Raw genomic sequence first — 243,091 nt, 5'->3', positions numbered from 1 at the left:
TTGTCATTTTCATTTTTTTTATCACAAAAATATAAATTTCAATGCTTTATTTCCTATTAAATCTAAACAACAAAATTTACATAATTTTCAAGATCATCTACAAAAATAAATTTTAATTAATTATTATTTTTTTTTCCTCAAAAAAAAAATAATTCTTTTTACACAAATGTACACACACATACACATCATATATATACATGTATATTTCCCTACCAACATTATAAATTTCGTCTATTAATCAATAAAAAAAAAATAAATTTCTAACACCACATACATTTTTTTCCATGAGCATCCATTTTTTATATATATATACTTTTCAATCATCCATCAAACAAATCCTTCACACACATATAAACATATCTAAAACCTTAACGGCCCGTTTGGTACATGGTATTAAAGGGCGGTAATGGTAATAAAATTAAGTAATAAAAATTTGGTTGTTTGGATGCCTTCAATGGTAGTGGATGGTAATAAAATAAGGTAATGAAATTACCAAAAAGGGTCATTTTTATTACCTTCAAACAACCTGGTATTAGGCTGTAATGGTAATGAAGTATTACTGTAGTAATAAAATAAGGTAATGTTGTTTCGAGCTGAAGAAAAAAAATAATGAAGAAAAAAAAGGTAATGTATGTAATTATCCAAAAAAATATTATTATTAAAAAATAATCATTAGATAGAATAATTTAGATACAATAATGCTTTTAGATACAAATATACAATAATGAAACTAAGAGTCATTACCATTTTTATTACTAACAACCAAATGCAATCAATGGAATATTATCTTTCATTACCATTCTTTAGTCATGCACACCAAACGAAAGAATTTTCATTACCAATTCTCATATCCATTCCTTCATTACTATTGCCATTACAAAATTTCATTCCCATTACTTTATTACCATCAACCAAACGGGCCGTAAAAACCATACATTAATTTAGATAGAAAAATACATCATACTTTCACACATGAATTTTAAATCATAAACAAATCATAAATTATAAAATAACACACATAAAAATCATAGAAATTTAAATTAAAACTTAAAAATAAAACTAGGTTAAGAATTACTCACAATTGCACAAGAACAAAACACCAAATTGATGATTTAGGCGTGAGGATTAGAGAGCATTTGGGAGTGTTTTTTTTTTCTTCTTGCAAATGTTTTTGAAATGAAAGGATGTAAGGTAAGAAATCAATTAAGGAATTATGAAAGTTAATTATGATAATTGTCTTAACCATCCAATTACCAAAATGGAAGTTACAAATCTTCCCCAAATCCTCCATATGGCCGGCCACCCCTTTTCAAATTCCCTCTTTTTTTTTTTTTGAAATTAAAGATAGGTTAGAAAAAAGGTTTGGGCTTAAAATGGTTTTAATTGCCTTAAAAGTTGAAATCTCATGATCTAACCCACTAACAAAAATTTTCAAAAAAAATATACTCTTCTAAAAAGAATAATAATAATAATAATACTAGTAAATCATTTAATATATCGGAAAAATATCGGGGTGTTACATTCATACTTATAATACACAAAAACAAACTTATATACACAACATTCAAAGTCATAAACTTATATTTACATAACTTATACACAATGGCATTTTAAGTTATAAATGTATACTTATAATCATACTTATATACAACATTCCAAATTATACAAAACATTCAAGTTATACAATTATACTTTGAAATTCATACTTACAATATACAAAAACAAACTTATATACACAACATTCCAAGTTATAAACTTATACTTACATAACTTATACACAATGATATTTTACACAACATTTCAAGTTATAAACTTATACGTTAAAATTCATACTTATATTACACAAAAGTAAACTTATACACAACATTTCCAGTTATACACAACATTCAAGTTACATACTTATATTTTAAAATTCATACTTATACACAAAAACAAACTCATACACATTATATGTTCAAAGGTTGAAGCTTGAATAAACCCTAAAATACCATGAAACTTGAAAAACTAAAAAGTTGAAGAAATTATACCTTAGATTGTTTAAAAACCCCTCATATTGTATGCTTCTAAGAATCACTTCAAATACATTCACATACCAATCTCTAAACACCAATTTGTCAAAATCTAAGTGAGATTCACATAACTTTCATCAAAAAACGAAGACAGCAATATATACCTTAAAAGACAACAACAAATGCCATTACCATCAAAAACCTAAGTGAGATTCACATAACCAGCATACAAAAACTAAGCCCTAAAACACCATGAAGCTTGAAAAACAAAAAAAAAACGAACAAGAACAATAATTTTCATGGGTTTTGAAGAAGAAATTATACCTTAAAAAAACAAAGCCCTAAAACAATTGCGTGGGTTTTGAAGAAGAACAACAACAACAAATTTTGTGGGTTTTGAAGAAGTTAAAGGTTGAAGAAGAAGAAGAAGAAGAAGAAGAAGAAGAAGAAGAGGAAGAACAACAAATTTTCATGGGTTGAAGAAGAAGGTTGAACAAGATGAAGAGAAATGAGCAAATATCGAAGTAAGGAGGGTTTTGAAAACAAAAAATATAATTTCATGAGTTTTGAATCTGCTGTATGAATGAAGGCGGGATTTTATCATAAAAAAATAGGAAAACCGCAGCATATACCCTTTTTTTTGCCTAATTTTTCTACTACTTTTATGGCTCGTTTTTATAAAACCGCAGCATATGTTGCACAGCATATAAGGTTTTTTCCACTAGTGGCATAAAGGTATATACTATCATTCCCAATATATCGTCGCATAGTACAATAGATATAGAAAGATGAGCTTGTGCTCAAGGAGATTGAGAAAATCAAAAACTTCATTTCGAATTAGATGGCTAGGAACTAAACAAAGAAATTGTGAGAGAAAATGATATTTGTTGTAATTTTTACCATTATGCATCATCCCTATTTATAGAGAATGAATGGTTACTAATTTTTTACCATCCTTCGATCAAGCGACATATTAGCTGCCCAAGGCTCTTTTGATCAAGCAACACATCTATTGCCCAAGAAAAGCATGAATTCGCAAAAAACGCGTTAGTTCATTTGTGTTGCTTCGAACATATTTTTTTAAATAGGGTTAACTGGTGATTGAAGACCTTCTCTTTCATCCTTATAATATTAGTTCGATTCTTATCACTTATATAAGGATTAATTTCCTCTTTTCTTGTCAGTTTCAATTCTTTAGCCTTACTCTAAATATAAAAAATAATTATGGTTAAAAAATATAAATCTTGTGATTTGAGAATCAAAATACAAACAATCATTACGTTGTGATTCGTGACTTGTTTTACCCAAGGTTTAATTTAGTTTAGCTAAGATATTTGAACTCTTCTAATTGGAGTTATCGAGAATGGGAGGAAGAGATTAATTCCCGATGAATTCTCTTGGCCAAATTAAGCGAAGGCTATAGGAATCAAACAATTGTCTCCATTGGCATGCAATGAATGACATGTGATTGTGTAGCTTGTGAAGATTAGGCATGGTAGAAAGTGTGTGGAGAATGGAATTTTCCATTTTGGTGTAAATATTGAAAATTAAGTTGGTATATGGCATGAAAAGAAGTGCAACAATTTTTTGACCTTTTGTTGTCATGTATTCCTTGCTCGTCCAATTTCATTACAACATAAAATATATTTTAGTGAAATATACATTTAATTTAAATGTTAGTGCTTTAAATTTCTAATGGTATATATAGTAGTTTTAGTGATATTAGATTTTATAGCAGCAAAATAAAAAATCATACTATAATTTTTTCACGACATAGAATCTAGTAGCATTTCTCATAGACTATAGGATCAATTACATATATCACTAAAGGTCAAATAAAATATCACTAAATCACTTTATATGAAACTTAAAATAAAAAATAATTATTATTATATTAAAAATACAAATCAATAATATTTTTTTAATGTTAAATCTTATATTTCAAAAAGTTAATTTTATTGTAGGGGTTATAAAGCTCAATCCAGCTCGCATGCATACAAGTCTCAAAATGATGTTGCAACCTTCGCTCAATAGAGTTCATCTAGAGCTTGACCGATCAAGCTCCGTATTCATTCTTTGTTTAGCTTACAACTTCTGTAAATGCTTTTGGTTTTTATGCCTCTTGCTCCCCAATATATAAAGGGTGATGTTATTTTTCGTCACCCCTTTTTATTTTATCGCCACCTCCTGTAGAATTACATTTTTGCCCCTGTATTTAAAAAAATTACAAAATTGCCACTATACTTAAAAATTAATTAATAAATGTAAATCACGCTTAATAACACTAATAAGAATTTAATGCGTAAGATTTGTCCATATATATGGAATTCTGAAATGCGTATGAAGTACGAATTCAAACACGGTACTATCTCTCTAAAAACTGGTATTATCTCTCTAAAAAGTGTTAAAGAAGTGGTAACCCGTAATTGGTTAAATATGGCTAACGAAAGCGACTATGAGTCGGATGCGGTACGTAAAGTTGTCGTTGGAAAATTAAAAAAAAAAAAAAAAGGCGCACAAATCTGGGCGGCTGAACCATGGTTCAGGCGCACAAATCTGGGCGCCTGAACCATGGTTCAGGCTAGGCATGGCCACGGGGCAGGTTACCCGGAACCGAACCGGTCCCGAACCGCTTGGAACCGGATCCGGAACCGGAACCGTTTACGAAAGGTTCCGAACCGCCCCGAACCGCGAAACCGCCGGAAAAAAACGTCGTGAACCGGGTAAAAAACCCGCGGTTTGGAACCGAAACCGGTCCGGGAGAACCGGTCCAACGGTTCCATGGAACCGGTCCGGTTGAACCGGCTCAACGGTTCCGTGGAACCGGAACCGGGACCGGTCCGGTTGAACCGGCCCACCGGTTCCATGGAACCGGTTCGCCAAAAGTTACCGTTTATGACCGTTGAACTAGCCGTTGCATTTTTCATTATAAATACTCATCAATTTCAATCATTTTCATTCACAACTCATCTCTTCTCCTACTCTCTCTACTTACTCTCTCTACTTAATTCTTTAATTACGCAATTATTCTCTTAATTAAATAATTAGTCTTTTAATTATTTCTTAATTTAGTTAGTTACATAATTAATTATTTATTTATTTCTTAATTCTATATTTCTATTATTATTTCAATATTATCAATCATGTCTTCATTTTTGAAAAAAGCCACAAAAAAAGTTACTAAAGTGGCAAATCATTGGGAGGTTCCAGTTCGTCCAAAAGAAAGGCCACTTCTACTCCGTCGGTATCAACAACATCTTCCATTAGTAATTATAATTATGAACATAATTATCCGGAAGGGTACGACCGGAGTTACATAATTATGCAGAAAAAGTGGAAAGAGAAATACAAATTGATGAAGAAGAAGAACAAGAAGAAGAACCAACGACCCCAATTGGGATAAATATATCTCGACAGTCATCAACAAGATCACATGAAGAACAAGGAGAACAACAACAACAAAGACAAGCTCGTGGTAAACGAGTCAATTTCCAAACTATCAGTTAGTTTTATAATTTTATTCTTCAAATTAATTAAACTTTAAATTATTTATTTATTTAATTATAGTTTTATAATTTTAAATTATTTATTTAGATGAAGATGAACCAGTAAGACAACCTTTTCCGGCAATGCCACCTCCTAGTGGTAGAGCTGTTTCACATGTGTGGTCGTATTTCACAAAAGAACCAACCGAGAATCCAGATATTTTCTTATGCACTTGTCAAATTTGTGAAAGTCAAGGAGTAAAGCCCTTAGTTTCATACAGTTTCGCCAGAGGTAAATACTTTTTAAGTTTTTTATACATACTGACATACATAATACATTGATACATTATATATTCATATTTTATAAACATTTATTTATTGTGTTTTGTGAATACGTGTTAGGTGGTGGTACGAGATCTTTTAACAAACATTTGGCAAAGAAGCATGGAATCACAAAAGAAACTCATGCAGCAAGCGGCAGCGGGACCACAAGTGGAAGCCGACAGACACAATGGGACATTCCCATCACAGGTATGCCTTTTAGACATAATCGTAATGATATGATTGATGAATTTTCTAGGTATGTAATTTGTGATGAATTGCCTTTTAACCACGGTGAAAGTAGGGCATACGAGCGTCTCAATAGAAAAACTTTGCAACCACAATATAGAGCAATCCCTAGGAGCACTCTTAAAAGACGCACAATTAAATTATACGAATCAATGCGCTATGAATTAGTTGAAATGTTTAAATCGTTTAATGGTAGGGTTAGCATAACAACTGACATTTGGTCTGCTCCCCCACATTTAGAACCTTATATGTGTGTAACAGCACACTGGATAGATCGAAATTGGATTATTCAAAAAAGAATAATTGCTTTTCAGACAATGTCAGAAAGACATACCGGTGAAAACATAAAATATAGATTAGTAGAGATATGTAGAGAATGGAACTTATTAGATAAAATATTTTGTTGTTCAACTGATAATCCAACCGCGAACATTAAATGTATAGAACTTTTGTTTAACGAACCTGCTTTTAGTTTAATCCTTGAGGGTAGCTTATTACACATACGTTGTTGTGCGCATATAATTAACTTATCTTGCCAAGCAGGCATAAAACAATTAAGTGATTTATTAGAACCAATTAGGGATATAGTGAAATGGCTTAGGATTGGAAAGATAAAAAGACGATATAAACAATTATGTGACCAATACCAACTTAAAAAAGTGTATTGGTCATTAGATACTCCTACACGTTGGGGCTCAACCAACGATTTATTAAGAAAGGCGATTGCTTATCGCCCAGTAATAACACAACTATATAGTGAGTGTACAGATAGTTTCATAGCTGATGACACTTGGGAATTAGCTATAGGTGTACATAACATATTAGAAGCGTATGACCACGCGACTAAGATTTTTTCTTATGTTTATGAACCGAACGTTCACTTAGTAATAAGTGAATGTATTACTATTTTTTATCATCTCCTTAAATATACACATGAAGATACTAACCCAAAATTGAGGCCGATTCTTGCAGATATGATGGAAAAATGGCAAGCATATTTTACCAATTTTCCTTATATTTATGGAATCGCAACCATTTTGGACCCACGTTTTAAAACTGAGGTCCTTACTAAAGTAATAGGATTTTATTACCAATCGTTAGATCGCCCGTCTACTGATGTACATAATTATGTAGAAACATGTAAAAAATATTTAGCAGAACTCTATGATTTTTACGCTAGTGTATATAACCCGAAACGCGATATGTCTAGGCGTGCTAGCGTTTCGGCACGTCCCTCTTACTATAATTCGGTAATAGCTAACATAATGACTCAAGATGATAGTTTTGTAGGATCATCTTCTTCTTCCTCGACCTCATATTTAGAACTAGATAGTTATCTTAAACACCACTTTGAAATAGACCAAAGTATCTATAATATTTTGGAGTGGTGGAAAGAAAAATCTGTTAAATTTCCCATTTTATCGAGAATTGCAAAGGATATCCTTGCAATTCACGCGTCAACAATTGCGTCGGAGTCTGCTTTTAGTGCAGGTAGAAGAGTTTTGGACGAAAAGCGATCTCGTCTTGCTCCACATAGTATTCAAATATGTGTTTGCAAGAAAGATTGGGATCAAGCGGAGATTCGAACACAAGGACTAAGGAATGATGATGATCAAGACGACGATGATGATCCATGGATGATGATGGATACATCTGCATCATCGTCAGGAGGAGAGTCAGCGGAAGCATCTAATCAACCACATGATGATGACGAAGACGAATAGGATCAATCCGACAAGTGACAACGATAAATCAACATTCAACAACTATAAATAAAAGGTATGACAAAGAACTACGTGGGCTTTGATTCCTTCGGGATACGTAGGCAGCTTAGTATTCATTTGGGTACTAGGTTCAAGTCCATTTTCTCCCTCTTTTTTTATTAATCATCTTTATCGACATTATCATTGATTCGTTTCTTATTAATTTATTTTTTTCCATTCTTTTTAGTAAATATTCAATAACGATGACAACTTGACATGCAATGAATTTCGCTAATAATCAAGTAATCATCAAAGGTACGTCCGCGATATTATTGTATTTTTTTATTATATAAATATTTAAAGAAAAAATAAAAATGGAACCGATGGTCCGACCCGCCCGTGCCGTGAGTTGGAACCGCCGGAACCGCCTCATGAACTGCCAAGGAACCGTTTGGAACCACCCGGAACCGGAACCGGAACCGTTTGCGACAGGTTCCAAATGGAACCGGAACCGGGTGGAACCGGAACGGAACCGGACCAACCCGGACCGTGGCCATGCATGGTTCAGGCGCACAAATCTGGGCGCCTGAACCATGGTTCAGGCGCATAGATCTGTGCGCCTGTGAATTTTTTTTTTTTCCGTATTAATTTTTTTTTAAATTATTATTATTATTATTGTTAGTACTATTTTTTATTTTCCGTATTAATTTTTATTGTTGATAAATTTAAATTTTTAAGATTTTTTTATTTACGTAATGTATTTAATTTGTTGTTGTTGTTGTCATTATTATTATTATTATTATTGTAGAAGTTTGAAAACTTTGGAGACAACGTAGACTACTCCGGTAGCTTTGTTACGGATAGGGAATTTATCTCCTTAGATGAGTTACATAGTTGGGCCGATGCGATAGCAATAACAATCGGTTTTCAATTTACACGTGCTTCTTATAAAAAGAAAGAAGGACGTTCTAGAGTTAGTGTCTATTTAAGATGTCACCGCTATGGTAATATTAGGGGTGATGTACATAATCTAGATAATATTGCCCGACCTGGTTCTAAAAGTAGAAGTTGCGGGTGTAAATTTATGATTGTAGGAAGTAGTCGTAAACCACCAGAAAGACCTTGGACGGTAAGGGTGTGTCCTGGTGTGTCCTGGGCGCCTCGTTTTGAAATTTTTTTTTTTCTTTTTCATTCAAAACAATATATAAAATTTACTAAAAAATATAAAAATTACACATTACAACATACAAATTTACAATAATAATTCAAAATTTATATTAATTAATCCTAAATACACGAAAAAAAAAAAAAAATTCCAAACCAGGCGCCCAGATCTGGGCGGCTCTACCCCGGTTCAGGCGCCTGATTTTGGGCGCCTGAACCGGGGTAGAGCCGCCCAGATCTGGGCGCCTCGTTTTGAAATTTTTTTATTTTTTTTCTTTTGCAACTAATTAATTTAAAAATAACTTACCTCGATTAATAATTTTGGGGATTGTACTTAATTTTTGCTCCGAGATTTAGCTTTAGTGAGTTGTATTTAGTTATAGTGAGAATAATTTTAGGTGGAGTGTGGTATTTATAGGAATTTCACCCTTATTGGCAATATTGTTAATTTTTTATAAAGTAAGGGTAAAATGGTAATTTACTCAGGGGGGTGGCGATAAAATGAAAAGGGTGGCGGAATATAAGGATTGGGTATATAAAAGGGTCATGATAAGCCTTAGCGTATTCAGATCTTTAAGACATATATAATATACATTGTTGATGAGGTTCTGAACATGTTTAACGTATTCAACCGCATAGGGCTCTAAAAAGTTAGGGGTCTCAATATTAATTTACGTTGTATATTATTAATTGTTTAATGAAACAAAGTTGTTAGAATAATATCTTAACTTTAAAAAATGCACAGGACCTTCATAGAATATATCAATTTTTACTCCGCCCCTGCATATAGCGATTAGAATATTCTCTTTCATTCTATTTCTTCATACTCGAACACTAGTTTTAGTGAGGACGTTGTCTTAATTGTTTGACATCGTATTGTTGTTGTCTGTTTTCCTTTGTTTATTCCACTTTGCATTTTAATTACTGACACAATTATTCTAATTGATTGATTGCATCAACCTCCTCATTCCTCAACGTTTTTGACCTATTTTCTTCCATACCACTCATTTCACTCTATAGAGAATATTAAACCTAAACAACATATATAAGAGATTTAGAGTTGAGTATGGCTAAGTAAACTTCAATTCTAGTAAATATTAATTGACTTGTATGATGTATGAATTGGCAAAGCCGACTAAATGGAAGGCCCTTTTGGTTTATAGGCCCCATCAATTAGCAATAAGTTATAGTTTGTACAAATTTATATTCAGTACATAATGTTAAAAGAGTAAAATCAATTAAAAATTTAGAATGATGGTTGAAGGTCTATGACATTTTATATTTATTATTAGTGGCCTTCACATGAATTGAAAGTGTTTTGGGCAAGAAATGTAGATGCAACTCATACCTTCCTCATACATGGTGCTTAATATTACACATAAAAGAATGATAATAGGTTCAAATCTTATTGATCCCTTATTTAAACTGGTGTATTTAGCACCATGTATAAGGATATCATGTGTTGCATCTAAACTTCTAGCCCAAATAGTTCTCTTTTGAGAGGACATGAGAAAGTATATAGCATATATCGAGTCCTTAACTATCAGCCTAAACTTTAGGTTGAGTTAGCTCTTTGACATGGTATCAGAGCTAACGTAACAAAAAAGGTCACATGTTCGAATCTCATCCAACTTAATATTTCAAGTGAAATATTTAGCACCGTGGAATATTTAGAGTATATAGTATTTCATTGGCCTTCAACTATCGATTTAAGTTTTTGGTTTAGTTGGTCTTTTAACACGATATCAAAAGCCAACATTACAAAAGGGTCACGAGTTCCAATCTCATTCGACCCTCAATTCAAGTGTAGCATTTAGAATTTTTACTGTTCACTTAAGTTTTTAGTTGAGTTGGTCTCTTAACATGGCATCAAAGGCCAATGAGACAGAAGGGTTAGTGTGAATCTCATTCAACCCTTATTACAAGCGAAATATTTAGCATCTTGTATGAGAAGGGCATGAGTTGTGTCGTTTGCATTTTTTACTCGAAGGACTTTCATGTAAGGAACGTGATAGAATATATGATGTATCTTAAACCTTTAACCATCAACTTAAACTTCTAGTTGAGATCCCAAATATCTTAAGAATGTTGCAAACGAACTAATGACATTTGTTAATAAGAATATAATTAATTATAAATAGTAAACTAGAATGTATTTTACCTAATAAAATATAAAATGTAAAATTTATCACCAAATTATGCATTTATGTCAATCCTATCTTTTATCTTGTTCCTAAATTATTCTTTCATGTATATTATTATTATTCTTGTTAACCAATGTGTCTTAACTTTTGTGGTATATTAAATATTCAATCACATAGTTGTGCTACATTGGTAAAGATGTCATCAATCAAATTAGAGATTACAAGATAAACTCCATTTGTGCTTTTTAGATCTATAGTCAAATGAAATTAGGAAAATATCATTTATCCACGTGTAATTAAATTAGAGGTCGGAAGACCTCATTCATAGTTTTTGACACTTCATTTTCTTTGATATGGGTTTGTGCTCCGATTAAATTGAAACACAATTAGTAAAGAGTATTTTTTTGGATTGTCTTAAATTAATTGCTACATTTCTTTACAAAGAAAATCTTATACAATTCAGACTCATATTTATTTAAAATAAATTGGCAAGAATAAATTATAGTAGAATTAAAATGGTAATTGTAAGGTATGTTTTTATGCTAAAAATGTATATAAATTTCCTAATGAGTAAGGCATAGTAATAAGTTTATTAAGTAAAAGGAAATTATTTAATTTGTCAACTCATTGAAATTGTAAAACCAAATCCAAATTTAAATTCAAAAAGTTATACAAGATTATTTGTTAGAATATATAATATTATAATATGGTCTTAACTACTAGCTTAAATTGATTGGTTGAGGCCCATAAATATATTATATACTTTAAAATGATTTTTAGAAATTAAGATTAAAGAAGAATTGTGTTAGTGTTTACATAGAATCCACATTTCTTGTTTAATTTAACACATGTGATCCAAATTGTTAAAAACTTAATGATTGGTTATGTTAAGTCAATTGCCTTTATTTGAATGGAGTACTATAAGCATGTAAAAATGGTAGTAGAAGTACATAGCTATCCTGGGTTTAATTGCGCCTTTTTGGTGGGTATTATTAAAATAGTCTCTTACATGAACAGTATTTTTATTCATACAATTTAGCTTTTACATGTGTTTAAAATAGATCAAATGATTTAATATTTATTTAATTATAAAATTAAATTCGACTTAACCCAACTTTAAAATACATTTAAAATAATATGAAAAATAATATAAACACAAAATCAAATATTAAACTGATCCAAAACATCTAATTCAAAATTAACCAAATAATAACCTAAATGAATACAATACCAATTGAAGATCCGCCGACATCCTGTGCGCGGTGACGATGGGGCCCGTAATCATGCACCGTCACCCTTTGCTGGTTTAATTGGATTATTTTGCCTTATTTTATCACATGATATTCGCGATTTGCATTTCCCTCTATTGATAGGCATGTTGATGTTGAATTTTGGATAACCCTAATAATAACTAAAGATTCATCCTTTTATAACCCTTACGCCCGTTTGGTAGGTGATAATAAACGGTGATAATGAGAATGAAAATTAATGTAATTCTAGTTTAAAAATCTCTTGGCTATCTTGACGACTATAGTTGTCCAACTTCAATCATCTCATTTTCTTCATAAAATTTATTTCAATGCATTACCATTGGGAGATATGGTATTATATGATAATGGAGATTTGTAAACAAAAAGTTCTTTTGTGATCAAAGTTTCAATGCATTACCATGAGAATGACATAGACCTTTTGATGAAAAATTTTACACTATAAATCATTCCTATTACCACTATTTAACATCACTAACCAAACAGGACGTTATTGCAATGTTTTATTTATATGTAATTCTAAATTTGCTAAAAAAAAAATTCTTAATAAGTGAGTTTTTATTGATCACAAATTTTTGTAAGATACAATGTTGGTGTGAGAACTTTTCAAATGGATTAGTCTAACCAATTCAAATCTCTTTGTGCCACTCTTTTGGGTTTCATTCGCGAGTTTTCTAAATATTGATAATTATTTAGGTGATCAAATTCATCAATCATATTATTTTGATGTTTAATTTTATTTTAGAACGTTTTTTAGAGAATAGTAAAAAAGATAGAGTTATTAAAATTATTATAAATAATATTAGAATTTCAATATATAAAGAGTGACAACAATTAGTAAAATCCCAAAAAGCTCAGCAGGTGGAGGGAGTTATGTGAGGCCATTGGGTGTGGAGTCTGTGGACGAAGTTAATTAAAGTATAAACATTAATTTTTTTTAACCTAAATAACCAGTTGCAAGTCACCGTGCAATGATGCAATGTCCTGATAGATTAAACACATTAAGTTAATTTATTTCATAATAAATAATAGGTTGATTTATTTTTAAGGGAGTAAGGGACTCCAAATAATTAGTTTATTAATAATAATTTCATACTTAATTCTTGAATAAGACGGTTTTATGGTCTTATGATGAGACTATTTCTATTGGGCTGATCCATATATATTTTATTTATTAAAATAATTACTTATGATTTTAAAGTGATCAATTAGAAAAATAAGCTAAATAAGACAGTCTCATATAAGACGAGTGGATATGAAAAAATGCAGGAACTCCTCTAAAAATGAATTGAACTTGGCCGGACGAAAAGAGTTTGATTCATATGAGCCATTTTTAACAAGGCACGACCCCACATAGCCCACTTTCATTTGAACCCGCAGGTTGAACAAGTCTACACATGACCTTGAAATTATATCATAAATTTTAGATAAAATTATATTATGTTTGAAAATTATGATTTAATTTGAAAATTTAGATTAAATTTCATCATTGTTTTTTAAGTAGTTAAAGTTGAGAATTAGAAAATGGTTACCTAAACTTTATCTTTGTCAAATTCTTTATTTATGATTTGATAATTGAAATCCATAATTAGAAATGAAATACTGAAAATAAAACTGAATTTCGTACGATTCGCGTCTAATTTAGTCTAATAAAACTGAAAATAAAGAAGATTTTGGACCGTTTAAAATGTTACAAATAAAATTACCCCTTTTAAAAGCGGGTCATCGGGTACCCGCTAAAATTTATATTTGACCCATAACACAACCCATAGTTTTTAAGTTTTTAAAAAGTTTGACCCGACATTTTTGTTGCGGAGTCAGTGGGTCAACAAGTTGGGTCTAAAGGATTGGGTTTTTTTAACAGCCCTGCATGTTCTTAAACACCACATTGAGTAATTTTAAAATTACCCAGCTATATCATTTGAGATACGGTTTGGCCATTTGGATATGAATTGGGAAATCAACTCCTCTCAATCTTGTGATGCTACATTTTGGCACTACAATAACTCACGTGAACTAGGGTTTTGTTGCTTTCTGGCAGTTAGTGAAAAAGATCAATACACAGCCTCATATTGGAGTAAATTAGAAAAACAAAAAAAAGTTCTGTTAAAAAAATTAAATAAAAGGCAGATTTGCCTTTACTCGGCCCTGTAATAAGTTAATAACAATTAATTTAATAAGTTAATCACTAATTACACCAGCCTATTTGATTATCGATAATAAATATAAAAGTAATAGTCTTAGTCTATAATGATTTTATTTCAACAAAAGAAAATATTATAAAAATTTTAACTTCAAATCTACAATGTATAGTGTGATCAATAGTTTTTGAAGTAACGAATGAATACCTTACTTATTAATATTTGATTTTATTTTTAAGATTAACAATATTATAACAAAAAAATAATAGTTTCTTATATTTCACAATTATTTTAAAAAATACTTCACATGACTTTGCATCGCATGGACAATAACCTAGTGCATTACATTTAAAAGTTATGATATTAAGTGGTGATGAAAAATTGTGAAAAAAAAACTTTTTTATGGTTAAAGTTTCATTACATGTGTGTGACACATTTCTTTAAAATTTGCATTGAAAATCATACTCATTATCATAATTTAGTACCGACAATCACCCACACCCTTATACAATGCCGGTTCTGAGCACAAGTCGGATAGCCGACCGCCTAGGACCCCCAGAAATAAGGAACCTTAAATATTAAATGATGCTATTTTTAAGCCGGTTTTGAGCAAGACTTTTTAAGTAATTTATTTGTAAAACTTTTTTATTATATTTAAAGTAATTTTAGAATATAATTTACAATACATTTTATGTTGATTATTTTTAGTGTGTGTCATCCCTTATATAAATCTGGTAGGAGAGTTGAAATACTCCTAATAGCATTCTCTATGCTTTTGTTAAGGTGGTCTTAGTGTTCACTCTTTACCAGTAAATCTCTCCTACAATGGGCAGTTTAGTCAAACCCATTAGTTTGTACTTTGTACACTAAATAAGGATGCAATTGTTTAGTGGAACCACGGGAAGATGATGAGAATTTATTTATTATTAAAAAAACCCTCAACTTCTTGTTTGTTTACATGGAGCAATGGAGGGAATATTGGGAAGTCACTTAGATTTAATTAAATTTCCCAAAAATGTCAAGTAGAACTTTAGTTGTATAGAATTTCAATTAAAAGTTTAACATAACAAATAAAAAGTGGCATTTTTTAAGTATTAAAGACTTATTTCAAGAGGTATATGACAATCAGCTTTTTTCGTTTGTATTTGACTTGACTTGTAACTTTTAGCTATTTAATTGGTTAAACAGTGAAATATTTTATGATAAATAATTTTTAAATTAAAATTAAAAAGCTACTTATAATAGTTTATTTCATTTACTTTTGGCTTTTACCCTAGTTTTCTAAAACACTATCAACTAAGAAGTAACAAATAATTTTATCTAAGGTGTTCATAGCATACTCGATAACTAGAATTTTATCCGATTTTATAATCGAACCCGATTTGACTAGATTTTAGGAATAATTTACAATTATGTAAAAAACAATATGGCCACAAAATTTAATTTAAATCGATCTGAAACACCTAACTTGAAATCAACCCAATAACTCAAATGAACGGATCTAAATTTTTACCTAACATCTCCTAAAAAACTATTTGCCAATATGGTGACTTTAAATATTAATCCTTTGGTTGTTTTTATCTTTTAGTTCACTATTTTGACAATTTTCAAAGCAATTATAGAGATATAATATCTCTAAATATATATACAAAAATTATAAAAATATATAATATTGAAACAAATCTAATAAATTCTCATTTAGATTTATATTATCTACTATCTATTTCTCAAAAACCTTAGTTAAATTTTTCTATTTTTAAAGTAAATATTCTAAATGGAAAAACATTAGCAAACGGATTGCTTTTTATTAAATCTCTATTTATGTCCTAAAATTTCCAAACAATGTAAGTTAATCCAAATCTAAAAATTTGAACTTTAATTAGTCAGGATTTAAAACGAATTCATTCTTTATTTACTCGACTTTGTATAACCAAATTCAACTTCAGAAATAAATTTACAACGATCTAAAACAATTCTCGACATAAATCCTGAATTGGAGATGTAACACCGCCTGAATTTAAACAAATTTGATGACCCGAATGAATAGCTTTAGTTCGGTTTACAGGTGTTTAAAACAGAACCAACAACATGATATTCAACCGACTTGATAACTAAACTCTATGTTAGACTTTAAAATGAAGTTAAAATTATATAAAAATCAATATAGATATAAAATTTAATTTTGAACCGACCTGAATCAACCCGATGATCTATGAACACCATTAGTACTAGTCAAATAATTTAGTCCACTAATAGTGAGCGGCAAATCCGGAAATAGATTGTTAGTGTCAAAACACAGTTTTATGAAATTGGGGGAGTAAAAACGAGTTCTTTCCTTTTAGATTTAGTTATTATAGAGAGATAAAAGCAGAAATTCATGGCTTAGGTTCAAAGAAAACAGAGCTTTTTTAGGCTAATCCCGAGTCATTAAACATAGGAATACTACTCTTTATTCTTAATTAAGACAGAGAAAGATTTCCCATTTTTGCTGTGTAAAAGCTGCACCTGGGTTTCATTTACTGTATGTTTACTGGGAACAGTGACAAAATTTATTTAAAATTCCACATTTTTCTGATCTAGTATGGTAATCTACAATCTGGGTTTCTTAATTCCAGTTAATTAATTACTCTAATTTTTACTTATTTTACTAATAGGTATATTTATTATTATCATCAAGAATTGTTTTTTTTTTTTCGAAATTAAAATGAGTGAAAGTTAGATGAGGATCGAACTCGTGACATCTAATTCTGATGAATTGATTCTTTATTACTTTTTATAGATCCACTCTTCTTTCTCTATCACACCATTATTTTTTTTCTCTTTAGTTTACACCCAAATAAAAAAAATTCTTTCTTTTTTTAGGGATTGTTTGGATAGCGCGTATTATTGAGACTAACATTTTGGGTTTCACACATTATAAGTATTAGAGAGAGAAAGTAAGAGTGGGCAAAAAGAGCTGAAATTATTCATTTATGCAATGAGCATTTAATGCTTAGTAATGGCCAAGATGATGCTAAGAAGCTAAGAAAGAAAGTAGTAATAAAAACCATTTGCATTTTTAATTTTTCTTTGATTTTCTTCAACGAATCAATGAGTATAAGTGTATAACGACTTCATACATCTCTCCTTAAAAAACCCATCTTTTCTTCAGCTAAAGAATCTGTCTTTCTGCAATTCATACTAGAGAGAGAAAGTAGAGAGAGAGTGTGTGATTGTTGTGGCAGAACAAAAAAAAGAAGAAGACAAATCTGCCAGTTAAATCCCAAATTCTCCATCTTTATCTTTTCAATCTTGTGAAAGTTTTTCTGGGGTTCTTTTCATTCTTCATAAGTATCATTGGTTCAATTTTCAGGTACTTTTTCTACCCATTATTATTGTTCTTGAAATTGCTTTATACTAAAAAATGGTGGATCTTGGTTGATTGAATTTAGATTGATAAGTCTAGTTCATGATTCAAATTTTGATTTTTATATTTTGGGTATTTGAATATGAATTAATTAAGTGTTTTTATGTTAATTAAGTGGGTTATTAATAATGGGTCATTGTCAATTAGTTTAAATATGGGGTGTTTATGATGTTTATTGATCTTAATTTGGTTATTGTTCTAGTTTAGAAGTTTGACTATGAGTGAAGTGAAGAATGTTGTGGTTGACTGTGTCGGTGTTGCTTCTTGCTTAAGCTTGTTTAGAGAATTGATTAAGGGTTAATTGTTCCATTTCTAATAAGCATTTGAATCAGAACTCCACTATGTTTTGTCTTTATAAAAGTAATGATTTTGACTTTGGTGATTATAATCTACTTTTTCTTCTATTTATATGATTATTTAGGACTGAAGATGTTTTTCTGGATCTATTATTCCAATATTGTTCCCATACTTTGCTGCTTGTAGTTTAATATAATTAATAAGATGGGTTTTTTTTGCTGGTATTTACTCGTGGGGGCGTCGCCTTTAATGTAGACGACTACTAGAAATGATCTATTGGTTAAACTAGCCGACTTTGATCTGTTGGGATTTGAGGTTTTGACATTGTGGTATTGTTGTTGCTGGGATTTCGAAATTCTAAAAGCTAACATTGTAGGGTTGGAGGTTGTATAAAATGTCGAGGCCGCTACAGAGAGGCGTATCTGGTGATCAACGACGATTTTCAGTTGGTAATCATGGTTCTTGGGATATTGAAGATTCACAAATGAAAGAAAAATCTGAAAAAGATGATACTCGAGCTAGTCGTTCGTTGTCTGATCAAAGCTATTCAGTAAAATTGCCTTTTCGATTGAATTCTTCGGATAATATCCCTTCGAAGTTGGTTGTTAATGAAAATGGGTTTACATCGGAATTATTTAGCGCGGGTAGTCCAAGAAAACGGCACAAGTTAATCTTGCATCTCCTTAGAATAAGTTTAGTGTTTATAGTGATTGTTGCTTTAACCGGGTCGTTTTGGTGGACTATCTCGATTACTACATCTTCAAGAGGTCATATATACCATAGTTATAGAAGACTCCAAGAGCAACTTGTGTCGGATTTTACGACCATTAGTGAGCTTTCTTTAGGGCAGGACAAATCGAGAGAAATAGACTTTTGCTCGGAGGAATATGAAAACTTTGTGCCTTGTTATAATGTTTCGGAAAGTTCTGCTTTAGGATATGCTGACGGCGATGAATATAACCGTCTTTGTGAGCACAGTTTGAAGCAAAATTGCTTGGTTTCACCACCCGTAAATTACAAGATTCCTCTGAGATGGCCTACTGGAAGAGATGTCATTTGGGTAGCTAATGTTAAAATTAGTGCTCAAGAAGTACTTTCATCGGGAAGCTTGATGAAAAGGTGAACCGCTCTAACTCCTTTTAGGTCCGAACTGAGAGTGTATTGGCTGTTTTGTTTGTGTTTCATTGTTAATCGTCTTGACTTTGATTACAGGATGATGATGCTAGACGAAGAGCAGATTTCTTTCCGATCTGACTCGCTTATGTCGGATAACATTGAGGACTATTCACATCAAATTGCGGAAATGATTGGGTTAAGAAGCTCTTCTAGTTTTATTCAAGCTGGGGTATGTTATTTTCACTGTTTTTGTATTCAACTTATGTTTCCCTTCCTGTCGGCCAACATGTTCACTGATAACTATGTCACAAGGTTTGTGTACCGCATTACAAACATTCCATTATCCAATGCTATTAAGAGGGTTCTACCTTAGTGGGGTTTGAGGAGTTGGATCTATGCACTTTAATGTTGTTGTTGATATTGAAGAGGTTGTTTCCGATTGACCCTGGTTGCAAATATCGTTTGCAACTTCACATAAAATAATAAGCCATTTTATTATAGTCCATTATAATTCAAAATCAAAGAACTATAAATATTTGGCCCATCGAAAGAGGTTGTGCAAGGCATTAGCGTTCAATAATTTAGTTCAGCAAAGCATAATTTGATGGAAGTCTCGTCTTTTCCTTTGATTACTTTGGAGATATCTTGGTGAATTCTGTGCGCATTCTGGATTTTGGATACACTTAAAATAGTGTTCAAAGGGGAGTATCCTTAACATCCAACTTTAGTATTTACATATTGTCTTCGGATATTTTTATGACAGGAAAACGGGTTGGAGTGGGGGAGGGTCGTGCAGCTTTACAATCTTAATCGGTATAAGGTTGTTCAGTTACATCTGATTCATATAATCTACAGATATTTAGTCCTTGTTCAGCAAGATAAGATCTTAGTATTGGTATAAGTTGGACAGTAGATTACAAAGTCTTTGTAATCTTCCGTGTCTAATCAAAGGAGGCCCAGTATGAAATCGTCATCACACTCCTTCAGCTGGATTCATACAAATTAGCCATTTTTATTGAATCTTTTGGCTTTATTTGAAATGAATTAATGTATAGTTGTGTACTACGTCTATGGCGGATCTAGTGTGTAGTCATTAAGGTCAGCTTTACATCACTTAAATCCAAAATAAAATCAAGTAGTATATGTTAATATACTCTAGATGAGTTGGTTAGTGATCTTTCACACGAGTGACCAGAGTTTGAAACCCATGAAGTGCATTTTACTATAAAAAAAAATTTGACATCACTTTTGTTTCTTGGATCCGCCACTGAGTCTACGTCAAATCAGATTATAACTCCATGTCTTCAGCAAGCCCAGAGCTCTCGGCTATTATGTGCGTAGTTTTGATTCATTTGTGTTTTTGCAATTGCTTCTCCTCTACCCATAAAGATTATTTTTTTTTTTTTTTCATTTTTGGTATAGGCCTTTTTATATTATCAAGTTCGACACAAAATACAAACCATGAGGCATCTTTTTGTGGTGCAGGTGAGAAATATCCTAGATATAGGATGTGGATATGGTACCTTTGGAGCGCATCTGTTCTCAAAAGAGTTACTGACTATGTGTATTGCGCCCTATGAGGCTTCAGGTAGTCAAGTTCAACTAACACTTGAAAGAGGTCTTCCTGCAATGATCGGTTCTTTGACTACCAAACAGTTGCCATTTTCTTCTCTTTCGTATGACATGGTGCACTGTGCGTGGTGTGGCATTGACTGGGATCTCAAAGGTAGGTTGTAAAAATATATGCATAGTAAATTTCCCCATTTGGAACGATTTGCAAGACTAAATTTCTCTTTTGAAGAGAAAACGAAGGAAGATGATTGTTAGTGAAATGCACTTCATCATGAAGAGCTTTTCAATCACGGTGATCACCATTCATTTTGAGTTTCAAATGACAATTACTTGATAAGGATGTTAATTTTTTCAAGAATGTATTTTTCTATGTTTATACTTTATATTCTCCCTGTCCCACTGAAATAGCATCATTTGACTCCAAAACCTCTCACATAGTTGAGTCAAATGATGCAATGTCATCGGGACGGAGGGAGTAATTGAGACAGGTCTTCCTGCAATGATTGGTTCTTCGACTATGTAGTAAAAACATTTGCTTTGCTAAGTCAACTTAGACACAAATTGTGGCAGCATATTTTAGTTTACAGGCTAAATGTCAACATTTGTTGATATTTGAGACATTCAATTCATGCAGATGGCTTATTCTTGATTGAAGTTGATAGAGTCTTGAGACCCGGTGGATATTTTGTGTGGACTTCACCTCTTACCAATGCGCGTAATAAAGTGAATCAGAAAAGATGGAAGGTTGTTCATGATTTTGCCGAGAATCTTTGTTGGGATTTGCAGTCTCAACAAGATGAAACCGTGGTGTGGAAGAAGACGTCCAAAAGGAGCTGCTATTTCTCTAGGTCGGTATCTAATCTAAAAATAGAAAGAATGCTTTAGAGTTTCCATTTCAGGGTGATAGTAAATGACATGTCATTGTATGAATGCATGAATTTCAGGAAACCCGGTTCAGGCCCGTCTGTATGCAGCAAGGGTCAAGACGTTGAAACTCCGTATTATCACCCACTCCAAATGTGCATTGGAGGTACTCATAGCCGCCTTTGGCTTCCCATCGAGGAGAAGTTAACTTGGCCATCTCGGGCTAAATTGAATGGAAAGGAGCTTCAACATCATGGTATGTTTAATGTTACCTTGATTTTCTTGGCAAGATTAAGACTTTAAGACTTAGCTGAATCATACGAGGATTGTTTTCTGATGTCGGTCTAAAAATTGGTTTACGCGCTCGTGTGATTCCCTAGATCTGCATCCCGAAGACTTGGCTGAGGATAGTTCTTATTGGAATTCTGCAATCCGTAATTACTGGACTCTTCTTTCACCTTTGATTTTCTCCGACCATCCAAAAAGACCCGGTGATGAGGATCCGTCTCCACCTTACAACATGCTTAGAAATGTGTTAGATATGAATGCAAGGTATGGTGGTTTCAACGCGGCGTTACTAGACACTGGAAAATCTGTGTGGGTCATGAATGTTGTACCTACAAGTGGGCCCAACTACTTGCCCTTGATTCAGGACAGGGGATTTGTTGGTGTATTACATGACTGGTAAGTATGAAAAATCTCTAAACACATATGTGTCATCTAGTTGATAAATGTGATTTAAATGTGATTTAAATTTGACTAAAAAATACCCTTTGTTACTTGGACTCGGGTACTGATGTCTAATACGTGCCCAAAAGACGGATACATCTAAATATTTAATTTTATGCCTAAATTGAAGTGTCTAAGTGCCATACTAATGTATGAGCATCAAGGAGTCTGAGTAACATAGAATACACCTATGTCTGCTTGTGTACAAAATGCACAAAGGTATGGATAGGTTTCCATTCCAAACATTCTAATGAATCTATAACCTCGGTTATAATTGGCAAAAGGATCGGACAATGACTAATGAGGGTTGGGTGGAGTGGGGGAGAGAAACAGATCTATGGACATCGATAATGATGATTTGTGCCCGCTGAGCATTAGGGTTCATGCTGTCCCAAAGCGGTTTTTGTTCGACTCATTTACTTTCCGTAATGATCAAAACATAATGAGAAAGCTGTTAGTTTTCCTCATTTGTTCTACTCCTATGCCAAATCTTTACTATTGGGAGCTAAACACCAAGGGACTGGCCTGGTGTCACATGATTCTCTATTCTTCTCACGTATCACAAATTGGAAAAAGCAATTTATGTTCGGTTTTTTGCTATTTTTGGGCCATTTTTGGCTGATCACGAATTCAAAAGCAAATTATTTGCCGAACTATCAGACTTTAATAGTTTGCCATTATACTTAGTATGTGGACATAGCTTCTCGGATCGTATCGTACCACTGTAATAAGGCATCATTTGAAATTGTGCTAAAGAAATTTGATTCCTAATTTTGTAGGTGTGAAGCATTTCCGACATACCCGCGAACTTATGATTTGGTGCATGCTGATGGTCTACTCACTCTAGAAAAACGTTCCGAGGGAATTTGTAATACTTTTGATATATTTGTCGAGATTGATCGAATACTGCGGCCTGAGGTAATTATACATCATCTCCTTTTTATGCTTTCTCGACCAATTTTTTTTCTAAAACGTTGTAGCAAGCGGCTAACACAGTGTTGGCTCAGGGATGGGTAATTTTCCGCGATAAATCTACTTTAATCGAGTCAATGAGACCGCTTGTAGCATATCTAAAATGGGAAGCTCGGGTTATTGAAATTGAGAGCAACAACGACGAGAAGCTTCTCGTTTGCCAGAAGCCTTTCTTCAAGAGGCATGCAAAGTGATCTACAAGCCGAAAGGATAGCTTCCGATTTCATGTGATTATATATTGAATTATTATACCACGACACAAGTCGATACAGAGGTTCAAAGTCTACAGTTTTTTGAAACACGAAGAAATTCAATATACGTTATTTTAGTTTTAGTATATGCCAGTGAAAAAGTCGTATGGAGCCGTAAGGCTGCCATATGACCACTGTAATTACACGATTGAGGCACAGGGACGGTGATTGTCAAGTATAGGGTTGGCGTTCTGTGTTTGGTCTCGTTTCGAAGCTATACGATTATTACCAGAATAAGCAAAAGGACCAGACCGCAGTAGCCATGCTGCGGTCGCAATTTACAGTAATTTTTTTTTTCTATTCATTGTAGAAAACTTAAATGGAAAGGCATTCATTAGTAATGCAACTCTTGTAACACAATACTTTGGGTAATTATTTTGAAAATTTATTATGTCTGGTTATCGTTATGCTGATGTTTTGGCTATATGCCAATTGCCAGACCAAATTTGGCTAGTTTTCTTGAAAGACTAGTACTATAATGTTATGTGATAAGTTAGAGGGTTTCACGGGTTGCAACTTTTTTATTTCCTTTTATAAGGTTTGTTTAGCTTTTATACCTGATAGTTATCAACTTATCATCATATCCGATGTATTCCGTTCATAGTAAACTATGATCAGGATTCGGGGAGGTAAGAAATGCGGCATTCCATACCCATAAAGAAGGATGCGACTTAAGAGTCCCTTGACTCGAGAAAGATCCTCAGAAAACTTCTTGAAAAAAGAGATTTTTGCAGCTAAAAGGACTGATTGAAGTTGAAACCGCAAGCTCGCATCTAACCACGCAAACTTAAACGGGTTTAAGAGACCTTTAACTAGTGGTTTTTTTTTTATTAAATGCCCGCCCCAGTTTTGAAGGGGAACAATAAATCGAGCTCTGATTTGAAATCTATAACAAGTTTAAAGAAGGTTTATTAGTAAAACCAATTGTTAATAGGAGTTACTGTATACTCTTATCTTTCTCACATATGGACAGTAGCAGACACTTCAACAGTTGCCTAATACATATTACATAACTCACTTTAAAGTAATGGATATATTTTCTTTACCTATTAATTATTAATTATAATGGAATCTAATTAATTTATTATTTATCACTGAATGTAAAGTGTGGTTGGAAAATTGTCTGTTTCAAGTCTTTTTCAATCAGATAAACTAAATCAATGCTCCAAACTATAAACAGGTTGCTTTGTTCACTCAGGTGGTACATGTCTGTTGTAATTGTCTCTTTTCTATGAAGTATGCTAACTAGACAACGTGACGTGGCTTTGTTTAAGAAATAAAATTTGCTGTATTTGTAGGACCTATGTACAAGCTTTTAAAGCATACCTATATAGGTAAAGTCGGTAGAGGTGTACATTTAGGTGTTTAATTGCGTTTTGAGTATATATTTAGTGTATTCGGCTCACAAAAATTAGTAATTTTAATTATAAAATTGAGCCAAAAAGTCAATCCCTCATAGAGGTGTTCATTCGGGTAAGATGTTTCGGGTCGATTTGACATCGAATTTTGTGTCCATGTTATTTACACAATTATAAATTCTAAATTATTAATTATATCATTTTTTCTAAGGGATGTTGAATATATGTTTTAATCACCTCTAATTCTCCCATTCTGAAGTCACAGGTTATAGTAAGACTACAAAAATTGTGTTAAGAGAGACGGCGAGAGTGTCCTAATAGCCATAAGGTGGTTGGATATTAAAGGTTGGTGCAACAGTAGTTGTCTTACATTACGGCACAACATAGGATTTATTGTCTGAATTGCCGATTGCGTGTGTATTTGGCCAAACATTAAATATGGCCCAAGTACTTCATATGCTACTTACATGGGTGTTCATAAAAAACCCCATTGGAAATATCCCATGCGATTGTCTGGTTTTCGGTTAAAACATGATAATATATCCACTTTTGAGAAGCAGGCAATTTGGATTGATAAAACGGAACGGAATTAGATCGCATTTTAGGTATCTTGATTGGATATGATCTGATATTCGATATTCGATTTTGAATACCCTACTACTTTATAGCTGAGACTTATATGAATTTAATTTGTATTATTTTAATTTAAATAATTTTAAAAGGTATAAAATAATAATATTTTTACTTGTCAAATACAATCAAATATATACCACTTAATAGCCCACTTTTTAATTTAGTCGGGTACATAGAGTTTTCCACTATAAAGATAATTTTCTTCATGTTTTACATAGACAGTACCAAAAGATTAGAGAATTTTCCTTTTGTTGTAAGGTTGATTTTTTTAATGTACGAGATTATTTTTTAGGAAAAAAAATTGAAGCATTTATATTTTTTTCACGAAAAACCAATCAATTTGTTTGTTTAGTGCATTGGTTGGAGATGTTGACTATTCAACTAGTTTAATTTTAATAATTAATTTGCTAATTGTTAAATCAATTTCATCTTGTACAAAATGATTACATGTCTATACTCTAAAAATATTCATTTGGGAAAAATTTGGTCAAATATTTAAAAGTCAAACAAAAAGATAGTCCTCTCAAAATTTCTAGGTCACGAGTTCGAATCCTGTCTGTCGTGCTTTTTCTTATGTCTTTATTTTTTTTCCTTTTGCGATTTCGGTGCTCTTCCTAAAACCCCCAAACTGAGTCATCTTCCCCAAAAACCCCATGATGGTTTGGCACATTTTCACCACCATAGCCAAAAACTCTCTAAAACCCTATTTTCACAAAACCCTAAACTCTTTTCTTTCTCCTTTATTCCCTCAAAACTCCATTTTCTCTCTCCTCCAAACCTCCCAATTTTCCACCTCTTTTCTCATCACAAAAACCCCTAAAAAATTCAAGAAAAAACGAAAAAAACCCAGTGCTAGAACAACCCTTGTTCAACATCCTTCTTCTCTAATTACCCACTTTGAAAATCTTGTCTATCGAGATAATTCCTTCCGATTTTTAATCCGATCCAAGCAATATCTCACCAAACAACCTGAACATATTCTCCGTTTGGATGATGCTGGAAAACTTTACAGAGAATTGGGTTTCCCCCGTGGAAGAAAAGTTACCAAATATGTTGCCAAACACCCCCTTATCTTTGAAATTTACCGTCATGATAACAATAAAATGTGGTTGGGTTTTACTGAATTCATGGAAAATTTGCTTGAGGAGGAGAAAAAAATCATGGGCTTAATGGAATTGGAAAGGGTAAAAACTGTGAAGAAACTATTAATGATGTCAAAAGATCACAGAATGCCATTAAGCAAGATTTATCATTGTAGATCATTATTTGGAGTTCCTGATGATTTTAGGGATTGGGTTTTGAAATACCCAAATGATTTTCATGTTGTAAATGAAGAAAACGGTAGTAGAATCCTCGAATTGTTGAAATGGGATTCGACATTAGCAGTGAGTGCATTAGAGAAGGAATTTATGGTTGATGAAGAGAAGGTTAAAAGGGCATTCAAATTTCCAATCAAACATGGTAAATCCTTAGGATTAGAAGATGTTGATATGAGGAAGTTGAATTTGTTGAATACATTGCCTTTGATTTCGCCATATTCGGATGGATGGAAGCATGAATTGGGAAATTTAGAGGGGGAGAAGTATAGAGTTGGAGTTATTCATGAGTTCTTGAGCTTGACATTGGAGAAGAAAGCTTGTATACATCATATAGCGGAGTTTAAGGATGAGTTTAGTCTTACTAAACATACTTATCAAATGCTTTTGAAGCAGCCTAGATCATTTTATTTGGCTGGTACTGAGATGAATTGGGTTGTTTTTTTGAAAGATGGGTATGATGAGAATGGGAATTTGACTGAAAAAGATCCTCAAGTTGTTTTTAATGAAAGATTGTATAGGTATGCTCAGATGCAACAACATGATGAATTACCCTAATGCCATTTGTTTGGAAATCAATATGTACGCAACTTTACCCTTGTGATAAATGATGGTGATAAATGATCGTTATTTCATAATCTCGAATTGGTAACAGCTGTCCGTTGTATTGTTGTTTCATTTGCATACTACTGTCTTTTGAATAGTTTTGAACTATTGTCTTTATCTTTCTATTTGCTTATTTGGTCATTCAGAAAAGTACATTTCTTATGTTACTTTTGCTTTGATTTAGTCAAAAATGAGTTTAAATTGGAGATTATTGCTCTGCTTACAAATATGAAAGAGATTCATTGAGAAGGGTGTTTACATAAGTAGAATAAGTATTAATCATGTTAGGTTTATTGATTTGCGAGCTTCTAATGTGGAACGACTTTGTGCAATTACGGAGTTCTATCTCTCAAGTATTGGTTTAGGTTCGTTCTCAATAGAAACGGAGCACCTTACAACACATCGGCATTGAGACATTGGCACAATGCAACAAATAGAGAAGGGATGTATTTAGAAGGGTGTTTGACATAAGTAGAATAAGTATAAATTGATGTGCTGATGTGCGAGCTTCTAATGTGGAACGAGACGGTGCAATTATGGACTTCTATCTCTCGAGTATTGGTTGTAGGTTCGGCCTCAATGCAAAATGGAGCACCTAACAACTCACCGGCTTTGATCTTGCCATTAGGATTTGATTGAGACATTGCACAATGATTCGAACACTTTGTTGTATTCTTCATCTTTGATCTCAATATACAAAGTAATAATCAACACATATTACTATTTTTTGGAATATGATAACTTGAAAGAACACTTCACAATGTTGTATAAAATGGAGTTTTTGTGAAATGTATAATTTTTGATGACATAGTTAGTGACCCTGTTTTAAATACATAGCGATCAGAAAAATATTATCATTCTATTTTTTGAAGCAAAATATTATCATCCTTCTAGTTTTAGGGCTTGTTGGTAAATAATTATTGGTCGAAATTATAGGCTATAGTTGTTGATGACTACCTAAAACTTGTAATGACTGATTTATTAACTGCATAAGTTGACTATAATGAAAAGGTTTGATAAACAGATATTTTTAAGTTGTCTATTGAGAAAAAAGTAAATCAAAAAGTCAAAACTCACTGTAGCTTAAAGCGAGTAGAAGTCAAAGACTAATAGAGATGATTAGTTAAAATTCAAATAATTAACTATTAAATCTAACCAAAAAGCTTATAGAAGTAATTTGCAAACACACCTTAAAACGTCTTATTTTATTTGATCTTAAATCCTTACAAACAAAGGAAGCTTTTATTGAAGAAATAAAACAATAAATAAAATAAAACAAACATCAAACAAGAATTCCAAAAAGATAATTTGTTTTGCTTAGTAGTTCATTTAACTGCTTTCCGTTGTCTTCAATCTCGACTTCTGATTCACCCGCCTTTTCAACTTGCTCCTGCCTCTCTGCGAAACACTTGCACCGCTCCTTGAAGAACTTGACAAACCTCCACTTGCACTTGATCTTTTTACTGATCGCTTACAAGAATTCCAATTGCTGCTTCGAGATGCAGTTTTGGCGACAATATCAGAAGAAACCTCACGGGCTTTCTGCTGATTCACGACTTGCTTGTTTAAGTATGCTAGCTTTGGCAGAAGCCCGCAAACTGCTCTCCTAAGCTGTTCACTGCTTAGGTTGCTGTGAATGGGATTCCCTAATATATTAAGCGCCACTAATGAATTGTAGTTGGCAACAAGCTGTCCTAGAGCCTTGGTTGTGGTTATTTTATTGAAGCTAAGGTCTAGAACTGTAAGCTTTAACAGTCTGTGTAATCCCTCGACTTCGCTTATTTTGTTGCCCGATAAATACAACTCCTTCAGCAGGGTGCAGCTCGATAAACCTGGAAATTGTATTACCCAAATTTAGAAAATCAAAAATTTCATATGATAACCAAGTGTGTAGCTGTGGAAGATGATTATGGTCGTTCATGTCAATTTTCACGTCCATATCGTTTACTCGTACATTCACTCATTTTTAGTTCGGATGATGGGGCGTTTGGCAATTGGCTGTTGGCTTTTTTAGTTGACTTGTTTAACCAGTTGGATATGTTGGCCCTTTTTATTGGCCTTTAAGCTAGCTATAAAAGACAACCGTTTATGGAGATGTTTGGTAAATTTAGGTATTATTAATAAGCCAAAAGCCAACGAAAAAAACTAATTGCAGTAGTTTTTTATTTTGGCTTAAAAGCCATTTACCAAACACTTTCTTAAGCTATTTGATTAATCAATAACCCAAAAGCCAATAAAAAAGCTAAGCAAAAAGCCATGAACCAAACACCCCTGATGTGATTCTACTTATGATTCAAGTTTGATCATGTACTACGGTTAGTCATGTAAGGTCTACCATTTATGTATTTATCAATTCCATAAGTCAGAGTGAAAGATTGAAGATTACCATGGCCAATCCGCGATATCCTATTGTAGTTCAGATACAGTACCCTCAATCGGGTTAACTCCCTTAGTCCTTCAATGGAAGCGATCTTGTTCTTAGATAAGTCGAGGACATGCAGACCCTTTGGAAGTGATCCAGGAGTTATTTGAACTGCAAAATACCCGACCATAACGAAAAAAATTAACATTGTCACATAATTGCATCCTTTTAACTTATGCTTGTTATTCATTGTCTATTATAAAAAGATTAGGGTACGGAGTTTATACCTATTGAATTGTTTGATAAGTTGATGGATCGAAGACTCGAAAAATGTGAGATCATTGGGATGGCTTTTAACCCCATTCCTGAAATATGAGCCACAGTTGAAGAAGAATTCAGGGACTGAATCATGCTATTGGCATGCAGGAGTTCCTCTGACAAATTAATTCTGTTATGTTTCGAGGAATGAACTCGAGCTTTCGCCACTGATTCATCAACCTCAGGAGAAGCTGGAAAGACGATTTGCTCATCGTCATTCTCTTGTTCAATTGCCATTGTTGAAGGCTGATATCCAAGGTCATTCACCCAGTCATCTACTCTCTTTAAAGGCGAAGATGATGACTCTCCTGTGAAAGCAATCCACTGATTCTGAGGCCATAATCCCGAAAAACCATCCTTGAATGCATTGGCTTTATGACTGCTCTTGTTACTACAGAGTTCAGAGAATGACCCTGCTGATTCCACTTTGCTGAGCGGTTTACCTCGACCTGGTTCGAGTGTATCCGATGAATACCCACCTTGCTGATTAACCGAAGCAAGAAGGGAAACTCTTGTTTTTGGAGCACTTGCCGGTTTTGGCAAGTTTCTATGACTCCAAAGGAATAGTTTCCACCACAATCTCTTGCTTCTAGAAGGAAGGATTTGGCTTGAAGAATGCTTTTTCAGCATTACTTTATCAGCACTTCTGTGAGACAAAACAGATGACTGACTGCAAGGAGAACCCATCAAAACATCACCTTTTACTCTATCAGCCAAGTCTTGTAATTCTTCAAATGATTGTGTTTTAGAAGGTGGCAATTGATCAGCAATCTTATTCAGAACTTCCCTTGATTCGAGGTTTGAGCAAGAACGTGTAAGGCTCGGTGATGCCCACTGCTCTTTTCTAGCCAAGCCGGGGTCACTAACATGGCCACTCTGCATCATATCTATGTCTTCATCATCTGCATCTTTGTCAGCTGTCTTATTGTCGAGATCATCGTTTTGAAACGACGGATTACTTGAAACTATGTCTTGAGCTTGCAGGTTAAAATCAGAGTTTTCCCTGCTTATTGGTGACTTGTCATCATGCTCATCTTCGCCTTCATAATCGAGCTCTACAGGCTCATTCTCAACAGGGTTTTCAGGGTTCATCAACTTCACCTTGCACCTTGAAATCGTGGGTGTATCAAATGGCACCGCAACACTGAAAGATGTCGTTACGTTCAGCTCATCATTTTCAGAGGGTTTCACTGGGTGTTCCAGCTTCACTTGCAGAGTTCTGATCCCATTGTTCGGACAATCAGGTGAAGAAACAATTGCAACCTGCAGACAGATCAGCATAAAAGGATATATCACAAATCCTATCAGCAACATTATTATTTGCAAACAATACACAAGTTCAAAGATTTCTAGTTCTTGGGTTACGGATTGTAAAACACTATATTTAAACACAAATTCTTGTGAGAGACGGTCTCTTTAAGAGATCATTCTCTAATTGAGCCGGCCTATAAAGGAAAATGTAGAGTAAATTACTTGACACCAAATAGACATTAAGCTTTAATCGGCTGGCCCGAGAGGCGTCTCTCAGGACACTGACTAATATAGACGCACTAGCCATGTTCACTTCTTATTTATGTGAAGTTACATGTGATGTTTGATGCCAAGGTCAATCAGATGCAAACGCTTTGTTATCACTAACCATTGTAATGTTGTTAATCTAAATCAATGGCATTGGGTTAATAGAACATGTAATACTCTATTTCAAACAAATATGATGCTAATAGAAAGAGTAAGAGTAAAAATAGAGTAGTTAATTACCTTTGCCTTCTTTTTCTTTCCAACTAGTTTGGAGAAGAAATTCAATAATGCCATGATTGATGAATAGTATCAGATTGAGACCGGAAGATGTTGGAAAGAAAGATAAATGAAGAAAAAACTTTGTGTTGGATGTTTCCCTTTGCTGTACTCCAAGTGACTTACAAACAATTGAAGCTTTTCAGATTACATTTCCAATGACTCAATAGAATAAAGCTTAGTTTGATTGAATATTAGCCATAATCAATAGGTAGGCGCCAAACCAATGTTTTGCAAACAAATGAAAAGCAGACTGATGGAACAATCTGAGCACAACACACCCTCCACTGAGGAGAGATCACTATAATCTTGGCCAGAGTGATGATATGCCAATTCAAGCTATCTTCTGAAGGTTCCCCACTGCATCAAAAAGTCCAAAAGGCACAATTAAGAAATCAGAACAGAATAAAACATATCATCATCGTACCCGGTAAATCCTGCTCATCAAAGTTATTGATAGTCAAAATCTAGTGAAGAACAGAAGACCGCGACCATACCCTTATCAAGAATATGCAATAAAGATGAAAGCCCATTAAAATTAAACAAATCACATAATACTCACTACACAAAATTAAAATTTGAGTTCAGAGTTTGGTGCAATAGTTCAGAGTTTGGTGTAATTTTGTGACAGAACAAAATTAATAGCACTGACAAAAGCATGATTTAGAAATCAAAAACAAACCCATTAAAAATCTAAGAAATCTGAGGTCTCAATCAACACAAGGAGCAGCATAAACAGAAGTACAATTTATAAGAGAAGAAATTAGATTGCACTGAAAAAAGCACAATTTAGAAATCAAAAAAGAAACCATTAAAATTCACAGAAATCCCATATTACCTAACTCACAAAATTAAGATGTAAGTTCAGATTTTGGTACAATATTTTACCCAGAAAATTCAATAAGATTAAAAGCACTGAAAAAGCATCCGACAACCAAATAAAGTAGCAAATTTTTTGAGTACAAAATTCAACCCATCATGCCTGCAAACCAATTAACAATCCGCAAGGATAAATTGTCGGGAAAAAGACATCAAAAAGTACCCAAAAAAGGGGTAAATTAAGTGCATCTACCCATCAACAATTTCATACATAAAACTACTATTAATGAATAGTAATGAATTAAGGAAAGATATGTATGTATTTTTTTCATTTTACCTTTGAAAGTGAAGAACAGTACGGTGGAGCGGCGATGAAAAAAAGGAAAGAGTGATAGAAAGAGAAGTGTTATTCGTGAAAACTGAGGAAGATGGTTTAAGTCCAAGTGTAATATAGGAAGGAAAGTACTTGTGAAATAGAGAGTGGATGGATTTTATTGGGTAGGTTGGTTAAGGTTAAAGGAGGATGGATGGTCAGATCGGATGGATGCGCAATTTGTAGGATCATTTGTTCTAGAAACTATTAGCGAATGTATGAATGTGTAAGATACACGTTTTCTACGCGTACTATCTACATTATTCCATGGATTATGAGGAATCTATACTATGATTAAGGATGATCATACATCCAGTATGAGTCCAATACTACTTTAAATTTAAATTATGTATTTCATCCGTTTTCAATTAGTTGCGACATTGAAAAAAGACACTGTTTATTTATTATCTTTTAATTTGATTATTTTATAATTTATGACTTAAAACATAGTCAAGTGGGATTTTGTTTGATTCGTCCCAAAACAAAAATCATTAATATCAAATTTTTAAATTTTTTTATATAAGTGCAAGAGTTAAATTGATACATTAGACTGCATGAAAACTCAAAAATTACAAGTATTTTGGAACGAAGGAAGTAAAATACCCCCTCTGCTCTTTTTTATTTGTCCACTTGACCTTTTACACGCATTTTTTAGCAAATTTTAAGCCTTAATATTTCTAAATACGCATCATAAAAAATTATAAAAATTATATATTAAATACTTTACATCAAGACAAATCTAACAAGATTTCACACGAATATATTTTATCTTCAATTATATATTCAAAAGTCTAATTTGAATTTTTCTCGCTAAAGTAGACAAATTTAAAATGAACAAACAAAAAATAACAGAGGGAGTATAATTTTACAGGGATAGTACCATGTGTCTTAAATATGGGTCATATATATAGTACAAATACTCTAATACTTGAATAAGATGATATAGCTAATAAACTTTTAAATTATAAGCTATAAAATCTAATTTATAATTATTGTTGATATATTAGTTGAATATTAACACTGTTTATTTGTTGAGATGTTCATATATTCAACATTATAGAAATATTTTTAAGTATTTTTGTTATGAAATAAAGAATTGTTATTGATATAGAATGTGAAATATTGTGTGAGACTCGAATTCACAAGCTTATTTAAAAATAGTGACACTTGCTTCAACTTAGGCAAAATTCAATTATCGATTAAAAGTTTATCTTAAGAACATGAACATAATTGAAAAAATAAATTCAATTTTAAAAGTCCGTACTGAAAATTATAAAACAATGAGATTATAAGTTAGTTGAATCAATAAAAGTTCAATCTAACAAAAACAAAAGTTTATTTTTAATAAAAGTAAAATTTCACAAAATTACGATCAATTTAAATAAGACATTATTCATTACAGGTTAAAATTAAGAATTTAAAGTAGAAACTAGAAAGTTGGTATAAAACATTTCCATGATCTTTAGAAGAGTAATCAAATAATTAAGAACTTTTAAATGAATTTTATCCTCGAAATAAAATGAAAAAAATTTTAATTGTGTTGAAGAAAATGCAATTTTTATATAGATTAATAGTAGCTTTGACTTCACCAATGCAAATTTTTAATAGGGATAAGCTGTTATAGACAAAAGAGAGAAAAAATTTATCATTTATGTAGTTGTAGCCAGTAAGTAATGAGAATCGAACTCATAATTAATCTCTACTCCTACATAAGAATCATTCTTCACATTTTTCCAACCCTAAATAAAAAAGAAAATGCCACAAGCCTAACCTAAATTACATGAAGGTGTAGGGTTGATAGAAAACAAAGGAATCCTTGATTTTCAAACATTATAGAATACTAATAGAAGTTAGAGATGAGCTTTTGAATTCATCATTGATTTGCTTATTTTGCAGTTTTTTTTTTTTATAAATTTTTCATCATTTGTCAGTAGCTGGTCGCTAACCATTACTCACCATCATCCATGTGAAATTAACATGATGCTCATACAAGAAAATGCATCAATACTATATTAAACTAACTTCCACAATAATAAAATATTGATTTGGAATAGAAGAAGAGAGAAGGATGAATCTCATTTTACCTTAAATTTTGGCGACAAATTAATGATGAACCAAAATCACATCAAAATTAGCGACGAAACAATGATAACTTAATTCGTCACTAATTGAGGCGAAATTGTGACAAAATTTAATTAATAGATGAAATAGTGATTTCCTGAATTTCTTTGCTAAATAGCCACTATATAGTTAATAATTAATATGATTTGATGAACGAAACAACACAACACAATTTAAAAACTTTCGATACATGACAACACAACACGACATGACCTACTTTTTTAAAACAGCACGGTCGTACTTACATACTATTACATACTATTTGCGTGCAAAGAGAAATGTCGTACGCAAAAGATGTACTATTGAGGCAATTGAAGGGCATCACATGGTCATTTCAGTGTAAATAAAAATTCCCAATCAATAATCGAGATTTGTAAATCATCGTAAAAAGACAAAGATAATAATAATAAAATAAACAAAATCAAAAAAGATAAATAATAAAACCCTTACCCTATCATATCCTACCACATAATGGTGATTTGTTAACCTTACAAATAACCGTTATTTACAAAGACGTTTTCCTATTAGGAAAAGCATCTTCTGAAACATACAGTTTCGTTGTGGCATCTTTTAGGTTGGATTGGCATAATTGATAATGACACCTTCCTATCATTCATACAAGCTTATCATCATTTTCAAGTGGTTCATATGAAAACAAAAATATTCACCTAATCTGCTCTCAATTTAGTGATTGTATTCAATTTGAATTTCTGATTTTTGTGGAGGTTAATAATCCAAATTATTGAATATTAGAGGTCGTTTTGGGATTTGCATGTGCAATTGGACCATCTTATTCTCATAAGATTTTTCAGATCTTCTCACATTGATTAACAAAAGGATGTGGCCTTTTCAATTTCGGAAGACTTTTTTGCAATTGAATAATCCAAGATTTTATACCACTCTAGCAAGCTAGAAGTGTTTATTTGAGTTTTCGGATCGGTTTTAGGTCAATTGCTTCAGATCGATTAAAAATCAGATTTTGTCTTCACATTGATTTTTATATAAATTTAAATTTATTTTAAGTCAGGTCAAACCAGATTTGGTTACAAGGTTGGATAATTTGCTTTGAACACTTTTAACTTTAGCTACTCTCCTCTGTCCCTTAAGATTGCAACATTTTTCATTGCTGTATTTCTACTTTGAATAATAATCTTATCATTTTTTTAAATTTTTATTCACACATTTCTTGTTCTTTTCTCTTATTTTTACAGTGTGTTTGGATAGAGAGAAATAGAGAGAAAGGAAAGAGAAGGATTTGAAAGGACGGAGGATCCTTATTTGTGTAAAAATAAGGGCGGGGAGGGATTTGGAAAAAACGGACAAATTTATTAAGAATACAATCTTTTCTAAAGTAAAAAGAATGGAGGAAAACACTCAATTTTCTTCTTTTTCTTCTAGACAAACAAGGTGCACTATCTCTCCTTACTCCTTAGTTTACTCCTCTCTCTCTTTTCCCCTTTCCTTTCTTTCTTTTCTCTTCTAATTTATTATTCAAACATAATATTAATGTTTTCTATATAATTTATGTAACACCCCTGAATTTCCGACCCCTTAACGAAACCAAAACTGTAAAGAATGGGAGAAAATTCGAATGTTACAATTTAATTATCTCCATTATATTTTAATAAGTGTGTAATATCACATTGTTGTCAGTAAGGTAAGGTCATGATTCATTAGACAGTCGAAAAGGCCAGATTATCCTTTTCTTTAGAGTCTGCCTACACATTCATACTAGTAGATATTTAGCTACTGTTTTTTGTATGGTCTAAATTTATTTTATTTTCTAACTAAAAGCCGAGTCCCCAATAATAATAGAAGTACATAAAAACAAGAATGAGTCGGTTTGCTTTACTAACAAAAATCAGTAATTGTGAAGAATAAACAAAATTAGTAGGTTGACATAAAAAAAAATAGGATAGTTCAATGAAAAATATACTTTATAATAAGATTTAAATTTAGTATATATTCGTTTAATGTCTTTTTTTTTGGTAGGGCTAAAGATTTATAAATATTTATTTAGAATTATATTAATAGACTATATTATAAAAAGACTCATTATATTACGTGAGTCATGTGCGTCTTATTTATATAAAGTTGATGATTATATTTATTACTACTAATGGTCAATTGGAAACAATCTATGTATTATCACAAACAAGTGTACAACAAGAGCACGATTGTTTGTATTTCACCTCCAAACTTCATTTTAGATGGGAGCCAATCAATATATGACACTAGAACGATAAAAAAAAATATTGTAGCAAATAAAAGTTTAGTTGCTAAAAAGAGGAGATGAGTTGTGACTCCAATCCCTTTATTCTGTAATATATTTATTCTCTTTTGTTATTTCATTTTTTTTTACGGATCTCACAGTTTAAAACTCAAAACTTTAAGTGCAATTTTAAAATTTATAAAAAGTTAATTTTTGAAAATATACCACTAATATGTATTTTCATATTTTAAAATAATTCATAGTCAAAGTACAATTTTAAAAATTAACAATATTTCAAATGACCGAGAAGAATAAAAAAGAACGAATGGATTATTTATATCAATTATATACTTCAATTTTGAGGGATTTTCATTTCAATGCATATATTTGACTATTTAATCTTAAAAATTATTTGTCAATTTTATAAAGTTATTAATGTTAATTTAAATACGCAATATTTGTTACTTCATTTAACAAGATTTTCTTAAAGAAGTTTTTCTTTTATACAAATCTAATAAATTGATTCAAATTTTATGAGCTTGGCAAAGTTTGGCCACATAGTGACTCAACGTATAGATACATAAATTAAACCAAATTTTGTATTATGAAATTTTGGAGCATTTTCAATCTCACATGTAAATGTAAAAAATAAAAGTGGCATGAGGCTTCTTGACCCATCATTCCACACTAATTGTCTTTTTTTAAAAACCTAATATCGCATAGGCCTACATTGGAGGGGATCATGCTTAGATACATAATTCATTAAAAGAACAACTAACAATAGTAAACGAAGTCACACATTAGGTTATATGTTAATCATTCTATTAAAAGATTTGAAGGAAATTGGACATATCTTTAGTACTATAAACATAGTGGGACAAAACAAATATTAAAGGCTAATATCCAAGTGCTTTACAGATACAAAGCAAGAACGAAATCAAGCGAAGTAAGCTTAAATCGAGCTGATGCTCGTTCGAGCAATTTCGTGCTTGTTTGTGCATTTTGATTTTCACGAGGCAGAAACTTTCTATAACTTCTGTCAATGATTACGGCATTTGCTCGTTTGAGCACTATATATAGGTGTTTGTTTGAGAAGACCTATACAAACACATATTTTTCGTGAACAAAAATCTTTTTCGAGGATGATATGTACGTTCTTAAGTAAGTATGTATCATTAAATGTAAACTTATATTTTTTAGAAGTTATTTGGGATGATGTGATTGCAATATACTTTTCATGCCTAAGGAATTCCGATTTCTTCTTGTTCTTTTCTCTCTACACTTGAACATATTCAAAACCCTATAAACTTGTTTCGGTTAAAATCGGAAACAATCAAATAATGAGTACCTTCGGGTGGATGTGGTGGTCAAACGGTGGTTGATCGGAACCATTGACTACCTGAAAATAAACACCAACAACCCCAGGGTGGTCCTTCCGAGTGCACGGTGCTAGCAAGATGGATTACTACTTAGGACTTTATCTTGACGTGACGTCTTTGAAGCTATTATGATGTATAGTAGTATTTTTAGAGAGATAAAGTTTTTTGTCCAAGTTGTAAGCAAATACCAATTTTTTCCCAACCTCCTTAACTTACCTCCTAAGAGGTATATATATAGAGACTCTTAGTGGACTTATTTTAGTTGTGGGTTTGGCCCATATCAAAGTGGGATTATATTTTATTCACAAACAATTGCCCCCCAGACTCCAGAGCTATAGTAGATGAATCTATAGTCTACAACTCTATTATATGTATTGCTATCCAATCATTCTCATAATTATAATTAAAAGCATTAATAAATTGCAATGTTATAAATTTACCCAACTTGCCGGGTGTCAATCTGTTGGATGATAAGTGTTAGGTTCTTGCCATTTGAAATCTTCACTTGATTTTGCTTACTGGCTTCTTTTAAGATGATGTTTTCATACTAGATTTAGGATTGCGAAGTATCCTTCCTGAGATCCTGATTTCTTGATCAGTCTCCCTTGGGTTCCTTAGTCATAAAATCAGGGCTTCCCCTTGACTCAGCTGGGCTCCTTAGTCATAAAATCAGGGCTTTCCCACTGGTCACTTTTATATTCTGGATTTAGGATTGTCGGGTATCCTTTCTGAGATCTTAATTTCTTAATCAATCTCCAATGGGTTCCTTAGTCATAAATTTTTTTGGGATCAACAATTTCAGGGAATTCTGGTTTTATGACTAAGGAACCAAAGAGAGACTGATTAAGGTATCCTGATTTTATGACTCCAAAAAAATTATAAACACGTATAGAGAAAAATTATAAAGTGATGAATCCAAAAAAAAATGAAGTAATTGTGTCATGTGTGATAAACATTGCGGAGTTAATTCAAAGTTATTGTATTTGACGTGTTGATGAGTCATGATCATCTTTAATGATAAATTATATAATGTAGTGTTTGGAAACAAGTATTTCATTTCAAATTATAGATTTCAATTATGAAATTATAAATAATTTCAAATTATGGATTTCAATTATGAAATCATAAATAAAAAATTTTAGAATGACAAGGTTTGGGTAGTCATTCTCAAATTTATAACTTTAACTACTTTAAAAACAATGGTGGAATTTAATCCAAATTTAAATTTGAAAATTTTTGTTTTTGCCAAATAATAAATTTGAGCCAATTTCAAATTTTCAAATAAAATCATGGTTTCTAAATATGGCATAAAAGAATTTTAAATTATATAAGCCAAATTAAATAGCTGAGAATGAATTTTAATAAAATCAAGTACATATAAGGGCAACTAAATGAGAGGATTTCAAATTTGGTCTGTGGATGGTACGTAGCAGTACACGCTGCCAATTTAAAGTCATTGTAATCAAACGTTTATGATCACGTGAATTTTGGTAAATGCCAATTGGACCATTTAATTTTGTAATTCACATCATCTTTCCAATAATCTTTCATTTATTACTCTCCCCGTCTCCCGTTAACCATTAGTTGAAAAAAAAATTCTTTTTTTCTAACTCCCTCCGTTTCTTATTAGTTATCACAATAAATGTACATGAAAATAATGAAAAATAGAATCTTATAAATAAAAAATATAAATTATTTTATAGAATAATAAATTTAATGGAGAAAAAGTGGGAAACATAAACATTAACGAATATTAAAATAAGGTTAGTCGAAAAAATATAGAGACAACAACTAATAAAAAAAATATTTTTATAAAGTTAGTGGGAAACATATGGGACCATAAGAAATATAAAAATGTTAAAATGAAGTTAATGGAAGATATATGAGGACTATAATAAACATTGTATTAGAATATTAAAATGGTGATAAAATTGTTATTTTTGTTCAAAATTTGTGATACCATCATCATCATACCAAGTCTATCTCGCTCATAGGAAAACTTATGATATAAAAAGAAATGTTATTTGTGGGTGGCTTGGATACTATTGTTATAGAACAAACACGATAGTTCATCTAAAAGACTAGCCTGGTAGATAAGAAAGTCCATTTGCATATAAACCCACACCAATTATTTACATGATATGAAACAACACTTATAATACCTTACAATGGACCATAACAATGTGATGATGGTTGTCTACCTTAGCATAAGGCAACAAGTAACAAAAACAAATATTTGCCTAATCCTCTTTTACTATAAATTCAAGATATGATTATACATTTTCAAAATTTACAAATCATTTTTACAATACCATATTTTTACTATATTAAACTCAAATATTTTTTAATTGCTAGAAAAATTACATTAATTATATATTTAACATGCATGTCTCCAGATCGCATCATCTACCGTGGATAGATGTCATGTAATGCTAGTTTCGTTAATTGATTTATCAAGTAAAGTAGATGATGTAGGCGATGAGGCAAAGAGGTCATATTTTCCAACATTAATACCACCATCGACATATTTGGCCGGTTTTCACAACATCTTTGTACACACAAAAGGCCTATGTGAATTGCTTTCATCACTTGAGGAACAATGGCTGATTCCTTTATCATTGAATCCAACAACTCCAAGGATCATCATGTATTATATAGCCTCCATGCCTGTTGTTACATATAAATCATCATCATCCCAATGAGTTCCGTTCAAGACAGGGTTAGAGGAGGGTGAGAAAAAAGACAGACTAATATCACGAGGAGTATATTAATTAATTAACCACTATTAATTACACCAAAAACTAGTAGAGCATTGCCAGTTCTAGGGGTATCCCGTATCCCGGATAGTTGCCTGCCTAGGGCCTCCCGAAATAAGGGGCCTCAAATATTAAATGGTGCTATTCAGGTTCGGTTGTAAGTGATTTGATTGTAAACCTTTTTTATATTTGAAGTAATATAATGTTACAATACATTTTGTCTTGAATTATTTTTATAAATTTTTTTTATCTTTTTATATAATAAAGGGCTCTATTTTAAAAGACATCGCAAAAATAAATAAGGCATTCAAAATCTTTGCCCCGCCCCTACTAAAGAGTGATCCAAATGCAAGTATATATCTAGCATGATCTTCTATTAACCAAGACATTCATAAAGAATCTAAAAAGTTTTAAACAAGCTATCCTGAATCCACTAGGAAAGAGGCAATGGACTAAGAAAGCAATAGGGTCTAAATGGATGTTCGAAATAAAAATATAAAGCTGTTATACAAGATTAGGTTAGTAAAAAATGTCTACAACCAAAGATATGGGGTGTGGACTATGATGAGACTTTTTCACCAATGATTAAATAATTGTAGTATTGTACCACTATAAATTGTATACTTGTTGTTGCCATCAGTGAAGGATGGTCTTTAACTCAATTCGATGTAAATAATGCTTTTTTACATGGAGATTTACATGAAGAGGCTTATATACAACTTCCTCAAGGTTATCGTGTTGAAAGAAACAAAGTTTTTAAACTTATCAAGTCTCTATATGGTTTAAAATAAGCTTTAAGGCAATGGTTTGCTAAGCTTACACAAGAAATTCTCAATCAAGTTTTCATCCGTCTAAAATTGTCTTAGTCTTAGCATTTCATTCGTGTATATATAGTCTAGTTGTAATAACTCTTTGTAATACAAAAATAATGAAAATACGAGTTTTAAAAAGAAATAATAATATAGAAAAATCTTACATGTCCTAGAAGATTAAGGCCATGGTAAAGGACCCTAAATTCTCTGTTCTTCATCCCAGTTACTATTTCTAGCACCATGACTCCAAAGCTAAAGACATTAGATTTTATTGAGAAGTCTCCATCAACAGCGTATTCTGGAGCCATGTAACCACTACTCGAAAAATGACAGTACTGATAATCGAATAAACAACATAGATAAAAATTAAAGAAATTATAAGTAAAAGTTATAAAAATGTTCTTACTATGTTCCAACGATCCTATTGGTATTTTCATGATCAGCTTTATTTCCTCCAAAAATTCTAACTAATCTAAAATCTGAAATCTTAGGATTTAAGTTTTGATCAAGTAAGATGTTGCTTGTTTTGAGATCTCAATGTATAATCTTTAGCCTTGAATCATGGTGAAGATAGAGAAGTCCGAGTGCTATTCCTTTGATAATATTAAATCTCTTAGGCCAATCTAGTTGTTTGCTTTTGGTTTTGCCAAAAAATTTAATTGATTGAAAATTCAATGAAAAAAGATTGCAAATTTGTAATTTATAACTAATATTTTTACCTTTTCATTAACTGTCAGTATACAGAGAAAATATTTAAATTGGCGAAAAATATTTTTCTTAAAAAATAGTTTTAATTTTTAAATTTTATCTAACTAAAAAACTAAAGTGAGAAAAATATTTTTATCAAAAATATTTACCCTAAACAAAACACGTTATTGTTATCAAAATAAGAGTTATCAATCACAAAAGACCTATACATTGCAAAATTTTAGGTCTAATGGCATTTCTTTTTGTTTTCTAATAACTAGAAATCCAGTTTGAATTAATGGTGGACCGACATTATGGTTTTAGATGCTCATGCCCTAAAATCATATAAACAGATGGCAGTTTCACAGTATTTTGTCATCTGTATTTTTTACTGGCTAATAGTTTATAGGCAGAGATTGAGTTTTGTCTGTTTTTTATTGGTTACAAATTGAAAGATGATTGTCAATTAAGTTTGCAGTATAAATTTGCAATTTTAAGAAATTGTTGCCACTGACTAAGGAAAATTTGCATTGATTGATAGATAATTGTTCCATTGATTATTTTTTGTGGCAGAGACAAATTTACACTGATTGATTGATGAATGATTAATGACTTGCTATAATTAAAATCACTTCATATATAATATATGAAATAATAAAATAAGTCACAATATAATATCCATAAAAATAAAAAAATATTTTCAGTATTAATTTCTATACACATAAACTGTGATTATGTTAAACAAAATATCAATCAAAAACTTAAGTCGGAGCACGACAACATAAATAAAATGTAATTTTAGCACAAATGAGATAACTAGAGGTACTATAACACTAGAAGAGAAAGAAATCGCTCTAGTTGAATATTTTAAATACCTTGGGTCCATATTTCAGAGTAGTAAGAACATACTTCAAGTAAACTTTTAGAAAGAATTATACTAGAAAGATGGGAGTGACAGAAATGTGAATGCTTCGATGGATGAGTGGCAGAAATGTGAATGTTTCGATAGATGAGTGGCATACTTTGAGGGATAGAATTCGAAACGAAAATATAAAAGAGTTTGAGATTTGCAAATATTGAGGAAAAGATAAAAGAGAATCGTTTAAGTTGGTTTAGACATGTGTAAAAATGATGTATTAGCAAACTGGTTAGAAAGATAGAAAGTTAGAACTCATAAAACTTAAAAACGGGGCGAGAAAGACTAAAGAAGACTTGGAGGACAAGAGTGAAATGCAATGTGAATGACCAAGACTTACAAACTGAGATGGTAAAAAATCATAATGAATAGAGAAGAAGAATATATGTGGGCGACCAATTGAATTGATATATTAATTCATATAGTCAACGCTAATCTTTTGGAATTAAAGACTTTAACATTGTTCTTATTATTGTTGTTAAAATTAAAAATTAACTAAACAAAAGACAATGATATCATCTTTTTGTTTTCAAAAAATGCATATGTGCTACTTTGTAATGAAAAATTTTCCTTTTAAAACATCATGGCAATGTCATCATTATAATAATTATCATATTGTGTATCCTTATTAAATATGGTATAATTACTAATTTAAATTAGTTCTATTTTACCCATGTTGTATGATTCTTTAAAATTAAAAACAATTAATACGCCAATATTTTTTATTTAATTTTTATATGTATTATTGAGAAAAAATTATCATTATTGCATTGTGTATCACATGGGTACTTACCAAGGTATTATTATTTACAATCCAATTTATTTGGTAAAGGGTAGCGCATCTCATGGGTTTTAATATTTATGTAAAAGAATAAAATTTTATAGAAAGGTATACAATGTTTGTCTTCTAAAAACATTTGATTTTACGAGGACTAAATTGTTTGTGCATTAATTTAGATTATTAATAATTAAGGAAATTATAAAGTACTTAATTTATAGTTATTATTTTTGTTTGTGTGATTCATTGATAAATGTTCATTATTTTGTGTTAAAATATTACGATTGTTTTAGATTCAAGAGGTTTATTATAAAATCTTGTAGCGGCGTATTATTGAAATTATACTTTACCTTATTGTTTTGCTGTAATAAACAATTTTATATATGCTTTATTAATGGGAATTAATTATTTACTATAAGTATGTATTAAAATAGATATTTGATTAAGTTATGCAATGTCATCTTTTAGTAGGTCTTAGGTGTATATCTTGTACATACACTATCTTAATTTTTATTATTTTTTGTTAATAAGAATACACTCTTAATTTTATGTAATGAAAATTTTAAGAGATACAGCTCGGACTAGTAAGAATATGGTAAATAAAATATATAAGTATCACATTTTTAAAGTAATAATACGTTCATTATATATACATTATATTACATTATACTCCTACACTATTAAGTGAATTCTATTTAGAATGGGTTTGTGAAGTCGGATGTACGTAATCTTACTCTTATTAGTGATATTTTATTATAATTTATTGTAATTCAAAAACAAAAAAGAATCACAAATCTAATTGGCCCCAATGAAATAAGGGACACTTTTGTATAATAATCCACCACATTTTTTTAATCTTGTTCATATTATTAGTTCTCTTTTAATTTCATCTACACAATTTATTTTATCTTTTTATTTATTACCAAATATCTCATTTTTATCAAAACCACTCAATTTCTCTTAAATGCAAATTCAAAGGACGAAGTAGTAACACTTAATTATAAAGAAGTAGATAATCTTATGTTAGTTTCGGGGTAAGAGTTTTTACCTTTGACCGCTTTGAAAGCCTCTTTACCGCTATTTCTTGTCCATCATTTAATATACCCTACGCATAGCAATTAAATATCAAATTTGGCTCATTTGTTTTGAAGTTTTTATATAAAACTATATTTTGAAGTTAAAACTTTTAAAAATTAAATATATATTTTTTTTTTTATCAAAACACTACTTTTCTTAATGATAGTGGCAAAGAAAGAAAATGTGAAAAAAAACAATATAAACATCAAGATAACTGACCTTGTAAATAAACCCAAATCTTTCTTGTCCTAACTTGTTGTCCAATGAGAAGTTGTTGTCCTAACTTAATCTATATCTTCATCATGGGTTTGAGATCTCACTTTTCCTACAATAGTTAGGTTGTCAAAAGTTAATATTATTTATAAAATGCTTTTATATATATTTCCTCCATACCTTAAAGTTGTTCTTACAAAAAATATTTACATAAAATTAAGAAAAATAAAATTCTAAGATGATGAATATATTATTTTATTGAATGATAAATTTAATGGCGTAAAAAGTGGGGATCATAAGTATTAAAAAATATTATAAAAATAAAGATTGAAAAATATAGGAACTTGTATGTGCTGGAGCACATGACCCCTAATCCTAAGACCCTGAAAGAGGAACACGAATACCTGCAGGATGGTTTACCCTGCAGAACAATAAAGAAGCACAAATACCTGCAGGATGGTTTACCCTGCAGAATGATAAAGAAGCACAAATACTTGCAAGATAGTTAATCATGCAAAATGATAGAAGAACATAAATACCTGCAGGATGGTTAATCTTGCAGAATGATAGCAACGGATATAATGACGTGGGGACGATGGTACAAAGATCAGCAAATCGCCAAATGCCACATAGGCTTACGAGATATTCTATTTCTCTCTCCACCGATCCCTAAAAAGATTCCATTCAAGGTAAAAGTCAAAACTACCATTAGGGTTTTGGGATCCTTTTTTAAGGCCCACTACTATAAATACACGATGCCATGCATCGCCAAGGGTAACATATCTTTTTTATACTGAAATCCGTACAAAATATTCTCTTGAGCTTTAAAGGAAATCTTCTCAGTACCTTTACTGACTTAATCATTGGAGGAGGACCGTCGGAGGACCCCTCTTCGACCCTCGTTCGCAAGCTTGTGTAGGAAGATACGGTGAAACAGCTAGGACGCTACTCAAGCCTCCCCAATAGTTCATATCCACTGTGAACTTTAAAAGACATTCTCTTTATCCTCGTTGAGAGTGTTGATTGTTCTTACTCCAACAGGAACAATTTGGCACTTGAAGGAGGGTCGAGTTCTTTCTAGCTACGTTTCACTTAACTCTCAAACCAATCACAAACTTTCCTTGAAAATGAACAACCAAAAGCAAAATCTTCGATCCAAGTCTGGAGAGCGCCGATGAACTGAAGTTGGGGGAACCTCAAATCCTCAACAAAGCTAGGAACCACGTTTCATTAGTGTCCCAAACCCCTATCATGAGTAAAACTGGAACCAAATCTCCACTCATAACCCACTTGCTGTTATGGGTGCTGAAGAGTCAGAAGATGATGAAGCAACACCCTTTGTGGCGAAGGCACCCCCCACTAGGCTAGGATTTGCCACTCCTCCTAGTGGAGGACCGACATCCGAAGAAATAGCAACACTTGCACATGGACTCACGCAAGCAATCATTGTTGCAAGAAGCAACTCCACCACCAAAGCATGTTATTGTGAGTATCCGTATTCTTTACCCTCCTTACGAGGAGGATAAGACAGAGAAACGACCCTACGCTACTAAACATAGAAAAGCAAGGCACAAAACTTGCAGTGTGAAAGACAGACTAAGACCCAGGATTGTCTCCGCAAAACAAAGATTGGGTTCTCGACAACATATTACTGATTCTCATGCTCAGAATAGAAGCCATACAAAAATCAATTCAGTCCCAAGACAAGAAGCCCAAAGTAGCCTGAAAGGCTACATACCAGGGGAATCAGCTGCATCCTCAAGGTGGAAGAGAGGAATGCAGAATAGACTAGGGCCCAAAAGATCTAACGTCAGGGAAAGGTTGGGCCCACAGAAAGAAGTTATCAAAGAAGACCTTGAACAAAGAATCAGGATGCCATGCCACACTCAAACCTCTTAGTCTGAGGGACATGAAATTAAGGAAGAAAAAGAAGCGATCAAACATGAGAGAAAATTCACTAAAGGCCAGGTCAGGCAGAGAAAGAACAATGAAGAGAAGGCAGTTCATGTGGGAAGGGAAGATTTGCAGATAGAGTTGATCAGGCAGGAGAAGGGCAAAAAAACAGTAACATCCTCTCCTGCCCAAAAGATCAGAATGCCAAGCACTTCACCATTTTCTTCTGAAATAGTGAGCGTGCCTGTTGACCGGGTAAAACTACCTGGATACGTCAGATATGATGGGAGCACAAACCCCACAGAACATCTCAACGCCTATCAAGGACATATGTCTCTTGGAGCTCACAGTGATGCTTCCTGGTGCAAGAATTTTGCCCTAACCATGACAGGGCTGGCGCAAACTTGGTTTCAGTGCCTCCCTGAAGGTTCTATCCCCAATTTTGATGACTTGGCAACGAAATTTATGAGTCAGTATGCGTCGTTTGTTAGGCAACCATAGCAATCCATTGAAATGATGAAATGTAGGCAAAGAAAAGAAGATTCCCTTAATGAATACATAGCAATATTCAGCACGGAATGTTTGACAGTCACCAAACCTGAAAATTCCATCATTCTCCTAGCCTGCAGGTCAGGATTGAGTGATGACAAATCAGACAACAGAAGGTTCAAGGAAGATGATGGGTGGATCAACATCCATAGTATGAACGACGTTAGGCAAAGAGCGGAGAGGTTCACTGCCTTTGAAAATTTTAGATATATTACTGCTAGTCTTAGAGGAGAGAGGCATGAGAAGAAAAGTCATAGCAATAACAACAACAACAGTCACAATAGAGAATCATACCCTGTTCGTTCCCAGAACGATTAGGATAGGATGAGAAAGGGAAAAGGCACTGATGAAAGGAGAAACCACAAGGATGAGGCCACGAGACCTGCACTCCGAACCTTTGCTCAATTCACGCCCCTAAATGCCCCTAGGGCACAAATCTTCCATCTTCATCAGAACTCCAAGTTATGGGAAAGGCCCCCACCGTCTCGCAGGTTAGAAAACAACTCGAACCAGTTCTGTGACTTCCATGGAAATCCAGGACACTCCACTAAATCCCGCAGGACCCTGAAAAATAATCTAGAGGACTTAATCCAGAGGGGTTATTTCAAAATTTTTGTGAAGTGGAACGACGAGCAAAAACGTAAAACTGAAGCTGAAAATAAGAGGAATCCAGGTCCAAGCCAGGACGAAGGAGAAGCCAAGAGGCAAAAGAAAGCCCCAATCTTCGTGATCTTTGAAAAATTCAGAGGCATGACAGATGGAGAAGCACATTTGAGGCCTGTAACTCAACCCACAACCAGGATTTTCGAAGTCCATAAAGAAGCTGAAGCACCGGATTGTCCTAACATGACTTTTACAAGGGAAGATTGTAAGGGAGTCTCTTATCCCCACTTTGATCCCTTAGTCATGGTAGTAGAAATAGCAGAGTAGCCTGTCTATAGAGTTTTGATAGACACAGGGGCAGAAGTGAATGTGATATACAAAGCTGTTGGGACAGTATGGATGCTAGAGGACAACACTTGGTGAGAGTAACAACTCCTATAGTCGGTTTCTCAGGGGAATCAATGAGATCTGAAGGGAAAGTCACCTTGCTCGTAACCATTCAGGACAAGAAAGGAATCACAGTTACTTGCCCACAAGAGTTCTACATCATTGACGCCCCAACAAGGTAAAATTGCATCCTGGGCAGGAAGTTCTTGGGGGACATCACAGGCATCCCTTCCTCTTTCCATCAAACACTCTTGTTTATACGAGAAAATGGAAAGGTGGGGAGAGCCAGAGGCTGTCAGTTGATGGCTAGAACCTGTAGTATGATTAAAGCTATCAGGACCCTCAAACAGAGACACAGAAGAGAAGAAGAAGGAAAGGAGGAGAAAATAAGAGCGTGTGTATAGAAGAAGCAGTGAGGGATTCAGGCACGGTCCTAACTCTCAGAGAAAGGGGGGCAGCAGAGATAGACCCTAGACCCTTGTATGATAATGAGGCAGAAAATAAAATACTTCCCAGGACTTTAGAGCCTGAGGAGACAGAGCTCGAAGAAATACCCCTCATTGAAGGGACAGATTAAAATGATCAAGGTTGGAAAGACCTTATCACCAATAATCAAGGTTGAATTAACAGATCTGATAAAGGAAAATGCATACCTCTTTGCATGGTCTGCAGTAGATATGCCTGGCATTGACCCTGCCACCATCACCCATAAACTAAATGTGATTGAAGGGTCAAAGCCAGTAAAACAGAAAAAGAGGAGCATGGCCCCTGAAAAAGAAAAAGCGGCTGAAGAGAAAGTACAGAAACTTCTGGAGGCAGGGTTCATTGAACCCGCCAGTACCCTGAATGGCTGGCCAATGTTGTGCTGGTATCAAAGGCAACAGGAGGGTGGAGGATGTGCATTGACTTCACTAACCTGAACAAGGCATGTTCTAAAGATTTCTATCCTTTACCTAGAATTAACCAGCTAGTGGATTTTACTGCAGGACATGCTTTGCTCTGTTGTATGGATGCTTTCTCAGGGTACCATCAGATCTTCATGGACCCCTCTGATAAGGAAAAAACTGCATTCATTTGCACAGCGGGAGTCTACAACTATAAAATGATGCCATTTGGCTTAAAAATGTAGGTGCAACATACCAGCGGCTAATGGACCAGATATTTGCCAGCCAGAGGGGAAGGAATTTGGAAGAGTACGTGGACGATTCAATCGTCAGAAGCAAGAAGGAAGAAAATCTTATCCTTGATCTCAAAGAGACTTTTGAGAACATGAGGAAGCGCAGTATGAGGCTGAATCCCAAGAAATGCGTATTTGGAATCAGGTCTGGTTCTTAGGATTAATGGTGTCTCAAAGAAGTATAAATGCAAACCCTGCCAAGGTACAAGCTGTCCTGGATCTGGTAGAACCCAAATCCAAGAAAGATGTAATGAGATTTACTGGGAGGATGGCAGCGCTCTCCAGATTCATAGCCAAGTCCGCGGAACAATCTTTACAGTTTTTCAAAGTACTTAAAGGAAATAAGAACTTCTTCTGGGAAAAGAGCAAAAGAAGGCGTTCTAGGAATTAAAAAGTCACCTCCATAGCCTGCCCACCCTGGCAAGGCTCATCACAGGTGAAACTCTGTACCTGTATGGTCCAGCTAGTCAAACCACTATAAGTGCTGCAATAGTTAGAGAAGAGGGAAATGTACAACAACCCATATATTTTGTGAGCAGAATCCTGCTAGATGCTAAAACCAGATATTCCTTGATTGAGAAAACAACTTATGCTGTTGTGGTGGCTACTCGGAAACTCAAACCATATTTTGATGCCCACCAAATAATTGTGCTTATCGATCTACCACTAGAGAAATCCCTGGACAAGATAGAAAGGTCCGGAAGACTGGCCTAATGGGCTATCGAACTGAACGGATACGGGATAAAGTATCAAGCTAGGACTGCTATCAAAGGGCAAGCCTTAGCAGATATATTTGCAGAATGCACACATAACCCTGAACTGAAAAAAGATGCTCCTGCATGGCAGCTGCTCACAGATGGCTCTTCTAGGAATGTAGGAGCAGGGGCTGGAGTTGTTTTGATCTCTCCTGAAGGGAAAACTATAGAATACGCTCTAAAATTTCAATTCAGGGCTACGAATAATGAAGCTGAGTATGAAGCAGCTATTGCTCTACAGAGCCTTGGAAGCAAAATACGTACGGCTAAGGATGGATTCTTAGTTGGTAGTAAATCAGATCCTGGGGGAGTAGCCAAAGAGCCTTCATTGCAAAAATATTTAGCCAAGGTTAAAGGCCTAGTTGCAATTTTTGAAGGCTTTGAAGTAGAGAGGCTCACCAGGTCACAAAATGAACAGGCTGATGCACTATCTAAATTAGGGAGTGCCGACCAACATAACATGAAAAGATCTGTCCTGGTGGAAGTGAAACATCAAAGTGTCATTCACGAAGATGCAACTTCAATATTCGCAATTAACAGGCTGAATCTTCCCCCATGGATGGAGAAAATGCTGAAATACATAGAAGAAGGTGAACTCCTAGTAGACCCTATCAGAGCCAAGAAGATCAAAAATCTGGCGCCACAGTTCACCATCATCAATAATGAACTATATAAAGTGGCCAAGAGTGGTCCACTGTTGAAGTGTGTTACTCCATAAGACGCAGAGTATATCCTGAGGGAAATCCATGAAGGAGTTTGTGGTCACCACCAGGGCGCCAAATCTCTAGCCCACAGAGCATTCAGAGCAGGATACTATTGGCCTAACACCCTCTCGGATGCAAGGAACGTGGTGGAAAAATGTGAAAAATATCAGAGGTTTGCTCCTAGCATCAACACACCTTCTAATGAGCTGAAATACATTCACAACCCAATTCTTTTCGCCCAGTGGCGTTTGAACCTCTTAGGACCATTCCCTGTGGCCCCAGGAAGGATCAAATTCCTTATTATGGGTGTGGATTATTTTACCAAGTGGGTAGAAGCAGAACCTCTTACTACAATTACTTCCAGAAAATTGAAAAATTCATATGGTAACATATCATTACCAGGTTTGAGTTACCCATTGTTCTGACAATGGACAATGGAAATCAATTTGATTGTAACACCCTGAAAGAGTACCTTAGTGGCTTTAAGATTAAGGTTGTATATTCATCAGTCTGTAATCCTTAGTGCAATGGCGAAGCTGAAGCAGCCACTATATAGATCCTGAATGGGTTGAAGAAAAAACTTGATGAGGCAAAGGGTAGATGGTCTGAGGTCCTATATGATGTAGTATGGTCACTCAGAACTACTCCCAAAGAAGCTCAGGACAGACTCCATTCAGGCTAGTATATGGCACAGAGGCTCTACTTTCTGTTGAAATTGGTGTACCAACCCTGCGTACCCAGTGCTATGAAGAAAATGAAAATCAAGAGTCAAGGCTACTGGACCTTGAACTCATTGAGAAAGTACGAGAAGAAGTTGCTCTAAAAATGTCAGCCTACCAGAACAGGGTTGCAAGACTGTAAAATAGGAAGGTGAAAGAAAGAACCTTTTAAGTGGGAGATCTAGTCCTGAGATATGCCCAAGCTGCACAAATTCGAGATCAAAGGAAACTTTCTGAAACTTGGGAAGGTCCCTACATTGTAACTCAAGTTTTGGGTCATGGAGCCTACAAACTGAAAAAGCTTGGCCAAGAAGAATTCAGGTATAATTGGAATTCTAGAATCCTGAAGAAGTATTATGTGTAGTTTCACTGTAATCTAGATTTCTCTCTTATATTGAATATGGTCTTTTTGACCTTTTGATAAATCAAGTTGACTTTGTATGTAACTGTATTGAAAACATTTATACTACCTGCGGATCTCTCTCAACTTCGAGAATCTAAAGGTAACAATTCAAAGAGGTCGATCAACATAAGATCCTGATCAATGAAATCTGTTACCTCAACCATGAAAACAAAAGCTTTTCAGTTAAGAGAGATACTAGGATCCCTGATTACCATCAAATCAGTTCAACGCCAAAAGTTTAGTGTAATTCTGGCTCATTCTTCTTAGGACTTGAATTTAACAGGAAAGCTATCTAATGCCCTGGTAAGGTTAACTCTTGCCCTAAACAGGCTTTCGCCAATTCTTGGATCAAGAATCTCAACAGGAAAGTCATTTTAATACCCTGAAGAGAATATCTTAGAATCCAAATAGTAAAGGCTAATAATCTTTGTGTCAAAACTCTTCAGGACAGATCTTTTATACCTTGAAGAGGTTGTTCTAGATCCCAAACAGACAAAAAACAATTCCTAACACCTTACACTCTTAAAATGACTAATAATTTTATAAAACGGGAAAGAGGTTTGGAATAAGGGATCACACATCAACTCGACCTGTCCAGACTACAGTTATACGAAGTCGCAGTTAGCAAATACAGGTTATACCTCTTAAGGGAGATAGTAATAATGAATAGCTGCAAAACTAGCTCATATCCCTTAGACAAAAGCCTAAAACACATAAGCTACGGGGTATACTCCAACACTATAACAATTGTTTAACAGGAATATAAAAGCATAAGAAAGGAATAAAAACTTCGACAGCAGAACGAAGAATAGAAGGAAGAAATCAACTTATCATTTCTGCAAAAGTTACAGCATACAAATTTACAAGTTGCAATATACAAGTTTAATTTTCTACAAAAAATTAAAGATGTACAAGTTTACAAGTTACAGTATACAAGCCTGCAAAGAATGGATGTATACAACCAGATCAAAGAATACAAAAATACAAAGAATACAAAAAATGATGATGCTGAACGCTGAAACAATTAGAGGGGGACTCTTCTCCTGGGGTTTGGAGAAGAGGGTCACTCTTCCTGAGCTGATTGACTTTACGCTCGATCTTGGGGGCCTGGAGATGTCGCCTTATAGCGTTCCAATCAAAGTCAGAGTATTGGATAAAACAAGCGTTGAGCATCTTGACTCTGGCTTTGACAGCTGCATCTTTTTGATAGTAAGAGGCAACTTTTGCGATCTGCTCCTTATGATTTTTATGGGCAAGCTCAAGAGCAAATCAAGCTACAGCAAGTTCCTCCCTAGCACCCTCCAGGTCAAGCTGTAGACTTTTAGCACGAAGAATATATTTGTTAACCTGGAGCTTAGATACCTGAAGAACCTTCTTTACTTCAGAAAGACGCGACTGATACCCCCTACATTGCTCCTCTAAATCAGCAACCCTCTTCTCAGCTGTGTCTGCTCTAACAAGAGCATATTTGAATAAAGAAGTTGAAGCTCGGACACAAGATAGGAATGTTAAAAAAGTCCCACCCACAGGAGGAGGAGGCCCAATAGTCTTCACCAGGTATTAAACAGCCTTCAGCTGGTATGCAAGTTGATCTTCGAGCCCAGCTATGGTCTTAGCTTTTACTTCTAGCTGAGACTCGAGATCAGCCATTTGACGTTTAAGATCATATGCCTCCTTAGCTTTGGCTGACAGGGAGGAGGAAGACTCCTGAAGCCAGGGTTGCGAGCTGAGATTCTACAGCGGCCTGTTCCCATTTGCAGGTAGACATTTCCTCAGTTAGGCGCTGAACCTCAGCCCTGAGACCCTCAAGCTCGACCTCATAATTCTCCTTCTGCTGGCTCACCTCCAGCCTGAGTTGGGAGCAGGTCTCTTCAAAATGACCGAACCTGCTCACCTGTTGCTCTCTCTCTTTAAGAGCTTCTTCCAGAAGAGCAGCGTCCTTAAGGTGAGCAACGTGCACTGCCTCCAACTCAGCACTTAGTTTGGCATAAGCTTCGTCCTTTGCAACGTTTTCAACACCCAGCTTCACTAGAGCTTCATCCTTGGCAGCTTCAGCCTCCCAAACAATTGAGGAAAACCTAAACTTTAAGTCCTGGTATTGAGTTTCCCTGAGCTGTAGGGCAGCCTGAGTCCGAAGGTTCCTGACGCTGGAGTCATTGAGCTTTTTAAGAAGGCGCAATTGTTTAGCGTGAACGGCTGTACCTACTCGGACAAAATGACTCCGAAGAGTCTGCAAAACAAAATAAACCTCAGTTAGAAACAGACGTCGAAGCAGGAAACATAAAATAGCTAAGGGTAAGAAAGATACTTGTTTCACGACGTTTTCTATTTGACTAAGAGAGGGGGCCACCGTCACTTCCTCCCTATTAGTTACAAGGAGCCCCATTGGCTTGTAAGCCTCCTCTTCAAGAGGATTGGACCTCAAGAGAGAGGCGACTTCCTTGTTAGTGACAGGCTTGGCCACTGATGAAGCGCCTATATTCTGTCTTGAATCTAGGTATATCCTCTCTAATAAAAAAAAGAGGGGTAAATATCAGCATAGGAAAAGTGACTACTCATAGAGAAATACTGGTTGATTAAGATTCAATCATGTACCTAAAGGAAGAGGAGAAGGAAGTGAAGCAGACCTCTGCTCCGCCACTGCTGAAGACTTACTCTTGCCCAGGCTCCTCTTGCGAGTGATCCGAGCAGGAGCAAGGACAGGAGCAGTAGGAGAAACAGAAGCAGAAACAGGGGGAGTGACTGCAACTTCAGAAGTGACGACCTCAAGAGCCACATCCTCTACCATAGCCTTCGCCAGCTCACAGCAGGCTCAATCACTGCAATAGGAACTGTATAACCATACACAGAAAGGAGAGTCAGTCCTGAACACCATAGAAACTAAAGGAATAAACACAAATCTGAGGCATATCTTACGAACCTGCAGTAGCCAAGTCAGGATACAGGAGGCCTTCGTCGTCGTCGTCTGAAAAATTGACGAAGAAATCAAAATTGGCGAACTCGTCATTAGGGAAAACACACTTCCCTAAATTAAAAACTTCAACTGACAGGGCCCCACTCCCAGTTTGAGCTGCGGAGGCTACCTCCAAGGTAGACTGATTCCCCACAGGCGAAGGGACTGATTTGGCGGAGTCCTCAGTCACAACCGTCGTTGTATCAGTCACTGCTGAGAAGAGAAGAAAAAAGAATAAGAAAACAAATAGAAGATAATACAAGCAGGTCGACATAAACCTTAAAAATGTAACCACCTGAAGACGCAGAACTGGAAGTAGTTGTGGCAGGGTCACGCCTCTACTTGACCCTGCGTTCCTGAAAAGGAACTGCAACAAGAAGAGGCACACCCGCGACAGGATGAGGGTTTTCCCTCAGTTTCCTCTTCTACTTCACTCCTGCCAGGGGTAGACTTTAAAAGCAGCCACTTCCAAAGAGACAGGGGCTACAGAAGAAAGAGCCCCAGAAGGTGCCCCTTTAGCCTCCTTAGGAGGAGGAGCAGGAAGAGCCGACACGGCCGGGGCAGACAACCTCAACCCTTCCTTTTCAGGCTTTGTCAAAAACTCCTGAGAGAGGAGGTCAAAGTCAGGATGCACCCAAGTTGGCACATCATAGAACTTGCTTAAGAAGTGGGGGACCCTACCCACTCCACAGAGTTGGCAATGCTTTCTAGGGGGCACCACCTGATCTACATCAAAGGTGGCAACCGCCCTGTTGCCCATCCGCGAATCCTGATAATAGTCATTAGAAAGACGTTAATGGAAGTCTGCCACAGCGATCTGAACAGGGGCCTTGGAGATTTGGTTCCAGAGTTGGTAATTACTAGATAACCTCCTCTTACCGTCTCCAGGGCACTAAGGGGGACCAGGCCTGAAGAACTCCCCGGAAAGAGTAATGCCCAAGTTGGTATAATGGACCTGATCCCCAAATTCTGCTAGAAAATAATAGGGAAAAAGAGTAAGCAGAGTTCAGGATAACGAGGGGAAAGAAAAGGCAACGATTAATCATACTAACTAGAAGTCCAGAAGGTGGACATCCCAACCAAGGACAACGCAGGCTCCCTGCGCATCACAGCTTCGTGGCAGGGCCACTTATGATTGTACTCCACCCCTGTAGACTTGTTTGTCCACCCTTGGAAGTGGAGGAAAGCATATATCTCAAGGCGAGTCAACCTCCTGACTTCATCCATTGTGAGTGGAGGATGAAGTACAAGGGTGGTCCGGTAGATAGAAGGGTTGTAGCGGTAGGGGTTATCAGTTGTGAGTAGGACCCTCACCCACACCGTCTTGTCAAAATAATGTTTTAAATCCTGAAGGTCAGGAAAACCACTATAGCCCCATTGACTACCTTGGCCGAGTAATACAACTTGTTCTCCCCTACTCGATCTTGAACAGGGACCTAAACAGGTCTAGAGTTAGTGGGTAACCCATGTACTCGCAGTGCCATATAAAGGAAATGATCTTCTTTGTGGCCTGGGGCATTAACTGATTCAGTGACAGTTGGTAAAATCACAAAACTCTCTGCAGAAACCAATGCATAGGGAACCGTAGCCAAAAAATAAAGTGATACAGATTCACCGGAATGTAGACATCAGTGGATGGAGAAGTGGTAACGATGACTTGGTGTGCTTGCATGCCATGTTCCCCCAAGCGACACTAGTAACCTTGATCACATGACAGACGGAACCTATCCTCTACCACGAATTGTAGACGTCCCTCCACCATTATGTCAAAAATTTGGGAGGAAAGTGCAGACTGTTGCAACTTTCCCCCAGTTTCATCCACCTCCAGTAAGTTGTAGGTCGTGGAAGCCTCAAAAGACTAGTCCAGTGACGCTGAGGCTAGGAGGGAATCGTCCCAGTAGAGATGCTCCTATTCAGTCCTCACCCAAACCAGGGGGAGCCAGAGGAAATGAACAACGAACATGATTGTCCGACCTATTCAAGTTGAAGTCAAATGTCAAATTAACAACAACAGTAGTTATCTTCTTCCTAGCCATGATCTTGAAGAAAAAGAGAAGCAAAGAGTCTTAAGGAAAACTGTACGTTCGAAGAGCAACACAAAGAAGACAAAATCACAAAGAAGACAAATTCAAAAGTCGAGAAAGGTTTTGAAGTGGAAAACCAAGGGGTATTTATAGATTTCTCAATAAATGCCTCAACAATAACGGTTGAGAAAATGAACGATCAAGATTAAAAGAAATTTGAAATTACTGAAGTAAAAGAATGCAAATGGGCGGGAAAATGAAACAGTACAGCGCAAGTGGCTCCACGCGTCAGTACAGATTTTACTTGCAGACAATCAAAGAAAATCAACCAAACGTGTGTCAAAATGTCCTCAGCAAGCTAAAAATTCTCGTCACAAGTTAAATTATGAAAAGGGGCATCATTAAAGGCTATCACATCCATGCCTCCATTTCCCAAGATAAACTACAAAAAACCAAGTAATTCCCAAGATAAACTACAAAAAACCAATCAACCTGAAATCCCGAAAGACCCTGACACGATGGTCATATTGAACTGCAAACAACACCCAGCAAAACATCGTCCTGAAACACAACATCCTACAAATATCGTTCTAAAACACAACATCCTGCAAATATAATCCTGAAACGTAACACCCTGCAAATATCACCCTGAAATACAATACCCTAAAAACACAAACCTGACATAGATGCGAGCAAGTATTGTCCATGTCCTTTAGCATGACTACTAAAGCACATGGACTAGAATAGTGCTATAAAAAACTTGTAAAAATAGACACCCAACTCTGAAGAGCATGCAAAAGAAAGAACATGAAACAGAGTCAGACCTGTTGACTCCTTCTGCCACCTAATAGGCATGAGGGGCAAATTGTATGTGCTGGAGCACATGACCCATAATCCTGAGACCCTGAAGGAGGAACATGAATACCTGCAGGATGGTTTACCTTGCAGAACGATAAAGAAGCACAAATACCTGCAGGATAGTTTACCCTGCAGAACGATAAAGAAGCACAAATACCTGTAGGATAGTTAATCATGCAAAGTAATAGAAGAACATAAATACCTGCAGGATGGTTAATCTTGCAGAATGATAGCAACGGATATAATGACGTGGCATGAGACAACTGCAATCGTACTCAGAAAAAGTTGTCAACACTTGTATAAGACAAGGCACCACACCTACCTCGTACCCTACCTAGGAAAATGTACTAAAAGACAGAGTGGGGACCATGGTACAAAGATCAGCAAATCACCAAATGCCACATAGGCTTACGAGATATTCTATTTCTCTCTCCACTGATCCCTAAAAAGATTCTATCAAGATAAAAGCCAAAATTGCCATTAGGGTTTTGAGATCCTCTCCTAAGGCCCACTATTATAAATACACGATGCCATGCATCGTCAAGGGTAACATATCTTTTTACACTGAAACCCGTACAAAATATTCTCTTGAGTTTTAACAGCAATCTTCTCAGTACCTTTACTAACTTAATCATCGTCGGAGGACCCTCGGAGGACCCCTCTCCGATCTCATTCGCTACCTTGTGCGAGAAGATACGGTGAAACAACTAGGACGCTACTCAAGCCTCCCCAGTAGTTCATATCCACTGTGAACTTTAAAAGACATTCTCTTGCATCCTCGTTGAGAGTGTTGATTGTTCTTTCTCAAGCAGGAACATAACCAATACTATCAAAAAATGTTAAAAAAAAGTTAGTAGAAAATATGTGGAGACCATAAACAATATACAATGTTAAAATAAAATTGAAAAATATGTGAAGATCATAATTACTAATAAAATAGAAGTATTAAAATAATGATGAATAATGTTAATTATTTCTAATGGAACGATAAAAAAAAAAATAAGAAGAGCTTTAAGGAATGGAAAAAGTATATATATACTAGTTCTAACTTCTAATAGTATGATAACTTTCTTACCTTCGCTTTGATGCCAACGAAAAATAAACAATGCTCCAAAAGCCAAGGTTAGCACAGTAATAAGAATGCTCATTATTTTAATCCGACTCAATGAATTTCCTGTTTTCTTACAATTTATAATTATATGGTACACTATTAGAGAAGGGAGATGAGACGAGGTTAGGAGAAAAAAGCACACAACACGTACAACATGTATACAGTTGTTCAAAAGTGGTCTAACCTAAAATTAATCAAATTGAAATCGAAAGTAACCCAAGAAGAAAATATGCACTTTTTAAAGGCTAATCGAACCAAATTGATCTGAATCAATCATGTATTCGAACCCCATGATGTATGAGACATGTCTCATAAGACGGGTGCTATAGTCTTATTATGTGATGGGTGTTTGATTGATTCAAGGAAGTAGCATTTTGTTTTGTCGTGCAAGACGGGTGCTATAGTCTTACTATTCTTATCATCAACTTGAAAGCTTACAAATTTGTGGAGACCACTTTGAAATGGATGAAGGAAGCTGTCCTTAAATTAACTAAAAGATAATAATTGAGTATAAATACAACGATTATATTCAACTAATTTAGGTGTTTAGTTTTTGCAATAGATTAACTGTGATCTGTTTACTAATTATAATCGATTTTATAAGGTCATACATAAGTATGAATCGGATAAAACATACCATAAAAGATAAAATATAATATACTCATTGGATTTATGATGGAGTTTTAAAATGAAATATATTATATATTTGATTGGATAATATTAAAACACAGTCTCTATCTCTATAAGATTAAATGTAACATAAAAAGGATATATAAATAGTGAATTCAATGTGTATATATACGTATTAGCTTTGGTTATTTTATTTATTTGGTTCACTATCTTATTACATTCTTTACATAAATTATAAAACACCTTAATGTAATAAGAAAATGGTTTCTCATATTGTATAAGCTAGTATATTTGGTGAACCATTAAGTGCTTATGGGCCAATAGTAGAAAAAACATGGTGTTTCATGTTCTATGCTCTTTGTTGTGTTGATTGATCCATCTTAAAAGGTTCTCTCTAGTTTTCAATATCTTTCTACTGAGCAAAGATCTAGATTCTTGCTGTAGTGAGACCGGCAAGGTTGTTAGAACCAAGATCATACCTAGGATCGATAGGGGTGATCAAAACCGGTATAATCAAATTGTGCATTTGTAAGATCCTACAAATATGTTTTGATATGTATAAGATATTCGATTATTAGTCATATTTGTTCATTTTAGTTCATCTATAAAGTTTTGAGTTGTAAATAACAATTTATTTGACTATCTTTTAATTGATTTAAAGGAATATTTCTAATAATCATTTATGAACCGTGAAATAGTTAGTACAAAGGTTTTCATAATCATAGTGATGATATATTTCTAACTTATATTTATACGAAACTATCCATGTGGAATCGAATCGTTGGATCGTGCACTGTGACAATTCTATTATGAGACTTGATCTGAAAGCAAGCATAGCCGTAATCTACTCTACATTGCTTATCAGAAGTGCCTCTTGGTTAAATTGGAAGATATAATCCCTAAAACTCTCATTTCCCCTTATTGTCACCTTCACCAATTCTAGTGTAGCCTTGACTTGTGTCTTACAGGCTCGAATGTGAGTTTTTGAACTTCGCTATCAAGTCATCCTACTGTAGGATCGACTCTTCTGACGAATTTGAAACTAGGTGTGTGTAGTATAATTAGACGTAGGTTCATTAAATTGTCACAAACCAAATTATGACCCCTAACTCACTAGAGTAATGAACATCGTGATCCCCCATTTGTTCATTTTGGGAACCTTGCAATTCAAACATAAATTATCCTCAATAAACGTAGGAATGGTGAGTCGATAACACAAAACAAAATGAAATTGTCGTTGATTCATTTTTTGTCCCATATCATCAATAGAAACTGTTGGAGTAATAAATAGACCTGAACATGCGATTCACAAGTGGAACTAAGAACAACTTGTCTCGGGACGAGCATGTAACTAGCAATAACGTTTTTCTTAATAACTCTAAAATAAGGCTTTCTCTACCAACTTCATCATATAGGGGTTAAAAGATTTAATATTATATATCATGCATCATTATAAATTTAAATGAGTTAACTATTATCCATGTTGAAAGATTTTTTAAAATCGGAAAAAAATAATACATTTTTTCATACTATACAAATAATATTATTTTCTTAATTTTTACAATATTCTAAAAGAAATCGTTTTACGGTGAAAAGATGGTCATTGATTGTTCATACCCAACACCAAAATCTATAACCCTAGCCCCTTCAAAGCACAATCCATCATACTTGTCATGACCCAAAACTAACTCCACCCACAAGCCCACGTTCTCTCTCCTCCATCCCAATTCTCCAATTCTAACAACTTTCCCACAAACCCAAACCCAACCCTCCTCCCTCATTCTTCACCTTCACCCACCATCAATGGCTTCCGCCGTCGGCCCATCGCCACCAGCGTCCGACCACCACCTTTCCATGGAATCAATTCCAACCGTCGATCTCCGTCTCCTTTCTCAATCCGAACTCACCGCACTTTCTCTCTGCTCTTCTCACTCGTTCGACCTCCGTCGTTGCGATGACGTCGTTATTCCCAAAATCGACCGTTCTATTTTCAATGAATCCGCAGGTAGTCGTAAACAAACTTACTCTCGCCTTCGTCTTGCTCCTCGTAACTCGTCTACGACCTCGGAGAACAATTTTGCGCCAAAACCTCGCAATTCTTCGCTTTCTCCTGGCGACTCTGATAACTCTCGCATTATCTCTCTCTTTAAGAGCCTCTTCAATGGAGGAAACCTAAATGAAGCAGAAATTGAAGTCGAGAATGCGGTTAAGTATGATGATTCTGTTTCCGCGCTTGTTCCTGTTAATGTAGAGTATAGCGACTCTTTTCTTAGCGGTAATGGTGATGGTAATGGTGGTGATGTTGTTTTTGTTGAAGGAGAGAGGAAGCGGAAGCGAGGACGAAAACCAAAAAATGCAATGGTTACGAAAGTTGCATTGTATGTGGAGAAGAAGAACGAGGTAGATGAAGAGGAGGTGGGGGAGAGAGAGAAAGAGTTGGTTAACAAAAATGGCGAAGTAGTAAATATAGGAGAGTTGGGGAAGAAGGAAGATCCGTATAGAGAGGAGATACAGAAGCGAACGGAAGGGAAGGAGAAACCCGAGGAATTGTTAGGGTTTATTACGGATTTGGAAGGACAATGGGGTAGTAGAAGGAAGAAGAGAAAGATTGTTGATGCTAATTTGTTAGGTGATGCTTTGCCTAATGGTTGGAAGGTTTTGATAGCTATGAAGAAGAAGCAAGGTCGTGCTTGGGTGTTTTGTCGCCGCTATATAAGGTTTTGTTCTTTCTTTTCTTTAGTTTAATGTGGTTAAATTGTTCTTCTTATTTGGATGCTGAGTTCTTGGTGTTTCTTTATGTAACTCGAATTTGATTTCAGAAGAGGGATTGTTGGAAAGATTGCATTAAGTATTTAGTATGTTCACTAGTGTTCATGAGTGACAAATCCAATTAACTAATGTGGTGGGCAATTTCATGGTATTAAGCTGCAACATGAGGATGGGTAGTTGTAGTGAATATATTAATGAAGAAATATTTGACACAAATTCAATCTAGACTACTGATTTGAAACTAAGATTAGTTTAACGAATTTGGCAGTCTCTGAGGATTGTCGAATTAAGTAGAGTGCAAGACTTTTCCTAATCGTAAGTTTTCATCAAACATGATTGGAATAGTTGGTACATATTAGGCCTTTTTAGGAGAAGTTATGAAGTAGTTTTATGATGGAAACTAATTCAATTCTTTAACATATGCAATCCTGACTTAGATTTTAATTATAGTTTCCCCCTATAAGTAGATGATTTTGACTTATTTTAGAACGTGCATCTTTATGATATACTAAATCAAAATTAAATGCTAGTATGAACATGGAAACAATCAAGCAATTTGGTTGGAGTCTAAATGATTGGTGATATGATTTATCATGTTCCCTCACACTAAAGTCCTGTGCTTATATGGCTGCAGCATGAGCTTCCTACAGTTGGATATTTAACATTCTACCTTAGAAATGAGGTTTATTTGGGATTTGTACACGTGATCTTTGGTCATACAAGCTTTGATACCTTGTATGGACAATGATCCAACTTTCAATTATAATACCTTGTTATTCCATTATTTCTTTGAAGTTTGAACTGTACACCTTTTGCCAAACTAGATGATGAACTAGGGATTTGGATATAGGCTTTATCTCATTACTTAAGTGCTTTTGTTGTATTTTAATAATATTACTTCGAGTATTGAGCTAAAATGATTGGTAATTTTTGCAATCATGTTTTCTGGGTAACAACAGACTCATAAGTTATGATTAAAGGTTTTGAATAAAAAAACTAGAAGTGAAATTCACTATTTTAAAGTTTCAAATACTAGTTACCAAAGTATAACATTTGATTTTTCACCATTTTTAGGTAGTCAAATGGAATTACATGTTAAAGAGAAAGAGTGTTGTATTTTTAAATTTTGATAGGAGTAAAATGGGGTAAGTAAGTGTAAATGCGTAAAAATATTAAGTTTAGTAAGGGTAAATTGGTGAAGTTAACATATTTAAAATAAAAATGTGACATTTAGAATACTTGACCCAAGAAGAAAATGAGACATTTAGGATGAGTAGGAGGGAGTATAGTACAAGAAACTATTCATGACTTTCTAATCAACCTTGTGTTCTTTAAGTGTACGTTCATATTGCTGAAGAGGCATTTGTAGGAGACCTTTGAAAAAGAATGCATAAACGGTAAAGTCCATTGCTTGTTTCTCACTTAATTCCAATGTCCACTTGTTGAAATGAGGATTGTGTCAACTTAATGTGAGAAACCTATTGTTCACATAAGTGAGGAGAACATTAATTTGGGAAGTCCGAGCTAGGAATTTATCTTGAAAGTGAAAGTTAGCAAATGGCTCTTAAATCCTAAGATAAAGGCTTAAGTGATAGAAAAAAGGATGGTAGTTTTGGAATTATAATCAATTTGTGAAGAGGATATAGATTATTATAAGTTGTTGACTGCGAAGCTCAAAATGTCATTTTTGGACTAAAAGAAAATCTTATTAGAGGTTTATTTTCATCGAAGTCTAGTTCTTGGATTTTATTGGAAGCTATAGTAAAATGACTCATTTGATATTGTGCACTTTTTATTTATGTGAAACTTAAATGTGAAGTTATAAATGATGTTTGCAAGCAATTTTCAATTACTAACAGTCTCTTTGTTATCACAATATATAACCCCTTTATTCTTCTTAGGAGCCAGTTAGTGGCTTTACGACCCGTATGACTATTGATACTAAATGATGATAATGAGAATGCTTTGTAGTGTAATTTTTTTTATAATGTCGCTCCCATGAAAGGTTGATCATGAAAAAAAATATTTATCAACAATTTTTTCATTACAACCTAATACCATCGCTTGAAATGGTTGTGCATTGGAATTAATGTTGTGAACAAAATGAGATGATTGAAGTAGAACAAACATCGCTATTAAACTTGTCAAAAGATTTTCCCACCTAAATTATACTAAGTTTCTATTATCATTTACTATTTAATACCGACTAACAAACGAGCCGTTAGAATAATGCGTTGTTGTTGTGCCGTGTGAAAAGGTGGATAGTGAGACATGTTTTATGTCATGTTTGGTGAGAGTTTTACTACAAAAGCATGGATTACTAGTGCAACGTTAAACTTCTTATACTCCTATCTAACTTTTTTGAATGTATTGATGCAATTCTTTTTACCGTTTTTACTTGGATATTCTTGATTATAGCCTATTAGCCCCTTTTTTACAACATTTTGAAATAAACTAAGTTTCTTGTTCTTCTTAGCTTGGGAATGAATTATAGATTTATCATCTTACCCTTGAGAAACAAAATTATTATTTGGTTCAGTTTAGGATTTCTTTTATTTGCAATGAGGAGTTGGGTTTCTTAGACCTTATGAATCCTTGTTCACTCTATTTCCTTAATGAAGGGAAATATAATAATAGTGATGTCCCATAGTGGTGTTGGACTTCCTACTTCTTCACATTAGTCATGGGTACAAATTTCTTGGATGAGAACATTATCTAATGCTAAGAGAAGAATTCTATTAAACTATGCTACTTGATTTGGATACTTGCCATTCACGTCCTTTATAGTTGCGATGCACATGACATCTTTTTGTGAAAATATTTGAGTTTTTGAGAAGATTTTGAAAAAAAAAAGACTTTGCCTACTCTTGCTCATGTAATCATCTTCTCATAATTACACATGTTCACATTAACATATAGTGTAGGCACCCTAACGCAATATGAATGCAACCTGAAATAAGTGGACTTGAGTAGACACTTTTAATCCAATTAAGTAAATGAATTAAAATGAGTTAGGTTAAAGTCACAATACTAAATCTTAAACAAACCTTTATAGCAATTAATTTAAAACCCAAAAATGAAATTAAAAAACTTTTAACGGGTCAACTGGGTTGAAATAGGATGACATGATCGGTTAAGGATGTGATTTTTAACTTTGGGTTCATGCTAAGGGGTTTCTGACTCATTCAAATATAATTTAAACTCAAACCCGACCAAATTTGACTAGTGCATCAAACTCTCATTTCAAGGTACATTCTTGGGCACAAATTCCATCACGTATTTTCATTTTATTGATGTGCATGGAGTCAAAATGCTTTTAATGTAGTTGCCAAAATATAATATTTTGTTGATGTGGCTCATTTTGTTAAGTACATGCCACTTTGTGTGCGTGCTAGCAAGACACCCTATGATATAACATAAACGATTTTATCATATTTGAGTTGCGATAGGCGAGAGATTGATATTTAAAACCTAATCATTCGAACTTACAACTCTATAACGTGGGAGTCATTTGGGAGTTAGATTTCATGTCGTGTTACAATGTTATACGTTTTAGTCACCTTATATGATAAGTTGCTGTAATATTTAAGTTGACTTGAATAAATAGTTTGTTTGGTAAATAGCATAAATAAAATTTTGGCCTTTATTAAGATGATTACATTTAAAACCGCCTTGACTACTTGTTTATTTAAGGTTATTGGAATAATTCTATATTAATAAATGATATTTTCATTTAACAATTTTGGCCATACAATCATAGAGTGATTCGCAGCTATCGTTTATCTATATGAGAAAACACCAAGGGAAATACTTTAATAGGTCATATCAAAGAATGGTATTCCATGTAAGTCTGTGATATAGTCCGATGTATCTATGAAGAAATATGAATTAATATTAGCATACGTGGACTATGGAGGAACGACTGAAAACTTTCTAACTACGATTAGTTACATCAAGGTTTCTTTTTTGCTTTTATAATAGTAGCAGACTAGATAACAAATTTTATTTTGGGAGAAGTTGTAAAATGCATGTTCGTTGATGACATTATATTTAATGGAGTAAATAGAGATTAAGGTAGATGCTAAAGTACAAATGTGGAGGCAAGCTTTAAGTTCAAAACATTTTAGCCTTAGTTGAAGTAGAATAATGTATATGGAATGTCCTTTTGGCTGGGAAGATCATAACAAAGGTGTTGTAAAATTAGATATGTTGAAGCTCTTTCCGAGTGAGTGTTTCAAGTACTTTGGCTCAATTTTATACAAGAGTGGATGTATTGATCAAGATGTTAATCATAATGTTCACTATGGATGGCTCACATAGAGAGTTGCAATCAAAACGTTACACAATCGATGTGTGCCTATAAGGTTAATGGAAATATTGTGGCATAGTATCGTAAAACCACCACTATTATATGAGGCAAAATATTAGATTTTCATGTCATTGTAGGATGATGAGGGTAGTTGAGGTGCATGTTAAGATGGTTGAGTGAACATACTGTAAAATTTGAAACTTTAAGAAGCTTAGAAGAGGAAGAGGTACTTCAAATACAGCATGGATGAAAGCACAAAATTAATGGGCAATAGACTAAAACCTGTTACAGAAACACCACAAAATTAATTTACTTAAGGTTGAAAGCATGGATGACTTTGCTCTCCCAGTTTTGAAAGAGTAATATAGCCAGTCACGGACAACATTCTCTATTTTATAAATCACAAACTCGCATGTCATCTCATTGATAAGGACTAAATATTTATAAGTACAAGCTATCTATTTTCCTAAATAAAATAAAATGCAAAATAGGATAATATAGTAGCTAACTATGACTAATTCTTCAAGTTTGAGGAGATAAAAATCGAGCTAGGGTTTCTAGGGGTGGTCAAATTCTTCAACCCTAGCTAGTATTATGTCTTACTCGAAGTTCTTGAACTTGTTCAAAAATCTATCAATCAGAAGATATATATTATCCTCACTTGTCCAATATATGATCATTTGCCTGAAATCCCTATACGTTCAAGATAAGATTTTAGCACATTTTTCTCATCCCCTTGATGTAGTCAACTTCATGTTAGGCGCTACATGCTTGCTCATCACTTAATGTTTGACTTCTTGACTTTGACTTTGGATGCATCTTGACTTGGTCTTTGTTGAAATCAAATCCGTTATGATTCCGACTTGAAAAATCACGGGCTTGGATTAGTTGAACTGGATTCCATCGTGGTCCACAAACGAGGAATAGTTGAATACTCCTTTAAGGTCTAGGTGTGTCCCTCCTTAAAACTCTTGTGCTTGAGTTTGTTATTCGGCTTTTGACTCTCCAATCTTGATGATATAGTTGAATACTCCAGTCTTTCTTCTTTTTTGTTTTCCTTCTTTTTTACTCACATTGTATGTTATCTGGATCCTATGCAGTCCTAAGGGACGATATTTTGTGTCCTGCAAGGAAGTTTCTTCTTATTTGCTGTCCCTGACTAGCCCAGAAGATTTACCTCAGCAAACTGCTGTCGAGTGCCCTGGGGATGCAGCAGTTGTCAACAAATTGGTTTCTGAAAATGTTAGTCTATTGATATACTTTCCCACATGCATTTCTCTTTATTCTCTCATGTCTGAATTTTTATATTTTGCTACAGGCTACAGATACCGTAACCAAAATTGAGCTCCCATCATTATCTGCTTCTCCTCAAATCAGTGATCTAGAAAATCGGCTGAATCCACTTTCTACTCCCCAAACGCTTGATCATGAAAAGCAGCTGGTCTTGGTGACAAATGTTCAATCAGGAGAGGTGCAGTTAGCATCTGCTTTGAAGTGCCACAAATGCTCCACTGGATTTAGTGAGAAGGATGAGCTATTGAGCCATCTCTTATCATGTCACAAGAGGAAACGACGAAAATCTGGTGCACCTATTGAAGAAGATTTGTTGATGAAAGATGGCAAGTATGAATGTCAGTTTTGTAACAAATTATTTCATGAGAGGAGCAGTTATTTCGGTCATGTTGGCATACATGTGAAAAACTATGTGAAGAGTATTGGGGGATCCCCTGGTATGACATTGGCAACTAAGAAAAAGATCTCTGCCATCCCTATTGCTGAGGAGGTACCGGTAACTGTGTCTGAGACGGTGCAAGATGTTGAAATGAATGTTCTTTCCGTGTCTTCAGCTCCTAATGTTCTAGTCGGTAGTGAAGATCATTTGAATTTGGCTGACAGAAAGGCTGCAATTGGTTGTGAGGCTGAAACACATTTAGGAAATGATAGCACTGGCCAAGTTTATTCATATCTTCATACTGAGTTGAACAAGAAAACTGATAAAAGTAATAATATATCACCTAATGAATCTCCTGATAAATATGGTGAAACTGGCCAAATTTCTGAGAATTATGTCAGGGAGGTAAAAGGGTCTGTTGATTTATCTGACACGAATACTGATAATTGTTCTGGTCCTTGGGATAAAAATGTGAATGATGAGCTAGGTGAGAACATTGTTAAAATAAATGCAACTCATTCTGTTGGCTTGGAAATAAGCAACCCTTCAGATGTTCAACTGGAAATTGATGAAACTTATTCTCACATAGATGGCAAGCAGGTAGATCTTGAAAATGATGGAAACTTTTCGTCTGTAAATCACTTGCAAAGGGAAAAAGAAGTTTTTGGGAATGAGATGTTTGCTCAAAATAAGGAAACATCTTCGGACAGGCAAAACTGTGAAGATAGATCTTTCGGGAACAACATTGTCGAGCATAGCTTCTTTGCAGATGGTCTGGAACTTGGGGATGATGACAGGTTGATGGATGGTTCTGAAATTGGCCATCTTGATGTTGGCATTGACGATGCAAATGATGTCCAGCACTGTAGCAGCATAGGTATGCATGGCTCTAAAAGTGGCCATGTTGATCTGAGCATTGATGCTGCAGATGATGTCCAGCACCCTGGAGGCTTAGATATGGTTGGTTCTGAGAGTGGCCTTTGTGATCTGGGCATTGATGCTACAAATGATATCCAACATCCTGGAAGCTTGGATGAATCCTCAGATGTTCTTCACACAGGTGAGGAAATTCTTTCTCCATCAGGAGATCAAACTACAACTTTGATGCAGAAATATGAAGAGAAAGATCTATTTGGCATGTTAAGTGAGACGGAGGTTGATATGTGCAGTTTGGAAGATGCGGAAGCAAAAGTTGATGCTGAAGGATCTATTGTTCAGGAAAGATCTGAAAGTTTTACAGCTGTGCTTTCCAGAGATAATGATTGTGGTTATATTGCTAATGAGGCTGAGACAGTTATGCATATGAAAATGGTAGATTCTAGAGAGACAGGAGGTTTTGAAATTGAGCAAACTTGTAGCCTTGAAAATAGCTCAAGGGAGCTGTTCAACAGAAAATGTGAAGAGCCTAAAAGTGATCGACTTATGAACTCAGACCTTTTTTTCCCTCCTGTAAGCAATGATAGACATTTAGCTGCTAATGTAATATCTAGTAATGACCGACCGCATAGAGATGCGTCTAATTGTTTGGCGGCATTTAATAACTTTGTTGAGGATAAGCAGGAAGAAGTTAATAAAAGCATTCTGTCTGGGCTTTCTATGAATGAACATGTGCGTGACGTTTCCATGAGTAATGCTTTAGATGTTCCCTCCACTACAGCTACAACGCAGCTGCCTGAACTTGATAAGATGGACAGCTCAAGGACTAGCAAACTGAATTTCGATTTTGGCAGTATTACTGAACTAAATGCAAGATTTTTGAGTTCTGTTCAGAATGAGCCTGTTTCTGAAGAAACATCCCCCTTTTCGCTGTGGGGGCAGCAGACCTGTACCATCGAAGATAATCAAACCAGGGGTTATGGTGGTGGTGGTGGTGGTGGTGGTGCCAGGGGTGTTGCTCAGCATGAGAGGGCTTCTGATAATAATACACGTAATCTGGTTGGTCTTCAGCAACCTTCTAATGCTGGATATAATTTGAATAAGGTCTGTCTGAACGAGCAAAGATATGGTGTTCAGCATAATGAAACTGGAGTATACAGAAAAAATAATGAAATTAGAAGGGAGGGGATCTATGATGGTGCTAGGGGTCTCATTCAACAAGAGAGAGCTTCTGATAACAATTCACTAAATTTAGTTGGTCTTCAGCAACCTTCTGATGCAGGGTTTAATTTGAACAAGGTTCATATAAATGAGCAAAGATATTATGGTGTACAGCATAATGAATCTGGAGTGTATAGCAAAAGTAGTGAACCTAGAAGTGAGGGGGTGTCTCATGGCAATACTCTTGACCTAGTTGGTCTTCAGCAGCAATGTGATGCTAGATATAACTTGAACAAACCCTGTATAAATCAGCAAAGTTTTTGCATGCAAACTGGTGGTTATAATGCAAGTGATGAGTCTAAGCAAGAGAGGGTGGCTTATGGAAATTCTCTTACTTTAGCAAGTGTTCCCCAGACATGTGAGCCTAGGTATGGCTTGAATAAAGCATGTATCCCACAAACGTGCCACACAGGTTTTAACATGAATAAGGGATACATGGGGACCATGCAGGGATTGTCAAAAATAGATGAACATGGACATTCTCGAGATCAAGACTTAATGATAGGTTTTGGAAACGGCGGTGGAGAACCTAACCAAGGTGTTCCAACTGACTTCATGTGGAGATCGACAGAAGGGAACATTTTGCCTGGTGGTTTAATGCGTTCGTCGTCCTCCCAAGGGCAGTCATCTGGCTCTTATCAAGCATTTGATTTCCTTTCAGACAAGGTCTGGTTCTCCCTCCCTCCCTCTATTGTGTATATTTGTGTGATGATATACGAAAGAAGGATGAACTTTGATCCTCCTTAACCCATTGCTTTACTCAAGAGTCCACCTCCAAATCACCAGTGGTTGGATATTCTTTGCTGTGTGAAAACAGCCTTTGGGAATTCTTTATTCTACGCCCTATATCTCTATCAAGTGTTAAAACCTTTTATGGGCTAAAACAATGTAGTTACTGAACTTTATCTCTATCAAGTGTTAAAACCTTTTATGGGCTAAAACAATGTAGTTACTGGACTTTACAATATTTTTAAAGCATAACATCAAAATGGTGCTTTATTCTTCGACTAAATGTGTTCTATACGTTTATACTTTAGACTAATCTAATTTCTGCAAATGTGGTTGATTAGCCCCTTAACTTCTTACAGTTGTGAAATTAAATTCCGCAACTTTTAATTGATGCAAATCATTCTGATACCTTTAAACAATTGACAGAATACTATTTTCTCAATTGTTAAAAGATATGGGGCTAATTTGCGTCAATTAAAAGTTATGGGGTCTAATTTCACAATTGGTAAAAGCTAAGGGCCTAATTAATCTCATTTCGCATTTAGTTTTCTATTTTTTTTAGTAAGATGAGGGAAGGGAGGATTATGCTAAGATTGCCTTTTTTTGGTCATATATTTGGTTAAACTTGGCTACAAAACTCACCCCAGCCCAGTTTTGGTCATTGCTTGTTTTGTCAATAAAACCTCTATGATTTGGAACAGGTGGCTTATTTGAATTTGTCTAGCTTGTACTTGAGACTGTTTTGGAACTCATAAATTTATACGAGTGATGAAAATCGGAAGAGTGTAATGTGAAAATTTATGTTGTGAAATTTCAGGGTGGGAATGATCTGTATGCTGCTAATGAGAAATTTGATAACATTTCAAGCTTCGAAGGGCTGAGATCCACCGGTGTGGAACCAATGGAATTCAGCTTTATGACTACACAAGATACAAATGCTCAAATGGGGCACCAAAAGGTCTTGTTCAATACGCAGTTAGATCAAGGTTTTGGGTCCTCCATTTGGCATCAAAAGCCAACTCTAATGGCTGGACATGTTAGCACAGTATGTGTTTGGTGTGGAAATGAATTTCATCAAGATTCACTGGGTTGTGAAATGCAAGCTGGTTCAATTGGTTTTATATGTCCAACCTGCAAGGCTAGAATGTCCGCACAGTATCTGTAGACCCCACATCTTAATGGTAAGGTTAACCGCAAATGCAAACGCTGTTTGTAATTTGTAATTCTGTTGTATATTGATTTAGTTTTTCCATGCATTTATTCGCATATTTGGCTCTACTTTGAGCTGAAGATCTAGGTAAAATTTCAGGGGGAAAACATTGCTTTGCAAGTTTTTCATTACAGTACAAATGACTCAACATTGTGCATAGTGCTGCATTTAGTTTGTTAGGCTGATTTATACTTGGCTAAATTAGTTGAATGTCGTAGATTTATGCATTTGAAGTAGAAGCCACCTTATCTTATGGAGGGCTGTAGGCTTTTCTTATTAAACACTTGACTGTTGTAACATATACTCTTACTATTTCCATAATGATCAACTTTTTGATGTTTCTCAGATTATGGATCAGGTTATGGGATTTTGGTGAGACTTTATAGACCTTATTTTTTGTTGCTTAATTCTCTAATATTTTTAGAAAATTTTTGCTACATGGTTAGGCTTGTGCAATGGGTCGGGTTAGGGGCTTTTCGAAATAATGGATGAGCTGAAACGAGTCAGGCATATTCAACTCGCCCTGTGTCCATGTGATAGTATAAGCCTTTTCCTAGAGTATTATCCTGATCATTCCACACAATTTGGCTGATTGTAGGAATGGAAACTTTGCCATGGGGGTCTTCGATCAAAATGAGAAAATTTGAATAAAATAAGATATTTTAACAACTTAATTTCAAAACTAAGCTTCGTGAAAACTTAATTCCCAAAATAAACGTTCGTACATCCAAACCTAGCCTTGGAGTAAGTCGCTGTTACTAACAGCGACTTAAAAAAAAAAAAATTTTTTTAATTTTTTTTTGTAAGTCGTTAGTAACAGCGACTTAATGCGTTTTAAGTTTCCAGTTCTCAGTTACTTTCTCATTCCAACCTACGAGATTAAGAAGTTGACCAGTTAACCTTAAAGTCGCTGTTACTAACAGCGACTTAAGGAGTTGACTGGTCAACTCCCTAAGTCGCTGTTAGTAACAGTGACTTATGGCTTTTATTTTTATCATTTTTTTTTGTCTTTTGCTGTTAGTAACAGCGATTTACTCCAAGGCTAGGTTTGGATGTACAGACGCTTATTTTGGGAATTAAGTTTTCACGAAGCTTATTTTTGGAATTAAGTTGTTAAATAATCTTATTTTATTCAAATTTTTCCAAAATGAAGACCCATTGATCACAACATCTCTTCTTCTCTATAAGCTACTTCAATCTAAACATTTATCAATTGTAATCTCATATAAGCAAAAAACGAAGTGACAACTCTCAGTGTTCTTAGTTTGTTATTTAGTTTTTATTTTTGTCACCTCATCTTTCTTCATGGTAACTTCTTTAGTTCAAAATTGTGTATTTATTGTAGTTTTACACCATTTTAGCCTTTTGGATAGTTCATTTAGTTTTAAAACTTGCTTTAGATTAAAACTTCACAAAAAACTTGCTCTTAATTGATAAGAATAATTAATAATGAATAGGATTATCATTTTCATGTTAATTAACAAAAAAATAATATACTAAATAAAAACTAATAGAAGTAACTTAACTAAAAAATAAAAGGTGAATGATTTGAATATAGATCAAATATACTTCACAATGAAGTTTCAAATAAGAGAATTTCTTCCCTTTCTTCTCACTTCTCTCTCCTTTTCCTCTCAAAAAAACCTTAACCTCCATTAGGCTAATATCAAGTATTAATCTAAGGAAAAATTATCAAAAATAATTTAACTTTTTTATGATTTTCTTACAATGATCTCAAATATTAGTTAACCATAAATAAACTCAAGTATTGGGTTAGTTGTCATGTAATAGTGTTGAGTTACCTGTAACCGGCAAAGAAATATTAAATATTTTTTCTACATTAAAGTAAATTTTATATAATTAAAGAAAATAAGTTACATTTACTTATCTCTTAGCTAATCTTTTCGATCACCCTCCAACATAAACTCTGTACAATTCTGACTTCATCTATCACCATCTCAATTAAAGATCCAAATTCCAAGCTTTAAATTTGAAGAAGCAAGGTCGCAATTGCTCCCAAGAATGTCGCTAAGGTAGGCATGGGTTAGTATATGGTTTGCATTGCCAGAATGTGGATGATGTAGTGGTTAAGCAAAAAAAAAAAAAAAAAAAAAAAAAAAAAAAAAAAATGGAGAGAGGAAGATTGAAAAGTAGTGGTTCTCAAAAGATGAAAGAGATGTTTAATCTTCTAAAGCTCCATGGTGAATAAACATATTTTAATTCTCAGCATAATTAGTATTGAAAGGTTGATATTTTGTCTTTTCATCGCACAATTTAATTGAGGGAAGCTCAATTACAAACTAAAGACTAAATTTCATTTCTAGTTTCTAACTTGTTGGGGACATGCCTGCTACTGATTTGTACTCATCCATCAATGACAGTACAATGAATGTTGGCCTTCAATAGTGACTTTAAATCCAAAAAGTATTAAGTTAATTTTTTAATGGACAATAAGAAAATTAATGGACTTGAACATGGAAGAGAGTATTATCATATTTTAATGGGAAAAAGTTTTGCCTTTCATGGCTGTAGAGAGACATAGGTTGTTTATCAAAAGATAAGAGAGAGAAAATATATGAGCAAAAAGTGATTTTAAAAACTCTATACTGGTTTTAATGGAGAACCAAAAGAGATTAGGAAGATGGTGTTTTAAATGGTAAAATCTAAAATGACCTACAACAACATGTTAAAACACTACTAACAATGCTACAGGTTAGATGATCAAATACCTGGGATTATTCATGGTTATTCAATAGATGGGATTATTGTAAGAAAATTAATAAAAAGTTGAATTATTCTGGATAATTTTTCCTTAATCTTATCGTTGATGATAAGCCCCGATCTCTTTATTTTTGCATTTTTTGTTTTTAGTTATAAATAATTCATTCTCTCTGTATTATAGAGTTGTTCTATCCATTTATTGGATTTGATCTACCCATATATTGGTTTTAAAGTTTCTTATGGTGAGGTTTGGAGTCTTGTTATCAATTTGATGGTAAAAAGATATAGGATGTCATCACTGATGTCAGTTGGCTAATACAATCAATATTATGAAACTTATTTCTATTTAAAAGCCACACCAAATTTAAAGATCCCCTCAGAGGAGACTGTATCAAACAATGATGTGATATAGGGAAGACTTCAGTGTTAAATTTCCTTTACAATGATCGTGACTTTTCTATATAGAATTTTGTTTGATTAAAATTCTTATGGATTTAATCGCTTATTACTCTGATGTAGATGTCGTATGACATTTTTTATCAATAAATTATTCGGTTCCCTTTAAGAAAAATGTAGGACAATGAATCTATTTTTAATAGGCTTATAAAGTTGTTAAAATCAGAATTCTACTTGCAATTGTTCATACCTGTAGAATCGAATAGTAGAATCGTAAGATTCTATAATAAACTTAAATTTTCTATCGATTCATGATTATTCATCTCATAAGTTTAAGTTTATTAATTATAGTTTCATTCACTTTATTTTTAAGAATGAAATAGAAAAATATTTAATAATTAGTTTAAATCTTCATACCGATGAAGAAATTTATTTTTAAGAAATATGATGATGGATCGATAAGTTGCAAGAAAAATTAAAAAAATTAAGAATAAATTTGTAGAATCGAATCGTTAAATTGTAGGAACATAGAAGCGTGTTATGATTCTACCTCTATAAATTTTATTTTAACTAAAATCGTAAGATTCTACCAACTTACGACATCACCTACGATTCGAATTGCTCACTTACTTTTGAATCGTAAAATCATAGATTAAAATCTTGATTCTAATAACCATGGGCGTATAAACATAACTACTCATGGCAAAAATTAATATAGCATTTAGCATAAAAGATAATGTAGGTATTGTAGCTACCATTAGATGATCATAGGTTAGGTCAAGATCGAGTCTAATTACTAGAGTATTTTTTGTCTATCCAAACATCGAAACATAGCTATATGGTCTGAATTATTTGAATCTAGATGTAGGTTCATCGAATTTAAGGAGTCTAGAATTCTGAATGAATCTTAATCTTATTGTTCTTTAGTCTATTATTTTAAGATTTATAAGGTCTATAATATGAAAAGGTCTATAGGACATAAATTCTATGTCTAAAATATTTATCAAAAAAATATAAAATAGGTTTAATAGGTTTAAGCCTTTTTTCCAACAACATTCCATTGATTTTTCCGGTTGAGTTTGGACTAGTCCGGTCGGAACTAGGCTGATTTGTTTTAGTGCTTGGGACATGTATTTTGATTATATTATGATTATTTGGCTTGTAATCCTTATTTAACCTTACATTATTCATTTGAACACTTCAGTTCATCTTTTTAACGGTTATTAAGTTTAGCTGGATTTATTGTTAATATAAATATATAATCAGGAAAATACAAAGGTGCACACAGTTCATAAGCCAAGAAAAAATTATCCTGAAATCATATGGTAGGAGAAAAGGCTCTAATGACTGATAAAGTGTGCACATTATCTTTAATTCATCAATGTGGATAAACCATCCTAGCACCCCTCACATTATCTTTGATCATAAATACACTACGAATTCATGTACTTCTTAGTCTACGCACCTAATCTTAATTGTTTAACATTTTGTGTCCAACTTTCTTCATAAAAATTTCTAATCAATAACTGTGATTAGCAATAAAAAGATAAAAATAATATTAAAATAAATAAAAATTAAAAAAGATAAATTAGAACAACAACACTCTCATTCTATCACATCCAATCACATAAGGGTTATTTATTAATTTCACAAATAACCGTTATTTATCAGGACTTTCTCCTTTCTTCATGCAAACTAAAAGAGTACAAGTGAATACTGATGTGGTTTTTTTATAACTCTTGGACATCTAACACAAATTACAACTAGAAACGACACGACATAGTTTGTGTGCTATATATACGGTTCACCAAGCTTACCATTGATTTTATTACCAATTTAAAGAAGAAAAAATAAAGAAGTTTATTCTACTATATAAACGATATGGCCAATATAAGTTTATATTGTATCACAGACCATTGTTTGAAACTGACCAATATGACAGTACAACTCAAAACTCTACATGGCCTTTACTACTATGCCCAGGCCACTACAATTTGACATGACACAAATTGTATGTCTAATAATTTTTATATTAAATTTTTATTTTTAAATTAAATTTAAAAAAGAGCCTAAATTTTTGAAAAGTCAACGTGTAGGACTTGAGGGAATTTTTACTAGAGTAGGTCATGGAGAGCTAAATTTGAGCATATAGGGAAGAGAGAGAAAGAGAAAAAGAAAGGAAGATGACAGAGATTATAACCATTGTGAGCCAAACAACAACATCCTCTCCTTATTCCAAAAATCTCCTCACAAGTTTTGCTTTGAAAATCCTTTAATTAGATGAACACCTCTAAATCTTTTGTTACCAAACAAGATTCTCCCCCTATATTGATTGTGGATATGTCTGAATCATTTTCCAAGAACCCTATTTTTCTATAAATTCTTCCTGTTAACCTCTTTTTTCTGGGTCCTTCAACCCTAAAGCTTCCATCTTTGCAGTTCTGGATTCCCCTCCCTTTTCCCCCCTTATCTATTCATTTTTCTTTCTTTTTTTTTTTGAATTTTGATTTCTGGGTATTTTGTATTTGATAATAAGGAATCCAAAAAAGTGTAGAAATTAGGGATTTTGTAGGAGGTGGATGATCAATTAGAGGATGAGGAGGTTTTGGGGTGTATTTGTAGTTGTAGTAATTTTGGGTGGAATAATTTGGGGCGGCAAAGCTAGGGTTTCTGAGTTGGGTTATTGTCCAGCTGTTTCAATTACTGATGCGATTTTAGGGTTTCCTGATTCTATATGTGATCTTCATCATCCTTACAATATTGCTGTTATTGAGGTATTTTTACTTCTTATTTTTATTGTAAAATCTTATTATTCTTACAAAACAGAAAAGTCCCATATTTGACTTGATTAAGGTTATTATTGTTGATGATGGTTAATTTTAGTTGCTTGAATAACTTAGGTTTAAATTAGATGGATATATTGATTGGTTTGAACTTTATAGCAGAGTGAACTAATATTTTATGAGGCTAGGTTTGTGGATAGCTATATTGAGATGTAAGACGTTCTATGCATTTTCTACCTGAGGACATATATTTGTTTATTATGGGATTTAGGCCTAATTGCTAGTCTATGTTACTTGGACTCGGGGTACTATGTCGGGTTCTGGTACGTGTCTAAGCGTTGGATACACCTAAATTTTCAATTTTACCCTAAAATGAAGTGTTTAGGAGGCATACCAATGTCCGATCATCAACTCGGACATGGGTACATGAAGCAAAATGAAGAGTTCGACTAACATAGTTGCTAGTAGTTGGCTTGTTGAGGTTGTTACTAGTGCAACTAGACCTGTGAATCTATTAGATATTTATTCTTAGGGACTAGAGTATTATACTAGAGGATGTGCTGTAGATCTTTGTATCTTTATGGTTTGAATTTTGAGTTTGGAACAAATGAGCACTTGAGTATTAATAAATTGATTTTAACATATGTATTTTGCTACAACTTCAGTATAAGGCTTTTGAATTTTTGATTTTTGATATTGTTTTCCTGCCTTGTCTAATTTAGTTATTCATTATAGAGGAGTTGCATATGCACTATGCAAGTTCCTGATTGTTTTTAATTTTACAATCGATTGCTAATTTACTTGCATTTAAGATGTTCGAACTTGGAAATTCATACACAACACTCTTCAATCAAATTTTAATTAATAGTGTTGAAGCCTTTTATCCCATCAAGATATGGCCAAGCCAACTGTCTAAACCAAAACAAGCAATAAGAATCGTTATTAATAAAGATTATATTTTATTTCATCGTTTAGTACCAATCTACAACTAACAAAATAGTTTCTAATGATCTACATATATTCTTCTCTTCTATCCATTTCTATCTTTTGTTAAATGCTTCTATAAATCTCTATTTTTCATGCCATTTTTACTTTTCTTATATAGGTTACTTTTGCCCTACCTCTTCCTCTTCTAAGCAAATTTTCAAGTTTTTACTTTTGTAACTAGTGTATCTTTGGGTCCATTTTGCTCAACCAAACCAACATATTGGATTGTCTTTCATTTTGTCTTCAATATTTTGCGACTCTAAGACCCTTCTTATATCTTCATTTTGAATTATATCTTTTAATGTATGATACACATCATAGGAACCTCCATCTTTAATAATATTTTTTGAAGTCTTAACATTATGATGCATAATAATGTTGGTTTGATAGCCCATTTTATTTTTCTTTAACCTTTGTAGCACATTTAATCACGGTCCTAACTCCTTACTTTTGCTGTCTATGGTACATCTTTTGCTTAGCATCTTGATTAATATCTCATTTCAGGGATAAAATTGAGCCAATGTACTTGAATCACTTACTTAAGATGAGCTTCTTTATATCTAACCTTATGACACCTCTATTATAATCTTTTGTTTCATGATGACTTCTTATATGGTTTATCTTACCTTGACTTAGTTTAAACCCTTTGTGTACCCCAACATCTATAGTTTCTCATTCACTAATACAATATCATCGGCAAACAATATGTACCATGAAGCTTCATCCTAAATCAGCTATGCTATCTCATCTAGATCCGTTGCTAACATGGAAGGGGTTAAAGGAGAACAATATTGTAGATCAATCAAAAATTGAAAATCTTTAGTTCCTCCCCCATGGTTCACATCTGCTAACATTTTCTTCTTGCATATCATGGACTATACTTATATAACCACATGACATACCCTTTTTTTGCCACAACCTGCCAAAGCACTTCACGTAGCACTTTGTTATATGCCTTCTTTAAATCAATAAAAATCATCTACAATACATCATGTAGTACTCCATTGTAACGCATTAGATGTATAGCTTCCATAATAGATCGTCCTAACATAAAACCAAACTAGTTTTTGAAAATGCTTGTACATTTTTAAGTCGATGTTCTATCACCCTCTCCCATAACTTTGTGATGTGGTGCATAAGCTTGATTCCCTTAATAGGCTATAGTTAGAACACTAATGTGCTTCCCCTTTGTTTTCGTAGATAGGTATCATATTATTTTTTTTAGTCTTTTGTGATCTTGTTTGTTCTTCATATCTTGTCAAAGATGCTATTTAACCAATTCAATGATATTTTCCTTGAACATTTCAAGTGTCAATAAGAATATTGTTGGGATCTATTTATGTTTCTTGTTTCATTCTCCTTGAAGCTTCTTCCATCTTTACGTTGTTATCTGTCTCAAAAATTCCTTTTTCTCTTTCCCTGGTTCCATTAAGATGTCCCATGCCACCTCCATTGAGTACATTAAACAACTTCGTTTAGTGTTCCTTCTATCCATCCTTGATCTCTTCATTTTTGACAAGACACGATTATTTTAGGAAAAAAAATGTTGGTTTAAGCATTATACTCAACTATTTAAGGACGCAATCCTTCTTTCCCTCCAAGACGTCCAACCAAAGAATTGGTTGACGTTTGACCCACTTTCCATTTTGTTTTGTCCCTTTGATTGGGTTTGGCCAAGCACATTCTCTCTTTAATTTCATCCACATATTCCTCCCCATCTACCTGTCAAATGTCTTTTTCTCCAACTCCTTGTTTCTCAATCTCATGGGGAAGGAAGGAGTATTCTTTTAAGAGAATTGTACAATGAATCTTCTCATTAGTTTGGTACCCTTAGCATGTTTAGTTCATCAGTTTTACATGCATAATGAGATTAGATTGAAGTATTTCCAGATGTAATTGGGCATAGAATCTTGTCTTGTTGAAATATTCCCTTCACAACTAAAGCCTTTCACTTTCACAATCATTCCTGTTTGCTCCTCGAAACTTTCTTTTCTGTTTTACCCATCTCTGTTGGTTTTCCACTTCAATGTACATACAAAGGGTCAAATTGGAACTGAAACACTTGAATCAAGCACGTCCTTAAGTTCAGATGCATAATTTTGCGAATAAATTGGATTAATGTGTATCTGATTCAAATCTCTGACCACTTTTGTACCATAATGTTGTTGACTAAATCTTAGAAGTTAAACGTGTGGTGCAAAATGCAAATGGTGTAGATGAGTCATGAACACTTAAAGAAGGATCACCCTTGTAAAATCAGGAGAATAAGAGTTGGCCTTAAGTATGTTTTGGTAGACCCAAGGCTCGAAAATAAGGTTGTGTGCTATTGGGGAGCTTGGTAGAGGCACTAAACTGGAAAGTCTATTAGGTAGTTTTTCTTTTCGTTAAGTTTTATATTAGGTAGTAATACCCCGAAACTTATTGGTGGTTGACAAAAATTTTATATACACTTTTTTAATTTCCTTTGCAATGCTTACTACATCTCAACCTTTATAATTATGCGAATGGTCTTGATATGATATAGGTAGTCAAACGAACTAATTTAAATCTTAGATTTTACCTAGTCTAACGAACTAAATAAAATGTGCTGTTTTGTATTGAATGGATCCAAATAATGGGTGTAGTCAATCAAACTATATAAACTCCATCTTGAAGTGCAAAGATGTAAGTACGATTCAAACAAATGGACACTTAAATTTTTTTATAAAATACAATTCTTTATTCAACTTAATTGTTCATATAGATTACACTCTAAACCTCTTTCTCTATATAGCTAATACTACTATAATTTTAGAATATATCTTATAAACCTTAGAGTCTTGTAACTTTAAGAGCTCTATAACCTATTACTGAATAAGGTTTAAAATTACCCTTAAAATCAAGTTAAAATTTAGATTTAAAATAAACTAACTTCAATTAATTTGCAACCCTGCCACTCTCTTTTCAGTTCTCTCAGTAACAATACTGAAAATGTCAAATGTGATTCATCGTATCTTCAGGATATTCAAATTGCCTCACGGCTTTTAGATATCATTTAGAATTGTCTTGAATTTTCTTTTTTGATTAATGTTCTTAAGTCTTTGTTTTACCTGTTATATTTTCCCTGTTTACATTTATTGTACATTTTCTTTCCTTTGTTTCATCGATTATACATGAGTTCTATATCATTTTGATGACTAGTGAAAAAGTTATAGGCTGTAATAGAAGTATAAATCAACGCTATCTAACAAGTTGCTGATTTTGTATACCTAGCAAGATAGCTCGACTGTTTCTCCAAGAGTTGGTGGTGAATTAGATCCAATAATATATTATTTCTTTCTGATTGTGATGACTAATGAAGTAAGAACAAGAATTTGGAAATTAAGTTTATCCTATCCATTGTCACATGATTCATTAATCTCCTCGCAAATCGCTAATCAAAACAAAATTATGATTTGTTTTCGCTATTTTTGGGCAATTTTGAGAAAAATTAGTAGACGAATTATATTACATTGATCCTATCTATCCTAGTTGTCTCAATATGCCAGCTACTATAGAACACCTTTCCTTACCTTTGAATATATCACTATCTTCTATGGTGGGATAGGAGAAAGTTTAGATGCTCAATAAGGTGTAGCTTGACTTCACTAATTATGCATACGTAGTTTAGTTGACATTTCTAGCTTGTTTATCGACTAGAAGAGCCACTTATTTGAGAAATGTCATTAACTCTTCCATGGCATTTGATACTTCTTCAAGAGGATTATTTTTTTTTATGTTAAGATCTTTTATCTTTTTGATTATGCTGTGATTATTACTATTGGCTAACAAGATTTGTTTCTTTTTGGCTTTCAAGGGAGATGAAGCAGTTTTGCAGAAGGCACTGCATCTGGTGTACAGTCTCAGTCAGGACTATGTAGCTGTCCTGTTTTATGCTTCGTGGTGCCCCTTCTCTAGGAACTTCAGACCAAGTTTTGCAACTCTCTCTTCCCTGTATCCGTCAATTCCTCATTTTGCAATTGAAGAATCAGCCGTCAGGCCAAGGTTTGAACTCAAAGCCAGAGCTATGTTTTCTACGACAACTCAATTTTTTGACATTGAAAGTTGCGTTTTGCATTTTGTGTGACATTGATTTGCTTTTCCGCAGCATATTGTCAAAGTACGGAGTGCACGGCTTTCCTACTCTCTTTCTTTTGAATTCTACCATGCGGGTTCGCTATCGTGGTTCTCGCAGCCTCGGTTCACTTGTTGCCTTCTATAGTGATGTTACTGGTAAGGTTTTTCTTTTTCTGATATGATTAATTTGTCTTGTTACTGCAATTTCAGCAGCTGTTATTGAAGATCTGAATAGGGGTTATCGTTTTGCTTCGCCAAAAATATTTAATCAAGTTTTAGGGCCTTTAGGTTGTATTGCTGCATTTGGATTTTCTTTTATTTTTGCATCAAATTGATTTTTCAACCAAAACTGAACAATCAATCAACAATTTGACTAAAATTCAAATCGGCAACCAAGACTTAAAATCTGAATGTCAAAAAGGAAATGCAGAAGATAAAATGGAAAAAAAACAAATTATATTGGCATACTTTGGTGTTCGGATATGTGCAACTGTTTTACGGGTTCAATCTGAATAGGGCTTATATCTTGTATATGTGTAATAACTTTTATCAAATATTTGCAGGCATAAAAGGTGACCCAAGAGATCGTTTACCACTAGAGAAAATCGAACATTTGTCTAATCTTGCAAGCAACGACAATAATGAAGCAGAAAATTGCCCATTCTCATGGGCAAGATCCCCCGAGAACCTTCTTCGGCAGGAGACATATCTAGCTTTGGCGACTGCTTTTGTTCTACTGAGGTTGTTGTACCTGTTTTTCCCGTTTCTAGTTGAAGTTGGTCGTTCTACTTGGAGAAAACATGTGCAACATTTCAGGTTAACAACCATATTGGAGCACCCTCTACGTTACTTGAACAGAACACAACAATTGTTCAGTTTTGTTAAGGATCCTTACAAGGGAAGTAACTTTCAAGAAGGCGCGATAAATGCTAGGGTATGGGCTTCGAAGTCACTAGCTTCAGCGGTTGCCATCGGTGATGCAAGCACAAGCAGAGGCGTGATGTTGAATGCGAGTCACTAACATGTTACATTGATCGACTCTGTTTTTGTATTTTTCTAGGTTGGAGTCACTTGCATTAAGATAATGCCGTAATGGCATCTCGTGTTGTGTTTTATTTTTGTTCTTAAGTTGTATTTGATCCCTCCACTGGTTCGCAATTCAAAGTTACCTTGACAAAGCTCCGGGGTTGAAGCTTTATCGTCTTCGTTTTCCATGTTCCATTGTAACGACATAATGGGAGAATTGAAGACGACAAGTAGCATACCCTTCGGCCCTCCCTATGTGAATAGTTCAACACAAATACACTGTCAATGCTCCATCATGTATCTCCTAAGGTTTTTCTGTTATGACCTAACTTTCTTTTTTGAATTGCTATTTTTATAAATAAAATCGGACCCTTTTTAATGCTGTTTGCTCCATCACCAAACTAATTAAAGCTTCGTTTCAATTCCTTCTTTTCATTCCCTGCTCCACAATGCTGTTTTGCTTCTTTTTTGAATTGCTATTTGCTATACATGAAAAGTACTACGCAACCAACAATCTTCTACAATCTTAGAGCTAAATTTTTTTTTATGAAAAAAACATTCATTTTTTCTTATTTATTCTCGTATACACTTTTAATCTCTTCTCCATCATATATATTTCATATTTTGTGTTTTACTTTTTCTAAACCCAATTAGAAGCCACCATATATACAAATATAGCGAATCTAGAAGGAACTAAAATGAGCTCAACCCATCTTCCTTTCCATTAAACCTACAAGCAGGAAGCAGCAACATTCACAAAAACATTTAACAGAGAATAGTTTGTTTTTGCATACATAAATATTGTTTAGCATGTCATTGAAATTGCCATACTAATTACTCTTAATTAATACTCGAGCTTCCATAATTCAGTGGATACTCGAGCTTTTATCACCAAAATCTAATTTTCTAAGAGTAGGAATGCCATTCTTAAGAAATTCTAGCAGCATCTCTGTGTAGACAAACTTGTAACGCACAGATTCCATTGTTTTTCAAAAGGTGAAAAGAAAGAGGGATGGCTGCAAAAAGAATTAAAGAGTAAACAAAAGCCGCAAAAGTAAACGAATGGAAAGCACGGTTGAAAAGGGTATTGTTAGATGTACCTATTTTACACGTTTAGCAAATTCACTAATCATCGACTTCAACAGTTCCAAGATCCTTGTTCACAATCTAACACCGAAGAAAATGTACAGAACATCCATGTCAATTGGAGGAAGTATAGGGCAAGGAGCAAAAATTGTAGAAATATGTAAACCACCAAGGCACCAACATTAAGTTATTCGAGATGGCAAGAGAACTATGAAGGAAGGCTATAGCTTGCATCTATGATCTCGATATGAAGCAACAAATACAAATTTTTTGATTGTAATAAAGATGAAGGCAAACCAAGAATAAGAAAGGCCAAGAACCTGTGAAACATAGGCTTTGATTTTCTGGTAAACTTCACCATCTAATGTTCTCTCAGCTAGCTCATACAAAACAGAATTTCCTTCCGGGCCATTGAGTTTATCCTTCTGAAGGTACCTGCACAAATTATTTGTGATAATAAATTCAAATTATTTAAGAAAAAGCTACAAAAAGATTGGCACCTGCAAATGAGGGTTTGACATTTGCAAACTAATTCAGAATGGAGCAAATAAGAACCTCTGCTGTACAAGTGTCTCCAACAAGAGCTTGATATTTCCGAGAGACGAATGATTTTCATCGGTTTCTTGTAATCCCATCCGTCTCATGTGATGCCACAGATTTTCTAAAATTTGAAGTGTGAAAAAAAAACGCAAGTTTTGAAAGTAAATTAATAGGCAAGAGATAAATCTAACAAGAGCAAATTCTAAATATTGTGTAAATTATGTGAGTCATGCTACATTTTCCAGATCATAACAGCAAATGATGCAGATGGATGCATGCCGGAAAAACATGGTGCACCTTCTGAGATTTTGCCTCCCGCAAGATACACAATACTGACGATGACAAAAGTGAATCCAGTCAAGGGAGCGGTATTGATATCCTCAACATGTTTCTGAAATACGTTAGCAGGCAGTTGACTTATGACGATATATGATCTCGTATCAGCAACACCTTTAGCAAATAAAATAGAAGCTATTCAGTAAAAGCCCCTGAAAAAAGGAAAGAACATGGACAATGAACAATTGAATTTCGACCTATTACAACTAAAGGAGCATTTTTAACAAAAATATGCTTTGTCTGACTGAAACAGATTTTTAGTCGTAAAATAAGTTTGTTAGCACTCTGCCCTTACATAAATTTCAAAGCTTTTGGTAACCAGTAATAAATGTCAATAATGGCTAAGAATTTGGTGGGTATATTGGCAAGGAAAGCCCCATGTCAATTCCGAATTTCCTAGGATATTAGAACTATGAGTAAACTGGGAGCAAGGTCAATTATCAAGTTGAAATTGTGGCTTGAAGGTGTCAACAATGAACTAGACAATTAGCAAGTAATAAGATGAAATATACAAGAAAATAACAAACTAGAACACTAAGATTTGATGAGGTTCACCAATGTGGCTACATCCTCTTCCTAGGCTAGTGTTTGATTTGATGTGTTTAAATGATAAGTGAAACTACTAACTAAATCTCAATACACAATAAGAGTAATACAGCAAAGGAGATAGTTTGGGTAGAGAAGAATGTAGAGGGTCAAAAAATCACATAAAGGAGTAGCGTGGAGACCAAGAGAATACTACGAAGCTCAAGCATTGTGCTTGAGCTCGGCTTAATTACAACACATAAATGTGACCATATATGTAGGCAAAAGGGGGTAAACAGTAGTACACAAAAACTGGCAGAACAACGTGAAGGGGAGCAACACAAGGCTGCTCAATCAAGCACCTAAATTGATCATTCGAGCAGAATCATCACCAAAGCTTTTGCCTGCTGTTTTCAAGGGCGCTAATTCGAGCCACTATGGTGTCCATTTGAGCGTGGCATGGCTGGCAGCTTCACGTGATCTTTGCACACAACAAGCCCCAATGTACTATAATACTCTGTACTAACAAATCAAAACTTTTATTCTTCTTCTCCCAAAGCTGTGACAACAACCACTCATGCAACATAAACCATGCTTCATTACACCAAACAAGCCATAAGCACTTTGAACATGAAAATCATGTGTCAAGTTTACATAAAAAATGACTTAGACCAAAATATTTATTCTCCATACAAAGTCATGGGAGTACACTCATGATCAAGATTTCGAAAAATATTGAGCCAAACTTTGACTCAAGTCACTTCTGCAACAAATTTGCAAAACCAATCAATAATATTTATTCCTATGGTAATAAACATTAGGAAAAATTGTCATAAATAACTTAATATATAGTACGTTTTCTGAATACACAAAAATTTATTTTTCGTCAAAAACTACCTTATAAGAGGTTTTTTGTGAAAGACTACCATTAAATAGTCCGTGAGTTAACCTTACATTGAACCTTTGACCAGACATGTGCTCCTCACATGCCTTATTATTTCCAATTTCCCTCCTTTGTTTTCACGAGTTTCCTCCTTATTCTAATGAGTTACATCCTTTTTCACTTGTGTCTCCCATTTCCCCTCTTTAATTCATTAATATCCCTAAAATTCCAAACCCAAATGCATTCGTTGTTTTAGCTTTCTTGTTGTTTCTACCTTCTGGAAATTTTATCAAAAACCCATTACCTACAGTTCTCAAAATAGCAAACTACATCTGTGTTGGTTGCAAATTCAACCCCATGCCTATATTTGTTCGTCCATTTTTTTGTTATGAAAAATCCCTCAATATACAATCTAATATTGATTGGCTTCATCAATTCATCCATAAACTGAACGACACCTTAAAAATTACTACCAAAAAAAATTTTTAAAAAATAAAAAAAATAAAAAATGATTCATTAACAAACATGCAAATGAACGCATACTTGGATAATAAACCCTGAAAAAGTTAATGTAACGGTCAACTCACAAAATATACTAAATGGTAGTTTTTGACAAAAGAAAAAACAAAATAGGTAGTTTTTCACAAACAAACTACATATTAGGTAATTCCAGAGAACTTCAAGAAAAAGATGTTTTGGGTATGGACAGGCACTAACATGGAGGAAAGGCGGATATGGCACTTTCCTTCCAAGATTACACTAAAATACCATTACTATAACCACTCTTTGTTATCTAAAGCTACAAAATGGAGTGTAACTATCACACAAGTAGTATTCAACTATCCAAACCATAACCAAGCAGCAGATAGAAATCTTGAACATAACTTGTGAATGCAATACCCTTTAACGCTCCAATTGTTTCTAAAAATGTGTCTACATTATTATAACGAGTAGTTTTAATAGTTCATATTGCTAGACAAATAGATAGGTTATTCGCTATTCAAGTTTACTCACTGTTTCTCAAATTAAGTAAGGAGCTTGAAATTACAAATCAACCATAAATGTTTAGAAAAGATGAACACTTTTCCAAAACAACATTGAGCATACTTCATGTGATTATATTTTGCTAGAGAAAGTAAATATTTTCGTAATCACGTAGTAATATTTTTAACAGATAATAAACTAACTAGAAAGTTGCATCACACTTACTCAGTTGCGAAAACCGAGTCTGAGTTTTGGTGGAAGGACGAGAACGCTGAAGCTCCTTCAATTCATACCCAAAAATGTTTGAAAGCTTCTCTTTCGCCTGTTCGATTACCGCAGCAGGAAGGGCTCGCTGATGATAATTCTTAGTGACAATTTGAATAAGCTCGTCTCTTTTAATTGGACATCCAGAGCTTTGATGAGTTTTGAACAAAATGTATCGAATTACCTCAGCAACAAGTTTATCTTTCTCCTACAACAAAATATTGAAACAAAAATGAAATTGATTTGTTAATAATAAAACTAGGGATTAATTAAGCAAGAGGATGAGCAAAAAACCTCTTCTGATATATCAAATCGCGATAAATCCTGAGCGTCACCGGTGTTATTCATTCCTGATGCCAAGGAATTGAATTATCATTTTAGGTGAAACATGAAAAATTAAACCCTAAAAATTGTTACAACTCTATACAAGAATTAAATTTGATGAAATTACACAAACTCCATAACTAGAACTCAAATAAATGTGCAAATTTAAAGTATTAGAAGATAGATATATGATATATAAATCGAAAAAATATAACAAGTAAATTTGTATAATGTCAGGTATTGAATAAAATAAGACACTGGATGCCGAGAGATGAAGAGAGAGCGTAGTACCAAATTAGTCGGATTGGGAATTTTGAGATTAGGGTTTTTTTGGGAATTTGGGGAAAGGAAAGAAAAGAGAGTTTTCTGAAACCATCTTTGTACGTTTCGCGCCCTTTCTAAATCAACTCCCCCTTACATGCACAAACAAAATATTTTCAATTCATTTCTAAAAACAAAAATATTTTCAATTCAATTATTTTTATTTATTTATTTATTTATACCAAGCAAGATAGCTCGACTGCTTCTCCAAGAGTTGGTGGTGAATTAGATCCAATAATATATTACTTATTTCTGATTGTGATTACTAATGAAGTAAGAACAAGTATTTGGAAATTAAGTTTATCCTATCCATTATCACATGATTCATTAATCTCCTCGCAAATCACTAATCAAAACAAAATTATGATTTGTTTTCGCTTATTTTGGGCCATTTTGAGGAAAATTAGTAGACGAATTATATTACACTGATCCTATCTATCCTAGTTGTCTCAATATGCCAACTACTATAGAACACCTTTCCTTACCTTTGAATATATCACTAATCTATCATCTATGGTGGGATAGGAGAAAGTTTAGATGCTTAATAAGGTGTAGCTTGACTTCACTAAATATGCATATGTAGTTTAGTTGACATTTCTAGCTTGTTTATCGACTAGAAGAGCCACTTATTTGAGAAATGTCATTAACTTTTCCATGGCCTTTGCTACTTCTTCAAGAGGATTATCTTGATTTTATGTTAAGATCTTTTATCTTTTGGATTATGCTGTGATTATTACTATTGGCTAACAAGATTTGTTTCTCTTTGGTTTTCAAGGGAGATGAAGCAGTTTTGCAGAGGGCACTGCATCTCGTGTACAGTCTCAGTCAGGACTATGTATGTAACACCCCTGAATTTCCGACCCCTTGTACGAAACCGAAATCGTAAAGGACGGGAGGAAATTCGGTTGTTACATAAAAGAAAAGGAAAAGAATTTAGATAAATGTTAAATATTAACTTTAAAAAGATGAGTGGAAATTTCGGCAACATCTCTTTTAAAAATCGAACATGTGGTAAAGCAATTAGCACAATAAAAACATTAAACTAATCTAAGGCATCATTGCCTTTAAAATCTCACACCCCGGAGGAATAATTCATCGCCGGCTTCTCAAATAGACATGTCAAGCATGGATCGTGGTTCCAATGTCGACGCTTGCGTTTTAAGATGACTTAACTCTTTCAAACCATACGAAGTTATAAACTACGCAGCGAAAATACAAATATACAAAGGAGGACACAAGGCCTCATGACAAAACGTATACAACTAACGTTTACTAAAGATAAATAAGAACTACAACGTCAAAAGATAGCGGTATGACACAGGTTATGTTTCGCCCTCATCACTCTCCCCCAATGCAATGCAATGCAAAAGAAGCTCCAATACCTGCCACGCCTGTCTATAATCCTCCAGCTGCTCGACATCAAACCAAAGGCCAATGTGTCATAGCAAAACAATCATAGAAAGTCATCAAACAATCAAACATAAACACAACACGTACACGTCAGTAACTAGCACCAAATATAATAAGGCCAACTACTAGATAACATCATATTATACAACAATATAAGATGATTTCATAAGACACAAGCACAGATAGTAACCGTTTATCAACCACTTATACTTCTTAATCTCATTACGTTCTTTCCAACCCGAACCATGTGTTCTTGGGGTAGAATGCAGGTCTTCACACTCCTCTTCTCAAAACATAAACTCTTGCAAAACATGCGTGATATCAACTCAACCAAGGCATTAACAGAATACCTAACACATGACCTTATAGAGCTTGTCTATCTTAAGGTAAGTGTGATCATCGTGTGTAATACCCTTGAGGTCACTTAACTTAGGCACATTTCTCACTAGCATAAACTATTCTATCAATAAGTGAATTTTCTATCAATGAGTAAACGTTTTATCAATGTGTAAGCTTTCTATCAAAGAATGAACCTTCTATTATTAAATAACTCTCGATCAATGAATAAACTTTCTATCACTGAATAACTTTCTATCAATGGATCTTTTCTCTACTTCCTGGCATAGTGACACGGCCAAGGGCGTTATCAGCCATCTGGCGCCCATAGCAAAGTTTGAGCTCATGCTCCTTCCAGCTGACCCTCTCGGGTCTTATCGGGAAAAATTAACACACTGGGGTACTAAACCAGTGAAGAGGCCACCATATTGGGGTTTGCAAGGCCCGCATGGTAACACCTCGGTCAAGGGGCGGTATCGGCCATTCGGCGCCCAGTGACAAAAGCATGCTCATACCCCCCTTACGGTAATCCCGTCGGATCTCACCTAGGGGACTATTAAATCAACCGGACATAATCCAGTTGAGTCATGCCAGCTAGTCATAATCCAATACTTTATCGAATGGAAGTAACTCCCATCTTCGACTATTAATAAGTGCCCCGAGATAGCAGAACACCAAAACCCACTGAGCAACTCAAACAAAATATGAAATTCACCTATAAAGGAGTCATTCTAACTCCAAGTAAGGCATAACCCAACTCTTAAATAAATAAGAGGGTGGTCCCCGCCTTCTACTAACACTCTTATTCTCTAAATTACTCTAAGCGCAAGGAAATCATAATCGATAGTTCTTCATATAAAGTGTACTCACTAGTACTTTATAGTTTCGATACAATGTATATTATCACAATAAACAATAATGTCTTAAAGCAAATTGCATATAAAGGTTAGTTACTGCGTGTACGTACCTGTAAGCGTCACTGCACGACCAAAAGTTACAAAATTCACCCAACTAAGGTTCTACGTTCCTCTTATGAACTGGAAACCTATACAAGTTAGGAATAAAACTAATAAATCCCCTTAACTACTTTGTCATACCAACTAAATACCAAGTAACTACTATCACCATTCAACATGAGTTTTTCGATTAATCTAGCACGTACACAACTCATTCCATACAAGTCAAAATCATTAACTCAACACAACATAAGTCTTTTCATCAATTTAAAAGTGAAAACACATGTGAATCGTTCCTTTTCATCAACTAATTATGAGTATATCGGTTCGCGTTACCCAAAAATAACTAATTACAACTAAGCCTTAGAATTTTAATATAACACTTATACAACGATAAGGCAAATCTTAGAGTTATCGAATCGCGATATCATTTGTTACATTCTCCAAGCTAGAGAGAACTATAATCAAAATAACATGACGAGTAACTTTGGCAATCCTCGACGATAAGTTGATATTATACTCTTGGCTTTACTAAAATTATGTATGTATAACTTTAATGATAACCTACTAAGAGTACTTGTAATTCACTACAATCAAGTCACAATAATTAGCAGCTATTACTCCCAATTAACAACCTAAACCATAACTATAGTCAACTACAATCAAAATCATTACTAATTATCACAACCATAATCAACCAAGTCTTAAAACAACTTATAAGGTTATTCAATTAATCACCACACCACCAAAGTAGCTTACAACACACCCACTACTAGTAATCTCATTTCTAAATCAAATTCTAATTATTTCATGTTCAAAGATAACATTATTTCTATTACCTATGATAAGATAAAACCAAACTAAAACACAATCAACACACATCCCATAATTTCTAATCACACTTCAAACCTTAAATCATGTTCAATTCATCAATACCCACAAAAGAATTCAATGAAAATAACACAAAAATCAACATCACACTCATAAACTTTATAAAACTTTTAATTGAAAACAACAAGAATCAAATAGAAGAAGAGGAGATGGCTTACAAAGTTAAAACTAGCAAAAAGGGGAAAGAGGTAAGTTAAGGTTGTGTTTGTGGTGGCACGGGACCGAACCGGTTGGAGAGAGGACCCCAAACTGGCCACCGTGGCTGGCGGCACGCGCAGCAAATGCAGCACCCTAGGCTGCTGCTGCCGTGGCTGTTTAAAGGGGAAGAAGCAGCTGCGTCAAAGGGAGGAGAGAGGGAAGACCGGTGGTGTTGTGGGAGACCGGTTGCCGCCGCGGCTGGGCTGCTGGTTGGTGGTTTCGTGGCTCAGCAGTGAGGGAGAGAGGAGAGAGGAGAAAAGAGAGAAGAGAGGAGGAGGAAGAGGCGTGACGTTTTTTTAATGGAACAAGGAGTAATAGTCACTTATACCTAACCCATCCCATATATTTTATTTATTTATTTATTTATTTTCTTGGATTCATTTTCTTGCAATACTCAACTAATAACTTACCTTTGTATGCTCACACATTTTAATAAAATAATAATTTGGATTTGAACTTTTTCATTTTAGAAGTTGTAACTATATTTTTAATATAAACCCCGAAAAAATTAATGTAACGGTCAACTCACAAAATATACTAAATGGTAGTCTTCCACAAAGAAAAGCCTCCTATAATGTAGTTTTTGATAAAAAAAATACAAAATAGGTAGTTTTTCACAAGCAAACTACATATTAAGTATTTTCAGAGAATTTTTCAAGAAAAAGATGTTTTGGGTATGGAGTATGGACAAGCACCAACATGGAGGAAAGGCGGATAGGGCACTTTCCTTCCAAGATTACACTAAAATACCATTACTATAACCACTCTTTGTTATCTAAAGCTACAAAGTGGAGTGTAACTATCACACAAGGAGTATTCAACTATTCAAACCATTACCAAGCAGCAGATAGAAATCTTGAACATAACTTGTGAATGCTATACCCTCCAATTGTTTCTAAAAATGTGTCCACATTATTATAACGAGTAGTTTCATAGTTCATATTGCTAGACAAATAGATAGGTTATTCGTTATTCAAGCTTATTCACTGTTTCTCAAATTAAGTAAGGAGCTTGAAATCACAAATCAACCATAAATGTTTAGAAAAGATAAACACTTTTCCAAAACAACATTGAGCATACTTCATGTGATTATATTTTGCTAGACAAAGTAAATATTTTCGTTATTACATAGTAATATTTTTAACAGATAATAAACTAACTAGAAAGTTGCATCACACTTACTCAGTTGCGAAAACCGAGTCTGAGTTTTGGTGGAAAGATGAGAACGCTGAAGCTCCTTCAATTCATAACCAAAAATGTTTGAAAGCTTCTCTTTCGCCTTTTCGATTATCGCAGCAGGAAGGGCTCACTGACGATAATTCTTAGTGACAATTTGAATAAGATCTGTCTTTTTTAATTGGACATCCAGAGCTTTGATGAGTTTTGAACATAATGTATCGAATTACCTCAGCAACAAGTTTATCTTTCTCCTACAACAAAATATTGAAACAAAAATGAAATTGATTTGTTAATAATAAAACTAGGGATTATTTAAGCAAGAGGATGAGCAAAAAACCTCTTCTCATATATCAAATTGCGATAAATCCTGAGCGTCACTGGTGTTATTTATTTCTGATGCCAAAAAATTGAATTATCATTTTAGGTGAAACATGAAAAATTAAACCCTAAAAATTGTTACATCTCTATACAAGAATTAAATTTGATGAAATTACACATACTCCATAACTAGAACTCAAATAAATGTGCAAATTTAAAGTATTAGAAGATATGATATATAAATCGAAAAAATATAACAAGTAAATTTGTATAATGTCAGGTATTGAAGAAAATAAGACACTGGATGTCGAGAGATGAAGAGAGAGCGTAGTACCAAATTAGTCGAATTGAGAATTTTGAGATTAGGGTTTAATGGGGAATTTAGGGAAAGGAAAAAAAAAAGAGTTTCAGTACTGAAACCACCTCTGTCCGTTTCACGTCCTTTCTAAATCAACTCCCCTTACATGCACAAACAAAATATTTTCAATTCATTTCTCAAAACAAAAATATTTTCAATTCAAGTATTTTTATTTATTTATTTATTTATTTATGAATAAACTAAATAGATTTGATTTGAAAAACAAAAACAAATAGATTATCATATTCTATAATACAATTTTACAATTTAGTAATAGAATTGTAATAAGACAAATGGTATCTTAATAGAATTTTGTTTGATATCGTCATTTTATATACTTTTTAAAGTAATATATGACAGTTATTATATCAGTGATTATATTCATACAATATCGTTATTGCATAACAAAATTACTTTCCTGGATTTTTGTGGCAAGGGATAGTAGAACTGTAGAAGTACTTAGGGGGCGTTTGGTTGGGGGTCTTAAGGAAAGGGAAAGGGAATGGAAATACCCCATTCCCTTTGATGTTGTTTGATTCGCATTTAGAATGATTTCGTTTTCGCATTTTAAGGTTTAGGTTTACCTAAATGAGGTAATCCTCATTCCCCACCTCCCCCTCCACTTTCCCATTCCTTCCCCATTCTTGAACCCTACTGCTGCCTTCTCCTTCCTCGCGCCTCCTTCCTCACCAAAATCCTTGCTGCGTCCTTCCTCCTCCTGCTGTTGCTGCTGCTGCTGTTGCTGCTTCTTCTCCTCGTGCCTCCTCCCTCCCCAAATCCCTAAATCTCACTCCACTTCTTCTCCTCGTTCTCTTTCCTCCATTAACAGAATCCCTAAATCTTCCATTAACAGTTGAGTCTTCCTTTTTCTTCTTTCTCCTTTTTAGATTTCTCACTGTATCGTGTTGATTGTTACAATGTTCTTTTCGTTTTATTGTTGTTTTCTTTATGTTTGACGTTCACTGTATTGGTGCTTGAATCTTGTAGCTTATGTGTTATTTGTAGATTCTTCTCTCAATTGAAATCTGAGTTCAAGTTTTCGTTTATTTGACCCAAATTGATGCTTATTGATGCTTTAAGCTGCTTGTAGCTTAATGTTGACATCTTCTTGTTGTTTTTCTCTCAATGCTTAATGCTTTAAGCTGCTTTAAGATTCTTCTCTCAATTGTTGTTTTTCTGGGGTTTAAGCTGCTTTTTGGAACTTTGTGAGGATTGATGAGCATCTTGTAGTTTAATGTTGGCAGTTTTTTGTTTGTGATATAGTTTTACCAATTTTGTAGACTTTTGAAGCTTTTGAGACTGTTTTGTGCATTAAGCAGCTCTGTTTTGGATAGCTGTGAGATTTGTGGGTGGTGGCATCACAATATTTTTCGGTTTTACATAGCTTCTAGCATGATTGTTTTATTCTGTTTTTTTCTTTTGAGGACTCAATGTTGGCAGTTGCAAACAATGTGTCTTGGAACTGATATTACATGCTCTTTACTGATATTGTTGTTCTTCATAATATATTCGCATTTGGTTGTGAATTGTAGGTTAGTATGATAAAAAATTGGGATTTTAGAAACTTGATTATGTATCATTGTTTGTTTGTTTGTTTGTTTTTCAAGAATACATGGAAACAAGGTGCTTGGTACTTCTTTGATGTTCTTATTGATGTTCATTTGTACAGAAAATGGCTAGCATTGGTACTTCTTTGAAAAGGAAGAGAAATTGGGACTGTATTCGATTCATAATTACTATGAAAGGACTAGAACACTTTTCGTATGTATTTTGATCTACAAACAAGTGATTATATGTAATTAATCGAGCTACGTTGTTATTATTTAGAGTTATGTTTTTTCAAAAAATAAGTTTTTCAAGTTTATCATATAACAACTACTTATTTTTGGAGAAAATATAAAAGAATTTAAAAACTCAAATTTTGATTCCTTAACTTGAACCAAACAGTCACAAAGGGAATCATTCAGCAGCTCATTCCGTTTCCTGAACACAACCAAACGACTAGGCTAATTTAGGGGAATCCATTCCTTTCTCCTGCATTCCCTTTCCTCATTCCATTCCGATTCTCTTGTGCGAACCAAACGCCCCCTTAATATACTATGATTTTTCATCATTAAATCTTTATTTCATTTTTTGATTTTTTATCAATAGTATAAAATATATACTAGTTTGAAGACATAATGTGAAACGCCATTATCTCAATCACCTCGTCCAACTTGACACCTTATTGGGCAATAAAATTGACTACTTAAAATAATTATTGGTAATTAACATAATGGAACTCAATATCAATGTAAATATCACAATAAATTTGATTTTGATTGAGAATCTCCATACGAGTAAATCATATCACATTCATCTGAAGTTTACATATCCTACTAATTGTGAAAACATGATGGAGCATAGCCTCTTCACCATTTTAAAACTCCAAATGAAGTGGAAATTTTGAGGTAGCTTTTAGTAGTAGAATTTTTCTCATTTACCTTTTCAATCCTCACCATTTAAAGAAATTATTAATTTACTCTATTTATTATTTTTAGGAATTTTATAGCATATTCAAAATCAAAAAAGAAAACTTTAAATGAAGAGGGACTATGGCACCCAATCACTGACAATATCACCTTTCTTCTGGAATTTTCCAATTCAAGAATAACAATCAAGTAAAAAAGAGAGGGACTATGGCACCTAAGCTGGATATGAGTAAAACTTGTGATCTTGTCGAAGTGAATTTCCTTGAAGTTGTTATGATAAAAATGGGATTTCCAACAAGTTGGGTCACATTGATTATGAAATGTGTTACAAGTTACAACTGTTTCTTTAGTAAATGACCGACCTTTTGATCAAGTGTGTCCGAAAGGGGTCTTTGCCGAGGTGACCTTTTCGCTCCTTTTCTTTTCTTATCATATTAAGCAGACTTATGTGACTAATACACTTCATAACATAGTTGATAAGGTGTTGAGGGGTTGCAGAAGGCAATCCCAATTGAGTTATGGGCAAGAAGATTATAGCTTCTTGTGATAAGATGAAGCGTCTGAAGTATTGTTTTGGGAAGCAGTTGGGCAAATACTTTAGATCGTTGTTGTCCTTCGTTGTGCTGCTATGAGTTTTAGGAATGTTTTGAATTGAGTTGCAAGCTGCTGTACTAAATGTTGCGGCAGTTGGTCTCAGCATGCTGATGGGTTAAGGCTTATTATTGGTTCTTTAGCTATATTGCACTGTAATGATCGATCTAAATGTCTTTTTGTAACTGAATCTGTATAGGATGTTAACTTATCTGTGTAGTATAGTTAACTTATCTGTAAAGGATGTTAACACTAATCATACACCATAAATTCTGAAGCTCCGAGTCCGAGGAACGAGGGTGGATTCACAGTCGTCAACTGTCACCATGAATATCCTAGTTTCATCTTGGCTTCTAGGATTGATCAGCCATCTTTCAAAAAAATAATTTTGACCGGATGAATTAACAAATTCACATGGGACTAACAAAGTATAGAAATCCGCGCAAGATTTTTAGTTAAAAGTAACTAATTCCAACCAAATCAATTACGCATATCCAAGGGTAAAATCATGAAAAACCAGTTCACGCATCAATGCCGCCAAATATCAAATCGGAAACCTAAATGCAGGATTACTGGGACATCGAAATGTCGACTTCAAATTGGTTTAAAGCAATTTATTTAAATTTTGAATCATTGTTCTGAGTTATTACTCTTAACATGTCATCAATCTTTTCTATCAGATATCTAACAGCTAAGAAAAGGATCGCTCAGTTTAGAAATATCGACACACACAAGAAAATTAATTCCTGTTTTCCGGTCTGTTGAGCTTGATTTTTTCATAGTCGTCATTACGATCCAAAATACAAGAATCTAACCAACATTTATATGAAAAACGTTAAAATTTAATAAATTAAATTCAATATAAATGTACCAAAACAGAGGGAATCCAAATTGTAGGTAAAGATTTCAATTCTGGACATATAAAACCCTCATAAATTTTGGAAATCAATATATGCCTCCAGAACAAAGCTTGCAAGAAATTGATCAAAAGATCTCACGCCTTGCAGCCGAAAGGAGAGGCATCTTCCGAATTACTGATGAATGTTTAAATCAAGAGAATTGGAGGAGAGATACTCACCATAATGTTCAACTGCGCTGCGGAATTGATGAGATTGACGCTGGGGATTGAAATATTTATACCTAACATCATGGCTTAAACCCTAATCTTTGTGCCTACTTCCGTGTTTCATTCCGGAGATTTTAGGGTTTATGGTGGTCCGCATACAAAGCCCACATCTTAAAACCCATTTGAATGTTACTTTCAAAGCCCATTTTGATCTACTTTTTTTCTTTTCTTTTCTAATTTTTGAAAATCATTTATTAAAAATAGTCATGAAATTTAGATTATTTATCATTTATTAATAATAGTCTTGAAGTTTATATTATTTATAAATTATAAGGCAAAATTCGTTATTTACTTGTAGGCACTATAAATTATTAGGTGTAAACATTGTAATCACATTACTGAATTTCAATGGAGATAACATGATGGGGTCAAAATTACCTTAACTTCAATTACCTTTGACCTAATCCAAAATTACCTTAACTTATTCCTATCATCTTCTCATCTTTGTTGAAAAGATTGAGGAAAGTGAAGTTGTCATTGTTAAAGCTTGAAAATTGGAGAAAGAATGATAATATTGCTACAATACTTGCACTTTTTGATTTATATTGATTATAACTCATAAATAATAAAATTTGTTGCGATAAAATCATAAATGACTCAAAATTAAAGGCTTTTAGAAAGTGATTCTTTATAATTATAGCCGCAAAAATTTAATATTCATTAGCTATAGCCACTATAAATCAAAAAGTATAAACATATAACCATCTCACCGAACTCCAATGAAAATGACTAGATTAAGTTTAAAAATAACCTAAAAAGGTAAAGGACACTCCCAGTATCCCGCACAAGGCGAGGTCCAGGTGGAGGGTTTTATTTTTCCTGAAAGATGCGGACAAATCATACCCGTTCTCCCAAAAAGGAGTAAAGAGAGATGCGCGCAGTCAAGAATTCCCCCAATTAGTACCTGCACTCAGTAAGGGTCGAACCCCAAACCTTGTGTTCCACATGCAGATGCTCTATCCATGTGTACAACAAAAATAAGTTTGAATAATAAATACACATACAATATATTAGTAATAAAATCCAACCCCCATTAGTCCATAACATATGTACAATGTCTAGTAGACAATGTCATCATTCTTGATCCCATTCATAATCATCTTAGAACAAACTGTGATCCAAGAAATACACCACAATCTAGATCCTTTAAAAAACAACACGAAATAGGTCACCTATCACCACATTCCTTCCATTATTAATAAATCAAATTATACATAATTGCATAATATCTCATTAACAAAAGAATTCAGATATTTGCATCAATCTCGAACCTCTTCCTGCTGTCGAAAGCAAGTATACGTTTACCAAAAATCAATACGTCTAAGAACAAGAAAGCATATTCCTCCGATCTTCATGGTCATGAATCGAAGTTGTGTGCAAATACGGCACCTTGCCCCTATGTATTAACTTACTAACAGATTAACTTATGAGAAACTTTTGATCACCGGAATCTTACAACAATACACGATATGTCATCTTTGCTATCTCTCTTCAATGCTTCGGTTGCTAATTGTTTTGCTGCCTTCTGCGGATCTTTAATCTTTCTCGCTATGTTTACAGCCTCTTCGTTAGATAGTACCTGAATGATAACATATCGACAATTTAGCATTGAAATGTAACCACCATTCCAACGGATCAGCCAGTACAAGAGTGTTTCATCTTAACAAGAAATCGCGGGTTTCACTTCATATGAAATCCAAGTAAACGGTAGTATACTAGAGTATACAAAGTAAATAGAAATATGAAGTCGGAGAATCACCTTCCACAGACCATCACTGGCCAGAATGAGAAGATCGGTGCTCAAATCAATAGTCTTATCTTGCACATAAGGGTCTGATCGAAGATGCGACTTGAGGCTCTTGTCCCCAAAAGCACGAGAAACTGCTAACTGACCATTTACTCTTGGAACGTCACCTGATACAACGGGAAAAAACATTTTCTTTAAGCTATGCAACAAATATATCGATAGTGACTAGTATCGCTTTGCAGTAATATTGATTCATCAAAACACAAACAAAATGAATAAGCATGGGTGAATGAGGTTCGGACCAGTGAAACATGATTCGCTAGTTAGTTCGCCTATTGGATTCGCAATTCGCTCAAAATGGTTCAAAAATAGCCTGAAACTAACCATAATATGCTTTTTTCGATTCGCAATTCGCAAGGCAATTAGCGAATCATGTGACTCTAGTTCGGACATGTTTCGGGTATGATATGATGTGGGTCGGGTTAATTTGTGTTCTCATGTATACATAAATATCTTGACAATCTGATTTGATTTTCGACAGCTCTAGGTCTAGGTACCTGGCATTTTAGAGACAAATCCTCCTTTACCCTCAATAGTTTCTCTATCAGTATTAGGTTCATGATCAACAGTCATCTGCAAAGCCTGGCCTCCATTTGAGAGAACTGCTCGGGAATCTCCAAGATTAGCGATCCATAACCTTCGACCATTAATCAGTATTGCAGTAACAGCAGTCGATCCACCTCTGGCAATGTCGGATTTTTGTGACAGAATTTCTTTGTCAGTTTTCTCATAGGCCTTTGGGATTGATCTTCCAGGGTCAACCCAAAACTCTTCCTAGGAAACATTGGGAAGATCAACTGTATAAGTATATGCAAGAAACTGTTTCAATTAAACCATGATTTTATTGGTTTGTAACATCAACAGAAAACGAACGAACAAAGACCAAACCTCGTTAAGAATATTGTGAAACAGATTTTTCTGAAGGTAGGCAGGTACAGCATCTCCTAAATGACCATCAAATATGGCAAACAGACCAAGCTCATGTTCTTCCATATTTACAAACTTAGCTACATGATAATCCTCCATCGGATGGTCAGCTTTTCCCTTAACGAGACTATACCCGAAAGTAATTTGACCTTGATTACTTCTTCCTTTTCCTGAAGTACATGAACTCTGGTGTCCACCAATCTAAGGGGCCAAGAAAAGAAGGAAAACCTTAGGTTCATATACTTTTTCATAGTCAACATCCTCACAAAATTGCTTTTTAGACTAAGATTATACTGTGACGGAGCAAAAATACACAATATCTATCTACACACGACTTTGTCCCATTTGGTTTGGGCACGTTTGTCAAGACAATTATTGAAGCCTTAATATCTCTAATTGTGCATAGTTAAAAATTATAAAAAGTTTAAATTAATAATACTTGCGTTGGGACGAATCAAACAAGATCACACTCGACTTTATTTTAACTTATAGAGAGTGATCTGTAAATAGTGTCAAAAAACAAATTGTAACGAAGTCACTTAATCGAAGGAAGAGAGTATTTCGCAATTTAGGGCCTAAAAGCAGATAATAAATCAAGTTCAAATGATTTAATGCCATGTTTGGGAACTATGATTTCATTTAAAAATTTGGAATTTGTTCAAATTTATTGTTTGGCAAATCAAAAATTTTCAAATTTGGATTTGAATCAAATTCCACCATTGTTTTTAAAGTAGTCAAAGTTGAGAAGTTGAGAATGACTACACAAACCTTATCATTCTCAAATCCTTCATTTATGATTTTATAATTGAAATCTATAATTTGAAATGAAATACTTATTCCCAAAGACTACATAAAATAATTTTAGAAACCCTAGGCACAATCATGCACCTTGCATATGCTGGAATCACCTTTAGATTATAATTCCATTGTAATTCAAAAAGATATAAAGGGATATAAAGGGTGCTATCAGCAAAAGAATTCAATAGCTAATAGGAGTACTTCCTTTTAACTTAAGTGTTGTTTGCCACTTGTATTATTGTTTTCAACACCAAAATCAACTTTTTTGATACTTTATGTTAGATTTTTTTAATATTGGTAGCTACTTTCAGGAATTAAGAAGACTATCAAAAAATTGGCAAATAATTTCAAACTAAATTACCCATAAACCTAACAATTTTCACCCATTATTGTATTAAACGGTCTCACCGAATATATTAAATAGTCCATCTAATACAGATTACGAGAATTTAAGCTCATTATTTGAGGTCATCTCGTTGAGAGATACTCTTCTCAAAAGAGTAGCTCAATAATTTTACTTCTTATAAATACCAAAAAGTGTTTAAATAGATCATTATTTTGACCGAAATAACTCTGATTTTCACTGAAAAACATCTCCAAGGCACTAATGTATACTCCAATAATCATAAGCAATTTCAATTATTTTTGTTTTAAAAACAACTATATTTAAAAAAACAACTATATTTTTATATCTTCATATCATATCAATAATACAAAATAAAATTCAAAAAATTAATTGTCCGAAAATAAAATTCAACAAAGGATTAATCGTCTTCCCTCTTACTTACTAACATTCTCTAGTCTACCCGAAAAAGAAAACTTAATAATTAATCAAAACATTAATCAAACAAAATAAAAATTGATCAAGAAACAGCAAAATAGTAAGACTAAAAAAACAGAGATGGTTTAGTACATAGAAAAATTACCTCAGACCCATTAAAGCAACACAAACGGTCCATGGAAATTATTGATTATAGTAAACAATTCCAAAGAATTTTGTAATTCCAACAAAAACCCACCTGTAAAAACCCTAAAATCAAAGTCAACCAAAGTCCACAAAAAATTATGAAACAATTATGAGGCAAATACAAAAAATTGACCTTACCAAATCCCCAAAAGAGCAGAAAAAATAACTGCCCAGGAATTAAATTCAGTTCTTAGAAGCTTCCTTTGATGGGAATCATGAACATACAGATTAAATATTTTTTTTAAAAAAGGGGGAAATTTTGAAGATGGGAAATTAATAGTAGAAGATAGTGAGCGTGTTCCCAAATATGTAACCGCCTTAAATAGAGAATTTTGGAGATGAGAAAGAAATTAATGGTGAAATTACAAAAGGAAAAAAGGATGAAAGAAAAAGAAAGAGGAGAATTGGAATAGGTTTATAGAGAAATATATAGATGATTTGATGAAGAAAAAAAGAGGAAATGTATTTGAAGGATTAAAGAAGGAAAATAAAGAGGTTATAGGCTGTATAGGGGGCTGCAATAGTACTTTTGAAGAATGTACGACTTGTTCCGTGTTGACTTGCTTGCGGTTTTTGCTCAGAATAACAACATTGTCTTTCTCATTTCTGACTGTTCTACGCCCCGTCGTTATCCTCTATCTTAGCTTAGGTACATTGGGGACATAGGGGTTTATTTGGGTCATTGTGTCATTTTGTGCCAAAGTTTCTTATCGGTTTGAAATAAGTTTATGTGTCTATATTAATTTTTACATAATTGTAAATTTCATTTCAAGTCAAATCAAATCGGATTTGGTTACAAGGTCAGATTTATATCGGATCGTCAGGTCTGTTTTAAATACCTCTAATTCGGGATATCAATGAATTGAACTCGAATCAAATTTGTTTCAAATTTTAACTTTGCTCCCAACAAAACTTATACTTCCTCCAATTTGTTTTATTGTTGTACAAGAGTTTTGCATAAAAATTAAAACATCTTTGTGTTAAAAAGATTATTATAATCTCTAAAAGATATATGTAAAAGCTAATGAGGTATGAGTAGGAAAAAAATAAAAGGCAAAATCAACATTGACATAGTTATTTATTGCTAAAAATAGTGATATAGCAAGTAATTTGAAATGATTACATAAAAAAATATGTCAATTATAATAGAATGGAGAAAGTTCTTTTTTAAGCATTCCAACTCTAATTCGAACATTGCGAACTATAACTTTCCTTTGAATAAGACTTTCGTACCTCTGGTAGAGTCAGATTATAGTACTCTATCTATTTCATTTTTATTTATCCACTTTAGAATTTTTTTATTTTAAGAGAGAAAAAGTTAAGCAATATATGTGAAATCTTATAAAATTTGTCTTAATTTTTATATTTTTATAAGTTGGGTAATGATATTTACAGCCCTTACTACTATACATAAAATTTAACAAATTCTCTTTATCATAAATAATTTTAAATTTTCAAGAGAATCTAATCTAGACATTAGAAAACAATTAATATTTTATATAATTATTTTTAACTTTCCAAGAAATAATAAATGATAAAATAATAAAGTATAATTGAATACTTATGTTTCCAAAGCAAAAATAACAATAAATTAAATAAATTAAATACAAGATTCTTTCTTATATACAGCCCTTACGGCTGTATGTATCATTTTTCCTTTTTATAATGCATATTTAAAGATATTAATGCTCATAATTTGTTTTGAAAACCGTGTAAAACGTAAAGTGGACAAAAAAAACTGAATGAGCCAACTTTTTTGGAATCAAACCAATTGTACAATACGCTAACTATCAATAGTTGTAATTACTCCTTTTGTCTCTTAATGTTTGTTCATGAGGCAAAAAAGAGAAAAGATTTGGAAGAGTAAATCTTGTTTTTTAGCAAATATGTTTAATTGTAGAAAGTATAAATGTAATTAATAATAAAATCTTTTTCTTATCTATTCGTCATTTTTGAACAGTAATGAATTTTTTTAAGTTATAAATTGGGTCTTAAAACCAAGACAAAAGTGTGAAGTTTAGAAAATAAACAAATTAGAGAAGTTTAATGAAAATGGAAGAAAATTTGTACAATGATAACAAAGGTAGGAAGGTTGGAAGGAGAGGATGACAAAATCAAAGTTTGAACAACTTTCTTAAAGAGTGAGAGCATTTAATAAAACTAGGGATGACAACGAATTCTGAATACGATTTGAGTTTTTGGATCAAGATCTGTTTTGATGGATCTGATCTTATTTTTTGATCTATTAGATTCGAATCCATATAAAATTAAAAAATTCAAATCCAGGTATCGAAAAGTATCTGAATTTGGATCCAAATAAGAGGATCCAGGATAATAATGGTCTACTAATGGAGTACTTTGTTGATTAAGTAACGTTATTTTGGATGTTAGATTATGTTATGAAGAAACTTTGGTTTATAGAACAAACTTTTTGAAACTAGGTTGATATTTTAAGGACATTTATAGTTTGTATAATATTATTGGATGTATTTTAGATTTCAATTAAAAGTTTATGTATTATTATCATTTATTAAATTTTAAAACTCTATCTCTACGTAATATGAAGCAAATTTCAACCAAATACGTGAAATTAAGTTTAAATCTATTTTGGAACTAGATATGATCCTGGATCCGTGGCATCTATAGATCCGCATTTGAGTCCTGATAAATTGAACTCAGAGATTCAAATTCGAATCTGGATCCTTCCTTGAAAACAAAATTTGGATTCGAGTCCGCTTGAATCCGATCCAGATCCAACCACTCGTATTCGAATCCAGATCCAACTCGTTGCTATCTCTACTCAAAACCAAGTAAGAATCATTACTTTTGTAAGAATCAATTTATGATATTAAATTCATAGTTTTGTAAACTAACCAAAGACCATTAAGGTGACATATACTTTCTTAAACTGACAAATATTCTAATGTGGATATACAAATTAAAACTATTCGTTATAGTAATGTGGAAAAAATTTTAGACGCGGAGTAGATTATTTTTTTCGAATGATGTTGAATTAGGATCAAAGTCAAACTTAGTAGTTGATTTAGGCGTGTTTAGAATATCTCTTTATCCCCATGAGTTTGTCAACATTTCTATTTGGATTGTCCTTTTTACTTTGTAACTTTTATTATATATTCCTACTAGTTACTTTTAAATCTTATCCTCACATTATCTCTTATTTTCTCTTAAATTTAATTTTATCCACACAATTCAGATATTTACCCTATTTTCTTGATAATTGTGTAATAATGTGTAGTTGCTATTTCATGGAAAAAAGAGTATTGTATAGTATTGAAGGTAGTTATTATCAGAACATTAAAATTCTAATTAGGTTTTGTACACTTGCTGATGCAATATTTTAATCCTAAATATATTAATTGTGCTTGGTTAAAAATTATAAAAGTTGATATATATCAACAAAATTTTTATTAACGAATCAAACAATATTTCACTTTATTATGTTTTAAAATAAATGACACATTTAATCTGAATAGGAGGGGGTATACGAAAAGATGATCAAGAGTTAAATGTTTGCTTTGATAAAAGAGAGAAATTATAATAATAAAATTTAATCCTACGACCACTGATATGTTAAGAAACATATCAAATCACCTACTATTCCTTATTAGTATGTTGGTTTATATGATTTTTTTATATCAAACTCTTTAGTTTTGGGGGCTTTGTATAGTTGGTTACCTACACACTCTCGAAACTCTTATGAGTTTATCCCTAATGGGCTTGCTAAGCAATGCTTAGTAAGCTTGGTGTCAGCTATTGTCATTACTCCATTTCATTGTATATGATAATTAAAAGCACAAATGACTACAGTATTCAAGCAAAAAACAAGGCACACTCATGCATTAAAGATTTGTTAACAATTATAATATTATTAACTTTCGAGACCCTAACCTCACCTCTTTCAATCATAGGTTATCTATGACCAATTTTGATAATGTCCCAATTCCAAGATCTTGATCAATAATGAATTTTTACATGAGAGAATGCCAAAGGGACAAAGTTGTTTCCACAAAATAAAGGAGGATGGTTGGAAGCACATCCTTGAGCAAAACCACACCATCACATTGTGAATTAATTATGAAATGTCTCACTGATGGTTATATTAAGCTTTTGTAAGTTAAGCTCAGATACCAATTGAAGGTGGTGGAATTCTTTAGAAAGGGGGAAGGGGTAGAATAGAGTATGACAACTTTTCGCTGATATATGACAAATATGGAAATGAAATCAAATTTAGCAAGGATTATAGAGTCAGCAAATGAAAAACAGAAAGTGAAAATGCAAAAATGAAGAAAGTAAAAGTGTAAATCAAATTTAGCAAGGATTATGAAATGCCTCACCGTATCTTTATATCCAAGGAAACTTTCCTACAAAAGCTTGTTAATATAATAATATAAATAGCAGTAGGAATAAACCATAAATCTTCCTTAGAAAAAATAATCACTTGCTTAGAATAGGTAAATGTAAATCAGATTTAGCAAGGATTATATTTCAAGATCAATTATCTCTTTATATATGGCAAATATGAAAATGAAATCAGTTTTAGAATATCGTCATATATTTAGAGATCTTTCTAAGATAAACATAGAAATAATTCGTACCTTAGTTTATTTTGTAGAGTCGTTGAAACATGATGCATAAGGCAAAATATGTTTTCCATCAAGGTAAACATAGCAACCGTCTATAATATAAGTTCTAATGAACTTATGTTTCATGTTATGTAAACATATCAATCACAACAAATAATAACATACACTTGATCAATAATTAACGTAGGCTTTTATCTCCCACCATAAAATATAACAACTTAATTCGGTCAAGAGATCAAGTCCATAAACCATATAACTTCCTCAGCACGAGAATCAGGTCAGAGTGTGCTCAATCTATGCGACTATTGTCATGAAACTCAAGTAGGCTTACACCAATATGGTCAATCTCTAGCCTTCAAATACCTAGTTATAGCTCTAAAGTGAAGATGTTGTACTAAAAATTTTTCATCTAATTAAAAATTATTTTTTTGGTGCCTAAAAGATTCAAATAACAACAGAAATGACTAATAAGATATTATGAAAAAACATTACAAAGCAAAAAAAAAAAAAAAAAAAAAAAACATCTTCAAAATGAAATATCTTAGTGATCAACCGACCATCAAACTTAACCCAAATGTAGAATCTGCAGATTTAATCTGTAATCATTATAACCAATAATAATAATAATAATAATAAGACTAAACATTTGAAAAGTCTTGAATCATATAAATTTTTAATGCTAAGGTTAGCTTGTCCCAGTCGGCTTAAGTTGTGGACCGTCCACGCAATACAACTTCCTCTAATGTCATTTATTCATTGGACAATATTCACCTTTTTATAACAAAATTTTGAATTACCCATTTTCATGTCACTGTGATTTTGATTTGCTTACTTTTCCATTGTGGAGTATTTTCTTATACATTAATTTAGTAATCACTTCTAATCCTATTTAATTTATGAATAATAATAGCATTAACAAAATAATGATAATGAGGTGAACTGATCAATTAAAAGGGACAATTATGGTGAATTGGAGACAGTGAAAAGAAGTGAAGCCACATCAAGAGCTCGGAGAGGCCTAAACCTCGATCTAAACTCACGACTTATTATATTTTTTAACTCGGCCTTTTGGAACAATTTATTCTCATGCAAATTGCCCCATTAACAATGGGTAGAAAAATTTAAGAAAAATAGACAAAGTATTATTTTATGAGAAAGTGAGAGAAATGTGTAGATGTGATTATAAGCGTGAGTCATGACTAAAAAATAAAAAGTATGCAAATTTAATGAGACAAACTAAAAATAAAAATGAGACAAATTTATGGAGCAAGAGATTATAATGTATGATTAACCATAAAAGATAAAGTAAATTCATTGGTCAATATAATAGAAATAAAAAATTTAAGGCAAGTGGTTCAAATCGGTCTTAAATTATAGAATATTTTCACTTAAAATCATAAGAAATTTAAAATGCTATAATATACTTATGTTATTAATGAATCAATCATTAAGCCTGCGGATTCAGTTTCATTCGGTTATTTTTGTAGCAGGAATCTATCATTCTGAAGATCTTTCTTGAGTCGAGAGTTTCTTTGACCGCATCTTTTTTTTTTTGGTATGGGTTGTTGCTTTACTTCCCTTCCCAAACTCTGATTATAGTTTTCTATAATCAGGATACACGCTAGATATGGTGATGATAATTTGCTATCTTACAATTTAATTTAAAATTCTGTTAATATTTCTCAAAACAAGAGTGGGGACTAAACTACTTGCCCTAAGTTTTGAACCCAGGTATGAATGTATAGAAGTTGTTATTCTATGCAATTTGCGTAAACAAAAGGAAACATGACTGCAGCATCATTTAAATTTTTCATACCACAACGTCACACGTGTCCTACATTCCTACTAAAATGCGCGTATTTCAAAGGAAACAATTTATAGATTAGAAAAGAATTAGAGATGCTTTGTATTTGTGACAAAGTAATGTCATTGGTTCATCACTACTTTACTTATTCCCAAATCCCAACTCATTCTCATTAGAGGCTTCTTTGAACTTTCTTAGTGGACAAATTCAATTGATTACATATTCAGAATTCAAAATTATGGATAATATTAGCTTATTGTCTCATTTTGATTTGTGGTGAACTCATAGGCATAGCTGAAGTAGTCAACTAGCATGATGAGAGCGGGTGGAAATGTTAGCTAATTTGATGAGGTGAATCCTAAAAATATTCGCTAATAAAACAATTGTTTAGGTCAGATGTTTTATAAATATTTGGTAAAAATTAATTATTTATTACTAATAAGAAAATAATAAGTCAAAAAGCTAAAAAGTCAATGACAAAGCCACACATGATAGCATTTTTAATTCTTGCTTATCAGTGTATTTAGATAATAATTAAAGAGAAACGAAAGGAAGGAAAGGAAAGGAGGGGAGGTTAGGAAGGGATGAGAAATAAAAGGCATGTCCCCCTTGTTAGTTTAGGAGGAAATGTACGAGGAATTGAAGACAACTCTACTTTGTTTTTTTAGAAGGGACGAGATCTTTTTAGCTTTAAAAGATTATAATCTTAATAAAAAATAAATGTAATCTTCAAACCCCTCCCTTTTTGTATCTCTTCAAGTCCTTTCCTTCCTTTTCCTCAATTTTCCTCTATTCAAACACGCCCCAAAAGTTAAATAAACACTTTTTTTAGTAGTTTGACCAACTAAAAAGTTAAATAAAAAGTCATTTATCAAACAAAATACCTATTACGTGTTTAATTAGTTGACTAGTTATTAGACATCTATCAATACTCTAAACTTGAATTATTGTATCTAATCTACAGATTCAACAAGCTACATTTAGCAATCAACTACCATGTCAAACACAAGATCTCGAATCTCGATCTAAGTCGTCTAACAGAAATGATGCAACACGAGAGGGCAAACCATGAACCATTTATAGACAATAGTAGCAAATATATATATATATATATATATATATATATATATATATATATATATATATATATATATATATATATATATATATATATATATATATAACGAGCAAGCCTGGGATTTATTCGAGACCTACACTACACATCCTACGATAACTCTTCTTTCCCTGCACGGGCACTACAACTGTACACAGCAAAACTACACACTATATCGTACAAGCCAACATTCATCGAGCTTTTAGATATCACGACATCAGGACAATGTCTGCTTTCAGCGAATACATGGGGTGATGGGGATGTGCAGAAATACAAGATCTCGATCCCATACGACTTGTCCTTAGTATCAGGATATACAATGTTCTATCTTCAGGTGCTGTCCCAAAATCATCTTAACTGTCAATAACAAGGGTATTTTAGAAGAGTTTTTATACATTAAATCAGGATATACATGGATAAAATTCAAAATAACTACAACCTTAATAAGCTTCTCCTAATCTTTAACCATTACTGTTTTCCATGTTTGTTTTCCGGCAATGTCCTATATACAAATAAGGCAAAAACATGATTGGCAATTCATCTATCCATACTCTGTATGAGTGAATATTGATCAGCAATTTAGTACACAATATTTGAAATTCGTATAGATTGAGCGGATCTTTTACCATGATTTACCTTAAGCAATCATCAACCAAACTTAGGAGTTGTTTAGTATGAGCGTTTTATGTTCAAGTAGATTTCATTACTTGGTGTTTATTTTGCGATTGATTTAACCCAATTACTTTCATAAGGTTGATGGTACATCCAAATCATTATCACTCATTTTTCACTGGAAACCAATTTCCGTTATGCCATGTTTGGGAACGATGATTTCATTTGGAAATTTAGAATTTGTTCAAATTTATTGTTTGGCAAATAAAAAATTTTTAAATTTGAATTTAGATCAAATTTCACCATTGTTTTTAAAGTAGTTAAAGTTGAGAATTTGAGAATGACTATCCAAACTTTGTCATTCTCAAATTCTTTCATTTATGATTTCATAATTGAAATCCATAGTTTAAAATAAAATACTTGTTTCCAAACACTACATCTCTTTATACCGAACAATTAATATTAATAACACTTAATATTACTGTTAGAGTGTAAAACATATCCTAAGGCCTCAACCATCAACTTAAGCTTTTGGTTGAGTTGGTTCTCTTAATACGGTATCAGAAGTCAGCGTGACAACAGGGCACAAACTCAAATCTTAAAGTGAAATATTTAGAGTCAGGTATGAAGAGGGTCTTTGCTGCATCCATACTTCTAGCCTAAATGACTCTCGTGTGAGGGGGCGTGTTAGAGCATATAACATATCCTGAAGCCTCAACCATTAGCTTAAGATTTTGGTGGAGTTGATTCCTTGACAGTTACACTTATCTCTCTTTGTGCATTCCATTTCCAATTGCATTTCCATATGTCATACCAGACACTCCCTTAGTATAACATCCAACTCTATACAGAATAGGTCTAGTTTATTCAACCTAAGCCTTAGAATGATGTTTGCAAGAAAGTAAGAATAATCAAATATTCATAGTTTTGAAGAGGTGATAAATTGACTCAAATTATAACATCCAACATTCTAGCTCTATGCAAAATAAAGCTTACCCAGTTTGAGAAAGTCGTCTCCAGTTCACGAGCTCATGAGACTGTGGATTCCTCTGCACGAACGAGGAATTGGGTCCCACTGCTTCATCATTTACATACTGATCCGCAAAGGTAGAACTCGAGGGGGACCAAACAGGAACAACCCCACTACTTCGGCTACCACCAGTTGTACTTGATGATTCGGCTGTAGACTCCTCTACATTCAGGTTTACCTGCTGTGGTGGAATCGTGTTATATCTTCTAGGACTACGAGTAGGCATAACTCCTTCGTTTCGTGTCCCTCTTTCCTGATCCGCGTTAAAATTTCTAGGGACTTCTGCTCTCCCATCTTCCACCGAATACTGCTGAACTTCTGAAGAAGTTTCGTAATCTTCAACCCTAAACAAGGTCGAGGTGATGCTAGGCACCATTTGGTCTAGATGACGCCGGTTCACATCATTTTGGTTATTACTATTCCTCACAGGTTCACGATCAATATCCATCCGTAAATCTTGAGGAAATTCGATGGGTTCTTCGGCTGAATCACCAAGCCCTTCCTCTGTCCCATTTTCGATTGCAGCTCTGTACGCTGCTTCCTGCTCCCACATGCTAGCAAGTGCTTCTTGGAGTCTTACTTTTGCAGCATCAATTTCTACGATGGGAAGAGGGTAATTTGATCCTAACTCTATCCCTGCAGCGTGTAATACAGATTCTGGGGCTTTCCAAGGGTGATGGATCCATTCGGTTGGTAGCCTTGCAAGTTCAGGAAGCCATCGCCTTACATATTCTCCGTTAGGATCAAACTTGTAGCCTTCAAACTAACAAAAAGGAGAAAGAAAGAGCTACCATCAAACTAAGAAGCACTAATACAGCTAACTTTTAAGTCTTAGTCTGTTAGACTCTTCTTTGAGGCTAAAACGGAGACCAAAATATAAGCTCGATGGAAAATTTCTACATATTAACCGAATAAAGATCGCCTCCCAAGGCATATTTTTCCGTGCTACTCGAAATTTGTCAGAATGGTAGATAGTTTTTTAGACTATAGTAATTTGCTAATCTTCTCGCAAATCGAGAATAAAAAAAAGCGAGTTACGGTCAGATTTAGGCTATTTTTGGGCAAATTTGAGCGAATCACAAATTCAAAAAGCGACTTAGCGAGCAAATATGTCACATTGGGAGAGTATATTGAATACCTGAGGATTATCAATTCTGTCAAACTCACGGCTATCAGGTAGGGTACCCGAAATATATTGCCAGCCAAGGGCGTCGCTTTCAAGATCTGCATCCAAAAGGGTATCCCAAAAGTATTTCATGCCCCACCTCCACGGAAGTTGAAGAACCTTCACAAAGAAGCTCGAGACAACAACCCGTATCCTATCATGTAGCCAACCAGTAGCCCATAACTCTCTCATGCCAGCATCAACCAAAGGATAACCTGTTCTTCCTTGTCTCCAAGCCTTAAAATAGCTTTCGTCCACCACCCAAGGGAAAAATTTTAGGTGCCCGAGTAAAGGTTTCTCGTGGCTGTATGGATGGTTGAAGCTCATATACCTTGAATATTCTCTCAGACCAATAGATTTGAGGAATAAATTGCAACCTTCATCACCAGCAGTGTTCCCTTCATTTGCCCACGAGACCTGCTTGATACGAACCAAATGGAAGACTTTTCGAACACTGACCTCTCCGAAATGCAAGTGAGGCGAAAGGAAGGAGGTTGTTGCACTATCAGCCTTTCTCCGATTCTTCGAGTATTCAATTAATGCTCCGTTGATGAAAGTTGTAAGAGCCTTATCAGCACTGCTCCAGCCAGGCGACCAGGCTCGAGCAAGTAATGCATTGCTGCCCTTTTCTGTATCATCTTCAAAGACTAATGTGTCTGATGGGCACTTCGACACATCTCCTGAAAGAGATGAATGTATGATAATAAGTCGAGTCATCTTTCAAAAGATTCTTACATAAAACATGATTTCATCATTGAAAACTAACCGGAAATTATTCTTTTAGGTGGAAGGAGTGGAGCCTCGGGATCAAAAGGCATGCTAAGGCATCTATTCCAGAAAGATGTAAAGGTAGTAAATGGCTGGCCTCTCTCATCAACAACTTCCCAAGGTTCATACAACAAATCCGCATTGAAAGAGCGAACTAATATACCATGTGCAGTTAAGACTTCCTTTGCACGATGATCTCTAACCAACGACAAAGGATCTAGCAAATTTGCAGATCAAAATGAGAAAGGGTGAACACAGTTCGTTAGTGATTAAACGTAAAACAGAAGAACATTAGTCACAATCATCATCATACCCGGTGTATCCCGGCCATACAACTACTATGGTCAGAGTCTGGGGAGGAAAGGAATGCAGCAACCCCTACCCATAAAGAAGGATGCGGTCAAAGAGTTTTCTGACTCGATATAGCTCCTTATATTAGTCGCAATCAAATATGAGAAATAATTCAAGTTGTAGTTTACTAGTAAGCTGCTAAACATAAGAGACGCAGAACTTTCTTCACCATAAAACTGATAATGTAACAAAATTTACATATGATCACATCTTAACTCCATAGTCAAAATCCAAGAACTAATCTATAATTTCAATTTGAAAGAATGATTGCAGCATATTACAGTGAAGTAAACTCCTCAATTTTCTAATGATGGTGATCTCTGATGCAAAATATACTGCATTTAAGCATACATTCATAAGTTTGAAACAGCTGCATACATTTTTAGCAATAGATTTATCACTTCTAAGCTCACGCTATCATCTTTGTTCTTTGAAGGATTATAGTCCTAGTCTTTATCACGCGCCCACAGTCTCCTTATTTCCTTCGATAAGGATATGTTATGTCGTTTTCCTTTCCTCTTCAGACTCTGATCATAGCTACAATAAGCGGAATATTCTGGATATGATGATGATAAATCTCGGTCTTTAATCAGTTGCAAAGAATTGCAAATGAGAGCAAAATTAAGACAATATCACCTTTATTTGTAAATAATACCTCAAGGCTCCAAGGTCATAATCATACCAAGATTAAACAATTACCCCAAGGAGTACAATATATACCACAAAAGCACAAGGCAAAAAAGTAGCTAATTATTTAAGTACACAATTCTAGTATCCTACTCAACAAAGCAATACATTTACCAAATAAGTCATTTGTAATTAAGTGCACAATCCTACTCAACAAGGCAAAACAATAACTAAGCAAGTTATTTGCTCACTAAAAGAGAGGTCAAATCCATAACCATTTATAGTTGTCCAAAAGCCTTAGAGGTGAGGTTGTCTAAATTTGTAACAATTAGACTAATCGAAATCGAATATGACTCAACCCAATCTGAAATAACTCACGTCAAAATTAAATCAGTTTATTAAGATATTTACGTAAATACAAAAACTAGAACTAAATAATATGAAATATCACACCCGAAACCCCAAAACATCTGAATGCACACTTCTACTTGCAAGTCATTACAATCATGAATTAATTCAATTAAAAAACCACCCAACTTCAATCTTTTCTACTTAAAGAAAACCCCATGTTTCAGAACCAATAAACAAATCTATGAAGATTGAGATTCCAACATAAACACCCAAAAACAAAAAATACAATGACTAGAGCTATTCAAAAGTGATCAGACCTGAAAATCCAATCCGAAACCGAAAGTAAACCGACCCGAAAATGTGTTCCTTTTTTAGGTTTATCGAACCGATATTACCCGAACCGGTTGACAACCGAAAATGAGAAAATTGAACCCAAGCTGTAACCGATTTTTCTAACCGACACGTAACTATTAACCGAGATTACCCGAACTTAATAGTGACTGACCCGAGTCATATTTGACCCGAATCATGCTCAAAACCGAACTCGATCCGGCTAAAACCGACTTAACTCGAACGAAGTTAAGATCGAACTGCTGTAAACCTGAACCAAATTTTTACATAGAAGTATGATTGACTCATATTCAATCATCTTATTAGTTATTTTAATAAAGTCATAAATATATTAATAAAATAAATTTTATAAATACATGGTTTCATATATTTAGAGTTAATAATCAATGATCAATATTTATTTAACTACTTTTAATCGAATTATATGAAAATTGATAGAACTTTATAATTTTAATTTCCGGTCAAACAAGTAAAAGTAGCAATGTAATAATGATCACTAATTGATTTGCATTTTCACTATTTTGCTTTAAGTAAAGGAACCTTATCATCAATTAAAAAATGACTAACAACTTAATCTGATATGACTCTATCAATAGTAATTAGTAATTCGCAATTCGTAGCCGAATTCTACTTGAAAAATACCCGAACTCGATCTACATCCGGTAAAACCGAATCAATTATTAACCGATGACAACCCGAGACCGATTGAAACTCGACACGAACTTCAACCGACACCGAACTGAAGCTAACCCGATAGCTTGAATAACCGATCTTCAACCGAACCGTGACTAAGCGACCCGATCCGAGTATAACCCGTTGCAACACGCATTCGAAATATAACCAATCCGAAATACAATCGAATCGAATGATACTCGTCCGAAACCGACCTGATTACCCGAATGAACCCTTTCTAACAATGACTAATCAAAAAAGCAAATCCCAACAAAACCCATTTGTCAAACTAGTGTCGTTATTGACAATTTTTGGGCCTTAGGCGAAAAATAAAAAGCGATAAGTAAAATTTTAGTTATTTTTTTTCCTAGGTAGTTTATTAGTCATGCGCTTAACTAATAAACCTTAATGCTGCAAGTTCAATTCATATCGCTAAAAGCTACTTATGTCAATACTAATTTTTAATTATAAGGATTAACTCAAAACCCCTTCATGAGTTGAACCCCAGGCACTTGCACGTCAAAATTATCCTTAGGAACGACCTTGTGTCAAACAAATAGTAATCAATAAAAATGATGAAAAAATAAGAAAATTATACCATATAAATGATTGAAGAAGAGCTGGGAAGCACCAGTAGATTTAACAACATCAAGTAGAGTGGAAACACTATCAGTAGATCTCTTAGTAATAAGACAAGTACCAAGACTTCTTAAAGAAGAATCAAGCTGAGCTAAACTATGTTTAAGCCACCATCTTGAAACTCTTCCAGGGTAATAATGACCTTCTTCTTCAGGTGCCCATATGAAAACACAAAAAACAGCCCCTGCTCTTACTCCTGCTGTAAGTGCAGGATTATCTTCTACCCTTAAATCTCTTCTAAACCATACTATACTACAACTTCCCCCTTCCATTTTTTTTTCTTTTTTTCAGAAAAGATAGAAACTTTACCAAAACATTATATTAATTTCTTTTAACCTTACTACTAAAAGAAAAAAAAAAAAAAAAAAAAAAGAGATGGGTTATGATGATTAATCAACAATTTTTGAAGATCTTGGGTATTTAAGCTCGGTTTTGGTGGGGATTTGTCGGTGGGTTTTTTTTAATTATTTTGTAAAAGATTTAATCTTTTTTAGAATCAAGATTAAGGGAAGTGAAATTATTATGTCTCCATGATTATTGGGGGATAAAAAAAAAATTGAAGACAAAAAAATAATAGTTTAATTCAGAGTTACAGGTCATTCCACATGGGAGGAAGAGTAAGAGAGAGAATTTTTAGAGCAGAATGAAGGAAGAGGATGGATAAATTGGGAGAAAAACTGATTGGCAATTTGTAACCACAACTTTTGTTTTTCTAGACGAGATTTCCTTTTTGGGAGTATTATTTTATTACTCCCTCCTATTGAGCTGAACTGTCCCATTTGACTTTTCACATTTGCCGAAGCAACATTTTAACTCTTAATATCTCAAATTATGCTTAATTAAAAATTATAAAAAGTTGATATTAATAATCCTTGTATTGAGACAAATCAAACAAGATCCCATATGACTATGTTTTAACTTATAGATTAAGAGTAAAATACAAATTAAAAGTGATAAGTGAATAGTGCCAAAAAAAAATGGGACAATTCAGCTGAATAGGAGGTAGTACTATTTATTATAAATAAAATTAATAAAATATTCTGTTCTTTCTTTGGATTTCATGTCCCAGTGAGTGGGCAGTTGCAATTTGCAAACAGAACCAAATCAGCTCCTTTTTTCCACTCAACTCGAGTTGCTTCTTTCAAGTCTAAATGATCACATGGATATCTACTTTTGGAAGTTTACTCTCTCAATACTCATGAAAGAAATTGTAATAGCACAATAGCACGCTATTGCCCTAACAATTTGACTAATTAATTTATGTAGTTATGGTTAAAAATAGAAAAATATTAAAAATATACAGAAAAAAATAATAATAAAAATATATAGAAAAGATAAAAAAAGGATCAAAATATAAATATCAATAAAGTCATGTAAACACAAAGACCAACTATGTAAAATTAGTAAGGGTTAGAGCCTTAGAGGTGGATATGAATCTTTTTTTTGGTTGGGCTGATTTTGAGCTGTTTATTTTTTATTTATATATATTAATTGAGGTTGACAAAATAATTTCACAAAATTCTCAAAATAAGATGGTTTTTTTTATACATTTAATTAAGGTCTTAAAATAATCAATTATAATCTTAAAAAGATTACTTATTGTTTAAAAGTGATTTTTTATAGTTTTAAAGTGATCACTTATAATTTTAAAATAATTAATTATTATTTTAAGATCTAAAAATTAAAATAATAAAGAATAGTTTAAGTAGGTGTTTTAAGATCTACTGTAGTTATTATAACTTCTAAAATAGAAATAAATTTTAAGACCAAAAATAGATGTTTAAAATCCAAAGTATGTGTTTTAAGTCTTAAAAGTGGGTAATATAAGATTCTAAATAGACGGTTAAAGATTTAAAGTAGATGTTATAACTACCAAATTAGGTGTTGTAAGCTTTAAACGTATGTGTTTTAAAATCTAAAGTAGGTAATATAAGTCTTAAAAGTAGGTGTTTTAAGAATCTAATTAAAAAATATAAAAATAAAGTTAGTGCAAAAAATATATAGGCCACAACTATTAAAAGAACGTTTTTATAAAGTTAGTTAAAAACATGTGAGAACGATAAACAAAATAAAAATATTAGTTAGTGGAAACTAGAAAATAAGTGTGGATTATAAGCATTATTAAAATATTAAAATGAGAATGAACAAAATTAATTATGTCTAAAATTTGTGATATAAATAGAAACATTTTTAATATAAATAAAATAAAACAACATAAAATGATAAATGGAATACATAAATTATTGTGAGAGACGGTTGAGAGACGATCTCTAATTGGGCCAATCATTATATATTTTTAAAAATATTGTAAGTAGGCATTAAGAATTATGTATGTAAACATTAAAGATATTGAAAGTAGACATTAAGAATACTATAAGTAGGTATTGATTTTTAATGGGCTGGGCTTGAGATACGTTTCTTAAAGAGACGGTCTTTCAAGAGACTAGCTGATGGAAATAACTTTAACGGCATGCTTGAATTGGTTGTAAATATTTAAGGGGGTGAAAAAAAGTCAAAGTAAGAAAATAAAATTGATAAATGAGAAATTAGTGAAATTTGATTGTTGTAGAGGTGGAAGAATGATTGCAAAGTAATGAAAAATGAAGGGAGCTTTCAATTTTGTAGGTTAATATTTATTTTTATTTTATGCTTAGGGAGGGTGGGGGAATATATTACCTCCATAATAGGGAAAATCATCTTCTTTTCCCTTTATTGTTTTTATTTTATACTTATTTTACCTTCTACTCAACTATCTTAACTACTTTAAATGCATTTTTATTTGCTTTCATTTCATTAATTTGACTTTACTTCACCCTTTAAATATTTACACCCAATTCAAGCATACCCTAAACAACAAATGTTATGGGCATCTATTCCTCTTGTTAATTTGTCTAAGTACGTCTAATCACTCTTTAAATCGGAATTCAAAACCAACGTTTTACGTGTTAATGATATTGTCTCCACTAATTTAGACTCCTCTGGGCAACAAAAATTCAACCCAATACTTCACTTTCTTCCCTCTTCCAATCCTACACATCACCAATCATCTTCACATCAAAATAATCTACTCCGCATTGTTCTATCCTTAGCAGTTAGCTAAAATTAGTCTTTCTCCACTATTTAAACTATAAAAACTCTCGATTTTGTTGATATACTACACTCTCTAATGTGCGTAAGTTGATAAAAGTTTTGAACATATACAAAATTTATATTGGACCATTATAAATGTTTAAATTTATGGTACATTTTACATTTATATTTTTGTGAGATTACTTTACAAGCATTTATTTAAGTTGTATTTATAAACTTGCAAGGTCAGATGTGCTGCCACAATTTTCTATTTCTTTTTATCTACATTTCTTTAGAGAGTCTATTCCCACAATATTGCAAAATAAAAAAATAATTCCCACTTTCCTTAAAATGGGAAAGTAATTCCCACTTTACCGTCCACGTAGGATTATTTTGAAATTTTTTTTTTTTAATTTTTAATATAACCGCTACTTGAGGTAGCGGTTTTGTTTAGGGAATTGAAGAAAATCGCCAGATGAAATGGCGGTTTGGTAATTTTTTTTTTTTTAAAAAAATTTTTTTTGGGTAAACCGCCACTTGAAGTGGCGGTTTTGTAGCAGTACAAAACAACAGCTTCGAGTTGTTCACTGCATTTCTTATTCCTCTTTGCATCGTGGCTGCTGCTCTTGTTTTTGCTTAAAAAAAAATTTATTCACTCTCATTTACTTCAAATATACAATTCCTCTCATTCAACTAAACTAATCAACTACATTCCCATCCTTTCCTTGTGTAGTAGATCATTTTCAACCTCATTTAAGGTATGAATAACAACCCTAATTTTTTTTCAATATGCAAATTGTTTTTTTGTTCATTATTGTTGTCAATTGAAGTTATAAATACGTTGTTGGTAATTTACATTCTCTTGTTTTTATGATATAAGCTTACATTTTACACATTTGTAGTTGAATTTTAGGATTTGGTTTGTATGCATATAAAGTGTTTGATGATATGCTTCAATGAAAGTTTATTACTTTGTATTTGCAGAATATGGATCATTATCCCGTTATAGTGTATTGGGGTGGGGAAGTAAGTTATACTGGATCCGATGTTGGGTATAATGGAGGATTAAATACAGTGATGTTTATCCATCGTCAAAATACGACTTTTGAGGTGTTTGTTAGCAAAGTCTATGATGTAATTGGTTGTGATCGCAACTCTTTTATGTTAAAATTGGAGATGAAATATCCGGTGACTGGGAAAAATGTGTTAGTCCCGATTAAGAATGATGAAAGCATAAGTGCTCTTGCTTATGCGGCATCACAAGCCCCTGGAACGGCAATGGAGGTTTATGTTGAATTGGTTGCAAATTTGGATAATGCGAGGGAAGTCATGACTAGCATGGAACTTCCAGAATCAGGTCCTAGTGTACGCCATGATACATTCACAGAAACGTTAAGTAACCCAAATTACGTTAATGAGCACTTGGATGAGATTAGCTCTCCAACTCATTCACGTGGCATTGGTGGTGGTGTAATGAACACCTTTTCCACGAGTCACTTGGGTAGCCTTAATGCGAACGAGGTTGACTCTTTAGATCAGGAGGATGAGCATATTGATTCTGATTCAGAAGAGGATGATGAAAGAAGAGAAGCTCTAGATGCAGCGATTAGAGATGGTGCTCCATCTCAAGATTGGCTTAGAATTGATGAGGTTGATCAAAGATTGATTGATGCATGGATGACCTGGAACGATGACAACTCTATGAATGAAAATGGAGACTTTAGGATAGGGCAAGAGTTTAGCTCCTTAGACCACCTTAAGAAGAATGTTAAAGCATGGGCGATTTCTAATAATAGAAACTTCCGTGTAATTGAGTCGGAGCCTTCAAAGTACGTTATCCAATGCACTAATGCGGAGGATATAGGTTGTGAATGGAGGATGCGAGCTGTTATGACCGCAACGGGATCATTTAAGATTGTGCGATATAAGGGTCATAATCAAGATTGCTCAGTACATTACAGTGACGACCATCCCCTCCTTACTTCTGAATTTGTTGCTGATCTTATCGTGGATATGATTAGAGTTGATCCAGCGTTTAAGGTGAAGTCAATCGTTAATTTTGTAAAAAATAAATACGGATTTGTTATAACATATAAGAGAGCTTGGTTGGCCAAAAATAAGGCAATAACAAAAGTGTTTGGGGATTGGGATAAGTCCTTTGAGGAGCTTCCAAGGTACCTGCAGGCATTAATGCAATCTAATCCAGGAACAATGGTGCAATGAGAAGTCCAACCGACAATGGATCCTACCAAAGTGATGTTTCAGCGAATTTTCTGGGCTTTCGGACCATCCATTAAGGGTTTTCCCCACTGTCGTCCCCTTATTTCTATAGATGGTACACATTTGTACGGAAAGTACAGAGGCACACTTATGATTGGTATGTCCATAGATGCAAATTCTCAGTTGTTCCCACTTGCCTTTGCCGTTGTGGAGGGAGAGAGCAACGACACATGGAGTTGGTTCTTGGATTGTATAAGGCATTATGTCACTAAGAGGGACGGCTTATGTGTTATATCTGATCGTCACAAGGGAATTTTGCATGCAATGAACAGAGTTGGAAAAGGTTGGGAAGAACCATATGCATTCCATCGGTTTTGTAAACGTCATCTAGCTTCAAACGTGCATAAGAAGTTTAAAAACATAGCGGTTAAGAACTTATTTGGAAAAGCTTCTGAACAGACAAAGATTCGGAAGTATAATTTCTACATGAATCGCCTTAAAGAGCTTAATGTGGACGCGTACAAGTACTTAGTGGATGGTTCTATTCCCGAGCGCCAATGGACTTTGATTCATGACGGTGGGCATCGATATGGAGTGAGAACTACAAACATGTCTGAAGCGTTCAACGGCGTTATGAAAGGGGCCAGGTCACTCCCAATCACTTCATTAGTTAGGATGACATTCTACCGGGTAAACGAATACTTTGCCACAAGGAGGGATTTAGGGAGAAGCAGATTAGACAGTGGACATGTATATGCGAAGAAACCAAGTGATACGATTGATAAGAATGCTGAAAAAGCACGCTTTCATGATGTTAGGATATATGACACAGTGCGTGGGATATTCGAGGTCACCACTGGTTGTAGCAATAGGATAGCAGGAAAAGGTGGAAAATCCTACATGGTTGACCTCACAGCAACATCATGCACATGTCAGAAACCAACCATCTTCAAGTTACCTTGCTCACATGTTCTTGCAGTATGTCGAGCTCGTAACATATCGTACGATGCTTTTGTGGACCCTTCATTTCGCACTACAAAATACGTATCGACATATAAGAAGTCTTTCATGCCCGGTCCAGACATGTTCACTTGCGATCCTTGGAATGGTCCTACAGTTGTTCCAGATCCCTCAACGAAGCGTGCAAAGGGTCGTCCGCGATCAACTCGTATACGGAACGAAATGGATGCACCGTTGACGTGTCCTCGTAACTCGTGTACCTTTTGTGGATGTAGTGGTCATAATAAGAAAACATGCCCTTGAAGGTCAACAAAGTATGTTTTTTTTTTAAATTTTGTAACAACATGTTGAATCTGATAATGTTTAAATGATTTTTATAACACTTATGTATGTTTCAGCGATCATGGCGATGCCGGGGCCAGTAGCGGAGGTTGACGAGTTCACACCATCTCATCGACCGGTGTGCAAAACAAAAGGGGTCGGGGGTTGTAGTTTAACAAGCTTTGTATATTCTTATACGACTTGAACTTCTTGTATGAGTTTCCATAATTGTAATATATCTTTGCATTAGTTTCATAATTATTTTTTTCAAAACAAGTCGGTTCGTAATTGATTATTATGAAATAGATGGTATTGAACTAGTTTAATGCATGTTGCGTTCACTATTTTAAAATCAAAGAAAAAAAAAATTAAGGCAAAAAAAAAAAAAAATCAAGTCACAAGCAAACCGCCACATGAAGTGGCGGTTTACCTGGACCAAACCGCCACTTCAGATGGCGTTTTTGTGGTTAAGGCAAACCGCCACTTGAGATGGCGGTTTTATCTGAAAAAAAAAAATTAAAATTTTCCACGTGGACGGTATTGTGGGAAATACTTTCCCAAATAATGCAAAGTGGGAATTATTTTTTATTTAAGCCATATTTTGGGAATAGATCCTTCTTTAGATAACTCTTACTTTATTAAAAATTTTTTTGCTTGAAATACCAATTTTTTAGATTTTTCAAGATTATATTCTAAGTTCTAACATAACTTAAAAAAGCTCCTTATGTTCTAAGTTGTTTACGTGGATGACTTTATTGTTATTAGCAACAACACGAATACTCTCAATATCTTCATTCAAAACCTTCCTTCTCTTATTTCTTGGATTTAAAGTCATCCATCACCCCCAAAGGTTTATTTCTTAGCCAACATCGTTACTAAAGATCTCTTAGTCAACGAATGTATGGAGGATTGTAATTCCATCTCTTATTCAATACTTTAGTAGGTATCCTTTAATGTCTAAGTGTTACGAGACCGGATATATCATTCACTGTAAATAATTAGCACAATATATGCAACAACCGACTGTTGATGACTGTTAGTTTCTTCACCAACTTCTTCGATACCTAAACGGAACATCTCACATGGGTTTCACTATTCATGCCAACTCTCTAACCTAGCTCTCTTTATGGTTACTCTGATATCAACTAGGCTCATGATAAATAAGACTACATCTCTATCACAACCTATACATGCCTCATCAGACCGTCGGTGACTACCCATAGAGGCTATAAACTAGTCTCACAGACCAACATAGATCCTTTCAGTACACTTTAGCCTTACTCATGCGTACCTAAAAGAACAACCTGCATAGTATCAAACTCACCCGTCCCGCTAGGTCCATTAAGCACACTATCACTCACGTTTGCAAGGTTGCTCTGATACCATTAGTAACTTGCTAGCCCCATCAGACCACCATTGATTGTCAATGGAGACTGTAATCTAGCCCCATAGACCACCGCAAGTCATTTCAGCGTACTTTGGCCTCACTTGGCGTCGAGAAAACTTTCCAGGAGGTTACCAATTGTAAGACTGTTCCCCAACAAGTACGTTTAATTGTGGAGTTCTTAGCAAATGGACTCTTTTAAAAAGAAAATATACATTATTAATATGAGTAATCTATCATTCATTTTTAAAACTCAATTTAGAATATTACATATTTTCCTAGACTACGTTGCATAGAGTATCATGAAGCCAGTGAAAAGTTATGTTTGTAGGACCCATACACAATAGAATCGAAATTAGCATAATGATTAGAGTAGAGAGAAAAAATACGGTGAAAAAAATGATAAAAAAGCGGAAAAATCCACTTTTTTTCTTCTAAATAAGATCAATTGATAAATAGTAATTACTAAAGTGGTTGTCTGAACTATTAATACATGATAAAATATACTTGTAAAAGAAAAACTTGATGAGGCAATTTGGAAGACATGATAAGTAGATCTAAACAAGCTAGAATTGCATAGAATAAGAAAGCAAGTGTTGAAACCATGGTGATTTTCCCTTTATTGAGTTACATACGTCCACCACTTGTAGAAACCAAAGGCGTAGACAACACCATATATCATTGTTCTTATCGGATAAAACCGAAACCTGCGTAACATACATTTATCATTAAGTGTATATTACTTATAATGAGCAAAAATAAACACTCACCTAAAATAGAAATATATATAAATATTATAAGCAATAGACTTGAGAGATCAAAATTAAAATTAATGATTTTGCTACCTTGAACATTTTCTCTAAATAAAATTAATTGCATGTTGGCTTTTACCTAGAATTTAAAGCATTCACAACCAAATTACACGATTCATATAATCTCCGTTTGTAAGCCAAAATAAACATAAAACAATAATCTAAACCATGGAGAATTTTCAACGCCTTCTATGAGAATGTTTTATTATAAGATAAGCTCATATAGTTAGTTTATTTTTAAAATTAGTCATTTTAAAATTATAAGTAATCAGTTTAATTAACTAAAAACACACGGATCAACCCAATAGAGCTCACTATAATACTATCTCATTTAAGAATTTGTGAATTTTCATTACAATAACGTCAAACATGGAAATCCAAAGTCCTAATTTATGATATAAGATCGACTACATGAACAAGAATAATTAATATCCGAAAAAGTTTAACCTTTGTACTATAAAAAATTCATAGGCGGAGCAAAAATTAGCAAACTCAGGCTTTTTTATAACATTTTACATATACACTATATAATTTAACATTAATGTCCCTAACTTTTTGACCCTGTACAGTTGAACACATTTAACATGCTCGTAACCTCCATGATAAGAATAAGAATAACTGAATAAGAGAACAAAACAAAAAAAAGCAAAAAAGAATTATGAACTGACCTAGTAGATCCGTTCCTAAGAACATCTGAGCGGTTAATCTGATCGACAGTAAGAGGGTAAGTCCATTGAAAAGGATCTCTATCAAAAAAATCCCAATCAGGCAACAGAACACCAGAAATAGCAGCAAGTCCCACAAAGTAAGTCACCAACATTTTCTTAAAAGAAAGTGTGTTGTATCCAACCACTATTATCACCACCGCTAAGCACAACAAACACCGTCTAAATACCGCATCATCCGCCATTAGTATTCAACCTAACTTAGTACACATAAATCAGAGAAACACTATGATCATGAACAGGGCATGTCATGAAATTGTAAGTGTTTTTGGTGAAGTTGTTGGGACTAATTAAGGCTTAGGAAACAATGGGATTTGTATTGGTATGTGGTAGTTTTGAGTGCAATTTTTTTTGGGATGGTGTAGAGTGTGGAGTTGTACGTAGTACAGCTTTAATGAATGATGGGTTCTCAACTGTTACCAACTTCTTGTATTTTAATGCAGCTGTTGACTTGTTGGAGTATCACAGAAAAGAAAAGTGAGTAATTAGGATATGGTGATTGGTGGGTGGGTGGGTCATCAACGGCCCGTTTTGTATTTGATATTATGATCATGAAAAATTAGTATTATTTTAGTGAAAATATCTCTTGATAAGTTAAATGGGCATGCTTGTTGTCCTCCAATCATCTTATTTTCTTCAAAAAAAATTCACTCTAATGCATTTTCATATGAAAACGTGGTATTAAATGGTAATAGTAAATTGTGAACATTCTTTTAAGATTAAAATTTCATTACAATGAAAATAACATGATTTCATTACTATGTGAATAACATCGTACATTTTATGAAAATTTACACTATAAATTATTTCTATTACCATTGTTTAATATTTACAATCAAACGGGCCGTAATGACAATGGGTGAGAGAAGATTTAGTTAGTGAAGTGATGACCTTGGTAGAAAACATGTTATGCGACTAACTGCCTTTGCAATAAAAAATTATGGATTTGACATAATATCTGAGTTTAATTCTCATTGTCGACCCTCCCATCCTTGCTTGTAAGGGATCATCACCAGTTACCCAAATATAAAAAAATTTGCCTTTGCAACCTTCCATTGATATATTTGTATACTCCTATTTTTGAGAAATTTAATTACAATATTTTCCGACAATTATAGTCAATAAGCAATATTTATAATTATAGGTTGGTAACTAACTAAAGAAATATTAATTCTCTCTTTCCTCTTGCGTGTAACCTCTAAGATATTGTACCTACCCGAATCAAAATAAAAAAAAAATTGAGGTGCCTGACACTCGAATGACGGTTACAACTTACAAATCATTGCTAGTATAACTTGAACCAACAACATTGCCCTATTACCCAACTGTTCTAAAGATTGTTCTTTGGTAAGCTGTAAACTTGGGCAGACAACTTGTGGGTGAAAAATCACTCACCTGATGCCTCATATGTACGAATTCTTCTACTTGTTTTTATAGCGAGGCGTGTAGCAAGGTGGGCATGGCACACCAAAGACCCAATCAAGAACGTTTAGGTACTTCGATTTAAAAACTTCCCTCTCCTGAGAATAACAGTGCATAATTATAGCTGTTGATAAGCTGAAAACAACCACATCAGCTCTCTTGATATTCATTAGTGATTGAGGTAAATATCCAATGTCAGCCATGCAAGTGAAGAAACTCTCAATTGCACGAGCTAGGCAATAGAGTGATATTTCGATCCGTCTGCTCTTCTTCTCAATGGCTAATGCAAGGCCAGGTGGAAACTGTTCATAAGCCAATACCCATTTAGAATAAATGTGGGGAAAGGATGTATATCAATCTGAATTGCGAAACGAAGCATAAGAGAAACTAACGTACCGTCCCCAATACCACCATCGGTATGGTGCATCTCTTGAAAATCCTAAAAAGAATGCATGTCCACATCCTGAAACAATGGTAAGTTGGTTAACTGCAGCTTAAACCTGTAACTGGAGAAGTACCCTAATATAAAAGATTCACCAGAAGTTCACAAAAGGACTTGCAGCAAACTACGATATAGCAAATAATTATCAAACAGATAAAAATGTAAACTCGGTGGGACGGAGCAATTACAAATAAATCGAATTTCCCCAACCTAAAACTTGTATGATGTATGTTCACCCCAAATTACATGACCTGGTTTCAAAACCCAATCTGAAAGTTAATAACATATAACTACATCAGGAAAAGTTGATTAAGTGGATCAGAATAAAATTCGAAACATAACCAAACATCCATCACCCAAGACACCCAAAACTTAATTAAGCCATATTGCAACTTATCCAAAGTTCCGAAATTAAGTGATATTTTTAGTTTATAAAATTTATTTTTCTTATAGTGATGGATCAGTATACAACTCTACAACTAGGAAATATCGATCCAAAAACGAAATTGACTAAAATATAATGGGTTCCGACTCAAAAGTGATGCCGTGGAACCAAAAAAAATTGACCAAATTGGCAAATGGGACAAAACGATTTGGATTATGGTCAGGTTTGACCCACTATTTTAATTTTTCGGGTCAGATTTTTTTTGGTTAAGGGTCAAATTTTCTTAGAGTAAAACCCAAGGTCAATTCAAATTGGATAAAAATATTGAAACATCTAGTTAAGGATAATGAAGAGTTCTAGCCAGAGAAGTTTCTTTACTAAACAGCTATCAGTATATGAAATGCAGCCTCTTATTTTCAGAGGTGGGCCTAAGAATGTATTTCCTTCACTAGAAGCCAATTTGATTTTTGATCTTGTTGTTGAATCTAACATTTTCTATGGTTTACATAAGAAACAAACACCAAAGTCTTCAGACGTGTAAATGCAGAATATTCCAGACTTCAGATCCAACATAAGTTATAATCTCACATTTTATCCTTCAGTATGCTTGAGATTTTTGTTTTTATACGAAAACTTAAATATTTGCATGCGAACACCCAAATGTCACCAATGCATATTGAAGACCCAATTGCACTTATATATGACAGTAGATGAAAAAAATACCTACCAGGCTGAAGCACAATATGTCGACAGGAACAAGCTAGAACGCGCTATACCAAAAACACTCTTTCCCACAATGGAGTAAGGTCTGCACAATAAAAAGTAACAAAGCTAAACAAAGAATTTCCAAAACAAAACAATAAAAATAGGAAGGATTCAGAAGGTTTATTCAGTTTAAAACCCATAACTTAATTTCAAAGAAAATGCAAGGTATACAAGGTCAGAGGCATGAGATGAAGCTGTATCTTATTCTTATCACAGACTTGAGGCACAACATTTTGACAAAGTGCTTATAGATCCTTCTTTTGAAAACTCTACCGAGAATCACATACTTCATAATCCATTCTATTAAAAAAAATTACTAGTTTAATTAATGAGTCAATTTTTACGTTTTCCTTTATCAAACCAACAAAAGAATTCAGTCAACTTTGGAAACATTACTTGGGTTGTTTTATTACAATGCATCATGATCTAGTCACCCTATGAGGTGCAAAGGTGAAAGGATTAACCACTACACCTCAGAAGAACCTAACTTCATTCAACGACCAGATCTTTATATTGATGCGATGAGATTGAATAATAAGCAGTACAGGAAAAAATTCAAAAAATAATACTAAGATAGCCATGTGCTGCAAAGATCTTTTTCTTTTTTTTTTTTTTTTTTTTTTTTTTACGGTGTTGAGACCATGTAGTGATGAAAAAGCATGGAGCATAAAAGCTATGTCGAACAATGGTCAAACACATTTAAATTGTTTTAGAAGTCATGCATGATGTTCCAATGGGAATCATAAGACCAAATGCTCTTGCAAATGAGTTGAGACTGAGTGGAAAGAACTACTTCTGTTTGCAGCCAAGTTCAGCGGTGAGTGGAATGACATAATTGCTCAAATAAATTTACCTTTTCAATAGGTCTTGACGATGAACTATCAGTGCAGGAACCAAATATACTGGAAGATACACTGGTACTGCTCTTTTATAAGCTTCGACAAGAAACGTGAGGAAATGCGCCTCACATGATTGATTCCCATGCACAAACTGAATTATCCATTGAGATTAACAGTAAGACATTGCAGAGTACAAGTGATTTCAAATAGAAAGAAATGATTTAATGATTCAAAATGACAGTCCCTTGTACTGCAACAAAACAGATTGTCCCAATCCCATAATGCATATGGGAAACAACATTCCATTATAGTATTTCACTATCCAATACCATTAAATGGCTCCACCTAGGCTTTCACCCAGCTGGGGTTTGGATATGTACACAAAACAGATTGTAAAAAAAAAGAGGTTGTTTGAAAGCAAACATCATCTACAACTTCACATAAATAAGTTTACATGATTTAATGAGTTAATTTACTACATTCAAAGGGATGTGTGGGCACACATTGATGGATCGAATTAGAAACCAAGAGTTTAGGGACAAACTAGGGGTAGCCCCTATTTATGAAAAAATGCGTGAAAATAAATTGAGGTGGTTTGAACATGTGCAGAGAAAGACTTTCGACGCCCCGATAAGGAGAGTAAAAAGCATTATAGTAGAGTGTAAGAGGAGTCGAGATTGGGATGAGCTAATAAAAGTTGACTTGCATGCGTTGGAATAGGGGTAGTTGGAGGCGCCATATCCATGTTTTAGACTACTGATGTCGTCTTAGATTACTTTTTCGTGTTCTGCCCTCTTGCTTCTCATTTCTTTTATTATTAGTTTTTTGTTTTCTTTTATTTTGTAGTTGGTTCTACTTATTTATTTTATTTATAGGCATTTAATTTATCTTTCCCGTGTAGTTACGTCTCTTTATCTTTCTCCAACCATAGTACTCCTTTGGCGGCGCTCTCCTTTATGGGTATGAGTTGCCGATGTCCTTCTCTCCCCAGGCCCTGTCCATAGTTTTTCTATGAGAGGGATACACTGGGTAGGATGATGATGATGAATTTACTACATTCCATTATAATCCAAAATTAAATAACTATGCGTCTTTGACTCCATCAAAAATTAACAATAACAATATGCCAACTAATGCGATGGCTTGGGGCAGGGTAGAAAAGAGGGAATTGTATAAAAAGTTAGAAGAACCATTTTGTTCCCCACAAAACCACAACGGACATTGTTTTTTTTTTTCCTCAAGTTGTAATTACAAATCCTCATCATAAGCTACATTTCCCACCAAATGACATCTTCCCTTAAGTCAACAGAGCCCACTTTTACCTAAAGAAAGTTTTAATTGTATAAACAACGTGGGACTCAAAGAAACATACCGAGCAGGGGACTTTCATTTCAGGATCTAATTTGATGTTCATACCAATTGATTTGTAATACTTCTCTATTACCCCTAGATTAGAAAAGGGCAATCCACTCGCAATATCTTTTACACCCTGCAGAATGGAGATATCCTTTCCACCGTGTTTATTGAGGAACGACTTGTATGATGAAGGTAAAGATTCTTGCTTCAATATGTAGGCCGATCTGAAAAGGCAAATTGCAATTTAAGTATATAGAATGCAAAAACACTATTTATGCAAAAGTAGGAGCCTGTATCAAATAATTATTGTATTGATAGACCAAATACAGGCAATTAAACAGTAACTAATTCACAAATAAACAACGTAGAATAACTAACATGCAGATGGTTAACTACAGTAAATGTAAATCTAAAATTTGAATCATCAGATGCACAATTCAGCAGCATCCAATGCCATAAATTTTGGATACATGAAAAACCATTCAGTAACCTATGGCATTCATGTCAACAAAAAACATTGTCATTACTCATTAGACAATACAATTATCACAAGTTATTCGACATTTACAAATTGTAAATCTTGAACACTAAGTCTACAAAAATTAAGCAAAAATTTCACATATGCAGCTACGTAGTTAGATTAGTGGCAAGGAGAACCAATCTCCAACCTCTAGATCCTAGGTTCAAGCATTGCTATCAACAAAATGTTTAGATAAAAGCTCACAGAATTTGGGAGGAGGAAAGACACATGAGGAAGATATCTCCATGAGCCCAAGTCAAAGGTTTGCAAATGCGACCAAATCGCTTGCTCTTAATACCACACCGAGATGCCAACACAGCTGCTCGCATGAAGATATATATAGCCAAGCTATTGTGTTGTGTATTTAATCCTGTTAATAGCATAGAAGGCCCAGCAATTGCACCTGCCAATAACACCCTCCATTTCGAAGTCCTGAATTAAAGAAATCCAGTATCTGACTCAATAACCAACAAAAGAACCAGATTAAGGACTAAATCAGATGTCAGCATGCTACAGATTTTGGGAAAAAGTTGAGGTTTCCATTGTGATGAAAATTTAGAACTGCACTCTTGTTTCAATAAGTATAGCATGATATCGAGATTCAAGATTTTCCGGTAAATTTATGACCAACTTATTCTCATTGTCAAATGTCAACTACTATCTTTAAGAAGACAAGGCAAAAAACAGCATTGTTTTTTTTCAAAGAAAATAATAGCAAAACCAATCACTTCATAGTGACAAGGTGAAGATTTAGACACCATTGTGTTTGACTTCTCAGCCACTATTCCACTATAGCACTAACCCCACAACAGCGGAGCTACAGGAGGAACTATGGACACAGATCAAACCCATCACGTTTACAAGGCCATTTTTTTAATGAAATGAGAAAGCAAAACTGAAACTTTAGTTTTAGTTTCAGTCCCCATCACCACTCATCTTACAGTGGTGTTTAGGGACTTCCAGTTACATATAAAACTCTACTATCATCGGTGACATTCTAAACTTGAAAAAAATAAACATATTTTATGAATTGAACTGAGTGGATATGACAAATGTTTAACAGTTGTAATATCCACTCAGTCGTCAATTCATAACATGTGTCTTTCTTTTTTTCAAGTTTAGAATGTCCCCAATGATAGTTGAGTTTTATATGTAATTGGAAGTCCCTAAACACCACTGTAAGATGAGTGGTGGTGGGGACTGGGGAATACACCAACTAAATTCCCCTATTATAAAGTTTAATAAGACAGATGCATGTTACACCAAAAAAATAAGAAACACCCCTTATAATACACAATTTCTAAATAGATCAAAACAATCAAATACTTCCTGTGAAAAAATAGCTTTATATTTTCTCTGCAACATACCACCTTTGATCTTTAAAACTAACCTAATTCCTATACAATTGATACTAAAGGCCCAAGAAAGAAAATTTTCAAGTAGCCTTTAGTTGTAAGCAATGGGAGAATAAAATGACAGACTAATTCATTTTGTAGCTCGAAAGGAGTGTTTTGCAAAAAACACACTTCCTCCGTTTTATTTTTGTTTCTTTTGTTCCTTGTTTTACCCATATAGTTGGGACTTGGGATTTATGCTTAGGAATTGTTGTTGTTGCTTTATTTTGTTCCTTGTTTGATACAATCTAAGAGCTTTTCAGTCAAACTAGAATTAAAATTGTGGGTGTATTAAGATAGTGTTTTACCAGTTACCTCTATATAAATCAAATGGTGGTAGATAACAAACTTCCTTAAAACTATAAGGAATCATGTGAATGTGACAACAAACGATTTCCAAACAGAAGAAGTGCACACTATCATGATAAACGTGGGCCCAAAATTAAACTCAAGACATGTTTCATCCACACATCTACAAAGTTCATAATTCATGCAAAGAAAAAAAAAAGATTTGATTTAATGTGATTTAAGAAACTAAGAAAAATGACTTCATAGAATCACAAGTTCACCAACCATGACCAATAATTGATAGAAGTACAATTAAAATCTGACATTATAAAAGAGATTAGGTTAACAAACAACTTACCTACGATGACCACCAAAAGCAGCAACAATCTCATCAACAGAAGAAAAAGTACCGGCAAAAGTACCAAGAAAAAGACCGTAACGCAAGGTTTCTGTAACCACTGATAAAATCTCTTCACTACTAGAAACATCACCCACTTTCCTAAATCATGCAAAGCAATATTTATCACAAAATTTCCAAAACCCATTATTAAAAACAAAATTTGACAAATTACAATAAATTCAAGAATTGACTAACTTGATAGATTTGGAGGATTTCCGGCGACTTAATCGAGCAAGGAGAGAGAAAATAGAAACACCACCCTTTAATCCAGCTCCAATAACAAAACCTTTAATGGATGCAGAGATAATCCGCTTAAACTTATCCGAATTAGTTTCGGAAATCGGGTCGAAATAGGAAGTGGAGGAGGAGGAAGGATCCGATTTGCGGCAATGCGGGCAATGTTTACCATCGGAGGAAGAATCTTCGTCGGCGAAGCAGCAAATGGGGGCATCGTCTGGAGGTGGTGGCATGACGGAAGGAATAAAAAGAGTGAGAGTGGTTAAGAGTTAATACTCCTTAATCCTATCCTATGCTGGGAATTAATGCCCTTGTGGGGTTCGAATTGAGGATTGATTAATCTACTAATTTAAATGGTCTAATAAAAATACCTATACGCTATATTAATGGTAACTTGTTCAGGAGTCTTTTTATTATTATTATTATTATTATTATTTGAATAAACAAACAAAATTATGGTTTCTTGTTCAACCTCCCACTTAACTCCATTTTTATCATCTACTTCATTTCAATCATCTACTTCATTTTAATTTACTTGCAATGTTTGCTTTTGCACGCTATCCAATACACTTTCTTAATATCTTTAACCATGTATAATAAATAATTAATAAAAAATTAAACATAATCTTTGCATTGAGATAAATCAAACAAGATCTCACTTGACGATATTTTAACCTATAGATTAAAAACTAATCACAAATTAAGAATAATGAATAAATAATAAATCTAGATTTAATATTAAGGGGAGACAATAAGTCAAAAAAGTCAATGTTTTAGAAGTATAAATTTTAATTTTGCATTATAAAAAATTTTATACAATTAAATAACAACCACATAGCAAAAGTTTATGACCTACCTGTTTTTCTTCTTGATAATTGTCTTTGACAAGGTTTAATCTTAAATTGAATTTTTTTTTAGTTACTTTTGTTTGATTTTACTCCCTCTGTCACCAACTTAGACATAAATTTGCTTAATGCGGACAAATCTATGACTAAAGTTATTAATTAGAAAAATAAAATAATTTTATCTTATAGTAAGACCATCTTAAATAAGATATTTTTTTTTTATATTATCTCAAGTTTGAAATAATTGATACACTTGAATGATAACTATTATTCATCATTTAATATTGTTTTAATTTTTATTTTCTGCATACAAGAAAAAACATAATCATGTAATTTTTTTTTATTTTCGATGCATATTTTTATAATATCAACTTTTGAACTTATAATTACATGCAACTAAAAATATTAAGAATCAAACAAATACATTAGATATCGTGAAAATAAAAAGTATAACGACTAATATAAACAAGAAAAAGCATTCCACATACAAACATAAAAAGTGCAAAAGTTGACCAAGTAGAGGTGTTCATCCGGGTCATCGAGTTGATTTTGGATTAGATGTTTCGGGTCGGTTTGAAATCATATTTTGCATCCATATTGTTTTATATATAATTGTAAAGCATTCTTGAAGTTGGATCAAATCGAATTCGATTACATGATCGAATAAATTTTAGATCATTAAGTCTATTTAGAAAACTAGAATGCAAAAAGTGAAATTAAGGGTAAGGGTAACACAAAAGGTAGATGATAAGGGAACAAAGCTCATACCCACCATTCATTCATTCATACAAAGTTCCAACATTTCCACAAAACCCATCAAAAAAACATAACAAATGGCATCCAAACTATTACTCCCTAATCACTACTATCTAAAACACAAACCACCAACACCCCCATCTTCCTTGAAACACCATCCTATACATGGAATCTCAACCTTCATTCATCATCACCAAACACCACCCACCAATGCTCGGCGGGCGAGACGACAGCTACCGGTGGTGGCAGTATCAGCAGCAATGCAGCCATTGGACTTAACAGAAGAGAACATAGAGAAGGTTCTAGAAGATTCAAGGGTAGAATTGGCACAACTGTTTGATACATCAGTGGGAATGACAGGGGTTGCTGAACTTGCAGAGGTAGATGGACCATTTGTGAAGATCAGATTAAGAGGGAAGTTCTGGCATATGAGAAGTACTGTATTGGCTAGGCTTGGTAATTACTTAAAACAGAGGATTCCTGAGATTTTGGAGGTTGATATTGAAGATGAGAAGCAATTGGATGATAGTCCTGAGAATTTCTGATTTTTTTTTTTCACATTTACAATGATTTTTGTGCATATTTATTTTATTTAATAATAAGTATTTTCTTTTTGATTTGTATCTGCTACATTCAGAATACACTTATTACCATAAGTCCAGGATGATACCGTTCTAACGGAAACAATTACTTTCTGATTGGTGGTTGATGATGGTAATAAAAATAATTTATAGTGCAAATTTTCATATGTTATTCCAAACTTAGATCATAAAAAAGTTATTTTAATTAACAACTTTTTATTACCGCCTAATACCACCTTTGCATATGGTAATGCATTGGATAGAAATTTGTGAAGAAAATGAGATAATTGATGTATAACAAACCTGACCATTTAACTTGTCAAGAGATATTTCAACTAAAATTATACTAATTTTTCACTACCATTTACAGCATACAATACATATTTATCAAACGCGGCCTTGTTTGGTAAATGGAAGTTGACTAAAGCCAAATGGCTTTTAGATTGTTGACCACGTTTCCACGAGTGAACAACCAAGAGTTAATAACTAACGGTGCTAAATATTTTCTCAAAAAAATGACTTATGTCGATAACAAAAAATGCCACATCTATCGGCTACTCGAATAAACAAACTAAAATTGGCCTAAACTAAAAATAACAGCAGTTTTTGTGAAAATTGAACTGCAAAAGAGAAGGCCCAATGGATGGTCAATTGGTCATATACTTTCACTGTCTAAACCTCTTAAATTGAGTTGTTATAGTAGACAGCAAAATTTTCTGCATAGGGCAAAAATATATTGCACAACACCAAATAATTAAAGCAAAACAATTTCTTTTTGCCTATAAATGTTAAAAATGAATTAAGTTCATCTATTTACATCCATATGGAGGTTCTCGACCAGCAACTTTGGTTAAACTACACGAAGTTTAGGTGTCTTGATATGCTAAGCGCACGCTTCAGCAGATAGTAGATACACACGCGAAATAAGTGGGAGCATCGAGGATGATATCAGCTATTGCTTACCAAAAAAAAGCACATGACAGGCATTGATCATCAGCTTTAGCCAGTCGTAACCAAATGATTGTGTTAAACGTGACAGGACACCGGCAAACCACTTTGGTGGAGAAAATTGCAGCCAGCAGTCGAAATAGAATGGGTTTACGAGTGGCAGTATATGACATGCTCGCCCATGCATTAACATCAACTGGTTTCGAAATAGCCGCGGCTTCATTCTGCTTTGAGTACTATCTTCATGAACTCATACATGAAATAACTTATTGCTGCTGAAGGGAGCACCTGAACATGCCCAAGGCAAAAAAAAGTGTTAGGCTTAGAAGTACATCAACAGGCTTGTGCTAGGAATCACTGTCTAATGCTTATATCGACAATTCACCCTTAAGAGTTGGTGAAAAAGGATTTTTTTTCTAATATAACCTTGATCTGAATTCTGAAACGTCAATACTGTTTTTAAAATAGTCATAGTATTTTAGGCCATAATAATCCATAGAAAAAAAGAGCTCGCCTTTTACCCATGTTAGAATAGAAGGAGGACTTGTATTATGTAGGGTGTAATTGAGTAAAGATGGTACAAAAAAAAAAAAAAAAAAAAAAAAAAAAAAAAACCCATCTTGGGAGTATATGATCTTGGATTCTTTGTAGGATAATAATTTAGATTAGCTACTTGACATCATCTTTAACCAATCCAGAAGAATTGGAAAAGAGAGTAATTTGTGCGAATTAAAACTATTCCTGTTCAGAAAAAGCAGTGCACCAGCACAGCTAACATTCTGCCAATGTATACGAGCACTAAATGCCATTTATACAGTAAAGAATTTTCTTGTAATGACCCAGATATCCATCTTCCTTTTTCTATCTTAATCATCTATGAAAAATAGCACCCAACCAAAAATGCTACCATTTAATGAAGAGTCACAGCCCAGAGATAGAAGATAGATACTTAGATAGTGCAATTCATGTATACAGAGTGATATCAGCTTTGATTAGGATATAGCAGTGACACTGATATAGCAAGGAATAAGAACTCATCCTTGATCAGTTGCAAGTGGTATCAGAGTATTTAGTCAATCGAACGAACAAACAACAATGAAACAGGAACCCTCACCCTCCTTAGACTTATATGCAAGCAAGTCAAAGAGGATCTAAGAGTGAATAATAGGTTTGCTCAGTTTGTCGAAAATTATAGATGCAGAACAACAATATACATATATGCGGGCAATAAAAATTGAGTTGAGATGATTGCAAATGGACACAATAAAAGTGTAGGCAATTTTATAAACTAGACTCAGAAAATTTAAGCTTTGGTCACCGTCTTATGGTGTATAATTATCCGGTGCAATACAGCTCAAGGGAGTTGTAACTTAGTTAATATTTATACAGCCACATAGATAGACACCTACATGAGCTTCTGAGGCTACCTCAAGAAAGTGAAACAGGGAAATTTATTTTTTGGTATTAAACGATGGTATATGGGAATTAGTAGTGTAAATGTTCGTGAAATGTACCACGTTATTCCCATGATAATGAAACTTTGATCATACAAACGTTTTTTTGTTCACAATTTTCTATTACCACCTAAGACCACATTTTCATATGGTAATGGACTGGAAAGGATATTTTGGAAAAATGAGATGTTTGAAGTAGAACAAGCATAACCCTTTAACTTGTCAAGAGATTTTCCGACTAAAATTACATTAGCTTTCAATTACTATTCCCACCATTACAACCAAACAAACTGTAAGTGATACAATCCAACCATTTACCAAACAATTTAACTGGTTTTCCCTTCACAGATAGATACCAATATTTCTAATAGGATTGAACTTCCCTAGCAAATCCAACACAATTGGTTTCAACCTACCCAAAACAAATCCAACTTTACAGGCTTTCACTTCTCAAGGAAAATAAATTACCAATAATTCTTATAGGTTTGAAGTTCCCCAAAGAAAAACCAATGCAGTTAAACTTATACTTATCCTTAACATGAGCTAGAGACCTTTTTATCAATTTGTTTCTATATAAATGTCTATAATACGTCATTTTAAAGCTATAAGTCAAAGAACATCTTCCATGACACAGAAACAGTAACTAACACCTTGATTTGTTATGCTAAAACTTCTAACTAGTCAAATTATTATATTCTTTGAAGCGATCATGGCATCTCCTAAGCCATACCTTCTTGTAACATGAAGAGCATCATTTTTTGGAGATAAAAGTTACACAAAAAAAGAGAAGGGGGTTGTCATATTTTGCAAAGGAAGAAAAGTCCCACTGTTCGGTGCCGATGGAATATGGAAGGAAAGAAAGAGAAGAATTTTGAACACGAAGCTTCAATTGAACCTCATATAGTATGGATTATGGAGTTCGACATGATACAATATAAGTTATGTGTAAATATATTCATAATATTAAAAAAAAATCTACTATAAAACTAAATGGTTTTGGCCTAATTCTATCAAGAATTGCATTACTTTTAATTACAGTAGTTTTCAAATAAAGCACTAATCACAAACATCGGTAATGCATACACTTCCCCCCCTCTTTACACAAAGGGTATAGAGAAACATCTACACCTGCCCATTTTCTATATCATATTCACCTTTTGCTACATCATTTTCAACTAACTTTACAATCTACTTCCCAATATTTTATTATACATCTCTCAACCATCTAACTCATCATACACTATTTTAAGTTGAAAAATTTAAAATAATGAAGTGCCTTTTGCATGTCAATTTTAAGATCGCTTCGCTAAGTCTCATACCCTCCAATTTAAATCTACCTTCTAATAGATCATCCGCCTACCACCAATCATTTACCACCTTATTTCATACTTAAATACTCACGAGGTGCTAAAAGATAGTATTGCCCATGCTTTAAAAAAATTCCATAAAATCAATCCTAGAAGAGAAGATACAAGTCATGCAACAAAGCCCATGATTTCTATCATTACTTGGGAGGAGGATTAGAACAACTCTTTCCAAATTTCTCAATCTTTAACATAAATATGAACATAAATTAGCAATAACAAGTACAAGGGAAGAGCATTTACATACCTGAAGAACACTAGGAAGCAATCCTGCATAGAGACCAGGAATCCCTCCTTGCTCAATTATCTTAATAAAAGTTGCAGGCGTACTCAACTTTGCTGTTCGAACTTGCATTTGAAGCTGTCTCCTTATCACTTCAAATGGATAGGTAGCAGCTTCAGCACAAGCACCAGAAATAGCCCCGTATAATAAGGTCCTTAGAGGTCCCAATTCCAATTGACCCAAGGCTGTTATATCTTCTCCGTATGATTTCATTTTCTGAATCCTTTCTCTTCCTTCAGGTGAATTCAAATAAGCTGTTTTAAGAATATCATACACCCCATAGAACACTGCACTGGAAGGCGCAATACTCATAATAGATGGAAGCAAGCCCTTATAAAGAGAAAGGCATCCTTCTGTTTTGATCATATAGCGAAAAGCACCAACAACGCCACCCAACTTCTCCCCACCATGAGCAACTATTCTGGTTCGAATCTAAAGGATTAAAAACAGTTTATATTTAACACATAACAAAGAAAAACCTCCAAAAGCTTATAATCATCATACTTCTAATGCCACTACAAAAACATTCGGGAAATTCCATGTGGTGACCTTGAGTTTTTGGCTTTTCCATGAATGTTTTTTTGAATCCGCGTGGTGACCTTGAGCTTTCAACTTTTTTATGTGGTAGATTTGGTAAAATTAAGTACTTATTTCGACTAGATTTCGAAATATGTGGTCAATTAGGGTGATCACGACGTTGGTTTTTTAAAAAAATGTCATAACACTGGGTAAAAATAGCGTAAAGTTAATAAAAAATTTTCCCTTTTGTCTAATACGTGGAAAAAAGTTAGAAGGTCAAGGTCACCAAGCAGATTAAAAAAAATGTTTGTCTACCACATGGAAAAGCCAATAATTCAGGGTTACCACGTGGAATTTCCCAAAACATTTTAAACACTTCATAAGCAGACAACAGTTAATATAACTTAGATCTTTACCACATCATTTCAATATAATTATCAGAAACTCCATCTACACTAAGAAAAACGCAAGGAGCTTATGCAGTTTCATCAACTTAAATTTCTGTTTTATGAATCTTATAACCATAAATGTTCAACGCACTCCCCCCAACTAGAGTAACAACCATAATGCTTCTTATTCATCTCATAATGTGACTCTATAAAAGAGAATAGAAAGGATACATACAGTGTCTAAAGGCAAACAGAGAACAGTAGCAGTAATTCCAGCAGCAGCTCCAGCAATGAATCTTTCAACATTTGCTCCCTCAAAAAGATGTAATTTGCGTAGTTGCTTACTGTATGTATCATAAGCACAAAAATTGATCGCCTTGAAAGGAGCTGTGCGTAAAATATTAACCAAATTCCCTTTCCAAAAGCCCCTCAAGCCCTGAGTGACAGCAATTGTTCTAGCGAGCTCCAAGATATGTTTCTGCTCACCACGAACAATATATTCTAGCTTCAGTCTCTCAAGTGGGGCAACAACAGTTCTGAAACAGTGGAACTCACTTATAATCCATTAACCGATGTCAATAAAATGTAGCCCCATAAGAAAGTCATAGCTCAAGAATTTAGTTATGATCCGAAACTTTACATTTGTATCCGCAAAGGGATACGAGTGCCATACATAATCAGGAATCTAATATAGCTAATAATCTCAGACTCAACAGCATGAGATCAGCACCAAATTCATCAAGTTATCATCATGATGATATTAATATGCACTTTATGCTAAGAAGTTGGATTTGGATAAGATATTACATCAACAAGCTAATACACACACATATATCAAAAAGTCCAGTAGAGGAAACTAGTGCAAACATCACAATGTCCTAAAGGTGAATGGTTTAATGAGCTTAAATAAAAACGTCTGAAACAAAACCCCATATAACGTTTATCACACTTATTACTTTTCAGTGGTCAGGATCATCTTAGATCAACTATGCAAACAGCCTTACACTGATAAATCATGCTGAAAAATGTCGAAGTTGAAGGGAAGCCAATATTTTCTCTAATAAGTTTATAGTGGTATTGGAATGAGAGTACGTGACACCTACTTAAAAGGAAATGCGTATCTTCCTACAATTTATCGAAAAGAGCTTGATGTGATTAACATCCTTACATGAAAACGAAGACTCTACACTACAGATGTGCTGTTAACATCTCATACAGCAATGAAACAGTGGTGGCTTGAAGACTCTACACTAAAGAGCTTGATTGTGCTCTATGTTGAGCTCACATTGTACACCCCGACAACAACCATTTATCATAGCATTCAAAATCAAGCAGCATATCAGTTCCCCTACATCATCATCATACCCAGTATAACCAACTCATACAAACAATGATAAGGGTTTAAGGAGGAATGGAAGACGGCATACCATATCAGTTCCACTACATACTGGTTAATTAAGACTTAAAATTCATCCCCAATTTGATGCCCATTCATAAATCATTTTATACATCGGTACCAACTCACTAAGAGTGTGTTTGGATAACATTTCAAGAAGGAAAGGAAGAGGATGGAACATTTAACATTATTGTGTGTTCCTTCCAAATCTTTCTATTGTTGGAAGGACGTGTTTTGTACAAAATATGGAGTTATTTCCTGTATTACCTATCTTCCCTTTTAGTATCCAAATGAGAAATGCCACCCCTTGATTTCCCTCAATCAAAACAAAGGGTAAATAAACCACAAATTTATACCAAAAAATACAGCAAATTCACAATTATTTGAAAAAAAAAACCCAAATGGCTAATTAGCTTGCATAATTTTCCCTGCAATGATGTTTGCCAATAGGAAAATTTTAATTATTATTGGAAAATACCCTGATTAAACATGAAAAAACAAGGAAAAGTAAGGAGACCTGGCAACCATAGCAGCAACAGCACCAGCCCATAAATGCTTAGAAGAATTCATGGCACCGCGTCGTCTGGTAGACTGAAGGTTCCCTTTCTCCAAACCCATATCTTTAATTTCCACATTTCCTTCTTCTTCTCCATTATTGCTATAATCCTTAAGACTAACACAAGAAAAAACACCCTTAAACGATATTGATTTCTTGCCTTTAAGAGAAACTACACAATTTCGAGAAGAAAAAGAAGGGGACTTAGAAATGGTTCTAATAATTGAAGGGGAAGAAATGCAATTGAAGAATAAAGGGGGAATAATGGGATCTAGAAAGAGTCCACCATATGGTGAGGATTGAGAAGGGTGAGGAAGAATTGGGGTATATTCAAGAGTAAATGTATCGGAGATTGACATTGAATGAGAAGGAAAAATTTGATGTTGGAGATGAAATTGTTTGAATATTTGGGAGAGATGGATTAAGGAAGGTTGTTAAAGATTTGGAAATGAAGAAATGAATGAATGAAGAAACAATGGTGGAAGTGTCTTGTGGGTGAGGCCCAGAACTGTAATTTTCAACTGTAAAGGGGTGTTTTGGGTATGAAAATTTGTTTACTGTGTGGATTGCATTGGAGTGTGATTTGAACTGTCTAATTGATATTTGTAAAAAGACCAGACATATTTATTTGGGTAATCGATTTTGGATATAATGTTTCAGGTCGGATTAAAAGCAGACTTTATTGGATATGATGTTTCAGGTGGATTAAAAGCAGACTTTATGTGTATGTTGGTTTTAATATAATTGTTAGTTCATTTTGATGTCGAGTTAAATAGAATTCGGTTACTGCGTCAGGTAAATATCGATTATTGCTTTTTTTTTATTAACAGCTCAAAGAAAAACATAATAGGTTCAGATTTAATTGACATTTATTTAAGGGGTTTGGACTTTGGACAACAAGGACAAGTTGTTAATCCTCTAAATAGTTGTAGTTGTGAATGATTGTTTTTTTTTTTCAATTGTGTAATTAGACGTGTAAATTAATATTGTTCTGCAAATTAAATTCGGGTTAAAGTCAAATTTTGTTATAAAATTACATAAATGTTTGATTGTTCATTGTGTTTTAAACCCCTCTAGTTTGCGATCAATGTTTTACTTTCGTTTCCTTTTTTCATTTTCTTCTATAAGAAATAGATAGAATAACTTAAATATGCTTAGTGTCTATTGAAAATTTTTAAGAAAAACTACCTAGAATAATTTAACCTTTTATGGATTTTCATACAATAATCTCAAATTTTGATTAACCATGATTAATCTAAATTTTAGGGTCACTTACCCAGTAATATTGTTGCCTAAATGATAACTAATTTTTGCAGGTTAATTGCTAAAAAAAGAAAAAATAAAATATAAAGTGAAAAAAAATTAAGAACTAGAAGTTAAAATAAAAACAAACTTAATTTCTTTTTTTTTTTATTTTTTAATTTTCAAGGTTTTTATTGTTTGATTTTGTATTTTCTTTTTCTTTTTATGTAAAACCGTAAATGGAATAGTAAGTCCCCTTCTATCTCTAGGTTTAGGGCTTTTCTCTCTCTAAAATCTTCTTAGGGACTCGTGCTTGTCTTTCTCCTGTGTATTCTTCTATTGAAGATTATCATGACGGCTGATTTGATAGAACAGTGCTCTAAACTAACCCTTTTCAATGAAGAGGAGGATGTTTTGGAGTTAGAAGACAATTTGGACGAACAGCAAGAAGCGAAGTTGTCTTTACTGTTGGTAGGGTGTCTTCTTTCTGAAAAACCGCTTAATTTTGATGCTCTTAAACGAACCCTCTTACACGTCTGGAGTCTCAAAGAGGGGGTAGTTATAAGGGCTATGAATCAAACCTGTTCGTGTTTCAATTCTTTCACTGGCAGGATCATGAGAAGGTGTTGAATGGGAGGCCTTGGTGTTTAGAACAGAAGTTACTTGTCCTACAATAAATCGAAAAAAATGTCCAACCCTCTAAGGTAATTCTTGATTCTTCGCCTTTTTGGATTAGATTGCACAATCTCTCTTTCGGCTGCCGATTGAATAAGAGGGTTAGATCTATTGCAAGTACGATGGGGGACGTGATGGAAATAGAGGAGGATTTTTTGGAAATATATTCTTTTCGTAGGGTTACGGTTTTTATGGACTGTATAAAACCCCTTCGCAGGTTTCAAAATATCAGAGTGAAAGGGGGTTCCACCGTTAAAATCCACATAAAATATGAAAGGCTTCCCCACTTTTGCGTCTTACGTGGCATGTTGGACCATACTAAAAAGGATTGTTCTTATGTTACGGAGGAGGAGAAGGAGAAGGGATATGGGTGGGGAATGGATATTCGTGCCTTTCTAAGGTGCCTCAGCAAGAACAAAGAAGAGATTGACGCATTGAAAGTTAGGAAGAATCTCTTCATCACCAAACCGATTATAAAGAGTGGCCCTGCTGCTCATGTTTGTTATGGTGAGGTTATTTCTACACGAGCAAATGATTCTAGGTGAAACATTATTGCAGCCAATGACGAAGGTGGAGAGAGGGAAAGTGACTATCTTGGGCATGCTTCTACGACAAATGAGATATTGAGGGTTGATGAGGACAAGGGTTTAGTGATAGCCGATGAAAATGGGGTTCCTCCACAAATCTCAATCACAGGTGTCTCTGAGGAAGAAGAAGATAGCCCACCAGGTTTCGCTACTCAACAAAACAACCTTATTTTGGTCGATACAAATAGGCTTGGAGATACGACAGGTTCATTATTCAATATAGGGATTCAGACCCAGAAAATCAAGAAGACTGTGAAAGTCAGACGTAGGTTGGCTGGAAAGAAATTGTGCTCCTGATAGTGCAAATTTTAAATTACCGCAAGCGCACGGTGTACGTGTAGCTACGGGTCGAACACAAGGAGGCGAGTTAACCAATTTGTTTGCTTTATGACTACAAGACACAGATTCAACAAGTGGTTGGATCGAGAAACTAGTAATACAATGCGAATAGAACTAAAAATTAAAGCTAAGACAATGATCAGTATAAGAATAATAATAATAAAATGACAAATTCTAAGGCGTCGGGAATCGCCTAATTCTAACATGGGGATTAATTACTTTCATAATTGTATGAATTTGAGTCGTTAGTGTAATTAAACGTGATCTAATTAATCTCAAACTTCCGCTCTATTGATCAATATCGATTTAAGGCCTTACTAGTGTTAATCCTCAAACTTCCGTTTTATTGGCTAAACTAGTAGGAATTTAACTTAAATATATTTCAATCCTAAATTAATCCTAATCTCAAACTTCCGTTTTAATGAAAAGGTTAATAGAGATATTTAAACTAAGATTCATTAAGCATAGGTTTAATCATACACCCAAATTTCACACAATTAATTGATAAAATATTATCCCACGCTTCGAATTAGGGTTTTTACCCTAACCCTAGAGAGGAAAACTACTCACTGGACATGATGGTAAATATGCAATTCATGATGAATGAAGACTTAATTGAAGTACTAAACATGAAGATGATGAATGATTTCAATGCGCAAAAGTAAATGATAAGCAATAAATAAAGAAAACTTACTAATGGAGAAGAACGTAAAATAAATTGCAAGGACATTAAGTGTAACAATGGAGTTCAATAACAAAGCTTCATGGAAAAACAAAGGAGAAAAACTCAAAATTCAACACAGAAAAACTAAAGAAAAACTGTCTCTTTAAAAAGGTATCTGCCACTTTATATAGTGGTTCCAAAAAATAAACCGTAGAAACGCACAAAATTAGCTCTGACGGATATGCGACGACTCATGACATCAGGGGCTACGAGTCGTCGCTTTGTTTCTGCCTGGGATATAAGAGTTCAGTGAAGAAGCGACGAGTCGTGGCATGCGGCAACGAGTCGTGGCTTTCAGGCGACGAGTCGTTGCTTTGCTTCTGACTGGCGAATTTTAAACAGTCGCCATTTGTTTCTCGGTTGTCGGAATTGAACATATAATATACCGTTGGAATGCTCTTGAAGTCTACTTTCCAATTTCGTAAACTTTACATTAATGAGATCTTTATATCAAAATTTATGACTAAAAGAGTGAGCATATATCAAATTTCACCTCAAAACTTTTCTATTTTAAACACTTTTCAACGCTTTTGCCTATCTTCATTATAAAACATCTTCAAACGAGAAATAATCTCCTTACTAAACTCCATCAACATTAAAACCATAAGAATTATCTTAAAAACGATCAAAACCGCTCAAAATCAACATGAATAACCAAAATGGGTAAAGTAGTATAAATCTTCAAAATAAGCACGAAATTACTAACAATAATCATCGTTAAGGAGTATAAAATGATATGAGTAAGTGAAAATAATTGCACTTATCAGCTCCACAGGAGAGAGTTCTAACTACACTGATACTCACACAAAAAGGAAGGCTTAGGGACATGGATGTTGAAATGGTGGATAGTGATTCGATAATGAAATGTTCCTGTATTGATGAGGGAGTCATTTCTGCTTCTGATGAGAATGATACAGTAGCGGAGGTTGGGTGTCCCAAACCCTGCGAACACCAATGAAAATCTTTAGCTGGACCTGTCAAGGGCTTAACAACCCTTTGACAGTTCAGGCGCTTCGCTCTTGGTGTTGGAGGGAGCGACCAAATTTCTTCTTCTTTATGGAGACCCCGATGAATAAAAATAAGCTAGAGGTTGTTAGGAGTAAATGTGGATTCCAAGAGGGGTTATGTGTTGATAATATGGGTCATTCAGGTGGGATTAGCTTATGGTGGAGAGATATGAATGTCAATCTAATCTCATTCTCAAACCATCATATCTTTGTAGAGGTTAAAGAGGATTATCCGGGAACGAGGTCGTGGTATGCTTGTGGTGTGTACGGCTGGGCGAATAGGCCAAGTAAATACAAAAATTGGGATTTACTTTGAAGCATTTTTGCGGAACGAAGCGGCCCTTTGGTAGTTTTGGTGACTTTAATGAAATCATTAGTGTGCATGAGAAGGAAGGTGGTGCTTGCAGAAATGAGCGAGATATGGATGCTTTTAGGGGGGTTCCTTGATGACTGCGGGTTGATAGATCTTGGGTTCAGGGGTTGTACCTTCACGTGGAGCAGAGGGACAAATCAAAACACAATGATTCGAGAACGTCTGGATAGATTCATTGCAACAGCTGCATGGCAAGAGATTTTCTCTTTTTATGATACGAGACACTTTGCCATATACAAATTTGACTAAGCACCTATCATGCTTAGTACCTTTTCGAATCAGGGAGAGCACACTGATAAGAAGATCTTCAGGTTTGAGTCACTGTGGTTTTCAAATGAGGAGTGCAGTAGAGTTGTTGTGTCGGCATGGAATGAAGGTTTAGGAATAGAGATTGATTCTCGAATTGAAAATTGTGCAACTAATCTTGCAGAGTGAGCTGAGTCCACCTTTGGTTTGCTTCGTAAAAAAATCCGAGATTCTGAGAAGAAGTTGAGGGCGGCCCAAAGGTGTACTCCCGATGCTAACATGCTCGCCAATTATAAAGCCTTATCCAGTGAATTAGATACCTTGCACCAACAGGAGGAATCTTACTGGCACATTCGCTCAAGGGTAAATGATCTACGAGATAGTGATTTAAAACATAAATTTTAGGGAGGTGATGTTGTGATATTATTGGAGGCGATGTTGTGATGATGGTGAAAATTTTTTGGAGGGGTATGTTTGATTTAAAACAAATCAATAAAACTTGCATCTCGCTGATTCCAAAGTGCAATGACCCCAAATCTTTAGCTGAGTACCGTCCAATAAGCTGTTGCAACATTATTTATAAAATTGTCTCTAAAACAATGGCAAACAGACTCAAGGTGCTTCTAGGTGATATTATTTCCATAAATCAGAGTGCTTTTATTCTAGGGAGGTCTAAAACTGACAATGCCTTACTTACTTTTGAGACCTTCCATGCCATGAAGAGGAAAACTAACGGGAGAAACAATTCGTTTGCCTTAAAACTGGACATGAGCAAGGCTTACGACAGAGCTGAGTGGAGTTTCTTGGAAAGAGTGATGCTGAGAATTGGTTTCAGGGGGAGTTGGGTCCAAAGAATCATGAGTTGTATTACCAGCGTGTCTTTCTCTTTCAAGATCAATGACAAGATTCAGGGGAATGTTATCCCTACACGGGGGTTGAGGCAGAGGGACCTAATCTCGCCCTACCTTTCCATTCTGTGTGCGGATGCTTTTTCTACTCTTATTTCAAAAGGAATTGATCAGAGATGTATCCATGGAGTTAGGGTATGTAGGGGGGCTCCTCCTTTATCTCACTTGTTTTTTTTTGCTGATGACAGTATCTTATTTGCTAAAGCAAACGTCAGAGAATTCTCGGACATAACTAACATCATTAGCACTTATGAGAGAGCATTGGGTCAGAGGGTTAATTTCGACAAGACGGAGATATCTTTTAGCAAAGGGGTACCAACTTCTTGGAGATAGGAGATTCTTGAAGTGCTACATGTTAGTGAGGTGGATCGCCACTCGAAATACTTGGGCTTACCCACAATTATTGGTCGCTCCAAAAAGACAATTTTTCTTGTCACAAAGAGCGCATCTGGAAGAAGATTCAAGGTTGGAAAGAAAGACTGTTATCAAAATCAAGGAAGGAAATTCTGATAAAAGCAGTAGTTCAGGCTATTCCTACATACATGATGAGCATCTTCAAAATTCTCGATGGGCTTATCGATGATATTCATTCGCTTATGGCACAATTTTGGAGGGGATCATCAAGGGATAATCGCAAAATTCATTGGCTCAGCTGGCTAGTTTATGTCTCCCAAAATCACAAGGGGGTATGGGGTTCAGAGACCTTAAATGTTTTAACCAAGCGCTGTTGGCGAAGCAGGTTTGGAGACTTTATGAGGGAACAAACCCGCAACTGTCTGCTGTTCTTAAAGCTCGATACTTCAAAAATGATGACGTGCTGGCAGCAAGGAGGGGTTTTGACCCGAGCTTCACATGGAGAAGTATTTGGGGTTCAAAATCACTCCTCCAAGAAAGTTTGGGATGGAGAGTTGGCTGGGGTTGGACAATCAATGCAAGGAATGATAAATGGCTTATGATTGATGGAAAATTCTCTTGCCCAAAAATGCTAATTGATAATATCCCGGACTTCAAGGTTGGGGAGTTGATTGATGCAGATGCTAGGAGATAGGATGTGGAAAGGCTGAGATTAATATTTGACTCAACATCTGTTAAGGGGATCCTTTCAATTCCTGTGGTTCAAGATGCGGGAGCTGATAGACTGTTTTGAGGCCACACCACATATGGCTACTACACAGTCAAGTGTGGGTATTGGCTAGGTATGTTGGACACGCCACAGGGAGGTCGAGATGAGGTTGCGGGCACAACTCAGAATCTGTGGAAGTTCCAAAATAACCCCTATTCATAATTTGTATGACTGTCTCTTTGATACTTTGTCAAGTTTCAATGACTTTACCTATAGCTTCGTTTGAAGAGGAGGTAACACCGTAGCTTATACGATTGCTAGATGGGATACGGGTTGCGCCCAAGAAAGAATTTGTATGGAACCTTTTCCACCTAGCCTTCGAGCTATTGTCGCTCTTGATTTAATATAATTGCTACAGATTATCCTCAAAAAAAAAAGTTAAGACTATAAAAGGTTACTCGATACATTCTTAACAAACACCCCTATAGTTGGGATTCTTGTTGAATTATTCTGTATTTTCCAAAATTTTAATATCAATAAAAAAATTCCCAAAGCTATTATCGATTCTTCTTGTTTGAGAATCGAGATCAATTAAACATAGACAACGGGCAAATGAGTGTGGCTTTTCATGGAATGTATATGAATGACGACCATTGTGATTGTTTATTTTTATTTTTGCCTCAAGGGGATATAATTTTTAGATGAAGCTGGCTGTATTTTCTATGATTGGAAACACTACATTTCCAGCTTAAAATTCCTTAAGATGTTTTTTAGGTCGGCAATTATTCTTAGTCAGCACCTCAACGTTCAAACACAGATGCATAGTGATTAGCGAGTCATTATTAAGGCTTTAATTCACGAACAGCTCTATGTTTGCACTGCCCAACAAGTCGAGGTTACATCGAATTCACTGACTACTTTCTCATTCAATGATATTGAGCGCTACAGCAAATAAAAATACAACGAAAGCATTAAGCGAAATTACTCAACATGATGCAGGACCTTGTGAGATCAGGTGCTTTTAAAGCTGCAAGTTTTATCCCATGTTTAGTAAAGGCTTCATTAATACAAGGTTTATTTTGGAATCAATATTGTGTACTGCTGAACTCAAGGAATTGGTTAGAAGAGCATAACAATAGACATTGGTCAATTTAAAATTCGGAATCAAGATGATTACAAGGACTGGGTACTCATAGCTTGAAGCATTTTTTGTAAATCATAACACTGATTTGCGGTTGTGCTGATTTAACATTAAATACGATTGGGGGATTCTATGTTCTATATTTCCATATCATCATCCATTCGAATCAGCAGATTTATACACTTAATACGAAGCTCAGGCTCTAGACTAAGCCGTGTTTCAGAGAGTATGAATCAGCGAGATATTTTAGACATGCATAGCTGCTTGCAATTAGCAGTGAAACAATGTGTTCCAAAAATTGAAAGGACAGTTGGTTTCGATCTAGCAACTTAATTCCTACATCATATGCAGGAGTTGTTTTTTTCTTTAACCTGTAAAATATTACATGTATCAATAAGCAAACGCGTTGGTCCATCAGCTAAATCCCATTGATGCCCTGTCAGAGTATCAGTTGAACTACTGTGCACTTGCTGGCTTATCTAGGAATATTACTCACTGCCTGCAATCATTTGCTCCAAATAAGAAGAAACTGGACCAGTATTTTAGACAATTTTTTATGTACTGCATAATACCTAGTTTATAAAAGGATACGGATGTAGGGTTCTCTTTGTTATCTTAGTGTACCACACAATACAAGTAAGCTATCAACATCTTGGAGGATTTCAGACCAAGTTCCGAACATTAGAAAATGACCATCTCTACTTTTAATCAAAGGCATAGGGATCGTCTCCCTCAGCATACGGATTTAATGACCCTTCAGAAAACAAATCAACTAGATTGGTAGGTTGACTCTGAATGTATCCTGTTTTCCTACTTCCCTGCATTATTAAGAGAAAAGGCCATGGATGACATCAAGAACACATGAAATATTTGCTCATTTTGCTTAACTACATTCTACAGATCTTGCTTATGGACTATATCAAATTAAGTGATAAACCAAATTTGTTAATCCTCTTATTATTCAATGAATTATTGAATGTGACCGGTACAACTTACAAGAACAGCTAGAACAAGCAAATATAGTAGCTTTCATATATTACCTTCGTAAAGCTCTTTGGAGTATTGGCTTTAGGATTTGAAACCTTCTTATGCTTCCTTGGATCCTAAGGCAACGTGAAAGTTGATGTTTCAGCAATAAGAAATACTGATAATCTTTCCAACAAGCCACATCTTTGTAAGTTCAACTGTTCTTTAAGAGTAAAATAGGTGCATACCGCAAACATGACTGTACTCTTAGTTTTCCTCCTTTTGGTAACTGTGCCTCCATTTGTTGTTTCCTCTTCATATTCACGATGAGTTACCTATATTGAAACAAAGTTATATAAAAGAATGAATGGGCCAAAAAGGAATAATCCTGCAAGCTGGCTTTTGTCACAGATGAAATATCAGAAAATTGAAAGAACTCATTGATGGAGTAATTTTCAGCAGCACAGTAAAGAATAAACAGCTTACCTTCCTTCCATGTTTGGATACATCCATCATGCTTCCAGCATTCCCCTTCTCTACTTTCCTTAGCAAGCTTGATACAGGAGATTGAATTACACCTCGGTAATTTGAATCCTGAATCCAAAATAAAATGAAATGTTAAAACGTAAAGATAGCTTATCTTTTATCAACAGGGAAAAAATGCTTCCTCTCGCATCTGTCAGCTCACTCACCAGTGGTGCATGCATGCTTCTTTTCGTGTCGTCTGCATCTCTCTTCCTGATTGATGAAACAGAATACTCCTGAACGATAGAAAATTTGTCTTTAAGCAGATGCAATATATTTCAAGGAGCTAGCATAAGACAAGATGTGTCCCTTGTTTCTATGGGGGCCAAAGATTTAAAGTTCTTTGATTTCGGATTATAATGAGCTATAGTAAAGTGACTGATTAAATCATGTGCACCTCTTATTTATGTGCAGTTGAACATGATGTTTGTTGCCAAGGGTGAATGGAAAACAATCTCTTTGTTAGTGTTATCACTGACAAGCATAAGGTTGCGTAAATCCAACCCACCAAACTCCACCCTAGGTGGGAGGCTGGGAGCCACTTCATGGCATTGTGTTAATGTAATGTAGCATAAGATAAGATATAAAATCAAATAGCCATATTAATATCCGCTTGTACCAGCTTTAATAGGTTAAGTTTTTCTTCAGAAACGAGAAAATCCAGCCAAATGCAATTATAACGCGTAACATTTAAGTTGATATAAAACTTCATGATACTTGCAAAAATTGGAGCATCCATATCATACTCAGCCTCGGTGGGTTAAAGAGATGGAGACTTAAAACCTTCTTTGAGTTTACTTCTTGGTCCTCTTGGGGTTTGTCACTCATCACTTTCCACTGTAGCTCCAAAAGAGCCCTTTGCCTTTCTTCCTGCGTACAGATCTCAGTTAACAAAAATCGTGATAGACCTCAATAATGAACATGCCGTGATGACACACACTTTAGATTTCTGAAGATCCAACTCTTGCTGAAGCTGTCTACATTCATCTTCACTCTTCAATTTTAAAGCTCTTATCTGGGATTCATACTCATTTCTGAGTGTGGTTATTTTCTGAAAAAACTGAATTTGTTAGATAAAGATTAATTCATCAATGAGAACTTGATGCTCAAGAGCCTAAATGCGAAGCTGCACGACCTCTCTTAAATCTTTCTCAGCCTGGAGTTGAATACATTTCAGTTCTTCAAGGTGGGCAGATTTGAGATTGAACTCTTCTCTCTCATGCTCCTTTTTTATGCGATCAATCTAGAAACATGGCATAAAGATTAATTTATGCATATGTTGTTTCTTCCGCCAAAAATCATTGTAACATGTGGCCTCCAGAATCCAGATTCAAATGACTTACCCCCCTTCCTGACGACATAGAGATGCTTTCCCTAACATCACTAAATAGATGTAATACCTCAAGCTTAAGCTGATGGTTAATGTCCCAAGATATGTTATATACACTAACAATAATCCACCAAAAACATTCATTTTTTTTTGGCACCATACAACCTTGTTCATTTACAAAGAGTCTGCTTTGGCCTAACTTGTGCACATGCAAAGTAACTATTATCCTTGAACATGTGAAATAGATGTAATGGAACATATAATCTGGTCCACTTAGCTAATATTTGAAAATTTTCAGCACAAGTCATTCTTCCTACTTTGTTGAGTATGGACGACAGTTATTGGTTATTTGATTGTACAATAAGAAGCAAACAATTTAGTCAGACAATTCTCATAATCAATTGACTTTTCACTAGATCGGAAATCACAAATTTCTTCTAAATATATTAAGTTGTGAATAGTTCAACGGTTTAAAAGCATACCAGAGCAACATGTTCCTCTTGTATGTGAGCCAGATTCTTCTTTGATTCCTCTTTACACTCATTAAGTTTTATCTCACAGAGCCTTTCCATCTCAGAAACTGCCTTGTCTGCCTAAAAGTACAAACAGAAATCGATATTTTCTTTCTACTAAATATTGGCTTTATCCCAAAAGTATTAGTGAATTACCAAACTAATATTTGCTAACCTTCTCTTTCTCAAAATTAACAATCTCTTGCTTCTCTACTTCATACTTCTTCCTAATGTCATTTATTGCCTGTTTCAAGGAGCCAATGTGAACCAAAAGCACCATAACTTTCCAACAAATTCATTTGCATCCTGTAATGTCTAAGGTTTAAGATACTACCTGGTCATTCCTCTGGGAAATCTCCTTCAAATGCTTTGACAGCTCTAACCGTTTAGAGTCAAGCATAGCATCATACTGCTTTTTAGCTTCTCCGAGCTTGCTTTCTGCAGTGACTAATTGTGCCTGAATCTGTGAGACAGCTTAAATTATTTACACACCCATCACATGCTTTATGTCTACTCAAAATAAAAACAACTCTTGATGCAAGAGTTTCAGTAACCTCTGCATTTTGGCTTTCCAGTTGCTTCGCTTTGTCATTGTATTGAAGGATTAGCTGTTCCTTCTCCTCCAACATGGAATGAAGCTTTTTTGCTTGCTCCTCCAAAGACTTCACCTGCTCTGTGATTTTCAAAATCTCTTTCTGAAATCCATCAATAGCATCCTCCTTTTTCTGTACATCTCCCTGGAGCTTCTCCATGTGCTCCTTCTTTTCTAATTCTAGCTCTGACAATCTAATCGTCAGATCCTTCTGCATATTTTATACGGGGTCATTGAGAAAATGATTGATGCTAAACTCTGGAGAAAAAACACAGATATCCTGCAGATAAATCAAAACCTTTTCGTTCTCAGATGAGCCTAAGCTGTCTGAGAGGATGCGAATTTGCTCCTCCAACTTGGCAATGATCTTTTCTGCTTCAGAATTCTTGGAGACAAGAACTTCTGCCTCAGACTCTAACTTACGTATCCTCTCTTCTGTTAAGCGGCATTCATCAGCATGCTGCACCATCGCAGACTCTTGGGCTTGATGAAGTTCATCTACCTTACCCTTCAACTCCTGATTCAAGGATTGTAACTCATCTCTTTCTGCTTTTAACAGCATGTGCTGATGATGCAGAAGAGCAAATTTCTCTTCAGCACGTTTAGCAGTGAGATCCCTCTCAAGTTCAACCAATTTAGAACAGAAATCGTACACAGAGTAGAGTTGAGAAATCTGTTTTGATACAGACAAACTGTGCTCATCCAATTCAACCAGTTTTGCAGCAAAAACACCTACAACATCTTTTAGATTTTTTGTTTCCTGCATTGATGTGGTTAATCTTTTTGCAAACTCATCACTGCTACATTGAAGATTAATTTTCTCCTTCTCCATGTTTTCAAGAGAAACTCTCATTTTAGTAAGAGTCTCCTCTTTCGATTTCAGTTCTATATCTGCATCATTGAATGCTGATTTCAAATTCTCACCAACCAATCTGCTTTTGGCAAGATCCTCTTCAAGGCATTTGATCAAAGCATCTGCAAGCATTGCATTACAAAATGAATAATTCGGGCTATCTTCATTCTATGGGAGGTAAAAAAATTTGAGCTCATCTCGATAAAAATTCACGACGAACAGTTATAGGAAGTTGCATCAAACGTTCCAAGATATAATATAACAGCCAATTATAGTAAAGTTAAGACCAAAACAAAGCAGGAATCAATCAATAAAAATTTGCTAGTTCCATAAACTATCTAATAAGGTATTAAATAAATTCCTAGGAATTACTATTAAGTACTCTCTCAGATTTTTTTGTTCTTCCCAATTGGGATATGGGAAGGAACCATATATATAGTTGTAATAATAAGAAATAATATTCCATTAATTGTGGATTAGAATAAGTAATGATTCTTGTTGCTTAAAGTCATAAAAAGAAGAAGTTATGTTGAGGGAAGGGTACCATTTGTACGAAAGAATCAAGCATTTTTAGGGAGTTAAAAATGTAAGGGAAATCACATGGTAACCCTAAACTATTGACTTTTCCACGTGGTGGGCAAACAATTGTTTTAATCCACATGGTGACCTTAAACTTGAAACTTTTGCACATAGTAGACAAAATGAAAGTGTTTTTAACTTTACGCTATTTGTCCCGAACATAATAACTTTTTTTCAAGAAATAGACATCACGATCACCTTAATTGATACATATTTCGTAATCTAGTAGAAATTAGTACTTGATTTCACAAAAAATTTAACATATTGTCTACCACATGGAAAAATTGAAAGCTTAGGATCACCACGTTAATTTATTGTCTACCACGTGTAAAAGCCAAAAAACTAAGGGTTACCACATTTAATTTCCCAAAATGTGAATACATGATATCTTTTAATAAAATGTGTTAGACAGATAAAAGTCATTTTTGTCCAAAAAATATTCTGAAATAGAAAGAATCTAAAAACTTTGTGAAATTTTTATTTGGAGTAAATGGGAATAACAAATAAGAACCGAGTGGGTAGTATATTATAGCGGTAATACCCAAATCATTGCGTAAAATTACGCTATACGCCCAAATTCTGTTACTTAACTATAACAATGCAACTACAATTCATAACGTCTACTAGTGAAATTTGGCGGGGGCTTATAAACACTATTGATTCTTTTTTCTTTAATTGGCTACGCTCTATTGATTCTTATTCAACTACAATTCATAACTTTAGTTTTAGTGTATTTTTAGTTTGAATACCTTTTTCCTCTATAATTTTGGTACTTTTGGACCGTTCATCCTCATGAAGTACCTGTTGTTCCTCTTTCTGCTCTTGGATCTCCTTAAGTGCCTGATCACCTGGATAAAGAATTCAAACTATACTTAATATTTTCTTAAAACAAACTAATACAATGCAAGCACACAAACTGTCATTTAACAAAAAAAGCACTTCCATATTTTAGATAATAAACGCTACGTTTCCGAATTTGTGGAACCAATCAATCATACGCACAAAAGAATACCAACAGAATCAGAAGCTTACGTTGTCGTATATTTTCCTCTGCTGACTCCAACTTAAGAGACAAATTCTTCATTTGATCATTCAAAGCATCCAATGCAGCTGAATTTGCTGTTAATTTCTCTTCAATCAACTGCTTGTCCTTCTCTGCTGTTTAATTACTCCCATTTTTGGTGAAAATTCAAAACACGATTGAAAATTGAATCGTGGAAAAAGCAAAAATATAGGTAATCTTACAATCCTGAACTTGACTGGCCAAAAGCTGCAAGGTTTCGGTGAGCTGATCGCATAAGGTTTTTGTGGAAGAGAATTTTGACTCGAGACCTTGCCATAGCTTCCCGTCTTCCTTTTGTTTTACTTTCAATCTCGCGTTCTCATTGCAAGCTGCTTGTAATTTCTCTTCTAGAACATGAATATGCTCCAGATATTTTTTCAATTTCGAATTCTACAAAAGAAATCGAAAAATCAAGTTGAAGAAAATGCTTCAGCATAGCAAGAACTGCAGTTACAGATTTGAACACAAATTGATCATGAAAGGAAGAAAGTACCGCCAAATCGAGATCTGTTCTCACTGAAGCTTGTTCTTTGACTAATTTTTCTGAAAATTGCATAATCAAAAACAATTTAACACAGAGAAATGACGATTTTCTAAAAATAAGACTACAAAAAAGCTTAGATGACAACCAGCAGTGAGCTTCAAGCTCGCAAAACTTCCTGAAGTAATGGAATCGGAAGATGATCGCGAAGAAAGTGCTAAGGTTTTAGCTGTTCCTGAAGCCGATCCTGTCAAAGATTTAAACGAATCAAAGCTTTTCAAGCCTAGAAACCCAAGTTTTTGCATCGTAAAATGATCGATTATCGCAATTTATGATCAAAATTAGGTATTTGCGTCTTCGAGTTTCTGTGCAGAAGACGGATATCTACTGCAGAAATTTCGAGAAACTCATGAGTTCTTTCTCTCCGTCGTTCTTCTTTTGTGCGTCTCTCTCTTTCTCTCCCCTTTTTTCTCTCAGTAAGAGAAGAATAAACATTTGAACTGTTTTCCGCGGCATATTACGTTATTTATAGGTTTCGTTTAAGTGGCGTTTGACCGACATATTTTTTTTTTCTTTTTAAATTAATTCTTTATTGTCTTGATTTAAGTTGGTAAAATACTAAAATGATATATTATGATAATGCACTAAAAATATATGATGAGATGAAAAGTAAGTTAAAAGTGTAGATTAAAATTAAAGAAAAAGTATAAATCATATTCACAAATAGAAACAAGACAAATTTAATAAGATGAACTAAATAAAGTATAGCAAATTTTATGTGACAGACATGTAGTGTGAAATTGTGATCTTGGATGGTTGCTTTCGTGTTCTTATAATTGTATGTTTTGAAGTTTGATCTAATTTGAGATTAATATTAAGTTAGAATGAGAATTGCGATTTAAAATTTTTTCTCAATCAAACGAAATTATTTCAAGCTTCAGACCAAATCAAACCAGTCCACAGTTTTTAGCTTTAAAAATCTATTTCTTGACTTCTTTAAATTTCCAACTTGTACATTAGTATCAACATTCACAAATTATACTCTTTAAGTACCATTGCTTGTAGCATCTATAAAGACTTCCCCAATGCTACTCGTAGAAAATATTTATTAGTTGTAGATTCATTAGTACGACAATGGCCCCAAACACATTTATAATAGCATATGATGGTTGTATTTGACGCGTAGAACTCCGCGGGGCGCGGAGTTGGCTCTGCCCTTTTTCACAGTTCGCGTAATGACGGTTTCTTGGCACGTTTTTGGCCGGTTATTCTTAGTTTTTTGACGGTTTCTCTTGTTTTTTCTTAACCCTAATTTCTTTTATTGTGAGGTATAATATATAAAGGCCCCATGTAATTAGAATTAGAGTGGAGATGCAACGCAAAACACAAAGCGAGGAAAACTAAGAGAGAAAATGCTTGGAGAGCCATTGTTGTGGTTTCTCGTGCTCATCTTGTAATCTCTCGGTTTATAGTGAAAAGTTTATTCTCGGTGCCGGTGGATGTAGCTATCACGTTGATAGTGAACCACGTTAAATTTCTCGGTGTGATTTTCTTTATTGTTTGTTTGAATCTTTATTGTTTCATTATTGTTTTTCGATCTTCGCTTCCGCTGTCGCACAACAATTGGCATCAAGAGCTCAGGTTTAATCCTAGGAAGAGTTTTTGAAGGAAACAATAGTAGGAGATTCTACAATAAGGATTGAGAAATTTAATGGGAAGAATAGCTTTGGGCTATGGCAGATTAAGATGAAGGCGTTATTAAAGCAGTTGCAGATTTGGAGTCCGTTGATCCCAAAGAGTGCGGCGTCTACGTCGGGATCTGGAAACGGATGGACTGATGAACAGTTAGTAGTGATGGAAGAGAAGGCTCATTCTACCATCTTACTAAGTCTTGATGATCATATTATCACGGAGGTTGCTGATCAGGAGACGGCCGCAGAATTATGGTTAAAATTGGAGTCACTATACATGACAAAATCTTTAACCAACAAATTACTACTGAAACAACGGTTGTTTAGCCTCAGGATGCAGTCAGGTACGCCATTAAGGGATCATCTAGAAAATCTTAATTCTATTTTACTAGATTTGCGTAATTTAGAAGTTAAGATAGATGATGAGGATGCAGCTTTAATATTGCTTGTTTCTCTACCGAATAGTTATGAGAACTTTGTGGAGTCTTTTGTGGTTGGCAAAGACTCGTTGACCCTAGAAGAAGTGAAGGCAGCACTTTATACTAGGGAGTTGCGTCAAAAGGCGACAGGTGATAATGAGAATTATGGCAGTGGGTTAGTTGTTAGGTCGGGTAGAAATTCTAGAAATAATAAGGGATCTAACAATAGTAACGGTGCTAGGTCGGATACTTGTAATAGTAGAGATGGGTCTAGCAACACTAAGACCATAATATGTTATCACTGTCAGGAACCAGAACATTTTAGGTCTAAATGTCCAGAATTAAAGAATAAATCTCATGTCACAGTAGTCGAAAGTAAACAGAACAAGAGCTATGATTCGGAGGAAGATTTAGCATTGATTAGTTGTGTTGAATCTAGTGATTTGGTTGATAGCTGGATTCTTGATTCTGGTAGTTCGTTCCATATGAGTCCTCGTCGGGATTGGTTTGATACTTATGAGTCTTGTTTTGGGGCTTCAGTTACGATTGCTAACGGTACTCCATGTAAAGTAGTAGGTATTGGTTCCATGAGACTTCGGACTAGTGATGGGAGAAGGGTTACTTTGACTAAGGTGAGGCATGTTCCTGCATTGGAGAAGAACTTGATATCGCTTGGGACCTTAGATGATTTGGGCCTCAAGGGTGAGTTTAGCAATGGGGAAGTGAGTGTCTTTAAGGGTTCGGATTTGATACTTAAGGGTGTCAAGGAGAAATCCCTGTATGTCTTTCAGGGTATTACGCTGCCTAGTTCTACAGTTAGTGCTTCTACTTGTCACCAGGAGATGACAATTTATGATAGGCATGGTCATATGGGTGAAAGTAGAGCGCTGGAATTGTCCATTGAGAATCGTCTTACAAGTGTCAAGGAGGCCTACCTTGAGGAAGACAAGCATTGTGTGTTTGGGTTTAAACACGGGTGTGAGCTTAGCATTGAAGCTCATGATCACTTGTATGGTAAGATGGTTAGTTGGCTACATTTGGATAGTTCATTTTGTGGATTTGTTATGTTCTGTGTTTTAGGTATTTTGTGGCATCATACCTATGGGATAACACCATTGCAGAACGGTGTTACAGGAATAGCAAATTGGACCTTGTTAGGGGGAGTCTTATGCATGCTCTCTGATACTTGGTTGTTGAGTAGATACTGGATTAGTTTGTTCGGTCGGGGTTTACACACGGGATTAGAGGTGCCCAGTATGTGTGTGGTGTGGCTCAGTAGGGTATCGTGCTATCTCATATTTGGAGTCTTGTTAGGGCTTTGGTGTGTTGTTGTGTATTTTGCAGCAGCCGGTTATGGTGATAGTGGTACCGAGTTTGAGGTGGAGTATGAGGTTAACTCCTCATCCATCTCTGTTCGACCCCAGATTGATGGTGTTGATGCTACCCCAGGTATCTCTCTGACTGTGATTTCTGGTGCTATCTTTATCTCTGTGGATAGTTTAAAGGAGTCAGTACAAGGAACATTCTGCCGATCTAAAGGGTTTCAAGAAAAGCCTATATGTGTTATCGAGAAGTCTAATAGGTTGGTTGTAGGGAGTGTTGTTTTGGTTGCTATAAGTGTGGAAGGTTATGCATTGAACCTTGTGGGATTGGCAAGGTTGGTAGCCATTTTTGTGGAGTCACTTGGACCTCCAACTTATGAGCACATTGTAGAGTATAGTGAGCGGGCGCAGTGGCTTGCTATGACTTTACGTATGAGCAGAGTGTGGGAACTGTTGTATGGACTGGTAGTGTTACTTAGCTCAATTACATTACCTCATTTTGAGGCTAAGTCGGTCTACATGTCTAGAGTAATGGTTCGGTGTTTGAAGTATGCTGTGATGTGTACTTGTTTTGCGCATGCCAGAAGTGTCATTTGCAGGTTTGTGACTCAACCTTGGTGGGGGCACTGGCAGGTAGAGATTTGTTCTCTCTACGGTTTGCTTGGATCAGCTATTGTGTTTCTTATGTACGGGAATGATACTAAGTGCTTTGTTACATCGGTTGAAGCTTGGGTTGTGTTTGCTGAGTTTGATTATGTCTTGATCTCGGTGATGGTTCTTTGTGATCAACCTTGGTTGGCTTTTGTGTACTACGATTGTGTGTTTAGTGATCAGGTACTTGATGTTCGAGAGAAGCACAGTGTGGTCAGATTTCATTCGGAATGCACGTACATGAAGATAGAGGTAAAGAAGGTAGGATGGTCTGAAAGTCCTAGTATATTCTTTAATATGCTGGATTCATTAGCATAGGCCCTTAGGGGCGGTGTGAGGGAGCTCACAGGTGGAGGTGTGCACAACCTCAAGGTGGAGCTTGCCTCATGTACTCGTGATGCAGGTGGAGCATTATGAGTGAACTTGTGATGTTAGTCGAGCGTTATGAGTTGTTATACTTGGAAACAAGTATGTGATGGGTCTTAGTTGAAGACTTATCGGGATGGGTCTTGGTTGGAGACTTGTCGGGATGTATGGCTTATGCTTGAGCTTTGCATCGGGTTTGGCTTGAGAATAGTTTTGTTTCACTATGGTTTGATGAGGTAGTGGTTGACTACGTGTTCTCGTCAAGGTGGAGATTGTTGGAAAAATGTGACTCGAACAGGAAGAATGCAGTTGGCAAGCAGAGGAAGGTCCGCGGGCCGCGTAGAAGACCGCGGGGCGCGGAGTCCATTCTGCATCAACTCCGCGCCCCGCGGTCTTCTACGCAGCCCGCGGACCTTCCTCTGCTTGCCAACTGCATTCTTCCTGTTCGAGTCACATTTTTCCAACATGAAAATACTTTTTTTAAAAAATGTAAGAAAATTTAGAGGGCGTCATTTTCTTTGTTTGGATAACAAATTTATAGGGAAGAGATTTATCTTAATTTTGTTGATGATCAAAATATATGAAAAAATCCTACATGAGATCACCATGACACATACCTCATATTTGAGTTAAATAACCCAATAATAAAAAAAATTTCCTCCGTACTTTTTCCTCTTAAATTTTTATCCAAACATCGTATTAAAAACGGAAGAGGCTCCCCCTACCAACGCCAATGTTTAATCTCCATTTCATGAAGCATAAATCAGTTCAGAACATTGGCTTCCACAATGGTTACGATATCGTGTCACAAAAATATAGACAAACATGATTCATCAAGCACATTACATCGCTACTAGTAGAAAACGTTTACAGTAATCAGGGTTCATCAGGAGGATAACAACACAACTACACAAGGTATTCATACAACGGGTACCAAAACTGAAATACCGAAAGCTGGCTTTGCATTATTGATCGTTTCATTTGCCGAGCATGCTTAACTAGCTGGCACAAAGCACATAATATTCACTCTGCTTTCACCACAAAATATATCAGAAAATCTCGACACAATTTTTTATTTTTGAAATTTCGTCATATTAAATCATGAGTCGAGCAATGATGAGCTCATTCTGCTTTCTGCTGGCCTGCAACAATATCCTTGAGCTTTTGCTCCAATTCACCAGTCTGAACAGAAAGAAAATGTAAAGAGAATTTCATTCGTTAATACAAGAGTTTAAAATTTCATTGAGAAGTTACCTGATGCATGTTGAGAATGATATCTGATCCTCCGATGAACTCTCCTTTGATAAATATTTGTGGAAAGGTAGGCCAGTGGCTACAGCGATAAAACAAATCATTAACGTCAATATAATCTTTAGAAATATAACTGACAATGTACACAGCAATGTTTCAGGATTCTTATTGCAGAAAAACACCACACGATTCTACTTCTACTCTATTGTGAACAGGCCTAGAGATCGTGTGATGTTTCACATATTCATGCTAAAAAACAATGATCCAAATGACAGATACATACAAGTCTACAAATACACCCGTGTCAATATGTCTTTAGGAAAAAAGAAGAATAAAGAGACAATGGCCTCAAAGATTAAATATAACTACCCAACTCTAGCTATGATATGAGCAATAATACTCCCTCGTCTTGATTTTTCCCCCTCAAGATTTGTAGATGGAGAGCTTTTGCTCCAAGTGGTGCAATAGCAAAGAATCAAAGAGAGTATAAGAAACCTAATAGGAAAAGCAATAGGTTATAGTCTGCCTATTCAACTACCATCTGGGCAAGACTGTAATAGAACCAAAAGCACTAGGTTTAAGGGGTGGCTTGGAATAAGGTACTAAGGGGTAAGAAGTAGAGAAGTAGAGAAGTAAATATTTCTGAATTTTTTAAAAGCCTGGATGAAGAGAAAATACAAAGGAGTATTCTAATACTCCCAATTACTGGGTAAATATTTAAACTAATCCACCTGGAGTAAAATTTTTCCTTGTCAAAATTGAATTGCAGATTCAAACTCTCTTCTTCCTTTTCTTTTAACATCTTTCTCTATTCTAATTTTGTAGTTTATTCAATCAAAACCAACCTTAAAATCTCAGATAATAAGATAAAAAAGATTTTCAAATCAAATTTATAAAAATTGAATTAAATCAAAGAAATTGAAAGAAAATTGAAAAAGTAAAAGATCAAAAGAGTAAATTGAAGAACTATGTGGTGGCTAGAGTTTGCTTGTGAAGGAGGGAGAAAAGAGAGATCTAAAAATGGAGGTTTGTTTGGAGATAAATGGTTGAGAAGAGATCTAAAGATTTTCATACAGTAGTTCAGCCATTTCATACATCAAAAAACAGTATTCAATAAATACGTAACTTCATCACAGGAGTCAAATGATTTTGTTTACCCTTTCTAAAAATCTTCAAAATTCAAGCTAATCATGGCTCATGTTCTTCAAAAGTTACTCCTACATAATACTTGTTCACCGTGTACAAATCCTATATTAAAAGAGTCACGATGCTAAGGCAAGTGAATCACTTGGAGCACCTCTCAATATAATAATAAGCGCTTTGGATAAAATTAAAATGTTCTCAATAGTACAATATACCTGATTTTCCACCCTCCCTCTCAAAATAAAACTAGAAATTATTCATGAAGAACATTTATTACTGTGCCAATCACACTAAATATACTTGCAACAACCCAAGATGATGCAATATCAGAAAACACCATAAAGCAGCAAGATGTAAACACTATGACACAAAGAACCCCAACCAAAAGTTAATTATTCAGTTCTTTCAACCAACACGTACGGGGCAACTTAACTAATGACATGATGATATACTCCCCTTTATTCATCCTAAGAGATGACAATAACCAGATGCACCTATAAATGACTTATTAGAGTCTTCCATAACTGCAACCAAAGCCAATAAAACAAAATTACTAAACAAACAAAACTATGGCTCCCATGCTTCTCTGAATAGTGCAAAATATGCTTGGAAAGCTCTAATGACATTGCTCTCCTATCAACTGCATGGAAAAGGTGAACTGGAAAACCCAGCATTAAGGATAAACAACCCACAGTATAAGAGGGGAAAAGATGTCCTTAAAGTGAAACAACCTTAGGAAGACATGAGCATAAGGTGTTCCATGGGTTCTGTGATGAGAAGCCTATCAAGAATCAGCATAGCCCAAATTGAGCCTTAGATGTGGCCACTAGAAGCTTCCTGATATTCTAACCATGCAATCACCCAAAGAAAAGATCAAGAGAGAATGAGAGAGACTATGGGAGTGCTTTTGTGTTACAGTATTCTATAATTGGACCAAATAAAATCCCCCATTCAGATTTTTTGGAACACCTATCAATTACTTCCTTAACAAAGCTAAGATTACAAATCCACACATGCCATACTGACAAAAATCGAGATATTGTTAACCAGTCAGCACTAAGTCAGCAATACCTTGACTACATGAGAGACAAGAAGCAGTGATTTATAGGTCACTAATATCAACACCATACACAAGGCTACACCTCCATTATGTAAAGGACCCGAAAATCATGATAGACACATCTTAACATCAAACATCATCAATGTCCATGGGATTTCCCAAAACCATTATTTGGTAGTCGCTTTAAATTTTTCTTCTTGAAAAAATCTGGAAATTTATCCCACCAATTCTCTATCTTTCTCCTCCCACTTTCCTTTACCCCACCCTCACATGCCTTTGTCTTAAAAAGCAACTCTTCCTCCACGGAGAGAGCTTGTGGGGACATAATAACTATAGCAGCTAAATCAGAAAACGCGCACTAGGACCAAGAACTATCGTCTAAAAGGTGAATTAGAAGGCTCCTAAAACATGCCATTTTACATGGCACAGACTCCCATCAGAGAAAAAAAACATCAATAGAATTGAAACAGTAACATTTCAACAAAACATAACAAAAAAAAGCTAGATGATACGTATTTGTCAATTATTGTAGAAAAGCAAGCTTAAAAGTACAAAAACATGTAGCAACGCACCTGTAGGCTTTGACAGCATTCTTCAACTCCATGTCTTCCAAAATATTCCTCGAACTAAAAGGAACACCTGCACAAACAAAATTAAAAACGGGAAGACGAAACCAAAACAAAAACCTAATTACATACAACAAAGGTATAAATCACGAACATAACATGAAAAAAGATAGCATCTTTATAGCTACAATATTTTGATAATACAGAATAGCAAAAAGAAAAAGTGTCTCTCTCAGCAAACAAACCAATAATAAGTTTCACTGTATAGATGGAAGACATCAATTTCTGATATGAACAGGTCAACAACATAAACACATACAATATTGAGCTGCTTTAAATTAAAAAATGTATAGCTATGCACACAGAAGTTCTCGTTTCACTAAAATATCAACTAAAAAACTAAAGCCACCAGTACGGAAACTTTTCAACAGAAAAAGGTAGGAAAAAATATAAGATGAGAGGAAAAGAAAACAAAAGGAAAAAAATGGGACGTTAAAAATGTAATTAATAAATAGGCGAACAAACGAACTTTTAATGATCGGGTATTACATTTTGATATCATTTGGGGAAAAAGCTAAGTTCTAAGCGTCTCTATGGGCAAGAGCAAATGGTCTTTTTGAGCAACACTACTCTAAATGATATTTGTAGGATTAATTGGAGGATTGATCTCTTGGTTTCTCATCCCTAATTCCCATTAATAAAATTTTTTTGTCAGTAAAACATTAATTAATGAAAGAGACTCCCAGTGCCATCATTCAATCTTCCAAAACATGTATAAGCAACAAACACAAGCAGCGTAAGATCATAGTAGATTTGAAAGATTTATCTACATTATAAAGGGCCTCAAAAAAGCTAAATGACCCACATGATATAGTAGTAGAACCAATCATAATTTGGACAAAAAAAAAGACAGCAAATCAACCAATACTAGAAAATTACCATACTCCTTCAGCACCCTCACTGCAAGAGAACTAAAGCCGCATCTAGGCATTTCTGGAACCCCCTTCATATAAATCATAACAGGATTCTCCTTCACATCCTGAAATACGTAGTCAGGTTTTAGTAATATATAATGCATTAAAAAGATAAGGTACACTTCAGCAACATATAGAGGCACACAGGAAAAATTCATTATACAACAATAGTCATAGAAAAAATAAAGATCACCTGCTCAACAACATCTTTAGTAGTAAGGCCTGAATTCTCAAGCTTACTGGTTGGCTTGAAATCTTCATGTGTGTCAGGATCGTTTGATAAAGTAGTTGAAAATCTCATTCCATTTTGATAAGAAGACACAGATACCTATACAAATGAAGTCAGAAAAGCACTCAAAGCGGAACTATATCAAATGAAGGAAATAATTAATGGAAAATATAGAAATTTGGAAACCCAATGGTAAAGAGGTTGAAAAACCACTTACTTTATCGCTAAAGAAGGATAAAATTATAAACATTAAAAGGATCTTAAACAAACTACGCCACTATAAAGCTGGCTTTGGAAATGAAAATAAAAATTAAAAAATACAAAAAAATTAATATGATACAAAATGTGTTATGTTCAGATTTCAACGCTACCCTTGGCTTATGAATTACTCAAAAAGTGGGTATACAATTAAACTCATCCCACCCGATTCTTCACCAACAAGCAGCTAAGCAAAAATGAGTATAATATTATGCTAATGACTAAAGCAAAGAGAAAGAATTATATTAATACAACTTACTTGCTCATCCCAAAATAAGCATTCCATTTGATTATTTATAGATACTAAGAAGTGCAACTAAGAGTAAAATCAAATCACCAAGAGTGAGAAAGGAAAACATGATTGATCAAATACTACATAAGTACATTCATTATGCGGAAGAAGTAAACATTCAAAAATTATACTCCCTCCATTCCATTTTATTAGTTACATTTGCTTTTGCGCTGTTTTTACGACATAAATCGAGTTTCAATATAAATACATCTCATAAAAAGTTAGAAACAATATACAATTAATTTTCAAGACAAATCTAACAAGAGCTCGTATAAATTTATTTTAACTTTTATGTTTCAATGAAAAACCAGATTTAAATACATCTATCTTTGTGTAGAATATTCTAAACGTAACAAACAAAATGAAATGTAGAAAGTAATAATTAACAACACTTTATTATAATTTATTTGCAATTACAAATTTCATTACATGTATTTCAACAAGTGTAATTTTCATACATTTAAAATTTTCATTTGATAACTACAATTGTTATTGATAGTACACCATTCTCATTTCCACAATTCCAAGTGATTCCATCATGGAACCAAACAAAATTTCTTTATTTTGAGAAAACCAAACTAGTTGTTTAGATTACAATGATAATGTCCTATACATCACTTTGTTTGATTTTATCACAAGGAAGATTGTAAAATAAAACAACGGCATCCATTATAATTGGATCCCGCCTAGGTAAGATTTGGCAATTAGTATGAATTGTCACAACCTTTCCTCGTAGAAACAAAGAGGTTATTTTTCATTGACCATTGATTGCAAACATCATATGCAACTTCAAACAAAAGAAGCACACACGCTTTAGTAAGCCATGTTCTATAGTTTATCATACTCCATATGGACAATACTGTAAAGAAAAAAAATTACGAAAACTAAACAAACAATAAGGTCCTTACTTGAGTGCTCAAACGAGCAGCCGAAAAATTTGCAAGGTTCCTCATCAGCATATAAGATAATGACTTAGCCATGACGTTGCAAATCTAAATTATGAATTCAACGTTATCACGAACTGTGATAGAAGAAAATGGTATATACTACACTTGAAGAGCTTCCTGAAATACAAATCAAAAGATGTGAGCTGGTTAGAAGCATGGAAACCTCAAAATAGGTCCCTAGCATACTAAAGTGTTGGGGAAAAACAATTCTATAACACTAGTACAAATAAAGAATCATGGAGTAAGTCATAAATTTCCTGGCTGTTACATCCATTCACCTATTCTTCACTTATTTCATTCCCCCAAGTTTCAATCATCTTGAAGTACTACATAGTTCATAGTAAGGGAATGCGTGGTATGAGAAACGGAAACATAATGAAAAGCAAAAGGATAAGCTTAGGAAATGGAAACTATAATTGTTATTGTCTATTTGTTCGGATCGGACTATTTAGACAATAAAAATTCAATGGAAACAATTACTCTATTATTCTCATTTTCAATTCTCTTGCCACCACTTTTCCTCACAATTATTATCTCTCTTCTCTCACCGCTATTTTTTCTCACAATCAACGATTCTTTCTTCCCATGGAATCCGTTCTTACTCAGTCACCACTATTACCATGTAACTCCTGTTTGTTTCCATTTTCTCTATTCTAATAGTAGAATTTCTGCATTTATCCAATTTTAGATCAAAAGAACTATAACAACCATATTCCCAAACTCAAAACTCCTTTTCCAATTTCAAATGAAACTCTCCAATAAATACCTCTAGAGGGCAGACGTAGTATTATTTGATAGTTGCTTCCTTTCAATTGCATTTGTCTCCAACAAGTAGTGCCGGTTAATGGCGCGGAACGGCCCATTGGTTGAGCGCTAGATTACGTTTAGCAGGTTGTTGATGGAGCGGGTTGTTACTGGATTTATTATAATGGATCATTAGCAAGTCACTTGTGGGTCACTTGCGGGCCATAATTCCGGAACCAACATCCTTTTATGTCTATTGTTCCTTTCTTCTATCCCACTTCTATCTCCTCAGCTATTTTATGGGTAAGGTTTTTATTTTATTATTAGTTTTATTCTATGTGGTTTGAATTTTGATGTTGTTGTAGTTTGTTAAAGCAAGCAGCAAAGGGAATTATCTTTAGGCCAAATAGTCGCACCTTAAATCCTGCTACTTGATAAGCAAAACTCAGGATCCTGACCTTACCCTATTCAAAATGGAAACACTAACACTAATTAATCACTTCCGATCATTATACAACTCGTTTAAAAGGATACCAAACAAGAGAGTGTTTGTGTTAGAATGTTTTATTCCACATCGACGAACTAAAGATGGTGTTTACACTTTATAAGTTATTAGAGTCTTTTTTCCCATTGCCATATGGTTTTTGGATAGTATATATTTCCTTGACTTATAAAGTGTGAGCACCTTATATTTCTCGTTATTGTACTGACATTTACAATAAGTCCAGCTTAATTTAACATAGTATCAGAGTCGATGGTTCGATTAAAAAATTAAAAATGGTAGGTTCGAAAAGAATGGAGTTCCTACCGAATTGATTACTCTCACATGCGAGCGAACTTGACGGGGATTCGCATGTGAAGGGGTGTTGGGATAATTTATCCCACATCAACAAAATAAAGATGGTGTTCACACTTTATAAGTTATTGGAGCTTTTCTTCCCATTTCCATATGGTTTTGGAATTGTATATATCTCCTTAGCTTATGAAGTGTGTGCACCTCGTATTTCCCGTTATTGTGCTGGCATTCACAATAAGTCCAGCTTAATTTAATAGTTTGCCCGCAACCAAAGCGGATTAAAAATGGAAACACTAGCCCCCTTGTAAATTCATTCAAAATATAAAACAAAACAAAATACTAAACAAATTTTGCCTAATTTTGCCTAATTTTCATTTCTTGAATCTTCATTTCCTTACTTTTCGATTTTGTTGTCGCCTAATTTCGCATAGTGACATGGCCAAGGGCGTTATCGACCATCCGGTGCCCATGGCAAAGTATGAGCTCATGCCCCCTCCAGCTGACCCTCTCGGGTCCTACTTTCGAGAAAAACTAACACACTGGTGTACTAAATCAGTGAAGAGGCCACCATATTGGAGTTTGCAAGGCCCGCATGGTAACACCTCGATCAAGGGGCAGTATCAGCCATCCGGCGCCAATCATACAAGCATGCTCATACCCCCCTTACGGTGATCCTGTTGGATCTCACCTAGGGGACTACTAAATCAACCGGACATAATCCAGTTGAGTCACGCCAGCTAATTATAATCTAATACTTTATCAGATGGGAAAAACTCCCACTTTCGACTATTAATGAGCGCCCTGGGATAGCAGCACGCCAAAACCCACTGAGCCACTCAACAAAATATGAAATTCACCTATAAAGGAGTCATTCTAACTCCAAGTAAGGCATAATCCAATTCTTAAATAAATAAAGGGGTGGTCCCCGCCTCCTACTAACACTCTCATCCTCTATAACTATTCTAAGCGCAAGGATTTCATAGTCGATAGCTTTTCGTATAAAGTGTATTCACTAGTACCTCATAGTTTACAATGCATATTATCACAATAAACAATAAACAATGATCTCTTAAAGGAAAATTGTATATAAGGGTTAATTACCGCGTGTACGTACCTGTAAGCGTCACTGCACGACCAAAGTTACAAAATTCACCCAAGGTTCTATTTTCCTCTTATGAACTGGAAACCTATACAAGGAATAAAACTAATAAATCCCCTTAACTAATTTGTCATACCAACTAAATACCAAAGGAAAATTGTATATAAGGGTTAATTACCTCGTGTACGTACCTGTAAGCGTCACTGCACGACCAAAGTTACAAAATTCACTCAACTAAGGTTCTATTTTCCTCTTATGAACTGGAAACCTATACAAATTAGGAATAAAACTAATAAATCCCCTTAACTAATTTGTCATACCAACTAAATACCAAAGTAACCACTATCACCTATTCAAGATGAGTTTTTCAATTACTCTAATACGTACACAACTCATTCAATACAAGTCAAAATCATTAACTCAACACAACAGAAGTCTTTTCACCAATTTAAAAGTAAAAGCATATGTGAATCGTTCCTTTTTATCAACTAATTTTGAGTACATCGGTTCGGGTTACTCATAAATAACTAATCACAACTAAGCCTTACAATTTTAATACAACACTTATACAACAATAAGGCAAATTTTAGAGTTATCAAATCGCGATATCATTTGTTACATTCTCCAAAGCTAGAAAGAATTATAATCAAAACACGACAAGTAACTTTAGCAATCATCAACGATAAGTTGACATTATGCTCTTGGCTTACTAACATTATGCATTATGACTTCAATAAAAACCTAATAAGAATACTTGTAATTCGCAACAATCAAACCACAACAATTAGTAACTATTATGCCCAATTCAACAGCCAAAATCACTTTCATAGTCAACTAAAATCATCACCGTTGCTAATTATCACCAAAATATAGCATAAAACACACATCATTAGTAATTTCATTTCTAAATCCAAACCTTAGTCATTTCATGTTCAAAGATAATACTTTTAACCATTATCCATAGCAAGAATCAATAGCTAATACACCACCATAATGTACATGAAAGCCCACACTATTACTAATTTCAAAGATAACACGTCTAATTGTTGCTAATAGTAATATTAAAAAAAACTAACACACAATCAACACAACCCATAATTTCTAATCACACTTCAAACCCTAAATCATAAATATGTTCCATTCATCGATCAAACTCTTATCCACCAAAAAGATTCAATGAAAATAACACAAAAATCAACATCACACTCATAAACTTCATAAAACTTTAAATTGAAAACAAGAAGAATCAAATGGGAGAAGAAGAGATGGCTTACAAAGTTAAAGCTAGTAAAAATGGTGAAGAGGTGGATAAGATTGTGGTGGTGGTGAACCAGGGCTGTGTGGGATGGTGGAGGAACCACCACGCGGCTGCTCCTGCTGGCGGCACAAAGCAGCCCGGCTGCTGATGGGAGGAGAAAGGCACGCAGCCTGCTTGCTGCTGCTTGGGGCTGCTCGCCGAGGAGGGCAGGGTGGCTGCCGATTCCTGTTTGGGTTGTGGTGAGCCGCGGTTTGGGCTGTGATGAGGATACTGCCGTGAGGGAGAGGAAGAGATCAAGGTAAGAGGAGAGGATAGGGACTAGCGGCTGTGGTAACGCACAAGGGTTTATGCCCTTTTATCATGGTTATTATTATTATTATTATTATTTATTTATTTATTTATTTTCTAGGTTCCCCCTCTTAAAAGACCTAACTAAGAAAATTCACCTTCGAGTGCTCACACCTTTTAATAAAACAATTATTTTGATTGAACCTCTTTATTTAAAAATCGTAATTGTATTTTTAATATAAATATATGTTAATATTTAAATTCGTATATGAAACGAGTTTATTAAAACTACTTCTAAATTAATTAGCCTTATGTCCAGTTTCGCACAAGCATAACATTTAATTGGTTCGCCTTGACACGTATAGCCCGAATGACTCTTCTCACATTTCTTGCAAACCCAAGCCCTCTGGTTACTATTCCTTTGCTGGTTTCATTCTGTCTAGGGTTTTGGTAGTTCCTATTGTTATGTCCTCTTCCGTGGTGATTGTTCCTACCATTACCCCCATTGTTACCAAAACAAGGTCTTTTATCATTACTTTGACTATCCGCAATACTTTGGCCTTTCCTCTTGTTCCTTCCCAACACATCTTCTTCTCTTTGTAAGATCCTCTCTATATTACAAGTCTTAGAATAAGCCTCTGCAAGGGTAGATGAGGTACTTCCTCCTAACCTAGTTTGTATCCTGAAAGCTAAACCATCATCAAATTTTTGGGCCTTAAAAACTTCATCAAGGACCATGTTAGGGCAAAACTTAGCATACTCATTAAACTTTTGGGCATATTTCTTGACACTCATAAACTTCCCTTGGTTCAACCTATTGAATTCACTGCACTTTTATCTCCTAATATGTTCAGGGAAGAATCAACTTCTAATAGCAACCTTAAAAGAATCTCAGTCAAAGTTTGGTTGGTTACTAATGGTTTGTCCCTCAGTTTCCCACCATGTGTCGGTATCCTCACGTAGGTAAAACGTGGCTTGGTTAACCTTTTGGGCCTCAGGTGTTCCATTTGCAGTAAAGATTTTCTCCATGTCACGTAGCCAATTCTCTAATAGCATAGGGTCTTCTTTCCCAACAAAGATAAGGGGTTTTAAAGTGGCAATCTTCTTAGCCATGACAGCTTGGGGGTCATCATGTCCATTGTTCATATTGTTAGCTTGGTTTTGCACTAGTAATCCTATGTTTTGTGACAACTGCTCAAATACCCTCACTCTAGCTGTTAATTGTTCAGGTGTTTCGGCCATGTTATTTGCTTGTTGACGCCTGCGAGATCGAGTGTAAACGTTCGGGTATTGCATAGGCTGCCTATATAAGAAACTAAGTGTTTACTACTAACGTTTCCATCATGTTCATACACACTTATTCTCAATATTCAAGATTGAAAGAAAAGACAAGGAAACAATTTGCACACACAACATAAAAAGACTCATGAAAATATTCATTACTAAAAATTTTCAAATAATAATCCAATGACAATAAATAAAATCAACATTGTTCAAAATTAAAGACAACTAGCAAAATAATCTAAAGCTAGCAAATTCCAACCTGCTATCCCATTTTTCTAGTTAACAAGTAATCATCAAAATCACTTTCGAACTGGCTCTTCCTCATAATCCTCCTCAGGATCCTCCTTAGGATCTTCCACATAGTCCTCCTTTGGTTCATAGTTTTCTTCATCTTCAGATTGAATAAGTATAGGTATGGTATAGGTGTTATCATTTTCCCCGTCATTCTCATCCTCGTAGTCATAGGAGCTCCCAGATACATTATAAATCCTCTTCGCCTTAGCATCGATCATCCTCTTTTCTAAATATTCTAGAGTACGGAACCATTTCTCATTTTCATCCGCATACCTTTCCCAATTAGGTCTCCCGTTTTTAATTATATTGTTGTATTCTTTCTTAAGTTCGGCATAAGGGCCTATATCACTTAAGGTTCGAATAAGAACATCTGCTTGCTTATGTGGTGTGTTATAATCAAAGTTGTCATGATACTTATTTAGGTGACAGTTCTCCATGCTTACACAGAGAAGATGGATATATGAGGAAATGGGTTCTCCTGCTTTCATAGAAAGGTGGTACGGTGCATCACGAAAATTTCTAACACTTTTCCTAGCAGTGCAACAGAATCGAGGCATCTAACAAAAACGAAAGACAACGGAAATATAATTAAAAGAAATAACACACTACTACTAAGTACTTAAAAGTACTTCAAAAGAATAAACCATTCGTCCCCACTCTCATAATTTATTTTTATTTGTAACTTACTTAAATTATTTAAAATTATTTTACCTTGTATCATTTAACCTATTTTTAATTTAAGCCTTTTTAAACTTTAAATCCTAAAGGACCCTAAGATTTGACCAAAACAAACCTAGCTACTAATGCCACTTTGTAACACCCTCAAAATAGGTCGAACTTTTGAAAACACTTCTAACGAAAAACATGAGCCAAAACCTACTAATGGGAGTGTTACCGCCACATCTATTTCTAATAAAATTAATGTAAGGCTTAATGACTAAGAAATGACTTAATAACTTTAAATCCAATAACGGGTCTTACAACATGAGAAAAGACTGAAACACAATCTATGTTCATATAAAATTTAAACAACCTAAGGTAAAATTTAAATTGAAATACGACTCTAATAAAAGCTATGATTCTAGGTGATCCTCACTCCACGATTCCCACGCAATTAATAACCTGCAACATATAAGAATGCAAGAAAAACAAGGAAAAAACTCCTAAAATTAAAAAATTGAGTAATTCCAACTCCATCCCGTAAAACAGTTAAGTATGAAAAATAGATTAAGAAAATCAAACATAATTTGAGTTAAAAATAATTTTGGAAAATAATATATAGCTGAGTTTAAAAAAAATTTGTAATATTTGTTGATTGACTATAATTTATGCGATCGATCTATTGATACACTATATTTCCTTATGTAAACCTATAATTTTTTTAATCCTAAATCATAAAGAAATTTAAAATTTGGTTCATTAAACCGTTATCAAAACGAAAGCGTTCCAACCTAAAAAGATAAAAATAAAATATTAATTTATGTATGTATGATAAATTAAATTTTATGTAAATCAAAATAAAAAATATACATGTAAATCTTTATTATTTGAACTTAGATAAATCACCACCATATAATGAATAAGCTAACTAATTTAATTTGGCTATTTTTTCAACTAAATCGTCATGGTTAAAGACTTTTAAATTTTATATGTCTCAGTTTTCAATAATTACTATGAGTGTATGTTTTGATATTCTTGTATAATGAATTATTTATTCACTTTGATTATGATAATATCATAAAAGATACAAAGATAAAATAATTAAGTTTATGTTGTAAATGAATTAGTTTTATAAAATAATATCTATTCATATCAGTAAACATTTTTAAAATCCATATTTTACACGGGAATCTATCTAGTACTTTATATTTCCAAAGCAAATACAATATAAAATTACATTAAAAAGTCACTAATTTTTTTTATATACAATCCTAAGGGATGTATATATTATTCTCCATTCTAAAAATAGGCTTGTACATCCTTATTTGATTATAAAATAAGGCTTGTACATATTTATTTGATTGACAAAATGATCATAAATAATTATATACAGTCTTAAGGGATGTATATATCATTCTTCATTCTAAAACTAGGCTTGTACATACTCATTTATATAAATCTATATATACATTGTAGAATGGGACAAGGGGGGCGGATAAGACCTAATATGCACCACCCAACCCATGGCGGTTGAGACTTTTCATACTCATAAATCCTCAATATTCATCAAATTCATACATATACCAGTCCCAATTGAAATAGATGCGAAAAAATCGTATCATTTTACCTACCTATCATTCCAATTTCTACCAATTTTGTACATGGACTGGACTATTTGTCACAGGGACATTTGCGTTTTTTAATAAATTTTTATGTATGTCTCGTTTTAAAGTAGAATAATTAGCGTTATGTATGAGTAGAGCATATGCTACATCCATAATTCTAATTTAAAGTGTTCTCATATAAGTATGCATGATAAAATTTTGCTAGAGATTTGTGAAATTGGCTATTGTTATATATATGGACCTTGAATGAGTTACAGAGTGCCAACTTGACATTCAGAAGTGGAACTACAGTGTGATAACAAGCAAGTGCAAAGGACCAAGATATCCTAAAAACAAATGTTGTGATGCTTTCAAGGACTTGGCATGCCCTTACAGTCATGACTTAAACGACGTAACCAATAATTGTATAACCACCATGTTCAGCTACATCAACCTCTACGGCAAGTACCCACCTGGCCTTTTTGCCACCTTATGTCGTGACAGTCGCAAAGGTCTTGAATGCACTCAAGCCCAGAAGTCTAACTCCACTTCTAGTACTCGTCGTACTTCCTCTGCTACCAACCCCATGTATTACCAAAGCTTTCTTCTCATTTCTTTTAGTTTTGTTCTTCTGCTTGTGTTAGGGTATATAAAAGAATAAACTCAACTTAAAGTGATGATATGTTAGATGAAGAGTTAGCTGTAGATTAAAAGAATAAACTCAACTTAAAGTGATGATATGTTAGATGAAGAGTTAGCTGTAGATTGCTAGTATTCTGTTATGCAATAACAGAACATTATTCTTGATAATAAGCTCTTGTAACCTCATATAAAAACCTCTTGGTAAGCATGCAAGAGGTACTTGTAAAAACATAGAAGAATTCAATCAAAAGAACTTCTTCTTTCTCTCTTCCTCTATTCTTTCTCAAGATCAAAACCCCTCACTGTAATTCTTCTCATGGTATCAGAGCGGGAGTTCAAAGATTTTCAAATCTTTCGATTATTACAGTGAAATCAATTATAATAGCTTCGAATTTCTGCAGATTTCTACAAGAAATCGTGAGAGTTTGAACAATTTTTCTTTGATAATATCAAAGAGTTGAATCAATCAATCTATTGTTTCTTTCGTTTATACAAATTTCTTTTCTTTTGCTTGAAAATGGCGACCAATTCGTCAATTGCAGTAACATCTGATCCACCTTCACCTTATTACATCAATCCATCTGAGAATACTGCCTTGCCTATTATTTTCGAAAATTTTTTTGGTGAAGCTTATGGAGAATGGAAGAGAAGTATGATCATTGCACTCGCGACGAAGAATAAATTAGGGTTCATTGATGGAAGCTTGCCGAAACCCACTGAAGATGATCCAAATTGTAGTGCATGGAAAAGATGTGATGCTATAATCATTTCTTACATTTTGAGATCCTTGGAAAGTTCGATTGCTAGGAGTGTTTTGTTTTTAACTTCTTCTCAAGAAATATGGAAGGATCTTGAGGAGAGGTTTTCTCAGACCTCAGGACCTCAATTATACACTTTGCAGCAATCTTTGACAGATTTGAAACAAGGTCAAGAAATTTTTGTTACTGAGTTTTTCACTCAGATGAAGGCTATTTGGGATCAAATCAATCAGATAAATCCATTGCCTTCTTGTACAAGTGTTGGCTGTACTTTTAATCAAACTTTCATGAAACAACAGCAAGAAGAAAGGCTGGTACAGTTGCTTATGAAGCTGGATAATAAATTTACTGCTGTAAGAACTAATATCTTGATGATGCAGCCTTTGCCAACCATTTCTATGGCATATAAACTGCTCACACAAGAAGAAAAACAGAGGCAAGCAAACTTGATTGATGAAGAATCAAGTAATAGAGCTATGGTGTTTGCTACAGATTATAAAAGGAACTACAAGAATCATTATTAAGGTTCTAGAATGACTTTTCAGTCATCTAATGGAAACATATTGGTGATAGCAGGGAAGAGACCTTACTGTGAGCATTGTAGAATTCCTGGACATACAATTGAAAAGTGTTTTAAGCTCCATTGATATCCTTCAACTTTTGCTAAAGGAAAAGTCAAGAAGGTTACAGCAATAGCTCAAATGGAAGAAAGAAATGAGGAGATAGCAAACCATGTTACTCATATCTCTTCAGATCAGTTCAGCAGTATTCTTAAGGCTCTACAGATTCAGGGAGCAAATAAGTCCCAAGTACATGTGGCAGGTACATGTCTCTAAACTTGTTTAAATCAAAATTGGATTGTTGACAGTGGTGCTATAGACCATATTTTTTCAAGTTTAGATTTGTTTGAGAATTATAAAGCGTTTGATAAAAGTCCAAACACAATTACTATTGATGATGGTAAGCATGTTACAGTTGAACATATTGGAACTGTGCTCTTTGATAATGGTATAGAATTGCACAATGTTTTACATGTGCCTGGGTTGAAGTTCAATTTGATCTCTACTCATAGATTATGTGGAGATTTAAATTGTGAGGTAACTTTTACTCATGATAAATGCATAATTCAAGGACCAACATTGAGTCAGTCAGTGGTGCTTGGTAAATTGGTGTCTGGGTTATATGCTGTTGATGATAGAACTATGATAAAGTCAGAGAAGATACATACTCAAGAGGTTGCAGTTGCTGATGCAACTAAAGTTGGTAAAATTGCTGAAGATGCAAAACTTTGGCACCTTAGAATGGGACATATGCCTTTCAATAAGTTGCATCTAGTTAATTCTGTTTTTTCCAATAAAGCAGGAAGTCAAGTGATTTGTCAAGTTTGTCATAAGGCTAGGCAGACGAGAAAACCTTTTCCTGTAAGTGTGTCTAAAGCTAAGAAATGTTTTGAATTACTTCATGTAGATACATGGGGTCCATATAAGAATAAGACTCATGATGCATTTAGCTATTTTCTTACCATTGTAGATGATTTCTCAAGAAATACATGGACATTTCTTATGAGGAATAAAACTGATGTTGTGAATATTATGTCTGATTTTCTTGTTTTCATTAAGACTCAATACAGCATTCTAGTGCTATGTATAAGGAGTGATAATGCCAAAGAGCTATGTGAAGGCGATATTTTTCTTGTTTACAGAAAGTATGGGATTAAACATCAAAAATCTTGTCCTGATACTCCACAGTAAAATGGAATTGTGGAAAGGAAGCACAGACATTTGTTAGAGACTGCAAGGGCATTATATTTTCAGTCTAGAGTTCCTATAAAGTTTTGGGGTGAGTGCTTGTTGACTGCTACTCATGTAATCAACAGAATGCCATTTGAGTTTAGTGAATTTTGCTTCTCCATATGAGTTGTTGAATGGAAAGAAACCAGATCTGAGTCACTTGAAGGTTTTTGGTTGTTTGTGTTATGTATCAACTTTGAAAACAGGTAGAACAAAATTTGATGAGAGCTCTTCACCTTGTGTTCTATTGGGTTATCCACCAAATCAGAAAGCCTTTAAGGTGTATGATTTAGAGACAAAGAGAATGATTGTTTCTAAAGACGTAATTTTTTATGAGAAACATTTACCTTTTCACTATGAAACACAAGCCCACACCACAAAATATCCAATTTTTCTTCCCATAAACACACCCTTAGACCTAGACATGAACTACCCAATACCAGAACCCTTTCAAGTTTTTCCTGATACTCTAATTGCAGAACATGATAACACTGTTATTTCTGCAGAACTTGATTCATCCAATTCCTCAAACACTTCAGCTCCAAAAAATATACCCAACACTGTTTCTCAACCAAGACAATAAAACAGGCCAAAGAAAAGACCTGCATACTTGGATAAATATGTGTGTGCAGCAAATTTTTTGCATAATCATTGGTGTAATATTGTACAATTTGATGTCCTCCCTCCTCCAATGAAAGTGCTGATAAACAAGGTCTCAGAAATTTCAAAACCCTCTAGCTACTTAGAAGCCTCTCAAAATGCAGGGTGGATAGCAGCCATGAACAAGGAGTTAGATGCATTGGTTGCTAATGATACATGGGATGTGGTGCCTTTACCAAAAGGAAAGAAACCAATTGGCTGTAAGTGGGTTTACAAGGTGAAGCTTAATGCAGATGGAAGTATTGAGAGGTTAAAAGCAAGGCTGGTTGCTCAGGGATTTATACAAAAATACGGAATTGATTATCTTGAAACCTTTTCACCAGTGGTTAAAATGGCCACTGTGAGATGTTTATTGGCTTTGGCAGCAAGCAAGAGATGGAAGTTGTATCAATTGGACATTAATAATGCCTTTCTGCATGGAGAACTTACAAAAGAAGTTTATGTGAGAGTTCCTCAAGGAGTTAACAATCCAAACAATTATGTCTGCAAGCTTAACAAGTCTTTGTATGGACTTAAACAAGCTTCACGGCAGTGGTATGCAAAGTTAAATTCTGAACTACAGCATATGGGTTATAAACAGTCTAAAAATGACTATTCCTTGTTCATCAAAGATGTTGTTGATGATATCACGGTAGCAGTAATATATGTTGATGATATAATAGTGACAGGTTCAAATGAAGCAGAAATTTTATTGTTCAAGGATCATTTACACTCCGTGTTCAGTATCAAGGACTTGGGAACACTAAACTATTTCTTGAGGATAGAAATCTGTAAATTGCTGAATGGTATTGTGATGACACAAAAGAAATTCACAAAGGAGTTGCTTCTTGATTGTAATATGGATGTATCAAAGGTGGTTAAAACTCCTCTACCTACAAATGTGAAGCTTATGATTGATGATGGAGACTTGTACGCAGATCCTGCACATTACAGGAAGATAGTAGGGAAGTTGAACTTTTTGAGTCACACAAGACCAGACATGTCTTTTTCAATACAGACTCTGAGTCAATTCATGCATCAGCCCAGAGTGCATCATGTACAGGCCCTGCATCATGTGTTGAGATATGTTTCACACACCTTAGGTCAAGGAATTCTTCTGTATGCTACAGATCACTTGACTTTGACAGGATATTCAGACTCAGATTGGGCAGCATGCCCCAATACTAGATGATCAGTAACAGGATATGTCTTGTTATTGGGCAAATCTCTAGTGTCTTGGAAATCTAAGAAGCAATCAACTCTTTCCAAGAGCTCAAGTGAAGCTGAATATCGAGCAATGGCTTCAGCATCTTCAGAGACAACTTGGTTGGTCAGACTTCTTACAGAATTGGGTGTGACAAATCTGCAACCAGTGACCTTGTATTGTGATAATCAAAGTGCTATTCACATTGGTAAAAATCCAGTATTTCACTAACGTACCAAACACATAGAAATTGATTGTCACTTCACTCGTGACAAAGTTCTTGAAGGATTAATTCAGTTGACATATACTCCTTCAGCAGAGCAGCTTGCAGATATCATGACCAAAGCTCTGGGGTCATTACAGCATAACAAGCTGAAGTCCAAGCTAGGCATGTATCCAGATACAATCCCCAGCTTGAGGGGGGATGATGATATGTTAGATGAAGAGTTAGCTGTAGATTACTAGTATTCTATTATGCAATAACAGAACATTATTCTTGATAATAAGCTCATATAAAAACCTCTTGGTAAGCATGCAAGAGGTACTTGTAAAAACATAGAAGAATTCAATCAATAGAACTTGATAATAAGCTCTTGTAACCTCATATAAAAACCTCTTGGTAAGCATGCAAGAGGTACTTGTAAAAACATAGAAGAATTCAATCAATAGAACTTGATAATAAGCTCTTGTAACCTCATATAAAAACCTCTTGGTAAGCATGCAAGAGGTACTTGTAAAAACATAGAAGAATTCAATCAATAGAACTTCTTCTTTCTCTCTTCCTCTATTCTTTCTCAAGATCAAAACCCCTCACTGTAATTCTTCTCATAAAATTAACCTGATAGTTACATTATTAAAGCCCCAAGATATGATTTATATTTAATTTGTTGGTTTTCTACTTGTTTTGACGTTGTAATTACTTGTTTGTCTCTTGGGATTGCTCCAAAGTACGAGCTAGCACGTATATCTTTAAGATTCTGTTTAATGATAAGTCTTTGCACTACATAATAAAAAAATCCGCCCTACTCTTTAATATTACCCAACTATTCAACAATTCACCAGCCACCTAATAAAATTTAACCTAGAAACTTCATTCTTATATTACTACATATAAAAAAAACAGCTACTCTTGTGAGAGACCGTCTCTCAAATAGAAAACCTCAAAATAAGAGCCCTACATTCTAATTTTCTCTTTAAATTATACTAATCGGGCTATTTAGCCATATATCTAATGCGTATCTCGGAGAGACCATCCCTCACAACAATTTGTGATAAAAAAAGGCCAAAAATTCAATCAATCAATATAATAAAAGAATTGAAAATTTTCAACTTGTGACATTATGAAGCTTTGTCAAATGGATCATATTTACAAATTAAAATGTGATTACATGACATCAAAAAAGATTTTACTTTAGGAAAAATTATCAGGAATAATATAATCTTTTGTTTATTTTCCTACAATAATACTAACTTTTGATTAAGCATGAATAATATCAACTTAAAGGGGGTGTTTTCCTAAAAAATCTCAAATATATTAAAATCAAACTATAGGTGATTATAAGACAAAAGAAATCGGTAAATTAGTTAATAAACTAAAGTTGGTATTATTTTAGGAAAATACCCCCTTAAGTTGGTATTATTCTTGGTTAATCAATAGTTGATATTACTGTAGGGAAATTAACAAAAGTTTGTATTATTCACGATAATTTTTCCTTTATTTTATTAATTATAATTTGTTTTAAGCATTAAAGATGAGTTTTCAAAAACATTTAATTACATCAAATATGTATGACCAATTAAATTGGTATTAAAACTTTACACAATAATGCGTGATTTGATGATAAAAAAGCAATGATTTGATGAAAATAATTTGCAATTACATCTTTGTTCGCAATTTATATTACTAACAAAATCTACATTGCATGAGTTTCTATACTAATATTATTATAAAAAAAAAACAAAAAGTCATCAACTAAAGCTAATTCCTAAATGAATATATGGAAAGAAAGATAAAATCAAAATATAGGGCATACATCAACAACAACACCTTTAGCAGTCGGACAAGTAGCAAAGATCACAATATTCGGATCCTGGTAGAATCAAACCCATGAGATACCCTGTGATGATGTTTAATCCTGGAGTCTGCATAGACAACATAATAATAATTATTTTTATACTATACACGAGTACAACAAAGATTATGGGCCCTATTTTTTGTAATTTATTTCAAAATGGGACCCTTATACTCTTTACGTATGATTAAAGAAAATTACATTAATTGTAAAACTAATTAGCACCAAAATGTATAATTTCATTCTAAAATAAAATAGTTTATGCTTGAATATTCGCTCATAAACAGCAATAACAAGACACAGTTCATCTCATCATCAAACAAATCTAGTAAAAGCGAAAAATTAAGTATGAACTGCGAAACTTGATTAAAAAATGCATCTTGAAACTAATTTGGGACTCCTAATTTATAGGGGCAAAATGTACTTAAGACCACCCATGTCTGTGTATATATCAATACTTAAACCTTTTTGTTTCGGTGATGAAACGAGGAAGTGCGAAAGACAATTAAAATACCTGGAGATAGGTGGAAGTGTGATCAAGAAGAGTGACTCGTGGAAGGAAGCGACTTGAATTCCTGCGAAACAACACGTTAGCCTTGTCCGGGGGGTGATCTCCCGGAAAACCCCTCCGACGCTCAAGTTAGAACGTGGATATGATAATATGTAGTAAGTGATTATAAACTGAATGTGAGATATTGCGGTTGACGTTACGGACTTTTGGTAGGCTAATGGAGTTGAAAAGGAAGTAGAGAACAAGTAAGGCTCTTGTAGATTATTTTTTAGATGTCCTCTCCTCTCTGATGGCTGTCCCTTTTTATAATGCTCAAGGAGGAAGTTACATCAGAGAGTGGGAGTTGAAGATCATGGGAGACATGGGCAGTTAGTTCCCATGGAAGAAGGATTACCATGCATTTAAGGGGAAGTGGGAAGTTATCAACCATGGATGAAGGACAGCCATGGAATGAGGGAGAGTGAGGAGTTGCTTTACGGGAAGGTAGTTAAGGCATTGAAAGGTTACTAATTCATGGGCCATTCAAGGGGGATGGAAAATTCAGAAAAAGGCCCGTTGACCGAAAGTCATAGTCAATGCGAAAGGTCAAGGGGTAATAAGGTAATAATTTAAATAAATAAATAAATAAATAAATAAATGATACTATGACATTTAGCCCCACGCATGAAGGATGATATGAAGAGGGAGCCCCGACGACTCGAAATATCTTTCTTCATGTGGAAACGGTAAGCATCTACCAAAACACCTTGGCATTAATGAAGGGATATGATAGTAGAGAGCGTTTGAACCCTTAAGAAGATGAATATATCCACAATTTGGCAGATCTTTGGGCGGATTCTGAAAATTGGGCTAGCAAGCTTCGAATCGACTGTTCACACGTCGAATTCCGAGTTGTAACGAAAAAGTTATGACCTTTTCAAAGTGATCGTGCGAAACGCTCCGAGTTCAAGAGAAACGAATAAGGCTAAATGAGCCGCGGCTTTGAAGCAGGCCACGGAGTAGCCCCATCCCTCTATATTATTCAGCAGCAAAAAATGTAGTTCAGGGGGCTTGATCCTGCGACCTTGAGTACAACATTCAGCACTCGAAACCAACTGAGACAGCATCACCAATGTATAACAATTCACGCGTGCTTTTTATATTTCAACATCTCCAGCCCAGCCTATGATACTTTAATGCCGCGGAAGCTCCAATACTTAGAATTTTTTGGGACAAGATCGCCCCCAATGGGGGTCCGACTTGTCTACTATGCGGATCACACCAATTTTATTTATTATTATTATTATTATTTTTTTATAAATCCAAGGGGAAAGCGAATAGAATAACTCAAGCCGCGGATTATATCATGCCGCGGAGTACCCTCAGCTAGCAGCAAAAATGCAAATGAGAGTGTTTGATCCCGCAACCTCTGGGATGGTGTGCAGCACTTCAGACCAACTGAGACAACCTTACTATTATGTAATAACTCGCACGGATTTATTATTAAACTGGTGCTTCCAACCTAGTTTGTGCTACTTTAATTTTGCGGCTATCCCATGACTTAGAATTTTTTTGGAATTTGCTTACCAAAGGGGGGTCCGACTTGTCTATCTTGCGGACAATATGACGGTTTCCTCCCTTCCGTTTCGGATTATATTATATTTAAGGCCGCGGAAACTCTAAGACTTAAAATATTTTTGGGCGAAATTACCACCAAGGAGGGTCCGACTTGTCGACTCCACGGACAAGATACCAACTTTATTGTTAAATCTTCCTTCTCGCTATTGATATGTCATGGAGTCTTAGAAGGGTAATATGCCGCGGCATAAATATGTCTCAAAGCAGAGTAATAAATCACGTGAGCAACTGACGACGCGGCTTGGACTTTCGCTCAGAATATTTCCGCGTCTTCGATTTAATCATGACGCGAACTGATAGTCCGCATCTTCAACTATACATTCAATATGAAAATCCTTCCATACTTAGAATATCTCAAAAATGGTAGGGAGCACCTGGGGGTCTGACTTATCTATATCGCGGATCGATAAGAATGCTTCGAAAGATTGGAAGTTGCTCATATGACGCTAAGGAGGATGACGCGGCCTTGTTGTATTCCGCGGCTATCTTGAATGACGCGGAATAAGGATTCGCCATATTTATAAGTCGGACGGTAGAATGGGTAATCTCCATACTTAGAATTTTTTATATTTCCTTTGGAGTGTAATTTACGGTCCGACTTATCGACTCTACGACGTCAATAAGAAATTTGATAACTTAGAGAAATTATCAATATTTTCACACTTTGGGTGTCCGACTTATCAACATCGCGAAACGACAAAAATACTCGCAATTTTTCTTCGTCTTAACAAGCCCCTTATTCTTCTATAACGCGGAATGAGCACAAAGGTTCGTGTCTTCGATCATACGGAAATATGAGAATTCTCCCACACTTAGAATTTTTGCACCATAATTGGGGGCATTTGGGAGTCCGACTTATCGACTCTACGGACACCTTCCACAATGAGTACGGATTTATTGGAACTTTGAAAAATTGGAAGCTGATCATGTAGGGGTTTGTAACGAAGAGGAGGATGACGCGGCTTCATTTTTATTCCGCGGCTATCACGAGTGACGCGGCAAAAGATCCGCCACATCTATAAGTCAGATGGTAGAATGAACAATCCTCATCATACTTAGATTTTTCCCAACATTTTTACCTTTTTGGGGTCTAAATTAGGGTCCGACTTATCGACCCTCCGGCTTCATGAGGAAGCCTGATAACTTAGAGAAATTATCGACATCTTCACACACCTTGGGAGTCCGACTTATCGACTCCCCCGAAACATTCAAGTGTCTAGGTATTTAGAAAAATTATCGATATTCCCCCTCTCATTGGGGGTCCGACTTATCGATGACACGAATATCTTCCACAATAATTTTTCATGCCTTATAGGAATTGTAGGACAACACTAAGGCAAGTGAACTCAGCTATATAGAACATTGTCGCGGAATAAATAATACCTGCATAGACTCATTGCAGAATCTTCATAACTTAGAAAAATTGCGAGAAAGTTGGTCATATATAGAGTCCGACTTATAGACTCTGCAGACACAACCAATATTCTCGAAGTGCTATAGCCACCACGGCTCCTTCGTGATATCTTCCGCAAGTTTTAAAGATTCAATTCAGAAGCCTCAACTACTTTTTGCATTTGTCGGGCAGTTCGTGGAAAATGGAATACTTCCGCGGATGTGTGGTGAACGCTTCCGTTAGCAAATGAATTCAAGACTAGAAAACGATTCACAGATGTCGCTGATTTCTGCCGAGTTTATAGAAAACGATGATTTTAACAAGATTTGCAATAAGGAAGTTTAGTGGGCGTCTGATACTTGATAACTTAACGCTGTGTAAACGGATGTCGAGTACGTCCGACAACTTTACATTTTGAAGACTAGATAATTTCGATAATGTAGAATATAACACCGAATAATTGGAAACATTGGAATTTGACGTTGGATGATGAATGAATTATTGAAACTTCTACTATATTGAAATTGAAATTGTGACGGAAAAACGATTGTAACTGATGAATGAGAGCTATTGTCTAATTTGACTAACACTGCTGTTAGTTGAAATTGAGACTGATGAATGAGGGCTATTGTCCATCTATACTCATGAGGGAAGGAGACTTTTCTCCCCTTCCTCTTTTAGAAGGGATGACGGAAGTTCCTCGTTTCAAGGTGTTGATGAGGCATTGGCGGGCCATTACCTGGTCTCCCTTGAGGATGCCCACTTGTCCGTCGTCCTGCTCAAACTGTAACAAGAGTTGGTGAGGGAAGATTGCCGCTTTGATCTTGTTGATGAGTGGGAGTCCCATGATGGCGTTGTAGGGGAACGCCAGATCTACCACCGTGAATCGCACGGGCATTGTTCTGCTTCCGCTTCTTTCCCCTACTCGCACAGGGAGTATGATTGTTCCCATTGGAATGACCTGGTTTCCTCCAAACCCAATCAAAGGTTTATCAAGGGGTTGCAGGTGCTTTTCTTCGAATTTCATTTTTTTTAGGCATTCCATCGTTATAAGATCGGCTGTGCTTCCGGTATCCACCAATACTCGCCTCACCATCATTTGCCCAATCTTGATGGTAACCACTAAAGGATCAATGTGTGGTTGTTGCAACAGTTGGGAAGTAGTGGCATCAAATCTCATGATCGGTCCCTTTGATACGGTTTTTAGAGGTCCTTTCAGCAGAGTATGGACGCTATCCCTCGCGGCTCGAATGGTAGGATATTCTTCAGTGTATCCTCCGAAAATTACGTTGATAGTTCCTTGTGTGTTGGAACTTTCACGCCTTGCCTCATCCCTCTTGGGGGATCCGCGTCTTTGATTCCACTGCCTTCTTTCCGCTTCTCCTCTTGCGTCATAGTCCCTTCGGTTAACGAACCTAAACAGTTTTCCTTCATCAGCCAATTGATGTAGGATACGTTTGAGTTCGCGGCACTGGGCCAAAGTATGGCCGTGCTCTTTGTGGTAATCACACCACAAATTGTAGTTGCGTTTATCGGAAGGAGTGGTAGTAGGAGGTGGAGCTGGCAACTTATCTCGAACAGCGAAGAAAATGTCCTTCCTGTTTCGATTGAACATCGGGTCGTTACCTCCGTCTAGCAAATTCCGCGTCCTGGACTCCCCTTCCGCGATATATACGTGCCGGGATCGTGGAGGTCCCATGTCTGACGGGGGCTCTGGACGACGCGGCATGTAATTTCTGTCCCTCCTTGACGAATGCTCCTCTCTGTTCCATAAAGATTGATGGGAGGATGCGACATCTTTCTTTTCAGACTTTCGCCTTTTTGGGTCATGTGCCTGACATATCTCGGAGGCCGTGACATAGCTTTGCCATTGCTTCATGGCCTCCGCGTATGTCTTCACCTGACTTTCGACCAACTGGAACTTTAGTCTTTGAGCCTTCATTCCGTTGATTAGGGCGTTCAAGGCGACTGATTCTTTCAAATTCTTCACCTCCAGTACTGCCTCATGGAATTTCTTCAAGTAAGATGATATGGATTCCCCTTCCAGTTGCGTTATGCTAAGCAAATGGAAGTTTGATTTCTCCTGCCTCCTGGATGCCACAAAATGACCTAGGAATTTGCCTTCTAATTGGGCAAAGTTATGGATACTTCCTCCCGGAAGGGAGGTGTACCATGTCAAGGCTACTCCAGTAAGAGTAGTTAGGAAGAATTTACACCACAAGGATGGGTTGGTAGTGTGCAGCACCATCAAATTTTTGTAAGCCATCAAGTGTTCTTCGGGGCATGACGTGCCGTCGAATGCCGTCATGTTTGGGATTTTTATTCTCCCCGGGTTGGGGGTATTTAGTATTTCTGGAGCCAACGGGGAGATTATTGGCGTAGGATCTTCAGGGAGGTTATTTACCTCGACCTCATTCCGGGGCATGGTGACAGGACTCCCGGGATGGCTAGATCCTGCGAGCTGCGCCTTCTTCCTCTCTTGCCTCCTTCTATCCACCAGCGATTGGACGCTTTCGGATGCCTTCTGCTTTTTGCTTTCTAGATAGGTCCGGGCATCTTGGGAGGCGGTCTTGGATACGCGATCTTGTGGATTACTCCTGCTGAAACTTGTGCGGGATCTCGATCTCTCCCGCCTCTTCTTATTGCGTCTGCTGGAATGTGACATCCTCGAGTTTCCATCCTGAGATCTGCGGGATTTAGACAACTCTTAGGGTTCGATTCTATCGCGAAGGTTTTTAATCTGGTCCGCCATTTCTTCCAATACCTGCTGCTGAGGCGGGTTATTGTTATTCATGACGGCGCGGAGTTGTTCGGAAAAGGCGACAGTGAGGTTGCGCGTTAGCATGTCCAGATCACGACGAGTCACGGCTTGATTGTTAGCGTGACCAGCGGAAGTGTCTGTATCTGTGCTATGCACGGTTGCGGTTTGTGTGGGATTTCTTTTAGGAGCCATAACTTTTTATTCTTTCCCCACAGACGGCGCCAAACTGTTTCGGTGATGAAACGAGGAAGTGCGAAAGACAATTAAAATACCTGGAGATAGGTGGAAGTGTGATCGAGAAGAGCGACTCGTGGAAGGAAGCGACTTGAATTCCTGCGAAACAACACGTTAGCCTTGTCCGGGGGGTGATCTCCCGGAAAACCCCTCCGACGCTCAAGTTAGAACGTGGATATGATAATATGTAGTAAGTGATTATAAACTGAATGCGAGATATTGCGGTTGACGTTACGGACTTTTGGTAGGCTAATGGAGTTGAAAAGGAAGTAGAGAACAAGTAAGGCTCCTGTAGATTATTTTTTAGATGTCCTCTCCTCTCTGATGATTGTCCCTTTTTATAATGCTCAAGGAGGAAGTTACATCAGAGAGTGGGAGTTGAAGATCATGGGAGACATGGGCAGTTAGTTCCCATGGAAGAAGGATTACCATGCATTTTAGGGGAAGTGGGAAGTTACCAACCTTGGAAGAAGGACAGTCATGGAATGAGGGAGAGTGGGGAGTTGCTTTATGGGAAGGTAGTTAAGGCATTGAAAGGTTACTAATTCATGGGCCATTCAAGGGGGATGGAAAATTCCGAAAAAGGCCCGTTGACCGAAAGTCATAGTCAATGCGAAAGGTCAAGGGGTAATAAGGTAATAATTTAAATAAATAAATAAATAAATAAATGATACCATGACACTTTTTATATTTTTACGCAATCCAATCCATTATTCTAATCCTTCATCTATTGACTAGTTGATTATGTATATTAATTAAAAAATATAAAAATGTAATTACTAAAAACATATTGTTAGACTAATCATTCAAGGTCTCAGTTAATCATTTAAAGTATTTTTTTTACATATTAGCAACAAATTATGTTGCTGGCCACTTAATAATATTTAATTAGACGAATTACACAACATTCTGACCGATTAATGTTTTGAAATAGTTCGATTAGACAATGGTCAAGCTAGATAGAATATAAAAAAAATTTTGAGATGTAAATATGAAAATTTTTAACCGATCTCTTCATCTAAAATTCTAACTTCGCCTCTTAATAACACTAACCTGATTAGGGGTGGCAGTTATGATGCTAATAGGAAGGGTGAACTTAGGCAGCAAGGCCAGCAGCAAAAATGAGTCCCCATCATGACATTTGGACTTCATTTTGCATGAATATGCAAAGCATCAAAGAAAGAGCAAGTGATCCAATTATTAGCACGTAAAACCAGCAGCTTGGAATGTCCTTGTATTTCTTCATTAACTTTGTGTGTATATCTAACTTTGTTCTTGATGTTGCTCGGAATGTTTTGTATATCTCTCTACTTCAAAATCATTAAGAATATACTCAAGATTTTATTTAATTATTATAACCATACTAAACAAAACTTCTAAAAAAAAAAGAAAGTCCATGTAAATAGACTCTTGGTTTCGCCTTAAAAGTACTTATGTTACATCCTTTGTTAATATTTTGGATTTTAATTAGCAAATTTTTCATAAATAGTCAAATTTGAAAATTAAGTACATATCTGAATCTAAATTATAAAGCCAAAAAGACAGACTAAGACAATTTATAATAGAAATTTAACATGTCTTCATTCATACCATATACCACATGCTCTTTTGAGTGCATGGCAAAATTTGAAAACAATTACACAAAGACACAAAAACTATGCCTATTTTGTGTTTAATTCTCGATACTAATTATTAAAATATAAATTAAATACACTATATGATATCTCCGATAGTTGCAACCATCATCAAGTGGATGGTTAAAGTCCCAGCATGACATCTTATATATACTCAATCAATATCATATTTTTCTTCACAAAATAGTCAAGCTGAACACTTGGGTAAATTCAGGGATACATCTAGGACTTAATCATATGTGCTTAAAGAGTTTTGAACCCAAGTCAATGCATTTTCCATAACAAAACATCTATCAATTTAACCAACACATATATTAGTATTATTAGGTGTATAATTTTATACATAACTTGAATATTGTCAGTTGATTAACCCTAAACTCGATACGTTAACCTAACATAGCACACAAAAAGAGGACAAGAAAAGTTGTAAAAAAGAGATAGTGATGGTAGTAAACTTACTTGCCATTGAACAAAGCAACTTGAGTAAGGGTAGCCACAACAGCAGCAAACCCAAGACCATACGTAAAAGCAAAGAACATACTCAAATTAACATGTCCTTGCTTAGCATAAGCACCCAAATCAAGCTCAAACTTGTTATTAACAATCCCTCTAACATCATACCTTGTTCCATTAGAGGTAAACAAATGCGAAGAAAATATAGGAAAAGTTTTAGCATCAAATAAGTTTAAACCCCAATATGAAATCGGGAAAAAAACATACATGATCGGAAAATAGCCAATTGCAATGTTAGAAAAATGGTGTAACGAGTGGGCTTCCATTAAAGGCAGCTACGATGTTCCAATCAAAGCTAAATGGTGTAACACCTCGACCCCTCAGACCGCCGGTGACTACTCATGGAGACTGTAGACAGACCATCACAAGTCTTTTCAGCGCACTTTAGCCTCTTTCGTGCCCGCTCGGAAAAACTTCCCAGGAGGTGACCCATCCTAAGATTGCTCCCACCCAAGTACGCTTAACTGTGGAGTTCTTAGCAAATGGCCTCATATGAAAAGAAAATGCACCTTATTGGTATAAGTAGTCTATCAATCCTTTTTCATGCTAAATTAGGGTATCACAATAGCAATCCCAAGTCCTTGCATTCTGGACCCAATTTGATGGGCTAAGACTGATTTTGGGTAGATTAAACATATTATTGCAAGGCTTGATATTGTTGTGAAGAGGTAACTTGGTTGTCAATTTTGTTTTCTAGAATTTTTAGACCACAAAGCCCAATTTCTATATTAAACACGCACTACTTGGCCTATAAGCTATAACAACTTGGGCAACTTTATTGAGAACACAAAAACGAGGATGAGATCGTGTAACAACATTTATCAATTTTGTTAACATGAAGGGTGGGTCCGCCTATTTTACGTCTGTAACAATATTTTAATTTTTAGGATATTTATCAATTTTGATTTTAAAGGTACCTTTAAGGTCAAAATTAATACTTTTAAGATCAAAATTGAAATATGTCCAGAAAATGAAAAAATACTCAACTTGTTACGCGCACGAATTGGGTCGACCCAAATTGACGGTCTCATTATGAGGTCGTCTCGTCCAAGACCGGCTTAGTTGGGCCACTATGATCTGGACCCAAAAAAGGCTATCATATCTTGTGATTAGTTGCGTTTAGATTAATAAAGATTTTAGACAAATTCTTGATTAGGACTATCTCATCGTGAGACGGTCTCACACAAGACGTGCTGAAGATTTTATTAATATACTTCCCGCTGACTGTTTTTCCTATCAAATATCGACCGCTTTTCCGTTAGTTATTTTTCCCAGTAAAAAATAGTCGGTATTTGGCCGAAAAACTGTCGGTAGACTTGTAGAATGGAGTATCTTTTTTGCCTATTTTTTATTTCTATTTAATGGATTTAATTAAAGATAGAAGTGGGATGTTTAAGCAAAGTTCAAAAAGAGTTTATAATGTTAGTAGAGGTGTTTATTCGGGTCATCAAATTGATTTTGGATTAGATGTTTTGGGTCGGTTTGAAATCGGATTTTGGGTCCATATATATTGTTTTTTGCTTAGTTGTAAATTATTTTTAAAGCCTGGTCAAATCGGATTCGGTTACAAGGTTGGGTATATGTCGGGGCATCGGTTTTGTTTTGAACACCTCTAAATATTAGATATTTAAAAGGGATTGAAGAATTTATATTATTTGCAAAGAAAATTAATTTGAATCTGAGATAAAATATTCGTGTAAACGGTTAATCGTAGAGCGAGGGCTTCAGAATTTATTAGAAACCATTTAATGCAAAAAGGTTTGTTAAAAACTACTACGAATGATATTATAATTCTAAACCTAGACCAAGTAATGTGCTGCTTTAAGAAGAGTTACAACAAAACACAGTTCAAAATCCTTATGTGCAGATGGTGTACGACATAATTGCAAGTACTTTTCCCGAAACACATTATCATTTTCTTCCTCAATCTAAACGGTTAATGATGATATACAATAACCGTTACACATTGAAAAAGATTCGAACACTGAATTGTGACAGATATTTGACATGTTAAGTGCTGCCAATAACTTACTATTGTACCCCCGTAGGATAATATATGATATGGTAAGTAGTAGACCCGATATTGTGGAAATGGTGAGCATGATTAGTAGATATATGGTGAAGATCCGAAGAAGCGATAAAATGGTTATTGAGATACTTCGATTCTTAACTTATGCACAATGCTCTAGAGTTTAGGATTTCAAAAGCTGAAAGCATGTACGTAGAGCATACTTTTACAATCCGGCTTGAATCATCATTAGAAAATAGTAAGGTCCGGTCCACAACTGATAAACATTGATGTGGTTTTTTCCCCATAAATCATGCATTTATATCGTTTAGGTATCCATTGATGATTTGATCATTAGCTACTATTATTAGTTCTATTCCTACTCTTAGTTATCAGTGGGGCTATTGATTGCTAACCCATGATAAACATTAACTGCATGCATAACAATTATTTATTACTTAAATAATAACACCCCAAAAACTTCTTAATTTAAATTTTTTATGTTATGTTTCGGAATGATAATTTCATTTGCAAATATAGATTTAAGTCAAATTTAGTATTTGGCAAATAACAAAAACTCAAATTTTAATTTGAGTCAAATCCGATCCTACCATTGTTCTTATAAAAGTAGTTAAAGATGAGGATTTAAGAATGACATTCCAACCTTGTCATTCTCAAACTCTTTATTATGATTTCATAATTGAAATCTACAATTTGAAATAAAATATTTGTTTCCAAACGCATCGTTAGGTTATTTTAATTTCTTTTTTTAACGTACGCTGTCAAATGACTAAAATACCCTTGGTTCTAATATTGGACTTTATCGGGACGTTTGATTATTGGTACTCTCTCATAATGAATTCAAATTTCTCATTAAATAATGAACTAATTTTAAGAAAAAGGAAGGAATGATTAGATGAAACCACATAAGAGGAGTGAATAAGAGAATCATACAAACTAATAATTTTGATGTAAATTAATAAATGGTAGTTTAACATAATGTTGTCATGTGTAATTTTTTTATTGGCTGAATGTTTATTAGTAGAGATTTTACATTGTTTGTAATTTATTGCCTAATATAGTTTCGCACATATTGAAGGGTGATTGATTATGATTTTTGCAATAATAAAACTTGCACTTTTAAAATTTTATTGCCATTTGTATTTTCTTTTTTACTGGTTAAGACAAATTTGCCTTGATTGTTTTATTGATTTATATTTACTAGATGAGACAAATTTGCATAAATTGATTGATAAATGATAAGTAGTTGCATTAATTAAAATTATTTTATAATATACTAAATAACATAACAGATCACAAAATAATTTGCATAAAATCTTCAAAATAATTATAAATGAAATAAACTACAATATAATTTGCATGAAGTCTTTTAGAATAATATTATTAGCATTTCAAAACACAAAAGCTTTGATTATCTTAAACATAATTTTAATTTTGTAGTATAATTAATTTTCCGTTTTAATAGATTATTGCCATATTTGTTCCTAATTATTGGCTGAGGCAAAATTGTATTTATTGGGTAACATTTATTTATTGGCTGAGACAAATTTGCAGAGATTGTTTTTCTAATTGATATACTAAATAATCTTAAATTTGGGAAATTTATATTTACTGATTCACAATTATTTATTGGCTGAGACAAAGTTGCATTTAAAGAAAATTTATATTTACCTGGATGAAACTAAGTCACCAAAAAAGTCACAGTTTTACATATTTAATAATATACTAAATAAAATAAATCACAATATTATTTGCATAGAAGCTTTTAAATTAAATTCAACCCTATTTCTATACACTTCAGTTGTAATTATGTTAAACAAAATAATCTTCTGTATGAGTAATAATACATATTTCATCGTATCTTTATTGATTTCGATTTTAATAGTAGAAGAAATAAAAAGGATAGTGCATACATTAAAGACAGGGCAATACTAGCACCAACAAACGAGATTATTGATAAGATCAATAAACATATATTATCACTTTTTCCAAGAGATGTGGGGACATACTTGAGTTTGGATTCAATCAATCATATATATTACACTTTAAATTTAAAAATTAAACTTATGAGGTTAATATATATTTTCCCCATTGTTTTGAAAATCTAATTTTTTATAGACGTTTACACTAAGAAATTCGTGCATTGCACAAGTTTTATACTAGTAAATGATAACTTAACTATAATTATATAAATAGTTGGATCCCAGGAGGACAAACATAAATAAGCTAAAAGGTTATGAAATAAAGAAATGAGACATCTAATATCAATAAGACAAAAGAGAAAATGAGAGAGTTGAATAGAATAAGAGGGAGTGTTAATTAGGTTGCGATAATGAAATGAGTTTCCCTTTTAATTTGCATAAAGTATGTTACGTCATTCCCATATCACTGAAAATGTCACATGAAAATATGTGTTAGTATTCTATTACCATCTAATATATACCACCTTTTCAAAAATAAAATGGATTTTGCGAAAAATTAAATGAATAATAAAAGTAGGATGACAAAAATAATTATATATATCTTGTCAACTAGTTTTTCATAACTAAATCATATCAAATTTCTATTACAATTACCACTATAATTTCCACCATATAGTACTGACAATCAAACAGATCGTAATCTAGATATGCGCTAAGATACCAATAATTCTCGGCCAACATAAATATTAAAGTTTATTAATTATTAATTGTACGGTTAGGACTTTGAATTTAGATCACAACATAGCCAATAAAGAAATAGATTTACCCTAATTATTATTTATGTTAGATGAGTGTCGTTTCCAAAATTCTATGAGTTTTAGGCAAAATAAAAAATATACCTTTTCTATAGAGTTAATTTTGGTATTTAATGGGTGTTTGACAAAAGTTTACAAGTGATATTCTACATTCTACATGATAACATTACTACATTGAGATATTTTCTTTTTCTAACTTTGAACCCTAAACAAATATCTACCTTCTCTAAAATTCAGAAACCACCCAGTATTACATATAGCAATAAGTTAATTCTTTATTTAAATTTGTACCTTTGTCTTAATACATATCTAGGGGAAAGTTCATCCACTTAATTTTCTTTTTGGGTAGAATTCTAGAGCATATTAATTTTTTTCACTTTGTTCTAATTCGGAGAAACATGCATAAAAAAACTTCACTTTCATTCATTCAGTTTTTCAGGTAAGTGTTTGGTGAATGTACACATCTATAGTCATGAATGTTGTTAGCTAGGTGGGAGTTGGGTGTATTAATAAGCATATATTAATCCTTCCCTTTTTTAGGGAAGAAACAATAGCGGTTTATCACTAGTACAAAAATGACTTATCGTCCCTAGTCTAACCATTACGATCAATATAATTTATATCAATAAATTATCTTTAATATAAAAATAGAACTCAAATGTTTGAACATTGATTGTGATGGCTCCTTAAAACACATTTTTTCAATTTTCTCCACTTAACTTTTACATGCTATAGCATTGTGGCCCATCATATTTACACTTGTAAAATCCATTTCAAAGCAAATATACAATTTAACCAATTAAGAAGCCAACTAACTAGTTAATTCGAGATCATTCTTATACCTAGCCAATAATAATCTATATATTATATATATATATTTAAAAAGCATACTAGTAAATAGTAATATTCTTATTATTATAGTTATTGCCCCTTAATTAAAATAGATATTAACACGTTCATTTGTTGCTCTTACTGCTAATTAATTAATTAATTATTATAAAAATATAACAGGTTAAGAAACGTTCTGGCTTGGTGGGTGTACATATTTGCAATTAGGGCATGTTGGTGAGGACTTGCAAAGCATAACAAGCATATGACACCGGTTACATGCGGTGGCTACCATTTCTCCGGCATCCTCGTCTGGCTCGATATCGACGATGTTGATTTTTCCGATGGCGAAACTCCTGGCCGTGGTGGGCGTTGGTGGTGGTGAGGTTGTTGATGTGGTGTTCCTTTGGGATGTTAATTTAGAGGACTTATAGTTGAGTGAAGCACAAGGCAGGTTAAGTTGAAGGTCTAAGCTCATGTGATGAGAATCCCTAGGACTTGGTGGGTCTGATTCGCTTTCCCTTGGATCTTTCAGTGTTCTTTTTTGTGTTCTGGTGTTGTAGAAGTGTATTTCTCCTGACTGCATGCAAATTGCAATATATACAATGCTTAGATCCCTTTTAGAGAAACTCTTATATGACACCATTTTATAGCGATATACATTTATAAAAAGATTTTAAATTTAAAATTGAGCAATTAATAATAAAATTGGACAAAGACAAATTAAAAATTGACAGTTTCTTTGATGGTATTGTGCAAGTTAAAAAATTATGATATTTTTCAAATAATTTTGTATCATTCATTAAACATCTAATATATATTATGTAATTTAATAATAGGCTTCTAATTTTTTGACCCTGCACGATCAAACATGTTGGACATATTTAAAACCTTTCTCAAAATTAATACTTTAATTAATTTGGTTAAACTATTTACCCCCATTAAAAAAAGTTTTGTGCACTTTTCATAAAAACATTTTTAACTTTACTCAAAGTTAACTCAAAATATATATTCAAACAAAAATTATGCCAAAATAAAAAATTATTTCATTTATATTTGGAAGAAAACGAGTAGTAGTAGATTTTCAATTGGCTTTAAAAGTCAACTTTCACCATGATGCAATCTTATGTGTTAGAACTTCTATTATGAAAATCGCGCCCTTTGATTTTTAGTAAACCGTGATTAAAATGTTAATAAAATGTTTAAAAATAACAATTAAATTATAAAAAAAATTTAAAGTTCGATACAATTAAGAATTATTACATTAATATCAACTTCAAACATAATATTAAAGTTCAATAAATTAATAATTAAATATGTATTAATTTTAAGAGTCAATCACTATAAAATTATTTTATCTGATCACAAAAGGAAAATAATATATATACCTGAATATCGAGGCAGCGTTGCCACTCTGATGGCAACGGTGACTCGAGATGAAGTTCAACATCAGTAAAAGAAGACTTAGTGGTTGGAAAATTAGGTTTTGGATTTTTCCAATGTTTGAAAGGAAGAATGATTTCATCTTCTTGAGTTTCATTCCATTTCCTTTTAACATTCTTTGAATTTCTCTCATGATGATCATCAGTTTCTGAAATCATGTTCTTTTGATCAATAAATTGAAGAAAAGGGGCTTGAAAGGATACCATGGCTTATTGCTATCTCTCTCTAAAGCACTTATCTGGGTGTGTTGGTGAAAAGATCAAGTGGGGATGTGTAAATGTTTTGAAGTTTAAATAGAAGCTAAGGTCAGGCAAAAGAACTGCAAGGAAGAATCTAAGAGGGCAAAAAATAAAGGTAGATTTAGGGTGGCCCACACACTTTAAGTAAGTTAAATAAGAGTGTTTGATAAAATAGTTTATTGTTAAACAGTTTTTGCCTATTTAGGAACAAATAGATGATGTTTACTATCAAAGGTCAGAGGGGTCTTTGAGGGTGTGCGAAGTGATCGACCGCCCAGTGCTTCCTCTTTCTCCTGTATATGAAAAAATTGAAAAAAAAAAGAAAAATGTTAAGTTTATTAATAAAATAAATATATTTATTATAACTAAGACTCAAACTAAACATTTTGCAAAGGGCCTCAAATTTTTCAAGACGGCTCTGTCAAGGGTCAATTATGTGCATTTCGTATTTATGTGAAGTTGTAGATGACATTTGTTATCGATCATTGATCAAATTAGAAACAATATCTTTATCAGTTTTATCATTAACAAGGTTAAGGTTGTGTACATTTGATCTCTCAAACCCCACTCAAGATGGAAAAATTACCCTGAATAATACAATCTTTCGTAAATTTTTCTACAACAATAGTAACTATTAATTAACCATGAATAATACCAACTTAAGGGGTTTTTTTCCTAAAATAATACCAACTTTAATTCATTAACTAATTTACCAAATTTTTTGTCATATAATCTCCAATAGTTTGATTTTTAACATGTTAGGTATATTCTAGGGAAACACCCCCAAAAGTTGGTATTATTCATGGTTAACTTAATTAAAAGTTGGTATTATTGTAGGGAAATAAGCAAAAAATTGTATTATTTCTGGTAATTTTTTTTCTAATGGAATTAGGTACAAATAGATAGTTAGGTGTGCGTTCAAACCAACTAATACAAGTATTTGACGTATTAGCTGGTTGAAATAACTTTTTTTTTTTTTATAAAATTACTGATGCATATATTAGCTGATCAAAATTAGATAATATTTCAATTTGCTATCAACTATGAACCGTTTGTCAAATTTTCGGGTATTTTAGGGCCTCATAAACACCCCTAAAGCTTTGGTGTGCTCAACCAAGTTGAAATAAAAGTAGAAGTAGAAGTGGTTGAGATTAATAGGTATTGTTGAATTAAGTGCATTTCCGGAGCTGCTGCTGCTACTGCCTCTTAAATACTTATAAAAGCATGGATGGCGTAGTCCTAACCAACTTCTTTGTAGTCAATACGAGTATTTATATTAACGCTCGCACTAAATTGTAATACCTGATCCTGCTGCCTCTCTAGCGCTCGCAATTTACTCCTCTCTACACACCACTTACGTACCTGCTTCTTTATTATGTACTCCTCGATGTAGACATTTTGGGTCGTCCCTTTATTAGTTTATTCATATCAACCAAGAAAAAATATTAATTCATGCGGAGTATTTGTAGAATTTATTTTTGAAATGGTTTATTCTAAATCGATCAATTATATAAAGATAGTATGCATATTTTATAAGTCATTGGAGTCCTTCCATCCATTGCCATATGATTTTGAAATGGTATCACTTTGGCTAATGGACTGTGTGCACGTCGTGTTTGCCCGATAATGTGTTGACATTCACAATAAGTTCAGTCTAATTTAACACTAAGCTATTGGTTCATATTGTAGCTAGCCGACTCAATTTATTAAGATTAAAACTTTGACGTTGTTGTCATTGTGTATGGAGTATCCGGTTGAATTTTGACTAAAAATATTTTTGGACATGTTGATTTAATTTTTGATGTTAGAGTAATTTACATCGAATGGATCATAACATGTTGAAAATTAAAATTGGCTCAACTTGAGCCTTATTTAGGGTAATTATTGTACATTTGTACTGTGTTATGTACTGATCTCTTAATTCTATGTGAACATTTTAATTAGATTACCTTGTCTTTAATTTTTTTTTTTTGGAAATAGCACCTTTTATATTGATAGAAATTCAAGGAACATCAAACATTACAAAAAAAAAAAACTTCCGACTAGACAAAACAGTCGGAATTTAGTCGGTATAAGGCTATAGCGACTAAATTCCGACTGACTTTGTCTAGTCGGCTCAGAATGGTCGGAAATTTGCTTTAGTCGGTATATTAGTCGGAATTCCGACTAAAAAAGAGGTGGTAGGAATTTTTTCGGAATTCCGACCAAATCAGTCGGTAGGAATTTTGTTGGCATATTCCGACTAATCTCCTAATAGCCTTCAGTCGCAAAATTCCGACAACCTATATGGTCGCAGATTAGTCGGAATATTAAAAAATCAAAATTTTCTTGGTTGATTGTCCACATTAAAGCCGCACGAAGCCGAAAGTTCTCCCTCTTAGATACATCGTAAGTCTGGATCCCATCTTCCCGCAACAACTTCAGCTCGTGTATCAACGGCTATAGGTACAGGTCAATCTTATGCTTTGGATTGTTAGGACCGGGGACGATCACCGTTAAGAACATATACTGTTTCTTCATGCACATCAATGGAGGAAGATTATATGGAGTTAATATTACGGGCCAACATGAATATTGTAATCCCGAGCTGCCAAATGGGTTGAAACCATCTGTACATAACCCAGTCTCACATTTCTTGTCCGAATGGGTCGTGTTGAATGTCAACCAGGCTTCACTATCCGAGGGATGATACATCTCTCCATCTTCTGAACGGTGCTCCGCATGTCACCTCATGTGACTGGCAGTAGTCGCAGAAGCATACAACCGTTGTAGCCTAGGACCAAGGAAAAAGTAGTGGAACTGCTTTCTAGGGGTCTTATCTGTTATCCATCTAGAAACCCCACAGTCATCACATTGTGTCATACTCGCTGTGGGGCCCCAATAAATCATAAAGCCATTAATACAACAGTCAATCTTCTCTACCGACAATCCAAGAGTCGAAATTTGTTTCTTTGTATCATAAAAACTGGATTTCATCCGATTATATTTCGGCAACACTTCAATAATCAATTGACAGATTTCAGCGTAAAGTCTCTCGAAAATGCCGTCTTCAGACTCGCCATCCTTCCTATTACCGACCTGAGTATGAGTTTTGCAACCAGGATACAGAGGTAAGTTGGTGGCTTTTAACATTTCAAAGAACTGTCTCGATTGAGAGTTCGGATCTTCGTCAATATGTAAGGGCGAGTGTGGTACATTAGCGACGACATCATCACAATGAGGTAGAAAATGATGATGTGTATCAGGAAAATTACTCGCTGCTGCATCGTACACCATTTGTGCATACGGATTTTAAACTGTGTTCTGCTGTTGCTCTACCGAAGCCAACACATTAATTGGTGCACTTTTAGAACATTTATGCAGGTACCAATCGTAGTAGTTTTCAACAAAGCCCTTCTTTAACAAATGTTCTCTAGCGACTTCTGGAGCAAACAGTCTATGGTTTTGACACTGTTTACACGAACATCTAACCTCATCAGGATTTTTTTCTTTGCAAATTGTATAAATTCTTCGACCCCTTCTAAATATCTAATATTATAAACTCCTTTACAACTTCGCTTATACATCCAACTTCTTTCACTACGTAAGTTCATTACTCTGCGAAATAAGTAGCACGTATAATATAAAAACAAAAAAATAACTAACAGCGAGACTGCTTTACAGAATACCGACTATTCAGCGACTAATTATCGGTCGGAAGGTAGTCGGTACCTTAAAAGCTGTCCCCAATAAAGAATCCTGTCAGAGCATCTTTGACTGAATTTCAAATTTTGAAATTCAACATACCAACTGATCTGCGACTACTAATTAGTTGGAAGATGGTCGGTAACTAAAACATTGTTCCCCAAAAGGAATCATGTCAGAGCATCTTTGACTGAATTTCAACTTTTGAAATTCAAAACACCGACTGATCTGCGACTAGTTTTCAGTCAAAAATTGGTTGGTAATTATTTTAAGAAAAAAATTTTAATGAGCTTTTAGGACGGTCATTTTTTCGTAAAAATTAAAAGTACTAAATAGAAATAGTAATTTTTCTTAAATATATCCTTGTATGTACTATTAAAAAGTGGAAATATTAAATATATGTTTCTCAACTTTAACGAAATTCAGCATTGTAAATTTTACTTATTGGTTTTGTTGCAAGATCTAATTTTACTAAGAATAATTTGCGAATCAGAGCTTCAAAACTACGCTCTTGTACAAATTACAGCCTTAAAAAATAAACATACAGGCTGTAATTAGCACAAGAGCGCAATTTGAAGCTCCAACTCGCAAATAATTCTTTTACTAATTTAGTAAGATTTAATTGTTGCAACTGAACGTAAGTAAATAATACGATGCTGAATTTCATTAAATTTGAGAAACATATTTTAATCATTTCTAACACATTTTTATAGTACATACAAGAATATAATTAAGAAAACTACTATTTCGGATAAGTACTTATAATTATTACAAAAAAATGGCCGCACCTAAAAGCTCATTAAAAATTTTTTTTTCAAAATAAATACAACATAGATCATCACATAATAAATAATGCAATAACAAAAATTAAATTAATCAAAATATAACTAAAATTCATGAAACAATAAATGATGTAATTAACAGAAAATAATTCTTGTCAATTTTGAGAGATAATGTAAGTTTGTATGAAAGAAATTAAAGTACTCAGGAGAAAGAAAGTTTTATAGAGAATGAGATGTGAAAGGAGTGAAGAAAAATTATTTCGTTAGTTGAGGGTATTTATAGAAGGAATACGATTTCTTCAGACAAATTAGCGATTGATCAGTGACTGAAAAGTAGTCGGAATAATAGAGAGTGAGATGTGAAATGAGTGAAAAAATTGTTACATTGGTGGAGGGTATTTATAGAAGAATTACGAGTTTTTCCAACTAATCACTGACTAAACGTCCTGTCGGAAAAATTCCGACTAACTTTTCTATGGGTAAGCAGTAAAAAATTCCTACCAATTGCCAATTAATAGGAATTTAGTCGGAAATTCCGACTGTAAATGATTAGTCGGTAATTTGGTCGGAATTTTCCGACTGTTTATAGTTAGTCGGTGTTTTCAATGGGAAATTTGCGTTTTTTTTTATAGTGAAAGATTCTTATACTTGTATTAAGGTTGCTCATCTTCTCTCTAGGACTGTAATTTTATGCTTTCATACCGAAAAAAGTATTTCAGATTCTCTTCCAATTAGAAATAAATATGCTAATTACTTACGTGATCTTTACATAAGAGATATTATATAAGAAAGCATATTTATTTCTAATCGAATACCACCTAATGTTCCTTCCACACAAACTTTAGGATCATAAATGATTGAGAAATAATACAATGAGAGAATATGAGCATCATTTTAAGTCTAGGGCTCAAAGTAAGAATGCAAAGATTAATTTTAGAGGAAGCACACTATATAATAAAAATACATTCATAAATGATTTGAGAAATCATATTATATTATATAATATTATACTATATAATAAAAATGTTAGAAAATAACAAGTATTTTTTAATAGCTCTGACAAATGAAGAAATATTATTGGATGATTGTTGATTACTTAATATATTATTTTTTAGTGTAAATTTTAAGCTTCATAAGGTTAAGTTTTATATGATTTTATTAAAGCAATTCTTAATACCTAAATTAGAATATATTGTGTTCAATTAATTGATTTTATTAAAGCAATTCTAAATACCTAAATTATATATTGGCTTTATTAGGTTAAGTTTTATACTATGATTTTATTGAAGCTTTATACTCAACTTACTAATTATTTCTTTATTTACTTTCTTAGTGACTTGTGAGGGACTTCTAAATAGGAGTATGAAGTTTGTTTAGTTTTTAAATATAACTTTATTTCAATATAATCGACTTCAATAAATAAATATTTTTTTACCTATTAAAATCGATTTTAATCAATAAAAATGATTTTTGAACGGTTAATCAATTTTTGATTAGCATGACTTAGTTTGCTTAGATAAAAATTTATTTTGTTAAAAATTTTAACTGCAAAAACTTATTTCAATTTATTGATCAAAATATTGTTAGGTTTAAGTTTTTTCAGTTTTATAAATTTTTTTAATCCTGTGTAAATAACTTTTTGGGAATAAGTATTTTATTTCAAATTATGGATTTTAATTATGAAATAATAAATAAAGAATTTGAGAATGACAAGGTTTGGTTAATCATTCTCAAATTCTCTACTTTAATTACTTAAAAAATAATGTTGAATTTGATCTAAATTCAAATTTGAAAATTTTTGATTTGCCAAGTAATAAATTTGAGCCAATTTTAAATTTTCAAATGAAATCAATATTCCCAAACATGACATCAAGTAAGTATTAATATTCAATTCATAAAAGGTAAAGTAGGTGAAATATCTTGAATAATTAGCATGAATGATTTGAAAACACTTCAATTTGGGTTTGTAACTTATATTTTGCTTGATTTGTTCATTTAGTTATATAGCATGTTAGTAATCATGTTATTATTTTATTATTATGGAATATACATGAATGCATTAAAAAATTACGTATACAATTGCTAAATTTTCTAATATATATTAATATAAATTTAAGAAAATTGTGCAATATACCGGAACATATACTATTAACCTCATATAGAATAAATAAAATATATAATAGAATTTCGACTATCAGATTAAACTTTTAGTTTAAACTCTAAAATATGTTATATACTCTATTATAGTCAAAAACCTTTTATGTTAAAAATGTAGATGCAACACATGCTTTCCCTATACATGATGCTAGATATTCCACTCGAAATGTATGGTAGATGAGCTTCAAACACGTGATTCTCTTATCATGTTGGCTTTTGATACCATGTCAAAAAAACAAAAAAAAATAAAAATAAAAATCAAGCAAATGGTTGAAGCAGCTTGATATGCTAAACTATATGCCCTATCCACCTCAAACATAGAACTTCATACACAATGGTAGAGCAAAAATTGACAAAATCTTTGAAGGTCCTGTGCAGTTTCAAAAATACGATATTTTTCTAACAATTTTGTATTTTTAAACACTTAACACATACTATATAATTTGATATTAAAGCCCCCAATTTTTTGGGGTCATACGCAATCAAATATGTTGAACATGCTCAAAACCTAACTCTGTTCCCGGCCAGCAATTTATGGTCCCTAGGTAAACTGAAAGAAATTAAATGGACCCTCTCTATAAAGGGTTGATTATAAACTTTAACGGGTGTTTGAAAAAAAAAAGACGGACCCTATATATTATAATTATCATTATATATGTAGACATGTCATATATTTTTTAATTGATAAAATAACTAATCATAAATTATTGCAAATCTTTTAATGTCTACTTCATCAACCAAAGTTCTAAGATATAGAGGTCCTTACTAATTAAAGGTCCTAGACAAATGTCTAACTTAGTTAGAGTTAAGAACGTCCCTGTTGGAACCTCTTCAGTTCATAATAGTAAATAAAAAAATAGAAAAGCGTATAGATAAAGATAACTTGAGGAGCACTTAACGTGGCAGAATCGATGAGATATTTAGATATATGAACAACATATTGTTGGCATGTACATACCCTCAACCCTGGCCTTAGCTGTGTTAAAAGGAAGAGTGAAAAGAGTTATTAGAGGCGGTGACGTTTAATATTAATTATGGGTCTGCTATACAGTTGAACCTTCAATAAGCTCCTCTTCAATGCTCAATGTTTTTTAATGGAAAACCTTCCCTTCATTTATCTTAAATCCACTTTCCCCAATTGGACTATTGGTGTGCTCATACAACTTACTAATACTATCTTTTAAATTACAAGCTACTTATTATTCGGAAAATCGAGTCTTGTCCCACTTACAGCAAATAAAAACTTATGAAAGAAAAGGAAAATTATCAAAATTATCAAAAAAATATGTGAGTGCGATCATGTTGGACTTAATCGTAATTTAAGAGTTTAAGTGTAATAATTAGATATTCTATGTGTCAGCATCAAGTTAGATGGAAGTATTAGGTCACAATAATATGATTTGATATTATAATTCAAACTTTTAATAGCACCTTTGTTTTAAAGATATGATTTAATTTGATTATAGACTCATATAAATAAAAATATGGAACATATTTTTGAGATTAAGTAATATGAGATTCGACATAAAACCCTAATTTCATGAGACCAAGTATAAATCATCAAACTTTTTCATTACCCACTATAGTATGAAACTCGAACTATTGTACTTAGTTATTGTTTCTTGCTAGATAATGCCCACACCATTTTTATTAAATTTTTTTGACATATTTATTTAAATAAAAAAATTTAAAATTTTAAGGCTTTTATTTTAACCATCTCAAAATATCTTATACTCATTTAATAAATAACATTACAAAGATTTTATGAATAATTGAAAGAAAATAAAATAAATTATATGCTTTTTTTTAATATATTAAATGATATGACCAAAAAAATAAAAAATCAATCAATATTGATGATATTATAGTTATAATTAGAAAATGAAAAGGGCAAAGATATAAACATTAGTAATAAATACAATGACATCATCATTGAGCTTTAGAGGGAAATTTTTATTGAGAATGTGACACGTAAACAATTTTAAACTGATGACATCAGCAATATTTTGTTTTAGTAATAGTTATAAATATAAAACATTTACAATGTTCGTAGGTTATCATTTTATAACTTTATTATAGTATAATTTATTTTTTTTATCATATTTATTCATCACTTCATATTTTCTGACTTTTTTTAAGTTTAAAATTGTTGTATTAAGTTTCTATAATAAATTAAAAATAGAAATACACATCAAGTAAATTATGGTAGATTCACTCTTCAAACCCTATACACTACAAACACTAAGGGCGTGATCAAGGTTTAACTTTCAAAAGCCTTTACGAATATGAGCACGATTTTGACTTTTGAGTCAACAGAAAATTTTAGAATCTGAATTTGGCTAATTAGAAAATTGATTAATATCCGATATAACCATCACAAATAATATATATTGGCAAGGTTGTTGAAATTAAAATTATGCTTTGTATAGAAAACTTTTTAGAATTTAAGCGTAAAAATTAATTATAGATTTGTAGGATTATAAGAATTTGCATAGTTGAGATCTTACACTAATTAATATTATAAATGAAAAATTCAATTATGTACGTAATAAACTTTTCATAATAATAGTTTATTCATAATTGTAAAATTATTCTAAAAGTATTTTTTTCTTTACGTAAAAATTGTTGTATAGAATAACTAATTATCTCACGAGAATATTATTAATTGACTTAATAATTAAAAGTTTTTTTCTTTCATTTCGTTGTTGTGATAAGATTATATAAGAAGATTAATTATATATATCCCTTTACTTTGTAGTGTAATTTCTATCCAAAAAAAAAAAAAAACCTTTTTAATTCTCTTATATATAATGCAACATGTGGGTTGTGGGGCTATGATTTATATTATTTTCCATATATAAATTTTTAATTATGAGTACTATATTTGGGATGTAAATATTTATACATGGCATAACTCTCAGAACTATATAATATAAATATGCATGTATGGCAAATGTCACTAAATATATATAGATAATTACAAATAAATAAATAAAAAAGAAGGAAAATTAAAAGCACCCAACAGTATTCCCATCGTCAGCTATAAATAACAACCACATCCCCATGACCTATGAATCCAACACTTTAAATACTCCATCCTTTCCTATAAAATTTATTTCTTGTCAACACCTCTGCCTTTATTAACTACCTATATTTATTTATATTTATTAAATATTTATCAGCTCGTCTTGTATGAGATTGTCTCATTTTAAGATATAAGTCCATTATAATCAGTCAATTTTTTTGATTAATCACTTTAAAATTATATGTAATAATCACTTTAACACACTAATTATACATAAGTCAGTTTAATACATATGGTCTCACATGAGACCGTCTCATTTAAGAATTTGTGATTATGTAATATTTATTTATAATTATTTATATTCATATTAATATTCATATTGGCTCCATGTCCCTCTCCCCCGGCCCGTTTCCTCTCATCTTATTTGTTTCTAAGCTAGCTACTAGTACAAATTATTTCATTTTCTAGTTTTGTTCCACTAGATTTTTAATAGGCCTACATTTATTATAAAGTACAATTAAGGCAATAATTAATATACAAGAAACGAATTACTCAACTAGGAGTATAATTTTCACATGCATGTGATTGCGTGTTAGGTTTATAGAATAATGGATGATGCTTGCATTCATTTATCATTCCTCTTGGGATCAAAGATTTCATCAATGTTGACCATTTAGGGATGACTTTTAAATTTGAATCTAATTTCAATTAATTTGACTCGATTTTAGAAAGAAAAAAAAAACAATACGAAACTAAGATAAAAAAAATCTAACTTTAGGCTCAATTCTATAAGTTAGATCAGATTAAAATTCAAGAAAAATTTGATTATTTGAATACAATTCGGCTTTAATTCTAACTCTCACTTTGACTTTTTCCCAATAATGAAGTTTTCATTTTTATGTATTATATCAATCCCTTTTAATTTGCTCTTTATTCTTAGCATATAAGCTGAAACATATAATTAAATGAGATGTTTTTTGATTATTAACGCAAATTTTTTATATAAAATATTTGTTATTTTTATTAATGCACAATTAAAAATACAAAGATTTGAATTTGCGCATCATTGCAAGAACTATATGGAACACATGTGCCAAAGCTAACTGAGTATATTTTAAGATTGATAGAGACATATTAATGTGCTTTTTTATTATTGATTCTGAGCTATTTTTTAGTGGAAGAGTTATTAGACCCCATTTACATAAGACTTAGATCATTTGTCAATTTTGTTGAATCTTAAGATACGTATGATGTCTTGACCTTGGATTTTTGTATGTACAATTTGTGTAATCATAGTGAGTCGTTGAATACTTTTGATTCTTGTAGAAGGGGTATTGGGTGTATTGTTTCTATTAGACTGTGGATTATTGGTGGTAGAAATATAATTAACTTGGACAAAGGTTCATTATATTTCTACATTAGGTAAGAATTTGATGCCATTGGGTGCCTTAGATGAGATGGGGTTCAATGGTATTTTCTAACGGAGAATTATGTGTTTATATAAGTTCTTATTTGATGTTGAAAGGTATTGACTAAACACATTAAATGTACTTTAAGATGTTACACTGTTTGATTCTGTTTTTTTGATTTTGTTAGCTACAAAGAAATGACTAAGATTTAACACATAAGGCTTGATCATATAGGCGAAAGAACCATGCATTTATTTTCCAAAACAAATCTTCTTGTTCAAGAAAAAGGATTGGCTAAAGCTTATCAAACGGGCTCATATCAGTAAAGGTATTCTGAATTATATTCACTCAGATTGCTGAGGCGATCTACTGTTGAGGGTATGGGATGATACCCTTATTTAGTTACTATTGTAGATGTGGTTTCTAGTGTGATGTGGCTCACATGTGAGGGGGAGTATTGGAAAATCTATCACATATGAGAAAAGATCCCACATCGATCGATAAAATAGTGGGCTGTGGACTTGCATATATATATTGAGTGGGCTAATCTTTCTACTGTCATATGGTTTTGGGATGGTATATATCTCCTTGGCTTATGAAGTGTGTGCACCTCGTGTCTCCCCGTTAATATGTTGGCATTCGCAATAAGTCCAGCTTAATTTAACAATTTACATAGGGTAAGCTATTTAATTCAAAGCATGAAGCCTATAAAGTCTTTAAGCAATGGACTTAGCTTTAGCAGATAATAATAATAATAATAATAATAATAATAATAATAATAATAATAATAATAATAATAATAATAATAATAGGGTGAGATGATTAAAAAAAATTATGAATGGACACTGGATTATAATTTTCTAAAGACAAGTTCAATGACAAATGGATGATTTTGCTCTCACTCTTGTATTAATGCAAGAACATTATTCTATTTGACCCAATACCTAAATATTCATGTAGCAATTATTTACATAATTGATATAATGAATTGATTATGTATATTTGTTGGATATAGATATATTGTGTTGGACTATGTATGATAGTTTTGGAGTATGTATGATTATGTATATACTTGTATTGGAGTATATTGGATTGTGTATGTATTATTTATGGAGTATTGTTAAATTATATGTAGATGTTTTTAGAAATAGGGATATTTATAAACACAAAAAAAACCAAAAAAAACCTTTCTTGCAACAGTTCTTGAAAACCGACATCCTAAATTTGCCCAAGGCTCTAGTTTGGTGTCGATTCCTGAATATTAACGTCAAAAATCTTGCATCTTGCTTAAAGCTAATGTCTTGAGACTCTTGTTTAGCGTTGTATTTCACAACCGATGCAAACACTACGTCTCTAGTAGCGTCGATTTACAAATAACACAACAAGCCTTTTAAATATTGACTCCAAAAGAGGTATTATGTACTAGCTAGTAGAATAAATTAATATTAAATATTGACTAGAATATAATTAAAAATAAAAAATAAAAATAGGACAAAACCACCCATTTTCTATGTTTTGTCTTATTTTCCCAAAAGTAGCAAATAATCAATCAACTTGAAAGATTTTTGTTTAGAATACTTACAAAAATTCATTTATGATGTGTTTAAAGATGCATAGTGTTGAAATAATGTTGAAATTTAAAGTTTAGAGAGAAAAGGAAAAAATTGGAAATAAAAAATTGAAAAAAAAGGTGACTACCCCATGAAAAATATGGCGACAGAATCAATTTACTATAAAATTAGTTTTAAATGGTTAGTCAAACTGTTCCACTTTGATCTTCTCAAATACTGTAATGAGCCACTCTCAAATGTTCTTTCCAATTAAAATCTATAATGTGTTCATCACATTTTTGCACAAAGTTAATATTAATTATTAGAATATTATTATTTTTAATATCTATGGTCCTTATATATTTTGCACTACCATTATTTTAATATTTTATTTATAATTATGGTCATCGTATGTTTACACTGAATTTACTTATATAAATATCTTTTAATTCTCATTCCATTAACATTTATTTCTCAGTTTTTTTATTAGTACTTATGCTGGCTACATTTTTCCATTACTTTTATTATTTAATAAAATAATATATTTAATATCTATTTTATTAATACTCTTCTGCAAAAGATTCTAGTTTCCTTAATTTCTTTAAAAATTTAATATTTGACCATCAATTTAGAACATTCTTCACTATAAATTATTACTGCTAAGCAATTTCAAAACAAAAAAAAAATAATTACTGCTAAGCATTGAGTCCATTTATGTAGCCGTAAGGAATGTTGAACAATTAATAATAGGGTTATTTGAGGTGAATGGTGGCCACACACACTTAATTTTTTTGAAGTAAGGGCAATTAATTTAACCAATTTCTATTAATGTTATAAACCTTTAATAAAGCAGCTGGGATCATTTGAAAGACTTTTATACTATTTCTTATAAAATTTATAATCCTCCCAATTTTTATTTCATTATTCATCAATTATTTTTTTTTTATGTAATTTAAAATGTTAAATATATTATTTAAGAAAATTGTTGTTTGATTGGTCTCAATACAAAAATTATGAATAATAATAGGAGTACACAAGAACGAACAAGTGGATAAGAGAGAATATGAGATCATGTCGTAAATAGAAATGTAACAAATGCTATATTATTTTATGGTTTATGTCTAGTTATTTGGTACAGTAATAAAAAAATATAGCATAAATTTTTTTTCTTTTGTAGATTTTTAAATAGTTGATAAAGCGCCTCAATTTTCAAGCCATTAAAAAATAAATAAAACTCGTATACTTTTTACTCTGTCCCTTTAGAAAGAGACTTTTTAAAAATGATAAAAAAATTACACTCACAACTCAAAAGTCACAAGCCATGCAAAAATGTTAAAGCAAAAGGGTCCTTCCCTCCATGCAGCAGGTACATTAATGTATAAGATTATGCCAAATTAACAACAACAACAAAGACAACAACAATAATAATTTTAAAAACGATTAGAGATAACAGGGGGTGAGTTGTTGTTTGATAAGTTTAAACGTTTTTGCCCTATTTTACGGATTTAGAAGGTTAAACTTAAATGCGCAAACTTAGAAAGAGATAACAAAATTTTTATATGGAAACCTTCTAAGCCTAAGTAGAAGGAAAAACCACGACCTCTCGGGATTTCAAATTCTCTACTATGTTTTAGGCAATTCGTTATAATTATATAAAAGAAATAAACCAAACTAGGCCAATACTTCTCTTTCTCTTTCTCTTTCTCTTGCTTCACACGAAGCCTCTCTCTTCCCCCCTAGACTTCCCCAAGTCTAGTTACAACAATTCTCTCAAAAATCCTTTTACAAATGTCAAAAGCCTAAGGATAAAATTAATGAGTTGCACAAGAAATATTTTTAAGTTAATTGACAATTTTTAAGCAAAAAATATTTCTTGTTATTTTTTTTACACTCTCACGCATAACCGGTTAAAAAAAATACTTCCTTTTATAGGAAGGCCACGTAGCTTGGTAAGAATAATAACTATCCACTTTATCCTTAATCCTAAAATTAAGGAAGAGTAAGTGGAACTTGTCTTGCAAGAAATAAAGCTACGGTTTTAATTTCTAAATAAGGCAAGTTAGTTTTTCTTAATTAAATCTAATAGTTCAAGCCTATTTATGTGGATAAAAAATTAAGAGAAGTTATCTCCACCTTTTTGAAAATGTAGTTATAAAATCCTTATGCCAACTAACTTATCAAATTAATGATGCAACAAATTAATCTCACCCATACATCAACTAAAAAATTAGAAAAATATTTTCTATAGAATTTTCAGCTGACGTTAATTCTTCCAGACTTGAGTCTTGGGAACAGAGCACTGTCTCTATTCATCAACAAGTATTGTCAGATTATCAACTTAGGAACAGTAGACCTGTTGTCTACATTTGACATCCTGCAGCGATCTTCCTTATCTAACTTCCTTGGATATTTTTGACACGTACAAAGTTTATAGACCAAGTCTTAGGTACTATCAACGATCTTTATCAAGACCGCATATCGACATGCACACAATCTCTAAAATACAGTTGTTTATCTTAAGTATAGTCATCATCAAAATCTAAAAAACGAATAATAATAATAATAATAATAATAATAATAATAATAATAATAATAATAATAATAATAATAATAATAACCCCTTAATAAAGGGGTCGAATTAATTGCCTAACCACCGTCCCATGCAATGTTGGTTGACAATACTCAGAAATACTTGCTAATCTATATATATTCGTTATTCATAATAGGACTAGAATTAGAACCTGGAAGTAATTTTCCAATGCAACAATTCCACTTTTATAATTAAGGTATTTGAGCCAACAAAACAATATATATAATAAGGGTTTTATAGTATGTCAAATATGAATTTATGGTATATTAAGTAGGGGTTTATTATATGTTAAGTAAGTAATTAGGGTATGTCAAGTGGGGTTTAGAGTTGTGCTATGTCAAGTAGGTATTTAAAATATATTAAAATATCTATTTTGATACTTATAAATACCTACTTCAAATAGTTATAACACTTACTTTAGTATTTTAAGGTACTTATTGGATGTTGATATTTTGATGTGCTTAGTAAATCAAAAATTGACCAATGAAAAACCAATAAAAACAATTGATAAATTGTTTCGAAATCTGATGAATTCAAGAAAAAGGGGTTCCATCACCTTCCTTCTACTTCTGTTGATTCTTAATGAGTGTTAATTGATACATCCCCTGAGAAAACAAAATAATTCTAGAAGTTGTCCATATATCCATGGCTATAAGAAGACAATCTTATCTCTTTGAGGACAATAATACTTTAAACAATCAACATTGAAACATAATGATCTAACAGCATGTTTGGTTTGATAATAAGATAGAAGGAAGGTGACATTATTGGGGGTTACTGGTTAAGATATAATTTTTTTTTTAAATTTAGGGGTTAAAATTGAATTGGAGAATAAGGAGGGTCGCCCATCTTGTCACCAATTATAGATTGGATATATATGGCGACGTGTTGGTTTCCGTTTTGCTTTTAGCGTCCAAGTTATAATGGCCTCGCCCTCATGGGCCGTCGCCCCATCGTCTTTTTTCAATTTAGCGAAAGGCATATATTGTCGTTGTTTTTTCCTTTTTGTTGTGCATGAATGATTTAATGGAGAAGATGGAGAAAAGTCAAGGATTTTTGATCAAGAAAGAAACACAACCATGAATATTTGATGGATAAATAAAATGACGACGCTTTTGTATTCGCTAGCTATTTTTTTTTGGTATTTAATTTTTGTATTTGGACTGATTCAATCAAAGACATCTCGTATCTTTAAAGAATTTGTGCAGAGTCAAAGCAGGACACAATTTGAAAGTTGGAATTGTGTAGCTCAATTTTATACTACTATGTACTAAGCACAATAGAACTAAAGTCTTAATTCATATTAACAAGTATATAAAGCATATATTACGTGAAAACATAATCGGAGAAAACAATAATACAATAATAAATGGAGAAAGAAATAAATAATGGAGATATAAATATTCTAGCTAGAGAAATTATGGAATAAATAATTTATAAAAATTTAAAGTCTATTACGATGTTCAGCATTTAATTTTACAAATAGTTTCACACATCAAATAGCGGAAATAAAAATTAGAATGAGATGAAATTTTAATGAATTTACAAAGAAACAAAAAATATTTCGTGAAGCTAATTGGCAATAAAATGATTAAAGAATAGCTAAAGAAAGATATGAAACAAATTTAATTAATAGTAAAAGAGTATCAAATAAAATAACAATTTTTTGTTTTTTATGATGTTATTTATCATCAATTGTACGTGAATTTATATGCAATCCCATGTAATGATCACTTAGGTCTACCAATTTTTAGAGCAATAAGTTGTTGAATTATTACATTTAAGAGAAAGAAACTAATTACGTGATTGCATTTGAGTTATTAATTAGTTGTTACTTGTTAAATTTGTTTTGATGTATTGAATTTTAATATATATTTTTGATAATATTCTATAAAATATATTTAAAGATATTATAACATACTTATATCCATTTTTTTTTAATTTTTATTTACATTTTTATGTATTTTATTTTTATTTATTTATTATTTATGATTAATGATTACATGTGTTGGAACTTGCAGGTTTCCGGGTAGTTACAGCCTTGCAGGTTTCATTCTCATTAAAAATTTTTTTTAAGCTAAGAGACTCTTTGACCGTACTCTTTTTTATGGGTATGAGTTGCCGTATATTTTTCCTCCCTAGACCCTAATCATAGTTTTTCTATAAGCGGATATATTGAATATAATGATGATGATAACAACATACTTATATATTAAAAAAGATTAATCATGAATTGTTAAAGGAAATAAAGAGTGAAAGAAAGTGAAAGATGAAAAAAGGAGAGTAACATATAATAAAGGCATGTTCGGTAAGAGAAAGAGAAAGGTGTAAAGCTTTTGGGCAAGTGAGTCTACCTGCCTTTCATTAAATCCTGATGATCTTGAATTCAATTAAATGCTGAATTTAAGGATGAGCATTCAAACGCCTCGCTTACTACAACTACAACTACTAATACTCCATATTATAAGTACTTTTCTTCATGTACATACTCCTACTTATATACTAGTATATATTTGTATTTGTGATAAATGCAATAAGTGTAGTATGAAGCATTGCTACTATTTTTTTGAGAATAATTTAGTGAAATAAATGAGCTACTTTTGTAATGAAAATGGCCATCATTTGAAAATAAAAAAGATTTACTCTCTTAAATTTGAATAAGAAAAAAAAAACTTAAGTGATAAGTTTCTATAATAAAAAAGAAGATCATCATAAATCTTTCCAAGTAAGTTGAGGATAGTGAGATCATGGGCTAGATAAACACCCACACAAAGACAAGATAAATAGTAAGACATCACAAATTGGACTGTTTTGATCTGAAATTAGTGGGTTATAACATGGAAATTTTGACACGTAATGCGAAAATGATCTGAATTAAAAATATCAGAAAAATTGAGTAAAACGCGACTGAAACTTGTATTTGATGCTTTGATATGTTTTAAATTCCACGTCAATATTTTGGTCGGGACCCACCATATTTTTAGATCATTTTTATATTTTCAGTTAACTTTTCTTTATTGTAGCCTTTTTAATAGGTATATTGGTCCATTTTTATAATAAAAATTTCTTTAAAAATAAAAACAATATATATATATATGAAAAAATTAATGATTAAATATATATAATAACCCTCAACTCGTTGGGTTGATCATCCAAACACGGTAAGATGTAACCCGAAAATAACACAACCTGAAATTGATCCAATCGAAAGTGACCCTACTCGCATTTTGTCGAACCAACCGTTTACAGTTCTAATTGTTACAAAACTGACGCTATTAATACATGTTAATGTTCAAAGCCTGGGGATATATTTTATATATTTATTTATTATATATTATATATACTCATTTACTATGATTTTTTCAATTCATATGTATCTTAAATTCATAATTCGTCACACTCATCACCGGTTTCTGTTAAATGATCCCAACCCACCTTCAACTTCCCTTCATTTAAGCCCTTCTCCTGTCTCCTTCCTTTTCCCCTGCCTTTATTTCCTGTTTTATTACGTAAAGAAATTTACATACATGTAGTACATAACATTATATTTATATATTTCCATGCACTAGCTACTTCTGCAACTTAATTAATACGTTCAAAAATGATTTTTAAATCTCATATTGCAAATGCCAAATTATGTTATCAATTAAATTTGTTTTTATTATAATATCAATTTCTTTTTTATTACAAGATCATATGTTCATAGAATAATAAAACTAGATTAGAATCAAATTCAGGACATTATCTGAGAAAAGTAATACACGCTTTAAATCTAATTAGTACAAGATTTGATTCTTTTTATATAATGTATTTGCTTTCGAATAAAATTTAAGACTATTGGTTGTCTGAATTTAATTTTGTTTTTTAGGTGAAAATATCTTCTCTTTGTCTAAACTTTTTGTAAAATAAATGTGCACAATTCTAATCTAAATATGTTGAGAGCTGTTTTCACTCATTATAAATGAGTAATAGAAGCTATAAATAATAGAGTCTTCGCTTGTATGAAGTAAATTAAATATAAACTTAAAACTAAATTGATACAAATGGTACAAATGGACTAAGGGTGACATATATTATTTCGGGATATATCTTATTAAAAAATTGATGCGTATTTTAAGTCAAAACTCTATTAATAAAATATCATCCAAAAACTGATTATGTCACACTTCATTCGGTTTCAAGGGTGATATTAATATTAGTTTAACAATTTTTTTAAAAAAATTACTTAGAATAATTCAATTTTTTATAATATAATTTTCCTATAATGATTCTCCAATTATTGATTAACAATGAATAATTTTAACTTTAAGGAGTATTTGCCTAAATAAACTTAGATAATTCAATGAATTGCTATAGTATGTAATACACCAAAAAAGTAAATTCAAAATAATATAAAATTAGAGAAAAATTTAAAAAATTTACATGTAAAAATTTTAAATAATGAAAAAAATTAGAAGTTTTATTTTAACATTTTTAAGCATTTTATTTTAATTTATCTATTTTTTTAAAAAATAAAACTTACTATAGCAAGTTATGATAGTACTGAGTTTACTCTAGAAAAATACCCCTTAACATAAAAATTATTCATAATTAATCAATAGATTAAATTATTATTGAAAAATAATGAAAAAATTGAATTATTCTTAGTAATTTTACGTTTTTGTAAACGTGAACAATTGCGTGCGGTGGAATATTTGTGATCAAATGGAATGTAAAACCATTAATTGCGTGCGGTGGAATATTTGTGATCAAATGGAATGTAAAACCATTAAAAAGCTGTATCGATTGTCTTTGTCTATATCTGTCACTCTCCCCATGAGTGATCTTACTTAGATTTATCAAACTCAAAAGACTAATAATCTTATTTTTATTAATTTGAATTTTCCATAATAATATTATTATTGATTATAAGCTGAAAAACATATTGGGACTTGCACTTATTTATTGCCATTTTTAATTATTTTTTCTCCATTAGTAGAGAATAAGATATAAAGACTTCCTAATAACATTTCTGGCCATAAATTAGCAAGGATAAATTGAGCTACTATTCAGGGCCCCTAAGAACATGGATCCAGATCCGACTCGAACCTTTGGGGTCTAAAATAGGCGGATGATCACAGTCTTAAATTTAGGGTCTAATCGGGTCTAAACACTTAGGATTCAAGACCTATGACTTCATAAATTGTATATGAATACAGGTGTATTCAACAACAATATTGTTGGATTAAGATTGGAGCTGGCTACATGAACAATATATAAGTTTTAATGATCGTTTATATCGATGATTCTTCGCTATTTATCTGATCTTCTAACATCTCAATTTGTAAGTGTAAGTCTCTTCCTATCCTTTATCACCTTTATCCTCCAAATTATCTTCAATTCGGTCTTCTTAATCTTTATAAAATGTTTCAATTATTTAATTTTGTTATGAATGGTGTGACTTGAGTGCACATTTGGTGTGTGCATCCATGTGGTGACTCTTGGGATGGAATCCCATAAGTATGTCATGAATGGGTGTATTAAGATGAGTCTTAATATTTGTGGTTTATGATGATGATTAAAGTATGGATTAATGAGATAATGAAGTGTGAGTTATTCATGGGAGTTATGGGACCTAATGAAGAAGTTCAAAGGTTTAAGATGCTCTACTATGCAAGTTGAGCAATACTGTCAGAAGCCCTCTGAAGTGCCGCTCGACCAGCTCGCTCGACCGAGCGAGCTTCAGAATGGGTCGAGCAAGCAGACAGAATGTAACCAGAAACTTCCTGTAGTCCGCTTGACCAGGCTGCTCGACCGAGCGAGCCTCTGCTTTGGTTGAGCGATGTCTCTGATGCTCCTAGGATGCTGTTTTGACTCTTTAAGTTCTTGGGGATGTTTCATTATCATTTATTCATAGCTTTAATATACTTAATGTTACTTAGTGTGATCTCTTCTATAAATAGAGAGCTCTCATTCACATTGTAAACATCCACAAAATATACCCCAAGCCAAACACTAGCCTATATCTCTTCTCTATTGTAATTCTCCATATTTGAGAGTTCTTTGAACTCCTTTGATAATATAAGAGATACTACACACCGGAGGACGTAGCCTAAGTTGGGTGAACCTCGTTAAATTTTTGTGTCGTTTTATTGCTTTACTTTCTCCTACAAACATCGATATCATTGATAGCGTAATTTGTTTGTCACTAAATTTCATACATTCGATCTTGGCAATATTGGAGTTTGAAACACATTGTTCGAACTCTAATACATCATCGTTTACAAATTTAAGTCTTTGGTATTTTTATTATTCCAATGTAGTCTATTAATTTTTGTTTTTTTGGTTAGTATATGATCAATAAGTTCATTACATTTTGAGAAAGAAGTTCAATCACAGCTCATTACATTGATTTCTCACTCCAAATTGATCGTAAATGTTTTCTTCTTGAAGATTGATGTAGTTCAAAACATTTTTAAACTAGATACAGATTTGTTAGGAAAAAAAAAACAATTTTTTAAAATGTGATATCCACAATAAAAGCTTAACGTGAAATAAATATAATATAATATTCATTTTGTTTTTAATGTTGAATGTTGATATCTTAACTTTTTATTAAAAACCACTAATAAATCATATTACTTAGAAAAAATGTAAATTATATGCAAATTTAATCAATTAATAGCAATCTTATACATGAAAATAACTTTTTTTGACCCTGATGAAATTTGGGACCTAAAACGATAGCATGCTTTGCCCTTAGTAATCGATGATCATGGTGAAAATTTTTTTTCACCCTTATAGTATTATCAACAATAAATAACACAAAATTTCGTTTAGAACTCTCAAACTCTTCCATTACCATTCATGAAAACTCAATTATCTCAAATAAGTTCTCTCACAAAAATAAAAATACAAATATGAGCAATCTAACATCACAATTCATAAAAGCTCACAATAAAAAAACCTTAAACTTATTAAGTTTAAAAAACAACCTAATATTAGCACACTTTATGAAGCTTACATAATTTAGGATAACTATATTATACTTTCCTAATTATATTAATCTCTAATTTCCTAATTATTATCAAATAATAACAATAGGAAATTCATGCATCAAAATAATATAATAATAATAATTATATTTGAGTTTACATCTTCACAAACCTCCCCTTAAACCCAATATAGCTACCAACTCAATTAATGAGTCACCAAAGCTTAGTTTTTATGAGCTTGTCTCAACGGTTTGTTTCCTTAAATGCAATTCTCTCTATCATGCTCATAAACATAGAAATTTCTCTCGTTTTTTTACTAATCATAACCACCAAGAGTCCACTAGTGATCATAATACACTCATCTATCAATGATACCCAAATTTCTACACCCTCCTTTATGAGATTGTTTTCTTTTTTGCTAAGTTAGGTACATTACCTGATCTAGAATTATATACATGGTTGTTGTGAAGCACAATCTCCACCTCTTCGAGCCTTGCTACATTTGTCTCTTCTTCGTTAAATAGACTCACCTTTGATCGTCACACCTCTCTAAAGATGAAAAACATTCATTCCTCAATATAGGGGATTTGAACATCCAGAGTCAAAGATTCACTCATTTTCACCAACTCTTATATTAGAAGAAGATCGTCACCTTCATCTTACGCAATAGGATCACTTCCCTTCTCTTTGGTCTCTTTCAACTCCTCCTTTGCTTTTTAAGAAGTATATTGAATATGACCAATTTTCTCACAATTAATTGTGACACTTTATATTGAAATTGTTTGTGCCACCTTTCTTCTTATTGATGTATACTCCAACCACCATCCACGCCGTATTAGATGTGTCAACTTTTGATTCTTGTACAATAAGTCTCTCAGCTTCTAGAAAATATACTATATTTTTAATAAATTTTAATTTTGCTAAATTGTTTTACTATTTATAACTATTTTATAAAAAGTTTTGTCATGAATATTATTTATGGAATTATTTAACTTAATAACGAAAATTTGAAAGTAGTAGTATTCCTTTAGATAGTAAAGTCAATTCACAACTTACGCATTTCATTCAATAATAATAATAATAATAATAATAATAATAATAAGAATAAAATAATAATAATAATAAATAATAATAATAATAATAATAATAATAATAATAATAATAATAATAATAATAAAATAATGATATTAATAATACCAAGTTGGGGATCATATCAAGATTGAGCTTTTGCTGTAGGTAGGCTTTTTGCTAGGGTTTGTGGGCCTGGTTAGCAGGTGCATTTTGCTTGGAATCATACCAAGCTTGAGCTTTTGTACAATTTTCTATTTTTAATTTTGGTATATACATTTTTTTTTCAATTTGCCAATAATAATAATAATAATAATAATAATAATAATAATGAAAAAATCTGTTTCTTGAATGTTAAACAGGATTGTTAATAGTAGGGAGCAAATAGTTGGAATGAGTTGGGCATCTTTGTGGTGAAGGGGAAGTTCCATACTAAGTTAGTCTACCTGTCAAGAGGGGCTAATGGTCTTAAGCCTCCTTGGAGACCCCTTTAGGTGCAATAATCGAGCATCCCCTACACGTGTTATCTACCTATGGCAGATTCTTCAAAACAGGCTTCCCACTAAGGATAGACTTGCCAAATGGGGTCTACAGTGTGATCCTTCTTGTGTTCTTTGTCAGCATGGTGATGAAAATAGAGATCACCTGTTTAGTGCATGTTCTTACATCCAGGATATTTACCTCCATATTAAGGTTTATGTCCCGGACTTTTGTTGGCCAGCCTCCTTTCGTAATGTTGTTCAGATTATGAGTAGGATGTCCAAGAGGAAAAAGTCTAAAAGCTCTCTGTTTCCCATGATTTGGGGTGAGGTGTTATATCAGACATGGTTGCAGACGAATGCACGTGCTTTGGTGATCAAGGCCTTCCAGCTAAACTTGTCGCCCATAGTATTTTGTTCATGGTTGCTGCTAGATTAGACGATTCTTGTAAGAAGTGACTCATTGTTTAGGTGTCTTGTTGTTCTTTGTTGATTGTTTGTTCCTTGTTGCATGGCTTAGTGTAACTTCCCTTTGTGTTTGGGAATTGTTTTCTTTTATAGCCTAGGTTGTAAAAACTTTTATTGTTTTCTTTTATAGCCTAGGTTCTAAAAAGTTTTTCTAGAGTTAATATATAGCGCATTAATTGCCAAAAAAAATAATGATGAAAGTTTACTTAGAATAATCCAATCTTTTACAGATTTTCCTACAATAATCCTAACGTTTGATTAACAATGAATAATTTGAATTTTAGGGACACTTATCCAAGAATATTGTTGCCCAAATAGTGATCAATTTTTGTTGGTTATTTGCCACACAAAAAAATAAAGTAAAAGAAAAAATCAATAATATTAAAAATTAAAAGTTAAAATCAAAAAATTAACTTACTCAATTCATCTTTTTTATTTTTTTGATTATTTATATTTTTTATTTTTAATTTTGCATTTACTTTTTTATTCTTTTATGCAAAATAACTTGTTGTATAGGTAAGAGATTATTTTGGTGCATTCATAGCAAACACATCTTATAGTTAGAATTATTCATAATTAATTAAAATAGAGATTATTGTAAAAAAAGTCAATTATTTATGATTAATCAAAATTTTAAATTATTGTAGAAAAATCACTAAAAGGTTGAATTGTTTAGGTAATTTTTCCTAATTATAAATAGAAATAATAAAAAACACAAAAAACTAAAGTCCATGTAAACCCCTCTCAGTACAATCCCATTAGTATTTCTAATTTCTTACTCCTTTTTACACTTCTTATCTTTCTTAACAATCCCCTTGCTCATCTAGTAAAGGAATTACCAAAACCCTAAAACCCGCATTGCTACCCGCACCACCACTGTCAAGACTGCCCCTGTGGTGACCCTTGACAGCCGTCCGGTACTAGTCAGCCCACCGATAGCACCAACAACCCCTTTCACTCCTTTGTGCATCATCCCTGCTTCAATAAACAGCCCCCTGCAGCCCATCATAGCAGACGTTTCTTCCTCGCCATCTGAAAGAAAACACAACAACTCACGTTCAATCTCCAATCCAACGTGAGCCCTCTTTCTACCATTAATTAAAGCTTGTTTTAGATATTTATTCTATTTATTTTGTGTAATTCCCAAATTGATTTTATTTATGATAGTTTAAAATTAAATGGGTTAATTGGTAACTATTTGAGTCAATTGATTAGACTGAAGATGAAGATGTGTAAAGAACGTTTTTGATGAACCATACATTGAAGGATTGAGCACCTAAGGTACACTCCCATCTAAAACTTACTTTTATAAATTCTATTGCTTGTTCAGTAAGGGTGTTAATGCAAGATTGATTTTTGTTTCTATGATGATTTAATTGAATGGGTAAAAAGAAATTATTTTTATATGGTAATGTGCTTCTAAGTTCACTAAAAATTTTGGGTTTCTTTGACTAGGTTTAAACTTTAGAAATTAACTCTGAGCTATTGATTAGAAATGTTGAAATTAGTTTTAATCTTCCTAGTTACTTTGTATAATTGATAAGTAGAGTTTGGGCGGGGTGGTGCTGTTTAAATTGATTTCCATCAGATTGTTGTGAAGTTCTAATGTGTGGTTATGGGTGTGCAAAATGGCTATTTAGGGTTGTGGAAGTGCAAGAATAAGGTAATGAATGGTTATCAAATGCTATTAAAATTGATTTTGAAATGTAGTATACAAAATTGATATTGTGATGAATTAAGTTTAAGCAAGTTGATAATTTAAGCGTAAGTGGGAACTTTAAGGTTGAATTTGGAGGAGGTATTATAATTGAATCGGATATTGGAGACAAGTTGATTTTTGAATTTGGAAAGTGATTAAGAAATATATGTTCAATTTGGTGTTTGATGAGTTGATTATAAACTAATAATATAAGTGGGAGTTGATTATGTATAGGTTTAAGAATATAAGTTTGAATAGAAGATTCATATTAATGAATTGATATGCACTTAATGTGTCAAGTTTGGTTAAAAATATAATGTATTGTATTGAGTTGTTCGTTGAGTTTGGTTGATTATGTTAGAATTTGATTGTAGTTATGGTACTAGCAGTATTTGAATTTACAATTTAAGTTGTGGTTTTGTAGTAGTAACAAGATTAAATGATCAAAGTTAAGGAAAATAGATTTGGGCATTGAGTATGAGATTCATTTGAAATTTAGTATTCCGGTGTTTTGATTGTGAGTAGTAACAAGTGTTTGATAATGAATATATGTTGTGTCTTGATTGATTATGGAATTGAATTTTGAAACTAGATTGTGATTTGTGACTATTGCATAAGAGTTAAATTGTAAGTTAGGGATTAAGAATAAGTTAAGGACTTTTTGTTATAAGCTAAATTCGAATTTGGGAACTAAATAAATGGCCATGGATGTGTTACACGTTGTAACATTTCGATTGGTGGTGTTTGTGTTGGTGGAGTTAGGTTGTCGTCTTGATGTTGCAAAAGTAGTTGTTTACTTGTTTAGGATCGCAAATGAGGTTGTATAGGAGTTGTTTTTGGAATATCTTGAGGTTTTTTAGTGATCATTTTAAGGTGTTCTTCGTAGTTAACTATATAAGTTCGATATAAAATATGAGGTTGTGTACGATTGATGTTTAAAAATTACGAATTAGGTTAGTTAATTGTAATTAATTTTGGGTCCTCGTGAAGGAGATTTGAAGTGATGATTGTATTGATGTTGGACATTGAAGTATATACATAGTTGTTTAGAGATTGCTAAGAGTTGATAAAATAAAGGGAGTAAGGTTAATAGCAAATACATTAGGATTTGAAAACATATTCAAAAAGTTGGCGTTTGGAATTGTAGATATGCAATTCTTTCAATTTTTATAATGAAGTATAAAGTATATTATAATTATATGTCCAGTGGCGGATCTAGAGTTCAGAGTCCCATGGGGCACCAACAAATGTACAAAATTTCAACAAAGTTTTGTTTGTAAAATTAACAGCTAATATATATTTTTTTTTTCTGTAAAATGGCATGTAAAAACACAATAATCCCAAGCCAAATCAAAGTAATATAAAAGCAGTCAATTAACATCATCCGATCGTACTACCACTCTTTAGCTATTGTTGATACTACCGCTCTTTGATCATTTTCTCCACTGCTATTGTTGATACTACCACTCCAGCTTGTCATTTGCTAAGATTTTCATCTTGAATAAGTAACTTAGAATATTTAGCATTTTTATTAAGTGAAGATGGTAGTGATATTTGCTATTTATATACATTGTCTGTATTTGACTACCAACCTCTTCTTAGAGAGCCTAAGAAGTTATTCAATAGCAGTGGGAACACTAAAATGTTGCTATTGTAGTTAGAGTTTTCCTCGACCACAAAGCTTAAATAAAATCTTCAATGAAATTCAAAATCCCTTATTTTTATTTTACTTCATTTCTCAAAATAAACTATGAATTTCTCATGACTAATTCCCAAGAAATAGTTATTTAAACTTATACAAACCTCCATATTAACCAAAAAAAATCACAAATTCTTGTGATAGACTGCCTCTTTGAGAGACCATCTCTAATTGGGCTGACCCAAAAAGAAAAATATAGAGTAAGTTTCTTGGTAGACATTAAGAATATTGTAAAAAGGCATTTAGAATATAGTAAGTATTTAAATATTTACTCGGTGGGTATTAAGTATATTGTAAGTAGGCATTAAGAATATAAGAAATAGATTAGTAGGCTAAGTTTCTCGGTAGGCATTAAAAATATTGTAAGTAGGCATTTTAAGTACTTTTTTGGTGGGCATTAAGTATATTGTAAGTAGGCATTAAAGATAATATAAGTAGACATTAAAGATATAGTAAATGAAGATTAAGGTTTAATGGACTGAGCCTGAGAGACGTTTTTCAAAGAGACGGTCTCTCATAAGACCAGATGAAAACAAATAGCCCCATCACTCAAACAAGTAAATAAAACCAAACAATATTTGAAATAATACATAATTAAGGGACAAGAGGGGATGGCGGTAGGCGACGGCAGTGGATGGGGCCGGGGCGAAGTCGAAGGCGGTGGCTGTTGGTTGTTGGTTGTTAAGTTTTAGGTTTTAGGGTTTTTAGTTTTATTCTTAGGAGAGAGAGAAGACATAATATGTGAATATGTGAAAATCTAATTTCCAAATTTGAAAATTGCACACAGCTTTTCGACCTTCCATCCCAGCGACTTCCATTTTAATTTTTTTTAATTTTTGCCCTTGGGCGCGTGCCAGGGGTGCCCAAGGTAGATCCACCTCTGTCACCAGGTGATAATACTCCCTTTGTTTTCATTTATTCTTCCCATGCACTTTTTTCACAAATCCCAATGCGAACTTAACAGCCAAATAATTTCAATTGTGAGTTTTAAAAGTTCTAAAAGTTGATATTAAAAAGTATATATTGAGACAAATCTATCAAGATCCCACATGAATATGTTTTTTTATATAGATCGATGAGAATTCATAGTTAAAGTTCGACTTTAAAATTCGTAATTTTTATTTGGGAAGGACATATGAAAACAGAGAGAGTAATATGTAAATAAATAATTAATAAAAATGAGTAGTCTATTTATAATTACTTATTTCAATATCATCAGCTTAATGTGAAACATGAGGAGGATTGAAAGAACCTTCAACCGGAAACTAAGAACTATCTAGTATCTATGCTTAATATAAAGGGGTATTGGGTAAATACACTGTGAGAAAATAATTTAAATAAGTATGAAACAATATTATTGTTAAAGAAATAAATATAAGTTATAAATAAAGAATCCGGGTAAATGAATGTAGTTCTTGAGCTATAATTAAAAGACAGATTTAAGTATAATTATGCCTACAAAATATTTGCAAGTTGAATTTGTTATTTTATACTTGCAAGTTAACCTTTTAAATCAAAAACAAAGATATTAGCGTAATCATGCCTACAAAATAATTGTATTGGATATTATTTTAAATTCTTGAAAATTAATTAACTTATCATATGTTATAAAATTTCTTATATTTTAATAGATGTTTTGTTGATGTATATAATCTATAAAGTAATTAATTAATTGTATTATCGACGTTTCGCATTGGTTCTAATTAATCTTGTAATTAGCTGGTTATTTCATCCAAATCTAGCTCTGTTTTCCCTATGAATAAAGTAGCAATCACATTATTATATTTCTTTGGTAAAGACACCAAAGGAGAATATTTGTCTTTATCCTTGAACTTCTCATCTAGGTTATTTAGTTGGGTGATCAATCCATAAAACTATCAACATGATTTTGCTATGAACTGGTTAAATGACCTAAAACAGTAAAATGGAAATTGAAAAGATAAAATGACAAAGGAGAAATTATACTATCAAATTGATGATTAAAGAACGACTACAAAGTAACAAAAGATATATCAAGCAATTCGAGAAGCTTGAGATCTTTTAAAATGAGTAAAACCCATCCATCAAGTGTTTAACAATATTCATGATACTAATGAGCCTCTAATTCCTCTTATTTATAAGAAAACTACCACTTAAAACTAACTTATTCCCCAAGTTACTCTTAATATTGTAATTACCTAATTACCCCTTCATAAACCAATCCCCAAATATCAAGTCATAGCAAATTTCTCAAGTCTCCATCTTCTTCCATAGTAATCCCAAACAAGTCTTTAAAAACAACTTATCAGTCAAAGACTTTGATTGATAAGTCTTTGTTGATTACTCCTATAAAATCCTAGGGTTATTTAACTCAAGAGCATCATACTTGATCTTAGTGCAAGTGTTAATCCAATAGTTGATGACGCACGCAACTTCATGCCAATCCACTTCTATTCTTCAATGTTTGTGGGCTTCTTATCCTCAAGAGTAACATGTAACCCTTGCTAGATCATTAAATCTTTCAACGTAATTAATCTTACTATTTTGGCTAAATCTGAAATCTTCCGCCAAATAATTTTTCCATCACTACAATCACAAACCTTGGCTCTTAATACCACTTGTTGGGAAAAAATAATTACTTTACATCGAATACCCACAACAATGTGGCACACAAACATAAAGATTTATATTTTTAGTAAAAGATTTTTTTCACGCTTATATTATTAATAATGATAAATAATACAATACTTTTTGGGAACTCTCAAACTCTCCTACTACCATTAATGAGAATTCTCACTAATCTCACATTGGCTATCTTTTAAATTTTGGCTTTATATTATCCAATTTCCTAAATTTGTAGTTGGGCCCACATCTTCTAATAATTAGCATTGGTATGATATTGTCCGCTTTGGACACCTTCTCAAAAGTACAAATTTGAAGTTAGATCTCTTACGGTCCGTTTGGTTATTCGTACTAAATGGTGCTAATGAGAATGATTTGTAGTGCAAATTTTCATGAAATATACCATGTCATTTCCATGGTAATGAAAAGTTGATAATAAAAAAGTGCTTTGGTTCATAACTTTTCGTTACCACCTAATACCATCTCTCCAAATGGTAATGCATTGGAATGAATTTTGTAAATAAAATGAGATGATTGAAGTACCCATAAGCTCGTTAACACTAAAGTTTCATCATTATTCCCACAAACTAATATCGACTACCAAACAAGTTGTTATATGTTTGTCAATACGTTCTTATTATTTCGATGTGGGACTTAGGATGTACACTCAACAATCCTTCCCTTAGACCAAATACCACATCATCGGTGCTCTCTTCTCTAATAATATAATTTATTTCCTTGTACCACCGTTTCATTATGGAATCTGCTTCCTTGACCTTTTTGTCTAGAAGACTCTCGATACAAGCAACAAAGTCCAAATTCTCCCATCTTCGTCACACTGAGAACTCGCCCACACATTTGTTTTAGCAATCCATCATGCTACTCACAGTGTTGCTCCATTGTATATGTATTTTACTAGTTGAACCTAGCTCTGATACGAGTCTACCGCTTTGAATGATCTACATTAGTATGATATTGTCCTCTTTGGAAAGGTTTTTAGGGCACCTTTCCAGAAGGTCTTATACTAATTTTTTAGGACATGGAGTACACTCAACAAATATGAGAACGTGCCATTAACAAGGGTGCCTTCAATTGTCATCAAAGCGTGGATATGTATTGTTTAGTCGAAGTTTATCTATGCGATGATGCTTTAAATTGTGAACAACATGCCAATGAAGTACTAGTTTATAATTGGTGCCTTTCAGGCTTTTTTGACTAAGAACCTACCCCATGCAATATCTAAAAGTCCTTACCATTGACCCACTAAAACTTTATTACTTCATAGCTATAATGAAGTACTAGTTTATAATAAAAAAACTCTTTAGAGAGAAAAATAAACTACGAGGGTCGGACCCCTTCTAGTGCACCTTGTAGCTTTGCATCGACTCCATCTTTGTTGTTAGCACCTTCCATATGCAGGCCAAGCACCAATGCACGTGGTTCCATCTCCCTCTCCATCCCAACATCTTCCTAAGTCAATGTAGTCTTGCCCTCGTTCTTATGCCCATTCCAAAAATTTTCTTTGGGAAAATTTTGAAATAATTAAGTTTATTTTAATAAAAAAAATTAATAATATAAATGATTTTCAAATCTAATTTTCAAAACAAGTGTCTTCATATGTAGGGTTTTCAAAAATATATGATCCGAATTATTTAGTATTCGGTTTAAAAACCGGATAATTTGGCTTGGGTATTCGGTTTTATACCGGGTACCGAATTCTGATTCAAAACGGAATATTGGCAAAATCGGATATTCGATTTTGTAAAACTTTTATTATTTTTTACTTTTATTTTTTAAGATGTGTATATTTTTTAATAAATTGTTTTGTTTAGGTTGTTAAATTTACTAATATGTATAATTCTCAACTATAAATAAGTAGCATAAATAATTTATTGTTAATTAATAATATAAACTTTTGGAAATCCAATCATATTTCCAAAACGATTTGTATTTAAAGTTTAAAAAAATAAACTTGATCAAAGAAAAAAAATGAACTAGGCTTAAATATTTAATTGTGTGTAAAAAAAAACGTAAAATTGTTTACAAAAGCCAAAACAATATGAATCTGAAAATTGGATATTTGGTATCCGGTTCGGATTTAAGCGGATATTCGAATTCCGAGTATTCGATTTTTTGGACCGAAACCGAATCATGATTTTCCTTAGCCAAAAAACCATATATTTGGATTTTTGTATTCGGTTCGATCCCGTGTGCGATTTTGAACACCCTCTAAGCTTGTGGTATGCAATAGCGAACAAAGCCTTCATGTTGACTTTTCTATCAACTTATATAAATAGTTGTTTGCTATCACTACTAAAGAGCAAACAAAGCTTTTTGTGTCTTTTTTTAGCATAGTATGAACTTGCTCGCTGTTGGTAAACACCGAATAAAACTTAACCATCTGTTCGTTCAAATAAAGCTTATTTTGAGTTGTTTGATAAAAAGCTTATTTATTAATTTTTTATTCAAATAAATTTATTTCAAAAAATTTGTTCTTAAGCAAAATACTTATCAGTCCCCAAATGGGTATGTTCAATCAACACTTATCTGATTGTCCTCTATTGGCTGCATAAGAGCAAGTCAATCCACTCCAAACCCAAAGTCATTTTCCTTACTGTTCAATGCAAACTAGATATAAAATGAAAATTTGAAAAAAATCAGCTAATTTTTAAAAAATTTCCAAAATAAACATTCAAAATTTTAATTCCCAAAGGGTCAACTAAAAACAAACATCTTTATTCAAAGTTAATAACAACGAATGATGTAAAATTTATTTTAACAGCAAGCGCATGATGTACATGTAGCTAACATGTCGATCTCAGGAAAACTAGTAAATTAAATTGCCTAATTCTAATTCTCACGCGATGCAAAGCAAAATTTGTGACTGGGATTTATCTAACAATACTCAAATTATAGGTCTAAATTAAGCAAATATATTACTAAAATAAACTAAGATAGAAAATTTGGGGTTTAAACAATAATAAAAGAGTTTAGGATATCAGGAATCATTGGATTCTCGTATGAAGATCAATTATTCTTCTAATTATATGAAATTAAATCTTTAATATGTTAAAAAATGATCTAATTAATCTCGATCTTCTGCTATACGGATTAATATCTTTTTAGGACCTTACCAATTTTAACCCTCAAACTTCCGTTTTATTGGCTTAATTAGTATAATTTAATGTAAATGTACCTCAATCTTGAATTTCTCTTAAACTCAAACTTTCGTTTTATTAAAAAGGTTAACAAAGATATTTAAAAATTCCTATTCGCCACGGGATAAATTAAGCAGCAAATCCATTTTTGCCTCATTTGCGCCAAAATCAGTAAACCTTAAGTCGAAAGTTTAGCTCCAAAAATTGCCATTAAATCTTCTTTAACCTCTTAAATCATTTCTCCTTCTTCCAATTTAGCACTATATAAGTGTTTTGTGATGTACTTGGTTTGCTCTAAGGTAGAAATTACTTCATTTTATGTGTTTTGTTCATTTTAGGGTTTAGTCTAATTATTTATGTTCATTTGAATGTAGGTTTTGTATTTGCAATTTAATACTCCACCAGTTCATCTTCAGCTGGCTAAGGTACTTATTATTTGATTTTAGTACTTAAATTTTTTTTTTTTCTTTTGAAGTATAACTGGTGATGGTGAAATGTAGTTGTCAATGATTGAAGTATTTTAATTAATGTTTATGGAATTAAAACTTATTGTTTATGTTGAATGTACTTATTTTTGTCATGAACTTGATAATAATGGTGATTTTATGCATTTGTGTAGATATGGAATCATATCGTGTCACTATACTATGTTTTTGGAATGGTGCAATTCAAACAAGTAACAAGAATGTTGAGTATGTTGGTGGTAAACATAAACTCTTTGTATGCAACTCAAACATGAATTTGAATGAGTTAAAACTTCATATATGTTCTAAGATTGGAATTGACTCAACAAGTACTGTAAATATAAGTTTTAAATATGGGATGAGTGGACAATTCTTAGCCTTTCCCATTGAGGATGAGGATGCATTAGAGGCTATGTGGGAGTATTCAAAGTCTACCCCTATTCCCTCTTTGGAGTTGTATGTAGAAGAGGTGCCCTTAAGGAATCGAGATGTGAATATAGTAGAAACAGATCAAGTGTTGAATGTAACTTCTACTTCTTCCCCTGCGCCTATGCCTTTTTTAACCAAAGAAACTCAAAATCTCTCTACTCCTTATGAACCTCCTCAAATGCAAGTTTCAAATAACTTAAAGGTGAACTTAGGAGCAACAAATGAAGGAATATCTTGGGAGTCTGATAATGAAAGTAATGAATTTGTTGATGCTCCTTCTGAGGATGATGTGAGGGAGAATGAGGATGCTTTAGGCAATGATTTAAATCTAGGCAACATTCCTACAATTGTTCCTCCTACACCTTATGCTCTAGTTCCCCCTTTAGATGAACATATAGAGGACAATTCTTGGAGGTCCTGGACTTGTGAAACCACTTTCACCGAAGAAGGGGAGTTCCAAAAGGATCAGGTGTTTGATAATAAGGAGTCTTTGTTGGAAGCTGTTAGATTATATCATATACGTAGAAATGTAGAGTATAGAACTGAGACTTCCAACCAAACTGTCATTTCATTGAAGTGTAAAAGGGGATGTTCTTGGAAACTAAGGGCTAGAAAAAATAATTATTCATCTGCATGGCACATTGTAACTTACAAAGGGAAGCATGACTCTTGTGTATTAGGTAGTGACAATGTGTCAGTTGGGCGCATTCATTTGACATCCTCTGTGATAAACAATTTGATTAGAAACAATGTTGTCCAGGACCCATCAATTAAGGTCTCTATGGTGCAACAAATGGTGAAAGACCGATTTGGCATAAAAGTGACTTATAAGTTGGCATGGTATGCTAAGCAACAAGCCCTTCAGTCTATCTACGGTTCATGGGAAGACTCTTATTCTCTTCTTCCACGCTTCTTGAAAGCAATGCAACATTCTAACCCAGGGACAGTAGTGGAGTGGTTTTTCAAGGAAGACAATGATGTTAGTTTGTCTGTTCGTAGTAATACTAGAACCTTCCAACGGGTGTTTTGGGCTTTTAAACCCAGCATTGAGGGGTTCAAGCATTGTAAACCTCTTATCGCCATTGATGGCACACACTTGTACGGTAAGTATTGTCATACCTTATTGACTGCGATTGCCCAAGATGGTAACAAGGGAATATTTCCACTTGCCTTTGCTTTGGTAGAAAAGGATTGCATTGCTGCTTGGTCTTGGTTTATGGCTTGTATTCGTAAACATATGACGCAGAGAATGGGCTTATGTATTATTTCTGATAGACATGCGGGCATTCTATCGACCATGGAGGAGCCAGAATGGCAACCACCTCATGCCCATCATAGGTTTTGCATACGTCATTTGCTTAGTAACTTTAACCGTCATATTGGTGATGTGAATTTGAAGAAGTTGTTTGGTAGAACTGCAATACAAACACAACCACCTAAGGTAATCGAGGGCTTGAGGGAAATTGGCGCTGTGAGGCGAGAGGCCCTTTTTTGGATTGATCAAGTGGGTGACATGTCTAAATGGTCCTTGTGTCATGACGGGGGTCATAGGTATGGTGTTACTAACACTAACTTAGCTGAAGTCTTCAACACTGTGATGAAGGGTGTACGTTTCTTGCCTTTAACTACACTTGTTGAGTTCTCCTTCTATCGCGTCAATGATTACTTTGTTAAAATGCGTGAAAGTGCAAGTGAATGGATAACTGGCGGACACATGTACACTTCGCACGCCACAAAAATTATCACACGCAACACTGAGAAAGCTAACTTCCATGAGATTGTTGCATTCGACGATGGACGAGGTATTTTCCAAGTTAAGACTGGGCGGGGAAATAGAGGATCATCCAAAGGAGGTAATATACAAATTGTGGACTTGGGAGAGAAGAAATGCACATGTAACAAACTGGAGATATACCACTTACCTTGTTCTCATGTTCTTGCTGTATGCATCAAAAGAAATTTATCATATGAGCAGTTTGTGGACCCTTGTTACACAACTGAGAGTTATGCAAGTACATATAGATCTTGTTTCATACCATTGATTGATAAGAGGGCATGGCCTCAGTACTCTGATTTTGAGTTGCGACACGATCCAAATCAAATTCGTGGAGTAGGAAGACCCAAATTTAAGAGGGTTACCAACGAAATGGATGAAGGGATCACATATTAGAGCTGTAGATTACATTTCGTTGTTCCTCTCCATCACTCATCGATGGATAACACCAGGGTATTCTTCCAAAATCAATAATTTAACCTACTATTTTCATTATTTAAAATTATTTTAATTTATTTATGATTTCAGGCACAAGGTATGACAGTCGTTATTCACTTTAGTCGAGAGAAGCCAGCGAGGGAGATTTTACAGGACATACTCTTAGGGCCACAATTCCAACACTTTATTCCAAAGGTTGCAGATCAGGCACCACATACTACTATTGGCGAGGTGCAAACCTCGTCTCGCCCTAACGTTGATTTGGTGGAGATTGGACTTGTCATACCCTAAGATGGTGTGAGATCCTCCCAGGCTACACCATCACAGTACCGGTCACCTCCCTTTCTAATCGTCACATGACTGCCTATTGGTGTAGTAAACCATCACAGTTAGATAGGGTAAAGGTGGGTGATGAGCATTAAATTTGTATATTTTTTGTTTGACTTGTGTATATTTGTTGAATATTTGGAGGATATTGGATATTTGTATATACTTTGTTTGACTATCGCGAGTGACTCTTTGGCCACATCCTCCTTATAGGTATGCGTTGCTTCTTTCTTTTTCTCCTTCGACCCTGATCTTAGTTCCGATGAACGAAATACACTAGGTGTAAGATGATGATGATGATATCTTTAGTTTGTTTATTATATTGCCAATCATTTGACTTATGAATGTTCAAACTTTCGCCAATAAATCATTCCGCTTTGAATCATGTATTGGCCTATAATGACTTAGTTTAGCTTAGAATGGTATATTTAATGTAATTAAATCAAATAAACAATCGGAATAAAATAGGGAAAGTATTGTCAAAAATGGGACACATTTTTTTTAAAAAATGCAACCATTGCAATGCAAATTACATAGTTTATTAATGAAATTAAAACAATATACATGTTTTTTTAAACTTTTTGATCGTCTTTTTCGTCCTTTCCTTCCTATGTGTTGCTTCTTTGGATGAAATGAAACATGCTATTTGGTGTGTATATACAGTACACTTGTAAAAACAAACACCAAAAAGATTAGTTATAAACATAACAATTAAAGTAATAAAAAGAAGTCAGTCTCTTATGTTCATTGTTGTAAACAATGAACTTGGTCAAACAAGGTAGGAATTCTATTTGATGTTAGTAACCGCGAACAAAGTTTAACTTTGTTTGACTAGGTATATTTTGTTCGCCTTTACAAATTGTGAATATAATAGGTTGACTTTTTTTTACCTTTTTTTTACTAATAATGTTTGTTTACTGTTAGTAACAACAAACATAATTTAAACCATAGTTTTGGACTAAAAAATACTTATTGTAGAAAATAAATTTATTCAAAGCTTACGTTGGGAATTTAAAAATAAGGCTTATTTTATCCAAATTCTCATATTAAAGTAGGGCTTTTAAAGAACTTTTGAATTAATTTGAATAAAGAATTGAAAATTTTCGCTTTTCGAGAAATTAACTCTCAAATAAGTTTTTCAATGCGCGGTCATACGCTTTATTTGCTGTTTATAACAATAAACAAGGGGAGAAGTTGGTCAAAATGACAATAAACTTATGTTCATCGTTGTTAGCAGCGAACATGTATTTATTATAATTTTTTTATCAAATAGTCATAGTTTTAAACAGTTATAAAATTGTATGTATGGAACTTGTTAACTGCATGGAGATTAGACACACTTATTTTTAAAATTAGTTTCTAAAGTTTATTTTAATTTTTTTAATTAAAAAAGGATGATTAAATTCAAAACTATATTTTAAAACTGGTTCGACTACAACCCACGAATAATCCACATCAGTATGATAATATCTGCTTTGGAGTTGGCTGTAGCTTTGGTTTTGCACGCTTTTTCAAAAGACTTGATACTAATATAGAATTGAATCACTTATATATTTATTGATTATTTATTATTTTTTCTACTTATAATGAGAAGAATAAGAACAAATTAAATAAATATTCTCTCCGTTCTTTTTTGATCTTCCACATTACTATAACGGGTACTTTCAAAAGTTCTTTTACTTTAGAATACTTTCCATTTTTAGAAAGTTTTTATCCCACTTTTACCCCTTAAACCCCCCCCTTTTCTTTTAATGTACCCATTTTCTTTTATTTATAATTATTTTCTCTCTCATACTTTCAATACAATCATTACTTCACAATACTATTTAATTAAAATAATACCCACTACAACCCAAAGATTCTATTTTTCTTAATATGTGTGAAAAACCCAAAGTGGAAGATTAAAAAAAAACGGAGGGAGTATTCATTAGAATGAAGTGTTAAGAGTAAAGCCTGTATAACAATTACTATAATAATGTATTTATTAAACTCTCTAAAATTGGTTTAGCATAGAAAAATGATACGTACAACGTCGATACGAAACTAAAAGTAAAAAAATTTGGTGAAAATAAGTATACATTGGTATTTGTGAAATATAACATTAAAATTATAAGATAATTCTATTTTAGGTAAGTTTCATCTTCTCAAATAATTTGTTATTATAAATAACAAAAAAAAGACCAACTAAGATTCTTGTAAGAATAATATCTACCATATATAAACATTAAGTAAAAAATTGTCAAGATTTTCTAAAAGTCAATTTGCGGATTCGAATTTGTTTAATCTAATAAAGGAAAACTTACTTAAGTATATTTTAATATTTTATTGATTTTCTTATAATAATTCAAATTTTTGACTAATCATGAATAATAATCTCAATTTTAGTTTCACTTTTCAAAAACATTGTTGCCTAAATAATGACCGATTTTTGCAGGTTCATTGCAACAAAAATAAAATTAAAATACTAAAAATAAAAGTAAAATAAAAAATTCTTACTTGATTTCTCTTTAAATTTTTAATTTTTTAAAATTTTTATATAATTTAAAATTAATTTTTAAGTTTTCGCATGCAAATGATCTGTTGTATAGGCAAGAAGTTACTATGGTGCATTCTTAGCAATCAACCCTTATAGTTTTGATTATTCATATTTAATTAATAATTGAGATTATTGTAGGAAAATTAGTAAAAGGTTGGACCATTCTAGGTAATTTTTCGTAAAAGTTAGCATATGATAATTTTTCTTGTTTTTACTTTCTCAGTTCTACTATATTTCCT

The 243,091-nt window shown here is 33.6% G+C and overlaps 21 protein-coding genes and 1 non-coding gene across 35 annotated transcripts; 9 read left to right on the top strand and 13 right to left on the bottom strand.

Moving 5' to 3' along the window:
* Positions 1-16,779: 16,779 nt before the first annotated feature.
* LOC130811233 (probable pectin methyltransferase QUA2) lies at positions 16,780-24,194 on the top strand. 3 transcript variants are annotated; one of them, XM_057677447.1, is made up of 9 exons: positions 16,780-17,836; positions 18,564-19,306; positions 19,400-19,532; positions 20,789-21,029; positions 21,510-21,723; positions 21,820-21,995; positions 22,120-22,423; positions 23,248-23,386; positions 23,476-24,194. In XM_057677447.1, exons 2-9 carry the CDS (start codon positions 18,582-18,584, stop codon positions 23,632-23,634), a joined length of 2,091 nt encoding a protein of 696 aa, XP_057533430.1. In that variant the 5' UTR covers positions 16,780-17,836; positions 18,564-18,581; the 3' UTR covers positions 23,635-24,194. The 3 variants fall into 3 exon arrangements, with proteins under 3 accessions (XP_057533430.1, XP_057533431.1, XP_057533432.1); XM_057677448.1 differs by having other exon boundaries at positions 16,793-17,836; positions 18,443-19,306; XM_057677449.1 differs by having other exon boundaries at positions 16,793-17,836; positions 18,312-19,306.
* Positions 24,195-26,081: 1,887 nt separating this feature from the next.
* On the top strand, positions 26,082-28,405 carry LOC130811235 (protein WHAT'S THIS FACTOR 1 homolog, chloroplastic). Its single transcript, XM_057677451.1, has one exon. The coding sequence runs from the start codon at positions 26,336-26,338 to the stop codon at positions 27,554-27,556; it is 1,221 nt and encodes a 406-aa protein (XP_057533434.1). The 5' UTR covers positions 26,082-26,335; the 3' UTR covers positions 27,557-28,405.
* Positions 28,406-28,780: 375 nt separating this feature from the next.
* On the bottom strand, positions 28,781-33,545 carry LOC130811234 (uncharacterized). Its single transcript, XM_057677450.1, has 5 exons — positions 33,235-33,545; positions 32,043-32,438; positions 30,254-31,547; positions 29,991-30,137; positions 28,781-29,436 (listed from the first exon to the last, which is right to left on the bottom strand). Exons 2-5 carry the CDS (start codon positions 32,094-32,096, stop codon positions 28,934-28,936), a joined length of 1,998 nt encoding a protein of 665 aa, XP_057533433.1. The 5' UTR covers positions 32,097-32,438; positions 33,235-33,545; the 3' UTR covers positions 28,781-28,933.
* Positions 33,546-41,369: 7,824 nt separating this feature from the next.
* Positions 41,370-44,257, bottom strand: LOC130810907 (G-type lectin S-receptor-like serine/threonine-protein kinase SD1-1). The gene is given in 4 exon segments (XM_057677031.1): positions 41,370-41,649; positions 42,715-42,885; positions 43,270-43,280; positions 44,113-44,257. Coding segments are annotated over 4 exon segments (588 nt in total). The 3' UTR covers positions 41,370-41,388.
* A 6,736-nt stretch (positions 44,258-50,993) lies between these two features.
* Positions 50,994-52,812, top strand: LOC130810906 (uncharacterized). Its single transcript, XM_057677030.1, has 5 exons — positions 50,994-51,207; positions 51,294-51,525; positions 51,589-52,291; positions 52,358-52,461; positions 52,692-52,812. The coding sequence occupies exons 1-5, from the start codon at positions 50,994-50,996 to the stop codon at positions 52,810-52,812; spliced, it is 1,374 nt and encodes a 457-aa protein (XP_057533013.1).
* A 9,766-nt stretch (positions 52,813-62,578) lies between these two features.
* Positions 62,579-74,665, top strand: LOC130811232 (uncharacterized). The gene is made up of 4 exons (XM_057677446.1): positions 62,579-63,704; positions 69,166-69,307; positions 69,384-72,500; positions 73,381-74,665. The coding sequence occupies exons 1-4, from the start codon at positions 62,791-62,793 to the stop codon at positions 73,726-73,728; spliced, it is 4,521 nt and encodes a 1,506-aa protein (XP_057533429.1). The 5' UTR covers positions 62,579-62,790; the 3' UTR covers positions 73,729-74,665.
* Positions 74,666-78,993: 4,328 nt separating this feature from the next.
* Positions 78,994-86,340, top strand: LOC130811230 (5'-adenylylsulfate reductase-like 4). The gene is made up of 4 exons (XM_057677440.1): positions 78,994-79,664; positions 84,496-84,683; positions 84,787-84,911; positions 85,319-86,340. Exons 1-4 carry the CDS (start codon positions 79,485-79,487, stop codon positions 85,774-85,776), a joined length of 951 nt encoding a protein of 316 aa, XP_057533423.1. The 5' UTR covers positions 78,994-79,484; the 3' UTR covers positions 85,777-86,340.
* Positions 86,341-86,472: 132 nt separating this feature from the next.
* LOC130811231 (uncharacterized) lies at positions 86,473-95,151 on the bottom strand. Of its 5 annotated transcripts, XM_057677443.1 has the most exons (10): positions 94,796-95,150; positions 93,758-93,835; positions 92,427-92,453; positions 90,694-90,749; positions 90,361-90,607; positions 87,705-87,857; positions 87,423-87,528; positions 87,188-87,302; positions 86,882-86,948; positions 86,473-86,797 (listed from the first exon to the last, which is right to left on the bottom strand). In XM_057677443.1, the coding sequence occupies exons 4-9, from the start codon at positions 90,745-90,747 to the stop codon at positions 86,907-86,909; spliced, it is 717 nt and encodes a 238-aa protein (XP_057533426.1). In that variant the 5' UTR covers positions 90,748-90,749; positions 92,427-92,453; positions 93,758-93,835; positions 94,796-95,150; the 3' UTR covers positions 86,473-86,797; positions 86,882-86,906. The 5 variants fall into 5 exon arrangements, 4 of the variants coding, with proteins under 4 accessions (XP_057533426.1, XP_057533424.1, XP_057533428.1 ...); XM_057677441.1 differs by lacking the exon at positions 92,427-92,453; XM_057677445.1 differs by lacking the exons at positions 92,427-92,453; positions 94,796-95,150 and adding an exon at positions 93,916-94,702 and having other exon boundaries at positions 93,758-93,876.
* Positions 95,152-100,453: 5,302 nt separating this feature from the next.
* On the bottom strand, positions 100,454-100,548 carry LOC130811980 (small nucleolar RNA Z107/R87). Its single transcript, XR_009041590.1, has one exon. It is a non-coding gene; the product is annotated as a small nucleolar RNA Z107/R87 (small nucleolar RNA).
* Positions 100,549-101,860: 1,312 nt separating this feature from the next.
* Positions 101,861-105,959, bottom strand: LOC130811228 (probable protein phosphatase 2C 9). Of its 2 annotated transcripts, none has more exons than XM_057677439.1 (6): positions 105,516-105,959; positions 105,337-105,440; positions 103,574-103,813; positions 103,183-103,459; positions 102,638-102,792; positions 101,861-102,457 (listed from the first exon to the last, which is right to left on the bottom strand). In XM_057677439.1, exons 2-6 carry the CDS (start codon positions 105,367-105,369, stop codon positions 102,320-102,322), a joined length of 843 nt encoding a protein of 280 aa, XP_057533422.1. In that variant the 5' UTR covers positions 105,370-105,440; positions 105,516-105,959; the 3' UTR covers positions 101,861-102,319. The 2 variants fall into 2 exon arrangements, with proteins under 2 accessions (XP_057533422.1, XP_057533421.1); XM_057677438.1 differs by having other exon boundaries at positions 105,337-105,429.
* Positions 105,960-112,946: 6,987 nt separating this feature from the next.
* Positions 112,947-120,167, bottom strand: LOC130811227 (cryptochrome-1-like). 2 transcript variants are annotated; one of them, XM_057677436.1, is made up of 6 exons: positions 119,425-120,167; positions 116,473-116,691; positions 115,680-116,386; positions 114,508-115,304; positions 113,339-113,401; positions 112,949-113,256 (listed from the first exon to the last, which is right to left on the bottom strand). In XM_057677436.1, the coding sequence occupies exons 1-5, from the start codon at positions 119,735-119,737 to the stop codon at positions 113,368-113,370; spliced, it is 2,070 nt and encodes a 689-aa protein (XP_057533419.1). In that variant the 5' UTR covers positions 119,738-120,167; the 3' UTR covers positions 112,949-113,256; positions 113,339-113,367. The 2 variants fall into 2 exon arrangements, with proteins under 2 accessions (XP_057533420.1, XP_057533419.1); XM_057677437.1 differs by lacking the exon at positions 113,339-113,401 and having other exon boundaries at positions 112,947-113,256.
* A 3,041-nt stretch (positions 120,168-123,208) lies between these two features.
* LOC130810905 (uncharacterized) lies at positions 123,209-124,757 on the top strand. Its single transcript, XM_057677029.1, has 3 exons — positions 123,209-123,292; positions 123,519-123,899; positions 124,719-124,757. Exons 2-3 carry the CDS (start codon positions 123,522-123,524, stop codon positions 124,755-124,757), a joined length of 417 nt encoding a protein of 138 aa, XP_057533012.1. The 5' UTR covers positions 123,209-123,292; positions 123,519-123,521.
* Positions 124,758-127,779: 3,022 nt separating this feature from the next.
* LOC130811226 (signal peptidase complex-like protein DTM1) lies at positions 127,780-129,379 on the bottom strand. Its single transcript, XM_057677434.1, has 2 exons — positions 128,900-129,379; positions 127,780-128,126 (listed from the first exon to the last, which is right to left on the bottom strand). Exons 1-2 carry the CDS (start codon positions 129,139-129,141, stop codon positions 128,039-128,041), a joined length of 330 nt encoding a protein of 109 aa, XP_057533417.1. The 5' UTR covers positions 129,142-129,379; the 3' UTR covers positions 127,780-128,038.
* Positions 129,380-129,991: 612 nt separating this feature from the next.
* On the bottom strand, positions 129,992-137,404 carry LOC130811204 (uncharacterized). 3 transcript variants are annotated; one of them, XM_057677404.1, is made up of 8 exons: positions 136,963-137,404; positions 136,726-136,866; positions 134,890-135,117; positions 134,182-134,389; positions 132,824-132,960; positions 131,933-132,013; positions 130,775-130,841; positions 129,992-130,680 (listed from the first exon to the last, which is right to left on the bottom strand). In XM_057677404.1, the coding sequence occupies exons 1-8, from the start codon at positions 137,235-137,237 to the stop codon at positions 130,378-130,380; spliced, it is 1,440 nt and encodes a 479-aa protein (XP_057533387.1). In that variant the 5' UTR covers positions 137,238-137,404; the 3' UTR covers positions 129,992-130,377. The 3 variants fall into 3 exon arrangements, with proteins under 3 accessions (XP_057533387.1, XP_057533388.1, XP_057533389.1); XM_057677405.1 differs by lacking the exon at positions 134,890-135,117; XM_057677406.1 differs by lacking the exon at positions 136,963-137,404 and having other exon boundaries at positions 134,890-135,139; positions 136,726-136,850.
* Positions 137,405-138,551: 1,147 nt separating this feature from the next.
* On the top strand, positions 138,552-139,413 carry LOC130811224 (nifU-like protein 2, chloroplastic). The gene has a single exon (XM_057677432.1). The coding sequence runs from the start codon at positions 138,683-138,685 to the stop codon at positions 139,148-139,150; it is 468 nt and encodes a 155-aa protein (XP_057533415.1). The 5' UTR covers positions 138,552-138,682; the 3' UTR covers positions 139,151-139,413.
* Positions 139,414-139,898: 485 nt separating this feature from the next.
* On the bottom strand, positions 139,899-146,673 carry LOC130811206 (probable mitochondrial adenine nucleotide transporter BTL3). Its single transcript, XM_057677408.1, has 4 exons — positions 146,057-146,673; positions 144,379-144,679; positions 143,200-143,667; positions 139,899-140,422 (listed from the first exon to the last, which is right to left on the bottom strand). Exons 1-4 carry the CDS (start codon positions 146,452-146,454, stop codon positions 140,354-140,356), a joined length of 1,236 nt encoding a protein of 411 aa, XP_057533391.1. The 5' UTR covers positions 146,455-146,673; the 3' UTR covers positions 139,899-140,353.
* A 6,211-nt stretch (positions 146,674-152,884) lies between these two features.
* On the top strand, positions 152,885-153,244 carry LOC130810904 (uncharacterized mitochondrial protein AtMg00310-like). The gene has a single exon (XM_057677028.1). It carries the CDS (start codon positions 152,885-152,887, stop codon positions 153,242-153,244), a length of 360 nt encoding a protein of 119 aa, XP_057533011.1.
* A 1,338-nt stretch (positions 153,245-154,582) lies between these two features.
* Positions 154,583-161,735, bottom strand: LOC130811200 (synaptonemal complex protein 1-like). The gene is made up of 18 exons (XM_057677399.1): positions 161,450-161,735; positions 161,314-161,363; positions 161,003-161,210; positions 160,790-160,915; positions 160,507-160,605; positions 158,624-159,300; positions 158,288-158,536; positions 158,068-158,196; positions 157,909-157,977; positions 157,704-157,814; positions 157,027-157,134; positions 156,832-156,942; positions 156,675-156,761; positions 156,059-156,127; positions 155,853-155,960; positions 155,615-155,701; positions 155,441-155,503; positions 154,583-155,218 (listed from the first exon to the last, which is right to left on the bottom strand). Exons 1-18 carry the CDS (start codon positions 161,604-161,606, stop codon positions 155,105-155,107), a joined length of 2,622 nt encoding a protein of 873 aa, XP_057533382.1. The 5' UTR covers positions 161,607-161,735; the 3' UTR covers positions 154,583-155,104.
* Positions 161,736-166,576: 4,841 nt separating this feature from the next.
* Positions 166,577-176,712, bottom strand: LOC130811223 (monothiol glutaredoxin-S15, mitochondrial). 4 transcript variants are annotated; one of them, XM_057677429.1, is made up of 9 exons: positions 176,384-176,712; positions 175,288-175,377; positions 175,112-175,197; positions 172,432-172,587; positions 170,938-171,072; positions 170,710-170,809; positions 169,777-169,843; positions 167,005-167,083; positions 166,577-166,932 (listed from the first exon to the last, which is right to left on the bottom strand). In XM_057677429.1, exons 4-9 carry the CDS (start codon positions 172,501-172,503, stop codon positions 166,873-166,875), a joined length of 513 nt encoding a protein of 170 aa, XP_057533412.1. In that variant the 5' UTR covers positions 172,504-172,587; positions 175,112-175,197; positions 175,288-175,377; positions 176,384-176,712; the 3' UTR covers positions 166,577-166,872. The 4 variants fall into 4 exon arrangements, with proteins under 4 accessions (XP_057533412.1, XP_057533411.1, XP_057533414.1 ...); XM_057677428.1 differs by having other exon boundaries at positions 175,125-175,197; XM_057677431.1 differs by having other exon boundaries at positions 175,301-175,377.
* Positions 176,713-190,837: 14,125 nt separating this feature from the next.
* LOC130810902 (uncharacterized) lies at positions 190,838-193,968 on the bottom strand. Its single transcript, XM_057677026.1, has 5 exons — positions 193,888-193,968; positions 193,114-193,803; positions 191,863-192,957; positions 191,114-191,253; positions 190,838-190,946 (listed from the first exon to the last, which is right to left on the bottom strand). Exons 1-5 carry the CDS (start codon positions 193,966-193,968, stop codon positions 190,838-190,840), a joined length of 2,115 nt encoding a protein of 704 aa, XP_057533009.1.
* A 7,723-nt stretch (positions 193,969-201,691) lies between these two features.
* Positions 201,692-203,585, bottom strand: LOC130811222 (protein CURLY FLAG LEAF 1). The gene is made up of 2 exons (XM_057677426.1): positions 203,248-203,585; positions 201,692-202,439 (listed from the first exon to the last, which is right to left on the bottom strand). The coding sequence occupies exons 1-2, from the start codon at positions 203,506-203,508 to the stop codon at positions 202,044-202,046; spliced, it is 657 nt and encodes a 218-aa protein (XP_057533409.1). The 5' UTR covers positions 203,509-203,585; the 3' UTR covers positions 201,692-202,043.
* Positions 203,586-228,488: 24,903 nt separating this feature from the next.
* LOC130811201 (uncharacterized) lies at positions 228,489-240,515 on the top strand. The gene is made up of 5 exons (XM_057677400.1): positions 228,489-228,802; positions 228,943-229,008; positions 237,259-237,309; positions 237,504-240,004; positions 240,080-240,515. The coding sequence occupies exon 4, from the start codon at positions 237,506-237,508 to the stop codon at positions 239,945-239,947; it is 2,442 nt and encodes an 813-aa protein (XP_057533383.1). The 5' UTR covers positions 228,489-228,802; positions 228,943-229,008; positions 237,259-237,309; positions 237,504-237,505; the 3' UTR covers positions 239,948-240,004; positions 240,080-240,515.
* Positions 240,516-243,091: the final 2,576 nt, after the last annotated feature.

This window comes from Amaranthus tricolor, chromosome 4 (genome assembly GCF_026212465.1).
Source record: "Amaranthus tricolor cultivar Red isolate AtriRed21 chromosome 4, ASM2621246v1, whole genome shotgun sequence".
NCBI lineage: Eukaryota > Viridiplantae > Streptophyta > Magnoliopsida > Caryophyllales > Amaranthaceae > Amaranthus > Amaranthus tricolor.
This window is presented reverse-complemented; position numbering and strand designations above follow the sequence as displayed.

What these genes read in the sequence shown, in the direction of transcription:
- LOC130810906 (XM_057677030.1), top strand. Translation starts at nt 50,994, where the DNA reads ATGGTGTCTCAAAGAAGTATAAATGCAAACCCTGCCAAGGTACAAGCT. An exon ending in GTGGTCCACTGTTGAAGTGT is followed by an intron (nt 52,292 to 52,357) that starts GTTACTCCATAA and finishes GGTCACCACCAG; the next exon opens with GGCGCCAAATCTCTAGCCCA. An exon ending in AAATGTGAAAAATATCAGAG is followed by an intron (nt 52,462 to 52,691) that starts GTTTGCTCCTAG and finishes TATCATTACCAG; the next exon opens with GTTTGAGTTACCCATTGTTC.
- LOC130811204 (XM_057677404.1), bottom strand. Translation starts at nt 137,237, where the DNA reads ATGCCACCACCTCCAGACGATGCCCCCATTTGCTGCTTCGCCGACGAA. An exon ending in AAATCCTCCAAATCTATCAA is followed by an intron (nt 136,867 to 136,962) that starts GTTAGTCAATTC and finishes TGCATGATTTAG; the next exon opens with GAAAGTGGGTGATGTTTCTA. An exon ending in ACATATTGTGCTTCAGCCTG is followed by an intron (nt 130,842 to 131,932) that starts GTAGGTATTTTT and finishes CCATTGTTTCAG; the next exon opens with GATGTGGACATGCATTCTTT.
- LOC130811228 (XM_057677439.1), bottom strand. Translation starts at nt 105,369, where the DNA reads ATGGACCGTTTGTGTTGCTTTAATGGGTCTGAG. An exon ending in GTTGCTTTAATGGGTCTGAG is followed by an intron (nt 103,814 to 105,336) that starts GTAATTTTTCTA and finishes TTGGCCCCTTAG; the next exon opens with ATTGGTGGACACCAGAGTTC. An exon ending in ATTTGTCTCTAAAATGCCAG is followed by an intron (nt 102,793 to 103,182) that starts GTACCTAGACCT and finishes CCGTTGTATCAG; the next exon opens with GTGACGTTCCAAGAGTAAAT.
- LOC130811230 (XM_057677440.1), top strand. Translation starts at nt 79,485, where the DNA reads ATGAGGAGGTTTTGGGGTGTATTTGTAGTTGTAGTAATTTTGGGTGGA. An exon ending in GAATCAGCCGTCAGGCCAAG is followed by an intron (nt 84,684 to 84,786) that starts GTTTGAACTCAA and finishes GCTTTTCCGCAG; the next exon opens with CATATTGTCAAAGTACGGAG. An exon ending in CTTCTATAGTGATGTTACTG is followed by an intron (nt 84,912 to 85,318) that starts GTAAGGTTTTTC and finishes AAATATTTGCAG; the next exon opens with GCATAAAAGGTGACCCAAGA.
- LOC130811226 (XM_057677434.1), bottom strand. Translation starts at nt 129,141, where the DNA reads ATGGCGGATGATGCGGTATTTAGACGGTGTTTGTTGTGCTTAGCGGTG. An exon ending in CTTAGGAACGGATCTACTAG is followed by an intron (nt 128,127 to 128,899) that starts GTCAGTTCATAA and finishes TATGTTACGCAG; the next exon opens with GTTTCGGTTTTATCCGATAA.
- LOC130811233 (XM_057677447.1), top strand. Translation starts at nt 18,582, where the DNA reads ATGTCGAGGCCGCTACAGAGAGGCGTATCTGGTGATCAACGACGATTT. An exon ending in CTAGTTTTATTCAAGCTGGG is followed by an intron (nt 19,533 to 20,788) that starts GTATGTTATTTT and finishes TTTGTGGTGCAG; the next exon opens with GTGAGAAATATCCTAGATAT. An exon ending in ATCGAATACTGCGGCCTGAG is followed by an intron (nt 23,387 to 23,475) that starts GTAATTATACAT and finishes GTGTTGGCTCAG; the next exon opens with GGATGGGTAATTTTCCGCGA.
- LOC130810905 (XM_057677029.1), top strand. Translation starts at nt 123,522, where the DNA reads ATGGATCATTATCCCGTTATAGTGTATTGGGGTGGGGAAGTAAGTTAT. An exon ending in TTCCAGAATCAGGTCCTAGT is followed by an intron (nt 123,900 to 124,718) that starts GTACGCCATGAT and finishes AGGTACCTGCAG; the next exon opens with GCATTAATGCAATCTAATCC.
- LOC130810902 (XM_057677026.1), bottom strand. Translation starts at nt 193,968, where the DNA reads ATGCTAACGCGCAACCTCACTGTCGCCTTTTCCGAACAACTCCGCGCC. An exon ending in ATAACCCGCCTCAGCAGCAG is followed by an intron (nt 193,804 to 193,887) that starts GTATTGGAAGAA and finishes CGCAGATCTCAG; the next exon opens with GATGGAAACTCGAGGATGTC. An exon ending in GCATCCTCAAGGGAGACCAG is followed by an intron (nt 191,254 to 191,862) that starts GTAATGGCCCGC and finishes AACTTGCGGAAG; the next exon opens with ATATCACGAAGGAGCCGTGG.
- LOC130811234 (XM_057677450.1), bottom strand. Translation starts at nt 32,096, where the DNA reads ATGGCATTATTGAATTTCTTCTCCAAACTAGTTGGAAAGAAAAAGAAG. An exon ending in GAAAGAAAAAGAAGGCAAAG is followed by an intron (nt 31,548 to 32,042) that starts GTAATTAACTAC and finishes ATCTGTCTGCAG; the next exon opens with GTTGCAATTGTTTCTTCACC. An exon ending in CTTATCAAACAATTCAATAG is followed by an intron (nt 30,138 to 30,253) that starts GTATAAACTCCG and finishes GGTATTTTGCAG; the next exon opens with TTCAAATAACTCCTGGATCA.
- LOC130811206 (XM_057677408.1), bottom strand. Translation starts at nt 146,454, where the DNA reads ATGTCAATCTCCGATACATTTACTCTTGAATATACCCCAATTCTTCCT. An exon ending in TCTGTTTGCCTTTAGACACT is followed by an intron (nt 143,668 to 144,378) that starts GTATGTATCCTT and finishes TTAATCCTTTAG; the next exon opens with ATTCGAACCAGAATAGTTGC. An exon ending in TGCTTCCTAGTGTTCTTCAG is followed by an intron (nt 140,423 to 143,199) that starts GTATGTAAATGC and finishes GGGCATGTTCAG; the next exon opens with GTGCTCCCTTCAGCAGCAAT.
- LOC130811200 (XM_057677399.1), bottom strand. Translation starts at nt 161,606, where the DNA reads ATGCAAAAACTTGGGTTTCTAGGCTTGAAAAGCTTTGATTCGTTTAAA. An exon ending in GAGCTTGAAGCTCACTGCTG is followed by an intron (nt 161,364 to 161,449) that starts GTTGTCATCTAA and finishes TGCAATTTTCAG; the next exon opens with AAAAATTAGTCAAAGAACAA. An exon ending in TGGAAAGCCAAAATGCAGAG is followed by an intron (nt 158,197 to 158,287) that starts GTTACTGAAACT and finishes GCTGTCTCACAG; the next exon opens with ATTCAGGCACAATTAGTCAC.
- LOC130811227 (XM_057677436.1), bottom strand. Translation starts at nt 119,737, where the DNA reads ATGGAAGGGGGAAGTTGTAGTATAGTATGGTTTAGAAGAGATTTAAGG. An exon ending in CTTCTTCAATCATTTATATG is followed by an intron (nt 116,692 to 119,424) that starts GTATAATTTTCT and finishes CAAATTTGCTAG; the next exon opens with ATCCTTTGTCGTTGGTTAGA. An exon ending in ACCTAAAAGAATAATTTCCG is followed by an intron (nt 116,387 to 116,472) that starts GTTAGTTTTCAA and finishes CATCTCTTTCAG; the next exon opens with GAGATGTGTCGAAGTGCCCA.
- LOC130811223 (XM_057677429.1), bottom strand. Translation starts at nt 172,503, where the DNA reads ATGGCTAAGTCATTATCTTATATGCTGATGAGGAACCTTGCAAATTTT. An exon ending in CTGCTCGTTTGAGCACTCAA is followed by an intron (nt 171,073 to 172,431) that starts GTAAGGACCTTA and finishes TCATTTGTATAG; the next exon opens with GTATCTGTGTCTTCTTATCA. An exon ending in TCATTCTCAACATGCATCAG is followed by an intron (nt 166,933 to 167,004) that starts GTAACTTCTCAA and finishes CTTTCTGTTCAG; the next exon opens with ACTGGTGAATTGGAGCAAAA.
- LOC130810904 (XM_057677028.1), top strand. Translation starts at nt 152,885, where the DNA reads ATGGGGTTCAGAGACCTTAAATGTTTTAACCAAGCGCTGTTGGCGAAG.
- LOC130811231 (XM_057677443.1), bottom strand. Translation starts at nt 90,747, where the DNA reads ATGAATAACACCGGTGACGCTCAGGATTTATCGCGATTTGATATATCA. An exon ending in GGGAGGCAAAATCTCAGAAG is followed by an intron (nt 87,529 to 87,704) that starts GTGCACCATGTT and finishes TTCAAATTTTAG; the next exon opens with AAAATCTGTGGCATCACATG. An exon ending in GAGACACTTGTACAGCAGAG is followed by an intron (nt 87,303 to 87,422) that starts GTTCTTATTTGC and finishes TAATTTGTGCAG; the next exon opens with GTACCTTCAGAAGGATAAAC.
- LOC130811222 (XM_057677426.1), bottom strand. Translation starts at nt 203,508, where the DNA reads ATGGTATCCTTTCAAGCCCCTTTTCTTCAATTTATTGATCAAAAGAAC. An exon ending in AACGCTGCCTCGATATTCAG is followed by an intron (nt 202,440 to 203,247) that starts GTATATATATTA and finishes ATTTGCATGCAG; the next exon opens with TCAGGAGAAATACACTTCTA.
- LOC130811235 (XM_057677451.1), top strand. Translation starts at nt 26,336, where the DNA reads ATGATGGTTTGGCACATTTTCACCACCATAGCCAAAAACTCTCTAAAA.
- LOC130811224 (XM_057677432.1), top strand. Translation starts at nt 138,683, where the DNA reads ATGGCATCCAAACTATTACTCCCTAATCACTACTATCTAAAACACAAA.
- LOC130811201 (XM_057677400.1), top strand. Translation starts at nt 237,506, where the DNA reads ATGGAATCATATCGTGTCACTATACTATGTTTTTGGAATGGTGCAATT.
- LOC130811232 (XM_057677446.1), top strand. Translation starts at nt 62,791, where the DNA reads ATGGCTTCCGCCGTCGGCCCATCGCCACCAGCGTCCGACCACCACCTT. An exon ending in TTTTGTCGCCGCTATATAAG is followed by an intron (nt 63,705 to 69,165) that starts GTTTTGTTCTTT and finishes GATCCTATGCAG; the next exon opens with TCCTAAGGGACGATATTTTG. An exon ending in TTGATTTCCTTTCAGACAAG is followed by an intron (nt 72,501 to 73,380) that starts GTCTGGTTCTCC and finishes GTGAAATTTCAG; the next exon opens with GGTGGGAATGATCTGTATGC.